Source organism: Tamandua tetradactyla, chromosome X (genome assembly GCF_023851605.1).
Source record: "Tamandua tetradactyla isolate mTamTet1 chromosome X, mTamTet1.pri, whole genome shotgun sequence".
NCBI classification, from domain to species: Eukaryota; Metazoa; Chordata; class Mammalia; order Pilosa; family Myrmecophagidae; genus Tamandua; species Tamandua tetradactyla.
Window position 1 is genome coordinate 33,461,035 of NC_135353.1, and position 288,358 is coordinate 33,749,392.

General features: G+C 44.7%; 5 protein-coding genes, 2 long non-coding RNA genes and 1 other non-coding gene across 21 annotated transcripts in view; 3 read left to right on the forward strand and 5 right to left on the reverse strand.

Annotated features, from left to right (window-relative positions):
* Window positions 1-112, reverse strand: part of RAB33A (RAB33A, member RAS oncogene family) — an 11,967-nt gene extending 11,855 nt beyond the window's left edge. The window contains exon 1 of the mRNA XM_077145278.1: window positions 1-112. This exon is cut by the window's left edge and continues 281 nt beyond it. The gene's annotated coding sequence lies outside the window, so the exon portion shown is untranslated.
* A 4,931-nt stretch (window positions 113-5,043) lies between these two features.
* AIFM1 (apoptosis inducing factor mitochondria associated 1) lies at window positions 5,044-55,829 on the forward strand. 2 transcript variants are annotated; one of them, XM_077145471.1, is made up of 16 exons: window positions 5,044-5,304; window positions 16,141-16,271; window positions 19,910-20,009; window positions 24,244-24,368; window positions 24,868-24,998; window positions 32,707-32,797; window positions 42,060-42,144; window positions 42,762-42,838; window positions 43,741-43,849; window positions 44,832-44,939; window positions 45,264-45,352; window positions 49,055-49,195; window positions 51,646-51,788; window positions 53,432-53,556; window positions 55,033-55,229; window positions 55,562-55,829. In XM_077145471.1, the coding sequence occupies exons 1-16, from the start codon at window positions 5,199-5,201 to the stop codon at window positions 55,631-55,633; spliced, it is 1,830 nt and encodes a 609-aa protein (XP_077001586.1). In that variant the 5' UTR covers window positions 5,044-5,198; the 3' UTR covers window positions 55,634-55,829. The 2 variants fall into 2 exon arrangements, with proteins under 2 accessions (XP_077001586.1, XP_077001585.1); XM_077145470.1 differs by lacking the exon at window positions 16,141-16,271 and adding an exon at window positions 14,817-14,959 and having other exon boundaries at window positions 5,045-5,304.
* On the reverse strand, window positions 49,501-69,893 carry LOC143670596 (uncharacterized). Of its 2 annotated transcripts, XR_013169406.1 has the most exons (6): window positions 69,810-69,893; window positions 59,806-59,953; window positions 59,192-59,296; window positions 56,393-56,440; window positions 50,022-50,193; window positions 49,501-49,564 (listed from the first exon to the last, which is right to left on the reverse strand). It is a non-coding gene; the product is annotated as an uncharacterized LOC143670596 (long non-coding RNA). The 2 variants fall into 2 exon arrangements; XR_013169405.1 differs by lacking the exon at window positions 69,810-69,893 and having other exon boundaries at window positions 59,806-60,450.
* On the forward strand, window positions 69,706-107,552 carry ELF4 (E74 like ETS transcription factor 4). Of its 3 annotated transcripts, none has more exons than XM_077145467.1 (9): window positions 69,706-69,908; window positions 94,239-94,518; window positions 98,388-98,559; window positions 98,931-99,023; window positions 100,176-100,367; window positions 101,244-101,327; window positions 101,417-101,609; window positions 102,176-102,550; window positions 103,439-107,552. In XM_077145467.1, exons 2-9 carry the CDS (start codon window positions 94,447-94,449, stop codon window positions 104,241-104,243), a joined length of 1,986 nt encoding a protein of 661 aa, XP_077001582.1. In that variant the 5' UTR covers window positions 69,706-69,908; window positions 94,239-94,446; the 3' UTR covers window positions 104,244-107,552. The 3 variants fall into 3 exon arrangements, with proteins under 3 accessions (XP_077001582.1, XP_077001583.1, XP_077001584.1); XM_077145468.1 differs by lacking the exon at window positions 69,706-69,908 and adding an exon at window positions 70,037-70,210; XM_077145469.1 differs by lacking the exon at window positions 69,706-69,908 and having other exon boundaries at window positions 92,924-94,518.
* TRNAE-CUC (transfer RNA glutamic acid (anticodon CUC)) lies at window positions 83,627-83,698 on the reverse strand. Its single transcript has one exon. It is a non-coding gene; the product is annotated as a tRNA-Glu (tRNA).
* Window positions 107,553-110,780: 3,228 nt separating the features above from the next.
* On the reverse strand, window positions 110,781-180,360 carry BCORL1 (BCL6 corepressor like 1). Of its 10 annotated transcripts, none has more exons than XM_077145588.1 (16): window positions 180,295-180,360; window positions 178,695-178,773; window positions 165,584-165,797; window positions 162,408-162,539; window positions 157,740-157,830; window positions 154,162-157,422; window positions 144,159-144,324; window positions 142,923-143,003; window positions 140,534-140,920; window positions 135,973-136,196; window positions 131,429-131,650; window positions 129,118-129,284; window positions 128,090-128,235; window positions 118,042-118,119; window positions 116,793-116,946; window positions 110,781-113,377 (listed from the first exon to the last, which is right to left on the reverse strand). In XM_077145588.1, exons 4-16 carry the CDS (start codon window positions 162,491-162,493, stop codon window positions 113,095-113,097), a joined length of 5,346 nt encoding a protein of 1,781 aa, XP_077001703.1. In that variant the 5' UTR covers window positions 162,494-162,539; window positions 165,584-165,797; window positions 178,695-178,773; window positions 180,295-180,360; the 3' UTR covers window positions 110,781-113,094. The 10 variants fall into 10 exon arrangements, with proteins under 10 accessions (XP_077001703.1, XP_077001700.1, XP_077001702.1 ...); XM_077145585.1 differs by lacking the exon at window positions 180,295-180,360 and adding an exon at window positions 180,069-180,190; XM_077145587.1 differs by lacking the exon at window positions 180,295-180,360 and adding an exon at window positions 179,340-179,446.
* A 35,653-nt stretch (window positions 180,361-216,013) lies between these two features.
* UTP14A (UTP14A small subunit processome component) lies at window positions 216,014-233,983 on the reverse strand. The gene is made up of 15 exons (XM_077146137.1): window positions 233,859-233,983; window positions 232,844-232,919; window positions 232,025-232,095; window positions 231,244-231,308; window positions 229,084-229,226; window positions 228,627-228,782; window positions 224,145-224,264; window positions 223,952-224,046; window positions 223,215-223,338; window positions 223,055-223,132; window positions 222,200-222,590; window positions 220,234-220,640; window positions 219,337-219,530; window positions 219,108-219,207; window positions 216,014-216,444 (listed from the first exon to the last, which is right to left on the reverse strand). The coding sequence occupies exons 1-15, from the start codon at window positions 233,882-233,884 to the stop codon at window positions 216,172-216,174; spliced, it is 2,319 nt and encodes a 772-aa protein (XP_077002252.1). The 5' UTR covers window positions 233,885-233,983; the 3' UTR covers window positions 216,014-216,171.
* Window positions 228,220-234,695, forward strand: LOC143671155 (uncharacterized). The gene is made up of 3 exons (XR_013169496.1): window positions 228,220-229,249; window positions 231,018-231,108; window positions 233,810-234,695. It is a non-coding gene; the product is annotated as an uncharacterized LOC143671155 (long non-coding RNA).
* The last annotated feature ends 53,663 nt before the right edge of the window (window positions 234,696-288,358 follow it).

Sequence of the window (288,358 nt, forward strand, 5' to 3'; positions counted from 1 at the left end):
CCCCGACCCCCCTCGAGGGCTCCACACAAAGAAAACGGCCACGTCCGTGCGCTCGAGGCGGGCGAGCTTTGTGCGTGTTTGTGAGCGTGTGTGAGTGTGTGTCCGCCCGTGTGTGCGTGCGCCGGGAACGTGTGCGCGCGCGCGCGCGCGTGAAGGGGGGTGCTGCTCACTCCAGCTCCCCCCACCCCCACCCCCTCCTGCAGCGCACCCTCCTTGCCTCGCCGAGGCACCGACACAAAAACTATGGAGAGCAGCAGGGATGGAGGAGAGTGAGCAGCAACCAGCGGTCTCTCCTTCTGCCCCTGCCCGCGGACGGGACGCTTGAGCTGGCGGTGGCCTGGTGCTCCCGAAGCTGCTGCTGCCTCCGCCGCCGCTGCCGAGCCTTTGCCTAGACCCTCCCCTGCCTGGGCCCCAGCGCCACACCGGAGGGAAGAAGCCTAAAGAGGAAAGGGAGCGGGGTGGAGAGAGCAGCCCACGCCACCCCGGGATGGTCTTCCCTTCTCCTTCACCCCCATTTATGTTATATATTTCGGGCTCCCCACCCCCACCTTCCCTGGGTGCACGGGGTCAGCGGGCCAGGAGCACAGCTGGGGAGGACAAAGAGCTGCACACGAAGGCATCTCTGGGGCCCTTCGGCTTCGGAGCAACGCAACTCGGGGCTGGGCTGGGCTTGTGTATGCAGGGGAGGGAGGGATGAGAGCGGAGATACCTCTTTCACCTCGGGAGCTAGCGGCTGGCAGCTGAACCGGGCCTCCGCGGGCCAGCTCGCAAGTCTCGGAATAAAGGGATGCTCTGTCTTATTCAGTAAGCAGGTGCACTCGTGGGCCCCAAGGAACTGGGGAGGGCGCTGCCAAGACACGCACTGGGTTGTAGGGGGCCCGCGCAGCTGAGGCGAGGGAGCCGGGGGCGCGGGTGTGTGTGTGTGTGTGTGTGTGTGTGTACGGGGTGTAACTGTTTCTGTCACAGACTTGCCAGATGTAGGGGGGCGCGTACCAGGCGCCAACCTCCCCTTATCACACCACGAGCACCCATCCTCTGAATGTTCAGGAGAATGGCTCCCATTGGCTGCTGGAGTCGGTTGTGTTTGGCTAGCCAATGGGGAAGACCTGCTGCGGGACGGGGCCACACGCGGATAGAAGAAGGGGGGAAGCTAGTGGCGGCAGCTCCAGCAAAAGGGGACTTTGTTTCTGGGGCTAACCATTACAAGTCCAGGTGGAGGGATCTTGGGACATGGCATTAACCTCTCAGTGCCTTGCATGACCGATCCCTCCATATAACTATAACTCCTTGCAGAATGGTGGCATGCCAAAGGGAGTTGGAAGCCCTAGGAGTGTTCACACCCCCCCGCAACTGAATGTAGAACGAAGTGGTTGGGTCTAATTTGCCAGAAGCCTAGATTATGCTTGGAAGATGATAAATGAACCCAATTTTCTTATGGCATATCCTTCTCAAAGCTTATTAATAATCACACATCTTGCTGAAGACCAGTGTGCGCTCTCCCAAAAGTGATTTGAAGGGTCAGAGTTTGTTTGTTTGAAACTGACTTTACTGAGTTACAAGGCTCATACAATAAAACGCATCCATTTTATGTTTGTTTTTTAAGACTCCCTCCCACACACACACTTCATAGACCCGGGTAATTTGTACCACTAAGCACCGATACATGTGAAGGTCACGGATTCAAGCAGCAAATGTGAGTTGTCCTCTTATTTGCATGTGAGACAGAGCTGCAGGAAAAGAGTGTGACTAGATCCACTTCCCACAAAGAAAAAAAAAATCAGTGCATCAGTGGCAGATCTCTAAACCAAGTGGAACACTGAATACTCAGCCTAGTCCAAGTTATTCAAAATAACTGGGAAAACGGGGTCTTCTACTTAAAGCTTTTTAGTTGAGTTAGCAGATATATTTTTAGCTAACACTTTTATCATATATGTGGGTCACCTATTTCTAAAACCCTAGATCATACTATTCAACATTAAAACCATCCAGAGAAGGAATTCGTCTTAACTGGCTAGTCCAAGGTCATCAATATGAAAACCAATTACCATTGTACAGTATGAATTGCATTATTGTACAGTATTTTTTTCGATTGATGTCTAGATAATAGTATACTGGACTGTTCTTCTCTGCATTTGGAGCTAAGGTTACCAGTGATCATTATCTACAGAAGAGCAAAAGAGTTGTGTAAAAAAAGGGGGCGGGGAGGGTCTAACTATTAGTTAGGCCTATCCTAAAGGTAGAGCAGAAAGAGGCTTTGCCAATGCACAGCCAGGACGAATGCTAAATTATGAGAGATATTTACAAAGTAAATTTTAGATTCACATAATAAGCTTATTTTGATGTACGCTTCTGGCAAGAACTTATCCTGAGTTTGAGGATTCATACTGTATTTATAAGGTAGAAACTTTGATTTCTGGAAATGTGGTGTCTCAAGATGGGCACTTTACCCTAATTAAACGTGTTTCCTCTGTAGGGTAATATTTTGGGGGGCATTTTTGCTATATTTCTGGAATTAGTTCAATATGTGTATATTACTCTTGCAAAAACTGATAAAATATAAGTTTTAATGGAAAGGACAAGAAAAGAAATTTTATTGTACCTATTGCAAATAAATAAATAAATGTGCCATAACATCCCTCTTCTTTTTGTTGACTGAGTATCATTAACTGATTGTCTTTTGAATATACTCAGTGGTTTTCATAAGTACCTACCTGATCATCATGATTTTGACTGTGTTTTCCAAAGCCTCTTTCTTTTTTATTTATTATTAAACTTAAGCACATATAAACACAAACATTCTTACCATATGATCATTCCATTCTTGATATATCATCAATAACTCACAATATCATCACATAGTTGTATATTCATCATCATGATCATTTCTTAGAACATTTGCATCAATCAGAAAAAGAAATAAAAAGGAAACAGAAAAAATTCATACACACCATGTTCTTTACCCTTCCCTTTCATTGATCACTAGCATTTCAATCTGCTTAATTTATTTTAACATTTGTTCCCCCTATTATTTATTTATTTTTAATCCATATGTTTTACTCATCTGTTGACAAGGTAGATAAAAGGAGCATCAGACACAAGGTTTTCACAATCACACGGTCACATTGTGAAAGCTGTTTCACCCAAAGCCTCTTTCATCAACAGATATGATTAGCTTTGTATTTAATGAATCCATATTTATTATCGGTCCTCAGAAACATCAATCCTTTAAAATATCAAAAAAATATATTTTCATTTTATTGTGGAATTGATATTTTTTATATTTATTCCCCAAAGCAGCCCCAGGTAAAATGTTATCCATTGTCTGCAGTTCTAAACAGGAACCTGTTCTGCTTAATGGATAAGGAAATCCTGGATAATTTTCACCCAATAAAGACTGCTTTCTGGGTTAAAATTCCTAAAACAATGCCTTTGTAATTTCATTCCCTATCACCATTACACACACACACACATACACACACAAAAGCAACCTCATCATCTATAGGATTAGAACCAGACACTTTGCCAGTTGAAATCTGGTTCCACCATATATATCAGTTCTTCTTACAATTTGTCATAACCTGGCTCTGCCCCAGGCAGGTTGGCTTCTCATTATCCTCTGAATATGTGCTGGGATTGTTCGTTTTTATACCTCCAAGTCTTTTTTTTTTATGTAGTATATTTATTTATTTATTAACAAAAATTAGCAAACAAACAAAAATATTAACATATCATACCTCCAAGTCTTTTAATTTAACAAACAGTATGATGCTTCACAAAAGACACTTAAAGTATCTATGAGCTCCTTTAATCTTCTGAAAAACCCTATGAGTTTGGTAGATAAGAACTGGGAGGCACAGATAAATGACTTTCTCAAGGTCAAAGAGTTTAGGAAGTGGTAGAGTCAGGATTCAACCTGAGGAGGTCTGGAGCCAAAGTCAGTGGGCAAAACCACTTAAAGAAAACATTACCTTTGGTCACAATATCTTTCTTCCATTCTCCACCATCTCTTTGAATTTTACCACTTATTCTTCAAGGGACAGCTCAAGTAACACTTCTTGCATTTCCATGCCATACTTTTCCTTCTTCCTCTAGTACATCAGATATCATTTATCATTTAAATGAGTAGTATATGCCATCTCTCCCACTAGACAGTGATCACTTTCCATGTTTCTCATATCCTCCCAGACTCTCTTTTCCAGTACAGTGCAAGTGGCAAGTGCTCAATACATACTTGTTAAATGAATATGCAATCCAAATACTTGAAAAAGGCATGCTTGGCATACAACTAAAAATGTATTTCCCATTTAGCCTATATGGCATATTCAAACCACCTGTTTACAGTTAGCTCCTCCTCACCCTGCTCCTCCCAGAATTCTGAAAGAATTTTTCTCACAGAAAGTATGTGAAGCACGAACTCTTGCTAGCATCCCGCCCCCAAGCACGTAAGCTATTAGCAGGGAATTAGCCGCACGACCTGGTACAACATCTAGGACACAGAATTGGACGCGGCTGGTTACTTGGGTGGAGGTATTATTTTTGCAACTGCCCTAAATTTGAAATTATTTTAAAATTAAAAGTTAAGAAAGAGAGAGTGCGCGGAGCGATTATTTGTCCTGGAAACAGGGCTTGGATGGGTAAAAGCCAGCAATTTGTAAACGACGGAAGCCAGGTGCCCTAGCTCGGACCTATGGAAAACCTGGAAATGGACAACCTACAAAGAATCCGGAAAGCTTCGCTAGTGGTCTTAAACAGAATGAAATGTGGTACTGGTTCCACGCTTTGTGAGAAGCTATCTGTTCCCGCCATCGACACAACCTCACGAGTCCCTCCTAGGAAAGCTTTCCAAGCTCGCTCTGCCCCAGGCGTTGCCACCACTCCGCGGAAATTCATGACCCGGGGCCGAGGTCTTTGCAAGTGTGCAGCAGCTCGCGCATGCGTAAATCCACTCAAATCCTCCCCGCGTGTCTCGCTGTGCGGACCAATCGTCCTGCGGCGCCGAGTGCTGCGCCTGCGCGAAAGGCCTCAGGTCGCGGTTTCCCTTCCCCAGCTCCAATGCCTACCGGGAGGTGGGAGGAGGAGACTGCGTAGTGTGCGTGTAGAGGGAGGGAAGCCGGCCCGGGGGCTCACGGGGTTTGACCCGTTGGTCTGTGCGTGAGAAGAAAGGGAAGGAGGAGGGGTCCGGAAGACGTTTTGCCGAAATGTTCCGGTGCGGAGGCCTTGCGGCGGGTACCCTGAGGCAGAAGCTGACGCCGTTGGTGCGGACAGTGTGCGTCCGAGGCCCGAGACCTAGAAACCGGCTCCCAGGTGACTGACCGAGCCATTCCGGGCAACCCCCTCCCCCGCCCCCGCCGACCGAGGGCCTGGGCGCCATAGGCTCTCTCCCATGCCTTGCAGCCCTTCCTGCGATCCCCCTTTCAGAAATACTTAGCGTCCACCCAGTCTCTGCAGGAACTCCGAATTGGGATCCAAACCTTGGGTTTCTCACGTAGAGGAATCGGCCTGGCCATGCCGAGCTGACCTTCAAGGGAATTGAACCCCAGTAGTCAGCATGAGGCCTTTTCCTGGGAGAGTTTGCTGTTGAGGGATAACAGAACAACTGGCCATCTCATGTTGTCCAACGCCGCGTTCTCGCCGCCCTCTTCTCCGTTTTAAAGCAATGAGGTCGACTAGGAAGACTTTGTCATTTTAATGATGTGAGACTCTAAACAGGACTTTTAAGGCCTAAGCCTTGGGTTCCTTTCTGTAAATGAGGGTATTGCCTGCATTAACTTCCAAATCCCAGATGAGAACCGTAGATTTGAATATTCTGTGAAACAGGAACAGTGCAGTGCAAATAGTCAGTCGGTGGAGTACCAGACACGAGGAGTGTTGGCCCAGGATTAATTTGAGATGTCTTGTCAGTGTCGTTCTTGGTAGTCTTTGATGCTTAATAGTAACGATTTACAAAAACATTGTGTTTTGCCCTTCTTGAAGTTGTATCATCAAACTTCGTTGCTGGAAGGGATTTTTCTGCTTAAGTGCAACCCACTCATTTTATAGATGATAAACTGAGACATAAAAGTGAAATTACTTGCCCGAGGTTGATAGCTAATTAAAAGACAGAGCTAGTTTGCCTTGTCACAACTGCATACTGCGAACTAAAGTTTGACCTCAAAAGGTCTTAACCTCTCAGGAACTAGCCACATATCCAGGAATTTATCTGAACATGGCTTGAGGCTGCTTATATTTGTAATCTGCACAACTTCGTGGTGTAATGAATTATCCACTTACAGGAGGTACTTTTAAAAATCGGTAATCTTGGAGTGGCCGTCCCAAGACATTTGTCTTGAGGCCTCAGTGTCAGAGGTTATCCTCGGGGCTTTTCCAATGTGACAAGGTCTTCAGGGTGCTTTGAAAATAAAAAGTGGAAAATATTTCCTTTAGGTTCTTAATGTCTTTGCAAATGTGTATTTGAACAGTTTTTCCACTTGCTCTGCCTCAAGGAAATGTTTCCTGATGGGTCTTTCTGAAGTAAGTCCTAAAACATGTTATGTTTGGAGCTTAAAAACCCTGCCTCAGCTTTTTAACTAATGCCCCGGCCTATGGATGTCATTTGTGCGGGTTTTTTACATTGAAATGATGGTGTTCTGTGCAAATTGCACAGAAGTTTGAGAAGTATCAGTTAACCTGAAGATTTCACCCACACTGGCCTTTCACACTTTGTGTACTTATTTTGCTGAAGACTCACAACATTTTAGCAGCATTGTGAAGTCTGCCCAGAAGTTCTCATCAGTTAAACATGGATTTGCAAAGTTACATAGATTTATTAGACAGTTGAAGGTGGTTGTTGGTGGTAAAACACTGAAAAATTAAGACTTTTAAAAGTTTTTTTTTTCTATCACATGACTTTGAGGACCATTTACTGTGGAGTAATTTTTACTTCCCCATATATCCATGAATCTCCTTGTACGCACTTATTTGTCCTTTGGCCAAGCACCAGGGTATGATATCGCCTGCCTTTAAAAAGAAGTTATGATTCCCTCATTTTAGGAATTAACCCTATTTTGTGTCTCTGTTACTAAATGCTTTCTTAAAAAATTTGTTTATTTAACATAACAACATGCAAACACAAACATTCTTAACTAATGATCATTCTGTTCTCTATATATAATCAGTAATTCACACTATCATCACATAGTTGTATATTCATCATCATACTCATTTCTTAGAATATTTGCATCAATTCAGAAAAAGAAATAAAAAGACAACAGAAGAAAATTCGTGCGTATCATACCCCTTACCCCTCCCGTTCATTGATCACTAGCATTTCAATCTAAATTTATTTTAACATTTGTTCCCCCTACTATTTATTTTTATTCCATATGTTTTACTCATCTGTTGGTAAGCTAGATAAAAGGAGCATCAGACACAAGGTTTTCACAATCACACAGTCATATTGTAAAAGCTCTATCATTATACAATCATCTTTTAGAAACATGGCTACTGGAACACAGCTCTACATTTTCAGGCAGTTCCCTCCAGCCTCTCTGTTATGCCTTAACTAAAAAGGTGATATCTATTTAATGCATAAGAATAACCTCCAGGATAACCTCTCAACTGTTTGGAACCCCTCAGCCATTGACGCTTTATTTTGTCTCATTTCTTTCTACCCCCTTTCGGTCTAGAAGGTTTTCTCAATCCCTTGATGCTGAGTCCCAGGTCATTCTAGAATTTCTGTCTCAAGTTGGCAGGAAGGTCCACACCCCTGGGAGTCATGTCCCACGTAGAGAGGGGGAGGACAGTGAGTTTACTTGTCCTGTTGGCTGAGAGAGAGAGGCAGCATCTGAGCAACAAAAGAGGTTCTCTGGGGGGTGACTCTTAGGCCTAATTTTAAGTATGCTTAGCCTATCTTTACAGGGTTAAGTTTCATATAACAAACCCCAAGATTGAGGGCTCAGCCTATTGCTTTTGGTTGTCCCCACTGCTTGTGAGAATATCAAGAATTCTCCACTTGGGAAAGTTGAATTTTCCCCCTTTCTCGCCATTCCCTTTAGGGGGACTTTGCAAATGCTTTTTTACTCACTTTTCAAATCCTTCTGGGATTTATCGAGGCATCACTCTGGATCAGCCTACAAAATCTCATGCCCTGCTCAAGGTTCCATGTACTTATGGTGTTCAATTAAGCTGTCCACATAAGTTATGTTAGGAAATGCACTAGTCACAATATAATTTTTTGTACCAAATAAACAGCTAAATGCTTTTAATCTGATTTCTTTTTCACTTAGTAATTTCTACCATATGTTTTTGCAGAGGTAGGTAAATGGTTTGTACACTATTTACCCCTCACAGAATGGAGATAAATGGAAAAGCTTGCCCTTCCTTCCACCCACCCCCAACTTTGTCAGGAAGTTAGCAAATTTGAAACCTGCCTTACAATTATCCCATCCACATATGTCACGTTTGTCAGGTTCATCTTCATTATAGGGTCCTTTTTGCCATAAAACCATAATAACTACTATTTGTTTATTTACTTTATTTGTATGCTCTGCCCCCTTCCAGAAATGATTGAAGGCAACTAATAGTTACCACTTAAATTTGCATTTGCCACTGAGGAACAGATGGGTTAGGTAATAGATCTTTTCTGTCTTGCAATATTTTATTTGGTCACCAAACATGCTATCCATGTGATCAAATTGACTGCTGACCCCTGACCTGAGGTTTAAATGTTTGAACATTTTCTCTATTTGCAATCTTCTTTCTTTCCTTCTTACCGCTTTAAGAAGGAAACTAGACTCCTGTGGGCAGGGATCCAGCCCTCTTCGGCACTGCCAAATGATACTTTTCTTTAGAAGCTTAGAAGATGAGCCTTCCCCCACTCTTTCTGCTGAGGAGACACTTTCAGAAGAAAGTATCTGGAAAGTCAGCTTTTTTTGTAGCCAGTTAATAAATTATATTTTCTAGAACCGCTGTGACTTTTTGAGGGCATGTGCTGCATGTCTTAACTTTCTTCTAAATGATGTTTCCAGAAGTTGCCTGGTCATTATTCAATTGGAGGGTTGACGCAAAACCGATTGAATGATGATTTCTAGGAGAGAGTTGTGGGTATCCACATAATTCATATGATCACACAAGTTTGGGGAATAGTATTTTGAATAACTAGTCATTCTTTCCCTTCAGTTCCATTGACCAAAGAATTAAAAACCAAACTGAGCAACCTTGAGTCCCTTGTAATTGGTAGCAAGCTCATTTTTTGATATTCAGAACAGTATCAGCTATTCTCCCCTCCTAAATTCTGCACTCTTGAGGACAGGGATTATGTCCCACTTATCTTTATGTCTTCACCTCTGGCACATATATAGTAAAGTTTTAGTGATGGTTTATTGAAGCAGACTGAACCCTAGTATTTTGGAGGATTTAACTGTAGAACAGAGTTATTAGATTATTTTTGCTATCCAAATCACTTTTAATATGGTGCCTTTCATCAGAGTAGTTCACACTGTACTCTACTTATTACTACTGTGATTTTTCTAAAATTCCAGCAAGAGTTAATGCTGAGAAAAAAAAAGCTGATAAAGGTAAATAATTGTTGGGTTCCTTTTTTTTTAATTTTTTTTTATTAATCAAAAAAAAGAAAAGAAATTAACACAACATTTAGAAATCATTCCATTCTACACATGCACTCAGTAATTCTTAGTATCATCACATAGATGTATGAGCATCATTTCTTAGTACATTTGCATCGATTTAGGAAAAGAACTAGCCAAACAGCAGAAAAAGATATAGAATGTTAATATAGAGAAGAGAATTAAAATAATAATACTAATAAAAAAATATATATATAAAAAGAAAAAGAAAAAAAACAAAAACAAAAGATACAAACAAACAGACAAACAAACAAAAAACTATATTTCAGGTGCAGCTTCATTCAGTGTTCCAACATAGTTACATTACACTTAGGTATTATTGTGCTGTCCATTTTTGAGTTTTTGTGTTGGGTTCCTTTTGAAGAGATATTTAGCCCAATGGACAGCCTATCTAGGCGTGTCTTATCCTGTGTTTTATCCATGTTGGAAAAAATCAGTTTGATATTCAAGAAATTAGTCTCAGGAGCATACAGACCTCTTAACCATTTGCTCTTCCTAAGTACCTCAATGGTGTAGATGTATTTCTGGAAAAATGGGGTAATAGCTAAACAGGAGATTATGAAATCTATATGAATGAACTTGCTGGTTTAGGTACTATTCTAATGCTGTTATTCTGTGGTATTCAGTGTTACTAATTTATTATTAAGCACCCTGAAATAAATGGGATCTGGCTAACACTTCTTTGCAAAAGAATTTTTCAAAATGTTCAGTTCTTATCAATAAAATTCAGAAGAATTTCTATTTTTTTCTTCATGTATTAATTTGACAAATATTTATTGACCAGATATCTACTGTGTGTCAGACACTGTTATATACAGCAAATTGGTTTATCAAGACTTGACTCCATAGCATGGAAAAGAAAGCTCTACCACTATATCTTGGCTTGACTGCAGAAAAATCTACAACCCGTAAACTGGGGCAATAATGAGAAGTCAAGAAGTGAAAAGGCATGTTCAGTTGTGATGTAAAATTTCCTAAAATTTTGAAGATATGGTGGGAAAGGTGTGGGAGTAATTTTATGTAAAAGAAACTTGGGGAGGAGGGATGTAAATATCCACGCAGTACTTATCTCAGCACCTTTTACAAAACTAAAGTTACTTTGTAGGTACATAAAAAATTGGTTTGTTAATTATAATACTGTTTTATATTTCTTTTCAAACAGTAGTTCAATTGAGCTTTCCGAAAAGCAACCAGTAACAGAATAAACACATCAGTATTATATTAGAACAGTGTATTTTTGATGTCTGGATTTAGAACCTTCTGGAGGATTAAACAATTAAAAAAATTTTTTTCAGTAAATGAACTTGGGATGCCCTCTCTCTCAGCCAATATAAGCATACTCACTGCCCTCCCCCTCTCTGTGTGGGACATGACTCCCAGGGGTATGAACCTTCCTGGCAACGAGGGACAGAAATCCTAGAATGAGCTGGGACTCAGCATCAGGGGATTGAGAAAACCTTCTAGACCGAAAGGGGGAAGAGAGAAATTAGACAAAATTAAGTGTCAATGGCTGAGAGATTCCAAACAGAGTCGAGAGGTTATCCTGGAGGTTATGCATACGCGTTAAATAGATATCACCTTTTTGGTTAAGGTGTAACAGAGAAGCTGGAGGGAACTGCCTGAAAATGTAGAGCTGTGTTCCAGTAGCCATGTTTCCTGAAGATGATTGTATAATGATACAGCTTTCACAGTGTGACTGTGTGATTGTGAAAACCTTGTGTCTGATGCTTCTTTTTTCTACCTTATGGACAGATGTGTAAAACCTATGGATTAAAAATAAATAAATAATAGGGGGAACAAACGTTAAAATAAATTTAATAGATTGAAAAAAATGAACTTGGGGTGGAGGTAGGGGACAAATTAAATACACTGAACTCAACCACATGGAATGTCTAACTGGTTTCATTTCTAAGCTCTGACAGTTATCCATTTCTCCTTCTGGTGCTTTATCATTTTTATGGACTTCTAAAAATCAAAATCTTGCCCAGATTGAGATAAGTCTCTCTAACCCTTTCAGATTTTTTTTTATGATTTACTGTTATTTCCAAATACAAGCCATTTTCTTTCACAAGATGATGAAAGATTTCTAAAGCAAGTAAGAAGTAAGAACAGTAAACAAAACTAGGTTTCCACTTCTGAGTATATAGGTCCATAGTTATTTTTTTTTAACTTTTTTATTGTATAATATAACATATATGCAAAGCAAAGAAAGAAAAAAGCAATGGTTTTCAAAGCACTCTTTACCAAGTAGTTACAGGACAGGTTCCAGAGTTTGTCATGGACTACCATAAATCTCAGATTTTTTCTTCTAGCTGCTCTAGTACATAGGAGTTTGGAAGGAATAAATATATATATTTTTAACATCGCAGTCGTGGATTCATAGTTTTTTTATCTGCAGTTCACAAATCCAAATGGCACTAAAAAATCAAGGTTTTTTGTAACTCCTTTGCTAGTGGAAGCTGACCTGGACTGGAGAGAGGCTATTTATAAAGTTTTATTTATCTCAGTGTGATAGGTTATAGAAGTATTAATATGTTTCACTGTGGGTAGCTGCCCCTTACTGTGCTGGGTGTAATCTAATATTGGTGTATGCACTATATATATATGTATGTGTATATATATATATATATATTAATCCAAACAATTCTGAATTCTGAAAAGCACATGGTCCCAGGGATTTCAGGTAAGAGACTTCAATCCTGAGTTGGATTTGTTTTTGCCCCTCTGTGGCCTGAAATTTTGAGAACAAAGGAAAGTTCCCTATTTTTAAGTTCTACAAGTACATGTGGAATGCTACTACCATGTCCATTCTGTTTGTCTTTTTAAAGCCTAGTCAGGGCGGGAGCATACCAATCTCTAGACTAGTAGCTCTTAAGGTGTGGTTCTCAGACCAGCTGTATTAACATTACCTGGGAACTTGTTAGAAATGAAAAATTTTGAATCCTATCCCAGATCTACTGAATCAAAAACTCTGAGGATGGGACCCAGCCATCTTTGTTTTAACAAACCCTCCAGTGATTATTATACACGCCCAAGCTTGAGAACAACTGCTCTAGATCAGGGTCGGCAAACTACTGCCCACAGTCTATGGTTGCTTTTGCGCAACAACCAACAGGGGCAGAGTTGCGTATTTGTGATAGAGACCATGTGTCCTACAAAGCTGAGGATATTTACTGTCTGGTCCTTTACAGAAAAAGTTTACCGATCCCTGCTCTAGATCAACAGTCACCATGAGGAATATTGCAAGCAGAGAAGGTACTAAGACCTTCCTTCATTTGAAAATGTCAGCATCCCCCAAAGAGAGAGAGAAATTTCTGAACTCCTTCCCCTTCCACATGCAAGAGTATTTGTGATCATTAGATCATTACGTAGCTGTAGATAGTTTTTGTGGTTTTTTTAAATGCAATTTTGAGATATAGTCACACACCATACAAGCCATACGACATATACAATCACTGTAGATAGTTGGGTTTTTTTTTTCTGCAATCACAGTCACGTTGAGAAAACTATATCATTATACAATCGTCTTCAAGAAATATGGCTACTGAAACACAGGTCTACATTTTCAGGCAGTTCCCTCCAGCCTCTCCATTACATCTTGACTAACAAGGTGATATCTATTTAATGTGTAAGAATAACCTCCAGGATAACCTCTCGACTCTGTTTGAAGTCTCTCAGCCTCTGATACTTTATTTTGTCTCATTTTTCTCTTCCCCCTTGTGGTCGAGAAGGTTTTCTCAATCCCTTGATGCTGAGTCCCAGCTCATTCTATGATTTCTGTCCCACGTTGCCAGGAAAGTTTTCACCCCTGGGAGTCATGTCCCACGTAAAGGGGGGAGGGCAGTGAGTTTGCTTGCCATGTTGACTGAGAGAGAGAAGCCACAGCTGAGCAACTAAAGAGATTCTCTGGGGGCGATTTTTAGGCCTAATTTTAAGTAGGCTTAGCCTATCCTTTACGGGGATAATTTTCATATGAACGAACCCCAAGGTTGAGGGCTTGGCTTATTGATTTGATTGTCCCCAGTGTAGATAGTTTTAATGGAAATAATCTTTATATTATTTTGGAGGAGTAAGAACCAAGTATTTGGTGGACATTTTTTTTTATTGTATAATATATGTAAAGCAAAGAAAGAAAAAAGCAATAGTTTTCAAAGTACACTTCAACAGGTAGTTACAGGACAGATCCCAGAGTTTATCATAGGCTACTGCACCATTATCTCAGATTTTTCCTTTTAGCTTCTCCAGAATATAGGAGGCTAGAAGGAATAAATATTTTTTTTATTATCACAACCAAGTGTTTTTTTTCTTTTTTTGTGAAAAATAGCATGTATATTATGTTTAAAAAAGCAATAATTTTTGAAGCACAGCACAACAATTAGTTGTAGAACAGATTTCAGAGTTTATTATGGGTTACAATTCCACAATTTTAGATTTTTACTTCTAGTTGCTCTAAGATACTGGAGACTAAGAGAAATATCAATTTAATGATTCAGCAGTCATATTCATTGTTAAACCCTACTTTCTCTGTATAACTCCTTGGTGGACATCTTAAGTTTTGTCATTCTGAAAAATATTTCATAGTCCAAAATTCTTCAGTTCCATAGGGGAGAAGAAATTCAGTTTTTCTTGAATTTTTGTGAAGTTTTTCCCCTGAGCTTTAGCATTTCTATATTCCAGCATATTATCTTTCATGATATTCCAGCATATTATCTTTCATGAAAGGCTGAGCTATGTCCTAGTTAGATTGTGTTTCAGGGTTTTATTATTTTGTGCAAAGTTTAAGCCATTTAGATTACTCTTTGAATGATTGTTATAATGTGCCTGGTAGCTGGTGGTTAACTGTTTATATTTAGTCATCTCTCTGTTTGCTTCATTTATTGTGAAGGTGTGAGGGGAGAGGTGTTTGATGAACTGCCCATATGTTTTTCATTATAATTTCTGGAAGCTGTAAATTCCCTCCCTGGGCCTCATTAAATTGTACTTTAAAATACTCTGAAAACTTAAGAATATACATTTAGATATCTTTAGTATTTGTGTAGACAGTTTTGATTATATTTTTCTTGGTCATTTAACAGCACCACACAGCCTAGTGGGTAGTAAATCTTTACTTGTACAATGCATTGATGTTTAGTCATAAATATGTATTAACTATTTTATTTTTGTGTGTGTGTCTTAATAAATTGTGTTCCTTAGGCAACTTGTTCCAGCGATGGCATGTTCCCCTAGAACTCCAGATGACAAGACAAATGGCTAGCTCTGGTCCATCAGGGGGCAAAATCGATAATTCTGTGTTAGTCCTTATTGTGGGCTTATCAACAATAGGAGCTGGTGCATATGTAAGTAGAAAAGCAGCTTGCGTAAAGAAGCTGCCAAACAGCTCCTGTTAATGGACTCAATACTACTCTGCTTTCAAACTTTTGCAATTAATTCCCTTTTCTCCTTTTGGAAGGATTTGCAAAATGCCTTCTTTAAAGTGCCTACTGTCTAATATCCTAAGAGAGCCAGTTTGGGAATGATTGATTGATTGTTCTCTGCTCTTTTCACTTTTTTTTTTTTTTTACTCTTTACTTGAAAGATACTATATTTTCTTAAATTCGACTAACCCCCAAAATTGTATATATTCTTTTGGATGTGGCACACTAACCTGTGAATAAGGTCAGAATTCATTGCAGCTCCTTAGCACAATATTTGACTTTGACCCATTTGTAAAAGATTTCCTTTTTCTCAACTTAAGGTAAACATTAAAAAAAAACAGCCTTCAATCCAGAATATTAAATACTCCTAAAAGGAAAACTACCCATGAATCTTATCCTAAGACTAAATTATAGAAGCAGGCCTAGTATCTCCAATGAATTTAGAATAGAATTTGTGTGAGGTACAGAAGCATGGTGTTTAACTACTATATAGTATTGGCATAATTATAGCTACCTTAAAATGAATTCTGATCAGCTTAGTTGGTCACAGAGGGATTATTCCTTGGGTTTTTTTTGTTTGTTTTTTGTTTTTACCTTGACAGGGTGTTTTTTTTTTTTCTTCACGATGACTAAGCAGATCAGTTTAAAGTTGGATCATATAAGGTTGAGTGAACCAACTTAGATAACACCTAGTAATACCTCGATTGAAGGAAGCTTTTTGTTTTATTTAACTAAGAACAATTTTAATTCTTTATATGTTGGCAAGACTGAACTTATTTTTGTTCTTTGATCACTAGGTTAAAAAAGGGACATGAAAATGATTTTGTTAGATATGTCCTCATACCCTAACCTGATTCCCACATGCCCACAAGAAGTAGAAAGCTCTTGCCAGTTGTGAGTAAATTAAAGTAAGAAATAGGTGAACCCTGTCTGTTGAAATTAGTCATTTTCCTCTAATCCTGGAGCAGCTTTTTTTTTTTTCTTTTTTAGCACAGGATAACCAAAAAATGCTTCCCTGTCTTTGTATTGAACATTTCTTCATTAATACTTAGTGCTTTTTCTATTTCCTTTTGTTTCTTTCTTGGCCTTATCTTCACTTACAGTTGTGCAGTGTCATCAACTAGGATCCCCTTCTAGATCACTAGCGTCTACAGGTGCTTCTGGGAAAGATGGCAGCAGCCTAGCATACTTCTTAATTGTAGGAGCAACAGTCACTGGGGCAGGAGTTTATTATGTAAGATGCTTACACTAAAATATATTTTGGGGAAGGGTGGGTGAGATCATGGCACTAATGAGAACTTGAAGTATTAGAATACAATAAAATATTCACAGCATGTGCTTAGTAGGTATTTATTAAAGGGACATTGTCAGTCACTAGGGAGTCCTCAGAGCTCATTCTTCAAACTGTTTAAGTCCTACTGGATATATCTAAAGCCATAAATTGAATGATTATTACAAAACCCTGCATCAACCCTTTCTTTGAAACTTTTGCCAATTTTGTAATTATTTTTTATGATGCTAAATTATATTGTGCTTTAGTGCTGCATACCTAACAGAACAGTCTCATACAGTAAACATTGAATAAGCAAATAAAGGTAACTTGAACACCATTCAGTTTGAATCATTTTAGGTAAAAATGTAATTTTTGTGTTTTGTGGGAAACAATCAATTAACCTGACTGTTATTGCGCAAAGGCATTTTATTGAATGGTTCTCAGGAGGTCTAAAAAGGCATAGAAATTGAAATACTCTCCCTACTCACCCTCAACCTTGGTTTCAAAGTAAATTCATTTGGCAGTGTCCCTTTTTTAATCCCTAATTGGATCCAGCTAGTGGCTGAAGTGGTACAAGCTAACACATTTTTGTAGATTGCTGCTTTCTTAAATGCTTCTCATTCGTAATTCACATACTACCCTCTGAGCCTTAACGTTTCCATTTCGTCTCTCTCACACAGTATTTCCCATCTGTTTCACTCCATTCATTAAGAAATAGATTTAAAGTGTTTGGGTTTGATAACATTTGTGACAATTTAAATCTATTGAACCCCTGGTTTATGTTGCTGTACCAGAGTTGGATGGCCTTCACAGAGCTGACCAGGCAAATTCCCTTGATAGCAGGCCACAAGATAGGGCTGGTTACTGTTGCTTTCTTCCACCTTAGAAATATCTAAGAAGTGCAAGCTCCTCTCAAGCCATTCCGTTAAATGCCTCCTTGCCCTCTGTGTTTATCCAACACTGGTAATAATAAAGGTACTATAGTATAGCATTCCGGGTTAAGTGATAAGCTTTTGTCTACCTACAATTGCTGTTAAACTATGTTATACAGTTTATTAGTTTTTTTTGTTTGTATTTTGTTTTGCATGGGCAGGCACTGGGAAACGAACCTGGGTCTCTGGCATGGCAGGTGAGAATTCTGCCACTGAGCCACTGTTGGACTGCCCTGTATTATGTTTTAAATTATGAAAAACTTGATCTGGGATGTCTTAGACTTTTTTTTCTGAAATTGGTTTTAGTCTCAAGAGAACTATTAACTTAAAATCAGAGTTCAGATTTGTTGAAAATGTGACTGTGAGTCATAGCTTTTTTCCCTCAAATGAGGAAATTTCCTAATTTAAGTATAAATCATACTTTGGCAATTAAGTAATAAAATCTACTTTAGCATTTCCTGTATTGGAAGCTCTATACCTTCTCTCCTTCCCAACAAGAGAAGGGAGCAGTACTAAAAACATGGAAGGTTTTTCTAAAATGTTTGCCTGGCATCCAAACTTTAAACCAATGACTTTTTTTTTTTTTTACCATGAATCCAAAGTAAGAAATATATTTTATCTGTAACCCATTATATACTTTAGACACATGAAACTAAAATAAAATTTCAGGTCATAGTATTCTTACTATATGTGGTCTACTCTAATGTTTTCTGTCATCTTCTATGTTTTTTTAAGCACTGGTCACAACCTATTCACAGTATTTGAGAAACACTGATCTGAACAGTGCTTTTGCTCCTTAGATTTCAAATATGAACTCCTGATTGGCATGGATGTGAGAATTTCTCCTCTTCTTTTGCTGATTAGATTCCTCATCTCAGTCCTCTGTTATCTGTCAGGGAACAGAGCCAAATCAGCCTTTAGAATATTTAATAAGATTTAACATTTGGGCCCTTTGTTTGTGTTCACCTGATAGGGTCATATTACCTCATACAGAAAATTACCTGTTTCCTTTCAAATTCCTTCAAGTTGAGTAAACACTACCATGTTCATCTGTTCAGCAGAAGAAATGGTCTCCACTAATAATTTTCAAAAATTTGTAGTTTTTCCTAACTAGGCTTGTGTTCACATCATTATATTAGAAATCTGTGCAAACTGAGGATACAGGAAGCCTTAGGGGAAAGGCAAATTTTGATTTTGTTTGTCTATAAACTTATATCAGAACATTTTGCTTCAAAGCTGATATACATATAACAAACCTCATTCTTGCCATCTCCTGGCTAAACTTAAAGGTATTTTTTGGTCTGCTTTTTCTCTCATGTTTGGAGCCATTAGGATATCTGAGCTGAGCTTAGGCTATTTTCGGATACCCCTCTCAATGAGAACATGGCTCCAACTTATTTCTCTGTTCACTCCCATTGACCAGATCAAGCCATCTTTTTAGGTAAAGTCCCTTTCTTAAAAGAAATGTTGTAGGTATGATATTAATACTGGACTTGTATATGGTATCCTATGCCAAGATAAAAATTTCTTTCTAAAATTAATGTTAATTGAATTTGGTTTATAAATTTGAAAAATTTAGCTGTAAATTCAAGGAATAACAACCTGTGCTTTCTACTCCATTCATCTCATGTTAAAATGTTTCCATGCTGGAACCTTAAGCCTAGGTTTCAAGGTTCAGGGCCCTGTTGCTGCACTTTGCCAAATGGACAGCTCTGTAAGGGAGTAATAGAAATATTCTTAGAACATGTTTTATTATACTTCTCAAATTGTCTCTATTTTCTCCTGCAATTAGTTGATAATCTGGAGTTTCATTTGACATAGAATCATTTAAATTCCTATCTGGTTGTCCCTAAAGTACAAAAGAGCAAAAGTGTTGTATTCAAGTCATTCTTGCCTACTGCTTGCTTTTTAAATCTTCAATAAATAAACTGTAGTGCTGCATGTTTAAAAAAAACAGTCATATGGTAAGGGGCAAAAGGATAGAAAAGAGAGTCTATTTGAGATATAGTAGGTAGGTAAGCAAAGTATTTGACCCTTAATAAATAATCTGTGTACAGTATTTATTAATAAGACTACTCCTGCCTCATCAGTTTAGAAAAAGGATGGACCAATGAGGGGAAGATGAGTTATTCTGTAATATTAGGATACGGGCAGCCATGTTTCAGGGCATTATCTGAGTTCCTTGTAGTTCCCCAGCAAAACTTTAAGCATCAACCAGGAAAACGTTATGTCCCTGATTCCTATCTAGGACCATGTAGATTGCTTTCACAACTAATGTCCAGTGTAGTCCAGACCCCTTTCTGTGTTTAATCTAATTAAGTTTAGGTCTTCCTAGCACTTTATTCATCTAGTATAAAATGTTTTCATTTTTTCTTTAGCTGTACCTTCAGAATGAAATTTGAGGACAGTTCTTTACACAGAACCTAAAAAAAAAAATCAAACTGGGACATTTTCATTTGTTTACCTGTATTTTTTTTCACACCAACAATATGCATACCCACTATATCTTATTTTTTAAGAAGAAAATAATTTGCCTTAGTAGTTTAACATAGAGGAATTAACCTCACGGAGACAAAAGCTTATCACTTAATTGAAAAATAATGATTTTATAAATGGTATGAGCAGACTGTATGGTGAAATATATTTTCTCCCTGTTTGCGTCTGCAGGCCTACAAGACTATAAAAGACGACCAAAAGAGATACAATGAAAGAATTTCAGGGTTAGGGCTGACACCAGAAGAGAAACAGAAAAGGGCGACATCATCTGGTGAGTCCTCTCCTCAGCTGTCACTATTATTTGAGACTAAGTATATAAAGGGAAAGTTATGAATCGTTTAGATGCTACACGTTAAGAATCTCTTGTAGAAGCAATAATGCTGTGAGATTATAAACTTTCCGAAGCAAAACTGTTTACCTCAGAAATGAGGGAGATTTGTTAAAGTGTTTGAAACTTGAATTTAAGAATAAAATTAATGAAGACTGTAATAGGTTGTTTTTCCTTATGTTAGACTCTTAAAAAAGGCAAACTTTTTTAAAAGGCAGGTTTGGAAATTATAATCATGAGAAAGGAGAAGGAAGCCATTTTTTTAATAAAAATTTTTATTTTTATTAATGAAACCAATCAACATACAATATGAACATTCTTTTTTCTCATCGCATAGTTGTATATTCATGATCCTCCCCATGTTCCTCCCCTGCTCCCATCTCCCTTAGAATAAAAGCCAAATCTTCACCATGTCCCCAAAATTCCTACACAATCTGACCCCATTACCTTTATGATCTCATCTCCCATCACTCTCCTCATCACTCAGTGTGCTCTAGCCACACTGGCCTCGTTGCTGTTCCTCACACATGCCAGGTAGCCTCCCTCCTCAGGGCCTTTGTGCTTGCTTGCTGTTCTCACTGCCTAGAACACTCTTCCTCCCAGATAATCTGATAATTTGCCCACCCACTTGTAGTATATTCAAATGTCACCTCACTTTAGAGGCATTTCCTAAAAAACATATCTAAAATAGTTCCATTCACCAGCACTTTCCATCCCCTTATCTACTTTATGTCATGTTTTTCTACAAAGCACTGATCACCGCCTGATATACTTTATATTTATTGTGGTTAGTGTTTGGTTCTCCTTAATAGACTGTAAGCTCCACGAAAGCAGAGACTTTTGTTTTGTTCACTGCTGTATCCCCATTGCCAAAAAGGAACAGTACATAGTCATATTTAGTACACACTCAATAAATATTTGTGGACTAAAAAAAATGATATGTATATTCATGATCATTTCTTAGAACATTGGCATCAATTCAGAAAATAAATAAAAAGAAAACAGAAAATTCATACATACCATATTTATTTCTTTTTAATCCATATGTTTTACTCATCTGCCCAATAAGGTAGCTAAAAGAAGCATCAGACACAAGGTTTTTACAATCACATGGTCACATTGTAAAAGCTCTATCATTATACAATCATCTTCAAGAAACATGGCTACTGGAACACAGCTCTACATTTCAGGCAGTTCCCTCCAGCCTCTCTGTTAAGCCTTAACTAAAAAGGTAATATCTGTATAATGCATAAGAATAACCTCCAGGATAACCTCTTGACTGTTTGGAACCTCTCAGCCATTGACATTTTATTTTGTCTCATTTCTCTCTACCCCCTTTCAGTTGAGAAGGTTTTCTCAATCCCTTGATGCTGAGTCCCAGCTCATTCTAAAATTTCTGTCCCACATTGCCAGGAAGGTCCACACCTCTGGAAGTCATGTCCCACGTAGAGAGGGGGAGGGCAGTGAGTTTGCCTGTCGTGCTGGCTGAGAGAGAGAGTCCACGTCTGAGCAACAAAAGAGTTTCTCTTGGGGGTGACTCTTAGGCCTAATTTGAAGTAGGCTTAGCCTGTCCTTTGTGGGGTTAAGTTTCATATGAACAAACCCCAAGATTGAGGGCTCAGCCCATTGCTTTGATTGTCCACACTGCTTGTGAGAATATAAAGAATTCAACTTGGGCAAGTTGAATTTTCCCCCTTTCTCACCATTACCCCAAGGGGACTTTGCAAATACTTTTTTATTTACTGTTCAAATCCTTCTGGGATTTATTGAGGCATTACTCTGGACAAACCTACAAAATCTCATGCCCTCTCACAAACAGTGGGGACAACAAAAGCAATGGGCTGAGCCCTCAGTCTTGGGATTTGTTCATATGAAACTTAACCCTTCAAAGGATAGGCTAAGCCTACTTAAAATTAGGCCTAAGAGTCATTCCCAAGAGAACCCCTTTTGTTGCTCAGATGTGGCCTCTCTCTCAGCCAATATGACAAGCAAACTCACTGCCCTCTCCCTCTCTACGTGGCGCATGACTCCCAGGGGTGTGGACCTTCCTGGCAATGTGGGACAGAAATCCTGGAATGAGCTGAGACTTAGCACCAAGGGATTGAGAAAACCTTCTTGACCGAAAGGGGTAAGAGAGAATGAGACAAAATAACATGTCAGTGGCTGAGAGATTCCAACAGAGTTGAGAGGTTATCCTGGAGGTTATTCTTATGCATTAAATAGATAGCACCTTTTAGTTAGGGCACAGCAGAGAGGCTGGAAGGAACTGCCTGAAAATGTAGAGTTGTATTCCAGTAGCCATGTTTTTTGAAGATGATTGTCTAATGATATAGCTTTCACAATGTGACTATGTGATTGTGAAAACCTTGTGTCTGATGCTCCTTTTATCTACCTTATCAACAGATGAGTCAAACATATGGAATAAAAATAAATAATAGGGGAAACAAATGTTAAAATAAATTTAGATTGAAATGCTAGTGATCAGTGAAAGGGAGGGGTAAAGGTATGGTATGTATAAATTTTCTTTCTGTTGTCTTTTTATTTCTTTTTCTGAATTGATGCAGATGTTCTAAGAAATGATCATGATGATGAATATACAACTATGTGATGAAAAAAACAAAAATTAAAAAAAAAATTTCATGCCCTACTCAAGGTTCCATGTACTTATTGCATTCAATTAAGCTGTCCACATAAATTATGTTTGGAAATGCACTAGTTGAAAAATATAAATTTTGTACCAAATAAATATTTTTTGCTTTAGTCTCACAGATAAGTTAACGTTTCAAAATATTATCATCTATTTTCAACGCCCTACATTATAGACATTCCTTTGTTCTTCCTCATGGCAAAACATTTTTAAATTTGTACATTTAGTCACTATCATTATACACTCTAGGCATTGCTAGATTATACCATCTCAGTCTCTATCATCTATCTTTCCTTCTGATTTCATTTGTGCCCCCAGGCCTCCTCCCTCTATCATTCTCAGATTCAGCCTCATTCAGTGTTCTAACATTATTGTATTACGGTTAGGTAGTATTGTGCTATCCATTTCTGAATTTTTACCATCAGTCCTGTTACACAATCTGTATCCCTTCAGTTCCAATTACCCAATATCTACCCTATTTCTATCTCCTGATGGTCTCTGTTACCAACTGAAGTTTTCCAAGTTCATCCACGAATGTCAGTTCATATCAGTGAGACCATAGAGTATTTGTCCTTTTGTTTCTGGCTAACCTCACTCAGCATAACGTCCTTAAGGTCCATCCATGTTGTTACATACTTCATAACTTTATTCTGTGTTACAGCTGCATAATATTCCATTGTGTGTATATACCACAGCTTGCTTAGCCACTCGTCTATTGATGGACATTTAGGCTGTTTCCATCTCTTGGCAATTGTAAATAATGGTGTGCAAATGTCCATTTGTGTCTTTGCCCTCATGTCCTCTGAGTAAATACCTAGCAGTGGTATTGCCGGGTCATATGGCAATTCTATACTTAGCGGGAAGCCATTTTTTCAAAGAGGAAAATTTGAGTTTTTGGAGTTTCAATTTCTTATATCATACAGATATATCTATTTGCTGGGCCATCACTTCCATCCCAAATAATTCACTGATTTTCAGAGAGGACTATTTTAATCCTTTGATAAACCGAACAACTCTGAGTAGGCAATTAGTATTGCTTTCTTCGATGATACCTCCTTGTTGTTGAGCATTGTATAATAATCCCCAAATGACCTACCTAATTTCACCCCCCTGTCTTGCTTCCAAAAGGTGAAAGTGAATGTGATATTTTTCTCTTAGTCACTAGGAAGTTAATGGGAAGGGTAGAGGCAGTAACATTTCCACTTTCTAGTATATCTTAGAAATAAATAAATAGGTATGCTAGGTTCTAATTACAGTACCTAATGAATGAATGACATAGGCTAAATCATTCACCTCTTTTTTGGTATTTTTTACTTGTGAAATGAAAGGGGTACTCACTTTTCCTCTCTCATCAGGATGCTGTGAAGTTTATTGAGATTAATGTAAGTATAGTGTTTTGCTAGCTTTATATTAAGGATTCAGACTAGTGCAAGGTGATTTATTTCTTTTTATTTTTTTTTTTTACTAGTAATGGCAAGTAATCATCTGAGATTTTAAGAGGATTCACCCTTTCTGGTCTGTTGCTTACAGCTTCAGAAGGAGAGCCAGTTCCTCAAGTCAGAGTGCCAAGTCATGTTCCTTTCCTGCTAATTGGTGGAGGCACAGCTGCTTTTGCTGCAGCCAGATCCATCCGAGCTCGGGATCCTGGGGCCAGGGTAAGGTGCACATTATTGTCCTGACCCGCAGGACAGTCAACGGGGTCCGCCACCTGCTGAGGGAAGAATGGCTATGGGACAGAGAGACGCAAGAAGGACAGCAAGACAGGATTCTGATCAAGCTGCAAATTTTATTAACCAAGCCAGGTGTATATATACCGGCTTGGGGAGGGAGTAGGGTATGTGGAGCATTATGATAGGAGGGAGTTCGCGCCGGCGGGAAAGACTGGTTAGATAATTGGTGGGGAATTCGCGCCGGCGGGAAGGTCCCGGAGGGAACCTATTTCCGTGAAGAACCTTGTTGTACTAAGTAGGTGCTGTTGCATCAGCCAGGGTGGCCATGTTAGCCCAGTCGCCATCTTAGGCTATCCTCTTGTCCCCAACACATTATTTTGCTTGGCATAGAGGATAAGTCTGCAGGCACTTAGCCAGTGTGAACACTGTGACATTTGCCTCTTCAGTGACATGAATCTGATAAGTATTATTTTTTTATCTAAAGGTCTTGATTGTATCTGAAGACCCTGAGTTGCCATACATGCGACCTCCTCTTTCAAAAGAACTGTGGTTTTCAGATGATCCAAATGTCACAAAGACACTGCGGTTTAGGCAGTGGAATGGAAAAGAGAGAAGGTATGTACACGTGTATAAAATGGGCCTGACTAGTATCTTAAACAAGGCTCAAGTTGTGGATTAGGATCCCACCACCTCCTCAGGCAGTAACATAGGAGAGATGACTTGCCTGCACATTGGAGTCCACTATGGTGTACACTTGGTACAGCTTAGAGGCAACAGGCAAGGTCCTGGATTCTGTTACCAGGTTTAGCAGTGGTTGAGAGTGTAATGTTGGCCCTTGTTCTAGTTTGCTAGCTGCTGGAATGCAATACACCAGAAACAAAATGGCTTTTAAAAGGGGGAATTAAATAAGTTGCTAGTTTTCTGTTCTAAGGCTGTGAAATTGTCCAAATTAAAACGAGTCTATAGAAATGTCCAATCTAAGGCATCCAGGGAAAGATACCTTGGTTCAAAAAGGCCAGTGATATTCAGCATTTCTCTCTCAGCTGGAAGGGCACATAGCAAACATGGTGGTGTCTACTAGCTTTCTCTCCAGGCCTCTTGCTTCATGAAGCTCCCCGGAAAGCATTTTCCTTCTTCATCTCCAAGGGTCGCTGGAGATGAAGTTCTCTCATCCTTCTGTCATGGTTCTGCAGCTCTCTCGTCATTCTCAGAAGGAATGCTCTCCAAAATGTCTCCTCTGTTATAGGATTCCAGTAAACTAATCAAGATCCATGTAGAATGGGTGGAGACATACTCCATCAAATCAAGTTTTTTTTTAAATTTTTTATTAATTAAAAAAAATTACAAGAAACACAAACATTCCCAACACATACACTCAGCAATTCACAATATCATCACATAGTTGCATATCCATCATCATGATCATTTCCCAGACCATTAGCATCAATTCAGAAAAAGAAATAAAAAGACAACAGAAAAATATAACAAAGAAAAAAAATTTTACATGCCATACCCCTTACTGATCCCTTTCATTGATCACTAGCATTTCAAACTAAATCTATTTTAACATTTGTTCCCCTTATTATTTATTTTTATTCCATATGTTCCTCTCATCTGTTGACAAGGTAGATAAAAGGAGCATCAGACACAAGGTTTTCACAATCACACAGTCACGTTGTGAAAGCTATATCATTACACAATCATCATCAAGAAACGTGGCTACTGGAACACAGCTCTACATTTTCAGGTAGTTCCCTCCAGCCTCTCCATTACATCTTGGATAACAAGGTGATATCTACTTAATGCATAAGAATAACCTCCAGGATAACCTCTCGACTCTGTTTGGAATCTCTCAGCCATTGACACTTTGTCTCATTTCACTCTTCCCCCTTTTGGTCGAGAAGGTTTTCTCAATCCCTTGATGCTGGGTCTCAGCTCATTCTAGAGTTTTTCTCAATCCCTTGATGCTGAATCTCAGCTCATTGCAGGATTTCTGTCCCACGCTGCCAGGAAGATCCACACCCCTGGGAGTCATGTCCCACGTAGACAGGGGGAGGGTGGTGAGTCTGCTTGCTGTGTTGGCTGGAGAGAGAGGCCACATCTGAGCAACAAAAGAGGTTCTCTTGGGGGTGACTTTTAGGCTTAACTTTAAGTAGACTTGACCTATCCCCCGTGGGGTCAAGCTTCACATGAACAAACCCCAAGACTGGGGCCTCAGCCCACAGCTTTGGTTGTCCACACTGCTTGTGAGAATATCAAGAATTCAACTTGGGGAAGTTGAGTTTTCCCCCATTCCCACCATTCCCCGAAGGGGACTTTGCAAATACTTTTCCACTCACTGATCAAATCGCTCTGGGATTCATCATGGCATCACCTGGACAAACCAACAAAATCTCATGTCCTATACAAAGTTCCATGTACTTAAGCTGTTCAATCAACTGTCTGCATAAGTTATATTAGGAGATGCACTAGTCAAAGTATAGATTTGTACCAAATAAACATATTTTGGTTTAGTCTCACACATTAGTTGAAATTTTAAACTATTAAGTACCATCTATTTTCAGCACATTGCAGTAATGACATTCATTTGTTCTTCCTCATGCAAAAACATTTTTTAAATTTGTACATTTAGTCACTATCATCATACACACTAGGCATTCCTAGATTACACCATCTCAATCTTTATTGTCTATCTTTCTTTGTGATTTCATTTATGCCCCAGCCCTCCTCCCTCTATCATTCTCATATGCAGCTTCATTCAGTGTTTTAACATAATTGTATTACAGTGAGGTAATATTGTGCTGTCCATTTCTGAGTTTTTATATTTAGTCCTGTTGCACAATCTGTATCCCTTCAGCTCCAATTACCCAATATCTTACCCTATTTCTATCTCCTGATGGTCTCTGTTACCAACAAAATATTCCAAATTTATTCACTAATGTCAGTTCATATCAGTGATACCATACAGTATTTGTCCTTTTTTTTCTGGCTAATCACACTTGGCATAATGTCCTTAAGGTCCATTCATGTTGTTATATACTTTATAACTTTATTCTGTCTTACAGCTGCATAATGTTCCATCTTATGTAAATGTCACAGTTTGTTTAGCCAAATGTCTGTTGATGGACATTTTGGCTGTTTCCATCTCTTGGTAATTGTTAATAATGCTGCTATAAACATTGGTGTGTAAATGTCTATTTGTGTCCTTTGCCTCGTGTCCTTTGAGTAGAGACAGTGTATAGATTGGTCCTGGTTTTTAATCCATTCTGCCAGACTATGTCTTTTGATTAGAGAGTTTAATCCATGAACATTCAGTGTTATTACTGCATGGGTAGTACTTTCTTCTACTATTTGCCTTCTGGATTTTATATGTCATATCTAATTTTCCTTCTTTTTACCTTTACTCATAGTCTTCCTTTCTACACTCTTCTCCACACCTCTCTCTTCTGTCTTCGTATCTGTCTCAAGTGTTCCCTTTAGTATTTCTTGCAGAGCTGCTCTCTGGGTCACAAATTCTCTCAGTGATTTTTTGTCTGAAAATGTTTTAATTTCTCCCTCATTTTTGAAGGACAGTTTTGTTGGATATAGAATTCTTGGTTGGCAGTTTTTCTCTTTTAATAATTTAGATATATTATCCCACTGTCTTCTCGCCTCCATGGTTTCTGCTGAGAGATCTGCGCAGTTTTATTGGGCTTCCCTTGTATGTGATGGATTGCTTTTCTCTTGCTGCTTTCAAGATCCTCTCTTTCTCTTTGACCTCTGACATTCTGATTATTAAATGTCTTGGAGTATGTCTATTTGGATCTGTTCTGTTTGGGGTATGCTGCACTTCTTGGATCTGTAATTTTAAGTCTTTCATAAGAGTTGGGAAGTTTTCTGTGATAATTTTCTCCATTAGTTTTTCTCCTCCTTTTCCCTTCTCTTCTCCTTCTGGGACACCCACAGCACGTATATTCATGCGCTTCATATTGTCTTTCAATTCCCTGAGTCCCTGCTCATATTTCTCCATTTTTTTTCCTATAGTTTCTGTTTCTTGTCGGATTTCAGATATTCAGTCCTCCAGTTCAGAAATCCTATGTTCTGTCTCTCGAACTCTACCATTGTAGGTTTCCATTGTTTTTTTCATCTCTTCTACTGTGTCTTTCATTCCCATAAGTTCCATGGTTTGTTTTTTCAGACTTTCAGTTTCTTCTTTTTGTTCTTTCCTTGCCTTCTTTATATCCTCCCTCAATTCATTGATTTGGTTTTTGATGAGGTTTTCCAGGTCTGTTCATATATTCTGAATTAATTGTTTCAGCTCCTGTATGTCATTTGAATTGTTGGTTTGTTCCTTTGACTGGGCCATATCTTCAGTTTTCTTAGTGTGATTTGTTATTTTTTGCTGGCGTCTAGGCATTTAATTACCTTAATTAGTTTATTCTGGAGATTGCTTTCACTTCTTTTATCTAGGGTTTTCTTGCTGGATGAATTTGTGTCTGTCTGTTCTTTGACATTCTGTTTAGCTTTATCTGGACCTTTAGCTTAAGTTTTGTTTAACAGAGGAGAATTTTTCAGTTCTTGTTTTCTTGTTTCTTGCCCTGCTTGTATGGTGCCTTTCCTCCCCCACCCTTAGGAGGGTCTACTTAGGTATTATAGAACCTAGCCAGATTTTCCCAGACCAAACTGGCCTCCTATCAGGAGGAAAGAGTCACCTGCATCGATTTACCCTGAGGGTGAGACCCAGCAGGTTGAAAGACTTTTCCTGTGAAGTCTTTGGACTCTGTTTTTCTTATCCTGCCCAGTATGTGGCGCTTGTCTGACTGCAGGTCTCACCAGCATAAGATGATGTGGTACCTTTAACTTTGGCAGACTCTCCCTGGGTTCTGGGGGGTGCTCGCAGCCAGTCCAGCTGGTCCAGACTGGGGTATGCTGTGTGTCCGGTCACTATCGTGGCTCCGGGAGCTGTTCTGTACTGTTTCTGCTTATTTAGTAGTTATTCTGGAGGACGAACTAAAATGCGCACATTGTTAAGCTGCCATCTTGACCCGGAAGTCCAAATCAAGTTTAATACTCACAGTTGATGGAGTCACATCTCTGTGGAGATAACCTAATCAGGTTCCAACCTATAGTACTGAATAGGGATTAAAGAAACCATTGCTCTCACAAGATTGATTAGGATTAAAACATGGCTTTTCTAGGGTATATAAATCCTTTCAAACAGCGCATTCTACCCTCTGGGCCCTAAAAAAGACATGTTTTCCCCATATATGAAATACATTCATTCTGTAACAATATCAGAGAACCGTAAACCATTTCAGTAACATTACAAATACAATACAAAGTTAAAACCAGTACAAAGTCTCATCAAAGTCAGCTGCAGGCATGGACAGTCCTAAGGCAAAATTTTCCCTGCTGGCTCTGGACCTGTAAAACTCAGAACAAGTTATTTGCTGCCAACATGCAAAGGAGGAACAGTCATAGGATACATATACCCATTTCTATAGGGAGAAAGGAACACAGGGGTCATAGGACCCAAGGAGTCTCAAAAACTTGCAGAGCAAGTTAGATTTCAAAGTCTGATAATCATTTATCTTCAAGACCTTAGAAAGTAGCAGTCCCACCCTTTCCAAGGGCCTACACAGTGACTTGCCTCTCTCTGAATGCAACCTTGGGGGAAACTGGGGAGACCACCTTTTTCTCAGCTTCACCCTCTCCAAGCTTTGGGGTCACACCCAGGCTCTCTGTCATCTCCGGGGCACACACTCAAACCCTCCACGTGGTGGGAGCCAGACTCTCCCCAATCCCCTAGGAATGTGCTGCACCCTCTCCAAGGCCGGAGAGCGTACCACTCTTCTGCTGCAATGAGATGGAAGGCCCATCCTCTGCCTTCAGGGCAAACTCACCCTCTCCATGTGCTTCATTGGGTCTGCTTTCCTAGTGCGAGGCTTCTTAACTGTAGACCTCAGCCTCCATGGTTCTGTCTCTGAAGTTATTTTTCCTGCAATGTGTCCTTTTTCTGAGCCCCTCAGTCCAGAGTGGCAGTGGCTGTGTTTATACAGATCCCACAAAACTCTCGTTGGCTTTCTATGCAGTAGCCTCAGATCATGCCCACCAGACATAAGGGGTTTCCACAAATCCTTCCTGGATAGCTCCATGTCCAGTCCTGGTTTTCTCTGAAATAGCTCACTGCTTATACATTTGGCCAGATCCTCATGTGGGGCACCATTCTCTGCGGCCTCCCTTCCTGAAAGCCCAGGATTTTCCAGAACGTCAATTTCTCTCTCTCTTTTTTTTTGTACCCAAGAGTTCAGTTCTCAGCTCATCTCTTTCCTGTTGCATTTCACTATAAGCTGTGAGGAGAAACCAGGCTGCACTTGCCACATTTAATTTTGAAATCTCTTCTGCTAAATCTCTAAGTTCATGGCTTTTAAAATCTGATTTGCAGTCAAAGTCACTAGTCAATTTTGCCAGATTATCTGCCATTTTAAAACAAGGATCATCTTCCTTCCAGATTGCAATAACACATGCCTCATCTCTGTCCAAAGCCCTATCAGAGCTATCTTTATCTACATTTCTACCAACAGTCTCAAAGCATTCTAGACCTTCTCTGTCAAGCTTCTCACAACTCCTCCAAAATCTTATCCATTTAAAAAGCTGTTCCAACATATTTGATGTTTGCAAACCTCAGCAGCACCCCACTCCTGGTACCAAAATCTGTTCTAATTTGCTAGCTGCCAGAATGCAGTATATCAGAAACAGAACGGCTTTTAAAAAGGGGAGTTTAATGAGTTGCTAGTTTTCAGTTCTAAGGCTGTGAAATTGTCCAAATTAAAACAAGTCGATAGAAATGTCCAATCTAAGACATCCAGGGAAGGATACCTTGGTTCAAGAAAGCCAGTGATATTCAGCATTTCTCTCTCAGCTGGAAGAACACATAGTGAACATGGTGGTGTCTGCTAGCTTTCTCTCCAGGTCTCTTGCTTCATGGGGCATTTTCTTTCTTCATCTCCAAGGTTTACTGGGTGGTGGACTCTGGTTCTCTCATCCTTCTGTCATGGATCTGCAGCTCTCTCCTCATTCACAAAAGGAATTCTCTCTAAAATGGCTCCTCTTTTATAGGATTCCAGTAAGCTAGTCAAGACCCACGTAGAATGGGTGGAGATATCTCCATCAAATCAAGTTTAATACCCACAATTGACAGAGCCACATCTCTGTGGAGATAACCTAATCAAGTTCCTACCTATAGTACTGAATAGGGATTAGAAGAAACCGTTGCTCTCACAAGATTGATTAGAATTACAAACATGGATTTTCTAGGGTACAGCACAGCTTTGAAGTACTAATGCTCATATTTCCAGTGCCAATGCTTTATGATAGGTTTCTTTAGTAAAGATCATCTTGGCCTGTGTTGTCAGTTCTTTATACTTGCTTAGGCATGTCCCCATAAGAGTAAAAGAAAAGAAACTCTTTAATGGCACATTCTTTGACATCCTAGCAGACATTCAGAATTGTGGGGGTAGAGTAGGAACAGTGTGAGAAAGAGCATCTTTATTAAAATATTTATACAAGAGACTTGGAGATACAGGTTCAGAAACCTTTTCCTTCTAAAGGACTCCATAGATCTCTTCATTCTACTATCTTGTTCTTTGGGTTCCAGTTTTTTCCGTTACCACTCTCTTTGATACTGGACTAAATTTTACACATCTACTCACTTCTCTCCCCAGCTATTATACTCGTTTTCAAGCAGTATGAATAATTTTCATTTATTATTAAGGTAGCCATCCCTTAATCAGTGTCTCATAGTTGATATCTACTGTTTGAGATGAAATCATCTCAGGAGCTAAAACTAGTTGTTACATTGACCAACATTCTGGACAATTTGTCTGGGTGTGTATGTAATACCAGCTCATTGGGCACCCCTCTTATTGTCACTTTTAGGTGAACCATTTCTTAACCTTGATGCTATTGACATTTAGGGGCCAGATAAGTGGGTTTTTTGGGGGGAAGGGGGCATGTCCTATGCATTGTAGGATACTTAGAAGCATCTTTGGCCTCTACCTACTAGATAATAGTACATCCTCTACCCCACCCCAGTTGTGAGAGCCAAAAATGTCTCCAGACATTGCCAAATATCCCCTGGAGGTAAAGTTATCCCCAGTTGAAAACTGATCTAGAATACCTCTGTATAAGCAAATCATGACCAAAATTTAATGGCCTTGGAGATTTACTTTGGAAAAATGTTCCTAAAATTACTTTTATGATGGAAACAATTTTATTTAAGCTATGGGGAAAGTGGTTAGCAATTCTAGATGCTTATAACATTTTCCCCCTCTTCTCTCTTTAGCATATATTTCCAGCCACCTTCTTTCTATGTCTCTGCTCAGGACCTGCCTAACATTGAGAATGGTGGTGTGGCTGTCCTCACTGGAAAGAAGGTGAGCTACTAGATTGCTTCCTTTGTCAGGATCTGCATATATGCACATATGGACAGCAAGTATGGTGACTGTTGTAGTCCCACCACCATTTATGTCTGTTCTGCCATTGTAGTTCATCAAGGGATCGAGGCATTTTAGGTTTACTATTGCCAATTTGCTTTATTTAGTGTGTCCTCCTGGGGAAAGCACCGATATCATAGGCTAGGGTTACATGCAGGCTAAACTTTCCCAAGAAGTTCAAGTTGTTGGGACTGTAAGCGTAAAAAAGCTGTTAAGTCTCCTGATTTGCTTTTCTGCCCTTCCTCCTCCTTCATATTTTTGCACACTAAAATTTCAATGACAAGAGATTGATGAAATGTATATTATTCGGAACAGTAGGATAATTCAGGCATTGCTCAGTATCGAAAATATCATTAGATTTTATACAGGTGAGTGCCTGAGTAATGGGGCATTTTACTGGAGGGCATTTGTGGGGTCCAAGGAGGGTTTTGTTGTATTTATTCAGTTTTTGTTAATGGGAAATACCAAAGTATGTTTGTAATCTAATGGGAGTGTTCCAATAGAAAGAGAGGTGGGTTTATCTAAAAGAGAAAACTCCAGAAAAGGTAACAGCACAAGAGGAGGAATTGTTTTTTGATAGGGATAGGCCCTCTTCTTCCCCTGTAATGGAGACATAGAAGAAAAGAAGGATATAGCTTTTTGCATAAGCTAGTAATGATATCTTATATAAAGTATAACACACAGGCCCTGCCCTTAGGGACTGTTCTAGTTTGCTCGCAGCTGGTATGCAATATACCAGAAATGGAACGGCTTTTAAAAAGGGAATTTAATGAGTTGCTAGTTTACAGTTCTAAGGCCGAGAAAATGTCCCAATCAAAACAAGTCTATAGAAATGTCCAATCAAAGGCATCCAGGGAAAGATACCTTGGTTCAAGAAGGCCGATGAAGTTCAGAGTTTCTCTCTGTAGTCAGAAGGCACATGGTGAACACGGTCATGGTTTCTCTCTCAGCTGGAAGGGCACATGGTGAACATGGCGTCATCTGCTAGCCTTCTCTCCTGGCTTCCTGTTTCATGAAGCTCCCCGGGAAGCGTTTTCCTTCTTCATCTCCAAAGGTTGTTGGCTGGTGGACTCTGCTTCGTGGTGCTGCTCTCTCTGAATCTCTCATTTTCCAAAATATTTCCTCTTTTATAGGACTCCAATAAACCAATCAAGACCCACCCAAATGGGTGGAGACATGTCATCCCCTAATCCAGTTTAACAACCATTCTTGACTAAATCACATCATCCAGGGAGATGATCTCATTACAGTTTCAAACATACAGTATTGAACAGAGATTATTCTACCTTTATGAAATGGGATTTATATTAAAACATGGCTTTTCTTAGGGGGCATACTTCCTTTCAAACCAGCACAGGGACTAATAACATTAGGCAGAAACATGAACAGATAATCATAAAACATAAATATATATATATAGTAAGAGAGATATGCACAGTGTATTGTTGGAATAATTGGGAAGAGTTCCCAGCATGGTGAGGGCTTCAGGGAAAGCTTCCTGAAGGAGAAAGTCTTAGAATGAGAAGATATTAGCCAGACTAGAAAAGAGCAAAGAGCATTCAAGAATTAAAGAACAGTATGAGCAATGGCAGAAGGGTATGAAAAAGCATGTTTGATGAAGGGAAATACAAGCTGCTAGGTACTCTTAGAGCAGAAAGTTAAGGAATGGAAGTTATGGAGCAGCAAGAGATGATGCTGGGAAGTAATGCTGGGGTCTGATCATGGAGAGCTTTCTCATGTAAAAGAGCTTGAGCTTTATCCTCCAGGTCTTGAGTTGCTTCTGAATAGTTATAGGCAAGGATGTCAAACATTTTGGATTGAATTTTAAATAATTCTTCTGTTTAGCTATGAGCAGGATAAATTTCAGAGGGACGTGACAAGAGAGAGAACAATTCAAAGACCATTGCAATAATCCAGGCAAAAGATGATAGGAGCCCAAATCAGGATAATGGTGGTAATGGTGGTGGTGGTGGACCTTTTTTGTTGCTCAGATGTAACCTCTCTCTCTCTCTCTAAGTCCAACTCTGCAAGTGAAATCAATGCCCTCCCCACTATGTGGGTCTTGACATCCAGGAATGAAAGTCTTCCCTGGTGGCATGGGAGATGACTCCCAGGGATGAGCCTGACACTGGCACTGTGGGACCAACCATGCCATCCTGACCAAAAAAGGAGAAAAGAAATATAACAAATAAGGTATCAATGTCTGAGCAAGTTCAAATAGAGTTGAGAGGCTGCTCTTAAACGCAAGCTACAGTTACACATTGCTACCTACCATAACTTGCCAGGCTCCACCAAAACTTATCTCATCCTGGGACCCATCTGGAGGTTGTAGGTTTCTGAAAAGTTACCCTAGTGCATGGAACCTTTGTAGAATCTTATATATTTTCTTAGGTGTTCTTTAGGATTGGCTGGAATGGTTTTGTTTGGGTTATGATAGGTAGCGATGTCTAACTGAAGCTTACATAAGAGTGACCTCCAGAGTAGCCTCTCAACTCTATTTGAACTCTCTCAGCCACTGATACCTTATTTGTTACACCTCTTTCCCCCTTTTGGTCAGGATGGAATTGTTTATCCCATGGTGCCAGGACCGATTCATCCCTGGAAATCATCTCCCATGCCACCAGGGAGACTTTCACCCCTGGACGTCATGTCCCATGTAGTGGGGAGGGTAAGGATTTCACTTATGGAGTTGGGCTTAGAGTGAGAGAAGCCACATTTGAACAACAAAAAAGGTCCTCCACAAGTAACTCTTAGGCATACCTATTGTTAGGCTAAGCTTCTCTGCTACCTACATAAATGATAAGCTTTTATTTGAGGATTGGGAAGGCAGGAACCCTGATGGGAAACTGAAGAAGAGCACATCTAATGACTTCACTTGTTTTCACAATAAAGTAGGATACAAGGTGGTTATCAGAGTGAAAAGTGTGTGAATTGAGTAGTCAGATTGAATTGAAAAGGGAGCTTACCAATAATAGATGAAAGGAGGCTAAGAAGCTACTCATCCATCAGATCTCAATTGATATGTCATTGCCCCCAAATGCCATACCCAACCCACCCTAGCTAGATCAGGTACACCTGTCATGTGTTCCTAGAAAAACCTGTACTACCTTATTATAGCATTTTTCACTCTTAATTTGTGTTTGTGCTGGTTAAATTTTCTTGGCTGCTAGACTCTGAAGGAAGGGAATGTATCTGTCTTTTTCACCAGTGTGTCTCCAGCACTGAGAACAGTGATTGACACATATTAGCACATAATAAAGTAGGTGTTGAATAAATATTTCTTGAATGAGTGGTCTCAGGGAAGTACGTAGTGGAGCAGAGACTAGAACCCTGTTTTCTCTGATTCTAAGGCTCAAGCTCTTTTTTTTGTTTGTTTGTTTGTTTTTTGTTTTTTTTTATAGTTTTTAAGTGTTAACTTTTTAAATTTATTTATTAATTAAAAAATAAGAAACAAAATAAAACAACATACATAATCAGTAATTCACAATATCATCACCTAGTTGCATATTCATCATTTCTTAGAACATTTGCATTAATTCAGAAAAAGAAACAAAAAGACAATAGAAAAAGAAATAAAAAGAACACAGGAAAGAAAGGAAAAAAGATTATACCTATCATACCCCTTACCCCTTGCTTTCATTGATCACTAGCATTTCAAACTAAATTTATTTTAACATTTGTTCCCCCTATTATTTATTTTTGTTCCATATGTTCTACTCGTTTGTTGACAAGGTAGATAAAAGGAGCATCAGACACAAGGTTTTCACAATCACATAGTCACAGCTGTATCATTATTCAATCATCCTCAAGAAACATGGCTACTAGAACACAGCTGTACATTTTCAGGCAGTTCCCTCCAGCCTCTTCATTACATCTTGAATAACAAGATAATATCTACTTGATGTGTAAGAATAACCTCCAGGATAACCTCTCGACTCTGTTTGGCATCTCTCAGCCATTGACACTTTGTCTCATTTCCCTCTTCCCCCTTTTGGTCGAGAAGGTTTTCTCAATCCCTTGATGCTGGGTCTCAGCTTGTTCTGGGATTTCTGTCCCATGTTGCCAGGAAGATCCACACCCCTGGGAGTCATGTCCCACGTAGACAGGGGGAGGGTGGTGAGACTGTTTGTTGTGTTGGCTGGAGAGAGGGGCCACATCTGAGCAACAAAAGAGGCTCTCTTGGGGGTGACTCTTAGGCCTAAATTTTAAGTAGACTTGACCTATCCTTTGCAGGGTTAAGTTTCATATGAACAAACCCCAAGACTGGGGGCTCTGTAAGGCTCAAGTTCTTAACTGCAAGAAAAAGTAGATTGCAAAGGAATTAAGGATATTGGTAAGAGAATAGTTCAAATGATCGACCATTGGTCCAGATCATATGGGGATGAACAGCCAGCTGGGGACCAATAAATGGAAAGATTTGAGAGTAAGAATAGGTGAGAGGAAGACTGGAAGAAAGCTAGAAGGATGGGAAAATTGTGATCAAAGAGTGGGATAATCAATTGGTCAAGCCCTTGATCTTAAAGCTTGCTCTTATGAAGCTTATATATGTAGCAGAGAAGCTTAGTCTACCTATAGGTATGCCTAGGAGTCATGTCTGGAGGACCTCTTTTGTTGCTAAGATGTGGCCACTGTCTCTCTAAACCCAACTTTGCAAGGGAAATCATTGCCCTCCCCACTACGTGGGACACGACAGTCTCCCTGGCAGCATGGGAGATGACTCCCAGGAATGAGCCTGACCCTGATACCATGGGATCAACAATGCCATCCTGACCAAAAGGGGAAAAGGAGTCTAACAAATAAGGTATCAGTGGCTGAGAGAGTTCAAACAGAGTTGGGAGGCTACTCTGGAGGTCACTCTTATGCAAGCTTCAGTTAGACATTGCTACCTATCGTAACTTGCGAAACCGAAACCAAAACCATTCCCGCCAATACTAAAGAATACATAGGGCTTCATATAAGATTCTACAAAGGTTCCATGCACTAGAGTAACTTTCCAGAAACCTACAACCTCCAGATGGGACCTGAAATGCCAAGGGACTAGCCTCTCCAGAACATCGTCTCGTTCTGTCCCCCATCCCATATTATCGATAGCCTCTTCCAACATGAAAGTTAGAATAGGCATAGCCCAAATACCCCTAAAGAGTGGGAGAAATATGGTGAAGGTGGACCAGAGAAGGTAGGGTTTAACAAATTAGTATGATTGCTGAATCATTATATTACTATTTCTTTTAGTCTCCAGGACCTTAGAGCAGCCACAAGTAAAAACCTAAAATTGTGGAGTTGTAACCCATACCAAACTCTGAAATCTGTTCTACAACTGATTGTTGCAATGTACTTTGAAACTTACTACTTTTCTGTACGTATGTTATTTTTCACAAGAAAAAAAAGTAGATTATAATGATAAAAAAAAGTAGATTATAATGATAAAAAGAAGAAAAAGAACTGGGATATTTGAGGTAGAAGTAGAGTTTTAGGAGATAACAAGATCCTGGCTATGTCTTGGAGGGAAAGTATGAGCCAGATTCCAAGGACTTTGTTGAATGAAGGGGAATGGCTGGAAGATGGCTGGATAACAGCAAAGAGTACAGCAATGAGTAGGGCTATAGGGTGGTGTCCCTCAAAAGAGGATAAGAATACATGGTTCTGAAACCAGCAGCAGCAGCAGCAGCAACATCGGGAAGCCTGGGAAATGCCAGTGCTCCTCCTGGCCTTGTGACGTGTGGAATGTGGGTGAATTTGCATTCTCTGCATGTAAGTTATTCTCAGAGTTTTAGTGAAGACTGGAAGTTGGAGAAAGCATTCTATAAAAATGTTGAGGATGTAGGGGAGTTGTTAAAAAATAAACAAAGGTTCCAAAGAGCCAAGTAGAAAAAGCTATCCCCATTCTCATATTTACAATTCCACAAATTAGGTAGGAACTTTGGAGTGTAGTGACTTGATTTAATGTTGGCTGCTTAGGAAATTATGGCCACTGAAAGAAACTGGGTAACAGGAACCATGGTGCCAGTGATTATTTAGAAACAGTTTCTTAAGGATCACTTTAGGCAGACGCTAATTCCTGAGATACCACTTTGCACTCTTAAGGATGACCATTATTAAAAACAGAGAGTTAACCCTAAAGAACACCTAGAGTTCTATCTGAGAGTCCACAGAAGTTTCACGTACTAAGTTTACCTTCCAGAAACCTAAAGAAACCTCCAGGTGGGTTCCTAGATCAGATAAGTCTTGAACCCCAGAGAGTCCAGCCTCTCTAGAACATCAACTAGTACCATCCCTCCATCCCGCATTGTCAACACCCCTTATCAACATGAAAAGTTAGAAGGAACATAGTTCAAATATCCCTGAAGGTTGGGAGAAGGATCAGAGAAGAAGGAGGATTTATAACAGAGAAGATAGGATTTAACAAATAAATATGATTGCTGAAAGTATATTGATCTTTTAGTCTTCAGTGTCTTGGAGCAGCTAGAAGGAAAAACATGAAATTAACCTCTGTGTGAGACTGAAGCAAAAAAAGTTTATTTGGTACAAACTTTATGCTTTGATTAGTGCATTTCCTAATAAAACTTATATGGACAGTTTAATTAAACACCATAAGTACATGGAACCTTGAATAGGGCATGAGATTTTGTAGGTTTGTCCAGTGTGATGCCCTAGTAAATCCCAGAGTGGTTTGAAGAGTGAATAAAGAAATATTTGCAAAGTCCCCTTTGGGGAATGGCAAGAAAGGGGGAAAATTCAACTTCCCCACTGGAGAATTCCTGATATTCTCGCAACTAGTGGAGACAACTAAATCAATAGGCTGAGCCCTCAGTCTTGGGGTTTGTTCATATGAAACTTATCCCCGTAAAGGATAAGCTAAGCTTACTTAAAATTAAGCCTAAGACAACAGATGAGTAGAAAATATGGAATAAAAGTAAATAATAGGGGGAAGAAATTTAAAATAAATTTAGTTTGAAATGCTAGTGATCAATGAAAGGAAGAAGTAAGGGGTATGGTCTGTATGGTTTTTTTTTCTGTTTTCGTTTTATTTTTCTGTTGTCTTTTTATTTCTTTTTCTGAATTGATGCAAATGTTCTAAGAAATGATGATGAATATGCAACTATGTGATGATATTGTGAATTACTGATTATATATGTAGAATGGAATGATCACATATTAAGAATGTTTGTTTCTTTCCTGTAATTTTTTTTTTCCGGAATACAATATACCAGAAACAGAATGGTCCTGTAATTTTTTTTTTTAATTAATAAAAAAGTTAAAAAAAAATAGGCCTAAGAGTCACCCCCGAGGGAACCTCTTGTTGCTCATATGTGGCGTATCTCTCTCAGCCAACACGACAAGCAAACTCACTGCCCTCCCCCTCTCTACGTGAGACATGACTCCCAGGGTGTAACCTCCCTGGCAGCATGGGACGGAATTCCTGGAATGATCTGGGACTAAGCATTAAGGGATTGAGAAAACCTTGACTGAAAGGGGGAAGAGAAAAATGGGACAAAATAAAGTGTCAATGGCTGAGAGATTCCAAACAGGGTTGAGAGGTTATCCTGGAGGTTATTCTTACGCATTATATAGATATCCCCTTTTTAGTTTAAGGTATTAGAGAGCTAGAGGGAAGTGCCTGTAACTGCAGAGCTGTGTTCCTATAGCCATGTTTCTTGAAGAAGACTGTATAATGATAAAGCTTTTGCAATGTGATTGTGTGCTTGTGAAAACCTTGTGTCTGATGCTCCTTTTATCTATGATATGAATAGATGAGTAAAAAATATGGATTGAAAATAAATAATAATAGGGGGAACATGTTAAAATAAATTGGGTAGTGGGAAATACTAGTGGTCAATGAGAAGGAGGGGTAAGGGGGTATGGTATGTATGAGTTTTTTCTTTTTATTTCTTTTTCTGGAGTGATAAAAATGTTCTGAGAAATGATCATGGTAATGATATACAACTATGTGATGATATTGTGAGTCATTGATTGCACACCAAGTATGGAATGTTCATACATTAAGAATGTTCGTGTTTGTATGTTGGTGGTTTTATTAATAAAAATTTTTAAAAAATAAATAATAATGGGGAAATGTTAAAATAAATTAAGTAGATTGAAATACTAGACTCAATGAAAGGGAATGGTAAAGGGTATAGAAAAAATAGGGGGAACAAAGGTTAAAATATATTGGATATATGGAAATGCTAGTAGTTAGTGAGAGGGAGGGGTAAGGGGTATGGTATGTATGAGTTTTTTGTTGTTTTTGTTTTTTACATGGGCAGGCTCTAGGAATCAAATCGGTCTCCGGCACAGCTGGCGAGAATTCTGCCACTGAGCCACCAGTGCACCACCCTCTTTTTTTATTTCTTTTTCTGGAGTGATGCAAATGTTCTAAGAAATGATCATGGTGATGAATATACAACTGTGTGATGATATTGTGAGCCACTGATTGTACACCAAGTATGGAATGTTCATATGTTAAGAATGTTCATGTTTGTATGTTGTTTTGTTTTGTCAATAAAAATATTTTTTTAAAGTTAAATATAGAATTATGATATGAACTGGCATTTCCACTTCTAGGTATATACCCAAAGAAAGGGAAAGCAGGGTCTCAAACAGATATTGGTATAGCATTGTTCATAGCAGCATTATTCCCAGTAGCCAAAAGGTGAAAAAAACCCAAAATATCATTCAACAAATGAATGGATCAACAAAATGTAGTACATATACACAATGGATTATTATTCAGCCCTAAGAAGGAATGAAATTCTGAGACATGCTGCAACAGGGAAGAACCTTGAAAACATTATGATCAGTGAAATAAGCCAAGGCACATAAGGAAAAATATTGTATAATGTCACCTATAAGAGATGTCTAGAAATAGCAAACCACAGTGTCAGTAGATTAGAGGTTACCAGGGCTTGGGAGGAGGGGGATTGTATGTTTGTTGAATAGGGAGTGTTTGTAAATAAAATTAAATAAATAAATTTGAAAAGCTTATTTCGTTGGGACTGACTGCTGGTAGGTATGGAGTTTTCTTTTGGGGATTTTGTTAAATGTTCTAGAATTAGTGCTGATGGTTGGTTGCACAACATAGAAAATATATTAAAAGCCACCGATCGTACACTTTAAAATCGTAATTTTTATGTTACATGAATTATATCTCAAAAAAATGTTTAAGCCAATTTGTCTCTATCTTTTTTTTTTATGACTTCACCAGGTGGTACAGCTGGATGTGAGAGGCAACATGGTGAAACTTAATGATGGCTCTCAAATAACCTATGAAAAGTGCTTAATTGCAACAGGTGTGTCTTTCTAGAGACAGCTTTCTATAAAAGGCATTACTTCATCTTAAGAAAACTGAAACTCTGAGGTGGATACCTTCTCTTGGTGCAAAACCTGGCTAACTACAAGTGTCCTGGATCAACAGCCGTTCTGGATTATCTATGCTGTTCCATCCAGTGAAAGCATGGATATGTATTGAAGACCATTTCCTTCTTTCTCTCTCTGCTTAGCCCTTTGCCCTGTGCCCTGAAAGTTGACATAGCCTGGTGGTTTCATTGCCAAGTCCAACTAGAAATCAGGATAGGAGTCTGAAGCAGTTTCTGAAAACAAACATAGCTATGATATCTGGTAAATCCTAAAGAGAATCTGGAAGCACAAAGTGAGGCCTCTGGCTCTCTATAGGAAATGTGGGGGGCCCCTTGAAAAGAGCCCCTCAAATCTGCTTCTCAAAGGAAATTGATAAAAGCCGGCTGTGAGGCTAGTTATAGGAAAACCAAACCGCATATCCTGTTGATGCTGCTGTGGCACCAGCAGGGAGCATACACACCACAGCCCTAAAGGAAGACAGCTCTCTTTTGTGAGGTGATTGAGCTAGCTCCTCCTTGTTAGGCTTAAAGGGGTTTCCTCTTATTTCCAGGAGGCACTCCAAGAAATCTGTCTGCCATTGATAGGGCTGGAGCAGAAGTGAAGAGTAGAACAACGCTTTTCAGAAAGGTAATTGTCTGCTTTAGTGCTTGTATGTGTTTTTTTGAAGAGGTGTAATCTTGTGGTCCCCAAGTACGGACCTGGGATTTGGGAGATGCAGGTGTTTATGGCTCTTCTGCAGACTTGTTATCTGGCCTTGAGCAAGTCACTTCCTCTCTCTGCACCTTAGATACCTTACTCAAGTGTCTTAAGCTCCTAGGAGAAAAATACATTTAGTATTTTTATTGCTTTCTATAGTTCCTTCCGATTGCCCTTCCATAGTTGGTTTTTCCTGATACGTTTGATTCATTGGCACTCCTTTTAGCCTCTTGGCATTTTTTCTGCAAGTGCTGTTGTGGACACTGGGGAGAAGAGTTAAAAATACCAAGTGAAAAAGGAAAAGGGATTGTGCTTAACGCTGTGCTTTGCTTATAAAACAAAACTGCTATAATTTTCCAGTCACTATTGCAGGTATTTGATAAGATTTGTACTATGCTTTCAGTTCTTGATAGAACGGGGTTTCTCAACTTCAACACCATTGACATTTGGGGCCAGATAATTCTTTGTTGTGGTGGCTTTCCTGTGCACTGCAGGATATTTAGAGCATCCCTGGCCTTTACCCACTAGATACCTGTAGCACACGCCGCCCCAATTGTGACAATCAAAAATGTCTGTAGGCACTGCCACATGTCCACTGCTGAAAGGGGGGAAGTGGGGACAAATTGCCACCAGTTGAGAACCACTGTTGATAGAAGAAAGAAAGAAAGAAAGTTATATTAATCGTGTAGAGGCTATAATTGAGCCACTTTACACAAGGAGAAGATTTCATCTGCAGATAACTGATGTCAAAGATTTGGAGGAAAATATTTCCTAGTATTATTACCTTGTACCCCTTTGAGAAATCACTGGACTAAATTGGCATGACCCTGCAGATTGGAGACTTTAGAGCCTTGGAGAAGATTTCACGGGAAGTCAAGTCGATTACAATTATTGGTGGGGGCTTCCTTGGCAGCGAATTGGCCTGTGCTCTTGGCAGAAAAGGTGAGTATTGGAGAGTGACCTTTACTTTCTTCCCCTAGTCTTACATCACATGCTTTCTGGTGGAATCTCACAAATTCCAGAGATATATCTGCTAAGATCTGTAGCATTTGATGAAGATTTATATAGTGGAAAGCTAAACAATGAGATTAGTTCTGGTGAGGGATCCCTTGGTGACTGAAAAGTTGTTGTCTGAGCAACTTAGCAGGGATGCTTTCTTTCCTTTCTTCTAGCCCCTAGACCAGGACTCCCTTAAAAATAAAATGTAGAACTGTGTTTCAGTAGCCATGTTTCTTGAAGGTGATTGGATAATGATAGCTTTCGCAATGTGACTGTGATTGTGAAAACCTTGTGCTCCTTTTATCTACCTTATCAATAGATGAATAAAACATATGGATAAAAAATAATAGGGGGAACAAATGTTAAAATATATTTAGTAGATTGAAAAAAAATAGTAAGGAAAGTTTGTCATTAAGAGGTCAAGGGCAATGCAGACTGCCGAAAAGTGTGTATCTTTTAACTGTTGTTCCCTGTAAAAAAGCAGAAAACCTCTTCAGACACGTAATGGTTTCTAGCCTGACAAATCTGTGGGTTCAAGTTTGAATGTTTCATGGCAACCATTTTTTCTTAATGTTATTTTTCAGCTATGTGAAATCATGTCCTCTTCTCAGGAGGGTGCTTACTATTCAGAGATTCCAAAGCATTTGTGTAAGCCTGAAGTGACTGCTTGGGTGTAAGGGCACTGAGTTCACAGTCTGTGGGTTTAATCCAGAGACACCGTTTTGGCACCTAATGTATTTGCCTTATGAATGAACTCTAGCACCAAGGCCCTCATGCCCCAGTACCCCACAAATGGGAACTCTGGCGTGAATTTCAGCTTTTACCCTGTATTGAGTAAATGACTGCTTGCTGCTGCTTTACTTCTCTTCTTGTCTTCCTGTGATTGGCTTTTGCCTCCAGCTATACCTACACTCTTTCTTCTCAGCTCAAACCTTGGGCACAGAAGTGATTCAACTCTTCCCCGAGAAAGGAAACATGGGAAAGATCCTCCCTGAATACCTCAGCAACTGGACCATGGAAAAAGTCAGACGAGGTAGAGAGACTATTTCCACTCTATGTGCCACTCTCTTTCCTTTGAGTTAGGTCTGAGGCAAAGTTTGCTTCTTTGGGGACCCAAAGGCGAAATGTGTCCACCATTCTCCAGTCAACCACATTTATGTAGGTGTTCTGAATCAGAGGTACCAAATGCTCCCAAGTGCTAAAAATGAACTGTGAGTTTAGGTTCTTGCAGCTCTGAAGGGTGACCAGTATACTGATGATGATTGGTTTTTCAGTGGGGTGCCTCTAGTTAGCGCCCCTGTTTGTCGTGAAGATGGTGGGCTCACTGTCTCAGCTTCAGGTCTTGCTTTCTTTGCAGAGGGGGTTAACGTGATGCCCAATGCTATTGTGCAATCGGTTGGAGTCAGTGGTGGCAAGTTACTGATCAAGCTGAAAGATGGCAGGAAGGTAAGGAGGGGGAAATGGGCTGTCAGAAAACTTTCCAGCTCTTCTCTCCCTTTCCCTCACTCCTCTCCTTCATTTCACATCAGTAGATTTGCTTTCTTGACAGCTGTCATTAGATTGTAATCATTTTCTGAATTAACTATCCCTCCATTAAAATAGGGAATGATGAGAGCCAGAGTAGATACTGTGGACCACTTTCCCTTTGCCCCTTCCGATTGTCATAGTTTCTTTATTTTTATTTATTTTTTATCATCACATAGTTGTATATTCATCATCATGATCATTTCTTAGAACATTTGTATCAATTCAGAAAAAGAAATAAAATGAAAACAGAAAAAAAGATTATACATACCATACCCCTTAACCCTCGCTTTCATTTATCACTAGCATTTCAAACTAAATTTATTTTAACATTTGTTCCCCCATTATTTATTTTTATTCCATATGTTCTACTCATCTGTCCATAAGGTAGATAAAAGAAGCGACAGACACAAGCTTTTCACAGTCACACAGTCACATTGTGAAAGCTGTATCATTATACAGTCATGTTCAAGAAACATGGCTACTGGAACACAGCTCCACATTTTCAGGCAATTCCCTCCAGCCTCTCTGTTACACCTTAACTAACAAGGTGATATCTATTTAATGCATAAGAATAACCTCCAGGATAACCTCTCAACTCTGTTTGGAATTTCTCAGCCATTGACACTTTATTTTGTCTCATTTCTCTCTTCCTTTTTTTAAAAATTTTTTTATTAATTTTTAAATTTGTTTAAAAAATGTAACAACAGAAACAAACATTCTTAACTTATCATTCCATTCTACATATATAATCAGTAATTCACAGTATCACATAGTTGCATATTCATCATCATGATCATTTCTTGGAACATTTACATCTATTCAGAAAAAGAAATAAAACGAACACAGAAAAGAAAAAAAAGATTATACCTACCATACCCTCGCTTTCATTGATCCCTAGCATTTCAAACTAAATTTATTTTAGCATTTGTTCCCCCTATTATTTATTTTTATTCCATATGTTCTACTCGTTTGTTGACAAGGTAGATAAAAGGAGCATCAGACACAAGGTTTTCACAATCACAGAGTCACATTGTGAAAGCTATATCATTGTTCAATCATCATCAAGAAACATGGCTACTGGAACACAGCTCTACATTTTCAGGCAGTTCCCTCCAGCCTCTCCACTACATCTTGAACAACAAGGTGATATCTACTTAATGCGTAAGAATAACCTCCAGGATAACCTCTCGACTCTGTTTGGAATCTCTCAGCCATTGACACTTAGTCTCATTTCACTCTTCCCCCTTTTGGTCGAGAAGGTTCTCTCAATCCCTTGATGTTAAGTCTCAGCTCATTCTAGGGTTTTTCTCAGTCCCTTGATGCTGAGTCTCAGTTCATTCCAGGATCTCTGTCCCACGTTGTTAGGCCTAATTTTAAGTAGGCTTAGCCTGTCCTTTGTGGGGTTAAGTTTCATATGAACAGACCCCAAGATTGGGGGCTCAGCCTATTGCTTTGGTTGTCCCCACTGCTTGTGAGAATATCAAGAATTCTCCACTTTGGGAAGTTGAATTTTCCCCCTTTCTCACCATTCCCCCAAGGGGACTTACTGTCATAGATTTTTGAGTCCATACTAGGATGGCAGATTTCATACATGATATGAGGTGTGTGTGTGTGTGTGTGTGTGTGTGTGTGTGTATGAAAGGGAAGAATCTCAGTGAAATCAATTTAGAACCTGTTTACCAAAGGTAAGTTAACCAAAATTTTTTTTTTAAATCCCCAATTCTTTTTCTTATAAACTGTTTTATTTGCACACCATACAATCCATCCTAAGTGTACAATCAGTGACTCCTGGTATAATCACATAGGCATTCACCACCACAATCTATATGAGAACATTTCAGTTTCTTCCAAAAAGAAAGAAAGAAAGAAAGAAAGAAACCCATACCCTTCCCTTATATCTCCCTATTATTGACATTTAGCTTTGGTATAGCGCCTTTGTTACAATTAATGAAAGAATATTAATTACAGTATTACTGTTAACTGTAGACCTTAATTTGCATTAATTATATTTTTCCCACATACCACCCCATTATTAAAACCTGTAATAGTGACATACATTTATTCTAGTTCATGTAAAAACTTTCTTATATTTGTACAAATAACCACTGTCATTGTCTACTCTAGGTTTCACTGAGTTATACAGTCCCAATTTTTATACTCTTATTTTTCTTCTGGTGATATACATGGCCCTAATCTTCCTCTTTCATCTGTACTCAGACTCAGCTTTGTTAATTACACTTACAGTGTTGTTACCCACACATACTATTGTGCTATCCATTTCTGAACCTTTACAATCAACCTTAGAAAACATTCTATAGTCCTTAAGCATCAGTTGCCCAGTCTCTACTCTCTATCTCCTGATAATTATGCTCACAAATTTAACTCTCTTATTTCACTCAACATAATGTCCTTAAGGTTTGTTCATGTTGTTGCACGCATCATGACTTCTTTCCTTCCTGCAGCTGCATAATATTCCATTATATGTATACACCACATTTCACCCTTCCACTCATCAGTAGGTGGACCCTTGGCCCCCCTCCATTCATTGGCAGTCGCCAATAATGCCACCATAAACACTGGTGTGTAAAACATCTATTCATGTCCCATCTTCCAAGTATCTACCTAGTACAAAACCCCAGTTCTTTTTTTTTATTGTGAAAAATAACATATACAAAAAAGCAATATATTTCAAAGCATACCACAATAATTAGTTATAGAACAGATTTCAAGAGTTTGGTATGAGTGACAGTTTCACAATTTTAAGTTTTTTTCTTCTAACTGCCCCAAGACACTGGAGACTAAAAGAAATACCAATATAATGATTTAACACTCATTTGTTAAATCCTGTCTTCTCTGTTATAACTCCACTGTCTCCTTTGATCTTTCTCCCAATCTTTAGGGGTGTTTGAGCTATGCCCATTCTAACTTTTTTATGTTGGAAAGAACTGTCAATAATATGGGATAGGGGGATGGAACTAGTTGATGTTCTAGAGAGGCTGGCCTCTCTGGGCTTCGGGACTTATCTGGCCTTAGAACCCATCTGGAGGCTGCAGGTTTCTGGAAAGTAATCACAGTGCATGGAACCTTTGTAGAATCTCAGATAAAGCCCTAGGTGTTGTTTAGAGATGGTAGGAATGGTTTTGGTTGGGGGTTGGCAGACCATGTTAAATAGCAATATCGAGCTGAAGTTTGCGTAAGAGTAGCCTCCAGAGTAGCCTCTGGACTCTATTTGAAGTATCTCAGCCACTGATGCCTTATCTGTTACACTTCTTTTCCCCCATCTGGTAAGGCAGGCATTGTCGATCCCACGGTGCGAGGGCCAGGCTCATCCCTGGGAGTCATATGCCGTGTTGCCAGGGAGACTTTCATCCCTGGATGTCATGTCCCATGTAGGGGGGAAGATAATGATTTTACTTGAAGAGTTGGGCTTAGAGAGAGAGACCTCATCTGAGAAACAAAAGTGGTTCTCAGGAAGTAACTCTTAGGCATGCCTATAGGTAGGCTTAGCTTCTTTGCTACATAAATAAGAAGCCCCAGTTCTTAATGATATGATGTACAGTCGTTATATCTACAGACACAAGAGGAAATTGTGATAATTGACTGAATTATTTTTTTCCTCAGGTAGAAACTGACCACATAGTGGCAGCTGTGGGCCTAGAACCCAATGTTGAATTGGCCAAGACTGGGGGACTGGAAATAGATTCAGATTTTGGTGGCTTCCGGGTAAATGCGGAGTTGCAAGCACGTTCCAACATCTGGGTGGTAAGTGTGCCATAGCAGGACCAGGCGCAGTTCACATAGCCCAGCTTGTGAACGAGGCTGCCTGGTGGTGTGCTAAAGCTCCTCGACAGTGTAACCAAATAGGGTAAACATGTTTGGAGACTGAGGGTAGACAATAAAAACTTGCAAACTGCTTGATTTATAAGGTCAGAGATGACCGCTTGCTGTGAGCCGGTAGACAGTGACCTAAACGATGTACCTGTAGGAGGAGAGCGCTTCCTATTCCGCTGAGTGAGTGCCGGCCATTGGCACAGCACCCAGCAGTCATGTGCATGGCATTCAGAATTCTCTGCTCCTCCCTGGGCTTGAACTTGAGACCCACAAGTGGAGGATGAAGCAATTTTATAATCCCTAGAAAGAAAAATTATTCCATTTTCATTTTTCTCTAGTACTATTTTTAGTTATTTTTAAAAATCTATTCTGACACAAACAAGACTATAGAAGGAGAGAACCATGAGGTAATTTCCCCATTGTTAGATCATTTACAAGTGTATTGTGTTTGATTACGGACTCTGCAACTAAAAGCATAGGAAACTTGGAGGGGGGTTTTCTTTGGCTTGAAGCTTTTTTTTTTTTTTAAGATAAAGTGTGTATGTGTGGGGTTTTTTTTTTTTTTTTTTTTTGCTTTATTTTGTTTCTTTTTTTATTTGAAGTCTTCCTCAGGAAAAATTAATCTCCCAAGAAGGTTATCACATAATAAAGGAGGGTGGAGCACCTAATAAATCCACCCAAGCAACCAATCTGTAGCTATCTCCCAATTGACATAATTAGCATTTTGCAGGAAAGAGTAGGTATACCGGATAATTACACAATATATCTTCGCTGGGAGCAGCAGCTGGGGCGGCTCCTGGCCGGGCAGCGTTAGTTCTCTGGTGGGTCCGCAGGTGGCGGTGGAAGGTGGAGGACTGGCGGTAGCTTCTCCCGCAGAGGGAGCACATGTAGGGCTTCTCTCCAGTGTGGATTGTGTGTGTGTTTTTAACCTGTAATGAAAGTATTTACGTGCTCAGTATAGAAAACATGGACAAAAAGGAGAAAGGGGAAAATCACCGGTAGTGACCATTATTATTTTGGTGTATTTCCCTCCCTTTGTTTTTGTTTGTTTGTTTGTATGCTGTATGGGGGGGTCACATTTCAGTATTTTTCCATATGAGTATCCCATTATTGCAGCAACATTTATTTGTTGAATTTTTGATTGTTTGTTTTGCTTGTTTGTTTTTTGGGAATTGGATGGACCGGGAAGAGAACCCTGGTCTCCCTCATGGTAGATGAGAATTTTACCACTGAACTACCCTTGCACCCCCTCCCTTCGTTTTTTATTTTTATTGTGGTAGCATACTTGCAATATAAAGTTTCACATTTTTCCTTCCTTCCATTTTCTTGTGCATAGGTTTTTTCCCTTTGTTTTACATGGTCATAGTGAATATATGTTAAGATCTGTATTCTGCTTACTTAACTTCATAATGTGTTTTCAACATTTTCTTCAGACTCTGTAAACAGTGTAATGACTGTATACCATTAAATGGATTTCACAGTTTGCTTTGCCACTGCTCACTTGTTAAATTTTTAGATTACTTTTGGCATTGGAATAGCCACAAAGATGAATGAAAGGTTAGAGAACTCAAATACCACGTCCTTCATGAAGCCCTGTTCACCCTAGCTGAGGTGTTCTCTGTCTCTGAAACATTTAACTCACTTAATCTGTGCCTCTCTTCTTTTTTTTTTTTTTAACTTTTGATTGTATAATATATACAAAGCAAAGAAAGAAAAAAAGCAATAATTTTCAAAGCATTCTTCAACAGATAGTTACAGGACAGATCCCAGAGTTCATCATGGACTATCATACAGTCCTCTCAGATTTTTCCTTCTATCTGCTCCAGAATATAGGAATGTGCCTCTTTTTTGGCACATTATCTTTTTACATAGTGTTGTCATTTTGAACAATGCTTTATCTTCCTCTACTAGGTTATAGGCAAGGTTCTTATCAGTTTCATCTCTACAACCCAGACAGCATAATGCTTGGTACATAGTAAGTATTCAGCAAATGTTTATTGAATAAATGAATGCTGAGTGACAAAAAAATTATTTTGGAAGATTTATAGGTGAGGGGCAGTCAAATCTAAAAACTAGTTCCTGTGTATAGAAAAGAATTTTCTACAAATTATGGTTATTAAATATCCTGTGTCTGCTAATGGCCGAATGAGAAGAAATAAGTTTAAGCTGAAGCACAAATTATTTAGGTTCGTTTTATGATGACATAGAATAATATTTTTTTTTAAATTTCAACTGATTTTGATAGTTTAGGTAGGATTCTGGCCTGTAGATGGAAAATAGTAATTAGTTAACATTGCAAAGTTTTATTGAGCCCTCAAAGTTTATGTTTTCTTTAACTTGCTTTTTAATCTAGTGTTCTTGTTATTTGTTTGTTTTCAAAGGCAGGAGATGCTGCATGCTTCTACGATATAAAGTTGGGTAGGAGGCGGGTTGAGCACCATGATCATGCTGTTGTGAGTGGAAGACTGGCTGGAGAAAATATGACTGGAGCTGCTAAGCCCTACTGGCATCAGTCAATGTTCTGGTAATAGTTGTGTGCCTTGGGTACTCAGTTGCTTAGAACACAGAATTTAAAGGACCAAGGTTATGGTTTGATTTCCTTCATAAAGAAAGAAAAAAATTCCAGCTCATGTCCACGCATCCTAACGTGGCCATCGGGTAAAAGATGTCTCCTTTGGCATAAGTTAGACTAGATAAATGAGTGGAGGTGGCATCATCACTTCTGGCAAAATCAGTTTGACCAACAGCAGATAGTATGAGAGTATACTCGTAAGTATAGACAGCAGGATATTTTATTTTGTCCTTTGCTGCTAACCCAAATGAACTCAAAATATGAAAAAAGGCAGCCCACTCACATGTAACCTTAAGATCAATAATTCAAAGTTAGGTGTATATGGGTAGTTCTTTTTTTTTTTTTTTTTTTTAAAGGAAAGACAGAGAGAAGGAAGGAAGGATAGAAGGAAGGAAGGAAGGAAGGAAGAAAGGGAAACATTTTTAAACATTTTCTTGTTTTATTGTATTCTGTTTCTCCGTTTTTGTTACATGGGCTGGGGCCGGGAATCGAACCGAGGTCCTCCGGCATAGCAGGCAAGCACTTTGCCCGCTGAGCCACCGCGGCCCGCCCATGGGTAGTTCTTTGAGAAGAGAAAGGTTAGCAGTGGACATCTCTGAGCACTGTGGCTGACCCTATTTGACCCTTTTTCATTTTGTTTCTTCAAAAGATGGAATGCATAAAAATTTTCAAGGTTTCAGAAGCCTCTAAACTATTGCTGTTAGGGAAATTCTCAGCTGATGGGAGTATGTTTTAGGACGATCACACACAGTTTTTTATGAGTTGGCAGCCAAAACAAACAAACAAACAAACATGAATTTCAGGGTCAACACTTAAGATATAGTTAAGATAACATAATCTGTAACTAAAAAATTACCAGTTAGGACATAGAAACAGAATCCAAGGAATTGTAGACTATTCCCTGAAGACATAAGTTCTGGGAGCTACTGCGGCCATGAAGATAACAGAATGTAGAGCACCAGAAACAAAACAGCTTGAGTATCCTAGATTACTACACAACCATGGTGTGTCTGCACCTGAAATACTCTGTGAGATTCCTAGCTTATTAAGAAAGGCATGTGGATGATAGGAATTGTTTCCAAGAGTAGTTAAGATAAAATGACCAAGTGAATGAAGATGCCTCTTTATAAATAGCCTTCCAGTCTTGAAAAATGAAGGCTAAGAGGAAATATACTGTTGGTTAATGAAATCATTAAACATTTCAAATTCTGAATTCCATAAATAAAATGCATTCTTTACGGCTTCAAAATGGCAGTTTTAGGAAAAGTTAGGATACTACAAGTGGAATCCATCACCCCCCAAATGTAGTATTGGATAAAAGCATAAATAAATTTAAGAAGATTTAGATCATTTTATGGATATGTGATGTGTACAGTGGTGTATTAAGGAAAATAAAAGCAGTTTGGGATAATCGTGTTTCTCACAATTGTCCCTTGATGCCCTGGCAGGAGAGAGATCAGTTTGACGTTTCTCTTGTTGCTAGACATGTTATGTTGTTTGGTTGGCATGAAAGTGCAGTGTCTTAGAGAACATGTACTACTGGGTCATTCTTTATAGTCCCTTGACAGAACACCCTTTTCTCTTTCCTTCCTTAGGAGTGATTTGGGCCCTGATGTTGGCTATGAAGCTATTGGTCTTGTGGACAGTAGTTTGCCCACAGTTGGTGTTTTTGCAAAAGCAACTGCACATGACAACCCAAAATCTGCCACAGAGCAGTCAGGTAAGGAAGTCCAACCACTTCTCTTGGAAGAGTGTTGAGAAGCAGTGGTCCAAATTTTCCTGAACCAAGGGGTTTCTGTATTGGTCAAAAGGAACTGTCAATGAAAGCATTTTTTTCATATTGTGCTTTAAAATAAGCCATTCTTTTGTGGTCTGAGATCGGGGAAAATCTGGTATCTGGTCAAGGCATGGTCTCAAATATTGTGGGTATCTGACCTAGACTTTGGACAGTGGCTAGTTCAATGATGCTGCTGTTTAATTTGTCTCGAGGGAATTAGGAAGACCTGTGAGATAAAGAAAACCTTAACTTTAACTGTTTTTTTGGTTCCTGCTAATCCTAGGAACTAGCACAAAAACCTTAGCTTAGGTCCTATTATCTTGCACAGGCCCTGGGCAGTGAAGAACTGGGCTGAGTAGTTCTCTAATTCTGTTTGTTGGATCTTAATGCCAGGTTTTCTTTACACGGAAGGTAACTCTTGGAATGGACTTCTCTTCCTCACACTTCTCCTTCATTAACTCTTAGGCCTTATTCTCTCACCCTTCTATGATCTTGGCTCAAATTGTTTAACCTCTGTGTCCTTTTGCCAGAAATATTTCAAGGCCAAGTTGCTCTTTAAGAAGGAGAAAGCAAGACATTATATGTATATGTAGGTCCTTCTCCTGTATAATTCTAGTATGTTACATATACTCATGCCTTAATGCTGACCTCTCCTGGGAAGTGGGTCCAGGAGAGAGACATGGGTTTTTGAAACTTCCAGGTCACTGCTCTGTCTACTGGGCAGTATTATTTGTAGCCTGGTTCTTCTCAGAAGACAAGGTACCTCCTTCCCTTGTCACCATTCCCCTCCTCCTCCTCTAGGAGGAAATTCCTTCACTATGGTTTTTCCATATGGGAAGCTGCCTTCTGTTTTGACTCAAGTGTCTCTCTAACAGCACTCCAATGGAACTTTCTGCAATGATGGAAATGTTCTATTTCTTTTGTGTCCGTTCCATTAGCCACATGTGGCGTTTGAGCACTCAGGATGTGGCTAGTGTGACTGAAGGAGCTGAATTCTTGAATATATTTGATTTTAATTTATTAAACTTAAAGATTACATGTGGCAAGTAGCTACCATACTAAACGGTGTGGTGCAGCTGTAGGATATTTTTCAGGGAACAAGAGGAAGTCTTCTTTAGTTTGAAGAAATCCAGAAACCAGGAAATAGACATAGCATAAACTGAAAATGAGATAGTAAGGGAGGGAAGTTTAAGGTCATAATGACCCAGTGCCCAGGATCTGGCAAGGAAGAGCTTTCTTTGGCTTTGACAGTAGAGAGGGGCTGGAGAAGGCCATCGTTCATTTGAGGGGGTATAGGAAAAAAAAAAAGACAAATCATCTATGAAGCAGATATCTGAAGGTATTTGCCTTGAGGATTTCCCAAGCTCATTATAACTGAGGTTTTGACTTTGTGTTTTTTTCTTGGGGGGGTGGCCACAGGGACTGGTATCCGATCAGAGAGTGAGACAGAATCTGAGGCCTCAGAAATCACCATTCCTCCCAGCACCCCTGCGGTCCCACAGGCACCCATTCAAGGTGAAGATTATGGCAAAGGTGTCATCTTCTACCTCAGGGACAAAGTAGTGGTGGGAATCGTGCTGTGGAACGTCTTTAATCGAATGCCAATAGCGAGGAAGGTAGGTGCCTGTCAGCACTCTTAAAGGATGCTGGGAAGCTGGAAAATGCTCCTGTAACTTCATCAGGGGCCCTAATAGACATTGTCCACCGAGGCCAAATTGTGCCTGTGCAGAACACAGTACAGCCTTGACTCAGAAACATTTCTTTTATACTTAAGATTTGACAGGGTGGCCTGGGAGTTGGCACACTGCCCATTTGGGGTTAATAGAAAGTTGTTCCCTCAACTCCCTCACAGTGTGATGTGGAGACTGGCCCAGGCTGCCCCCTTCTGTGGGCCTGGACTGAAGGTATGTGGAGCCAGTTAGTAACTGATTGAAACTCTGTCCCTCAGATCATTAAGGATGGTGAGCAACATGACGATCTCAATGAAGTAGCCAAGCTGTTCAACATCCATGAAGACTGAAGCTTCAGAGTGAACTGGGCAAGCATTTCACTGTCCCTGTCAGTAGGCAGGATAGGCGAGGCAGCATTTTTTATTCAGCAAACTCCTTCTGTGTGTGTGAGTGTGAATGATCAAGTCCTTTGTGCATATTTTCAACCACGTAGACAAATTCCTAATGTTCACATCACGAAATAAAACCTGATTCTTATAAATTAAATTCTGGGTTTTGTTTGTTTGTTTGTTTGTTTTTTCGGCATGGACAGACACCGGGAATCGAACTTGGGTTTCTGGCATGGCAGGTGAAAACTCTGCCTGTTGAGCCACCATGGCCCACCCTAAATTCTGTTGTCTTTTAAGAGGGTGGGTGAAGGGAGGAAAGCAATGCAGGTTAGAGAGCAAGCAAATTGGAGCAATTACAAAGTGCATGGAGTTTCTCAGCTATATATTCCCCACTCCAGACTTGCTCAGTTCCCTAGAACTTTTCTCTTGCCCCTCCAGGCCTTTCTGTGTATACTTGCTAAGACCTCTTCCTCCAATGCTTGACCCCTTTCCCTTCCTCTAGGGAAGCTCACCACCTCTGTGAAGACTCCTGGCCCTTCCAAACTTGTTCCTTGTTTATGTATCTCCCAGCTGGTCTGTGGGCTTCCTGAAAACAGGAATCATGCCTTGAATGTCTTGCTCATGGTTACATCCCTGGAGCTTAGCACAGGATCTGGCTCATGGTAGGTTTTTAGTAATCATTGTTGAACGAAAGAACAAACGGAATAAACTCTGCTTTACCTGGAACAACTCTTGTGCATGGCCCCCTGTCCTGGAACTGAACTGATCCTGCAAGGGGAGAGGAGGGAACAGAAAGGACAGTTACTGTGAGCAGAAAGAAGGGTTCAGAGCCTAGCTTTGTGGTTAAACCTGGAGACTGACTGACTTTTTTCAGGATTGTGATCCCTTGATTTCTCGACCCACTGCTCCCAAACTAGAAATCTGCCCTCTCCTAACTGTCCAAAATATGCTTTTAGGCACACCTCACTTAACAGATGATGTCCTAGAAATACAAATAAAAGTTTTGCAAATCAACTCATAGTTTTTGCATTGTTAATTACTTAGCTTTTAAAATTCAAATCATATTTCAATTAAGAGAACATTTTTAGTACTTTCAAGAGTCCTATTCTATATCTTTTTTAAAAGAGAAATTATTCCCAGTTTGGATTTTTTTTATATTGGATTTATTTAAAGGGAATTGCAGCAGTATGATGATGTCCCTTCCTAACACTAGAACAGGAGAAATCTCCACCTTAAGAATTAGCTGCACTAGAACAGGTTCTTAATATCTGTATACAGATTTCATGGGATATTATCTGATGCATGACATATCCAGATCCATATGTAGGAAATTCAGCTAGTATCCTGTGACATAGAAATTATTACACAGTAATAATTGCTACTTACAAAGATTGTAGTAAGACACTCTTATCCCTGAGTGCCTCACAAATCATTTTTAAAAAGATCATGATTTCCCTCATTTTAGTATTATGTGCAATTTAGTCTAATTTTGACAGTTGTCATATATGCTCTGTAATTGTAACTCAGTTAATTAAGATTGTTCTATTCATCTAATCAGTGTGTATTGAGTGCCTACCATGAGCCTGGTAGATGCCAGAATAGGAGGACGGATAGAACATGACCTTCTCTTAAGGAACTCCTGGTAGACAGACAGACATGCAGACCTGTGAACACCTAATTACAATATAGTGAGATGTGCCTGTAGACATACAAAGTACTATACACACATCCAAAATAGAGAGATCAACCAGAGCACCCAAACTTAGCCAACCCCTGCTGCTAGATCACTTCCAAAAGCACCACTTGGTCCATGTTTCTTCCTTGTTTAAGAATGAGCACTGACACTGGTCACCAACTACAATGACTCCCAAGTTCTCCAAAGCCTCCCATGAGCTCTGTTCACTCTGCCTGTCTGACCTTCTTTCCCATGACTTCTAATGTGCATGCACACATATACCCATCTGTTTCGTTGCCACCTCACAACTTCTGTTCATGCTCTTCACAGCTGGAATGCCAGCCCTATTCCCTTTTGCCTATCCAAATCCTACTCGAGTCCTACCATGGTGATGTGGTACCAGTTGGATGAATGTCTGTGCTGATGTCCTCTCATCTCTGAACTCCAATTGCATTTACTACCTTTGAACTTAATTGTTCTCTAATCCATTCTCTGTACATTAATGTACTCTCCCAAAATGGATTTAAGCTCTCCGAAAGGCAGAGGACATGTATTTTTCCCCCACGATAGGGACCACATGCACCAGCCTCACCCCCAAAACCCTGCCAAAGTGCTGAACAAGTCCTTGGATTCCTGTAAAAATAAGCCTCTCTTTTGTAGCCTCTGTTCTCTGTAGTTTGCGTTTATGAGTTCATCGCTTCACCCACTGCCACAACTTGCCACTTGATCCAGGGTGCATTTGATCTGTCCAGGCCCCCAAGGATTCTAGGGTCAGATTCTGTCTGAACAGACGAGCAGTGCTAGATGGGGGTTGGCCCTTGCTAGCAGGCATGCTGTGTACCTGGGCCACACCGAAGTGCAGCACAGGGCGAGCCACACCGTGTGAAGAAGGGCTGGGACTGCCAAATTATCAAGTGTTTGGAGCCCACCCACTGATTTCAGCTTCACTTTTCTTTGCCATTTTATAAATGATCTCAAGTGGTACATTGGCACAACTCCATAATGGTGCTAGATTTGCCTGGCCACCTGTAAGGCACAGCAGGAGATGTCCTGATATTTTGCAGCTGGAGAGAGGGAACACAGGGAAAGAAGTTTGTTTGATTGAAAAGGGGTCAGATTAAACCTCTTAGTGGAGGATGAGGTTAACATATGTGCTTTTTTTTTTGTTCTAATAAACAGGGCCTGTTTTAGAGACAAGAAGCTTCCATTATTGAGTGGTGCCAAGGAATCAGAAAGGGATGGGGGTGGGGAGTCCACAGTAAACTGCAGCCTACTTCCTTGAAGGAAAATCAGCAGCTTCTCAAGAGACCCATTTATACAAAAGAACTCTCTCCTCCCTTCCACCATTACCCGTTCCCTTTTCTGCACCTCTCAAGTTTGGCTGCTCTGATAACTCTTCTTTCCTCTCCTGACTCTACTTAAAGCTGGGCACACTTGCTGCCCTAAAAGTTGTTGGGACTCAATCCCAGAGCTATGCCTTCTGGGCAGAGGAGAAGGGAGAAGTCCTGCAAGGCCCAGAGGTGATGTGGGACCGCCTCTGGCCTCTTTCCCATCTTATCGGGGAATTTCTGGCGGGCACAGACCCATGTACACAAAAGCACACACAGCCCAAGCCAGTGATGACGTTCCCCTGCCTGGCTAGTTCTACAAATGGGTGTGACTGGGTCAGAGTACAGGGAGGGTCCAAGTGTTTAGATACTGGACTGCCAAGCCCTCTGTGGAAAATAGAGATCATCTCAAAATGGTCATCTGAAGAAAAGAAAAGCAGTCCCTGACATCTGAAAGCTGTCCTGGTACTGATAGCTAGGCCTTGGTGTTGCTACAAACTGGCCTGGCAGTCATACCTGGTCTCGGTGTTCTGTCAAACGTGAACAGGTTCACAGGACATCAACATCAAGGATACTCAGTGGCCATGATGGATCAAGACAGAAACAAGATCACTTCACAATCTTGACGGAACACAGACAAAAACATGAACACTTAGCTCAGACCACAAAAGTGACCAGACATCCCGCTATCCTGGCTAATATGAGTGACTATTGCTCCCTTACCTATTGCAGCCTTAGCTTTGGCTTGGTCTTCTCTCCTATTGGATGATATTTATTTAGTAAGATACTCAATTGCAGAATAGCCCCAGCTTCCTAACAGTATCTAATCCCAAGCAAAGTCTAGCTTCCTTAAATCATCCCCCAAATCACCCAAAACAAGCCAGAATCCTATAAGTCCTATCTCATACCCTCTTACCAAGATGCCCCAAGGTTCTCTAGGATGTGTATTCTCTCTTGCTACAATGAGCAATAAACCCAACTTGTTCAACCACAAGAGTGTCGCTGATGGTCTTTGACTGAAGAGCATTGATAATTTGTAGACAAATAGTCCAAATATTTTCTGAAGGACCACTACCAGGCAGACACCCCGGTGACTTTTGCCTAACATCCTTCCTTCCTAAACACCTTACCTGGTTCCATTGGAGCCTCCAAGTCCTACGTCTCAGTTGGAGAAGGCCCAAGAGTCTTGTCTGGTGTCCATGGACAGAGGTGATCAGCTCCCCAGGCAGGTTTCCACCTAGGATGTCTTGGCATTTTCAGTGTGACATAAAGATGCTTCTGGAGGGGCACCCAACATGGGTGTTGTATTTATGAAGGAATACATACATGCACAAATACATAAATGCATTTGTTGGTCAGCTAACAAACATTTACTGAGCATCTCTCTGCTGCATGCTATGGTACTTTGATAGACCTTGGAGAGAAAAAGATGAATCATCCTTGCCCTCAATGGCTTTATAATCTAGTGGTGGACACAGACAAGTCAATAGGAACTATCAGCACAACAGAAGTGTTGTGAATGTGATATGCAAGTTAGGATCGGAACCTCCTTGCCCTTCAGATTACTTTGTTTTTCTGCTTCTATCAATTCTAGATTTTTATTTCTTTGACCTAATCATGGTTCTCCCTCCATTCTATGGTTGTATCTTCTCTGCCATCACCAGGAGCAGAACGTGGATCATACTCTGCTTAGTAAAGACGATGGAAGTTGACATTCCAAAGAGATTACATATCTTTCTCTTAATTTTTCCTGAGGTCTTTCATTTTCTCTTATTCTTCTCTGAATCTCTGCAAACATCCCCCCACCCCCTGCCCCCATCTCCTTGTTTCCCTTCTCCCTGTGCTCCTTCCTCAGGTTCCAGTGGGTAGTCCCTGACCAATTTTCCCCCCCTCAAAGCTGTGATGCATGGTGGGAACAGCACTCTTCTGAATTTGAATCTTTGCTCTGCCACTCATTACCTGGATGACCTGGGGTAGCTACGTTGTTAGGCCTCAGCTTCCTCACCTCTAAAATGAGGGCAACAGACTAGATCAATTCCCCACCCACAGCTGTAACCTCCAGCTTATGGAAAAGCCTCTCAGGACTTTCTTCATCTTTCTATGGACTCAGCTGCCTTTCATCTCTCAGGACTGGAGCACATGCTAATGGAACCCAGAGCTCTTGGCAAATTTCTCCCCACCATGCCTCAGCTGTCCCTTTGGTTCAACTGGATTTACAGGTTTGAATTTTTTAGTTTGTAGCTTACGATTCTTCTTTAACTTAGCAACTTATATCTAAGCCTAGGACCCTTTGAAATTGCACTCTACCTTATTTTCTCTCCGTGTAAAATTTGACAGCCTCAAAACCGGCCTCCATGAAAGGGGACATCCATCAGCCCCTAACGGGTTGGCTTCAAACTCTGAGTTCCCTCTAGGAAGACTTTAGGGTGGGACTATTCTCAGCCATGAGCCCAGCACATATATTCCCATCCAATCATTTAGTGGCTCCTAATCCCTAACAAGCATCCCACTGCAGAGCTAATGGGTGGACAGTCACCATAACACAGGGTAGCTCGCAACTTGATGCTCAGATAAGAGCTCAGAAAACCTCCCTCATGCCATATAAGCCGGAACTCCTGAGACCACCCAGTACACCTCCTTTGCTCTCAGTCCATGACCATTTCCACACTGACCATGGCCTTGGCGGAGCTCAGCCCCAAAGTGTATGACAAGTGAGCCAGGAAGCTTGCCAGCTTCTGCACCCTGCTCTCACCTTAACGATGAAAGGAAACCGCACCTGGGGAAAGGAAGACAATCCAGTTCCACGATGGGTGGAAAGGATGCTTAGAGACCAGAGACCTCTGCCCCTCAAGAGGGAGAGGGGAGCTTTAGGCATCTCAGAGAAGGCCAGCTGGGCTGCTCCAATCTGGAACATTCCCTGGCCGGGCAGCCTCATTAACACTAAAACTCCCAGCAACTAGAATATGGGATTCTGGTCTAGGAGGGGTGATGAGATAAACCAATTCTTTCTTCCCTCCACAGAATCCAAACTAGTGGTACATGGAAAGGTTGTCCCACCCCAGCCTGGACCAGTCCAGCACCAAGTTTCAGGAGGATGGGCCACAGTGACCTCTCAGGCGATCAGCGTGGCCTAATGCAGGGGTCGAGGACAGCTCAGGGCTCAGAGTACACCGCTCTTGTCAGTCGGGCGGCACAAGCCTTCCCATGCCCCTCCCGCCGCAAACCCGTGTGCTCGCACATGCCAAGTAGTTTGGAACAGGAGGTTCCAAGAAAGAGACTCAGCTTCCCGGTGAACTCTCAGCCAACCCCGAGACGCGGAGGAGGGACGGAGTCCCTAGACGCTCTCCGTTCAGCAGGCGCTCCTGTGTGAGGTGGATAATTGCAAGAGGATACCTTAGTGGGAGCTTTGCCCAAAGTTACAAACGTGCAGCTCGCTCCGGGCATTCCCTGTGCGCCCCTGAACTGCTCCAAGCGGCCAGGCTGGAAGAGGAGCGCCGAAGTCTACACTGGGGCTTTTGCCCGCCGCTCCCCTCCCAGCTGCCCCCGGGAATCCTTTCCAGGGATCCCAGAAGCCGCCCTTGTTCTTCAAGACGTGACGCGTGGAAGGGGAGGCGAGAGCAGGAAAGAAGTGATTGTGGGGAAGTTTCAAGGGGTGTGCGGGGAGGAGGGAAGATTCTCATGAGTCAGCGGATCGGGCGCAGTGTGACTTCATTGTCCAGGAGGCCGCGGACAGGGCAGCGGCCGAGGAGCGGAGAGACGGATCCCGCGGCTGCCTGCGCGGGGCATGGCGCGGGGCGGGGCTGGCGGCTGGCTAGGCCGCTTGGGGCTGAGGGGGCGAGGGGAGGGCGCGCGGGAGCCGGGAAACCTCCTGCAGAGGAATCGACCTCAACCCTTCCCTCGGCCGAACGCCACTTCCCGCGGCCGCCGCCCAAGACCCCGCGCGGCGCGCGCTCCGCCTGTAGGTGGCGCTTCAGGGGCGCCCGGGGCGCAGGACTTGGGGTGGGGAGCTGAGCCCCACGGGGAACCGGAGATTTGGAAGATGCACGAGCCGAGAAGGAGATGGCGAGGGAAAGGTGTGTGGCAGAACCCCCGGTGCCCGAGAGAAGGCCGCATTTCCACCCAAGCGGCTGGAGAGTCAAGAGAGCAGGCCCGCCACGTGCGCCCACGGTGTCGGACCCACTCGTGCGCGCTTCTTAATAGTCCCTCGGGCCACCTCCCGGGCCCCTGCAGAGCTGGGGGCCGCTCTTAATGTCCGCAAAGGGATGGTGGTTTATGGGCCGTCTTTTCTCTCCTGGGACGGAGCTCTTTACCCGTGGGCAATAGAATGGAAACTCTGAGTCACGTCTCGAGCGTTGGGGGGTGGGTTTCCCTGAACAGCCACTCTCAAGCCTGGCTCCCTTGAGACCAAAAATGCATCCCCAGCCCGGGGTTGCAGACTGTGGCCAGGGTTGGGGCCCAGTCTGGAACCAGGGCTTGGCCAAGATGTCATTCCTGTATTCTGCAGTGATAGAAGAAAAAAAACAAAAATAAACAAACAAACAAAAAAGCCAAGAGGCCCACCTGGGGCTCAAACTTGCAGCCTTGGCCTCACTAGTTAGCTTTGTGTCCTAACTCCTTGCTGGCTCTGAGCTCTAGAAGCCACGATGTTGTTCACCTACCCCGGTGGTGGTTCACGGTTATGAGGTGGCTGTTTAGTTAGCATATTGAGAATATCAGGGCACAAAAATAACCTGTGGCCAGACACCTTTGAGCTGAAAAAATAAAGTTGGTAGCAGCTCCGACCTCACCCTTTCCAGAGGTTAGAGTGGCCATTCCCATGATACAATGCTACATATAAACATAGGGGCAGAGAGTGTGTCCTGCTTTTCTATGCCAAGAAATAAAAGCTGTGCACTGTACTCGGGTGCCTCTTCTCCCGGGTCAGTTAGCCCAGCTCTCCTGCTTTCAGGGTGTCCTGAGCCATCTGAGAAAGTTATCTAAGGATTTTCCACAAAGAAGAGGAAAGGGGGGAGGGGGGACCCAAAGGATCATAAACGTTCCCAGGTTTCACTTGTGCCAGGAGAAATACCGTGTCTCCCGCCCAGACCTCACGGCCCGGGCCTCCGTCCTACAGGGCGGTGCCCAGCTATTCCTGGAAACTCCCTCCTTTCTACTAACCTCCCTCCTCAAGGTGTCTCCTCCCAGAGCACGACCGAGGAAAAGGATCAAATTGGCAAAGCTTGGTGGCCCCAGTCCCCTCTCTCTGTCTCCAGTCTGACCCGCCGTCCTCAGCCTGCCCTGTCCCTTGATGCCCCAGTGCAGGCTTCATCTCCCAGGGCAGGGCCTGAGCTCTGACCTCTCCCTCACCCTGGCCCTGCACCCCACTAGGTGTCTGGGAGTGGATCTGATATATTAATTTGTGTTAATGTGATAATGGACGCTAATGGGGTCACGTGCCAACCACAGGGCCAAGTTCTAGGCCGGCCTCACAGCCTTAACCCCAAATCCAGGCAGCAGCGGGGATGGGAATTTCAGGCTGACTAATCACCGCAGCCGGCGGGGGGCGGAGTGGGAAGAACCGAAGCCCTGGGATGATCCCAGGGTGCTGGTGCGCCCAAGTGGCTGCCTCTGCTTCGGTTTCAGTTTCATCCTTGGCTGACACTTCCCTCCGACGAGTGGGATTGCTTTGGTTTCTCTCCAGCCCCTCTCCCCTCCCCAGCCATAACCCCTTTTGGATTTCCAGTTTCCCTCAGCCAGCCCCTCACGTCCTGAGGGGAGAGATGGGAAGATAATTTGGCAGTGATGAAGAAAAACTTGTACACGTAGACACCCACAGACGCATGGGCTCACATACTGCTTTGCAGACACACATGCACACGCCCTCTGCAGACACATGCACGCATGCGGGGCTCTCTCGACAGTCACATCCAGGACTCGCGCGTGTGTGCACACACACACACACACACACACACACTGCCCATGGTTACACCCTCAGTCACATCTGTGAGAGCGACACAGACACACATATAGGCGGGCGAGAGCCCACGGATACCCATTCCACACGCAGACCCACACACACTCACACACACAGACCTGAAGCAGCAGCTGAGTTGGATGGCTTCCTCAAAAGAGGGCTGGAAAGTTTGTTTGCTGCCAGTGAAGGGGCCTAGACATTCTGTGAAATGACTCATACTGCACCTTTATAGACATCAGAAGTTGCATTTTTCTGGGTTAAACAACAAAAAACAACAACATCCTTTGACCCCTGACACGTGGGGAGCAGGGTGGGGGAACTCTAGAGTTGGTGCATTCCCCCTGGGCCTCTGCTATGCCTCTGCCTACCAAACAGCTCAGACTCATCTTCGCCTCTCTGTAGGATGGGGCAATCCTGAAAAAGCAGAATCACCTAGCTCCTAGAACAGCTTCTTGGCAGGATGTGAAGGGGTGAAATTGGGGGATAAACGAATCTCCTCATAGCACCCCACACACTCATCCCCTTCCCCCGGCTTGGGTGACTGGGATCAGGCCTTGTGCCCCCACCATGGTGTCATGCCCTTGATCTCTCCTCTTATTCGAGCACCATAATGTATGGAGCCATCTGCGATGTGACTGGGGCCCATCTTAGGAAGGAATGTGGGCTTGATGGCTGCTTGTGCACCCTGTCACCCAACACAACTCAAGCAATGACTTGGTACCCGCCCCCGACAAGGCTGCCATGTGGCATCCCAGTCCCCCTGCACTGGACTGCTGGGGGCCTTCCCAGTTTCACTCTGAGGGCACATCAGAGGTCAAAGAGACAGGCTAACCAGACTGCTGATCCCTCTACCTCCCCTCATTGCTTCCCCATCCCTGACCCCTTCCTCCAATCCTCACCCTCCAGCAGCAGCTCCTTGGACCAAGGTCTTCCTGTGGGCCATCTGAGGAGGGGGCTTTGGGGCATCACTGGGAATCCCCATGAGGTCCCAGGGCATGGTGATGCCACCCCTCACCACACAAGACAGGTGTTGGGCTAGCAGATGTCAGGTGCTGAGGGGTTCCCTCAGGCTCCTTTAGACAGTGGCCTGAAATTTGGTGGCTGCCCCTCTGCCCTTGTCCCACAGACTTTTCTAAAGCCAAGCCCAGAGACGCCCAGGTGTTTGCCTTCATTTGCTGAATTCTGTCGGAAGCCCCTTCTTCCTTATTTTTTTCCCAAATGAACCACAGCTTTCGGTCCCCCTTCCCTACACACACACACACACACCTCCCACCAAGCCAAAGGACACTAAATCTCTGTTTCCCCAGTACCAGGGCCACTTCCCAGCTGTGTGTGTGATGGCAACAACACCTCCCAGCAGCCAATGTGCCCAGGGTTGACCTGTTGAATGTCTGCTTAGGGCGGACAGTACCATCCAGGCCCAGCCCATCCTCCTCCTCCAGGCAGCCCCCTGAACTGCTGTCCAGCTTGTCAAGAAGTGAAAGCCAGCGGTTTCCAGAGTCCAAGTCTCCTCTGAAGATTTCGTAGGGACTATCATGACGCCTAGAAGCAACAAAGGGAAATAAACCGTATAACTCTCCATTTTAATAATAGTAAACTGAGGTGGGGGATCAAGTAGCTTTCCGAGGGCCCCAAGCCAGGTGTGCTTCCCAGCCAAGGAAGCACACCAGGCAGATTCCCGCCTACAGACCCTGTGTTTTAGCCTGGGCACACCCCTCCCCTCAGGAGGTGCCAGGACAGCAGATCATCAGCCCAGGTAAGAGCAGTTGGTATAACTTGCCTCAAGGAATTCTATTTTGCAGCTACTCGACAATCTTTTTTAGCGCAAACACGCCTTAGGCTGACCAGCCCTAACCTGGGAGTTCAAAGATTTATTTTTGGTCATTTGGATTTCTAGGGCCTGGTCTTGAAGACCCAACAGATGGGAATCTGGAGTTATCAAGCACTTTAACAAAGGGGTGATTACGGCTTTATGGAAAGGATTATTGGGGGCTTCTCAACTTTACCCGGTAGGGAGGATTCCTTTCAAACCGTAACTTCTCCCAGCTTTTGAAAATGCTTCAATTCCTGAAAGTTTGATCGATAGGTGACTTTTCTGGCATATGTCTGTGGTGGAAAGTAAGGGCCATGGCTGCAGAAGCTGCAGCGTAATGGTGTTTTCTTCTGGCCCCAGGTTTGAATAGAATTTCTTGAGGCCAAGGGGGTTTTCAGAGAGGCAGGGAAGCAACCGGCCATCTTGTCTTCAAAGAACCTGGGGTGATTCGTGGAAGAATGTAGGCTAGCAGGCGCTACTTGTAAAAGGGGACAAAGAGGGGCTCAGAAAGTTGCCAAGGTGGAAGGACAAGTTGAGTGTAGATGTGGCGAGGTGACCCTGCAGTGGCTGGGAGTAGCCCGGGGGGGCCCCTCTGGTCCAGGGGGGAGCCAGGTTCTGAGAGCTGAGAGAAGGCAGTCGGGATTGGAGAGTAGGGAAGAAGGAGGACTGGAAGGAGAGAGGCTGAGAATGCATGGCTGGATGGCACCGCCTGGGCATCCATGGGCAACCCGAGAAGGGGAATTCCTGCTGAGTCAAGGAAGGAGCCATTGGCAGAGACAGCATGGTGGTGGTCAGGAGAGTGGTGAGCTTAGCCTGGCTGGGCTCACCCAGTAGGTAATTGGAAGAGCAGAGAGCCAGGTGGGAAAGGGCCAGCAGACTGGGGAGTAGCGGGGCCATCTGGGCAGGGTGGCACAGCTGACCTGGAGGCAGGGAGTCAGGAAGGTTATAAGGTTAGCCCATGACTCTCCAAGGCGAAGCTGCGCAGGTGTTTTTTTTTTTTTTTTTTTCATCGAAGAGGGTGGGGTTTGCTTTGGCAGCAGCTCCCATGCCATGGGGCTTCTGGTCAGCTTTCCCTGGCTGTGGAAGGTGGTGGTAACATATGGGATTCCCATGAGCTTTGGGCTGCATTAGAGTCAGTCACCATGAGCTAGCCATCACCGTGCTGATTCTTCTCCCTGCCCTTCCCAATTGGAAGACCTCTCCTTATGCTCTTTGTAGGAGGGATCCGCCATTACTTGTCAGCAGCTTCTGTCCTGGCTCAGACTTTTGCCGGAGAGCTGGGTTAAGAAAAGTGAAATGAGGGTGATGCTGAAGATAGCTAGCATTTATTGAGGGCTTACCAGGCGCCAGGCACTGCCATAGACGCAGGTTCTCTCATTCAGTTCTCCCCCAGCCTTGGGAGGCAGGCTTTTGGTCTCTCCAATTTAAAGAAGAGGAAAGTGAGGCCAGAGAGTATAAGTGACTTGCCCAAAGTCATACAGCTTATTAATGGTGCAGCTGGAATAGGAATTCAGGTCTGTTTGTAGTCAGAGACCACTGAACTCTTAGCAAAATGAGGTAGTGTGTGTGTGTGTGTGTGTGTGTGTGTGTGTGTGTGTGTGTGTGAGATCATTGGTGAGTTTCAAGGTCAATGTAAAGGGGGTTTAGGGATGTCTGGGTCCCACCACAGTTTTCAAAGAGGAACCTCATGAGCGAGAGGCCAGCAGAGAACTGTGGGTCTCCAGGATCTGGAATCCCCTAGGGGAATGAGTGCCCATTTATCAAAGAAAGAGAAATGGAACCCTGCTCTGGAAACTTGTTTCTGGGACTTGACTATGGATAGCAGGGAGGTTTGAGGGGCCGGTGTTCCAGTCCAGCCATTAGGTCTTTCCCTGGAAACCTGGAATCTGCAGCTGCCTTCCCTGCTATCATCCACCACCACTCCTGCCCTCCAGCCCTGTGTGGGTGGGTGGGTGGGGGGTGGCGGGGAAAGCATCCTAAGCCAAGGCTGGCGAAGCGGGCAGATGCTGGTAGCTGAGCAGGTCTCTGAACCTCAGGCCATTTGGCCACCCCCACGCCTCGGTGGGCCCTCCTCTCCCAGAGCCCCTTCCCCTTTGTCGCTCTCTGCCAAGGAGATGTCAGGGTTGAGGCCTAGCTGAGCGCCTTCCCCAGCATGTAGAGCCATAAGGAGTGAGAGTTCCCACCAGACTCTCTCCCAGAGCCTCCTAGCCATGGGACCTAGGTGGGGGTCTCCATGCCAAAGCAAGTCAGAGGTGGGGGTGGGGGAGATGGAATGGGAGACTGAGGTTCAAGAGGCATCTCAGGTAGGGCAGCCTGGCTTTGGATTGGAGAAGAGGAGGCATGAGCTTTCTCCCAGCGCCTCGACTCTGCCTGACTTTGCACCTGCTGCTGCCAGCCCTTCTACCCCCAGCCCCTCCCCTGCACTGGCCGAGTCACATCCTCCCAGCCTCTTCCCTCTCCAACCTCACCCAGCCAGGAGCTCTAGGCCCGACTTCCCTAGGAAGTCCCCGAACCTCTCTAGTCACCCCAACCGCACAATATATTTGGCCGGGATTCAGCAGTCGTTTGGCATACTGCTCTCGAATTGTACCCTTTGGGCATCTCCTGGCCTCACCCACTGCTCTGCCTGTACTCGCGCTAGGTCTGCACACAGCAGGCGCTCAATAATCTGGAGTGCAGGGCACAGGCCAAGGACGTCCGGCGAGTGGAGTTGCACGGGCCGAGGGGGCTGGACATCGCCTGCTGGAGTCCCCGGGGAGTGTATTTCTCTCCGGGGCATTGTGTGGGGGCTTCCGGCCGGGGAAGGCCCGCACAGGGAGCTGAGAGCCCCAGGGCTCGCCGAGTGCGAGGCCAGTGAGGGACGCTGGCCAGGGCAAGGGCGCGCGACGGCTCTACGGGGGTCCTCTTCTCGCCGTCCCCCCACCCCACCCCGGGGGCGAGCAGCCGCAAGGGGAAGGAGAGGCCGCGCGGGCCCCTGGCACGGCTCCCCCTGCCGTGCTGGCGACCGCGGCGGGCCGGGGGTGGAGGGGCGCTGTTTCCACCAAGACGCCTCGTCCCTCCCCCACCCCGCCCGCCCGCGGTCCCTCCCGTCGGTCCCTCCCTCCGGCTCTTCCCTCCCTCCCGCCCTGCCTCCTTCGCGCCCGCCCCAGCCGCCGCCTGCGGGGACGTGTGTGTCTCTGGTGCAATTTCCCCTTTCGCTCGGTCGTCTCAGTGCAGGGCTCCGCTGGCTCGCGCCCCCCCCCTCCCCCCGGGCGCCCCGCCGCCCCGCTGCCCCCTCCTGGCCTGGCCCTCCCCCGCGTCGACCCGGCTCCCCCAGCTCTCCACCCCACCCCCCTCGAGCTGTTTTATCAGGGGCGCCGCCGTCTCACCTGGTATTTGCATCTCGCCCTCCAACTTGCCATTGGCGGCGCGACGTGTGGGAGAGCCCTGCGCCTCGCCCGCCCGGACCAGCCTGCCCCGGCGCCGAGGTGAGTCACGGGCGCGGGGCCGCGGGGGCAGGCGGGCAGGGAGGAGAGGAGGGAGGGAGGGAGGGAGGGAGGGAAGGAGGGAGGGGGACGACGGCCCCGGCGGCGGCCGCGGGGACCGACCGGGCGCCGTGCTCAACTTCCACTTCTCCTTTCGCCGGCGCCGAGGTCCCGGCGCCACCTACCCGGCCCGGCTTCCACGGGGAGAAGGCGGGCTGGCGGGGCTGGGGACCGGAGATTCGGCCCCCGGAGCCGGGAGGGGACGGCGGCGACCGAGCCTGGCCCGTAAGCCACCCGGCCCCCAGGTACGTCGATGGCGCGGGTTCCTCCAGCTTTCGGGGGCCTCGAAAAGTTTGCCTGAGGGCGCCGGGCCCCCGACCCCCCACCCAAGTGGTAGGGACTGGGGGCCCGGGAGAGGGTGGGTGGGAGGCACGCGGCGTGTTGAGTTCGACTCTTGCTTCGCCCCACTGTGTGTGTGTGTGTGTGTGTGTGTGTGTGTGTGTGTGTTGGGGACTCCGGGCTTAGAATTGGAATCGATTTCTAAGGCGAGGATGTTGGGGGGGGGGGCGGTCAGTTTTTCGGCGCCCCGGGCAGCCCGGGCCCCATTACAGGGCAGATGGTGGCACGGGGGGCCCCCAGAAGCTCGGTGCCCGAGGGCAGGAGGCTGGGCCGGCCAGGCGGCCCCTTGGGGCTTCAGGGGTCAGGCGCTTTGGGGTTAAAACAAGCCCAAACCTAGGACTTGGATAATTGAATCGCCAAAATCGAGACCTCTTGGCAGGGGCCAGAGTTTCCGTGTGAGCCCGCCGCCAGCCTTCCCGCGCCCGCGTTCCCGCTCTCCCAGGTTCTCCCGCCTCCTCTGCTGCCGCAAAGGGGACTCAGCAGCCGCCCGGCGCGGGGTCCCCTGCCGTCAGCGCCTTGCTTTCGGGAACTGCTGAGGAGGTAGCCGCTCTATGAATTCCTGGCGCCTCCACCGCACCCTAACTCTGCCGCCCTTTCCTCGCGACTATGTGCCGGGAAGTGGCCTTCCTGACCCGAGCCACCTCCTGACCCCTTGGCACCTTGGCTTAACGAGGTTTTCTGGCTGTCCCCCCACCCTTTCCCCCACCACACCCCAGGCCGAGGGATTTGATGGCCATTTGATTCTTGCCCCTCATCCCTCTGCCCGAGATAGAGGCCTGTCTGGTCCTGCAGCTTCTTCTGGTTAATGTTTGACAGTTCGTTGTGGCTAATCATTTTAATTAGCTCTTAAAGTGGGGAGGAACAGTTAACCTTGGACTTCTCGATTTTGGCCTGGTGGGGCCTCAAATGGGAGGGGTGCTGGGGAGGTGGGGAGGTAGGAACGGAAGTGAGGTCACCACCCCGAGGGCCTGAGCCACCACCGCTGAGCCCCAACAGCTGGCGGGCACACCCATTGGGGGCTCACGCCCCTGCAAGCTGACCCCTGACCTTGGTGCCAGTTTGGGGAGGGGATGAAGGGAAACAGCTCTAGCTCTCTCCTTTGGGGGAGGCATGACACTCTGGCACTGCAAATGCCCAAGGGAACATGTATGCCCAGCAAGAATGCAATCCCTCCTCACAGTTACACAGTTTTCCCAGTTATAAAGCGCTTTCTCAACCATTAATTCAGAGGACCTAGTGTAAAAACAGCCTAGCGAGAACTATCTTTAAGTGAAGATTAAAGGAGGACCTCCTATGCCAGCCATTGTGGGGAAGGGGTTGCCTTGCATGTGGTTGTCTCTGGGGCTGGGTTCAAAACTTGGGATACCTTGTTTGGGGGTGGATGGGGGGGACATTGAACAGGCTCCACGTTGCCACCCTCACCCAGCCTCTGGCTGTGAACCGAAGGAGTGGCTTGTTTGCAACTCTGTCTGGCATCCCTCCCACTGCTGTACTGTGTTTGCTCGGTGGTTGCTCAGGAACTGGCGCCCACCCCTGGGCAAGCTGGGGGCCCCCAGTCCACCCTCCCCCTGCCTAGCTTTAAGTGGTGGCACAGTGACTTCTGTCCCCTCTGTCATATTTTGGAATCTAAACACCAGGGTTGCTGTGTCTTATCACTCCTGGGCCTGATTGATGGGATGTCCCAAATGCCCCTCGCCTGCAAAATCCAGGACTTTTGTCCCTAAGAGGCCCAGCCAGAAACAGATCGAAGGGATTACTTTCTTCAGGGAACCCCCTGCTCCTAAGTTTGGCCTTGGCCCTCCAATTATACCTCCAACCCCTAGAGCCAGACTGTCTGGGTTTAAATCCCAGCGCGATTTATTTTCTAACTGTGTTATCCTCGTCAGTTGCATGCCTCAGTTTCTTCCTCTTTTGAATGAAACCTACCTCATAAGGTAATGGCGAAGATCAAACATGTTAATCCATCTCCACGCTGCTTATTGAGAACAGCGTGTGGCACATAGTCAGCCGCGACGAGCATTATGACATTGTCTTGTACTGTGCCTATGACTCAGGTTCCGTTCAATTCATTTACCGAGCACACATTTACTGAAGTCAGCTCTAGTCCTGGGTCATCGGTGAGATGTGAGGGAGGAAAATGGGGTGGGGGTGGGAGAGATCAGGGAGGATGGATAAATAAAGAGAACTCAAAGCCTGACTTGAATCCCCAAGCCAGGAAGGGGAGCCGGGCACCCCGGACTTGGAGGCGCCACTCCCAAATGCCCCTCCAGGCCCCCTAGTGGGGCAGGGCCCAAGCCTGCCATGCCCCTTTCCTCCCCCCCCCACCCCGCCCCGGGGTTTCCCCATTAAGTGGGAAAGGGCCTTGGGCAACCCTCTCTCCCCAGGCTTGGGCCTGTGCTCACCTGGGCTTGGTTCTCTCATCTGCATTTCTAAGCTGCAAAGAGATTTCTGGCTTCACTGCCAATTTATTCCTTTCGTGGTTCTCAGGTGGAAAACTAGTCCTGCAGGGGAGAAAGGAAACTCATCCGAGGTGCCCAGAAGCCCCTGGGAACTTTCCTAGGGGCCAGGGGTTTTCTCATCAACACCAACCTGCCTGAAAAATCGCTGGCCGCTGAGCCTCACGTGGCCTGTAATAGCGGGTGCACCACTAAATGCCCTGTAGCTCGCCCGGCGCTGGTTGCCAAGGAACTGCTGGCCAGGGGGCTTATGAGGGCTCTGACCTCATGGGGGCTGCTGAGTTGCAGTTCAACAGACCTTTATTAACACCTACTGTGTGCCCAACCTGTGCTAGGCACTGGGGGGGAGAACAGAGAAGGAGGTGGTGGGAGAGAGATGACTAAGCCACTGAAACAATCAAAGGCAAGGACAGGCAGCCAGGCCAGTGGCTGGTCAGGTGCTAATTGTGCTCCTTGGAGCTCGGGCCAGAGGCTGCCAGGACTCCGAGGTCAGCGGCAGCTGGAGGAGGGCGGGAAGCCTTTGTGAGGGACTCGGTCTAGCTTTGAGCTAGACCTTGAAGCGGGGCGGGGGCCACACGGGAGAGATTTGGGTAGGCAGAAAAGGGAGAAAAGAATCCTTTCTCTATTCCCTGGTTACCGACTGACCTTCGAAGCCTGGGTAATTGTTTGGTAAATGCATGCCACATAAAAGACCCGGTCAGTGAGCGGGGGTGGCTTGGTGCAAACCCCAAACTCCACTCCAGGAGACACAAAGTGGCTGGCCCAGACACTGAGATCCGCGTGTATTGATAAGACACAAAGGGTGGCCAGGCTTCCTTGCCACCCAAGCTGAGGGGATTCACTTTGAAATCGCCCCCATCCCGCAAGCCCTGGGGGAAGAGAGAATAGGGGAGAGATGCAGGAGATGCTGGAGGACCAGAAAACTGACACACCACAGGTATAGCACGTACCGGCTGGCCAGGTCCCACTTTTCCCCCAGGCTATGGGATTTCGATTTTTCTAGCAGCCCAGAAGTTCAGGCGGAGGACAAGCCTTCTTGTAATTGGTCCCTGCTGGCCAGCTGGGAACTTAGGGGTCTAGAGAGTCCCACATATTCCTGCCTGGACCACCCGGGCAACGGCAAGGACTAGCCATATGGTTATTCTGCTGTTTTTGTGTCTCCCATGGTGAATAGAACATAACTGGGTGTAGAGGGGGACATGGCTGTTGGGGTTAATTGCACACATGTGCACACACACATGCACACACACACACACCTCCTTTCTCACTGCCCTCTTGCCCTACCTCATCCCTGACACATTCAACACTGCAGGCACACACCATAGTGCCCCAGCTTCTTGGTTGGGAAATTGTCCTAAGGTGAGTTTCTTGGCAGAGAGACCCCAGTCTGCACCCAGGATGGGGAGAAAGATCAGGCAGCAGGGAAGGGCGTCTTATGCAGGAGAGTCTGCAAGGGAAAGCACCGAACATATCTCAGAGAGGCTAACAGGAGGTTAAGCAGCTTGCTTGATGGACCATTTTCTTGTCCCAGTGCTGGCACTTCCTGCCTCTAAATTCGCCTGTCCTTTCCCGAGCTTTCTTTTATCTTCCACTATGACCCAATAACCTTCCCAAGAAGCATTATTGTCTAGTGGAGGAAGAGCACAGGCTCTGTGAGTTCATATACCAGATCTACGTCTTACTGGCTGTGTGACTGTGGGCTCTTGACTTAACCTCTCTGAGTCTTGGTGCCCACCCCACAGGGTCGGAATGAGGATTAAATGAGATAAGGCATGTAAAGCATTCCGCGTAATTCCTGGCACGTGGCACCCCCCCCCCCGTAAGCATTAGCAGTTATAATTCCTGTGGTTATTATTATTGTTGTTGTCACTTCCCCTTCGCAGACTTTTGACTTTACCAGGTTCCAGGGATCAACCACTTCTCGGGCAGTGCTGGTAGGACACGCCACACCCGCTCCTGAAACCGAGGGGGCGAGTTCCCAGGTTTTTCTGGTAACTTTTCATTAACTCTGCCATTGCACAAGATGAGGTGGTGTGAGTGTGTGTATATGTGTAATAAAGCCTGCGTGGCAGGCTGTGCTGCGGTGAAGAATGAAACTTACGTCTTTAATATTTCAATTAACATTATCATCTTTATCTCGTCACCATTTTCCTCTTGAGTATCATTCTCTGCAGAAATAAGAGTGAGCCAGTGCCCTGAGAAAAGACCTACCATTCCACCGCTGGGAGCTGTTTAGCATTCATCAGTTTGAGAGTATTGCCCTACTGAGGGTAGAATTCTGGGAGCTGACTGGCCAACCACTGATGACTTTCTCCCTTCTTTTTGCTGGAAATAGATGACGAGTCTTTGGGTTGGGGCTGGAGTACCTCCTTTGCCCAGAAGAGCTCCCAGGGGGGCTGGGGGCCATTCCCATTCCAAACTGCCCCTCCCCCCCCCCAAACTAACTTGGAGGTTCCATCAGCTATTGAATAGATTGTGTTTGCTTGAGGAGCTGTGGCCACCCAGGCAGCCCAGGGTAAACTGGGCCACCCCTGAGCAGAGCACTCCCAACAGGTTAGAACTGCTAGAGAGTGGGGGATGGGAGGTGGGCAATTATTCTTGACCTCCCCAAATTCCTGATGACCTGATAACAAGGGGGTACTTAGACATCGATTTAGGAGATAATCTGTCTTTTTTTTTTTTTTTTCCCACAATGCCCCCTGAGGATGAGAGAGCCCTGTTCAGCCCTGCTGCTTCTGTGAGAATCCATGCACAGAAAACACCTGTCTCCCATTGGGCGGCCATTTTCTCGGCGCCACGCTGATTGTAAACACACACGCACACACAACAGCCCAGCCTCCTGCTCTGAAGGGTCTCAACCCAATTCTAGGACTGTGGTGCACTTAGCCCCAGAGCAGACCAGAGCTGACCTGCCAACCAGCCTATGACACTTAATGTTTGTAGACTGAATGGGAGTGATGGCTTGTCTAGAGAAAGAGTATTCTCATTACTCAGCTTAACTGGGGCAGGATGCTTGGAGGGGAAAGGAAGGGCAGATGGCCCTTCAAAAGAGGTGAGAGCTCACTGACTGTGCCGTGGGAGCATTCTAGGCTAGGTAGGATGATAAAGTTGGCATGGGAGGGAACAAAAGACCAAACAACACAAGCCCATTAGAATCAGCACACTCAGTAAGTCCCAAGGTTCACAATTTGTCGCTCATACTGGTGGCACCAAGGAATGTTTTCTAGGAGAGCATGGGTATTCTGGCTTCTTTCATCTCATACTTTTTATGTGTGTCTCTTCACAGGCAGAATCACATTGAGCTTGATGGTTTTTGTTTGTTTTAATGTGTTTCTTTTTTGAATTGTGAAATGCCACATATATACACACAAAAAAAGCAATAAATTTCCAAGTACATTTTAGCAAGTAGTTATAGAACAGATTTTAAAGTTTGGTAGGGGTTATGGTTTAAATGATTTTTTTTTCTAGCTGCTCCAAGAAACAGGAGACCAAAAGAAATATCAATATAATGATTCAGCAGTCATACGTGTTTGTTAAATACTATCTTCTCTTTATACTCCTCCTCTTTTCTTCTTTTTTTGTGGAAAATAACATATATGCAAAAAAGCAATAAATTTCAAAGTAAATTGCAAAATTAGTTATAGAATAGATTTCAGAGTTTGGTGTGAGCTACAGTTCCACAATTTTAGGTTTTTACTTCTAGCTACTCTAAAGTACTAAAGAAATATCAATACAGTGATTCAGCAATCGTACTTGTTTGCTAAACCCTACCATCTCTGTGTGACTCCACCATCAATTTGGATCTTTCTCCCACTCTTTAGGAGTATTTGGGCTATGCCCATTCTAATATTTTCATGTTGGAAGGGACTGTCGATAATATGGGGTAGGGGGATGGAACTAGCTGATGTTCTGGAGAGGCTGGGCCCTCTGCATTTCAGGACTTATTTGGTCCAGGGACACATCTGGAGGTTGTAGGCTTCTGGAAAGTTACCCTAGTGGATGGAACCTTTGTAGAATCTTATATATTGCCCTAGGTATTCTTTAGGATTGGCTGGAATGGTCCTGATTGGGGGTTGGCAGGTTATGATAGGTAGCAAGGTCTACCTGAAGCTTGCATAAGAGTAACCTCCAGAGTAGCCTCTCGACTCTATTTGAACTCTCTCAGCCACTCATACCTTATTTGTTACACTTCTTTTCCCTCTGGTCTTGATGATTTTTAGGATCTTATAGGGCTGTTCTGAGGATCCCTATGTGTAAAACACTTAGAAAATTGCCCAGGACATAGTAAGTGCTTTATTATTCTTGCAACAGAATATTATCGAGTAAAATCACATAGTATTTGCTGCTGTATTATTGTTACTTTTACCCAACCCGGGTGCCTTTTTCTTTCTTTTTATTGAATGGCTTTATTAAGTATAAATGACATACGTAAACCGCACGTATTTAGAGTGTACAATTTGATAATGTTAGACATATGTTTGTACCTGTGAAACCAACACAACAATCAGATGACGAATATATTCATCATTCCCAAATTTCCTTTTTGGAATCCCTCCCTTTCATCCTGAGGCAACCACTGATCTGTTTTCTATCACTATAGATTAGCTCGCATTTTCTAAAGCTTTATGTAAATGGAATCATTTTTTACTCAGCATACTTATTTTCAGATTCATCCATGTTATTGTACATATCAATATTTCATTTCTTTTTTTTTGCTGAGTAGTATTCCATAGTATGGATATAACATATTGTTTATCCATTCATCAGTTGATGGATAGGTGGGTGGTTTTTTTCCCCCAGTTTTGGGCTATTACAGACAAAGCTGCTATGGACATCTGTGTATAAGTCTTTCTATGAACATCTATTTCCCTTTCTCTTGGTTAAATACCTAGAAATGAATGGTTGTATCATACAGTAGTTGTATGTTCAACTCTTTAAGAAACTGTTTTCCAAAGTGGTTGTGCCATTTAACATTCCCACCTGCAGTGTGTGAGATTTCCACATCCTTCCCAGCACGGTATGATCAGTTTTCTTAATTTTAGCCATTCTAATAGGTGTACAGTGGTATCTCATTGTGGTTTTAATTTGCATTTCCCTAATGCTAACAATGTTGGACATCTTTTCATGTGCTTAGTTGCCGCTCGTCTATCTTTTTTTTTAAGTGTCTGTACAAATCTTTTGCCGATTGAAAACATCCATCTGTTTGTTTTCTTGTAGTTGAGTTTTGAGAGTTCTTGGTGTATTGTGAGTACAAAGACCCTCATCAGATACATGCTTTGCAAAGATTTTCTCCTAGCCTTTGGCTGGTCTCTTCATTCTTTTTTCATTCATTTTACAGTGTCTCTTGAAGATCAGGAGTTGTAAATTGTGATGAAGTTCAGTTTATCAGGTTTTCTATGTGTGGATCATGCTATTGATGATGTACCTAAGAGCTCTTCGTGTAGCCCTGGGTCACAAATATTTTCTCCTATGTTTTCTGCTAGAAACTTTGTTGTTTCAGGCTTTACATGTAGGTCTATGATCCATTTTGAGTTAATTCTTATATGTTGTGAGAGGTATGGATGCAAATTCTTCTTTTTGTTTACAGATGGATATTCAATTGCTCCAGTACCATGTGTTGAAAACGATAGTGTTGGTTCACTATAATTCCTTTGATGTTTTGTAAAAAAAAATCGGTTGTCCTTATGTATGCGGGCTTATTTCTGTACTGTAAATTCTGCTCCTTGATTTTTTTTGACAGTCTTCATACCAATATCACATTGTGTTGAATACTGAATAATTCTTGAAATCAGGTAATGTAAGTCTTCCAACTTGGTTCGTTTTCAAAGGTGTTTTTGGGTATTTTAGGACCTTTGCACATCTATATGAATTTTACAATCAGATTGTCAATTCCATTTTCTTTTAATACTTGAACTTACCCTGTTTATATTGTTATAACAGATACGTCTGGACTTGCTTTTGTAATTTTATCTTATAGTCATGGTTGTCCCTAGCGTTACTCTCATTTTAGGAGATGCTTAGTTATTTGTTGATATCCTTAGGCTAAAGAGTTCTTAATTTTACTATGCATTTGAAAAGAGGACTATTTATTAGTTTTTCTTAATTTATAACCCATTTTTGGTGTATGAGTCCATTATTATCGCTCTATACATGATTTTATAGATGCCAACCATATCCTTTTTCAGCCTTGTCTGCTAGACAACAAAAGGCCTCCAAACAAAAATAAGTTTGTCTTCTTATAGTTAGCCTTACACCCCAATCTCTTGAATCATTTCAGTTCCCTAGACAACATCCAGCATCATGAAGTCTGTTCTAAGGGGTCCAGTGACCAGACCAGGGCCCAGTCAGTATTCCCAGGGTAGCTACGCTGTGGTTTTGTACCAAGAGAGAATGCTTTGATGATGACCTGATCAGCAAGTGCCTTCTTGATGCTGCTTGGAATAAATGACTCTAGCTGGTATGTTTCCTCTCTTGGGGCAAGAGAGGAAAAAGTCATATTTGAGCCCTGGAGACCTTTGCCCCACAAGTCTACCTCCCTAGACCTTAGCCCGAAGATCTATGAGGATCCCTTTTCTAGAGCTTTCGCTCGGGTTGAGAATTTACATGGACTTAATTCAAAAATTCCCAGACCCATGTTAGAGTCAGGAGAAGATGAAATAGACATTGCTCCCGTGGATTTTACCACGTGCTGGGGAAACAAGACATACACATGAAATAAAGAGCATTTGGAATTTGTGGCAGAATTTAAGAGCTATGGAAGTTTGAAGAAGAGGGCAACAGGTGTGGACTTCAGTCATCAATAATGGGGATCAAGGAACTTGATTGGAGACCTTGCTGTCGAGCACTATTTGATTAGTCAAAAAGGAGCAGCAAGGGCACGGAAAGCCTGAGAAACTCCGTGAATGGGACTGGAATGTTCCCTCAGGGGAACATGAGGAGACCACTGGGCTTGAAGCCCGGGCTTGAGTTGGGAAATCATGAGAAGGCTGAGTAGGTAGGGTGGAGTCAGGCTGTGAAGGACCTTTGGAAACCGAGCAGATGAGTTTTGAACTCCTAGGCACTGCTGGGTACGGTCGATGTGGCCACTGCCGTGGATCTAAATGTGTGCCCTGGAGAAGGAATTGACATCAGCTCATACAGCTGCAAGAGGAGCAAGTCAGAGACAGGGCCAAGATGGAACTTGGGTTTTCTGTTACACCAAGTCAAGGTTTTAGCTCTTCAATGGGCTCCCACATCCACTCTCTATAGCTTCCTACCAGGTATGGGAAGGAGATGGTGAAGGCCAGCTGGCTCCATGGCTAATGGTGTGACAGGAGGCAGGACCACCTGCCCACTGGTCTGCCCCACTGTTTGCCCCAGATCCACTCCTTAGGGTTAAAGCCCTGTAGTTCCAGGTGGCCTTTTAAAATGCAAATGTATTCAGGAGAGAGGTGACACATTAACCTGATATCAGCTATAAGGCAGTCATACCAAATGGTTGATTATGATTTTTCTGAGTGGTGGAGCAGTAGGGTCCTGGGGAGATGGAATGGCAGCCCGAAAGTTTTGGTAGAGGGAGAGATGTGGAGGTTTGACTGCCACTGGGTAGCACGAGGGCAGCAGTCAATGGGGAGGGAGGTCCAAGGCTGCAAGAGCCGTGTGACATGGTGTGCTTGTGGTTACACACCCTATTATTGGCAAAATTGCCTTAGCAGAGTTTTTCCAAACTTTCCCACCCAGGTGTCCCAAACTATTGAATTGTATCCTGGACAACTAGAAAGATACAGTCTGGTAAAATTTCTTTGAAGTGATGCTATATCTCCTGGTCATTCTTTTTTTTTTTTTTTAACTTTTTTTATTGTATAATATAACATATATTCAAAGCAAAAAAAGAAAAAAAGCAATAGTTTCCAAAGCACTCTTCAACAAGTAGTTATAGGACAGATCCCAGAGTTCGTCATGGGTGATGCTGTATGTCAAGTGTGACTTACAATCCACTGCCAAAAATATTGGTGACTGTTCATAAAGTATTTGAAATGATTTACCATCGAACAGAAAGGAAGCCCCTGGAAAACGATCGGGTTTGTACTGTGGATTTGATTCCTGGTCTGGGGCTTGGTCAGCTTTAGCAAGCAGGCCCTGACCCTGTGACGTCTGTCTATTTGTAGGTCAGAAATTGATCTTTCAGGATCTTAGCCCCAAGTGCTGGGAGGAAAATTTATCACCCACGACATGTTCGTTTGCCTGCCATCCCCATCCTTGTCCCCCTTCTTGGTTCAGAACCCCTGGATGGAGAAAATCTAGGCATTCTGGGACAAAGCCGTTTGACTTGTTCAGTGGTTTTTAGCTCTGGCCTCACCCCAGCCTTTGTGTGGGGGAGCAGATCCCAAGGTGGGTTGGAGACTGCTTGGTACCCCTGAGGCTCTGACGTCTGGGGGTGGATTGGCCAAGGTTGTGCGGAAGGATTTTCCAGTCCCACCTCCTCTACACTCATCCTACAATCCCTCATTCAGCCCCATTTTTAGCTTGGAGTGTTTACAGTACTCTCCAATTAAAATAACAACGAAAAACCCGCTTGTACTTTCGGAGACTTCCAGCCTAGTGCTGTCTTCATCTCTTGGTGGCTGAGGATGGAAGGCTAATTCGGTGCAGCCTAGGCACCTTATTCCCATCCCCATACCCTGCAGATAGAGAAAATGACAATTTAGAAAGAACACATGCCTTCCGCAGCTTCGGCTAGCTGGAAAAAGCCCTGTGAATATTCAGGGTTCACTCTGGTAGGCAGGGCCCCAGGTACTGAGGGCCTTGCCAGGCAGCAAGTTGTCATCCACATCCCTCGCCTGCCAGGGGCATGGTGTATGGGGAGAGGGTGGGGGTGAGGGGGCTCCAGGCTGCGGGTGCCTGTAGTGACGAAGCTAGTGCAGGTAGGGCCCTGGGCAGGCTGTCTGGGCTGGGTGGGGTGGGGCAGCCTGCTGGGTGAGGCCCAGATTCCCCAGGCTGATAAGGGAGCCCGTAAACACCCAGCAAGGGGAGGGGGCAGAGGGCAGGCGACCAGATGGCAGGACAGGGAGGGGGGACCGGAGGCCAAGCCTAGCTGCAGGAAGTGGGGCTTGATGTGGAAACATCCTGTCCAGCGGGGGCTAGACCAGTGGCTATCAGCCATCACTCCCTCCACCGTGCAGGCAAGTTCAGTCGAAGGTGGGGCTGCCTGGGCGCTAGGCCAAGAACTGGTTCCTGACATCTCAAAAAAGACACGATCAATGAGTCTCTATTAGGGGTTGCTCCACCACTCGGCACTACTGGAGGGAAAATCAGAATCCAAGTGACCCTCCTTGAAGAAACTCAGCAGAAGGATTGTCTGAGAGAATCCGATTCTCACGAGCTCATCCACACGTGACCTCCAACTCTAGCTGGCCTTGTAGTGATTTATAGTTTGAACCTCAGAGTGGCAGAGCTGGCAAAGCTTTTAGCCAGGGCTCCCCAAACTCGTCCACTGCACTTCACATGTGGGGAAACTGAGATCCAGAGTGGGACAGAGACTGTGCCACTTGTTAAATGGCAGGCACTGAAATGTAAATCCCTAGTCTATTTTTTTTTTTTTTTTTGCATGGGCAGGCACCGGGTATCGAACCCAGGTCTCCGGCATGGCAGGCGAGAACTCTGCCTGCTGAGCCACCATGGCCCACCCTAAACCCCTTCCCAGAGCATTTTCCACTGCCCATTGCTTTGAGTCCCACCCAATACTCAGGCATAGGGTTGGACCTGCCTTGCATACTCCTCAACCCTGGTAATAATCCTTGCCTAGGGTTGTAGAGAGGCTGATAGGAGGAAAGAGCTTTGGAGTCACAAATCAGGAGACCTGGGGTCTGGCCTGAGCTGCTCTGTCAACTTGCATGTAGCATTGGGCAAGCTGCTGCCTGTCTCTGAGCCTCAGTTGTTTTGAACTATAATCCACGAGCCATTACGATTCACCCATTTAACATGTACATTTCAGTGATTTTTAGTATATTCACTGAGTTGTGCAACCACCACCACTACCATCACCCCAGAAAGAAACCCTGTACTCACGAGCAGTCCGTCCCTATTTCCTCCAATTCCTGGGCCTCTGTGTTTTTCTTTGTTTTTTGTTTTTAATTTATTTTATTTTAGTCTTTCAATGTGGGCCTCAGTTTTGAAGAGACATGTTCTTTGGGATTTACTGTTTAGGTAGCTGGGCTTGCCCAGAGTACTGGGAACTTAGATACCAAGAGACCTTACCACAGAGAGGAAGGTAAGTCCACTGATCAAGCCCCTGACCACGGGCCTGGCAAATGTGAGGTGCTCAGGCTGGCTCTCCATAAATATTTGTATAAACATGTGAACCAACACCCCAAGGTAACCAGACTTACATGATGTGTAAGCTGAGAGTAAGTGTATACTTATGGGGCAGGGACCATGCCAGGGTTTAATCCAGGTCTGGGGTCAGACGAGGAGGAACTCTCTGGAAGCAGTGGGCTCCTGAGATACAGGAATAGGGTCAGCCTCCCACATCAACAGAGCTGGAAGCCTTCTGCCCCACAATCCCCTTCTTCTCCTCAGCTGGCCACAGGAACTCAGGTTGTCACCATTTGGGGGGATAGACTTGGCCCAGGAAGTTAGGATTTGGTGATCAGAAAGAGCTTTGGTTGAGACCAAGGATGGGACACGGACCTGGCAAGCTTCGGTCAAAGGGGCATCATGGATGGTCTGAGCCTTCCAGGTTGGGTGTCTCGAGCAAGTCCCAAGCTAGGGATCCATGCACATGCTCTCCAGTATGAGTCAGTGGGAAAAGCACGGACTTTGAGATCAGGGGCAGACAGGCCTAGGTTTGAATGCTACCTTCATTCTCTTTTTTTTTTGGGGGGGGGATGCATGGTCCAGGAATCGAACCCGGGTCTCCCGCATGAGAGGCAGGCATTCTAACCACTGAACTACCCGTGCACCTGCTGCCTTCATTCTTGACAGGCAGCATGAGCTGTATGTTACATGACTTGGCCATGTTACTTAATCTCTTCTGAGCCTCACTTCTACCGTTTTGAAAATGGAACTATTAAAACAGAATTATCACTTAGATTTCAAGGAAAACAAAGTTTAGAGAGTGTAGTCTTTGGGAATAAAGTTGGGTTCAAACCCCAGCTCTGCCACTTGCTACCTACTTTGTAAGGATGTGGTCCCAATTGAAGGCTATAATGTGTGTAAAGTGTTTGGGGCAATGCCAACCCGCCAGCTTATACCCAATAAATGTAAAGCCTTTCCGCCCTCCCAATGCTCCTCTCTGTCACCCTGTAAGTTTGTGCTGTTGGACGCCCTTTTCCAGAAGCAGGGGAGCAACTTGAAGTAGCATCAGAGGGCGCAAAAGAAAATTTCATCCCCCTTTGAACAAGTGCCCAAACCTCTCTGCCCCTCCTCCAGCAGGCCCATGGCAGAGGCTGCAGCTGCCACACCCACCGCCCAGGGCACAGTGCTAGCTCCGGTCAGTGCCAACCCCGCAAGCGCTTACACTGAGCTGGCTGGCAATGATCTCAAGTGCTTCCCCCTCCTCCGCCCAGGCTAGATGTGCTTTCCAAACACGTGCCACCAGCTTGGAGTCGGGCTTGTAACCAAACCCTGGCTCTGGGTTTGCACTGCAGATGTGGGGAGGGGCTGGCAGAGGCCCAGGTGCATGTCCAGATGTTGTCTCCGAGGCTTCTTTGGCGGCCCTCATACCAGCTGTGAAACAGCATTTACTCCAACTTGCAGGGGTGGAGAAGCTGGCTTGGGTCATGTTGGCTCTCCCCTCTGGGGCGATTGTGCCCTAGTGCCTGGGGAACTGGTTCCTATTTAACCTTGGGGGCATGGAGGAAAAGAGGAGGGGAAAAAGAGGGGCTCTGCTGTCTTGCAAGGTGTCCTGGCTCGGCAGGGCTCTGGCCAAAAGTGCAAGAGGCTGACCTCTCAGAGATGAGAGAGGTATAAGGACCATCTTTCCATCCATACTTTTGCTGGCCCCTCCAGAGCCATCATTTCTAGAAGTTCCCTTAGCTTTTCTCCCTGTTACTTGAACCTCATGGATCAATTTTATCACCGGGGGGACAGGTGGCTAAAGTATGTTCATATACCTCTAGACCCCTGTCCCAGGCGTCAATGCTTCTAGAATTGTCGTCATGTAGTTTCAACCTGTCTCCAAGAAGACTGGCAACTGGGCAGTGGCCCAGGACCTCAGGCTAATACTGCTGTTCTGTCCCATCGCTTTTGTGAAAGTCTTGCTAAGCTGCTCACCTGCCTACGGAATCCCTCCTGGGCCCCATTTTGCAAGGGCAGCTGGGAGGTATTTACGAGCATAAGTCATCTCACCAAGCCAGCACCCATTACTGAATGTGATAGTTCTCTGTCCCATAACCCAGAAAATGCCATTACCCTTGACCCACACGTGAGACAATACTTTGCTCTCCATTGTTGCCGCTGTCCATTGATGCTAGGGACAAGTGCTCTGAAAAATCAGAATGTGACACTGATCTCCGTATCCCCTACCCTCCAAATTAAAGCCTCCCCTCCTCCCCCCTCCTTGGCCTGCTTTCCCCAGATCCTCTCATTTCAACCCCTCCCTTCATCTGAAGTCACCCAGGGCTGGTCCCTACTGGAACTTGTCCTCAGCCCCAGCATTTCTAGTCCAGTTTTGTTTGTTTGTTTTCCAGTGCTCCCAAGGCCGGGCTTACTCGGCTCCCCAAAGTGATAACTAGGTAAAGTGATAAACTCATTCCTACGCATCTGGTAACAGAAGTTTTGCCGAGACTGATCCAGTCCCCTTCCTAGGTAATCCCTTCCTCTCTCCCCTAGCCTTGAGGCAGGTTGGGAGAGATGCTGCTGGGGCGTCCCCTGGTGTAGACAGCTGACTCCCCAGCCATGCTGTGAGGGATCCTCCCTACTCCCCACTCAGGGGCCCCTCCCCTCTCTGCACTCTCGGACCCGTGGGGGGCAGGGGCGGGGCTGGGAGGGCCAGCGGGCCCTGAAGGGGAAACTGCTGAAACCCTTGGGACAGGAAGTGGCAGAGCAGGGGTGCGGTGAGGGCTGGCCCTCTCTCCTGCTCCACTGCATGTCTGCTGTAGGCCCTGGGAGGTTGGGGAGAGGTAAGAGCCCTCTTCCCGCCCCCGCCTCCCCAAATGGAAGCTTCCGGCCACTGGGGGGTGGGGGTGGTTCTTTCAGAGGAGGCCATCTTCATTTTGCAGGAAGTGGAATTCAGAGAGAAGGGCAGACAGGTCAACAGAAAGGCTAGGGAGGGGTGGGGTAGGTGAGTTTGGAGCCGGGGGCTGGGGGGGGTGGGACGGGGGTGCGGTGCCAACAATGGTTGCGGAAAACCACAGCCGGGCAGGGGAACCTTCTGTAAGCCTTTGCCCTAAGAGTTAAATGATTAGGCAGGGCTGTGCCTACTCAAAACAGTGTTGAGCTGGAAATACAACAGATTGAATCCTAGAGCTAGAAAGGGCCTTGGTCCATTTGTCCAACACCCTCACTGTGCAGATGGGAAGCCAAGGCCCACCAAGTGGAAATGACTTGCTCAAGGTCACATGATGAAGCAGGTGTTCGGCCAAGGTCAGAACTTGGGTCTCCTAAGCCCTAGAGCAGAGCCTCCTTTCTGATGGAAATCTGTAGAGTTTGTATCTGGTGGCCCACATCCCCCTCCAGGCACCTCCGCTTCCAAGTGCTCTGTGACGTTTTTCTCAGAAGCGAACTCAATGAATTCATTTCACACTGAAGGGAGGTAAAGGGCTGAAGCCCTTAGTTCAGGAGTCAGCAAATTTTTCCCATAAAGGGCCTGAAAGTAAATATTTTAGGTTTTGTGGGCCATACAGTCTTTGTTGCAATTACTCAACCCTGCCGTCATGCCACAAAACAGCCACAGGCAATACATAAGTGAATGAGCATAGCCGTGTTCCAACAAAACTTTATTTATGGACACTTAGATTGGAATTTCATACAGTTTTTCATGTGTCACAAAATGTTCTTCTTTTGATTTTTTGCCAATCATGGAGAAATATAGAAACCATTCTTAGCTCATGGGCTGTACAAAAAACTGGTGGGCCAATTTTGACCTGTGGGTCATCGTTTGCTGAGCCCCAATTTAGTCTAAGAAGTCAAGCTAAGGTGTTATGAGAAGGAGGAGAGAACGTAGGAGGTGGGGAGGCGCAGGTAAGGCTTTCAGGAAGTGACATTTGCTTTGGATCTGGAAGGACATGTGAGAGCTGGAGCGGTTTCTGAAGTTGGATAAGAGGCTGGATGTGGTGACCTTTCAGCTCTCTTTTAACTTTGCTATCCTGGGACTCTGATTCAAGGAGGCGCTTCCAGCAGTGTACGTAAGAGGCAAGGAGGAACCCCAGGAGCTCATGATGAGATCTGGAGCTGAAGCAGCCTTCCATGTCTGGCCAGGCCCTGAAGGACCATCTTTTCACCTCAGGCTTTCTTACCCCCTCCCTTTTGTGCAGACAGCGCTGAAGTACAGCTTTGCCCCTGTGTCCTTTGCTTTTAATGGCCTGGGAAGCGACCAGAGGGGCAAAGGGGCATCTGGGCTGGGCGAGCGCCTCCCACACCTAGGGGTAACGTGGATGTGAGCAGGGCACCTCCGCCTCAGTTTCTAGGACACACGCTGGCCTGGGCCTTGACAGAGAATGCTGTCCCTTCAATAAAAGTTATCTGCATTAATATCCTGCTGGTGTGGAGTCACATATTACCCCAGCTTCTAAAAGACCCACTAATGAATTTAATTAGTCTCCGGTCAGTGTTCCCATTCCCTCCCTCCCTCCCTTCCCCAACGATGAAAGTGAGCACCCCTGGGGGTGGGGGGTGGGGGGGATGGTGCTTGCATTTCTCAAAGCCACTGCTCATTCAGCACAGGCAGCTCTCTGCCACAGTATTGTACCGGGTAATCGGCTGTGTGGCCCACTCCTTCAGCGGCTGCCGAATGCCTGTAGCCATAATGGGTGGGTGGGTGGGATTTGAGGAGATGATCTCAACTCCAAATTATCCAAACTAAACTCATCTTCTTGCTGTACTTCCTGTCCCAGCGCACTCGGTATCTTTTAACATTCCTTCAGTAAGAAAAGGTGACAAATCTAATGTATGTCTCATACATTTTTTTCACCCTTCCTTGTTTCCTTGCGGCTCTGGGATTCACCTTCTGGGTTCCAGTTGCCTCACCCAGTTGCTTTCCATCTCTACACGTGGATCCATTCACATGCCCAGGCCAAGTGTATCTTCCTCTCTGTCCCTCTCTTGCCCAAGAATCTAGAGTAACCCCCTATTGCTTACTCTGTTGAGTTCAAATTCCACTGCCTGCCGAATCGAGGCCCTCGCGCCACCTGGCCATATTCTTTTCCTGATTCCCCAGCCATTTCCAACCCCTCCCCCTCCATAGTCAAGCTGGTTCCTTCAACCTGCCCTCGATTTTAGAGTTGTGACTTATGTCCCCTGCCACCCCATTTCATTCTTCATTCAATCTCATCCCATCATCTCCATTTCCCTTTATTCCTCTCCATTTATGTAAAGACATACTGAAAACTTCATGAGCAGTCATAGCCAGAAGGACACAAATCAGACCAGGAAACTGAAAACGACAACCTCAGGACCTAACAGAGAGCAACGCTAAGTCATTGGCCATTCCCCACAACCCCTTGGTCAGGCAGGATATTGTTACCCTGCTCCCCATTTTACAGATGAGGAAAGTGAGGCTTGGGAGTCCAGTGGCCTGCCTAAACCACGAGGCAGGGCCGGATCTTCTAGCGGGGAAGTCCATGCTTAGTCTGCAGGGACTTCTAGGGGCCCTCTCCTAGATTGTACTTCACTTTGGGCCCCTTCCTGTGGTGTGTTTTCCCCCGTCATTGGCTGACTCTTCACTTCCAAGAAGGACTTCGTGCCAGCCTGCCTCCTCCTGCTTCCTAGGGGAAGCTCTTTTGGCTTTCTGAGGAGACAGGGCAGCTGGGAAAATTCGGTTCTATTTGTCAGCCACCCTCCTCCTCCTCCTCCTCCTCCTCCTCCTCCTCCCCCCTCCCCTGCTGGGGCTTCTGTAGCCCTCTTCTTGCCACATAACCACAACCCAAAGGGCTGGGGTGGGCTGGAGGGGGTAAGGCCAGGGGTCTGGAGCCCTCCACCACCCGCAGCATGTCTGCCCCTCCCCGTAGGGCCCCCAACTCGAGGCGAGGGGTCAGCCCCTTCCAAGCCAGCAGCTGGAACCCACCAGGCCCACCTGTCTTATGTTCTGGAGCCGATGGGGGACTTCTGGGGGCTTGTGGGGGGGGGGGGCAGGTCCCCTTGCTCTCAGGGAGGTCACCTGAAACTCATCATCTGCTTGAGTGCTTTTTAATTTTCAAAGTGCTTTCCCACCCACTGCCATCTTTATTCACCCGCCGCGCTGGTGAGTGCCTGCTAAGCCTGGATTACCTTCGGCCCTCACCCGCTTAAAAGAGGAGAGAGAGCACAGCTGGGAAGGGTGGCTGACTTTTCCAGGGTCACACATCTTGGTGGATGTGTGTGCAGCCAGGGGAGGATTTCCCTATCTTCCCACCTGGGCCGGGCGCCCCGTGGATGGGCCAGTGGGAGCCCCAGAGAAAGAGGGGAGAACATCTCTTGCCTGCCATCTCCCACGGCCCTGACCACCCTCCTCTGGGACAGGTCAGGGCCTGGGAAGGCTGGGTAGGGACTAGAGCCAAGAAAGAGGGCAGGGGGCAGTTTGGGGAATCGTCCGAGGCCCGCCTTGCCATTGGAGGCATGACAAGCCCTAGGCTGGAATCAGGCAGTGGCCAAGGGGCAAGGGAGGAAACTGGGTTTCTTGTAAATAAGCACAGAGAAACCCCAACCAACAGAGCTTGCAAAACCTTTATTTTTTCCCCTCCCTCTTCCTGATTTCATCTCAAATGGGGGTGGGGCAGGAGGGCACTGGTGGAACGAAAGGAATAGAGGAGAAGAAGCTGACAAAATAGCAGTGGCGAAGGCCCCTTTCTTTGGGCACCTGCCCAAGGAGAAGGCTTCAGTCCAGCCCTAACAGGGCCAAAGCTGTGGGTTTGAATCCCTTGGATGGATTAATTCTGCTCCATCCACAACTGCAAACTGGGCCCCTGACTCTGGCCCTCTATCTCCCCAATACACGCCACTGGTCACGTGGCACAGCATATTGCTACTTGACGAATATTATTGGTGGAGGGGCTGTTTTTAAGTCGAGGGTACAGCTGTTCCTGGGGTAGTTTCCATTTTTTTGTTTGTGGTTGTGGGGGCAGGGGTGTTGAGGGAGTGGGAAATGGCATGAAGGAAATTGTCACTTCCTTTCCAGAGAATTCCAGCAAGGTTTCATGGAGGATGGGGTATTTCAGGAGTGAGAACCGGCTCAGGGAGGTTGAGGGGCTGGAGAAGAATTCTGCTTTCTGGTCCGGCTAACCATCTGGCCCCCAGGTTTCTTGGCATGTGCGAAAATGCCACGGCTGTTACCAGTAATTCTGTGAGAGCCATTGGCTCAGCCGAATGGGTGTAGATTTAAACTCACTCCGCAGGGACTGCGAATGTGGCTTCCACATAGGGGCTGTTTCCTGTATGGGAGGCCCAGATGGGTGGGCACAGGACACTGCTTGACGTGTTCCAGTGACAGCCCCAGAAAGCGTGTCTGTATGTCTGTAGGGGCCCCGGCTGTGGTGAGGCAGGAGCAGTCCAATCCACTTCTATTTTACTTTGGTTTTGAAATGCAGGCAGAACCACAGAGAATTAAGAGCTGTACATTTCCAGGCTGGGGATGGAGGCACCTGGCTTGCCTGGTCACTGTTGTGGTATGCATGCTCCCACCCAGTGTCCAGGGACCATAAACTCTCAGAACAGGCTTCACTTTCGGTCCAGGTAGGGCAGGCCCTGGGAGCCAGGGATCCTGCAGTGTCTCTGAGAGTTCTCTTCTCACCACCCTGGGAGCTGTAGGCTGTGCAATGATGGAGCTGGATGGAGGAATTCACCACTCATTGCTAAGGGTTCCCAGACACCTCAATTCCTTGACCCAAATGTCTGTGCCCACCCCCCCCCCAACACAAACAACTTTCTTTCAGCCGGTGAGGCAGTGTCCAGGGCTCTAGGCCACTGAAGCTGCGCCCCAGCCAAAGGGCTCTGTAAGGACCCCAGAGAGGGGAGCCCCTGATGTGGGCCTCTCCGGCCTCCAGCAGGGCGGGCCTTCTGTGGTGGAGGCTTCTTTGGTTTCAGGTTCCTGGGAGAGAGAGGTTATTTTGAGAGACTGGGTAGGGGGTGGTTCACTCCTTTGCAGGGGAGAGTGAGTGAAGATGCAAATGAGCCTCTCCCCACCTCTCACTTTCAAATCCTCAAACATCTGAAGGGGAAAGGGGGAAGCTTTCTGGACTGGAAGGTTCCACTGGGGGGGGGATGGTAGAAAGAGTTCTCTTAGCCTTCGGTAAGGCAAGAGGGTAGGACAACTATTCCTTCCCTTCCCCCTACCTTCAGGCTAAAGCCTCAGGAAAAGCGAGATCACCCAGGTGAACTTCGGGTGCTGGATACAACTGTACAATATCTCATCCTATACAAGCAGAACTTGCGCCAACTGAGTCCCGAATTTAGACTTTTGACACGTGCAGCCAGCTAAAAAAAGAGTGAACAGATTAGCCCCTTTCTTTTATATCAAGCCTCTTCTCTTCGTGATAACTGCCAAGGGTTCCATCCAATACAGCGCAGTACTTCGGCTACCTTTTCCCACTCCACCTCCAAGCCCCTAGGAGAGTAGATCCTGGGGGGCTCTCCCCAAGGACCCGTGGGTCACATTCTTAGCCAGCTGCTGGCATTCTCTTCCTGGGAAGCATACCACTTTGAATTTGTGGTCTTGGTTAGGGGAGTAGGGGAGGCGGTGGCAGCCCTTTCACTAGCAGAAAGCTGGGCCCTGCCCCCATGCCACCCCCACCTTCACCGCAGCCTCTTTGAGCCATCATTAGTGCTTGGGTTTGTCATTCTCACGAAGGCGGCCAAGCTGGCCTGGAGGGGGAGGAACTGACGACTTAGCTTGCGGCTTTGCAGGCCAGCCCAAGGCAGCCCTTTGACACAGAGACAGTCACACACATGTTCTCACACTGAGGACACATGCATATAACTTGCACACATGCGTACCCTACGGTGCAGGTTTGCACTCTCAGAGCGGAACACAGATGGTGCATCCGGGTAATTAGCAGTGCAAAAAAAAAAAGACACAGATCTAATGTGCATATCGTGCACACATTCCTCTCATTCTTGCATAAGACCGAGGACATGACACCTGGAACAGCCCGCGTACACACCGCTATGCGTATTGTCCAGTCAGCCCAGATGCTGACCACCATTCATTCATCTATTCCTGCATCCATTCCACAAACAGGCATCAAGTGGGCCGTTACGCACCCAGCAACGGTGGGAAGTGCTAAGGTTTCCTCAGTGACCAATGTCAGGGCTTTGTCGGGGACGTCAGGGGTTGTCCCGGCCCTCAAGGAAACCACTGTCGAGGTCGGGGGTGGGGGGGTGGCAGTTAGGAAGGCACATCGAACCTTCCTTACTGCCCCGACAGGTAGCCGGGGGTGGGGTGGGGGTGGGGGGTGCATCGCTGAACAACCTCAGTGGAGGGGCGGGGGCGGGGGTGGGGGGGGTAGTGGCAGACACTGGAGTTTCGTGTTTAGACAAAGTAGGATTAGGTGAAAGTGATCGCCTTTCCTTTGATTGGTATGAGAATGCTTCCCCGGGGGCAGTCAGACAGGCCTGTGGGAGGGTTGAAGAGCTGCGGAATGCGGGCCTTGGGGCGCTCAGGCTAGGGGAGACAGACCTTCCAAGCAGAAATGGCCACAGACAGGGTCGGGCGTGGGGGGAGGGGCGGAGCTCAGGACAGGGACCGACGAGGACCGTGGCTTCCCCAGGGCCTCCTCTGGCTCCTGCTGGGGGTGGACCTGGCAGGGCGCAGTCGCCCATTCACCCCAAGAGAAACTCAGATCTGACAGGTTGAGTTGAAGGGACTGCTCGAGGTTTTTTTTTTTGTTGGGGGCGGGTGGAAAGGGGTGGGGGTGGGGGTGGGGAGAGGGCGGAGCCAGCCCTGTGGGCTAACGGAAAGGAAGTGGGAGAGGCCTGGGTGTCTCCTGGGGGGGGGCTGGGGGGGGAAGCGGTCATCAGGGAGGTCACCCGTGGTCCCCTTCCCTTTCCTCCTCTTTCCCCCTTCCTGAAGTTCCTCATTTCTTTCAAGGCCAGGAGAAGGTTTTGCCGTCCTGGCATTGCTCAAGGAGTGTCAATGTGGAACCAGGCTGTTTAAAAGACGTGACCCCCCCGCCTCCACTGTCTCTCTCTCTCTCTCTCTCTCACACACACACACACACACACACACACACACACACACACACACACACACACACACACGGGTATGCACGGATGCCACCAAAACAGAACCCTGAGGACAAAGACGTGGTATCTGGAAGTGTAGAAGCCCAAGGAGGTCCGTCAGAGTGGGAGGTTGGGCTTTGGAAGGCAGGCATGGGTGTGACTGCTGTGAACATGTCAAAGTGCAGCAAGGGAGTTGACAGTCCTGAGGTGTGGAGACGCAGGAAACAATCGGAGGCTGGATGACGTGTGAGCTCCTTCGGAGGTGCAGACTGCGAGCCTGGGCAGCGTTCAGGGAGAGGAGGGACTGTGTGTGGGGGGGCTGCAGTGGACAGAGAAGACTTCCTGGAAAAGGGGGAGCCTGAGGCGGCCCTAGAGGATGGGGAAGGTTCCGTCGGCCCCTCCCCAGCTGGGGCTCTCCTCACGAGTTCCCAGGGTGACAGTTCAGTCTTGAAACTGAAAGCAAAGCTGAACCAAGAACGCAAACCCACCCTCAGCACAGAGGCCCTCCTCTCCAGCGGTGGCAGCGGCGGCGGGGTGCCTTCGAGCACACCGGCTATCTGGGCCACCTGTCCCTCTATCTCTAGGCCCTCTGGAGGCATGGCTGAGAGTCCCGTCGCTGTCCCTGAACCAACCGGAGTCGGGCTGAGCCTGCCAGAGCGCTCTGGGCACCCACATGTCCCCACCCACACCCTCTCACACGAGATTCTTAACCAAGGCAAGAACTTGAAGGGATTCGTCATGCCCCATCCATGAGGCTAGGCTGGGTACCCTGGCTCTTTCCATGGCCCTGCCCTTGGGGATTAGTCTTTAGGGTGGAGAGAACCTGAAGTCCCTCTGTCACCTTCTGGAGGGGAGGATGCGTATCTTCGGGTATAGCTCAGGGTGCAGGCGCTGGTGACCGAAGTTGGACCTAGGTTTGCCATTTTCCACCGGAGTTGACTCAGTTGACTTCCCCTTTTCTCCTCCTTCCTTTACCTGCCTCCTTTCCTCTCCTTCCCTTTTCTTCTCCCATTGACTCCCCGTCTGCCTTCCCTCTACTGGCAGTCTGCCCTGGCATGGCAGGGCCCCTCTGCTTCGCCAGCTGGCCTGGGAATAGAGTTCATGGCAGGTGACTTCCTTATGGCCCCCATCTCTCCCTTCTCCCTAGGTCGCCCCTGCCGTTGGGCCAGCCCAGCATGCAGTCTTGAGCCCGGCTTAGGCTCCCACCTACCCCGCTCTCTACACCCCGAGTTGGCCTGCGGCTCAGGGGGTCGGCTCTAGGTTCTGAGGGACCCGAGCAGCTTCTCGTCATCAGGAAAAGCCTGCAGCTCCAGAGGGCCCAGCAAATCCGGCTGTGGGCTCCCTGAGGACAAAGCATGGCTATTACCCTGCAGCCCAGTGACCTGATCTTTGAGTTTGCGAGCAACGGGATGGATGATATCCACCAGGTACAGCCCCAGTGCATAAAGCACAGACAGGCAGACAGACAGACCCAGACAGGCAGGCAGACAGCCAGCGATCAGGCCAGCTGGGCAGCTAGCCAGTCAGCAAATATTGGTCAAGCCCCTACTGTGCTCGGCACACCGGCCCTGCTTGCCAGCCAGACTGGGCACCAGATAAGTCACTCGTGCGGCCAGTGAGTACCCAGTGGGCAGTCATTTCGTGAGCCAGTTGCCCACGTGCAATTACGAGGCACGTGCAATCACCAGGCCGGCCAAGCAGCTGCTAAGTAAATCAGCTGAGCTGTGGGCCGGTCAGCCATGTGGACTGGGTGCACAAGGTGTAGACTGACAGCCAAACGATTTTTCGGCCACTTGCCTTCACCTGCTGGGACGACCACATAGCAAGGGTGTGAGCACTGCCAGCTGGAACTGCACGTGGAGTCCAGCCCCTGGTGTCTCCAACCGGGGACACGTGGGCCCTCTCTCGTGTGACTGTCTTTTCGGCCCCAATCACCTGAGGATTTGGGGCAAACTGGAAATTGGGTCCTTGGGTGGGAGGAAGTTGGAAAATAGGACAGGATTCTGGCACTCGGGTCCCCACTGCTCCATACCTTACCCTGCCCTTGGCACTGGGCCCAAGAGGGCATGTTTTCCCTGCACTTACATGTCCCCATTGAATGGTGTCTTGGCATACACATGCCTGCCTTCACTCTTCTCCTTCCCCAGAATGCAGAAAGTGGAAGTAGCCAGGTACAGTAGAAAGGATGAAAGATTAGGAGTCAAGGAACCCTCGGTTCTGATCCCAGTTTGGTATCACAGGGGCATCTGGGCAAGACCTGCACTCCCACCCCACCCCCCACACCCCCCATCTGGGTGTCATCTCCCCATGTTCACAAAGGGGAGATCCGACTGGATTTTTCACTAAGGGCACCCTAACCTAACATCTGTGCTCTTAATCCTAAATCCTTAGGAAGATGGAAAACTGTCCAATCCCTGCCGGTCTACGGAACGCTGCCCCCTAGTGGGCTTTTAGCACATCGCCTGGCTTGTTCTTACTATCATGGTTAAGCAATTTGGTTAAATACCTCTGGTGTGCCTAAGCCTGTGGCAGGCATGGTGTGAGGAGAAGGGAAGAAAAAGTTTAACCTTACCTGGGCTCTCAATGCTGCTTGTCATTTTTTTACATGTTTGTAGTCTGCTCAGCATCTGTTTCTGTGCCTCATAGAAACTATTCTTACCGCCCAACCCCACACCTGCCCCTTCACCCTCATCAGAGAACCACTTGTCCAACCTACAGAGAGACTCTAAGCCAAGGATGCTCTCAATTCTACCTTTTATCCTATTGTTAACATTACATGTTCTTATTTTCTTTTCCCTGGCCTGGGAGGAAGAAGGGTCCCTCTTCCTTCCAAGAGCAACCCCTACCCCTGAACATACACCCACCCCTGTTCTCTCCTGCCTCCTTTAAGATCTCAAACCACCAATCACCTCCTCCCTCTCTGTTTGGACCTTTCAGACCTCCCAGATCTTTCTCCTCAACCTAAAATATCTTCAGGTCTCCCCAACCCTAAAAGAAAACCTTCCCTCTCTTCTGTCTCGCTATCCCCTCCTGCCCTGCAAAAATACCACCTTCTCACCTCCACCCTGTTTCTCACCTCCCTTTCACTCTTTTTAGGAAACACTTTTTATTGTGAAATATATCAGGACTACGAAAGAGCACATAAATCATTTGTGCACATTTTAAAGAATAACGATAAAACAAACACCCATCTACTTATCACCCAAGTTAAGAAATAAAACATCAGTGGTCTCCTAGAAGCTCCCTGATACCTAATACTTACTGAGCATGCTCTAAATGCTTCATGCAAATCGACCCATTGAAACAACCCTGGGGGGGGGGGGTGTGGACTCCGATTACCCCGATTTTGTAGATGAGGATACTGATACACAAGAGGGATTAGGTAACTTGCTCAAGGTCATTGCACTAGTAAGTAGCAGCATTTGCTTTTTGAACCCAGGCAGTCTGGCTCTAGATCAAACCAGTCCAATAGAATGTTCTGAGGTCCTGGAAATAGTCTCCATATGCAGCATCCGGTACGGGTACCACCACCCATGTGTGCCTATGGAGCGCTCGCAATGTGGCTCGGGTGGCCAGAATACTGAATTTGAGAATTTATTTAAATTTTAATGAATTTGCATGTAGATTTAAGGAGCCACAGGGGCTAATGGCTATCTGACTGGACAGCGCAGCCGTAGAGTCCGTGGCCTCAGTCACTACCTGCGACTGCCTGCACCAGTCTGTCCTCTCTGAGATCCACTGTGACTTGGCTTGGGACCCCAGCATGCTCCTGAAACCTCTGTAGGCAGGGTGCCCGCCTGGTGGTCAAACCGAAAGGCTTTTCATCAACTTTTTTTAAGAAATGCAGTTTTATTGAGATACATTTTATATATTCACATACCATATAATCATGCAAACTGTACAACCAGTGGTTCACAGTATCATCACAGAGATGTGCATTCATCATCACAGTCGATTTGGAACATTTCCATTACTCCAAAAAAAAAAATGAAAAAAATAAAAAGAAGAATCAAAGTAGGGAAGAACACCCCAAGTGTCCCATCCCCTCTTCCTCCTGTTATGTATTTACTTGTTGTCACTGTCATCAACTGTTATTCTTCTAGATCCCTCGGGAACATTAGACAGAGCTAGCCATCCTCATCCATTTTTCAGGAAGAAAGAAACCAACTTCCCACTCAAGAAAATTGGGAAAATCCAGAAAAGGGGAAAGAAGGGGAAAAAAAAATCACCCAAAGTCCCACCACCAAGATATAACTATCATTGACATTCTGGTGTATTTCCTTCTCTACATAATTTAGGAAAAACACACAGTCGCAATCACACTCCTTTTTTATTTGAACATAGCTCAATTTCAGGGAAGTTATATTCTCTAGGGCTCTAATTCTCATCCTGATAATCTTATCCACTACAAAGAGTTTAGTGACACCCCCCGCCCCCAGGTCCCTTTTGAGCTCTCGGATACTTATTTCTGACTTCCTGATAGGCATCTCCATTTAAAATATCCCAAAGGTACCTCAAACTCACCATATCCAGACACTCTACCCGTTATCCTTTTTTTTTTTAAAGTGTAAGTAGGCAGACAATTTATTAGATACACATATCAGAGGACATGCGGGCTCTCTCACAAAGACAGAGGTGAAGGGGGAGAGAGACCGCTACCCCTTATCTTGCTCCGAAAACCTCCTCCTCCTCCCTCTCTCATGTTCACCACTAACTTGAACAGTAACCCCATCCACCCAGTGGATCGAGCTGGAAACTTGAAGCCCTCTCCCCAGTCCAGGCTGGTACCGGGCCCTGCCTTTTCCACCCATAGAATGCCTCCTTTCCTCTGTCTTCATTTCCACCTGCAGCTGCCACAGAGAGCCCTGGGGTGTCTGCCAATCTGAGCCCCTAACCCCGGCTGCAAATTGGCTCCCCAATCCTGAACGTAGGCTGAGCCCCTCACTCTTGCCACTGACTGATCCTTTCCCACAGGCTTCAGGGTGAGCCCAACCCTTTTCCTAATCGGAGCCCTAATCCCGGCCACAGATTAACCCATAGCTACAACCAGTGAAAATGCCTGCCCTTGGTTGAGGGCAGGTGGGGACAGAGCTAACCCATCTCTATCAATCAAGAACCCACTCAAAGTCCTGTCTAGTGATGTTGGACCCAGAGCTGTATCATCCTATGCCAAGGACAGCACCCCCCCGGCAGCCCAGGAACTAAGAGTTGCAGGAAGGGACAGATATGGGGTGGGGTGGAGGGCTTCCTGGAAGAGGTGGGTGGCCTTTGAACCAGATCCCTATCTTTTCCATAGCTGGAAGACCCCTCGGTGTTCCCAGCTGTGATCGTGGAGCAGGTACCCTACCCCGAATTACTGCATCTGTACTCAGGCCTGGAGCTGGACGACGTTCACAACGGCATTATAACAGACGGGACCTTGTGCATGACGGAGGATCAGATCCTGGAGGGCAGATTTTTGCTGGCAGGTCTGTTCCCTTCCCCAGCAGGGAAGGTACGATGGAGAGAGGAGTTCTGTCTCCAGGGAACAATAGCTGTCTGAATGGCTTCCAGGGCCTGATTAGGACAAGGAGAAAGGTGGTGCCGCTTCACAGAGGAGGGAACCGTCTTGAGGGGTTCCTGATCATTAGAGATGGGGTGGGACAATGAGGTGTGGAGACGAGCTGGGGAGGTGTGGGGCAAAAAGTGGAGTGTGAGGGCAGGAGGCTCCCCTGCTCACCACTCCCATAGCTTCTTAGCGCCACCCTCCGGGCTGGCTCGGTTTGTGGCTATAGCCCTTGACCCTGTGTCCTGAGGGGACTTTTCTTCTCTTCCCTCCTCCCCACCAACCCGGGGCCAGATGACAATGAGGCAACCTCGCACACCGTGTCATCCACCGAAGTCGTGCTCAACGTGGAATCTCCCAACGACATCCTGGATGAGAAGCAGATCTGTAAGTCTGAATTCCAGTGCCTTAACTCGAGACAATGAAAAATTCCGCTTGTAAACACTGCATACGTGTGATGGATTCTGGGGCACGTGTGCGCACACGTTTATGAATCCAATATATACCTGCCAATGTATACATAAACACACTCTTGAGCTGTGGGTGGGATGGGAGGGGGCCAAGAGGGTGCTAGCAGGCACTGCCTTGCTGTGTGACCTTGGGCACATGCCTTGCCATTTCTGGGTCTCAGTTTACTCCTCAGTAAAGCAGAGGAATCAGGCTAATCAGTTTCTAAGACCCCTTTGAGTGTTCAAATGAGTGAATGACAAAATCAAGGTTGCCCTCTACCCTGGCCACAGAAATAACGGCCAGGGTAACTTTTCAGGCTTCTCTGTTCTCTTGCCTGGCTCCCAGGAAGACTAAGAAATGTGACGTAGTTGGGGCACTAGCATAGGATTTTAGAAATGTACTGGGCTGGGAACGTCCTCATCCCTTCCCTGTTCTTGGAGGCCAGCCCCTAAGAGGGCACAATTCCCTGCTGACCCCACCTGACCCCCACTTCCCAGACGGCACCCAAGGCAGGCTCCTCTCCAAGTCCCTGATGTCCTAATGCCACGGAAGGATCCCCTATCCTAACTGCCCTTTCCTGGGAGGCGCTGTGATACACTGGGGAGTGGAATCCCTGAGGCCAAAAGCTAAGAGGCCTAGCATTTTTACTCCTGACTCAGCTATTTACTACCTCTAGCAGGCACTGCCCTGCTGTGTGACCTTGGGCACATGCCTTGCCATCTCTGGGTCTCAGTTTACTCCTCAGTAAAGCAGAGGAATCAGGCTAATCAGTTTCTAAGACCCCTTTGAGTGTTCAAATGAGTGAATGACAAAATCAAGGTTGCCCTTTACCCTGGATGCGGCCGGGGAACTTCCCCACTGCCACCAGTGGGCTATAAAATGCGGCAGCCGTGATTGGGGGCAGCACGTGCCCACAGCCTTGGCAGATGTTTCCTCTTCTCATGGCGGGAGCCCAGTGAGGCGTTTTCAAGTGTATCCTGCATCTGGGGCTGTGTGGACGGGCACCGCCCCACCCCTCACCCCCGCATAGGGAAACCATGCTCCCGACATGCACTGGGCCCCAGCCACCTCGGGCTTTTCTTCTTGCAGTCAGCACCCCTGAAACGCCTCCAGACTCAGACCCTGCTCCAGCTGTCGCCTTGCCCAACTACCTGTTTCCTGTCTCTGAGCCTAATGCCCTGAACAGACAGGGTGACACTGGTGGCCAGGAGGGGCGCTCTCTGGAGGAGAAGGTCCCCAGAGAGGAGAGTTCCAAGAAGACTGGAAAAACAAAGAAGAGAAGTAAGTGTCTGTGTGTGTGTGTGTCTGTCTGTCTGTCTGTAAGGGGTTGGGGGTGAGGGTTGGGTGGGGTCAGGAGACCATAACTAGGGAGTGGGCCGAGGCTCACAGACCCATTAAGAGGATAAAGAGGACAGCGCTCTGGTGGATGGGGGATATACTAAAAGCCTTCCCTTCTGTAAAACCTGGCCTCCTCCATTGGCCTGCCAGAAGCCGTCCGTTTCTCCCCCACTCCACTCCCGGCCACCTCTGTCTGCCCAGTGTGTACATGAGTCCCTCCAGAAGTGCAGAGGATCCCCATGGGATCCTCAGCTGGGAGTTCAGACACCAGGCTTGGACCCCAGGCCAGTCCCTGACCTCTGGTGGCCCCTGCCTATAAAAGACCAGTCATGCCACGTGCTTATCTTCCTTCTTTGAAGCTAATGCAGCTTATGGAGTTGAGGTCATATATGGGAGAGGACTTTGGGCTTTCCCAGGCTTCAGTGTTATTGATTTACTCAGGTGATGGCTGGTTGATCCTGCCCTGCCAGCATGGCAACTAAAACTCCAGCACCACACACTTGCCTGCACAATAGTCACATCTTTAGGCTGCTTTTTCATTGCAAATAATCAGGTAGGTGGCTTATATTCTTACTAAGGTGGCTGATTGACAAGCGTGATGTCTCGCCCCATCGTTGCTGCCCTTTGGCCTCAGAATGAGGGTGGGCCACTGTACAGGTGCAGACACCTGGTAGCTGAGGCTGCAGAGGGTGGCCCCAGTTCTCCAGCCCTGGTGGCTTGACGCCTCCTTGGCCACAGTCTCCCGCTCTACTCCGTTAGCTCCTGGGCCCTCCCTCTCGGGTCTCCACTCCATCTTGCCCTCCTGCATTTCCCCCACAGTCCGGAAGACAAAGGGCAACCGAAGTACCTCACCTGTCACTGACCCCAGCATCCCCATACGGAAAAAATCCAAGGATGGCAAAGGTATGGCTGAAAGTGAGGGGAGGTGGGGTGGGGCCCTTTCCCTGCCTCCAGGGTGTCTTGGCTGCCCTTCACTGCCGGCCCATCTGCAGGCAGCACCATCTACCTATGGGAGTTCCTCCTGGCCCTTCTGCAAGACCGAAACACCTGTCCCAAGTACATCAAGTGGACCCAGCGCGAGAAAGGCATCTTCAAGCTGGTGGACTCCAAAGCTGTATCCAAGCTGTGGGGGAAACAGAAAAACAAGCCTGACATGAACTATGAGACAATGGGGCGGGCACTGAGGTAACTGCTGCTGGGGCGTAGAGTCTCTACCTCGTGAGCGTCACCAAGCTCTTCCTTCTGGGCCTGGCAGTCTCTCCTGCTCCCAAGGAGACCTGATGCATCCTTTGAGGACATGGGTCGCATAAGTCTCCCATTCTCTTGCCGCTCAGTCCATTCCCCAGGCCCCGAGGGACCTCTGGGAGCAAAAACTCCCTTCGTCTGGCTCTCTGACCCAGCCTCTCTTCTTTATAGCTGGAGGGTTCTAGAAACAACAGCCATCTATCCCCTAGCTCATTTTTCCATCCCTTGTTCACCCCCGGTCCTCTGCCCCAAAGCAGGGTAAGAGGGTTACCATTTAAAAACCTTTTCCTTAGATCCTTTGAGCCTGCAGGGGGAGATCTCAGGAATTTCATAAAAACCTCCTGAGTCCAAGAGTTGGCCTGACTCCTTCCCTTGGCCTTGGGCTCTCATCTGGCTCCCGTGCCAGCCTCAGCATCAACTTTTCCTGCCCTGGAGGGTGGTGTGGCAGGGAGGGTCTCCCCACTCAGTCCCCAGCTAACCCATACTCCCTGATCCTTGTCCCCCAGATATTACTACCAAAGAGGCATCCTTGCCAAAGTAGAAGGGCAAAGGCTAGTGTACCAGTTTAAGGAGATGCCCAAGGACCTGGTGGTAATCGAAGATGAGGATGAGAGAAGTGAAGCCACTGCAGCGTCCCCTCAGGCCTCCACCTCTTCCACTTCCTCCACCGCTGCCACTCGCCGAGCCAGCTCCAGGGTCTCGTCCAGAGCTGCCACCCAAGGCAAGGGCACCTCTTCCTGGGAGAAGCCAAAGGTTCAGCACGTGGGTCTACAGCCATCTGCGAGTCTGGAATTGGGACTGTCTCTAGATGAGATCCCCACTACCTCTGCTGTGCTTGTCTCCCCACTGGAGAGCCAGGCCAAACTCACCAAAGCCGTGAGGTAAGGACACCAAAGAGATTATGATTCTTCCTGGAGTACCTTGGGTTGGGGGTCCGAGCTCTGCAACGCTCCACTGTGTCTCTGGATCCATGGCACCCTCGCAGAACCCTCAGGAAGCCGGTAGGTGCACTTATTGGTAGGGTTCTGAGGTCAAGAGAGGAGAAGTGACTTGTTCAAGGACAAATAACTGAGGTAACAGCAGAGCCAACACTTGACCGGGGGGTTCTGCCAACAGGGTAGGCTGTTCTTGTTACACCAGAGTGTTTCCCCCAAGCAGCTACCAGGGGCTTCCCCATCTAGTCCATCTCCCCAAGCCTCCTTCACTCCAGAAAACAGGCTGACAGAAAATGTAACAGAGACTCCTGCCCTGCCTTCTGCAGGCCTTCAAGACCCACCCACCCAGTCCTCACTATTTTTCGTCCATGCTACGGGGTCTCCAATTTCCCCTGAAAAGGCTGGGCTTCTTCTGGGTTATGTGCATGTAACTCTCACTACCCCGGAGTAGGTCACTGAGATGCTCTTTTGAGGAGGAGAGGCAGGAGCTCTAGAAAAATCTAGAAAGTCTAGCTTTGAGCCCTTGCTCTACTGCTTACTAGCTGTGTGGTGTTGGGCAAATTATACAACCTCTCCAGGCCTCTCCTTCCTCAAGCTGTAAAATCAGATTATGAATCTTACTAAACTCGTGGGCTGTTTTGAGTTTTGAGTGAAATATGCATGCAAATCCCTTGGAATGAGTCCTGGTCTCTACAAAGCATGTAATAAATGTTAGCCGAAGCACCAACAGGCAAAGAAAATGCTTTTGGCTCCCTTCCCCTTGTGCCCTCCTTCCTAGTCAGTTGGGGGTTGCCTCCCATCTTAACACCAAATCGGTTTCCTGTCTCTTCCCAGTACTCCTTCAGTGCCCGGCAACATCCACCTAGGAGTGGCCCCGGTGGGGTCAGGCTCCGCCTTGACCCTGCAGACAATCCCACTGACCACGGTGCTGACCAGCGGGCCTCCTGCCAGTACTACTGCTTCAACCCAGCTCGTTCTGCAGAGCGTTCCACCTGCTTCGACCTTCAAGGACACCTTCACCTTACAGGCCTCCTTCCCCCTGAACGCCAGTTTCCAAGAGGGCCAGGTGGCAGCACCAGGGGCTCCACTGATCCTCAGTGGCTTGCCCCAAATTTTGGCTGGGGCCAGCCGTCCAGCCAACCCAGCTCTGCCCTCGGGCACGGGTGCTGGACCAGCAGGGCCCAGCTCTCAGCCCCCCGGGACGGTCATTGCTGCTTTCATCCGGACTTCCGGCGCCACAGCCACCCCTGGGGTCAAGGAGGGGCCACTTAGGTCCTCCTCCTATGTGCAGGGCATGGTTACTGGGGCCCCCATGGAGGGGCTGCTGGTTCCCGAAGAGACCCTGAGGGAGCTCCTGAGAGATCAGGCTCATCTTCAGCCACTTCCAACCCAGGTGGTTTCAAGGGGTTCCCAGAATCAGAGCCTTATGGGGAACCAGACTTTCTCTCCACCCAGCCGCCCCACTGTTGGGCTGACCCCAGTGGCTGAACTTGAGCTCTCCTCAGGCTCAGGGTCCCTGTTTATGGCTGAGCCCAGCGTGACCACATCTGGGAGTCTGCTGACCAGATCCCCAACCCCTGCCCCCTTCTCTCCATTCAACCCAACCTCCCTCATTAAGATGGAGCCCCATGACATATAGACAAAGGGGTTGGGGGAATCATGCTCCACCAGGCAAAGCTGAGCACCACTTTGATATGGACTTCCTCTGGTAGAGACTGATTTAAATTGAGCACCCCCCTCCCCTTAAATCTCAGTGGATTGTCAAGGCACCCAGCCCCCCACCCCTGCCCGGCGTCACCATGGCCAAGTACTGCCCAGCTTGACCATCCCTACTGTCAGACTGTGGCCTTCAAGAACACCTTGTGAGGACCAACGGGCTGACTTGGTGAGGCAGGGCACAGCTCCTGAGCCAGGGAGAAGTTTGTGGCCGGCGCCGGTGCATGGGGCTTACTTAGTGAGAAGAGTCCTTTTGCCTGGCTGTGTCCCACCATCTCCAATCCCTACACAGGGGATTCGCTATCCCATATGTGAATATCTCTGTATGTATTTGCGTGTATTTGTGGGTTTGGAGCTCAGTGTCTTTGGGGAGGATAGGGGTATAGCTGTGAGGTCTTCAAGGGTGCCTTTCTGTCCATGGGTCAGCCACAGAGATGGGGGGTTATTTCTCAAGGGAAAGCATCACCTAATTCCCTTGGTACCAACCAAGATTCAGCTGCTCTGAGACTATGGGGTACAGGTTGGATCCCAAATCTGGAGTGATGGGACAGAGCTGGAACTGGTCCAGAGTAAGAGCTTTTGTGAGCCTGTGTGTTGGGTACATAGAAGGCTGAGTGGCATAAAATCGTGAAGAGGGGAGGGAGCTCAGTTCTAGGTAGCAAACCCTACACGCTGGCCTGAAGTACTCTTCCTGGAGTTTGCCTCATCACCCACCACTGTCACCATGCCAACAGGCTGGATACTTGGCCACCCCAGAGGGTTCTGCTGAAGGGTTTAGGCAGGGGCAAGTGCCCCTCCAGAGTCAGACCCAAGCCACAAAAAGTCCCCAGCCAGGGCTGAATTCACTAAATGCTTGTGCCAAGGACTTGGGCTCTTTCTGTAGCACTGGTCCTACACAGGACTTCACTGGCACCCTGGCACCAAGATCTATCCCTGATCTTGAGTTCCTTCTCGATGAATCCACCCCCCACCCCGATGTGTTCCAGCTGTCACGCGTTGCTGGGGATAATTGCGTCTATTGGGGGCTGCCTCCGTTCCTGCTCTTGCCTGCCACACAGTCTCCCTGCTCAGCCTGTCCTCTACTCGCCTCCTTAGGTGTGCTAACTCATTCCCACAGTGGCTAGGGAAGACCTCGACTGAACCGCTGCCCTTAACCTCCAGCTCCCCCACCTCACCCCGATTCCTCCTTCGCCAAGAAGACAGGAGCCATCAGTTATGTGCTCCCATGGGGCTTCTCCTGTCTACACTGCTCTTTGCTTCTCTCTTTCCAAGAAATTCTCTATCAAAGTCAACCCCGCGCAGGATCCGGCCTGGCGCTGGATCCCCTCTCCTCGCCCCTCTCCAAATTAGCCTGTCTCTCTCCTGCCAAGTTTCTTTGCCTGGCAAGGCAAAGAAAAGTCTCGGAACTCATCTTCCTGGTGAATTTGGTTAGTGTGAATTAGCACCTCAGGACCTTTGCTATGTCCTTGGTGCAAAACCATTCACTTGACCCAACTACCTCTCTGTCTTTCTCTCTCTCTCTCTCTCCCTCCTTCCAGTTGCTGCCAAGTCTACTTTTGTCCTCTCCTACTCTTCTTCTCCAACCCCCAACTCCGGAGAGAACCAGATATGGTTGTGTAGGTGCATTTACTACACATTTCCAGCAGTTGGCATTAAATTGTCTTTTTCTAATAAAATCAGTGTATTATGATTTCCTGGTGGTTACAAGTAAAGCATCTTTAGAAAGGGCTCACCTTATAAAAATGTGCATAAGGGAGCACTGTGGGTTAGGGGTGGCCCTGTGTCCTCTTGAAATCTGGTTTCTGCCCAACCCTCACCCTACTTCACTCTGGAACGCCACAAAAACACATCATTTGGAGGTCATCACTGGTCAAATCGAATGGTGTCTTCACAGTTCGGCTTCTGTGATTCCTTAGAACACGTGATACTACTTCCCATCCTCTCCCGCACTAGCCCGGCTGCTCCACTGCCCTTTCTGCCTTTGCTGATGCCTCACCTATCACTTGAAATTGGGGTGCTCCCCAGGGGGCTCATCCATTGTCATGGCTCCAGCTGGGCCCTTTGGGGATGAGTCCTAGATCTAGAACCCCAGCCCCTACTTCTCTCCTAAGCTTCTGGCTCACATTGGTACCGGCCTGCTGGATGTTTCCACCTAGATGTCTGTCAGTCCCTCTAGCAAAAATGGATTTCTTTATCCTTTTCATACATATAAATAGAATCTTTCCAAAACAAACGAAGGAAAAAAAAAAAAAACCTTTGTGACTTGCCTCTTTCTGTTAATGGTGCCACCATTTTCCTGACCTAAGCTGGAAATTTCCCAGCCTGCTGTGGCTGCCCCCTCCTCCACCTCTAGAAATCAAAAGTCTGGCAAAGTCTGCAATGGCTCTAAAATCTGGCCTTCCAGTTTCCTAGAGCCCTCCACCTAGCTGAAGGTACCCAGCTACCCAACCCTGGACACATCAATGGCCCTCAGTGTGACCAGTTTCACCCCCTCCAATCTGCCAGGGCACCAATTCTGTCCTTCCCCTGCCAAAAGGCCCTGACTGGCTCCCCACTTCCTACAGGTAGGGGGGACTGATCCTCAAAATTTGTAATCCATCCTAGGTGGCTGGGCATTAACTCTTTGGTTGCTGGATCATGAGGCAGTCCAGGGGTCCTGAAAAAAGGGCGGGGGAGCATTTGGAGGGCTCAGGGCAGTGGTTCCAGAAGTATTTCAAGCTTAGCATCAGCCCTGCCTTCCAAGTCCCAAGTCCTTGGCCTGCCATTCCAGGCTCCTTACCATCTGGTCCTAACTGCCTCATACAGTCATTTCTCTCGCTGCTCCCCCACCTGAATGCACCGCTCCAGTCAAATCAGTGGCTTTGCCAGCCTTTGAACGTGCCTTTCCCACCTCTGTGTTTAGGCTTTACTTGATTCTACTCTGCAAGAATGCTCTCTCATACCAATCCCTCTAACACCAACTAAATCGTACCTATCCTTCAGGACTCAACTCATGGAAGATGCCTCCCCAGACCAGGCCAGCCATGAGCTCTTTATTTTGCAGAGTGCTTAGCAATTGGTCATAAACAGCCTGTGCCCTCTCTATTGTAACCCCAAACTGTTACTTAGACCTTCAATGACCTGTGCCTATTTAGTCTCCCAATTAGTGTGTGGTCTCCTGAAATGTCAGGCCCGGCTCTGTATCACCCATACAACAGGGCACACTATGAAGCATGTGGTGAGAATCAATCAGTGGTTACTGACTGAGCTGGTGCAAGACAGGGGAGCAAACTTCAAGGCAGGTGACCTCTGACCTCCCCTCCAGAGAGGCACTCCCCCCACCCCCAGGTGCCCCAGCGCCTGCCCTCCCCGGCTCAGTGCCCTCATGGAACCTCCCTGCCCACACCCACCACCTTAGCACCCTAAGATCTGCTACTATCTTGAACATCTTACACCCCTAAAGAAACTTCCCTGTCTGGTTTCTTCTCTACACAAGGTGTTAAACTAGCTAATCTGATAAATTAAACCTGTGCTGATTAGAGCTCCAGGAGAGGGCTAGAGAAGAACCTCAGATGACAGGTTCATTTGAACAGGAGACCCGTTCAACATCCCTGCCTTGGCCACGGCTTAGTGGAGTCAAGGGACCCGATCCCCACCCCTGCCAGGTGAGATATGCCTCCCTCCTCTGGTCTCCCAGGGCACTTTGTATTTACGTCTTAGTGTAACACTTAGCACACGGTAGTTCCTTAACTATTTGTTCGTGCACGTTTCCCCTCCCACAGACTGCGAGCTCCTTAAGGGCAGGGACTGTGTGTTAGCCACTCATGGAGCCCCAGCGCCTAGCACAGTGCCTGGCACACGGTTGGTGTTCAGTAAGTGTCTGTCGAAAGAAAGAATATCTGAGTGCCTTGGATTATGGGGACTTCAGCCTACGGCAGGAAAGAGGGGAGGAAAGACAACCCACACTTGGGGCCACAGCAGCTATCTGACCCCTCATATGTAACACTGCAGGCTATTTCCTCTGCCCATGTCTCTAGCCACCCCCTGACAACGGAGCCCACAAGGAGCCCAGGGCTGCGTCCAGTGCCCCGCTGTCACCAGGCGCCACAGGCAGGCGACTCCTGAACCCCCGCCCCCGACTGCTGTCTCCTTCCAGGGGCCACCTCACCACTACTTTCTCATCCCTGGGCGGGACTGGAGTGGTAGAAATGTCAGGACCGGCGGGAGGGGCAGGACATGAAGTTACTCTGACAACCAAAGGCTTTTCCGACCCCTCCACGTATTCTAAAAGAGGCCAAGCCGCTGGACCCGGGGTGAGTGAGCTCATTCCCCTCCGGGCCGCTCCCAGGGCTGGGAGGCCAAGCCAGGCCTGGCACGCGGGACGCGCGGGGTGGGGGGGTGGGGGTGGCGGGCTGATGTCCAGCAGGTGGCGCAGTCGAGCTGGCGAGGGCGGGCGGGTGGCCCGGCGGAGCCCCGCAAGGGAGGAACGGCCGGGGCGGGGCCTGTAGCTCCCGGCGGAGGGGGCCGCGGTCGGCATCCCTCCGGTTCGTCCGTCAAGCCTCCGCGCCCCCAACTGGCCTCCGAAGCCTCGGGTCCCACCACCAACGCCTTCCATCACCCCAGAGCCTCGGACTTTACCCTCTCCCCTGCCCCCCTCCACTTTCCGGGGGCAATTTAGCAGTCGATCGGATGCCCTCTCCCTATTGGCCATCGCGCCCGGCCCCGCCCCCTCCCCGGCGGCCACCTCGCCCCGCCTCCCGGCCCAGCAGGTGAGCACGCGGCGTGCCGGGCCTCCTGCACCCGGGCCGCCGGAGTGAGCCCGCCTCCCCGCCTCCGCCTACTTTAGGTAACTTCACGGGGCGCCGCTTTCTACCTTGAAATCGAAGAGGGATCGAGGTGCCAGTGACAACCGTTCGCCAGCCGAGGGCCCCGACCGCTCGCTGCGAGAGCCCGGGCTCCGGAAGGCCAGAGCGGAGCCGGGGAGGCGTCCGTGCCCAGCGGCCCGACGCTGCGTTTTGCCAGCACCCGCGCAGTGGAAGCCCTTACTCTGGGGGACACGTGGAGTCCCGGCCTGCTCTGCTTCAGGGTCCAGAAGGTCCGAAGATTTTAAGACGCCCCTAGCAGCTAAGAGGACAATTTTGCGGGAGACCCGAGCCTCCCTACAACGTGCACGCACGCGCGCTCGCCGCCCGCCCCCCCCACCAGCCCACATGCCCGTGGCTGTCCATGGCTTCCCCAAAGACCATCACCCATTCCTTTGGGGGTTATTCTGGCTTTATCCAGAGCTTCCCCTCCTAAGTTAAATGGAAACCCTTATAGTACTTCTACCACCCTCCGTCCATCTCTTCTGTCAAGGAATTAAAGAATAGATGGCCCCTCTCCCTTCCTTCTGCCTGCCACACCCCCAACACATTTTTACCGATTCATCCAAACAACCAACCAACCTCTGTGCTCTGTTACTACCCAGCTTAAGTTTCCCCACGGTTCCCATCACCCTGGCATGGCCTGTCCTTCCCCTGCCCCCACCTGTCCCAGCTGTAGCAGCAACACTAAAGTGGGTCGCAGCTTCCTGAATGTAGGCTTTTGTCTCCAAGCCTTTGCTCCGATTGACCCCTGGGTTCAAACATTCTTCCCTGCCACCCCGGATTCTGGATTTTCTACTTATTTAAGTATGTGCTAGGCATCCCCTCTCCCAGGAAGCTGTACTGGAGCACCCCAGCCGCCTTGCCCAGGCTAGGCTGAGGCCCATCCCTTTGAGCTCTGATAGGCAGCTATTCTCCAGGACTTTGGGATCAGAAAACCGGAGAGTGAGGCTAGTGAGGGAGATTAATGCTGTGGTTCAAAGGGGATGATGCCCCTCCCTGGGGGCAGAAAGAGCCAGGTCTGGGTCAAGGCTGGCTCCTGGCACTTGGGCAAAGAGAGCAGCGGAAGTTCACTCCTGGGGATGAGAGCCAGACACACCCCAGAGACTGAAACCACAGTGAGAGGCCCCAAGAAAATAGCTTAACAGGTGCCCGCAGTCACAAGGAATCATAGCTTGTACCACCAGTTTTCAGAATCAAGAGGGTACATTGTAAAATCCTTGGTTGGCATTTTCCTTTCAGGGCAGCTCAGTCTTAGGAGAGCAAGAACCACGGAAGGCCTACTCAGTGAGCAGGTGGGCAGGGGAAAAGCTTTGCTCAGACCCACCCAACACAGCAGTGAGGGCAAACAGCAAGAACATGCAGCCAGGTGCCAACTTGGGTGGCTGGGGACAGGAAAGAGAGCCAGTGGACAGGTGACTTAGGAGTTAAGAGGCTCATTCCCACAGCTACCAGCCCCGTCCAAAAGGAGGGGCTCCTCCCTTGCTTGTCTTCCCCTCTTGCTGCCGAAGGGAGCCATCACAACTCTCAGTGGGTTGCCAGAATCCTGCGACTCCTGTGGCAAAAATGGAATGCAGGCACACACATCCTCACCCCCACCCCCCAAACCAACAGGACCTAAACCAGTGACTTAATTTTCCTAGGCAGCTCACTTCCCAAGACTTGCACGTGCCTTTCATTTTCCTCCCAGATCTTGACCCAGTGACCCAAATCTTCCCTAGCCACTGTACCTTGCCCTCATTCATTCTACCCCTCAGGATCCAAAACTGCAAAAGCAGGATCAGGAGTTTCCCCATTTCCTTCAGTGGGGTGCTTGTCTTCGTCAGCCACTGCAAAGCCATGAAAAGCCACGACAGGCAGAAGGATGAAAAGAGAGACAGGAGACAGAAGCCCTGACACAGGTTTTTCGGTATGCAAGTGTTTTTGACTCCACAGTCTGTTGCTTAAAACGAAACATAAACGGCAGCCAGGATACACACCCCAATGCAAAAAAAAAAAAAAGTAAAGGCAAATATAAAATAAACCACACAATACCACGGCCCAAACAAAACCAAAAAATCCAAATGCAAAACCCCTCAATTTTATATATATATATATGTATATATATATTTTTTTTTCAAAAAGGGAGAACAACTGTTCAAAACCAACTGGGCAGTATGGTGGGGGTGGGGAGCAGGCCTACGGAAGGGGGCCTAGAATATCCCCCTGGGAACAAAGAACAAACACAATACAAAGAAAATAACCACCAATGCTCCCACACGGGTCAGGAGCCTCCAGAGAACAGATTGTCCCATCCTCACACTGGCTTTTTTTTTTCTTTTTGCCTTTTTTTTTAAGTCTTTTTTTTTCCATTTTCTTCTTTTGTTGTTGTTTTAGCACCTGTACAATAAAACTGTACCATCTCCAACCAGAGCCAGCCACAGCGAGGCCCTCCCCCCTTTGGATGGCACATACTCTCTACAAGGATTGTTCGGAAAAATAGCAATTGGTAGAAAAATAAGAACAAGAATGGGACAGGCAACGCCACGGAGGGGGAGGGGCAGGGAATGGGGAAGCAGCCCGAGCTCCTCCCTCTTTCTCTCCCTGAACAAACCCAGGGCCGGAGGGTCCCTCTGAGGCCAGGAGGGAGTCCTGGGGGGGTCACTCGCTCAGGCCCAGCCCCTGGGTAGAAGAGTGGGACCAGGGCTGGAGATGGTTTTTTGCCCTCGCCTAAGCAAACAGCTGAAGCCTGGATTTCCCATCTGGCAGTCAGTCCCAAAGCCCTCTGCAGATTCCAAAGGAGAATGGGGGGCAGAGGGAGAAGGGGGAAGAAAAAGAGAGGAGAGGGATGTTGTGAGTCTGGGAAAGGGGAGAGGTGGAGGGTGAGGGCTGGCAGCACACAGGCTCAGAATCTGGAGGGTGAAGCCCAGCACGTTGTGGGGAGGGGGAAGGGAAAGCAGGCGTAAGGATGCGGGGGGGGGGGGGGGGGAACCCATATTTGTGTACCCCGAGAGGGGCGGTGATGAAGAAAGCATGAGGAAGGGACAACCTTGCCCCTCAGACCCATTCTTGACTCTCCTTTATTAGAGTAATTCATTAACCTCTTGCCCCACAAGCCTCCCCTCCCCAGTAAACACTAATCTCAAGATAGCAGGGCTGCTGCAAAGGGTAGGAGGGGGTGAAACGAGAAAAAACTGGGGTGGGGGGGGGAGCACCAAAACCTCAGGATTTACCCCCAACCCCCCGGCCCTGGGCCAGCACCAGCCAGTTTCATTAGTCACACGTTGATGTGTCCCCACCCCGCCCCTTCCCCAGTAGGAAAAACGGGAGTAAGTTTATCCGAGGGAGAGAGCAGCTCCAAAGCTTATCAAGAAAGAGAAAGGAGGAGGTGAAGAAAGTCCCTCAATACAACAAGTTGTCTCAAATCATCACAGTGATACAGACTTATCAGAAATCAATGAAACAATACAAATTAAATACTAATAAAAATAAATACTATGAAAGACAGAAGAACACAGGGGAACCGAGGGGGCGCTCAGATATTTGGGCTTTTCTCATTTCTCCGCAGGATGGGCTGTGGCCACCGGGGGGCGGGGGGCCAGGCTTGGTCTTGGTCATACCCAGGGAGGCCAGTCCAAAGGACCCCAGCGCCGCCGCCTCCCACCACCAACCCCAGGACCTCTTGTCCCCAGACGTGGAGTTCAACTTTCCACCCCCATCACCACCAACCAAGACAACAGTGATGATGACCGGGAGATGAGAACTAATTGTAACCAGAAAATAATAATAATAATAAATCCAGTCACTAATGCTGGCATTGATAAGGCGGCTTCTTGTTGGTCCATATTATTGCCTCATTCTGCAGTCTGGTGCTCGGTGGGGAAAAAGACATGGCAGGTGGGGGCAGGGTGGACTCAGGGGAGCAAGAAGAAAAGGGAGGAGCCGTTTTCCCGGTCAACTGCTCCAAGACTGGAATTCCACCTCGGACCCCAGGAGCCGAAGCAGCTCTGGCTCATACCGCACTAGCTCCACAGTCTCAGAGGAGCCTGGGGGGGATCTGTCGTCCAAGCCTCCAGGCCTTTCGGAAGGGGTCAGCAGCTGACTTGAGGCCACCTGCCGGTAGAACTCTGCCTTGGGCAAGGTGGCAATTTCAAAGTGCGGGAATCGAGCCTGAAAGATCCTGGAGGAAAGCTTCAGCCTCTTCAGGACATCTGTAAAGAGGAACCAGTTGCAGGGCCTGAAAGAAGCAAGAAGGGGAGTTAGGGAAGGGTGCTGCGGGAGGACGGGAGGGGTGCGGCGCTTTGGTCGCCCGGGAAGGCTGGCGCAACGGCTGGATTCTAACCTGGCTGATCATTCTCCCATGTGACGTGTGTCCAGTCTGGCTATCACCCCCTCCTTCTTCTTCCCCCTGCCCCCCCACACACCAAACTTCTGGGGTGGAGGTGAGGCAAATACTTTCTCCTGTCCCCTTCACTGCCTGGCCCAGCTTACTTCTGCATGTGAGCACTCAATCTCTGAGTGAGCTGTTCCAAAATGAGGGAGAAGGGAGGAGAACTGGGAGCTGGGGCGAGCCCTCCAGAACCTACAGCCCTTAGCAGGCCTTCCCCGGGACTCAGCCTGCACCCCTGTGACCTAGAGTCTACCATCTTCTGGACCAGTTCATCCCCTGACCCCTGCCAATCCCGTCTAGTTTCCTTTCCCCATTCTCACTCCTGCTTCCCTTGCCTTCTTGTTCTCCAACATCTTCCCCAGCAGAGGGGGAGCCGTGGAGAAAGGCCTAGACTGCGGGTAATCCAAAAGGCATTTCTCTTTGGCTCTGGAATGCATTAGACAAGTTTTTTCTCCGGCAGCAGCAGAGGCAGCACCATCGTTTCTGCAGGGCTGGAGCTCACATTACAGTGAGCCTGACTTTGCTGAGCACACTCGACTGGGCGGCAGCCTGGGGACAGCTGGGAGGGGTGTGGGAGAGGCCAGTCACGGGCCAAGTGCTTGCTCTGGTTAACCCAGGAAGGGGACAATCAAGAATGACTACATCCCCACGTTAGTGGTCCCACGTTGACAGGGTTTCCCCTCAATGCCATTCTACTGCCCCAGTTCCAGCCTCCACCACTTCTGGCCCGGACTATATCGCCTCAGCCCCCTAACTGGTTTCCCTTGGCTAAGAGTAACTCTTCTGCACCCCACTCACCCTCATTAGATCCACTACGCTACTATTAGAGTTGGGCTTTTTCTAAAAAAAGAAAATTTGACCCTCTCACTCCCTCCCTAAACAGCTTTCAATGGGTTCCTGATGCCTCCAAACTCCAAATTCTTTAGCAAGATACTACCTAAGAGCATCCAGGCATCACCCTATTCTCTACCTCTTCAGCCAGGTCTCCGCCATATAACTCATCCGTGTGGTATCCTCCACCTTGCCAAGTGCCAGCCATCCGATACAGGACTACTCACTGCTTTCTGAAAATACCATGCACTTGTATGCCCCAGTGCCTCTGCTTGTGCCATGCCCTCCATCCTTCACTTCTTTCTGGCCAGGTCACTTGTGAAGCCTTCCCCCAGCGTAAGTGACTGCTCATCCTGTCTTCTGCGGGGTCATGGCACCTGGTTTCTACCCTTATGGTAATATTTCTAACAGAGCCCATTTCTGAAAGGATGCAAAAGAAACTTTAACTGTGGTTCTCTATGCGACAGAGGAATGGGGGCTCGGAGTGAAGTGAGACTTTTATTTCACACTTGACACACTCTCCTGAACTGTTTGACCTGTTCACAATAAGCATGCATTACTTTCAGAATAAATCTACATAGGACATTTTGTCTTTTACGAGAGTTCACTTAACACTTGGTTGTCTCCTCTATTCGACAGTGACTTCTTTGAAGACCAGCGCTGTGTTGTGGGTTTGACCTGGTACAGGTGCTTCAGACATGTTTGTGGAATTGAATATTCTGTGCAGCACCTAAAATTTCTACCCAGACCCATAATCCTCATCCCTAAAATGCAACATTTCTTTCAAATTACAGCAAACTCTTTGTCATCTCACACAATCAGGGACTGGACTGTTTTGGATGAGGAGAAAGGGACCAGAAATACCATACACTGGAGCCACCACTTTTAAGGAATGGGGGGGGGGGTGAACCTCTGGAACATTAACGCACTATGGTGATCAGATTTCCATCTTACTTTGGTGATTCACGAGGCACTTCTGAACCCCACACCGCCACAGAGTAATCAGTCTACATCCCACCCCACCCCCACTTCTTAAAGAACATAAATTTCCACATCATGCTGCAGCTGTGGGGACAGGCAGATCCAGAATAAGCTCTGGAGGCCGGATCGTCAGGAAAACCAGCTTTGCCAGAACTGAGCTCTCAGCAGAAAACATCGAGGAACCGAGTGCCCTCTCAGTGAGAGGAGCGGTTTCTCCGTGTCGTCCACACCTAAAGCAGACGGCCCTGGTCCTTTTTTCCGCTGGGGCCCAAGATCCTGTTTCAGAGAAGGAGGTGCTGAACACTTTGGAGGAATTAATTAACTGTGCAATTCTATATCCCAGAGGCCCTCCCCCGCCCTCAGGGATCAGCTTCTGCCCAGAAGAATAAGGACCAAAAGCCCCTGAAAGTTGATCCCTACTAGTATCATCAAATAGGCTATTTTTATTCTTATCAAACTTTTTTTGGGGAGGGGAAGGAGCGATGCAAAGAAACTGTGGTTAGAGTTATAAACTGGGGATCTCCCCCTGAAGTGTTTCCCATATCTTCCTCCCCTATCACGTGTACTTACTTCCTGCCATTTCCCCTATCTTTCAAGAGGGTCGGATATTTTAAAAATAGGTATCAAAGAAAAGCCATCTTTAAAACTGTTTGCACAGGTATTTGAAATAGGCGAAGATAACCGCTAAGAAGCAAATACTTAATGATGCAGGCTGAGAACAAAACAAAAGGACCATCCGCCTGGGCGTTCTCTTAACCAGCACCTCCACGAATTAACAGTCCAGCGAAAACCAACAAGAACCACGGCCCTGCCAGCTGCTGAACTCCCTTCTGGACCATCAACCAGCGATTCGATTGGGTTCAGTGTAATGTTAAGTGTTGGGTATACTCTGGTCTCTGAAAATGGGTGATCCCTGTTATAACATACGCAGTAATCTGAGATGACAGCATTGACGCAATCATCTTTCTAACATTAAGGCTACAAGAGACCAGGCTGTGGATTACTTAAGGACCCTAGTGGCCACACAGCTATGGCAACCATATGTCCCGGCTTTTCCGAGAATCTCAATTTCAAATATTCTGTCTGGCTGTCCCCAGAAACCACAAAAACGTTCCAGAGATTCTAACAGTTCGCCAGCCAAAATATCTCTCAGATCATCTCTTACACCCAGGAACAGCACAGAAAACCTCTACGGAGTGAATCTTGGTTTTTGATTCATGAAATACATCCAGTCGAGGGACCCAGCGCCCACAGCCCCTATTATGAACCTAACTAATCTGGGCTGAAAAGTCAGGCTGGCCTTTGTCCTACATTATCTTTCCTATGCTCTAGGGCTCCATCTCTGGGTCTTTGGCTTCCTCCTAGAGAGAACTCTACCCTGCCCAGGGAGGCAGGCCAGGGGTTGCCAGGATCCCCGCTCTCGGTCCCCGTAGATAACTCAGACACTCACCCACGGGACACTGACACTTGGAGGTTGTAGCAAGGGAGGAGAGGCTTGTCTGAGAGTTCAAACATGAAATCATCCTCTTCCACATCTTCTCCTTCTTGATCAGAGTTCCCAGGAGGATTATGCAGGAGGTCACAAGCAAATCTGTCTTTCTCCTCTGTAAGGGAGCACACAGGGAATTAGGACTTAGCTCCCTGGACAAGACCGAAGAAGAGAAATGCTTTGACAAGCGAAAGGGGCATGAAGGTTGGTGTTCAGGAGATAAACAACAAGCCCCCGGACCGTGAGTCAGGGCCTAGGGTGCTGACCCCCAGGCTCACAGCCTTAGGACTGCACGTGAAAGTTCTAGTCCTGGAAAAAGGATTTTGTGGCAGAGAATCATTATACTCCTTCCTCCTCAACTGGAAAAACCAGGTGATGTGACGGAGGAGCTGCTCAGCTGCTGAAGATGGAAGCTTGAAGATAGTGTCAGCAGTCGAGGGCTAAGTACAAAAGGTGCCCCACTACCTGCTGGGATTCCTAGAGGCCCCAAAGGGGTCTCAGATGGTTCGCTTCCCCAGCCACATGTCTGGGGGTGGCATATTTCATCCCATCCCGACATTTTCTTTCTCCAGCTTCCTGTAAGCTTTGGGGTGGGGAGTGGGGTGGTGGGCAGATGTGGGTGCTTCCCCTAATCTTCAGCCTCTGGCCCAATGGGCGAATGCCAGATGACCACCAGGAATAAAGACATGCTGATCTTCCAAGAAAGGGAAATGTGGGACAGAGGGCCAAGGGCTTAGAAGAAAGCACCCAACACAAAACCTGTGTGGGCATCACACAGGCCAGGGGAGAGAGGAAATGGTAGCTGCCAGATGAGAGGCTGGGTCCTTCTTGGGAGTGAGCAATACCAGAAGAGGTGGTGATGCTGACAGGGGCTTTGGACATGGCTAAAACAAAGCAACGGAGAAGAAAGCGCTCTCAGAAGAGAGCGAATGAAACAAAAGTACCCAGGGTAGGGAATGGTAGCGGGCTAACGACGGGCGGCTTTGTCCAATTCAGTACTGCATTTCCTAGTTTAGACAAAAGAGTTCTGAGTCTGGGGAAGCGTGGGCTGGGGCTTTGGCTGAAAAGGTTTGTAAGCTACTGACAGGTAGAGGAGGGATACTGCCACAGGCTTACTCCTACCTTTGAGAAGAATCAGGGCGACCCCCAAACCAAACCCACATCTCTGAGCCACAGACAAGGGTGGAGTGAAATCCACTTAAAAGCTTACCCAATACAGAACTGCTATAAAAGTCCCAGGATACTCCAGGATCACCCTCTGCCCGGCCCTGGAGATCTGAGAGGTGATCTGATGAGGGAAGAGAAGGCAGTGAGATGAAGAGTATAGGCTGGAGAAGGAATCCGGAGGCCAAGTGCATCATGCATATGGGCCGAGGAGAATGGGAGATGGGCAGGAAGGACCACGAGAGGGGTGGGGAGCACAACTGGACAGCAATATGCTTCAGGTTCTCAATTGGAGGTGGCAAACCAGAGCCAGGAGCCACATCCAGCCCACTGACCACTTGAGGTTTGGGCCACTGTTTCACAACCAAAAAGTTTACTGGACTTTCAGCATTTTGAAATGGGGAGCTTGCACATAAAAATCCAGATTTCCAGCTTTTCTTGAGAATGTCAGAATGGGAACATTGTCGCCATATTCCTACCAATCAAAAGCAGGCTTAAGGGAGAAGCAGGGCGTGCATTCTTTCTAATACATCAGTGCTCACCCACCCAACCTCCCTCCACTCTTTTACATGATGGGCTCCGAGGGCACTCAGATTTGAGAACCCTGTTTTAAATGGTCTAGGGAATTAGGCTACAAGCAGAATCCTGGATATCTCCCAGGATTTCAATTCCATGCTGGTCACTATGCTCACGTACCCAAGCATGTTCTCTTCAATTTAAAGTAAGATAAGTAAGCTCAGTCCCTTTGGTTTCACCTCTGGAAAATATGGGGGAAATGGCTAGGTTTATCCTCCTGAAAACTTTTTGTTCCCACTCCTAGGTATACACCCAAGAGAACCGTAAACAGGACACCAATGTTCACAGCAGCACTATACCGGATAGCCAAAAGGTGGAAACAACCCATATGTCCATCAATGGACGGAGGGCTAAACCAAATGTGCACACAGCCATACAATGGAATATTATTCAGCATGAAAAGGAATGATTGTTATAAAATATGCAGTGGTAAGGAATGCACAACTATGTGACGACACTGTAGCCACTGGTTGTACACTTTGGAAGGACTGCAGGTGAATATTTATCAATAAAACTGCTTAAAATAAAAAAAAAAGATAGCATGAAGAAGAAAATAAAATTCAACCCCAAATTCTATCATCCATTCATAATTTCTGTTTGCATTTTAGTGTCTAACATCAGACTTTTTTCCTCTATATCCTTATATATTATAAATGTGCTTTATAAAAATATATGTGCATTTTTAAATAAAATTGGGATATTGTTTTATATCCTGTTCTATAATATGTTTCCTTTAATGATATGCTGTGAATGGTATGCCATAAAAATATACCATTAAAATGTAAATTTTTTTTAAATGATTGCTTATACATACTATGCATGACATGGTGAAGGATAGGCTAAGCCGACTTAAAATTAGGCCTAAGAGTCACCTCCAGCGAACCTCTTCTGTTTCTCAAATGTGGCCTCTCTCTCTCTCTCTCAGCCAAAATTACAACAAGCAAACTCACTGCCTTCCCTCTCTCTACATGGGACATGACTCCTGGGGGTGTGGACCTTCCTGGCAATGTGGGACAGAAATCCTAGAATGAGCTGAGATTCAGCATCAAGGGATTGAGAAAACCTTTTCGACCTAAAGGGGAAAGAGAGAAATGAGACAAAATAAAGTGTCAATGGCTGAGAGATTCCAAATAGAGTTGAGAGGTTATCCTGAGAGGTTATTCTTATGCATTAAATAGATATCACCTGCTCAGTTAAGGTATATTGGAGAGGCTGGAGGGAACTGCCTGAAAATGTAGAGCTGTGTTCCAGTAGCCATGTTTCTTGAAGATGATTGTATAATGATAGAGCTTTCGCAATGTGACTGTGTGATTGTGAAAACTTTGTGTCTGATGCTCTTTTTATCTACCTTATCGACAGATGAGTAAAACATATGGATTAAAAATAAATAAATAATGGGGGGAAAATGTTAAATTTAGTAGATTAAATGCTAGTGATTAATGAAAGGGAGGGGTAAGGGGTATGGTATGTATGAATTTTTTTCTGTTTTCTTTTTATTTCTTTTTCTGAATTGATGCAAATGTTCTAAGAAATTATCATGATGATGAATATGCAACTATGTGATGATATTGTGAGTTATTGATTATATAACAAGAATGGAATGATCATATGGTTAAGAATGTTTGCGTCTGTATATGGTTTTGTTTCATAAAGAAAGAATATATATATATATAAATGATTGTTTATACACACTATGTATGACATGGATGAACTTGGAAAAGATTATGCTAATCGAAATATGTCAGATACAGATGTATGATTCCATTTAGATGAAATGTCCAGGACAGACAAATCCATAGAGTCAGAAAGCAGATTAGTTGAGTGGCTGCCAGTGGCTGAGGCGGGGGGCAGAATGAGGAATGGCTGCTTAAGGGGTACGGGATTTCCATTTGGGGTGATGAAAAAGTTCTGGAACTAGACAGTGGTGATGGCTGTACAACACTGTGAATGTACTTAATGCCACTCAACTATATACTTTAAAATGGTTATCATCGTCAATGTCATGTGTATTTGATGACAATAAAAAAAAGCTAAGCCCTTTTGCTTGTTTGATCTGAGGACAGACATCAAGTTACCCCTTAGTATCCGTTTCTTGGCTAAATATCATCTAGTGGAATCGTTTCCCTTCTTGGCCCCAGGTGGACACAAAGCAGATCCACCAGTTTTCATTACAAATTCAACCGTGTCATATGTGGTGCATGGCCCAGCGGCTGCCAAAATGGCTAGCACAACTGGCAAGCTGACTTAGCTGTGTCTGCTTGCCACCAGCCCTCAAGTGACACCTGGGAAACAGAACAGGAGAGAGTCCAAAGGGCACAGGTGAGGTGAGGCTGCCCACTGAAAACCAAATTGCAGGAGGAAGCTGGCAGCCACTCTTAAAGGAACAAAGTGGGTTTCCCCCAATGGGAAGCACTGCCACACCCCAGTATGCCCTCCCTTTAGGCCACACATCCCATCAGCAAGAACACCAAGCAGCTGTTATGAGCTACTGAAACAACTAAATTTTTAGCAATTTTTAGGAGATGAAGGGTTTCTCCTAGTAGGAAAAGGTAGCAAGAGAGAAACTTTCAAAGTTATAGCTGTGAAACCAGAGAGGAGAACTTTTACTCCTGTACATCAGATCTTCTGTGCATTCCATGAAAAAAAGAAGCCTTCTGCTGAGGTCACAGTTGCCAGCTTAATATGCTCTCCTGGAACCTGTGCCACGTGCGAGTTGGAAGTAGTTTCTTCCAGAAGCATTTGTCAGTTGGGTCAGTGTCTACTCTGCACCTGTGTTAGGTATCACGGGAGATAAAGGAATGAAATGCCAAATTCCAAAAAAGCAGGGACGATGCCTGTCTTGTTCTTCATTCTCTCCCCAGCACCTAAGCTCAGTGGCTGGCACATAGCAAGAGTTTAAGAAATATATGGGGAAGGAGAGAAGGAGGGATGGAAGAAAGAAAGGATGGAGGGAAGGAAAGAACTAAGGAAGAAAGGGACGACTTGCCCCAAGGTGAAACTGTAAAGTAACGTGCCTGCTTAGACAACATGCCGAAACACATCATTCAAATGACTGCTGTCCCTGAGAGGTCACATGAGGATTCCATCAGAGCAGCCCTAGCTCACCACATTCCTGGGGCTCCGCTCTAGGAAATGCTGCCTGCAGAGCCCCTGGCACATTCCTCTAATTCCCTTCATTGACTGCAACTCCTTGTCATTTGCAGGTGAAAGTGTCTTCATGAGACTGTCAAAAGTTAATGAGCAGGAGTAGAGAAGCTGAAGTCGGAACAGGCTCATGAGTGGGCACCCAGGGCTTACAAGATGTTGCAGCTTCGAACGTCCCATGTCAGCGCCCTCCTACGAACAGGACAAAGACTGACTTTCCTTTTCCTTCATTCCCCCCACCTCCCTCCAAATGTTCAGCCTTTTTATTCTTATCCTTTCCTTCAAAAGTATTCTCGGGGACTCACTGTGAGCGAAGAGTCCCTATTCCAACGTGAGAACTGCCCCAGCAATCAGTTCCTCTATCTCCCAGTTCCCATCAGACCCCTCCTCATCTCCTCCAACTAAATCACCAGCTGAGGGACTTGAAAAGACAGAAAAACAAAAAAACAAGCCGTCTTCGACAGGGGGTCATATGGCAGAGGTCTTGGCAGGAAAAACAAAAACCTGTGATTCAGTGACCTCCAGTGGTAAACTGCTAACCCTTTCATCGGTGGCAGGAAAGACAGTCCTGTTACTTCCACTGATGCCCCGAGCCAAATGGCAACGGCTCCCTCCCAACCCCCACATTCTTTCCAATGGAGGAGGAGGAAAAACGAGTCTGTTTTCCTTTGGTTAGCTTGGATATTGCTGTTTTTTTCAAAGGGTCAAAGGTAACTCAGTCACATGCCTGCCTGTAATTTAGCCCAAGGGGGAGGCCTTCCGAAGGCCTTTCTGAGGGTTTGGGTGGATTGGTGCTCCAAGCCGGAGGAGGAGATAGAAAGGGTTTATTGTCTGGTCTTTAGCACACACCATAGCACCTAAAACCTAACAGGCGCTCAGTCAATGTTTGAGGACTGAATGGATGGATGCTTGAATGAATGAATGAATGAATGAATGGAGTGCCGCTACACAGTTTCTGGTCTCAGGAGAAATGGGTCTCATTTCAAGCAAACCCCATATAAGAACATCCATATTTACAACCCAGATGAATTGCTGGCATCTTTTGCTTGACAAAAGGATTCACTCCAGGATACCTATAAATAGTGACATTCCTTTGTGTATTTAAAAAAGGATTTGATTCCCAGGCAACTTTTCCAGAACAGAGGCCTTGCACAAAGCGAGGGAAGCTCTACCCGAGGCGCCAAGGCTGGTGTTTTCACTCACCTTTTCTGCCTGCAGAAAATGGAGACTTTTGCACCCTATAGGGATTCATTTTCTGCCCAGTGGGATCTCCACTAGGGGAGGATGAGGACAATTAATCTATAGAGTCTGGTTAGGCAAATGCTCGGGGATGAAAAGCAAAAGGCTTTTTATTTTTATTTTTTGATATATCCAAACATTTATTTAAATTTCATATGTTTTCTAAAAATTGTATACTTGTATTATAAAGTTAAAATTCCAAAAAAGAAAGGAAAATTATTCATTTCCTATCACCCAGAAGCACTTCTATCAACACTTTTGTCAGTTTATTTTCAGTCTTTTTTCCTATCCATTTTTTTTTTTTTTTTTTTTTTTAAGGAAGGAAAGACAGACAGAGAAGGAAGGAAGGATGGAAGGAAGGAAGGGAGGAAGAAAGGGAAACATCTTTATTTTTATTATATTTTGTTTGTTTGTTTGTTTGTTTTTTTACATGGGCTGGGGCCGGGAATCGAACCGGGGTCCTCCGGCATGGCAGGCAAGCACTCTTGCCCGCTGAGCCACCGCGGCCCGCCCTTTTCCTATCCATTTTTAACCTACCTGATTCTATTCTGTGTGAACAAATATGTATCCTGCATTTCTCATTTACTATTAAATGGAGGCATTTTCCTTTGCTGTTCAAAATATTCATAAAATATTTTAATAACTATATAATATACTATTGCATAATTTATTCTTTTTATAGCATATTTAGCTGTTTTCCACTTTTGTCACCGTTACTGGTAACGAACATTTATAGTAGACATCTGTGTGCTTTTTCCAATTTGTTATTATTCCTTAGGCCTATTCCAAGAGATGAATGTATGGGGCAAAGTATATGAACCTTGTAAAGTCTTGTACTGTAGAGTGACATGTATGAATATTTATTTTTTTGCAAAAAGCTAGACAGGCAAGGTAAAAAAAAAAATCAGAAGCCCATGCAAATGTATCCTGGTGAGGGGTTGGGGAGGTGGGGTGGTGGAGGGAAATGACTCCACAACTTCCAACCTCAATCTTGCAGCCACTATATTACTGTACCCATTGTTTTTTTTTTTTTGAGATTTAGGGGTGAGGGTGGGGCTGGGTTCTGCACAGGGATAAAAAAGAGGGAAATATTTACTTCAAAGCATCAAAAAGGCCCCTGAATGGAGAAATGAAAATGTTCTAAAATTGATTGTGGTAATGAATGCATAACTATGTGATGAGACTGGGAACCATTGATTGTATACTTTGGATGGAGTGTGTGGTGTGTGACTGTGTCTCTTTAAAATTGCACTAAAAAAGAAAAAAAGGTCCCTGATAACTGTGTGATCTCACTTCCATGAAATAACTAGAATATGCAAATTCAGAGATGGAAAGAAGATTACAGGACACCAGACGTGGGTGTTGGGGTGGGGAATGGGGAATTATTAATTAATGGGTGGAGTCTCTGTTTGGAGTGATGGAAAAGTTCAGATAACAGGTGATGATGAGGGTAGCCTGACACTGTGCATGTAACACCACTTAACTGAATCCGTGAAGGAGGTTAAAAGGGAGGAATGTTATGTTGTATATATGTTACCACGGTAAAAAATGTTTTTAATAAATTCAAATTAAATTTAGAAAACAGGCAGAACAGCAACAATGAAAAAGAGCTCCTGATGGTGGCACAACATTGTGAATGTATTAAATGCTACTGAACTGTTCACTTTAAAATAGTTAATTTATGTTATGTGAATTTCACTTCAATTTTTCAAAAAATAAGCCTTTGGGAACTATCCCTCAACCTCAGAAAACAGTCTTTGGGTCCATATCTCCCTTTCCCAGTAGCTCGTCTGCTTCCCTGGAGTGTTGGGCCAAGGTCCTATGCCAAGGTTTGCTACAAGAATCTTTCCTAACAATTGATATTTGCATGGAAAAGAGGTGGACTAATTTATAACACTCCTTTCAGGTTCTGGCCCCCATTATTAAGCTACAGCTGCAAGCCCATAAAGTTGAGAAACACCCAGAGTGATTTGAACAGTGAATAAAAAAAGTACTTGCAAAGTTCCCTTGGGGGAATGGTAAGAAAGGGGAAAATTCAACTTCCCCTGGTAGGGAATTCTTGATATTCTCAACAAGCAGTGGGGGCAACCAAAGCAATAGGCTGAGCCCCCAATCTTTGGGTTTGTTCATATGAAGCTTAACCCCATAAAGGATAGACTAAGCTTACTTCAAATTACCCTAAGAGTCACCCCCAAGAGAACCTCTTTTGTTGCTCAGATGTGGCCTCTCTCTCTCAGCCAACACAACAGGCAAACTCACTGCCCTCCCCCTCTCTACTTGGGACATGACACCCAGGGGTGTGGACCTTCCTGGCAACGTGGGACAGAAGTCCTAAAATGAGCTCGGACTCAGCATCAAGGGATTGAGAAAACTTTCTTGACCAAATGGGGGAAGAGAGAAATGAGACAAAATAAAGTGTCAATGGCTGAGAGATTCCAAACAGAGTCAAGAGGTTATCCTGGAGGTTATTCTTATGCATTAAACAGATATCACCTTTTTAGTTAAGGCTTAACAAGAGAGGCTGGAGGGAACTGCCTGAAAATGTAGAGCTGTGTTTCAGTAGCTATGTTTCTTGAAGGTGATTGTACAATGATATAGCTTTCGCAATGTGACTGTGTGATTGTGAAGACCTTGTGCCTGATGCTTCTTTTATCTACCTTATGGACAGATGAGTAAAACACAGGGATTAAAATAAATAAATAACAGGGGGAACAAATGTTAAATTCAGTAGATTGAAATGCTAGTGATCAATGAAAGGGAGTGATAAGGGGTATAGAAAAAAATAGGGGAAACAGGCTAAAATACATCGGGTAGATGGAAATACTAGCAATCAATGAGAGGGAGGGGTAAGGGGCATGGTATGTATGAGTTTTTTTTCTTTTTTCTTTTTATTTCTTTTTCTGAATTGATGCAAATGTTCTAAGAAATGATCATGGTGATGAATCTTCAACTATGTGATGATATTGTGAGTTATTGATTATATACCAAGAATGGAATGATCATATGGTAAGAATGTTCATGTTAGTATGCTGTTATGTTGAAAAAAATTTTTTAATTAAAAAAAAAAATGAAGTTGAGAAACAGTGTCAAGATTTGAATGGAATTCAGCCTGGAAAGGGCTAGGAAGTGCCAGAATTAAGAAAGGTCTTCTCTCTATTCTCTGACGCAGACTGGCATTTGGGTAAAGTTTAAGGAGGCGTTAAAATGGCTGGACAGTACTGAATTGCTCACCTTTAAATGGTTAATTTCCTACTCTGCAAATTTCACCTCAATAAAAGCAAAACAAAACAAAAAGGCTGGCTATAGTTGGGATGAGGTGACAAAGGTAAGGTGAAGAAAGAAAAAAAAAGTGTTTATTTCTAAACATTTTAACTATTCTAAATGGTTTCAACATTTAAACTCCTTTGGGATTTCAGAGAAGGAGGTGGGGAAGAAAAGCATTCATTTGTATAAAGCGGTCAGAGATAGCTTTATTTGGACCCATAGAGCCCCCAAAACCTCAGGGTGGCAGTCTCTAGCCAATAAAGGCACTTGGAGTAAGTGATTTTTACAAAGTGTAGTGCCTTTGTCATACTGAGATGCTCTGGATGCTCATTTGTGCTGGGGTTTACTGGGAATCGAGTCGAGTATAGACAACAACATGTGTATGCCAGAGTGGGAGGCCATGAAGGGAGGGTGAGCCCTGCCCACACATGACGGTTGAGCTAAAGGGGACAACATTAATCTGTGGTCCAGGACAAATCACTCAATGAGCATCCCAGAGCTGCTCTGAGCCCTCAACAGGGGCTGGGGAACCTAGAGGTGGGGGTGGAGATGGGGGTAGGAAAAGGCAGGCCTCCTGCCCCCAGCTAGGGAGAAGCAAGATCAGGTTGTGAGGGCCTGAGGCCTGACACATTGACTCCAGGGCTTGGTCGGTTTGATCTGGAACTAGATGGAAATTCATCGAGCAGGACCTTCCATTGCCCGCTTCTAGGGGCGCTGCTCCCTACCTAGTCTTCTTCTAATCAGGACCTTTAGTCTTAGTTTCTCTGGGCTTTTTTTTTCCTCCATCACTAGCTACTTTATTCACTTTTGTTGGAAAAACAAATGGGCCCCTGGTTGGGAGCCCAGAACTCTATCTCTGGTGGGGGTATACACGGGTGTTGGAGGGGATGCGTGTTCGCGAACTGAGTAGGGCCAACGCCCAGGTGTGGGGAGGGAGCTTGGGCAGATCCCTTGTCCTGCTGGCTCTCATTTCTACATGGTTTCTACCATGGACGTTGGTGCTCCAATGAGAATCAGAAATACAACTCCCAGCTGCTCCTTTACGCAGTCTGAAGAAGTAACCGCTAGTGCAAGGGCCAAGCTGTGATGTCACATACGAGGCGGGATTCCTTTAGTCCGAGGTCAAGTCTGAGGAGATTCCGACTGAGCATGCCCAAAACTAGACTTCCCCTCTTCTCCCTCCTGCCCCTGCCCAACTCGGTGGAGCTTTCTAACTGCAGACAAACAGCTGCTATCCACTAATGAGAAAACAAATGCACTTTGGCTTATGGCCCTTGCTATGGGCCTGAACACCAGACACTTTTTCCTGAGGGGACAGGTGAGGAAAGAAGAGAAAGGAATGTAAAGATGAGGGATGCAGGGATGCGGAGGGAACAACATAGTTGCCACAGGCAAGGGCTATGAGGAACAGAACTTCAGGAGGGGTCCCAAGGGTTTCACCATGATCACCGCCAAGGAGAAAGTGCGAAAACAAAAGCAAAATGCTGTGTCACTTCTTTGCAACTGACATCTCATTCAAAGCACAGGTCGACACATTTTTTTGCTCCAAACTAAATCGATTAGAGGGACTGCTTTTCCACAGGGGGCCTATTCCAGATCTTTGGCTATGAAATGAGTCTCCATCAGTCACTAGGACCTTAAAGAAGAAGGCAATGTGGACACCCATAGCTAGGGCATAAGAAGTGGATCTTGGGACATTTTTCAAGTGCATAGAAATTTCAATGGAGCATAAGGGAAAGCATGTGAAGAGGTCAGGTGCCCCTTGTGGGAATTATTGGAGATGAAGGGAGTCCAAGCATATCTCCTACCCACGAGTTCAGGATCAGAGACCAGCCCCAAGGAGGATGGCATCTAATGTGGGCCAGGCTTACCGCTGAGAAAGCGCTTCATGGTGTCGCTGCTGGCCAGCTTCATGGCTGTCTGTCCCGAGTAGGTGGCCAGTGTGGGATCAGCCCCATAGGACAGCAAGAGCCAGATGGTCTCCAGGTTGTCGTTGACCACCGCGTCATGAACTGGCCTGAGGAGATGATACAGGGTGAGGACAACAGGGCCTGAGTGGGAACCAGAACGTCTAGGCCTCAGGGAAAATGAGATGACCCCAGGGCAACCACCTCTGGCCTGCCCTCCTCCACACTGCCATGTCCCTACTCCCTTCTCCTCTCTCTGTGCCCCTTTCTTCATACTCTCTCATGTACCCCTTGCCCACATCTTGGGAGAATCCCTAGGGCATAGGGTAGCTCCACAGGTAGTTCTGGAGTTCAGGGGAGAATGGATCTCTGACCAAGGAGAAAGTTAAAGCAGATGCTGGGGTAAGATTTGATGAAACTAGTCACCTGCCCAGGAGCAGGGATGAGCAAAGCAGCTTCATATACCAGGCAATGACCAAGCAGAGCCTTGGCACGATTTGGCCCAAGTCCCCCTACTTGGTAGGCAGCTTATGCAACGATTTTGTCCAGGAAGAAGGCCCCCTGTTAGCACACAGAAGAATGGGTACATTTTCTTTAAGATACAGCAGATTAAAAAAAAAAAACGGATCAAATCTGAAATGTCACCCAGGGTCACATCCAGCCTGAGACAGGTGGGCCCTCAAGATGGTTGGTGGGAAGCCTGAGCGATCTTCCCTGATGAAAGCTGCAAATGATAGGAGGATCTCCATACAACTCCAGCTTCACTTTAGTAACCAACACATAGACTAGCCGTCTGGGACCTCATCTTCCCTTGCCCAAAACCGGTTTTCTCTTCGGTCTATAGAAGCCTTTCCGAAATGTCTTCTGACAAAGCCTCTCTACAACTCATAGCCCGGTGGGTCACAAATGTCCAGGCTGGGGCTAGTGCTTTTGAGAGTGAGGGACTGAGACGGGGGTGAGAGTGGAGCTCAGGGAAGGAACAGCCGCCTTGCCTCGTGCCGTCCTGTGCGCTGCAGTTCACATTGGCCCCGTGTTCTAGCAGGATATTCAAGATGTCGGTCCAGCCCCGGGAGCACGCCTCATGCAGGGCGGTGTAGCCCGCGTTGTCACGGTGATTCACATCCTCACTGTCCTTCTGGAGGCAGTAGAGAACAACATCCTGTGGGGACAGGGATAGGGGTTCTATCACCAAACAGAGGTCTCTTCTTGAAATCAGTGCAGTTAGATTTGAAGCTCCCCAAATGTCCAAAGAGTCTCAGAACCTGGCCTTTATACTGGGGACTGAAAAGCAAACCCCGAAATCTTTTGTCAACAAAGGCAGTTCTGAGCTGCCACAGCCAGGGCCCCAGTCGGAGGCTGTTTCCTTGGCAGTAGGGATACCTTCCTGTGACCAAGAGCAGTCATCTAGGCTTTGGCTGTTGGGTGAGGTCCTTGGGAGAGGCTCACCTGCCCACCCAAACCCTAAGACCTTGAGTCTAGGCATTCCAGCTCAAAGCCGTGGAGATCAGAGCGCAGTTCCTGGTGATAATTTGAGAACAAGGAAGAAAGCACTGTTTCAAGCTCTATCGCTGGATGGGGAGGACCAATGTTCATCCCAGAATAGTAAGTTCCAGCCCTCCGCTCAAATCAGGATTGCTCTGAGAGCTGTCCACTATGGTCAGCCATTTACACATTAATGATTAACTTTCCTGGGCTAAGACAATAGGTCCAAAGGCAGGGCTCTTGGGCCTAGAAGCAGGCTAGCTAGTCTGCGATAGAGCTGGAGAGAATAAGCTGAGGGGAATGTGGGAGATGGACAGGCTGGATGGCACAAGCTACCAGCTGCCTGGCTTTCAAACCAATGCATCCCACCAGTGCACGCATCATCAACCCTCTCCCAGGCACTGGTGAGATGGGGTACTCAGTTGTTCTGAGTGACAGCTCTAAGGCTGGCTGGCTGGCTAGAAAGTCTGCACGTGTGCGTATGTGGTGGGGATGCTGCCTTCCCGATAACAGAGACAGTTAACGCTGCCTCTTCCCCAGAGCCCTGTTCTACTCCTCTTCCCTCTGTCTCTAACAGGTTGCCCCGAGCGCTCTAGCCCTTTCCTGCTTGGTTCTCCCATCGCTTCATGTTTGCTGCTTTTGAAACAAAAGGGGCAGGGAGTAGGCATTGATTTTTTTTTCTCCAGGTCTCCCTCTGCAAATATCCTGGTACCCACCACAGGAGACGCTCCCTAAGGATGGGTGGACCGATGGCAAGACACTGTCAGGTCAGCCTCCTGTACTGGCCACCCTGGCTAAATAGCAGAGCTGACTCTGAATGAATCAGGTATAGGCATCAAAAGCTTTAAAAAAAAGTAAAGAAAAGAACAAAGGGTACACCCTGTAACCTGGCAACTCAACTGCTGAGTGCAGATCCTGAGGAAATAACCAGTGTGCTGGGCAAAGACACATGTTCATGAGAGTATACAAAAAAAATTAATAAAAAATAAAAAGTGGGAAGCAACCAAGGTGCCCCAACAATATAATTTAGTTATGGTAAATGAATCAGTCTTCCACCCCTAGCCTGGCACCTGGGAATCAAAACAGACCTCGGTATGAATTCAGACACCTATTATGCATAGTGTGTATATATATGTATATATGAATATGGATCTATGCATTTATTAGTTGGGTGATCTTAGACAAACCATTTAACATTGCTAAGCCCCGATTTTCTCATCTACAAAATGAGGATAATAAAACCTACCTCCACAGGCTTACTGTGAAGATTAAATGACATTAAATAATGAAAGGTCTTAATATGACAAAAGACGTGCTCGGTAAACCCCAGCTTTCTTCCCTGCCTTCTTGCCAATTCATAAGGAAGTAGTATAAGGTAGGGTTAGCTCAGCCACAGCCCCCGTGAACATATTCCCTGCACTCCTACTATGGGAAGTTGAAACGAGGGGAAGCTGGAGGAGGTGAGGAAGGGTGAGCAATAAGCACCCATTGATCCTCTCTGAGAGGTGAAGCCACCACACAGGGAAACTGAAGACAACATGGAAATCCCAAAATCCCATTTCTGGCCTAGGAATGTACTGGATGATATTTGGTTACCATTTCAATTATGTTCATCCTAAATCGACCTTCCTATGAGCTTGCATTCCCACATACCGATTGGGCGAGGGGAAAGGCAGCCTCAGAGGAAATCTGGGCAGAGGAGGTCAGCCCAGGCTCAAGCCCTTAACAAAGCTCTGCCCAGGCCACCAAAGAGCCAATGGAGAAAAGTTTCTCCACAGATGCTCGGGCTGAAGGCATCCTGGGGTCAGGCCACCCCCTCACCTTATAGCCAAGACGTGCTGCCCGCTGCAGGAGGGTCTCGCCAGCATTTTTGTTCACTATCAGCCGTCGCGCCTCTGGGGGGATCTGCCGGGCTATAGGTGACTCCGAGGCCTCCTCTGGGCCGGCACTTCGGGACTTAGAGGGTGTACATGGTTCTGTTGGCTTCACTGAGGTGGGAGATTTGAGAGATCGTGTCTTCTGCTGGCTCCAACGACCTTTGCCCTGCAAAGCAGATGTAGTAGTGGGTCAGGTCAGGCAACATACCCCAGAATGGCCACTCCCTCCTCAGCTGCCAAGGCCATTTCACCTCATTTTTGTCCATCTTGTGCTATGCTGACAATACCCGAAATAGCTCAGAACTTTGTCAGGTTTGAAGCTAGAGGCTGGGCCAATCACTAGCCATCTAGAATATTTCCAGGATTGGCACAGGTTCCTATCCATTTCCACACAGTGGAGAAATGCTAAGAGGCTAAAGTACTCAAGCTCATAAACCAAGGGATGGGGAAGAGACTAGAAATCAGAGATTGAGGGGACAACCCAGCTCCCCCCAGACACTAGGCATGCCTTCTTTACCTGCATCAATCCCCATTCATTGAGGCTTTTGCAAGTCATGTCTATAAATAAGTTGGAGCAATCTCTGAGAGTAAAGAGAAGCAGAGGGAGACAGCTATCTTTGACTACATATGCTAGAGCCCAGCTTCTAAAGCATGCACTCTTATCGCAACCACCTACCCACCCCACCACACACACATTCAACCCTCACCAGGCTTTTCTCATTTTTCACCACACCATGTCCTGAGATCATTCTCAGTCCCACCTAGGGTGGGGGGAAGAGCTCAGGCTCAGGAATCAGACAGGCCTGGGTTTGAACCGTGCACCTCTGGCATCCACTCCCTACAACACTTAGGGCAAGGCACAACCTCTCTAAGTCTAACTTCCTTCCTTGAGGGTCTTTGAGACAATGAACCAGAAAGGCTCCAGAACAATGCACAGGGTAGGTGCTCAGTAAAAGCTAGAGTCCTTTCTTTGTGAGGGACCCCTGTATGGCTCCCTGCCCCTGCCCCCATTTTGAACTGGAATATCTACAGTGGGTTCCTACGCCTGTTCCACCATAGTATATTGGACAGATGGGGGCAGTAAACTTGTCTCTCTAGTTCAGAGGTCTTCATATCAAGAGCTTTATTCAAGGAACCAGACTTAAGGAGTCTTATCTGTACCTGTGGATCCAATTTAGATGATGACATTCTAAATGCCCAGCTGATGGCTATAATGATGAGACTTTGGGAGAGTGTCAGGAGGTGTGGTCATAGCTTGCGTGCGGAAGGGACATGAATATTCAGAGGCCAAAGGGTGGACTGTGGTAGACAGCCTCCAAAATGGCCCCTGAGGAGCCAGCCCTACCTCCTAATGTTCAAACTCTTGTGTCCCCTCGTACACCGGATAGGGCCAACTTGTGTAACCAATAGGAGGTTGCAAAAAATTAGTGGTGTGTGACTTTTGAGACTAGGTCCTAAAAGACACTGTGGCTTCTGCCTTGTTGTCTTTTGGATCGCTTGTTCTGGGGAAAGCCAGCTGCCATGTCGTGAGGACACCCAAGCAGCCCTTTGGGGAGGTCCACGAGGCAAGGAAAGGAGGCCTCCTGTCAACGACCAGCAGCAACTTGCCAGTCAAGTGAGGGAGCTACCTTGGAAGTAGATCCTCCAGCCCCCATCAAGCTTTCAGATGAATGTAACCCTGGCTGACACCTTGACTGCAGCCTCATGAGGAAGCCTAAGCCAGACCCACTCAGCTAAGCTGCTCCCCCTGCAAAACAGTACAAGACAATCCCAGTTTATTATTGTTTTAAATGTCTAAATTTTAGGGTAATTTGTTTCATAGCAAAGGACAACTAATACATCCCACTTATTCAAATCCTTCTAGAGTACCAAGGTCTCGCTTAAGTCCTACGACTTCTTCTACGTTCTGCAACACTTGGCTCCCCACTGCCTTCCTTCTCTGGCCCCCAAGCACTAGTCTGAGTCACATAATCTGATGTTTCATGCCTTCCTTTCTCAAGTTCTTCCCTTTCTTGTTGCACAGGTGAGTCTTGCCTCTCCTGATAGTTTTTAAGCTCCTTGGGGGGACACGGATCATATTGTTGTCTTCTTTTTTGTTTCTTACACCACTTAACTCAGAGCTGGGCACAATATTGCAATGAACACTTATGGACTTGATTCAAGCCAGCTGGGTGCAGGGCCCTGCATAACCAGAAAAGGTGCCTAGAAAGACACAAAGCCAGGAAAGGAACAGCAGGGAAAGGATGAGGTTCCAGGGCATTTGTTTCCTCTGGTAAATCGCAAGACAATGAGAAGCCACCACCAGTCCCTATCCCAAAAAGGCAGAGAAGTACTATCCTTAACAGGAAGGTACCAGCTGAGTGTGTAATGCTGCTTTATTTCCTGGAGGAGAAAGGTATATAATGGCAGTACTGGTGGATGCTGGGTAAAGTATCCCGGTTTCAGCTATGCCAACCCAAGAGCCAAAGGATGACTCTCTTTCTGGGGGGCAATGCTGCCAGGGAGCAGTGACAGAGGCTGCCTGAGAGGGGGAGGAGCAAGAGCAAGTGTGGGGGGGCCCCACTCCCCCTCCCCTTTCCCCTCTAGCTCTGAGCCCCTGTGGGAAGGAGCCTTTGGCCAGTACTCCAGCTTTAGTGCTGCAGGAGCTTCCCCCGCCCTCCCCCCGCCTGGCTTCCCACTACAAAGCACTGTGCCATGGGGGCAACCGGAGCAGGTGGTGGTGACTGGGAGAGAAAGAAAGGCGGGAGGGAGAAAGAGAGGCCCTGTGAAGGGACAAAACCTCTCCGGGAGGAACATTTCAGCAGACGCACTGCCAGGCAGAATAACCAGACAGAATCACCAGAGTGTGCTGCTGAACGCCAGGCGGCTGGTCATCTTTGTGTGGGACGGGGCCATCTGAGTGTCTGGGGAGGAGTGGGGCGGGGGGGGGGGAGGAGGCAGGGGCCGGGGACTAACACCTTTTACCAGAGCTGCTCAGAGTTGCAGCATTTCCCTGCCCAACTGCCCCCCATCCCCCAACCCCCACCGCACTGTGTCTCCAGGAGACAGACAGAAGTCACCCATTCAGAGTGAGTCTGAGAGACATATGGAAAGAACCTGGGCTTCAGAGGCAGACAGGCCTGACTCACATCCCTGCTCTGTCATTTGTGACCACTGAGTAGCCTCGCACCAGTCCCTTCACCTCCCCGAGCCTCAGTTTCCTCACCGTCAAATGAGGGAAAGAATGGTGCCCTCCTCAGTTCTCTTGCCACGGGAATTATGAGCGATTATGTGAATGGAGCACTTAGCACAGACCACGATTCCAGGCTCTTTCCCGTCTCCCTGTTTTTCTCCCAGTGAAAGGCAGCGTTCCCACTCCAGGGGTCAGAGGGAATGGACACTGCTACTTGCCACTCTGTGCCTCTGCTGCTTCGTGCTTGCCTTCTCCTGAAGCACAAGGATGCACAGCAACCCTCTGAGAGCACTTTATGGTCATCAAAGCCTTTCACATACACTGCCTCCTTTGTTCCCCCAAGCACCCTTGTGAGACAGAAAGGGCAAGGAGTACCATCTCTATTTTTAAAGATGAGGGAATAGACTTGAGTACCTTGTCTGAGCTGGAACTAGATTCCAGAAAGAGGAGGAGAAAGGAGGGGGAGACAAGCACCTGTAGCCAGTCTCCCATCTTTTATCGGTGCCACTTGGGCATCTCTGCTCTGGAGCTGGGCTTTTGGTTTTTCTGGTTGCCAAAGAACAATAGATATTATGGGCAGACATTTGAACCTGGTCCATCATGTCCCTCAAATGGAAAGCATATCAGGACGAGGACTGTGAGTTTTTTCTCAAGGTACAAATGTAGACTCCAATACAGTGAACATCAGACCCCAAAGAAATTTGATTTGGAACTGGGGTTCTAGGAACTCTTGCTTGTCACTGATGGGTGTGTGCTCACTCAGTCAATCCTATGTTTCCAAGAGAAACACACAAACACTTGGGAGCAGGGACACAAAAGGTGGCTACAACCCAAGCCCTAGAGGGTTTCCTTAAGCCTCACCCGCAAGCAAGCTTTGTCTGGGCATGAGCATCCTAGCTTCTACAAGTAGTTATCTACCTTGTCTGACTCAGAAAGCTCCATGATTGGTTTCCAAAGTTAAGCCCAGACAAAAGCTTCTTGATTGGATGCTAACAAGCTATTCAGGCTAACATCCTGCCATATTCTTTAACCCATCTTAACCCAAAGGAGATCCAAGGATTGTTGAGGAAAAGCCATCTTGGGCCAAACTCTGTGGCTAGTGATAACTTTAGTTCTCGTTCTTCCAATCCACTCTCCCCCAGCCCCCTCAATGCTTCCAGGACTGGTTTAAAATGATTTAATAAATATGGCTTAATTTGATATTCCCCACGCACTCACTCTCTCCATCCAAGAATTATTGACTGAGGAGCTTTGTGGAAAGCCGGCCTCTTCTAGCCCACTGCTCCCCTCCCCCACAATTCCTGCTGGCTGCCCACCTTTGCCTCTTCTGAGACGTTTGCCAAGTGTTTGGTCTTGCACTTTCGTTTTCCTGATGGCTTTTCTGAAGTTTCAAGGCAGGTTGGCTCCTCCAGGTTATTCGGGAGAAAACCATTTGGTGAATCCGAGATCCCCTGGGCTTTGTTGGGCAAGAGAAGATTCCTGTTCCTGAGGCGGTGCTCTGAATTTTGGGAGGAAGTCTTCTGCTTACGGGCCTTTAAATCTGAAGGCAAGAAATAGGAAAGAATGGATGTCAGAGACACGGAGAACACAGAAGCATAAGTCTTCCTCTTAGTTTCTTCTAAGGTGAATCAAAGGACTTTGAGGATTAGATAGTTGTACAGCTATCAGCTATCAGTATCTGTTGCAAAGCTAACTACTACATAAATGCTGCTCGACCCCCAATCTTGGGGTTCGTTCATATGAAACTTAACCCCACAAAGGATAAGTCAAGCCTACTTCAAATTAGGCCTAAGAGTCACCTCCAAGAGAACCTCTTTTGTTGCTCAGATGTGGCCTCTCTCTCCAGCCAACAGAAGCAAACTCACTGCCCTCCCCCTGTCTATGTGCGACATGACTCCCAGGGGTGTGGACCTTCCTGGCAACGTGGGACAGAAATCCTAGAATGAGCTGAGACTCAGCATCAAGGGATTGAGAAAACCTTCTCAACTAAAAGGGGGAAGAGTGAAATGAGACAAAATAAAGTGTCAGTGGCTGAGAGATTCCAAACAGAGTCAAGAGGTTATCCTGGAGGTTATTCTTCCGCATTAAATAGATATCACCTTGTTAGTCAAGAGGTAATGGAGAGGCTGGAGGGAACTGCCTGAAAATGTAGAGCTGTGTTCCAGTAGCCATGTTTCTTGAAGATGATTGTATAATGATATAGCTTTCACAGTGTGACTGTGTGATTGTGAAAACCTTGTGTCTGAGGCTCCTTTTATCTACCTTATCAACAGACGAGTAAAACATATGGCATAAAAATAAATAATAGGGGAACCAAATGTTAAAATAAACTTAGATTAAAATGCTAGTGATCAAAGAAAGAGAGGGGTAAGGGGTATGATATGCATGAATTTTCTTCTGTTGTCTTTTTATTTCTTTTTCTGAATTGATGCAAATGTTCTAAGAAATGAGTATGATGATGAATATGCAACTATGTGATGATATTGTGAATTACTAATTATATATGTAGAACGGAATGATCATTAGTTAAGAATGTTTGTGTTTTATTTTTTAAAAAAATTTAAAAAGTAATAAAAATAAATAAATAAATAAATGCCACTCGAATGGACCTTGTACTTCAACACCCAAGTTGCTTCTCTATAAGCAGGAGACAACTCCTAGCCCTGCCAGCAGGGGGCAGCCCATCTGCTGGTTCACAAAATGACAGTGGGATTTTCTTTTCAGCTTTTCTTCCAACCCCTTTGTCTCTTTCTCCACTTTAGCAGTTCTGCTAAAGTTAAGTGTGAAGTGTAATGGTGGAATGCTTCCTTCACAGCCTCAACCCTACCCACCTGATTCCTCTGTTTGCCACCCTCCTAGGACACAAAGAGCAAAGCCAAGGACTCCCTGAAACCAGCAGGTACCATGAGTCAACTCAGCTGGCAGTCAAGGGCAGAAACCTGCTGCCTTCCGCAGTTGGGAATCAAGTCACTGGTGTCACTGAAACACACTGGGCATCATCCATAACTCTAGCCACAGCTCACTGAACAAAGCACATTCTAATTTCAAAAGGGCCTGCTGTGAATTCCATTATCAAGTACCTTATCCCATCAGGTCTGTCCTAAACCCAGTACATAGGAGGGATAGATTATGTTTACCCTTCTCTTTTAACATCTGTGTTATCTGGATTACTAGCTTGGCCACTAGCTATGTGACAAGTCAATCTGTGTGTAAGTCAATCTCTCTGAGCCTCAGTTTCCCTATCTGTAAAATGGGGAGAATGTAATCTACATCATAAGGCCAATATGAGGTAATATATGAGGTAACATGTAAAAGCCCTTCATAAAGTGCTATAAATTACAGGATATCATTATTGCATTCTTCAAGAGCCAGCTGTTTAAGCAGGTATGTCGACTGTGTCTTCTTTATGTCCTCCACAGACCTGAACACCATGCCTAGCAGCCCATGGCAAAAAACAAAACAAACAAACAAAAAAACCCAGCACATCTGGGAAGTGAACAACTACTGCCTCCCTCAGTTTCTCCAGTATGTGAAATGAGGAGGTCAGGTCAGATCCAAGAGTTCTCAACTTGCCTCCCTGTCCTTAACACACGCTCTCATGGGTGACATTTTTCCAAGGGCAGATTCAGACATACAAAATCATCGTTACAGTACTGAGAATTGGCTGTAGGTTATGCACAGCTCTTAGAGGGTCAGCTGCAATATCATTCCTTTCTTTCTAATCCCAACCCGCTAGAGGGTTTCCTAAAACCTGTTTGAAGAACTGCTGTACTCCATGGTTTCTAATGGTGCTCCCTGCCAGAATATTCTAAATCAGGGCTTCTGATGCAATAAGTTTGGGCTGAGGCAAAAGAGTAAGGAACAGAACCATGCCTTGGGAGGACCTCAGAAAACATGGGGCAGCCATATTAGAGCTTTCTACACCACAGGAAAAGAAACAACCCTCTACCCCATATACCCACGTTCTGGAGTTTATTCAACACAGAGGAACAAAGGTGGGTCTTCGTTGTTGTTGTTGTTTTTGTATGTTGTATGGTGGAGTAACATTTCATTATTCTTCCATGTAAGCATCCCATTATTGCAGCATCATTTGTTGAATTTTTGTTTGTTTTGCTTGTTTGTTTATTTTTGGGGGAAGTGCATGGACCGAGAATAGAACCCGGGTCTCCCGCATGGCAGGCGAGAATTGGAACAGGGGTTTTATAGTAGTGTAGAAAGGAATAGAGTAAAGATAGGAGGTATGTGGGTGGAAATGGCTCTTTCTGTTGCCTCCACAGGTCACGAAGGGTGAAAGGAAAGGGCATGAGACTCATACAGGAGTAATGTGACCTGCCTAGCTTGGCCTTTGCTTCATTCTCTATCTGAAAGATAGACGGTTGTAGGAGGGATGGGAGCTTTCTGAGAAGAGAGAAGTTTGCTAGGCAATTCCGTCATGAAAATGCCATCTTCAGATCTGGAGGAAGATGATCAGACCACATACCAAAGCCAACACCCTCAACTCAAAACTCTCAGCCACAAATATGGAGGGAGAATGGCCTCCTTTTCAAGAACAAGAGCTGCTCCCAAATCATACAGGGTGCCTTGATAAGCGGTATTCTCCATGTTACTACAGGCTTTTGGGCAAAGGCTCCCTGTCAAGAATGCTGTGGAGACCTCTGCATTGGGTGGAAAACTGGACCAGGCAACCTTAAAGGTCCTTCTGGTTCCAAGGGCTGATAAACGCTGTAGGAACCTTCTAAACCAGAAAACCAGCATACCTGTAAGAGATCAGATGACACAAAAGCGCCTCTTCAACCCAACAAGTGGCCGAGGCCAATGCCTCATTCCTGACCAACCAATAATGGCTCTGGCAGAAGAAAGAACAATTGCCCCTACTCTCTCTCTTGTGGTTGATGAAAATTAAATCCATTACTCTCTTGAGCGTAGGAATAGGTAATATATATATATATATGAAATGAGGTTAAACCTTTTTTGCATTTTAGTAAACCCAGAATCAATTACCCTTTCAATATATGGCTATTTAGTTTTTGCTAATAAGGGGAGTGCAGATGTTTACCTGCAGCTCTGGATGAATACATTATAGAAAATAATCAATTGGTGCTTCAGAGGCAGAGGTGAGAGAGAAAGAGAGAGACAGAGAGAGAGAGAAAGAGAGAGAGAGATTCATATATGTGTGTGTATGTTCTTATGGCACCCCGAGTTGTGCTTTCTGCTCATTTAGAAATCCACTCTAGGATTGGGCCTCAACAGTGCTTAGTGAAACGTGCTGGTATCAGCCTCTTGTGACCATCTATACCCCCCTGATTACATATTATAGCATTTGACATGGCCAAAGAAAGCCTGCTTTTCTCTTTGTGCTGCCTGCTCTTCGACAAAAATGATGCCATCTCAGGTTACCTTAAAGCTTCGCTCTGCCTCTTGATAATCGTTGTGACTTCAACTAAGGAAGCAAAGTTGTACCGGCTCCTCTGTGACGTTATTCTGTTGGTTTGAGGGAGAACCTGGCCTCTGAAGGGATCTGACCAGACAACTCCTTGGTAATAGGCTGTCCCATGCCAAGGATGTCACCGTGGCCTTGACCACAGGTTCAGACTTTTAAAAGAAATTGGAGGGCTGGGGCCTTCATGTTCTCAGTTCAGCTGGAGGGCAGTCCTAACTCAGTCTCAACCCAAAGCCAGTACTTGGGGGATGGATTTGAGTGACCCCCTCTGGTAGCTGAAGATCATAGCATCGGTTTCTGTGGGTCCAGAGGCCTGGGCTGATACAAAGAAGGCAGAGGTGGGTGCCAAAGGACCCCCGAGGTGCCCAAGGGTCCCCAGAAGCCGAGTGGCTGTGGATTGGGGAAAGGATGGCAGCAGACCCCCTGGCCAGCCTTACCTGCTCTCCCTTTCCGCCGCTGCTCTTCTTGCTCAGTCAGGTACTCCCCGGTCTGATATTTTCGGCTCTTCTGCCGTCTCCGTTTCTTCCTCTTTACCAGGCCCTCCTCGTCATCTTCCTCCTCCTCCTCATTGGTGTCCCACATTTGCCGGGCAGCCTCTGTCCTCCAGGGCATTTCTCGGGCTCGCCACAGGTGCCTTCGGCCTTGGCTCAGGAGGCTCTTGTCCTGGGCATGGTGGCTGCGATACTGGGTGTCCCGTTGGGTCTTTCTTACCTTTCGGCGCTTAGCAGGCACGGGGGTCACCTCTTCTTCCTCCTCTGTGGGGAAGACTTCTTGGCTTCCCATGTCAGTGTCTGCCATACCAGCAAAGGAGCTACAGATACTTCCTGTGGATGGGGTGTACAAAGGACGGTCAGGTACATTTTCAAAGGAAATACACTATGGTGTAGAAGCAAGTGTCCCGGACCAGGAGTTTGAAGATCTGGGTTCAAGTTCAAGACCTGCCAGTTATTAGCTGCATGCTTTAGGCAAGTTCCCTCATTTTTGTTTCCTCAGCTATAAAACAGGGATACTTCTTTCTGTCTACCTGACCTCACAGGACTGTTGTGAGGATCAAATGAGATAATTCTCCCCTAAGTGGTTCACAGAACTTTTGCACAACTATAAAGAATTGAAAACATACACGCCCTTACTCAAACATGTTAGCGAGTCACTTTGATTCATTCCACAAACTCTTACTTAGTGCCTGTAAGTTGCTAAGCATTGTGTGAGGCGCAGGAGAGGGCCAAAGGTCCCTGGTCTTGGGGAAACTGGGGTTTAGTGGAGGGTGAAGGGGGGACAGAGTGGCATCGTGTCCCAGTCCCTGCTCACCCCACAGAATGACCAATCTCACTGACAGACCCACCCTGGACAAGCAGAATCATCACAAAAGGAAAGTCTCAGGAAAAGCGAGGCAATAAGGAGTCCCTTTCCTGTGACACAGCCTTGTTTGGTCACGCCCAAATGAGCCTTGGCCAGGCCCTCTTCCCTTCAATCGACTCCGCCTTCCGTGGAGCTGCCAAGAGTGCAGGGGCGGAACTTCCCCCTGGCACCGCCCCCTGCCCAGCGGCAGCTGTTTCTCACCGCTGGGCTGGCGCTTTGCCCGCTCTGCCGACCATCCAAGCTTAGATGGCACCATTTCTGCCTTCCTGGGCCACCTTGCTAAGAGGTCACTTTCTCTCCTCCTCACTCTTTACTTCCACTATGCTAACAACAAAAGTGCAATCCTCAACTGGCCTGGTTTAGCTCTACAGGAGTTCTGACATCTTCCTCAAAGCAGCTCTGAGACACCACCATCCTTCCCTCAGGCCCAGCTATTAACTTGACAACTGCCCAACCCAAGCAAGGTCAGTCGAAGAAAGACATGAATCGAGGGAAACAGAGTTGCCCTTGGCCAAATCTTCAAGTCAGTCAGATCCCTAAAAGACAGCAAATATCCCACAAACTTTCCATTACACGGACCAGGCAGGGAACGAAGTGTCCTGGTTAACCTAATATTCTAGTTAATATGGAATCACCATAGAGATGGCACAGGGATTACCAATTTCGAAAGAATCAAATACAGTACAATGTGTTTAACACTAAAATGGCACTGGCTGTAATGTAATTGCCCTTTTGATGATTCAGAGGATTCTTTCGGATATTGTGAGGCCCCCAGGCCATCACTGCGAGCCCCGATTACCATCATGTTCTCCTTATGTTGAGGTGCCAGTTAATAGAATGTCAGACAACTGAGTGTGCACTGCACTCTGCTTCCCCATTCAATCCAATTTGCTCAGAAACCTGGGTGAACCAGGGCAACCCCATCTCTGGCCCTAATACAGAGGCTAGCAGGAGAGAGTGGCAGCTAGAAAGGGCAATCATTTTTTAGACACTGAGTCTTGACCAATACAAATTCAAGGGACCAAATGTGATTCTGCTGGCCCTGATGGTTCAGTAACCATTTTAAATTCTGTTGCCTGTCATATACAGCAGGCAAGATGAAGGCCCAGAGGGTCAATGTCCGTCCCTGAGATGGCCCCAAGAATCACCAGATACCAAAGCTTAGAGCAGAAACAGCTCTCTTCAGTGGCACAGGACTTTCCGCCTTCTGCCACTGCTTCCCAGCCTGAGATGTCAAATCTCTGCTCTGAAAAGCTAAACAAATAGTCCTCCAATCATGGACAAGGCCTGCTCCCACCCCTCACGGGCCCTCTTGACTTTACAAGGAACTGGGCATCTTGGCACAGCGAATCAAATGCCCGACCCTCTGCCTGGGCCAAAGGCAAAATTTCTCAACCAGATTTCGACCTCTTTTTTTTTTCAGAGAAGATGCCAAGGTGGGCCATTCACCTCTGAGGACTCACTCACCAGACTGGCTACGCGTCCGGGTGCTCAGAACCACTGGGATGAAGTCACGGAAACTGCTCTTGGCCTTCTTTTCCAACGAACCTGGAGTCATGTATTATTTCAGGGCAGAAGGCAGAAAACACTGTCAGAGCCTAATGACCAGGAAACCCACCAGAGCGGCTCAGATACAAAAATTAAGGGAGGGTTTATATTTACTCTGAGTTACCTTTATCAGCTCCCCCTATGCTGCGATCACATACATATCTCTTTGAGAGAAGGAACTTTCCCCAGCGGATTTTGAAAACTGGGGGTTTACTCCTATTTGCTGATACTAAAAAGGGGACTGCATGGAATTGATGTATCAGCCTGCCAGAAAGTAGAAGACCCTGCAGCAAGACTCTGGGACCTCCACAAAGTTTTAACTGAGCTGAAGCAGGTCCCAGAGACGGGCAACCTCAGGGAAGCTTAGAGGACTGAGAAAGGGAAGAAGATGGGAGTAGAGAGCAGCGAACAGAGAGAGGAAAATGGTATATAAGAACAGACTGGGGAGTGATCATAAGTTAAGAATGCGCTTGTTTGTTGTTTTATTTTTTTTAATTTAAAAATTAATTAAAAAAAAAGAACAGACTGGAAGAGGTAGATCATATCAAATGGGCGAGTCCATGAGCACAGACCACTGTGGCCAGGGAACGCTGGGATTCTCTCTCTGACGAGGGCGTAGAGGAACAATTTGTGGCAGAGCATGCAGGTTAAGCCCTCCCCCTCCCCCAAGCATCCTGTGGGTCCCTAAATAAAAAAAGAAAAAAGAATCTAGGATGCCTCTAAACCCTCCCAGCTATTTATATTAACTTTTTACAACAGGAGTCTTGTGAATATACACAAGGGTAGAGAAAACAGTGAACTGAACCCCCCTTGTACTGTCTTCATCTAAGTTCCCCTTAAACCTGTTTCTTCATTGAGCTAAGACCCACTGCAGGGTCATGGGTTGGCTACTGTGTGGTAGGACTGACTGTTACGTGTCTGAAAATCACCCCTCTGTGACCTCCAGAGAGTGCCTTATACCAGTGTCTAAAGCATGCAGAATAAGCCCTACTTCCTTCTCCTAGGCCTTTGACCTCCAAGGTGTCAATTATGTTTTCTTCCATAGCGAAGGGGGCTCATTTTTCTAGTTTGTCTCAGATCCCCTCCCCTACCCCACACCTGCCATAGGGCTCCCCGTCCAGCCCAGCCCAGAGGGCCAGGGTCTGTGGGGCCTACCTTCCTCGTGACCATTGGCTCGTTTTCCTGGAGACTGGGACTCTGGCTTTGTTGGCTTCCGGTGCTTGTGCTTTACCCTGACTCCATTGTGCTCTTTTCCTGAATCTGAAGCCCCCCGGGGGCTTTTCTTGGTAGGTTCCTGGGGGTCACTGGGCTGCTTCCGGCACTGAGGAGAAGTAGAGAGAGAGAGGTCTGAGAGGTCAGTTTTGCTTCTTGAGAAAGCTCTCCTAATGGTGAGTCATGTCCCCCTCCCCATTCCTGACACACGACACAGGAGGCCCAGAGTGGGGTAAGTGGGGGAAGGGCCTGTCTGCTGCCTTCCACAATGAGGTACAGAGGCTTTTTGGGGACTGAACCCAGTGTCCCAGCTAATCCCCATAGACGTCCACACCCCGTTGCCTTAAATAGGTTTGCAGGATCTATATTCACAAGCCACACAAACACCCAAAGTCACTCGAAAAAGTACACACTCAGGACCCCATGCTCTATATCCAAACACCAAAGGAGAGATGGGCATAAAAATAAACGCCTCTTCTGTGAGTCGACTGATTAAATTGTTCAAATAACTTTGACTGTGAAGAGCACTGATACCAACAACTGGAAACATTCTCAGCATGGACCAACTCAAGAAAAATCGCCTATGTTCATGTGTAAATTAATTTGGGATATAGACTCAACTAAGGCAAGAAGAAAACACAAAGCAGGAAACATTCAAGTTTCCCCATACTTAAGAGAGACAACAAAAAGGCTCAGGCAGTATTAATAATGCTCCTTGATACTCTGCAGCACTTGCAGCTTTTCAAAATGCTCTGGTCTCTATTATTTGCCTTTATCCTCCCAAAGACCCTGAGAGGAGAAGTTAATATCGTCCATTCAACAGAGGAGGAAACTGAAGCTCCAAGACAAGAGGGTAAATGATTCACCCAGGGCAACACACAGCCCAGTGTGTTGACTCGCTCGGTGTTTGTCACTGATCAGGTGAACCTGGAAAGCTAGCTCAGTAGTGTCTGCAGTGCGAAAGTGACAGAGTTGGGATGAAGACGCAGGACGGCTGGCCCCCAGCCTGGGCCTCTTCGCATCAACTCTCACTATCTCTCCTTCCTGACTTGCTTCCTTGACTGTTCCTGCTCAGTCTCAACCCACCCACCCCCTGCACCCCAGTGCAGCCACTAGGCCCAAAGGCTGTGCTTTACACCCTGCCAAGGACACTCTCAGCCTCACAGAGTCACCACATACTCTCCCAAGCTTTGAGGTCTCTCTGTGCCACCAAACCAGAAATAGGGCAATGTAGGGATTTGCAGTGTTCTACTATCCAAGGTGTGCAGAATAGGCAAAAAGGTTTTAACAATGAAAGCAGGTCCTATCAGGAAAAGAAGAGTTAAACCTGTTTGAATAATTATTCCCCTGAGCAGACATATACCCCACCTTCCAGAAGATCATCACCATCCAGCTCCAGCTAAGGGGAAGGCAGATAGCTTATTGATGGAACGTTTTTTTCTGGGGGGAAGAAGGTCTTAATTCTCTGGGGGATAGGGAGTCATCACTGCCCATCAAATTCCAGGGACACCCTCCATCTCATGACCTCCTCCTGTTTCTCATTCAGCAGAGGGTTGAGCTAACATTCTATTTGAGTTCAGTTACCCTTTTGCTTACTGCCAGTTCCTACAAACAAAAAGTATTAGGAGAAAGAAAGAATTGAGGAGGAAAGAGGAAAATGGGCAGCTGTTGCTTAAAACTTGACCTTCAGGTATGGTTGGAGAAAAACCATTGTAAGTCGGGGGAAGAAAGTCAAATGCACATAAATTTGAACATGCCCTATTTATTTCTGAATATCATTTTTAGCTAGCTCTTTCGAGTACAGATCGTTAAATTTTACTTCCTAAGATAGACAAAAACAAGTAAAACAGAACATCTAGGAGAGATTTCTGTCTGTTACTTCCACAAGGGCATCACTGAAAGCAAAAATATATTGCACACTCCAACTTATACAAAAAGTTGGGAGGATAGGGGGATCTCATAAGGTGAAGGTTCTGGTTAACAAAGTTTTGAAATATTGTCCAAAGATTCTTCCAAAGGATGAGGAGATGATAAAATACACCCAGCACCAAATAAAGGCCTTGGGGGAGGTATTGTAGGAGGCAGGAGACTGTTGTGAAGCTTGGTCATGCCCAGAAAGGGACTGTTATGAATTAACACCTGATCCTGGTTTGCTTATCAGTGGTTTCTTCCTCAAGAAACTGGAACATAGAAAAGAATGATCTAAGTTATTTGCTCTCCCAAAAACTGGACATTTATTATATCATTACAGGGAGTCACCAAGGGCTGCTTCAAGGCCCCTGATCCTGCAATATTATTCCTTACCATCTGCAGCTGTCAGTAGGACCAGTGAACTGTTCATGTAATATATAAGAAGGCAAAGTGCCTACTCACCATTGAGTCATACGTAAGACATACACTCTATCTATTTTGTTTGTAACAGTAACAATATAACAGCAGCTACAAACACTTATCTGATCACTTACTATGTGTCAGGCATGTTCTAAGCATTTACATAACTCATCTCATTTAATCTTGTTTTAAAAAACAGCTCTATTGATTCAGGGATGAGCCTGGCCCTGGCACCATGGGATTGATAACACCATCCTGACCAAAAGGGAGAAAAAAAGTGTAAGAAATAAAGTATCAATGGCTGAGAGAGTTCAAATAGAGTCAAGAAGCTACTCTGGAGGTTACTCTTATGCAAGCTTCAATTAGAGGTTGCTACTATATATATCATGGTTTGCCAAACTCCATCCAAAACCATTCCTGCCAACCCTCAAGAACACCTAAGGCATCATATGAGATTCTATACAAGGTCTCATGCACCAGGATTACTTTCCAGAAACCCACGATCTCCAGATGGGTTCCTAGACCAGATAAGTCCTGAAATGCAGACAGGCCAGCCTCTCCAGAACATCAACTAGTTTCATTCCCCTATCCCATATTATCAGCAGCCCTTTTCAACACGAAAAAGTTAGAATGGGCATAGCCCAAACACCCCTCTACAGAGTAGGAGAAAGATCAAAGGAGTGGTGGAGTTATACAGAGAAGGTGGGGTTTAACAAATGAGTACGATTGTTGAATCATTTTATTGATATTTCTTTTAGTCTCCAGTATCTTAGAGCAGCTGGAATTAAAATCCTAAAATTATGTAATTGTTACCCATACCAAACTCTGAAATCTGTTCTACAACCAATTGTTGCAATGTGCTTTGAAATTCATTGCTTTTTTGTATATACGTTATCTTTCACTAAAAAAAGAAAAAAGTTGATTGTGATGATAAATGCACAGCTATATGATGATATTGTGAACCACTGAATGTACACTTTGGATGATTACATGGTATGTGAATATATAATATATATCAATAAAATTGCACTAAAATAGGGGATACAAGAGTAGTTCAGTGGTAGAATTCTCACCTGCCATGCGGGAGATCTGGGTTCAATTCCCAGCCCATGCACGTCCCCCAAAAAACAAACAAATAAAAACCTAAACAAACAAAAATTCAACAAAAGGTGCTGCAATAATGGGATACTCACATGGAAAAAGAATGAAATGTGACCCCCACCATATAGCATACAAAAAAACCACATTAAAATAAAAAAATAATAAAACAACTCTATTGAGACATAATTTCTTGAAATATACCAAGCAATCCACTTATTTAAGTGTATAATTCAGTGGTTTTTAGTATAGTCACAAGTTATGCAAACATTATCAAATTCCAGGATATTTTCATCACCCCAAAAAGAAACTGTAGGATCAATATGGTGTAGTAAGATGCTTCAGAGCTCCGTCCTCCCCCACACCCACCCGAAACCCACCACAGACGCTTTGAACAACTAGCAAGAATGGACAGAAATAAGTTATGGAAGGTGCTAGAAAACAGTTAAAGAACTACGGGAACAAGGTGAGCACAAAATCAAGTAAAAGGCTACTTAGAATTGGTAGGATCTTGCAGCACTGAGGCTGGCCTATTCCCTACCCCTCATTAGCTTGGTACAGAGCAGTTGGCGTTCCCAGTGCAGATTCGTGATCCCACTACTGGAAGGAGCAGAGTAACCCTCATGCACGGAGCATATACATCTGGCCCCATCTGTCTGGTGGTGGCCTGGGGGACTTGCTGTCTCAGAACTTGTCCTGTATGTAGAAGGCAGCACACCAAGCTCTCTTACAGAATTCTGTGACAGTAATCAAGTCATGTTGCCTGGGGTGAGGGATTGCTGGCTATAGAAGATATAGTGCAGTGCCCAGGAGCATGAGGAAACTGTATACTAAGAAGGAGGGGACATTTATATCCATAAATAGGGAATTCCTAGGGCCACACAGGCTTGCCCAAGACAAGACACACAAGCAGAAAGGATCATGAAGGCCCCTATGCTTTGACCTGGAGCTATTTTCTAAACTCAGTGTATAGATAAGCTCTGAAGTGGAGCACTCATGCAGGTCAGTCTACAAAGGCTGGAAAAGGTGTTTTTGTTTCTTACTTCTTTTTTTGTTATTGTTTTTGTTAGCTCCTGGCCTTCAAGTAAAGCTCTATCATAACACTATCTGAATACAAGCTTAAGAAATAGACATCTCAGAGTTTACATTTTAGTGATAGCACACTAAGATATCAAAGCATGCAGGTTTCAACAAAAGATTAAAAAACATACAAAGAAACAAAACATATGGAATAAAAATAAATAATAGGGGAAACATGTTAAAATAAATTTAGATTGAAATGCTAGTGATCAATGTAAGGGAGGGGTAAGGGGTATGGCATGTATGAATTTTTTTCTGTTGTCTTTTTCTTTTTCTGAATAGATGCAAATGTTCCAAGAAATGATCGTGATGATGAATATGCAACTATGTGATGATATTTTGAATTACTGATTATATATGTAGAACGGAATGATCAAAAGTTATGAATGTTTGCGTTTGTTTGGTGCTTTTTGGTATTTTAAAAAATTTTAAAAATTAAAAAAAACATACAAAGAGGCAGAAAGTGATGGCCTTTGCAAAGGAGAAGATTAAAGTATGAGAAACCATCAACAAAGAGGTTCAAACCTCAGACATACCAGACAAAGACTGTTTTTGTAATGGTCCTAAATATTCAAAGAGCTTAAGGAAAACATAGACAAAGAACTAAAGGGAAAACAGGAAAATAATAGATGAACAGAAAGAGAGCATCAATAGAGAGATGGAAATTACGAAAAGGAACCAAACAGAGCTGAAGACCACAGTAACAGAAATTAGAAATTCCTTTGAGAGGTCCAACAGCAGATTAGAGCTGGCAGAAGAAAGAATCAGTGAAAATGAATATAAGAACATTTTAGTTAACTAGTCTGAGAAACAGGAAGAAGAAAAAAATGAAGAAAAGTGAAAAAAGCCTGAGGAACCTGTGAGACACCATCAAGAGACAAAGGGGCAAAGAATTATTTATTCAAAGAAATAATAGCTGAAAATGTCCATACTTAAGAAAAGACATATATATATATATATATATATATATATCTCCAAGGTGCTCAAGAAACTGCAAAAAGGATAAACACAAATATACCCACACCACAGGATATTAGAATCAAACTGTTGAATATGCCAAAGATAAAGAGAGAGCGGGCAACATTGGCTCAATGGCAGAATTCTCATCCTCCATGCCGGAGACCCAGGTTCAATTCCTGGAGCCTGCACATGCAAAAAAAAAAAAAAAATGAATAGAGAATTCTGAAAGCCTCAAGAAAGAATTAGCGTGTCATGTACAAAGGCACACCAATAAGATTAAGTGCTGATTTCTTATTGGAAACCATGGAAGCAAGAAAAAAGTGGGAATAATTTGTCCAGAATTTTTTAATAAAGTTGATTGTAAATGTTGGATAGAGGTGATGGTAGCATGCTATTGTGTGTAAATAACATCACTGAATTGTGCGTGTGGTTGTGGTCAAAAGGGGACGTTTAGGTTCACATATATCACTAGAAGGAAAGCTAGAGGATGAAACAAGGAACTGTATAACACAGTGAACCCTGTTGTGGATGATGAAGTTGGTTAATAGTACAAATGCAAGAATGTTCTTCCATGAATTAGGACAAATGTATGCCACAGCCATAAGGTATTAACGATAGGGTGGTATATGGGAAAAATGCACCTAATGCAATATATGGACTACAGTTAACAATAGTATCTTAATAATTTTCCATCAACTCTAACAAAGGTACACACCTATGCTAAATGTCAATAATAGGGGGTTGTAAAGGGCATGGGGTTTTCTTTTTGGAGTATGAAAATGTTCTAAAATTGATTGTGGCAATGAAAGCTCAGCTCTGTGATTAAACTGAAATCCATTAACTGCACGCTTTGGGTGGACTGTATGGTATGTGAATAAAACTGTTTTGAAAAAAAAAAGAAGACAGTGGGAAGACATATTTCAAGTCCTGCAAGCAAGCAATTGCCAACTAAGAATTCTATATCCAGCCAAACTTACTTTCAAAAGTGAGGGAAAGATTAAGATATTCCCAGGTAAACAAAAGCTGAGGGGGTTCGTTACCACTAGACCAGTCCTAAAAGACGTAATAAAGAGAGTTCTGCAGGTTGAAAGGAAAGGACACTAGACAATAGATCAGAGCGACATGAAGAAATAAAGATCTCTGGGAAGGGTAATGACATGGGTAAATATAAATGCCAATAGTATTGTTTTATACTATATATTGGTTTTGGTTTATAACTCTACTTTTAACTTCCTACAGGATCTAAAAGGCAAATGCAGAAAACATAATGATAAATTAGTGATTTTGGACTCATAATGTTTATACGTGCAATTTCTGAGAAGAACTACATAAAGGTAGGAGACAGAGGGGTATTAAAAACATAGTTTGTATATAGTACTGAAGCTAACTTAGTATCAAAGCAAATGAGATTGTTAGAGATTTAGGATGTTTGATTTAAACCCCATGGTAACTACAAAGAAAATACCAAAGAATATGCAAGCTCATCGAGACAGCAAGTGGAGTAGTGCTAGGGGCAGGAGGAGGGGGAATGTGGAGTTAATGCACAAAAGGCATAGAGTTTGTGTTTGAGGAGATGTTAAAGTTTAGTCATGGAAGGTGGTGAGGCTACACACAATATTGTAAATGTGATTAATACCATTGAATGGAATGTTTGAGAGTGGTTGAGATGGGGAAGTTTATGTTGTATATATGTTCCCACAATTAAAAAAAGAAAAAGAAAAAGCAACAATAGAGTCAATGATAATCAAATGCAATACATGATCCTGGATGGGATCTAGCAAGGGAGGTGAAAAGGTTCAAAGGGACATTATTGGGACATATGAAAACAACAGAATATAGACTATAAGCTTTATATCAATGTTAAATTTCTTGAACTTGAAAACTGCACTTAAGGTGGTTACATAGTTTATAACCTTGCTCTTAGGAAATGTACATGGCAACATTAAGTAAGGAGCATGATATATATGCCCTACACACAAGTGATCAGAAAATGGATAGGAAGGAAGGAAGGAGGGAAGGAGGGAGGGAGGGAGGGAGGGAGGAAGGAAGGGAGGAAGGAAGGGCAAATGTGGCGAAATGTTAAAATTGGTGGATCTGGGTATCTAGTGGTGGGTATGCTGAAGTGCACTATATGGGGTTACATTATTTTTGTAACTGTGCTGTGTGTTTGAAAGTATTAAAAAAGAAAGAAAGAAAGAAACCCTGTACTTATTAGCAGTCAATCCCCCATACCCCCAATCTCTAGGCAACTGCTAATCCAGTTTTTTTCTCTATAGAGTTACCTATTCTGAACATTTCATATCATCTCATTTAATCTTCACAAGTCTATGAGTAGGAACTATTATTGCCTCATTTTACAGATGAGGAAACTGAGGGCCAGAGAGATTGAGTACTTAACCAATATCACAAAGCTAGGAAGTGATGGGGCCAGGATTCAAAGTCAGGCTCTCTGCCTGGCTCCAGAGTACACACTCCTCACCAAATGCTATCCTGTCTCTCCTAAAGATGTACTCGATTGCCTGGAGTGACCAGCATGTAGTAACCACTCAGTAAAAGCATTTGCTAAACATTCAATGAAATAATTATACATAAAGAGAGTGCAAGACAGTGTGGCATTGCTGAAGAAGAACTCGGGACTTGGAGCTGAAGAGACTAGAGTTTGAATTCCAGCTCTGCCATTTAGTAGCTGTGCAACTTTGGGAAATTTACCTCTCTGGGCCTCTGTTTCATTCATGTTCTCATTTGTAAAGCAGGTGCAGCATTCATCTCATAGGGTTTTTACAAAGATTAAATTATATAGGGTGCATGAGTAGTTCAGTGGTTAGGATGCCTGCCTTCCATGCAGGAGACCCGGGTTCGATTCCCGGACCATGTACCAAAAAAAAAAAAAAAAAAAGATTAAATTATAAATGTATGAAAAAAAGCACTTGGGAGTACAAGGGTAGTTCAGTGGTAGAATTCTTGCTTGCCATGTGGGAGACCTGGGTTCAATTCTTGGCCCATGTACTTCCCCAAAACAAACAAGCAAGCAAACAAAAGAAAGAAAAAACATTCAAAAATTCAACAAATGGTGCTGCAATAATAGGATACTCACATGGAAAAGGAATGGAATGTGACCCCTGCCATACAGCATACAAGAAAAAAAAGCACTGTTTCTACAGCAGTTCAATGAATGCTAACAACTATTAATATTAATTATGATTAGTCTTTTTTAAAATTTATTTATTTATTAATTAAAAAAATTAACAAACGAACTAAAACATTAACATGTGATCATTCTGTTCTACATATATAATCAGTAATTCACAATATCATATTATGATTAGTCTTATTACCACTAAGGGCAGATGGTGGTTGCCTGACCAAATGTTACACTCTCCTATGTTATGATCTATGTTCCTACATTTCTGACAGAGGTAGTTGTGAGTTCATTGAGTAAAATCACTCAAACTCTATCCCAGAGGTTCTTAACTTGGAGTACATGGATAAGTTTCAGGAATGGGGCAGGTCCATAACTCCCCTGAAATTATTGGTAAAATTCTGAGGTGACTTTTCTGAGAAGAGGGTCCATTTCTCTCATCAGCTTCTCGAAGGGGTCTATGATGCACAAAAGAGTGAGAACTTCTGCCACAAACAAATTCCTGGCATTCTGGCTAGAAATCTATTCACTAGAGTTTATCAGCATCCAATTTTAAGGCTTGCTAACATAATTTCAAATTGCTCTAGATTTTTAATAAGCCCCATCCTCAGTGGCTTAAAGAAACCCCTTAAATCATCAGTGACCTACAGATCCTCCCCCTCTGAAGAACTGGATTCAAGTCAAGTCATCCTGGCCCATCTTTCTGCCTAGAACTTCACCACCTTTAATAGCCTATTGAGATTTCAAGACCCAGATGCCCACCCACCTTGCATGCCAAATTCCCAATGGGCTAAAACCCAAAACTGCCACCCTAGACATTAGGGTAGATTAGCCCAGAAGTCAAATTGTCTCTGGTCCCACAAGGCTCCAAGCAGATCTCAAGCAGGCTCCCTGCACAGTGCCAGGAACAGCCCTGTCAAAGGCTCCTTCCCTCTCTAGGCCCCAAGTTCTCAAGGCCAGCAGTTGTCTCAGTAAAGGAAAAGGAAGAATGGTTACTCAGGGAAGGGCCTGTTATTAATTCATTTCCCTCACCAATACCTTTTTCCGCTTTCCAACCTCATCTGGGACAATGGCTTCCCTACCTCGGGGACCAAATCATTTTCCACATCCTACAAAATACAAGTGAGCCACTCCCCATGCTAAAAGACTATATATGGACAATGTGACTTCGCAAAAGGGGCAGCTGCCTTATTCACTTTACAAAAGCCTTCCGATAAGTTTGGTTCACGGAATGTGCTCAAGAACACTGCCACAGTGTAAAACAATGTTGACAACTGCAGAAACAAAAGTAAACCACCGGTGCGTCTGTCCTGCCCTCAACCTCATCCCAGCACTCACCTTGGGTCCATGGGAACTCCGGACTATGGGCTTGAGTTGCGTCTGCTGCTGCTCCTCACTTTCCTTTTCTTTGACACATTTCATTTTCTTGGGTGGCAGAGGTTCAGTCATGTCATCTGGCTGCCACTTGTTCTTGCAGGCAAAGACCCCTACACTTTCCTGTTTCACTCGAGGCTGCCCAGCCTTGCCCCTAACCTCGGCTTGGACCCTCTGGGGAGCTGCAGGGAGGCCATCAGCCCGGAAGCATGTCCCCAAATTAAAGACCACATCACCATCCACCTTCTCCATTTTCACCCGCCCCAGATCCACCTGGCTCCCAAGCTGTGAAAGTTCTGTGCTGGAGCCCCTCTTGCCGCTCGGAACCACATCCAAGATGAGTTCCTTGGGATGGCTGTCATGAGGTAGCAAAGGCAGCTCAGGTATCTTGCGCAGGTTCTGGGGGGTGGCCAGGACCAACTCATGGGACATGTAGGTGGCCAGCACTTGGTTCTTAGGCTTTGCATCTCCTGCCAGCTTCAGGCTGCAGGCCCCTTGGGGGCCTTCCATCTTAGGAGTGCTTTCAGAGCAGAGGTGGCTCTCTGATTCCTCAGGCCCCTGGTTTACTCTTAAGTCCCCGCTGCCAGGCTGAACAGACAGGGCAAGAGTCCCTGTTTGAGGGCTGAGAGTCAGGAGGACAGGGTTGACTTGTTCTTCATAAGGCTTGGCAGCAATCCGGCAAGTTTTGTTCTTTGCCACAGTCTCCTGCTCTGGAGCAAAGGGGCCCCCAGACCTTGGCTGCCCCTCAGGAAGTCCATGCACGGCCTCACTAGAGCTGAGAGGTGGCATGCCAGAAAACTCAGAAACCACGCTGGTGGGCCTGATGGGCACCCCCTGACTGGGGGTCAGCTGCCCGGTACTAGAAATGCCAATGGAGAGCAGAGATGCTTGGTGGTATGGTGACCAGCCGACAGGCAGGACCTGGGTGCTGCTGGGTTTCCCATTGACTGAACACCGTGGATAAATATTTGCCTGCCCTGTGGGTTTCCACAAAGAGAGCTCCTTGGTTTGGCAACCCGGCAACCCAGGAGCGATGCGGGCTGGGGTGTAACGTTTGACTGTGCTTGGCTGTCCCTCGGCACCCGTCTGGCTGCCCTTCTTGCCACAGGCAGCACCTGTGGTCTTAGGCTCTCCTTGATCAATGATGGAGATAGGCTCCTGCTTGGGGAGATGGCGGGGGTCTCGGGTGAGGCTCAGGTTGGGGTCTTTGTTCAGCAACAGGGATGCAGGCACTGGGTTGGCCACACCCACGTAGGTGCCAGGAATGGTGCTGATCAGCGCAGTTGAGTTCTTCACCCAGGTGCTTGGGTCCCCATTCCTCATGATCTCGGGGAAGATGACGAAGGGTGAGGAAGTAGAGCCTAGGCATGAGGTGACATTGCTGCCAGCAGCCTGGGTTGTGCGCTGTGACCTAGACAGGACCGTGGAGAGGAGGGCCTTGCTGCTGGTGTGCACGGGGGTCAGCACAGGCATGGGAGGGGTCTTACGCTGGTTCGGCAACGGAAGTTTCTGGCGGTTGGACTTGGAGGAGAGGTCAAGGGGCATCTCACTGCATTCAGGTGGGGAAGCCATCTCTCGCTCCAGCTGTGGGGGTGACTTGAGGGGAGAGAAGGTAACAGAAGTCCCTTCTGTTTGCTGCTCAGTGCCACCTGACATCTTGGTGGAATGCAGTGGGGCTGAGCTCACGCTGGGGGCTGGCAACAAAGGCTGTGGAGGTGGAAGCACCTTGGCAGAAGCAGTAGAGAGGGAAGTGTCTGCCAAAGGTCCAGGTACCCCATCAGGCGCAGGCTGAGTGCTGGTGCTGCTGGACGGGGAAGCACAGGGGAGCCTGTTCACCTCCAGAGAAACCAGTTTGGAATCAGAACTCAGGGGCCGGGCCACAGAGAATGCATATGGGTAAGACCGTAGCTCTGGGGAGGCCAGCACACCAGGGAGACACCTGTCCTGCAGGTAGGAAGGCAGGACAGGGAGTGTAAGAGTAGAGGAGACCCCCAGAGTGGTTGGCAGTGTGGCCACACTGAGCGGCTGCCCACAGCTCGGAGGCGGGATGTAGACCAGAGGCTGGCTTGGCGTCAGCACTGTCCCTGGCTGAAAGGACAGGGGGACTTTTTGCATAGCTGGTGCCTGAGCTGCGGGAAAACACACTCGGCTCAAACTAAAGGAGGCCGGGATGGGTGCAGAGGTGGGAATGGCAGCTGGTGTGGCAGCCGGCATGGGCGTGGGGGCTGGAGTAAAGATTGGGGCTGGGGTGGGGGCAGGCACCGGTGTAGGAGCAAAGGCAGGGATGAGGGTGGGAGTAGAAGGCGGCCCAGAGGAGGGGGTGGGGGTGGGCATCGGCACCGACGGAGGGGCAGGAGCTGCCGGAGGTGTGGATGCTGGCATGGGAGCCAGAACTGGAGTGGGGACAGGGGCGAGGACCAAGGTCGGAGCTGAAGGGGGCACGGGGGCCTGGATCAGAGCCAAGGGAGGGGCTGAAACCGGAACTGAGAGAGGGGTAGGGGCTGGAGCCGACAGGGGAACCGGGCCTGAGGGGGGAGCAGAAGCTGGCACGGGCACCAAGACTGAAGCTGAAACTGAAAGAGGGTTTGAATCCGAGATCAGTGTGGGCACTGATGGCGGGGCCGGCGCCAGAGCTGGGACTGGTGCTAAGGGAGGGGAAGGAGCCGGCACTGAACTGGCCACTTGGACAGGAACTAGCCCAGAATGGGGTACTGGGGCAGGGACAGAGAGGGGAACCTGGAATGGATCGGGGACTGACGGGGGAACAGAGGCTGAACCGGGAGTAGGGGGACAAATAGGGGCCGGCAGTGGACTGAAGTTAGTGGTAACCAGAGGCAGGGTCCCCTCCACAGGGACACCGGTTCCCAGAGTCGCCAAAATAAAAGTATTCTTCTCCACGCTGCTGTGCCGAGTGTCCAGAGCCTTGACCCCGGCCTGCGAGCAGTCAACCTGTTTGCTCATTTGTGTGTTGATGGGAGTCCAGGAGCAGTCGGCCCTGCTGTTGCTGGCCTCGGCGCTGTCAGCAGAAGGAAGCTTGAGCCCATCCTCTGAGCTGCTCAGTGGCACCAAGAGGCCCTCGGCCTCTGCCACGTTCCCAGCATAGTCCATTTGTGGCTGGGTTTCGTCAGGCTTTTCTTCTGACTTGTGCCCAAGTTTTTCTGTTGCACTGCCATCTGGGTCTGCCCCCCGGGCATTGCTGCCACTACCAGCTGCTGTGAGCTCCACCTGCAACGACAGAGTAGCACGCACGTCTTAGCCAGCTCTGTGTGTGTGTGGTTGGGAGGAGTGGCAGTGCAAGTGTCCTGAGGTACTGGAGACTCAACTGCTGGTCCCCTTGGCAACTTGACCAACCAGGTATCAGTGGACACAAAGGACAGCCAGCCAATTTCTGTGTCACCTACAGCAACTCCTGGGAAACACCCTGACCCTTCCGATACCACACCCCCCTGCCCTTCTTCTTGGGACAGCAGGCTGGGCACATCGCCCAGGCAGTTCAGCTCCACCCTTTGGCCAGCAGCATGTAGCACCACATGGCCTCTTACCTTGGAAAAACTGCTGCTGACACAAAACTCCTGAGATTCGAAGCTCTGGCAGTCACCTGTCGTGGACTCCTCATCAGAAAGAGGTGCTCTTCTGGCATGGGAGACACAACCAGAGAAGGAACATGAGGCCCAGCCAGCCTTTGAGCCACCACCACCTTCCCTGGGCAGCCTTCTGCCTGCCTGGGTTCTCATAAAACCTTCCCGTATCATTTCCCTTGGTGACCTGGGAGAAATCGCAAGGAATTGTGGAGTCCGGGTTGCAAAGTGGGGCCTCCATACCCGGGTTAGCAAGTTCTTGTGAAGAATCGCAGTCTGACTAGACTCCCCTCTTTCGGCTGTTTCTCTTGTTTTCTGGGGGTCTCAGTGGGAGTGTGGAGGAAACCAGCACCCCTGCTTTTTCCCCAGAGCTCCCCCATCAAGGAAACCATCCAGGATGTATGGGGCATTGCCAAAAGGGGCAATGTAAATCCCCGATATCCTCAAGAGACAGGCAAACCATTTTCCTTTTAAGTTTGATCTTATTTTAAGTCTATATGGGAAGCCAGCTGAAGGTGCTGTATGGGGAAATCCTTTTCCAAAATAAATACCCCCCCATTGTGTTTTGTGTTCTAAATCTGAATCATCACCTATTCACCTGACGGGTTGGCCTAGAGCAGGTGCACGTTTACGAGCCATGTAATGATACTGATTTGCAACCACCGGGTCACCAGGTGCCTAGAGGAATTTTAAGAGTGCTACTCCTTTCCCTCCAGTGTACATTACCCCTTCTTTAGAACATCACCTGGCTCCAGGCCAGCACCTACCCTCCCTCCCACCTTCTACCTTTGCCTAAGTTCCATCTCCTCCCACACCCGCCATCTCCCCTCAGCCTCCCAGCACTGCTGCGTTCTCTTCCATCCCAGCACGGACCCCAAATTCAGGCTGGGATACCCCAGAGGGAAGGACTCGAGGCCAGAGAGCTGGATTCCAAGGGAGGAAAAAATTAACACTCCGTCCACCTGCTCTAGAAGTCTTCTCCAAATCTCAGGTAAGACTCTCAAGACACTGGCACATTCTCAAAAAAGGCGCATATTTAGGTCAGACTGGGAGGGTGAAGGTGAAGGGAGGAGAGAAACCCACTGAAAGTTTGGTGGTTTAAGCATAATGTACTGCCCCCTGCCTTAGGGAAGGTACCAATGGGGCGGGAGCTTTGGGTGTGCATGGCAAGACAGGGAGGTTTGGACTGAAGAAAAATGCCCTGACATAAAAAGTACAGCAAGTTTCCTAGATGGGCAAGGCTCAGGAATATGCTGCTCCTCTTAGAAACGGACTATGTTCAGGTTGGCCTCTCTCCTTTCTTGGGAAACTCACCTAAGCTCTGCGACAGCCCCTGAAGAAGCCAGCTCCCTTCCTCACCAGCCACTCTGGCCAAAGGGCATTCAGGGCACCTAGAACCCACCCCAACAAGAAAGGGGAGGGCCCTGCTAACTCACTCCCACCCACTGAAGCAGGGCACCAATGGCGGACTCTGAAATTGTACCTGGAGCAAGAGAAGCCAAAAAAAAAAAAAAAAAAAAAAGGCAAGGAGGATTACTGTGGGCCTCTCCCCATCTTTTTGGGGCTCCAGAAGGGGCTAACTGAGGGGGAAAGGCTGGTTCCCTTTAGAAGGTAGCTATGATGGCAGAAGTGGGAGAGTTCCACTGCTAGAAATGACTGTTGGTGACAAACAACAGAAATGGTTGTAAGGAGAGGCAAGAGCTTTCCATGCAGTCAGGGGAAGCTCAAGGAAGGAGAGGGAGGGAGGGCCAGAAGGGAAGGGGAAAAAATACTTTCACATCAACTCCTGAGAGACCAGAAAAGCAAGACCTATACCCAGCCCTGGGCCAGGGGGGAAGCGTGTTCCGACTAGACTCACCAGGGATGCTTTTGGGGGAGACGATAGTGGTGAGGGGAAACAAGAAGCAGTCTCCTCCTTCACCAACCCTGAAGCATAGGGGAACACAGAGGGAAGACACTATTTATTTACATTCTTTCCCCTCCTGACCATACAAAAGGGGAACTAGCTGCATACTTGAGTCCCCTTGCTCGATCTCCCACCCTACAGGAAATTGCACTTGGGAGCAGAAACCCTGCCTGCCAAGGCAACCACCAGAGAACTGCAAAGCTGGGCCAGAGAAATTCTGGCTGTGCCCTGGAGGAGCAGTCCTGGCTACTCCAGCCTTACCCACGCCTGAATGCCAGCCCCCAAGGCGCTGGGAAAATGTCGTGTAGTGACGTTTCAAATCCTCCAAGGAAAGGGGTGTGCAGAGCTAAGCAAACGTTAAATCGCTCCATTGAGAGAAGAGCCCGGGACAAGAATAGCTTGGGGAGTGGGGGGGTTAAAGAAGGCTTCAATTGGGACTGAAAGCCAATCCCACTGTTACTTCCCACCAGAGATGTCCCTGGGCTGCTATGCTCAAAGCTTTGTTGAACTTAAACCAGAAACGGCCATAACCTTTCAGGGCCATTTCCCTAATTATCAAGGGCCAGCATTCCTGTCAGATCAGACCTTTTTCAGTTCTTATTGGACCCCAACTATACGGGTGAGAGAAATATACAACCGGATGCACATTAGGCTCTTTTCCTTCTAGTCCCTATGGACTTTCCCCACCTCCAGCCCCCAAGATGGACTTGACTGTAGCCAGAACCTTCCCCAAACACAGCATGCTCTCTTCTTCTCTGTGGGGATTACCAACACTCGCCTCAAACTCCTACTCATCCCTGAAAACCCTGCTCAAATGTCACTGCCTCTGGGAAGCCTTCTCTTCTTGCCCCAAGATGTCTGTCATTCCTATATCTAGACTCCCATAGGACCCGTACATGCTGCTCTTAGAGTCCTCACTACCAATCTACCATGGCCACTGGTTTGTCTATATTAGGTTTAATAAAGTAGTTTGCCGAAGGAAGGAAAGAATGAATGCTAGAAAGTGAGCAGGCCAGCAAGGAAACAGACAAATTTAGCTGGAAGATTTGACTAGAGCCAGCCTCCTGGGGCCAGCAGAAACCCCATGCTCCCTCTGCCAGCAGTCCTTGACCCCATCTGATGAAGCCAGGCAGGCTTCTAAAACATAACTTTAAGATTTAAACCCAAGGTATAGCTTTACACCTGAAATATCTAAGTTCTACCAGTTGTCAAGGGCTCAGGAAGATGGTTTTCAAAGAAAGAGAGATCACATTTCTTGAAATCTGCCATAGTGTGGCCTAGACAGTGGTGGGAAGGCGACAACAGGTGGAAGAGATCAGAAGTGACAACGCTTAAAAGGTCATCTTCACCACTAAGCATATTTGGTAATTTAGCATCCCAAGAAAGGTGCGTAAAGAGAGAAAATCAGATTTCGGGCCCACTTCCTGCTCTGTTTTTAGCAGGGATTTATAATGGACAGTGAACCAGGGAAATTTGTCCGTTGGCATTTTGAAGGTTTTAGTCCAGAGCTCTGCATCAAAGTCTCAACTACTTAAAACTAAATCAACCTAACCTACCAATGAATACATACCCAAATCAATCCCACCACCCATCCTAACCCCAGAACATCTCTTAGTAATTATCTAAAGACATTCCTCATAGGCAAAGGAGAATACTTACCTTATTCAGCATCTTGAAAGAATTTTGTCTTATTTTCCTGGATCTTGACTTGTATATTCTAAAATTAAATACCTTTTGAATCCATCTTTCACTTGTTCTCCAATATCGAGAATATTAAGATATAAGGCTTAAGGTAACGGCTTAAAAAAAATAAAAAGGCCTACTCTCCTCACCTTAACCTCAGACAAGTCCCCACCTCTCCAGTGAGGAACAGAAGAAGAAAGTAGATAAACAAACATATCCACTCCTTTTCCCTTCAAGCCTGCCAGTACTTCCTCACAGGCATACGTACATCTGCACACACTTTCAAAGTCAGATTTTGAATCCCAGGAGAAGCCTGGGATTCTGTGTTTTATTGTTCTATCTAACAATTCATATTGTTCTGTGTTCTAGGTGATTTATCTGATGCATTTGGATTTAAACACTCAATGGATTGAAAAAATCAGCTCAACACCTGCAAGCATAGGTTACATGCCTTCTCCAAAAATGGGAGAGGCATTGAGGCCTCACCCACAGCTCTCTGGTCAAGGGTTATCAAAATCAACTATAAAATGTGAGGGCCAGTTGAAAAGCCCTGGGTATGGGGCATGGTCAAGAAATGGCATATCTTGGACAACCAAATATTCTGGTGAACAGAAGAGTGAAAACACAGAGACCGGGCAAGCATCTCCAACTCTCGAGTCTGAGTTTAAAAATCAACTTAAGTAGGGTGGGCCACGGTGGCTCAGCAGGCAGAGTTCTCGCCTGCCATGCTGGAGACCCGGGTTCGATTCCCAGTGCCTGCCCATGGAAAAAAAAAAAAAAAAAAAAAAAATCAACTTAAGTAGTTTTATCTTCCTTTGATACAGCATAAGGCTCTCACGATAATCATCACTCACCTTGTTTAGCAGGAAGGGGCTGATCGCCAGAAAGCCCACTATCAGAGATTCCAGTACAAAGCTGAACTATCATGCGGCCTTTCTTCGAGGCTTAGATCAAGGACCTAAACAACCAGGGGCCTCCTCTCCAGGGTCCCTCCCCAGATGCTGCTCACTGGAGGCCAGCCACAGCCACCTTCCCAACCTCACCTCTCCTCGTTGATGCCACACATGCGAATCCGGTCAGAACTGGTCCAGTTGTGCACGCCGCTGTAGAGCGGTGCCGTAGAGATCATGACAGCCAGTCACCGCCCAGACAGGACCCGCTGTGGCCACTCACCCCTGGAGAGAAAGAATCCAAAACAATCAAAACTCGTAACAGGGACAGCAGCTTTAACAGCCTTTTACACCGCAAGGTTTAAATAAAGGTAATTATAGCATCAAAGCAGTCTCTCTAACGAGCCAGCCTGCTATGGGAAAAATAAGGTCCAAATGGGACCAAGGGAGCACCGGCTTTCCAGGAATCCACAGGTTTCAGGATAGAGTGGAGCACACTGTTAATCACATAGAGTGGTTCTGAAATTATCCCAAAGAGAAATGTTTGAGTGTTGGAGGAAATGCCACCTAGCACAGATAAATGAGATGACAGTATGTTTCTCTACACACATTCAGCCTGACCAACTGCAATTGGAGGGCTGTTCCCATATAGCAACAGTGTGTTGAAAGACTACTGGAGATCTTTTGCTTGTCTACTCTCTAATCCACAGAAACTGAAGTATTTGAGTGACACAGCCAATTTAAGCTCTCCAGAGGAAACACATGCTTTCCTTAAAAGCCCTTCAAAATTACTCTGTTCTGATTTCAAGTTGGACTTAATGCATATATCTAACCTGGTTTGAAGCTCCCTGCACTCTGATCACACACAAAAAGCAGTGGCCCATCAAGAATTGCACATTTCTGTCCTTGTCCTTTCCTCTCAGTATGTCATCCCCATGACCTACCACTCCCTTCACCATCCAATGCCCAGCTCTCTCCACCACACAGTCAATTCACCTTCTAAAGAAAACAAGGCATCACCAACCACAGGTTTAGCCAGTGAGCTTGTCCAAGAGCCTTAAACTCTTGAGTTAATTTATTAGCTAAATTCCTTATTCATCAAAGCACAACTGGTCAGGACCCTAAATTGATCAGAATGTTACGCCATTCTCCACTTCCCAGAGAATGAAGCAAATCACAGTAAAATCAGCATACCAGGGTTTTGTTTCATTTATCCTTTATACAATTTTTGGAGCTTGTTCATATACAACACAGCATCACTTACTTATTCCTATTTTGAGCTTCCCATGAGCTCTTACTATGGGCCAGCATGATAAAGGTACTAGAAAGTCAGTCAACAAAAACAAAATAGACAAAACAGTGGAGCTTACATTCGAGAGGGAGGAGACAGACAATAAACATATTAAATAATCTAAAGCTAGTATGTTAGAAGGTGGTGGTAAAACACTGGTCAATGGCAGGGGCATGGTCTTGGGGGGAGGGGGTAGTGACTACAGTTTGAAATAGGACCATCAGGTCTTGCTGAGGAGGTGCCAAACAACCTGAAGGAGGTGAAGGAGTGAGCTATGTGGGTATCTGGGGAAAGAGCCTTCCGGGCAGAGAACACAACTTATGCAGAGGTCCTAAGGCAGGACGATGCCTGCCTTAACCAAAGGAGAGCCAAGAGGCCAGCGTGGCTGGCACAGAGCATGCAAGCAAGGGAGAGAGGTGTAAAGGAAGAGAACAGATGAGAATGGACTCATTCTCTTCCTGTCATCATTCCTACTCACTGTCTCTGTAGCATAAGATACTGCTACCTTCACCCTTTTTCTTCCTACTTTACCCCTCTCTTGGTTTTCCTGATCTTGCCTGCTGGCTTCTTTGGGGCCCTTCTCTGCAGTCCAATTCTTTCCTAGCCAATCTCCTTCTACTCTCCCCCAGAAACCTGGGCATCCACTTTGGCCCTCATCTTGCTCTCTGTCTCTCCTCACTTCTGCCCCACCTCCCTTCTTTCCCCAGACCACTTTTCCAGGGCGCTTCCTCTCTTTCTTCTCCTACTGCCACCCCTCTTTCTCTCCTTTCCCTCTTCCCTCTCAATCTCTATTTCTCTAGTCTCTTCACTCCTTCCCTTATTCCTTTTGTTTCTTTTCCTTCTCACCCCTTTACTCTTCCCCCTACTACCTTCCCAGCTGCCTCTCTTCCCCCCTCTTCACTCTTCTCTTATCTCTCTCTGCACAGTCCTCTCTCCTCCAGCTTTCTGCCTCACCACCTCTCTCGTCCCCCATCCTCTCCCCTCATCTTCATTTCATCTTACCCATTTCCCTCAGTCTCCCATCAGTCTCTCCTCTCCTCCTCCCTCCCCTTCCCTCTCTCCCACTGCCTCCTCCTCTCTACTTTTTGTCTTTCTGTCTCTCCTTCTCTTGTCTCTCTAGCTGCTCTCTGGCTCTCCTCCATTCCCATTTCTCTCCCTCTGTGTGTGTGTGTGTCTTCCCTGCCCCTCCTCCCTCAGCTCATGGGCTCCCAGTTTCATGTGCTGACTCCCAAGTCTGTATCTCTAGCCCTGACCTTTTTCCTTAGGCCCAGACCAGACTTTCCAGCTGCCAGCCACTTGCTGCTAATTGGATGTCCACTGAGCTCCTCCAACTCAGCGCATCTCAAACTGTACTCATTATCTGTTCCCATAAACACGCCTCCCCAACCCCAGCATGTTTTCTATCTTACTTAATAGCACTACTACCCCTAGCCTGGGAATTTCAGCATCATCTTCAACTCCCTCTCTTCTCCACAGCCACATCCAATCAGGAATCAAGACTTAATAATGCCATCTCCATCCTCTCCTTCTACCCCTCTTGCCACTACCCTGATGTGGGCCCTCATCATCTCTCACCAGAATATTACAATAGCCTCTTAACTGGTCCCTGTACTGCTAATCTCTTGAATCTACAATCAATTCATATTCTAAAGCATCTTTTCCATCACGGTCACCCCCTCCCTCCCCAAAAGCCTTCAAGAGCTTTCCTCTGCCTAAGGAATCAAGCCTATATTTCTAAGCACAGCATCAAGGCTCTCCACGAACGTGACTTCAAACATCCCATCTAGCCTTTGCTTCCACCACATCCCGCCATTTCCCTGCCACCCTGGCCATCCCCTGCTCCTGACCCTTCCCCTAAACAGGCCATCCAGTTTCAGGACTCTATTTTTCCCTCATCCAGAAATGGCCTCTCCCCATGCACCCCCCCCCCCCACCGCTCTCTGTCATCCCCCAAGGCCTAGCTGAAATGTCATGTCATCTCCGCAAACCCCATCAGAGTGAACCCCTCCTGCTCTGATTCGTCTCAAACACATCGTACCTCTACCACAGCACTGATTCTTGGTCTTCTCTGCTGTGTGGTGAGTTGGTGGCGAAGCATATTTGTCTCTTCCTCCAGACAATTAGCTACTTAAGTTAAGGGATATCGTCTTTTTTTGTCTCTGGTTCCTCCACAATGTCTTACATATAGTAAGTACTCAGTAAATGCAATGTTATATGCAACTGAATTTTGGACGAGAATTGAGGTGATGACCCTGAGAAATTTACAAGAAGCAAAATCAACCAAAAAATAAAGAAATAAATAGCGATTCAACATGCTTACTTGCTGTAGGGGAAAAACACATACTTCAACGAAAAAACTATGCATTGTCCACAGCACACCTTTCCCTGCTGTCTGATTCTAGCCCTCTTCGGGTGTTTGGGCTGTTTTGCACCTCTGGAAACTGTAGGTAACCGGTGGATATACAAACTCTGTCGTGTCCCATAGAGTTTGGATTGACTTCCTTACCCCCTGTGGAAGAACCAGTTTTGCCTCCATTTGCAATCAATTCCTCTGCTTCATATAAATTTGTGCTTTTTGACTTTTTCTTTGAACTGGCTATAACATCTGTCTGGTTTCGCTTGTTGATTAACGAGTAAAATAAAATCTTTAACACGTGTTCACTTTTCTATCTGTACGAGACTCGTGATTTTATCTTTTTCTGAAAATTATCTTCTAACATTACTAAGACAGTTATGTGAGTCAACACATAATTTTTGAAAGATTTTCAACAAGGGGCAAGACAAACCAATTGTCTGCTTTACATCACTTCACCAGGTCCCCATTCCATGCAATCCTGGTTAATCAAGTTTTGACTGTTTCGTAGAGTATCTTGAAATATTCCAGCTTAAGAAACAACAACTCAGCCTTAGCTGTTGGCTGAGACACCAGGTACTTTTTTCATCCTTTCTCTTTGTGAGGCATTAGAATACTCAGGCAACAGAAGGGGCCATTCTTGCCATAAGATGCATTTCAAAATCAAGTAGAGTTTTGGTTGCTACCTGAATATTTGTAGGAAGCAGTCATAAGTCAGTGACCACAGATTTTTCACTCTCAGGTTTATTTGTGTTCTGTTTAGAAAGGATTAGTAGTTTTGGGGGCCTGGGGCAGAAATCAGAGGGGAATCCTGGCATTTGGAAACAGTACAACATAGCATATGTCATCACCTTTGCAGACGATAGAGAGGGGAGTGTTAGAAGGCATAGGGCAGGAGACCACCGGGGTAAGGGGTCTACACAAGAAGTTAAGAACAGGTTCCTGACGGCCATCATCAGATGGAAGGCACAGAAGTTACTCAAAGGAACTTAGAAGAAACCTGGTGATTCCAAGTGACCCTGGAATCACAGGCACAAGCATATGAAATACCTCCAAGGATTTTCCCAGATGTCACCACCATGTAATTGTTAAGAAATGAACAGCTGCATGGACCAAGAATCAACTGCTGGTCACTGCTTGGAATGTAGCGGGACCACTGTGAGCTGTCTCCACTTTGGGGGAAAAAACTCAAAATACACATCCAACTCATGGAGGGGACACAGGAGAGCACATGCTCTGCTGACCCAAAGCAATGAGTGTGGATGAGAGAAAAAAAAAACTCACTAAAAAAGTCCCTTCAATTTAGGAGACACATGCCTACAGAATTAGAAGGACTGACCAAGACCCGACGGAATGATTTCAACAAGTGGGCAGTCACATGCTGGCAGCAGAAAGTAGGTATCTGGTCATAATCACCATGCTATGGAACAGGGGACAGACACCAAAAGGGAAATGGATTAACAGGTGACCAGTAACTTTTTTAAATGGAGGAAGGAGCAGCTAAGCCGAAAGTGAACATGTAGTGAAAGAGATTTATTAAAAAAAAAAAAAATCCAAGCAGGAAAACAAAAACAAAAACAAAAACAAAACGCCAGAAGACAAGGGCAGGTGCGAAAGGCATAAAAGAGAAGCCCATGGCATATAAGAACCAAAAGGGAAAAAAATGAAATAGGGGAACCTGAAATATTTCACCATCATGGGCCAAACTGAAATACTGTGGGGAAGCACTAAGGACAGACATTTTAGAAAAGTTTAGGGAGCTTATGTTATCAAAAAGGGGAAGAACAATTATCAAATTATAGCCCTTTAGAGTAAGGGGGAGCTGGTAATAGGGGATGCGCAGAATTAAAATCTCAAAGGAGATTTTACAAATGGGGTAGAATTTTGTTATGCTCTGTTTTGAAATGATGATGCCCAAACAAGTAGATTTCACAACAGTTACGAGCAGAAGCATGGTCATCATGCATATGAGGAAGAGAAGGACATTTAAAGGAGGTAATACAACATCTATCTGACGGATGTTTTTTACCAAGGTGGACACTGTTTTAAAAGTTTTCGACCTTGAAAACAACCAGACAGTGTCTTCACCCAGTTGAAAAGTTCTCCAGAACCATGTAGGTCTCTTTGTGGTTGAAGACCCCTTACACACAGAACTACCGGAGATGGCAATGCATGGGTCACAACAAGGTCCTCTACACACATCACAGAACCTGCCCATTTATTCATGGTTGGACTCTACCACCAAGACAGTAAACTAGAAACCCAAGATTAAGCAGGTCTCAGTTAAACTATATCTGGTTAGTACTCCCCCAGGCTTCTTTTGCTTCATACTGCCTGGTGACCTGGAAGCAATTATGGCTTAGAAAATGAAAGAGCTGGAAAATATTCATCTTGAAACCTGGCCCTGAATCTGTCCTCAAGAGGATAGGCGTGGCTAGTGGCCAGTTTAAGAAGGAGGGTTGGGTCAGTGATGACTAATGAGTAAAGAAAACCAACTTTAGGACCTATTGCTCCAATAGAAACATGGAGCTCTGGGTAAAGTTACCATAAGACAGAGGCATTCACTTTTAAACTTCACAGAAGCAAAAGAGAGGCCACCCTATTATTCTGCTTTGAGAAAAGCAGCATCTATAAGACACCCCCGAGGAGATCCAAAAGACCATTGAAGTTGAGCTCCTAGGGTCAAAGTGAAAAGACCATTTCTGCACAGTCACTGGAGTGCCTTTAGAGAGAAGTCAAAACTTCTCAAAATCATTGTTTTCAAAAGGAAAATGTACACATACCCAACAAGGATGAATTTGCCTAGCTTTAATATGGAACTCTTACTACAGATCTTACCCTCCTTGTTTCTCTACCTCAGTCCACAGGAGACTAACATTCCTGTTTTCCCTTTCTAATTACATACCCGAACCCCTGCCCTCCGATGAGGAAGTTCTCCTAGTTTAAATAGCTCTAATTTGATTTCCCATACAAAAGTATTCTAATATTCTCCTCAGGCTTTCCCCCCAATATCTATATCCCTTCATTTTCCCCTACCATTAGCTAAATATCATCATTCCCAGACACTCAGTCCTATATGCATGACCTAATCACTTAACTTTGTTTATCTTCACACTAAATGGTTTCTCTACCTCTACCAGCCCGCACCCCTCTCCACCTCACTGCCAATCAACTAGAAATAATCTTCCAGGCAACTTAAAGAAGGAAGAAGGACCCTCTGAGCTGTTCACCCCAACCCTTCTGCTGAACTTAAACTATTCTAGCAGTTTCTAGTTCTCCTGGTTTTTTTCTAACTAAATATTTCCACTGGTGTGTACCCCAAGGGATCTGTCTTATAAGGGACACTGCATCCTGTTCTCAGATAATTTAATTCCTGTATTTACCAACAAGGCTAAGCAGTTGCCTGTACATGGCTCCAGCATGGACACCTTCATAGACACCCTGGGTAGCTCTATGCTTAAAAACCTATAAACATTTACGTGACTGAATACAAAGTAACATTAGCTGTTAAAACATATGGAACCTCTCCTTTCACATGAATGTAGTTGCCTCTAAAATAGTCACATTAGGAGGCTGGACATTTATCTCAATGGAGTGGCCAGAGCTGGCAATTTTCCTAGCGCTGAACCTCAAACCTTGGAGGGTCAATCTGATGTTTAGAAACTGCCAAAATCCATTCACAACCCTCTAATCAAACAGCAGCAATACCTTTGAAAAGCAATATACTTTAGCACCTATGGCCCAAGGTGTGAAAACTTGGAGAGCACTTTCAGCTCCCATTTCTTAGCCACCTCAGACCATTTACTGTGTCATCTGTAAAATGGGAATAAACTAGTTCCTTCTTAGAACTGAGAAAAACAATGAAAATACGTGAAAGAATCAAAGGTAATCTACTACATTTTTATACCCCTAAGTACTGCCATGATACTTTTTTTCCTACTGCTCAAATAGTACTTACTTCCATTGTTTGCCATAAGGAAATTATTTTCCTCCATTTAGGGAAAACACTTCATCACAGCTCTATACGAGATCTGGGCTCAAGCTACAATATTCTGTACAATATCTAGATTTCACAGACAGATATCTAGAAAACCTAAGAGATCATATGAAATGAATCAGCCTTTTTCAAAACACAAAGCCATCTCATAATGTCACCCGAAGTAACTAAGGTCAGGTTTTGAGCACTTCTAATTTTTGCTAGATCAAAAATAAGAGTTGGCTTTCCTCAGTTTTGGTCTTCAACAGGACCATGTGAATATTTAGTGTCTTTCATACTCTAGGGTTGAATCATTGTAATCTGAGACTTGAATCCCTTTTGTGATGTTTCCACATCTTCCTGCTATGGGCTGTGACATTGGTCCTCTGGTGTCTCCATTTCAGTATACTGCATTCATGATATGGGATTTTCATGATATGGAATCTAACGAGGATTCCTTCTCATCCAACTTTTGCTCTGTGTGTGTGTGTGTGTGTGTGTGTGTGTGTGTGTTTAAACTCTCCTGTACCACTCTTACACAAATACTTGAAGAGGCCAGAATCAGGTTATGTTTTTTTCTATTCTCCTACCCTAGAACCAGTTAGCTACTGGGCTCAACTAATTATATATATACTACATACATATATACAGATATATAATCTTTCCTTAAACAGTGTTAGCTCACAGAACTTCAAACCATCATTACTGACTCAACATGCTACCAGTTCATAGGTTCAAGGCTAGAAGGAATATTTTCTACTTTTTTTATAGCCCCTTCTCAATAGCACCTAGCATGATACAAGGCACACAGTATATATTCAATACTTGCTAAATTACTGGGAACAAATGAAATCCTTTCTATGTCATATGGAGACCAAGAATCCCATGCAAAAAGCACTAGATCCACTAGATTCCTTTTCTTTCCTCTGCTCTCTCATAAACTTTCTCTTCTCTCTTTTCTTTACTTGCATGACAAAGACAATCACAGAAATAAAATAAAATCGAGCTGGGGCAAAACAATAAAGTCAACTTCCAATGATCTGTGCGTGGCTTAGCCACAGCTAATTTTTACACCCAGGAGACTTAGGGACTGCCTTCAGCCACTGTCAATAGATGTGTGCTCAGGGAACAACTCATTTGAATATTTACCTAAGCAGAATATAAATAGGAAGGTCAATCTGCTGGGGAGGGGGGCAGGTAGAGAATAATAATACATTTCCAAAGTCCAACGGAAATGACCAGTTTGTTAACTGGCTTACTGTTTTAGATTGGCCTGCCATCACTCTCTATACATACTGGCATTGCTTATAGAGAGCTGACTATTGGCACCCAAGTCCACTTCCTCTGCAGGGAGGGAATCTATTTCACATGTCATCATTTTTCCCTTCTCAGAAGTTTGGTTTGGGGATACCTGAGCTATTTGAGATCTTATTCTCTCCCATTGACTCGTCAACCAACATCCTTGTCACAGAACCATACCAGACCCGGGCTCTATCTTCCAGAACTTCAGATGTCGCAGACAGCTGGAAAGCCCAACAAGTCATAATTAAACACATCAGCCCTTTTTAGAAGGCAATGGTTTTCTAAAATGTCACCCTAGTAACTAGGCTCGGGTCATTTTTTAAGCATGGTCCAAAATTTCCCCCTGAAGTTTCAACTGGATATACAATCTTCAGCTCCTGCCCTGAAATATTGAGTAGTGTTACAGCACAGCTGTTAAAGCTGCTGCCACTTCCACCTCAAAGGTGGATGCAATAATGCAGTGATGAGCCAAGCTATTTCTTCCTACCACTTTGTAAATGCTAAATGTGTACTAATACAACAGGAATATGGAGAAAGAGCACAGAGAATCAAGATATAAGGGAAGCTCAGGAGCTAGTGATAGTTTTCATCCTGCCACCATGCTTACCATAAAGTTATATGCAATTGATTAAGAACATTTAGACTATAATATATAACAACAGATACCACTTATTGGGCACCTACTATCATCTCCGTTTTATAGGTGAGGAAACCGAGGCTCCAGGTAGTTAAGGGACTTGCTTCGTCCCACACAGCCAGGAAGTGAGAGGGCAAGGAGTCTAAGCCAAAGCTGTATGTCCCTAAAGACCTGCAGGTGATTCTGCTGCACAGTAAAGTTTGAGCGCCACTACACTATACTAATCTGTGCAGGGTACAACCAAATTAAACTGAGTAAAGCCTCATTATCATAAAACACCTAATTATTTCATGGATCCAGGTATAAAGTGCATTGCCTCACCCTTGGGATCATGGCCATGGACAGTATACCTCTCCACAGAACTTGGAAAAGCTAAAACCCACTTGTTCTCCCTTGTCCTGACACCAGCGTTATAACAAAACTCAACTGTACCCTTACATGGCACTAAGATTTCTAGGCATACCTTAGCAATGAGGCAAGCAAAGTTTGTTTCTTAGCAGACAGTTGGTAAAGAAGCTCGAAACACAAAGCTCTGCCTGCTCCTGAGTACTCTCGATTCTTCGCAGATGCTTAGATTAAGGTCTTCCTAAAATCCAAACGGAGACATATCCCGCCTCACATACTCAGATGTGTCAATCTGAAAACCATCACATTCTGCAAATAATACATGGTCTCTCTTCAAATGCATCACAATTCACTAACCAGGGAAAACATGAACTTGACAGAAAATTTGTAAAAACGTTTTAAATATTTTACAGGGAAAAGGTGGCTTGAGCTTTAGAAAAAAAAAAAGAGCGAGAGAAACATTGACTGATGGGGATGGAAACATGAGTTAAATTTTACTCTTGATCGGAATTCAACTTCAGTTCGTCCAAGAAAGTTTTCATCATAAAAGATTGTTTTTAAGTTGTGAGCAGTGAGAAAGGTACAATTTAGAAACAGAACAGTTTGCATATTATTTTAAGGGTGACCACTCAAAAACCAGCATTAATAAAGCACAGCTCGCATATAAGATTATATAAAATACCATACTAGCATCCTAGTGGCTAGAAGGTAGATTATCTCTTAAACCTCCCTCTTTGGCTGTCAGGACACTAAATGCTCTGGCCAGCATCAACTCACACCTAATTTGAACTCCAGCATTAAGAAATTTATTTTCTTTTTGAAAACTACCATCTAAGGGTCTTCCTTCCTCCTTCCATAACCATCAGTAATTTCTCCCCTTTCCCATCTGTCTTATCCCACAACCTTCTGCTTTCCCCCAGTGCTCTCCGTTCCACTCTAGTGTTCACTTCCCCACCTTAACTCAACCACAACCTCCTTCTCTCTGAATTGTGAATTCTGGTTAGTCCAAGAAAACAGCTCTCTACTCCCAATGGCCATTCAATTCCACCCCAAACTTAGCTCAGCCCAGAATCAATGAACCACAATTTCAGATGTCATAAGATCCAAGCCCCTGATTTGATCCTCTCCTTCATGCCCCCACCTCACCCTCCAATTCCAGCCCAAGGCCCTCATGCCACACTGTTCTTTATCTTCACTTTGGAATTTCCATCACTCAGCTCCTTATATCTAGAATCCCTTCCACCTAAAGACAGGAAAAACTGGTGTATTCCAACTTTCTGCTTCTTTAAAGGACATTCTATTTAGGACAGTGAATCTCTCCCCCCATTCAATATCCCTACTTTGGTCTAGAGTTTATAATTAATGCTTAGGCTTGTAGTCCTGGTTCTCTGCTAACCCCTGCCTCCTGGCTCCTGCCAGGGCAACAGCTATCAAAGGCAAGTTTTTACCTTTCCCAACACCAGCTCCAAGTGACATATAAGTAAATGTCTTCGTCCTTTGGCTCTTTATTCCTCTCTTTTTCTCTCACAATCTGTGTTCTTTTTTTTTTTTTTTAAAAAAACCTGTCAACCCTCTCTACAATCTCTATTTCCTTATAGGTGCATATGCTTATCTTTATGTTTCTTCCCAAGTGCCAGTTTCTCTCCAATGCTTTTTTTTACCCAAGATCTTCCTTATCTCTTGCCCCATCCTTAGTAATTCTAGCATGAAAGTGTAAAGAGCTCAGGAGATTATTCTTCAAACTTTACTTTGGAAAACAGTATCTTGGAGATTTCAAGATTCCACTTTTACTTTACTTGGCCCTAACACGGGACCAGCAATGATCACCTTTCTTTCCCCTTCACTGCCAAACCAAGCCTCTTGCTGACTTCTCCTTTTGCCTTCCTTCCTTCTAGCATTCAAGTCCTTTTCTCCCATAATTCTGTTCCCCTAAAAAAAAAGCCCCTCCCTAAAACCCATAATCCAGTTTAATCATGTCACGAGATCCTCTGCCACCTGTATTAAATGTTTTTTTCTTTCTACTGAGTGAATTACATCACGGAAAAAGTAAAGAAAAAGCAAAGAGACCCCTGGAGGAGGAACCCTCTTTGCTTCTCAAGAAAGCCCATGCCACTCTCTCTACTCTTTCCTGGCAAATCAAAATAGCCAGATCCACATGTATCTTCGATGCAGCCATCATTTCTCCTGGAACTCCCTCTTTACTCTGGCCAGTCCCAACTGCAACAGCAGACCTTACCAGGGCCTTAGCTTTCCTCTGCCCCATCCCAACAACTAGTCTTCCCTTCCTTATTGGCCTATTCTAAGAAGTTAGTCTTCCTTAATCCAGACATTAGCGTCCCTTTCCCGTCTCCATCAATGACTTACCAACTCTTGTTCTTCTCAGCTACAGAACGGAAAAAAACCCTACAACCCCTGCTGCAAAAGTGGAGACAGGGTAAGCCCTTTTTAAAAAATCAATTTTGGTAAGGCTCTGTGCCCCAAGACCTGGATGCCTGGTCTCCCACATTTACCCTGAGGTTACCTGCCTCTGTTACCCTATCAAGAGATGGGCCTGCTTATTCAATTGCCACATGACTTCATCAAGATGAACAAAGCCCTCCCTAAACTCTATCGATTCTCTTAACTTGGCTAGCCCAACCCCTTAGCTCTTCCTTCCCTCAATCTTTCCTACCAACTTCTGATTCTCCATCAGAAATGTATAGGTTCCTCCTCAACTTTCTGCTTCTATTTGGAGCTCCTGGGTGTTTCTTGGAATTGGGTTACTCTATTTAATCCCCAGTGGGATCCCCTAAATTTCTGCCCTATACGCCATCGCCATCTTCAGTACCACATCACCCTCCAATTTGAGTACCCCTAAACTCTGGCCCAAATATCCTCCACTGTGCCACCAAGCATCTCCCCCATAACAAAGCTCCCTGTATCCCAACATTCAAGGACAAGAGAAATAAACAGAGAACTAGATGACCTTTAAAGTGCCTTCCAACCTTGGGACTTTATAAATCTAATCCACTCCCAACTCCAAATGTACCCCCTCACCCGTTTATTTCCCCATAAAATGTTTCAGCAGCGTGACTTTGAGAGATAGACTTCTAAAGTTGAAAGAACTATGAGGTTAACCCAGCCTAAGGCTAACCTACTTAAAGCTGTACCCCCAAAAGTCCCACCGAAGATTTCTGCAACTGTACTCCACGTCTGTGCCCAGGGGACGACCTCCAAACTGCCTCGAGAGTGTTCAGGTGTAACACGAAGTTGCTGGGCCCCCTTCCTACGATCCCCGAAAGAGCCCCTAAACCCCGGGGCTTGACGTGTTCTCCCAGAGGGACGCCTGCCCTCACCGTCTACTCCAGGAGACACCAAGAATGAATAAGAATCACCACATCGACACTTTGTAACAACCAACAAGGATATCTCAAAACAATAAAACAAAAAACATAGTGCTTCCACTGGGGGCGGGCGGAATCGAAGGGCACCCCCACGGGCCTGTGCCGTTGGTCTCCCGGGTTTGCAGTGTGCTTCCCTCCCGCCTTTCCCCTCGACCACATCTTTGCCTACAACAATCTCCCGCACCTCCATAACGCTGAATCCCAGAGCCGAGGTGCGGCCGGCTCCTCCCAGCCTGGCCCCGGACGTCCCTCTGGCCCAGCCTTCCTCTCGGCGGGACCCTGGCGAGGAGGGCCCCCTCCACCGTCCAGCTCGCCTCCCTAACCGTACCCGGACCCCTAAGGTCCCCTGCAGAGCTCTGTCCCGAAGCAGAACCTCGAGGAACCAAGCCCACGAGGCCCGTCGCGGGACCCACCCCCCCCTTCCTTCTTCCAGCACCTCGTCCTCCATGCACCCGGCCCCCGGGGCTCCTCGTCGTCGTCGTCCCGTCTCGTACCGCCCCCCGTCGGGGGCTCCACCCCCCGCCTGCCCCCGCCCCCAGGACGGCCCCCTCCCCACCGCGCGCCGCCTGCGCCCTCTGCCCCGGCACGGGACTCCCTTTGGCCTCCGTTCCCCGCCCAGAAGCGGCGGCGGCGGCAACGGCTGCGGCGGCCCCAGCAGGAGCAGCAGCGGCGGCGGCGGCGGCGGCAGCGGCGGCGGCAGCAGCAGCGCCGCCCCGGCCCCGCCCCGCCGGAGCCCCACGCCCCGCCCGCCCGCCCCGCCGCCGGACTGCTCCCCCCGAAGCCCACCACTGAGCCCCCCCACCACCACTCCCCGGCCGCGATCCGCTCGAATCCAGCTCCGCCGGGCCTGCTGTCCGTTCCTCACGCCCCTTAGGACCCGGGGTGGGGGAGCCTGGGGGTTCGCAGCCATCCCTCTCCCTCCTTCTCCAAGGGCTGGGGGATTGCCCCTGATCCCGAAACCCGGCCCCGCAGCCGGAGCCAGCCTCCTTCCAGCCCTCGGCTTCGCTCTCAGACCCCTTGCCTCCAGGCCTGGCGCGAAGCGGGTGGAGGGTTTGCACGCCGATCTCCCCCTGGCTTGCCGGGGCTAGAGTGAATTGCCCCCGATCTCATCCTCCTTCAATTTAAGCCCCCTCCCCGCCGCGCCCGGCCCGGCGGCCCCCGCCCCTAGAGCGAGGGCAGCGGAGCCAGGGCGCTCCGAAGTCATCCCCCGCCTTTTTTCCAGGGACTCGGTTAATTGCCCCTGCCCCCATCACAGCACTCCCACTCCCAAACCCAGGCCCCGCCGCCACCTAGGGGTACCCCTTACCCTACGGTTCCTGCACCCCAGCACGGGGGAGAAAGCAGCCCTGAAGAGCACCCGTCGCACCTCCCTTCTGAGGTTGGAGGGTATTTTCTCCTGGTCTCTTCAAGACTTCATCACGGACACCACCACCACCACCACCACCACCACCACCCCAAAAAAACCAAGCCCTTTCTCGCCCTGCCCAACCGGCCAGCCTCCCTTCGGATAGTCAGATCCTTGGGCGGGGGGGTGGGGGGGTGGGGGGGAAGGGGGCCAGGGAGTTAACAAGACCGTAGCCTCCACCTCCCTTTTAGAGGAGTGGGGTAATTCCAATGGTTCCCCCCCCAGGATCAACCGACCCCCGTTTCCATGGAGACCCCCGCCCAGCCGGGAAGAAGACTCTCAGATCGTGGCGAACAAGTCTCACCTGGCTAAGGGAGAAGGGGGTAAGGAGGGGGTATGATAGGACAGGGACGGGGTACGAAGGTGGGAAGTGGAGGGGAGCTGTCCCGAAGGGAGGGGCGAGGACAGAGGGAGCTCCAGGGAGCGCTACGTCCGGGGACGCGAAGAGGACGGCGTCCCCGGGGGGCAGGCAGAGCGGCCGCGGGTCTAAGAAGGAACAGGGTTGAGGAAAGGCTTAAGATAGAAAGAAGCGGGTGGGGGGGATACAAGAAAGCCGGGGAGTCAAAAGGGGTGGAGGGGCTGGGGGAGAAAAAAAAAAAAAAGACGCACCTGTTCCCGGGTCGGCTCCACGGGGAGGCTCAGGCCGCCACCCAGGCTCCCTCTAACCTCCTCGGAGCCGCCACCCGCCTAATACCACCCCGATCTGATGCCCCCCTCCGCCCCTTATCGCCACCGACCTCCTTCTCCTCTCTCTCTCGGCGGCGGCGGCGGTCGGACTCTAGGAACTGAGAGGAAGAAGGGAGGGCTCAGCAAAGCGGAGGAGAGACAGAGCCACACACTGGCAGCAGCCGCGGCGAGCGAAAGAGTGAGGGGGAGAGCGGTGTGTGTGTGTGTCTGTGTGTGCGAGTGAAGCCTGGTGGAGTGGGTGCCGATCGCAGGGCTCGACGGGAAGTGGAGTCCAGCCGGGTTCGCGGAAGGCGCCAACCCCCGCGCCAAGAGACTACATCTCCCAAAATGCCGCGGGCGCGAGGAGGGGGAGAATGGGGAGGAGGAGGCGAAGGGAGGGAGCCAGCTAGAGAGGGAGGGACGAAAGCAGGGAGCAAGCGGCGGCGAAGGGGGCAGAGCCAAGCAGCCCCGGTGACACTGGGAGGGTAGGGTAGGAGGAGGGGATCGCTGCGAGGACCGAGCGGATTCCGGAGAGACAGCGGTGGTTGCAGCAAGCTGAGCAAAAAGCTAGACTCTCGGGAGAGGAGGAGGCGCTCAACCCGAGGGGGCAGCAAGAGCCCCACGCCCCCCCCCCCGAGATGCCCCTCGAGGGGGAGATCGAGGAAAGGAGAAGATCAGTGCGCAGTGGCCAGGGGCTTTTCTAGCTTTCTTCCAACCCTCTCCACCTTAATGCCCCGACCTGACTTTCTCAGGCCACTGGTGCCCGATCCAATGTGCAAATCCAGAGACCCCAAATCTATCCTGCTGGGCAGCACAGAGCAGAGGCATTCAGTCCCTTCCTCCCAGAGGCCTCAGGGAGGCTCCCCTCGCTGACAGGGCGTGACTCCCCCCTTCTTTCCGCCCCCCCAGTCGTCGCCACCCCCCCATCTCCCTCCCCGGAACCCCTCCCCTGAAGCCAGGGCTCGCCTCTCACTTTCACCACCAAGACAGACAGAGTCTCCCAGGGGATGACCACCCAGCCTCCTCCCTTATATTCGGCCCCCTCCCCAACCAGTATCCCCCTCTTAGTACAGCCCCCTCACCTAAGTAATACTGGGGGCGACCCGAGTTGGGCTGATGGCTACTTTCCCTCCGAGACTAGCTGTACTCCGCCACGCCGACCTGTGTAGAGACAGAGAAGCACATTAATACTCCCGTTCCCCCCACCCCCAGGTTCAGATCCCCGTGGAAATGGCTCACAGAAAAGAGGGGTTGGTAGTGTAAGCGAGCAAGGGATGAATCCCAATCCTCAACCCCATCCCAGGAATGGAAATCCTAGGATTTTTCCCTTTCCTTAAAAGCCATCAAATAGCTTAGGGGTGGGGTGGGGTGGGCGTGGGGGTAGATTATCTAAACCCCAACGTCCACGCGACTCGAAGCGACATTACATAGTGGGAATAAGATAGGAACTAGGCTCCCGCCGCGGGAGGGGAAATATGCCCCCCCCCCGTCGCCGTCCATCCCCACCCCCAAACACATAGCCCTAGGAAAGCCAGAAGGCCGAGGAAAGAGGGGAGGCAGGGGAGAGTGAAAGGGTTGTGGCGGGGAGGGTCCGCGGCCCCCCTCCCTGCGAAAGCAGAATCCAGATGCTAAGAGGTGGGTGGGGGTGCGGCATAATTGCAGACGGTGTCTTTCCTTGCTTTTCCCGGAATCGCTGCCGAACCCCGTCTAACACTTGAGTTGCTTACCAGTCAGTACCCTAGCCCCATTTGTGCGCGTGAGGCGGCCGGAGCCCGGGAAGCCCGGGCACAAACTCCGCGGAAGCTGGCCTTCGCCGCCGCCGCGCTGCCGCGGGCCTCCCTCCCTCCGCTCGCGGCCCCGCCGATCTACCTTCGCCCCCGGCCGAGGCCAGACCCCGCTCGCAACTCCACGCCCCTACTCCACCCCCGGCTCCCCCTCCCCTCACCCTCTCCCCGCGGGTCCGGCCCAGCCCCTCGCGCCGCCCCGCCCTACTGCTCGGTCCCGAGCCCAGCAAGTGCCCCGAACTCGCCCCCCGCCCCCACGCCCAGGCCAGTTTGGCCGGGCCTGGTTTCCCCCTCCCGCTGCGCCCCGCCCCCGAATCCACGTCCTACTTCGCCACCCAACTCGGCCCGGTGTCGGTTCGGCCCGCGCCCAGGCCCCCAGCGTTCCCAGTTCGGTCCGGTGTGCGGCCACCCACCCCGCCCTTGCCTGGGTGCCGGCCTGGCCCGCTGCCTGCGCCCGCCGAGCCGGCCCAGGCGGGCGGTCCGGGTCCGGTTCCCGGTGCCGGCCTCGGTCCCGGCGGCGTTGCCGCGTCTCGCCACGAGGGCTCCGTCCACGCAAGACCAGAACCCGCACGGGATGGGGCCCACGGGAAGCAAGTTTCTTTATCTTCCCTCCGCCCCCGCCGCAGGGCCGCGCCGTCCCCCCCACACCCCACCCCACGGCGCCCCCTTCACCTGGGCAGAGCCCCCCGGCCGCTGTCGCAACTTTGCTCTTCTCCACGCCGCCGGGGAAGCGGGCGAAGCGGGAGGAGGAGGAGGGAGGTGGCAGGGGGTGCTGGGATCAGGCCGCTGGACTCCGGGAGGACACGTGGGGGAGGAGGGGAAGGAGGAGGAGGAAGGGGGGGCGGGCCTGCTGTTCTCGGGGCTCCCCCTGCCAACCCCGGGGAAGCCGGAACCTTACCGGGCAGCCGCAGACCCCGCACTGGCCGCGGGGGAAGAACGGAGCCACCTTCCTCCTCCAGCCCCGGGCTCCGGTTGGCGGGCGGGGGCGGGGGGGGGGGTCGAGCAGCGCCGTTCGGGGTCGGAGAAAATGAGCGTTTTCGCTTGTGCTTTATGTGTGACTCTCTCTCCGCGATTTAGCCTTAGTGCATGGGAGGGGGTGGTGTGGGGTCTTGCCTGACCAGGAAGGTGGGGCGCCCCCGCAGAGTGCCCCGCCCATTACCCGGTCCCCCACTTCCCTACCCAGGGCGACCTCGGTGCGTGGCTCCGGAGCTCTGGCTACGAGGCCGCCTGCGGGCGCAGCCCCAGCCCCGGCGCCGAAGTGGGACAGGTGCTGGGGAAGGGAAAATGCCGGGGCTCGCTGCCTTGCCCCGTGTCTCCCGGGCGACCCACCCTCTGTGGCACCCCCCCCGGGCTGCAAAGTCTTTGGGCCGCCCTCAAAGGGCAGCTCCCTGTCTGGGAAGCGGGGTGGGGTGGGGGGGCATGTCGGGGGGGGGGCAGAGGCCCGGGGGAGGAAGAAGGAAGAGGGGGACGAAAGGTCTATAAAGGGGGAAGCCTGCAGGAGTCGGGGCCGAAAACCCGGCTCGAAGACGACTCGGCTTCTGCCCGTTTCCTCGGGCTCCTCTGGCACCAATCCGAGCCCCTTGACCCTTACCCTTTACCCTAACGATTCCCTGCCTGACCAAAGGAATAAATCCTTGTATGTGTTTACATCCCAAACCATTGCCGGGACTAAAGGGCTGAGAAGCTTGCGGTCCACATTCGAACTCTGATGACTTTACATTAACTCTGAGAAGAGAGCAGCTTGGAAGGAACTGAAGCTGCCAGCAGACTTGCTTTCAGTCTTCGGATGTTTCTTAACAGCTCCAACCCTGAGCCTGCCGTGGGGACTTCAAAGGCTTCGCCATGGCCGGGCAGGAGGGTGGTAGGGGAGGTGCACAATAGTTCTGGAGCGTTCAGAGCTTTGTAAACGGAATATGAAAGGAATAGCAAGAATTTGGGGACAAATCTTCATGTGCAATTATATGGGTGATATTTATTATATATTTACCTATGCTAAGGAAGCCAGAGGGTCATTTGGACTGGAAGGAAGCCCTGCAAGAGTGATGTCTTCCTCCTCTTCCCTGCCCCCTCCCTTCTCCTAGACCCAGAGGTTCTCTCTAAACTATGGGTGTCTTCTCTCCTTTGGAAGGACTCTAGGGGTTGACAGATGAGAGTTGATTGGGACGTGTCCCTCACCTGGTTTGAAAGATATATAGGGGTGTTGGAGGAGGAGCGCAAGTTATGTGAAGTTGTGGTGGCTTTGCCGTTGCCTGAGGCCTGGTGTTCTTTGACTCCTCATACTTGTTCTCACCAGCCTCAAAATCCGTGGCCAGCAACGTGGACACAGTGCTTGCCGTTTTGCTTTGGGAACCTCTTCACTTGCTTGTATTATTTGGCCACTCTCACCCACGCATGCACCCCACCACCCCCACTTTGACCTAAGTTGCACCAAGAAAAAGTGAAGACTTGGACATGATTTGTATCAGCTAATCAACAAATGAACTCAAAATGTAGTTTTAAAGGGTGGGGTGGGGGTGGGAAATCACCTCTCCAGGGCCTGCGTTAGCAGGCCCCACCAACTCTGCTTTGATTTGAGTTGGCTATCGTCACTGATTTTAATTAATCTAGAAATTATTCAACCCCTACTTCTCTTAAGGTTCTGAGGGCCTTAGGGCTACTTTGCTCCTTGCTTTGAGGCTGAAATGGATTCTGGCCACCTCCATTCCCACTAGTCTGTGTCTCACTCACAATTGGGCTGCATCATTTATCTGGTGAAATGAAGGTTGGGGCAAGATGGTTATTTCCTGGCTAAAGTTCTAGCTTCTCTGAGCCCTTTCCTGTTGGGGGCCAGGCTTCCTGCCCTACAGGAGAGGATGGGAAACCAAGGAGCAGGGTGGGGAGAACTATGGGAAATCTTATAAAGAATGTAGGTATTAATGATTATTTTATTTGAGGCTAGTACTACAACATAACCATAATAACAATACCTTACCTTTGTACAACATCAGAGTTGACAAAGGCTTTCTACTTACATTATTTCATTTGTTTCGCCCTACAACTCTCAGTTTCGTAACGAGTCTATGAGAATCTGCGAGCAGTTTGTTCAAAGTCACATGGCTACTGAGCTCCTAAGCCAGGATTCAACCACAGTAGACCTAATGCCCCCTTCAGAGTTCTTAATATGGTACAACGCCTCCATTTAATGCCAAAACATTCCTTTCAAAAGCAGATTGTTTTTCTAATTATTTCTCCCGCCAATAAAATGTATTGGTCCAGGCCTGGACTCTTGGAGAGGCAGTTTGGTGTAATGGAAAAAGAATTATCTGGGGAGATCTAAGAATCGGGTCCTAGTCGTAGCTTGCCAATAATCAGCAGTGACCTCAAGCAAGCCTGATACCAGGTCCTGTGTTTTGGGTCACTTTGTCCCCCTCTGTAATATGAAAATCAATGTACCTGTCCTACCTCATCACAGGGACATGCCATGAGCGTCAAATGAGGTAATGGATGGGAAAGAATTTGGTACACCGTGAGCTACTGGACTCGTTCAAGAGTTATTATCAGAGTAGGCATCATCAGTGTCCTTAGTACAGAGACCTAGGGGTCACTCCGCCTTGGCACTGCCCTCCTGAAGCTTTACTAGACAAAGCAGGGCTTTTGGGGGGTCCCAAGGTAATTTATGCCCCAAGCCAACCTCTGACTGCATTCTTTGAATAACTGCTTCAATTCTCTGCTGTGTCCTACAATCAGAGGCCTTGTCTCTCCGGTAAAACGGCCTTATGACCAAAAACTAAAACTAAATAAATAAAACCCGATGGTTTAGATCTTTAAAACAGCAGAGTAAAGCAAATTTGAAGCTTCTGTTCTTCCCTTCATTCCCATGCACCCCAGTAAGTTAAAGGGGAGGTCAGGCTTGTAATTCAGGGTCTCAGGACTGCCAAAGGGCTCATTCTAAGTCACCCTGGTTTAAAAGGGGTCTAGGGGAGAAGAGCCTTGCAAACGCCTGGAATCAGTAGGGGGCTGGTATTGGGTCAGCAGGGCTGACCATGTATCAACAGCACCTACTTCTCTCGAGGACTCGATGCCCTCTATTCGTAAACCTCAAGCTCACAACCCTGTTACAGCAGGGATACTGCTGTAGATGCATTCTGGTGGATCACCGAGCACTGGGGACCAAGGGCCGGTTCCTTGAGAACAAACGATGGCCAGCCAGCCTCCAAAGGAAGGCCTGGTCTCTGCCCTCTCAGGGCTGCGGGTCTAGACGGGGAGACAGTATGTCTGGTTAAAGTTAACTCTGTAAACAACCAAAAACCTTTCTGGATTTTATAGCCAAAGGCAGAAAAAATGAGGAAGGGGGCTCAGATCACCCCAGAGGCCTCTCCAGGTCAAGACCCCTCCAGCTCACTGACCACTCTCCACTTTCCGAGGATGCCTAGGCACTTAACAAGGCTCTTAATCAAACATACAGTGTTAGAGGTAGAAGGGGCTCTCAGAATTTTTCTGCCCTCCTGAAAAACTGGCTGTGGCTGCCCACTGCCGACAAAATCAAGTCCATGAGGGGTCACCTAGCATCTGGTTCCAGTTTTGTTACCTTCCACATCCTCATACATGCCCTCTGTTTGACCAAACCAGCCTTCTGCCATTCCTTGGACAAGAAATGCACTTTCTGGACTCTGCTTCTTCAGCTTTTTGTATGCCTTTCTCAGCTTATTGAAATCCCACTCAGGCATTATTCTTTCTGGATGCCTTCCCTGATCCCCACCCCTTCCCCTTGGAAGTTAACTGCTCCTCCGGAGTAACCCGCCACCCCCTCCCCCAGGGTTCTTAGCTTGTCCCTTTTATTTAGCATTGCCATTCTCTAACCAGCTATCTCTCTAAGTCGATTTTGAGTTCCCTGGATGAAGGGACCCAGTATTTCCCATCTATGAAGCAGGGCCTCCTTCTCTCCCGGCAACATCCCTGCCCCCCGCCCCTCCCCACCTTGGCAGAGAGTTGGCCCTCTGTAACATGAATGAATGAAGGGGTCATCTAATCCAATCCCCTGATTTTATATAGTGAGGAAGCTGAGGCCCAGATCTGGCTTCGTTTCTTGCCAGCTTTTAGTTTTGGCCTCTTTTACTCTTTCTCTTCCCATAAGGTAATTATATGCACAATCTCAAAGTTAGACAGATATGGTTTGAATCCCAGCTCCACCACTTACTAGGAATATCACCTTGGGCATTTAATTTCTCTCTGAGTCTCTGTTTCTTCATGTATAAAATGAGAACTAAATACCTCCTGAAAACTGGATGAGGCTAAAATGAGTTTTTTGTATATTATGCACATAGAACAGTTCCTGGCACCTGGTAGACGCTCCTTAGCAATTGTTTTTTTTTTTAATCTGAGAAATTTTTAGGGAGTTCAGAACCTGAGAATGCCTGCTTAATTCAAGCCTGAGAATAAAGATCAAAACCTGAACATAAAGAAAACAAGAGGCATGTTCTCGGCAAGGAGAATGGAATAAAATTTAGCAAGACTTTTCACTAACATATTATGCCAAGAGGCAAAAAGAAAACTGAGACTAGTAACTAGTTCAGTGGCTCATGTTCAGGGGGTTCTTCCCCAATTCCAGTTCCCAGAGCAGGTGTGTTTGTCTCGCCATGGCAGCGACTCTGGATAGGCTTAGGGCAATTGGCGTGGGACTCGAGTGCCCTGCGGAACCCACACATGCCATTCTTCCTCCGATCCATGTGCCTACGCTTGAGCTCCCCTCTACCTGGCCATATCTCTCAAACCCCACCTCCTTGACACTTTCTCTGCGGAAGCTCTCCCATCCCTGAACTTGCGGCACTGGAGGAGAGTACTGCTGAACTTAGCACTTAGTGAATTTCTGGGCTGTAGTTTGCTCTCCCCATCTGGGGGCAGGCACCTCGTCGTTGAAGGTGGTATCTCTCTCCCCCCACAATGCCTGGCAGCGTTTGAGCAACACAGCGCAGGATGAATACTTTGGGATTGATTCATGGTAGGCATTCATGAGGCGCACTGGGGACCTGGGCCCTGGCAAGTCCTGCCCACCATGCATTCTCCTTCTCCCAATCCCCCATTCCACCACCCCCACCCCACCCCGGCCCAGCATACACCCCAAATAGACCATTCACATGGTACCCTTGCTTTTTTAGTAGCCATCTTGTTTCTTCGAATTTATAAGTATCTGGAGGGCACAAGGGCCATGTTTTACTGCGTCCTCCACCCAGCTCAGCATAGCGCTTCCAACATTAACAGCATGGAGTAAGCACATAGTTTTGCTGCTATAGATAACTGGATAAAGATACCATTCTTATTTCAGATATGTGTGTGTGTGCATGTGTTTGTATGTATTCTTGTGCATCTGCTTGTGCTCATGAAACTGCAAGGGGCTCCAGAGAAGGAATTGTCCATTTTGTGAAATACAAGATGACTAAAATACAAGGTGAGATCTGGGATTTAGATTTTTTTTAAATCCAGGGAGTGAACAGTCTGCCTTTAGTACACATCCTATCAAACATTCACACCAATTTTTCTCAAAGTCTGATATGCGCAGGAATCACTAAGGGGTGGGGAGCTTGTTAAAATTCAAATTCCAAGGCATCCTCCTGCCCAGGGTTTTATTGACTAGTTCTGGGGTGGTGCCTGAGACTCTGCATTTCTAACAATTTTTACAGGTAATTCTGAATTGGAGGATTCCTGGACTTTAGTTGAAAAACACTGAACACTTTTTCCATTTTTATCTTCACCAGAGATCCCCCAAATTTTCACTACCAAGGGTTTTATTATTTCTTTCCCTACATGAACCCCATGTAACAAAGAGTTATATGTCACTTAGAATGTATAGACACTGTTTTAAGGATTTTACAAATATTAACTCATTTAATATTCATAACCCCCCCAAGGCAAGTACTATTATTTTTCCCTTTTATGAATAAAATCTTTAGTGTCTTGCCCAAGGTTGCCTGGCTAGTAAGTTGTTGTTATTTATAGAGGTGAAATTCACATGACATAAAATTAACCATTTAAAGTGGACAAACCAGTGGCATTTAATACATCCCTAATATTGTACACCATCACTCCTATCTAGTTTCAAAACGTTTTCATCACCCCAAAACAAAATGTATACCCATTAAGTTGTTATTCCCCATCACCCCTCTCTTTAGCTCCTGGCAACCATTTATCTACTTTCTAACTCTAGGGCTTTGCCTATTCTGGACATTTCACATAAATAGGATATACATTATGTGATCTTTTGTGACTGGCTTATTTCGCCTAGCAAAATGTATTTGTTTTATTAATTAAAAAAAATTAACTAACAACATTTAGAAATCATTCCATTCTACATATGCAATCAGTAATTCTTAATATCATCACATAGATGTATGATCATCATTTCTTAGTACATTTGCATTGATTTAGGAAAAGAACTAGCAAAACAACAGAAAAAGAAATAAAATGATAATATAGAGAAAAAATAAAAAATACAAAAAACATATATAAAAAACAAACAAAAAAAACTATAGCTCAGATGCAGCTTCATTCAGTGTTTTAACAGAATTACATTACAATTAGATAGTATTGTGCTGTCCATTTTGAGTTTTTGTATCTAGTCTTGTTGCATAGTCTGTATCCCTTCAGCTCCAATTACCCATTATCTTACTTTGTTTCTAACTCCTACTGGTCTCTGTTACCAACGAAATATTCCAAGTTTATTCTCGAATGTCAGTTCACATCAGTGGGACCATACAGTGTTTGTCCTTTAGTTTTTGGCTAGTCTCACTCAGCATAATGTTCTCTAGTTCCATCCATGTTATTACATGCTTCATAAGTTTATTCTGTCTTAAAGCTGCATAATATTCCATCGTATGTATATACCACAGTTTGTTTAGCCACTCGTCTGTTGATGGACATTTTGGCTGTTTCCATCTCTTTGCAATTGTAGATAATGCTGCTATAAACATTGGTGTGCAAATGTCCGTTTGTGTCTTTGCCCTTAAGTCCTTTGGGTAGATACCTAGCAATGGTATTGCTGGGTCGTATGGCAATTCTATATTCAGTTTTTTGAGGAACCACCAAACTGCCTTCCACAGTGGTTGCACCATTTGACATTCCCACCAACAGTGGATAAGTGTGCCTCTTTCTCCGCATCCTCTCCAGCACTTGTCATTTTCTGCTTTGTTGATAATGGCCATTCTGGTGGGTGTGAGATGATATCTCATTGTGGTTATTTATTTATTTATTTATTTATTAAAAAAAAACAAAATTAACACATTTAGAAATCATTCCATTCTACATATGCAATCAGTAATTCTTAATATAATCACATAGATGTATGATCATCATTTCTTAGTACATTTGCATCGATTTAGGAAAAGAACTAGCAAAACAACAGAAAAAGATAGAGAATGATAATATAGAGAAAAAATAATAATTATAAAAAATAAAATATATATATATAAAAACAAAAGACACAAACAAACAAAAAACAAAACAAAAAGCTATAGCTCAGATGCAGCTTCATTCAGTGTTTTAACATAGTTACATTACAATTAGATAGTATTGTGCTGTCCATTTTTGAGTTTTTGTATCTAGTCTTGTTGCACAGTCTGTATCCCTTCAGCTCCAATTACCCATTATCTTACTCTGTTTCTAACTCCTGCTGAACTCTGTTACCAACGAAATATTCCAAGTTTATTCTCTAATGTCGGTTCACATCAGTGGGACCATACAGTATTTGTCCTTTAGTTTTTGGCTAGTCTCACTCAGCATAATGTTCTCTAGGTCCATCCATGTTATTACATGCTTCAGAAGTTTATTCTGTCTTAAAGCTGCATAATATTCCATCGTATGTATATACCACAGTTTGTTTAGCCACTCCTCTGTTGATGGACATTTTGGCTGTTTCCATCTCTTTGCAATTGTAAATAATGCTGCTATAAACATTGGTGTGCAAATGTCCGTTTGTGTCTTTGCCCTTAAGTCCTTTGAGTAGATACCTAGCAATGGTATTGCTGGGTCATATGGCAATTCTATATTCAGTTTTTTGAGGAACCGCCAAACTGCCTTCCACAGTGGTTGCACCATTTGACATTCCCACCAAAAGTGGATAAGTGTGCCTCTTTCTCCGCATCCTCTCCAGCACTTGTCATTTTCTGTTTTGTTGATAGTGGCCATTCTGGTGGGTGTGAGATGATATCTCATTGTGGTTTTGATTTGCATTGCTCTAATGGCCAGGGACATTGAGCATCTCTTCATGTGCCTTTTGGCCATTTGTATTTCCTCTTCTGAGAGTTGTCCGTTCAAGTCTTTTTCCCATTTTGTAATTGGATTGGCTGTCTTTTTGTTGTTGAGTTGAACAATCTCTTTATAAATTCTGGATACTAGACCTTTATCTGGTATATCGTTTCCAAATATTGTCTCCCATTGTGTAGGCTGTCTTTCTACTTTCTTGATGAAGTTCTTTGATGCACAAATAGCAAAATGTTTTTAAGGTTCATCCATGTTGTAGCATGTATCAGGACTTCATTTCTGTTTATAGCTAAATAATACTCCATTTGTATAGGAGTATACAAAAAACAAAATTGTACCACATTTGGTTTATCCGTTCTGTCAGGATTCAGATCTAGGAAGACTGACTCCAGAGCCTGTACTCCTAACTCAATGTTCAAAATGCTCATCTATTTAAACAGGATATATTGTCAAATAATAATTAATTTGCCATTTTAAAATTATCAAATGCATATAAAACTGCCCATCAGGACTTCAGATCAGCCTGAGATAGCCACACTGAGTTCATTTAATTTTAGCCAAAGCCAAAAGCCACTTGCTACTATAGTTAACCTCTGCAGCCTCAAGCAGGTATGTGTATGGTTTCACTGGGCTCTATGAAAAAATAGACAGAACCCACAGACACTCCCACAGGCTTTTATGAATTGGGATACTCTAGTTTTGGATCCACTGATCATAAATCCCTGCAAGATACCCAGTCAACAAAGAGAAAGATTCCATCAGGTTGCCCAGTAGACTTTACTCACAATCCAGAAAGTGGCCTCATGTATGTCAGAAAGATTTTCCACATCAAGTGGCAAAACCAAAAAGGAGTTAGGGCTTAACCTTTGGCACATTAGAAAATTCCAAACTCCAGAAAGCCACGCTGCCTGAGTGCTCTAGTTTAACTAGAGTTTCACTACAAATGATGCACGTGGCCATGACCTGGGAGCCAATAAGACAGTCCCTTACCAGCCCCCTGAAAGGTGAAGTCTAAGCTGGACTTATCAGAGAGGCCTTCCAGACTTGAAGCGTCTGCTCTGGCAAAACCTGAGGTGAGAATGCTATTCCAACACAACACTGATCGCATGATCTTTCTCCTGACTTTTCAAGGGTGTGGGCAAAAAAAAAAAAAAAAAAAGAAAGAAAAAGAAAGACAACGGCTTGCATCTCCTCTGTAGGTTTGTGATACATGTGCCCCACGTCTGAGAACCCCATTTGATGTTCTGAATACCACCTTCTCCAAAGGGGTCCCTTGTAGCCCCGTCAGAAACTGAACGATCGGACTGGATTCAAAACTATTAGTCCTGACTTTGCTCAGCAGAATAAAATGAACATCAAGGAGAACCTTGACAGGGAAAAGATGCCACAAAACATGTTGCTTGAGAGGTGAGAGGTGAATGGTGAGTGGCGAAGGCCTCTTCATCTTCCTTCATCTCTGTCGAGAAGAAGGCCTCTGGTACTGATGGGAAAGCACTCAATACATGTTTGTTGATTGAATGACTGACTGAAGGAGAGCCTTCTTCTTGGTCTGGAGGTCATTGTGGAGGCGTCATTGAGCTGCTCTGTGGGGACAGAGAATGGAGGGAAGTTGGCATGGGTCTGAAGTGCCCTCCCAGGACATACACAGACCATGTTTTTCTCTGCTTGAAAATTTCTCCCAGGCAAAGTTCTCAGAGCCTACATGTCTCAAAAGTAGATTCCTCCGAGTTCACTATTTGCGTTATTCTACTGAACTCAAGTTAGAGGGACTTAAGAGTGGCATGGTGTTGTGCGAAGAATCCAGTGAGAACACCTATATAAAAGCATATTGAAAAAATAGAGGGGCAGGGAATTCTTGTTAACTTACCAATATTGGCTTTGTATGGCTCTAAATGACTATTTGTATGTGCCATTGGGCCAGGTAGGTTTCTGCCTGTGGGCCTTAACACTGAACACACACAGACTTGTGCAGACACCCCACCCCACCCCCTGCACACACACAAACATACACATTTTATAATGCAGTAAACTCCTGTTTGCCAAAATCCAAATAACCAAACCCTCAAAGAATCGGAATGCTCTTTTTTTGCAATACAAAACGATAATCCCTTACATTTGTATGGGGCTTTGCAGGTCACAAAGTGCTTTTCCATCCATGACCCTATTTGTTTGTTGACTGATGTTCATAACGGTCCTGAGGCTTTGCAAGATCCTGAAGGACCCTGTGAAGAATCAAATAACAATGGCATGTGTGGTGTGAGTGGCCTTGGCTGTGTGCTGGCCCTCTGAACACCAGGCCTCTTGTGGTGGCAGGGACATATAGGGGTACAGTGACTTGCTGCCACAGAATTGTGGGAACCCGCCAGGGCTTAGGGGACTGGGCTGGTAGGAGGTGACTCCAGCAGCTGAAAGGAGCTGAGATCTGCACGTGTTCAGTATTTTAGCAGGGACAGAGGAGATAGAAGAGTTGGGGAGCCCCTCCCTAATTGCATTCCATCAGTCATTTAGCCATCAGACACTGGACAAGCTTCTTTCCCCAGCTTGCTCTGGGTATTGAGGGTACAGAGACCAACATGATGCTTCCTACCCCTCTCTGGCTATATGATTTGTGAGGTCTTCTCTCAATAGTAATCCCTCTCATCTGTGCAGAACTTAATAGTTTACCAAGCATTTCCATCTCTCATTACCTCATTTGATCCTGTGTCCATATCATCATCCTTCACATTAAAAGACAATCTTCTGATTGTGATCTCCATCTGTGGGTGAAACAAGACTAAGGCAGGATGAGGAGTCCCTCCTGCTCCCTAGTAACAGACAGAATGATGTGGGGCATTTTTTCTTTCCTCTTTCTCTCCCTGTACTGTCTGTGGAGCCTGGAGTCGCCTACAGTTCATCTTCCCAGCCTCCCCAGAGCCTGAAGCCTGGGACAAAGAGTTGCTGGCTAGTTGGCCCCCCCAAGCTGGGCCACAGGCTTTTAGATGGGCGGGATGGGAAGGGGAGACCCTGTCTTCAGGCCACCCCAGAGTGGGCCCCAGCCCACCTCAGCAGATTGGGCAGGTCTGATCTGGGAGGAGGGGAGCAGTTTCAATAGAACAAGGAAGGGGTGGGGGTGCCCTGAAGCTTTTAGCAGGATGTGAAATGGGGCTCTGAAGCTGAGGAGGCAGCTTCTGGGTGCAGACTTTGCAAGGTACAGACATACCCAAGGAACCTGGGGCTTGCAGAAGATCCTAGCGAAGAGTAAAGAGGAGCCTCACCCCCATTACATCCATTGAATTTTTAGGCCTTTAAAAAAAACACACACACACAAAACAGACTACTTTGCTTAGCCCCATCCCCTCACTCCCATATCTTCTTCACCTGTCTAATTTCTTCACTGAGCCTTCTTCCATCCCATCCCTCTATTGTAGGCCCACTTTTCTGAGCTAAAACTGCTTTCAGTGAAAGCCCACTCCAGAGAGTTCCAAAGCCATCTTAGCCAAATATTCTCAGTTCCCCTGCCCCTTACCGTGCATGGTACTTAGCCCGTGGCTGTGGTCACGCTAGTCACACCCTCTGCCTGCCCCAATCTTGGCTCCAGATGGGAATGGCCAAGAAACTAGGCAGGGATAGGGAGACATAAAACCATTGTAGTAGTTTGCAATCATAGAGGATCAAAGCCTGTTTTAGGGTAGGAGGGATCAGGGCCGTCTGTACTGGCCCCATATGCAGGGGGCCCAAACAGCAGAGAAAAGCTGTTTTCTAACTAGTGGCCAGGTTAAAAAGGGGACAACAGTACTGAGTGGCTGCCATGCTGGGGTAGGCACAGAGACCCACGACCCCCTCCCTTCATCCCTGGATGCGATGAGTAGCCAACAGAGGCTTCTCCCTCAGTCTCGGACACTCCCTTCCCTCAGGAAAGAGAGATCCAATCCCTTCATCCCAGCCCTGGAGCCCCCAGCGGAGCCCTCTTCCAGCCCCAGCCCTGACGCTTGGGGCCGGCCGAGTTAGCATTGTCGCTCTGGCAGTGGCAGCCAGTGCGGGGCGGGAGTGTGTAATTGCAACCACTTCCTGCCCCAGCTTGCCCTAGGGCTGGCCCCGCCCCTGAGGACAGTCGGGGCGGGGCCCAGGTACGGCAAGGGAGTCCGGTGGGGAGGGGGGAGTGCCGAGTGGGGCCGCCCTCAAGGGAAATCAGCTGAGACTCATAAAAGGGGCTGGGGGCCCTCAGTGCAAGCCAGCCAGCAAGAAAGAGCTGGGGCCTCGGGGCATTCTGTTGGCACAATCCGTGGCTGCAAGGAAAGATCCAGACAACAATCCCTCTCCCACTAGTCTCCCGACTAGTTCCAATATTAGCTTTATTCATGAGCTCCAAACACTCTGAAGCCCCAAAGGAGAGGGGGGAGGGGAGAGCCGGGGTCTAAACCATAGGGATGCTCTCCCCTCTGGCCTTGACACTGCTCTCTCTGAGCAACTCAGGACACAGAAGAGAGGTAAGGGGTGGGGGCTGCTGAGAAGATTCCAGTGGTCCATGACACCGTCACTCTGCAAATGCCTTTCCCTTTCTGGAGCTTCCAGGATTCGCTGGCAGGTTGTAGCTGTCTACCCAGGCCTTGGACTGCCCAGCGTGTACAGAGCCGGCCCTAACATCAGGTGCTCTGGAGGCACAAAAGAAACAGAAAGACAGCTCCCGCCACGCGGGGAGCTGGACATCGACTGGGCATTAGGGTGGCAGAGTGGGCAGAATGTGTACTTTGTAGTCAAGAGCTGGAGAGCGTAGCCCTGTCCCCCACCCATCTATTAGATGTGTGACCTTGGGCGGCTTGCTTATCTTCTCTGAGCTTCAGCGTCCTAGTCTGTAAAATGAAGCTACTAATATTGCCTTGCGAGGCTATTGATAAATGTAAAATAACTGGGTGCAGGAAAGTGCTCAGAAAGTTGTAAAGCACTGTAAAAAGACAAGGAAGGGATCATCATATGAGGTGGAGGTGGGAGAGACAACCCTGATGGGGAAATAAGGGCAGGCCTCAATGATTAGGGGCCACGCTGTCCACCAGAGGGCTAAAGGAGCATGCCGTAGTGGGGCTATCAGAGGCAGGTGGGATGTTAAGTCTGGGTGGGCTTCCAGTTGGAGGTGGATCTGAGAGAGGAGGGCCTGGGGAGAAGATGAGGCAGGGGAGGTGCAGAAAAAGTCGTGCCATCATTTCTTTTCTTTTGAGAAAGGCTTGCAGTGGTCCTGGTTGCCTCAATAATGCCCATGTGTAGAGAGGCCAGCGGTGGGTAATGGGTTTTCTTCAGGGGGAGGGGGTTCCCTGTCAGCCCTCCAAGCGTAAGGCAGCAGCTGGAAGCGCGCTGCTTACTCACATACCACGTCTGCAGCATGCACATGGCTCGCTGGAATGAACCGGGAATGTCTCCCCTCCTCGTTCTCTGCAGACGCTGGGCGAGCTGAATACGTTAAATGACAGCTGCGAACCTGTAGGCTTCTCCGTCCCTTGTGCACTCTGGCAAGGGCTGCCCAGGCCATGGGTGACCCCTGCCCTTCCTTTCCCAGATCAGCAGCAGCCCTGCCTCCTCCCCTATAGGATGGGGCCGTCCCCACTTCTTGGTGTGTGTGGGGGGAAGGGTGTGCCGCCAGTGTGTAGTAGTGGCACATGTTTCGAGGATGTATCCACATCTATGTATGCCTGCAGCCATGTGAGCGGGTCCAGGCAGGTGTCTGCATACACATGTGTGTTACATGTGCATGCTCCAAGTGGTGAGAATTTGGGAATGACAAGACATTTGGGTCCTTCTCCCAATTCTTCTCCTGTCTGACTTTGGATCAGGGACCTTCTCATCTGTAAAATGAAGGGACTTGTATCAGAGCACCTCAGAGTGCCTTCTCAGCTGGAATGTTCACTGTTTCTATACATAGTGGCTGCTTAGAAAGTCAGGGCAGGGAAAAAAAAATCAGCCAAACCAGTTGTGACGTTGGCTGTCGACACTTCAGATGTTTAGGTTTGTAGATTCAACTTTCAAAAGGCCGGTTACTTGGCATCATGTAACATCTGTTCGCTTTCCACGGAGTGGTCTTCTCCTGACACCCAGACCATGGCATGATGGTGTTTGTGTATTTGCTCTGTGTTTACACACATGTGAGAGTGTCTATGGTTGCATGTCTGAGTTGCATCACAGAATATTAGAGCTGAATGAGATCCTGGAGATTACCTAATTAAATCCCTTCCATTTATAATTCATGTATTCAACAGCCCTTTTGTGAGCTAGGATTCATGCAGGGGGCTGCAGAGATAAATAAGGCGTGGTTTCTGCCCTCTAGGAGCTCACCGTCTAGCAGAGGAGGGAAACACGTAAACTAATAATTATCATACAGTGTGGGAGTAGAGGTATAAATTGCGTGTTGTGGGAGCACAGAGGAAAAATTGATGAATTCTGTCTGCGGGTGTCTGGGATGAACATCAAGTGCGTGACAGTTGACAATGTCGATTTTTACCTGAGTACAGGGTGCAGAGGGCAACAGAGAGAAACCTCCGAAACCCCTAATGAATCAAGATTGAGAAATCCCTGGCTGGAAGTGTGAGGCTATGAGAAGAGAATGAGTGTGTCCACACAAAGGGCCTATCTGCACAACAGCCAGAAAAGGATTGGCCAAATGGCCCACTGGGATCAAAACGGCCCACTGGGGATCAACCGTGACCAGTACCCCTCTCAGCCATAGGCCAGCAAGCGGCTCAAGTGGGGATGTTTGAGGTTGCTTGTGTCACGTGTTTAACTAATGTTGAGGTGGGGTGGGGGGGTGGGGACTGAGAGGGAGGCCAAGGGAACTGAGAATCCAGCCCTTCCTGCCTGTCTCAAGGGATGTGTGGATGGAGGTCACCTTCAAGAGAGCATTGCTCTTTGCAGTTTCTGCTCTAGGAATGGGGCTGGTTTAGGTATCCCAGCTCCCTTGCGGGGTAGCAGTGCTCATTTGTGAGACAGTTGCTGAGGCTATAGGGGACCCTAAGTCAGTGTGGAGAACAGATTAGAGCGAAGCTAACTGGCCTGGGGAGGGTGGGATAATAACCCCGTACTCATTAGCACTGGGTTCTAACCAGTGCCCTACCTGCCCAAGAGGTGGCCGTGGGAAACTAACCTCCAGCCCCAGCCTGAATCTCGCGCCTTTCCCCATCTCCGCCGGCAGAAATAACCCTCAGGGACTGCCACCCCACCAGGGCGGGAGCACTCCCACCCCCTCCCCACCCTTCGATCCATAAAGCCCGGAGATGCTACCGCGAAGGGAACCCTGGGAGTGTGCCTTGAATGACCCCCAAACACATCTGGATTTTTGGAGTGCAGGCCAGCCCCCAAAACGGACCCCAGGGAAGCACGCCAGAGGGAGGGAGCGGGGGAAGGGAGAGGCAGCCCAGAGCGAAGGGCCTGCCGTTTAGGACTCCCGGCCCCACAACTAGGACGGTCCCAAACTTCCTGTTTCTTCCGGCCGCTCTGACCCCAGGGCTGCAGCTCCGAGATAGCTCAGGGCCTGGAAGTGCATGCTGGGTAAGCGCAGACGGACGGGGTAGAGAGCAGCTCGCTGTCGCCGCGGCGCAGGGCCGGTGTGGGCGCGCGCTCTGCTTCCTTCCCCCGCGGTCACGCTTTGCATGTGGGATGGGCAGCAGGCAGGTGGCAGGGAGGCCCCCATGCTGAGGGCTCTGGGAGGAGCCTCAGCCGGGGCGGGGGCGGGGCGAGGGGGGAAGGGGGAGGAGGCAGCCGAAGGGGCGGGGGTGTTGGCTGGGAGTTTCTGCATTTTAAAGGGAAGCGGAGTTGCCTTCGTCGGAGGCCGAAGTTCGGGCGGACCTCGCGACGCGGAGCGCAGGAAATCCTGGAGGGGCAGCGCGGGCTGCTCTGCCACGTTTCAGACCCGAACTCCTGGGCCCCCTTTAAACCCGAAGTGGGTGGCTTAGGACAAATAAAAGGAAGTCCTTTATTCAGCGGAGAGGAAACTTAACGGAACTGGTAGACCTCTCGCCAAAGGTGGGCCAAACTTGGGATTAAAAAAAGCAAAAATTGCGGACAAATGCGAGACTCCAGAGAGAAACTCAGGCGACTCTAACTGTTGGTGGGGTGGAGGTCGCAAAGGACCAACCCTGGGCGTGGAGTGTGGGGCCGAAGCAGTCGCGATTTGACGGCAATTCTTGAGGCACCTTCTCCCCAGCAGTCCCGTTTTCCTCCCCCAATGCTGCTACATAACTCCTGCTTCAAGACAGCAGGAGAGAGGAGGGACTGTGGAAAGATGGCTAAATCAGATTAGAAGTTTACCCCCCCACACACACACAGCTCTAGCCGCACCTATCTTTGGGCCACACCCCCCTGCACCTAACCACCTCCCAATAGTCCCTATTCTTCCATCTCTGCCACATGTTTGCATTGCGTCTTGAGAAAACTGGGAGTTACGCGCTCACGCTGGGGTTGATGTCAAATATGGACCAGGTGAGGTGAAAGGACACCCACGGGTCCCTTTCACAGATCGTTTACACCCATTTTGAAGATGAAGAAATTGAGGCTGCCCAGAGAGCGTCATCATTTGTCCAACTCCCGCAAGGAGTTAGTAAAAGAAGTTAAAGCACAGCTAGGGGATGGAGTGGGGAAGGGTGTTGATGCATAGACACAGATTAAGCAGTCACATCACCCGAAATCACATCTCCCGAGGTCTCTCCAGACCACCCCCACCCCCACCAGCCGAGTGCTACCTTAGCCCTCTCTTATGCTTGGATGGCACTTAGCACACTGCACTGGGTTGTGTTGTTGATTGTGTTTCTGTCCCCCAGGCTAGCTTATGAGCACCTTAGTAATGAAGCCAAGGTCGGGATGCTTATGTTATCTCAGTGCCTAGTAAAATGCCTGGCACGCAGAAGACAATGTTTCTTCACTGAATACAGAAATCAGGAGTCCAGACTCCCAGCCATTTTCAAGTCAAAATGCTGCCTTATCTATCCATCCACCTACACACACCTGGCTTGCCCTTAGGGTCATAAACTCATACAAGCTTTCTATTACAGCCTATTCCAGGTCTCTGAATGTAGAGGGGCTTTCATAAATAGACACAGAGGGTGAGGGGCCATCTTTGACTTGCTGGCTAGCTCACCTAGAAAGGGGCAGGATTAAGCTGCCCCATTACAAATCTGTTATGTATGTTCTGGGTCCTCGTGCCCTTCTCCCAAACCAAAATATAGCAGGCAGTACAAACATTTATGCAAATGAACCAAGAGCCCCGCTGCTTTCAAAAATAAATGATGGAGCCTGTATCAGTGGTTGCAGTGTGTCTTGGCAGGGTTTGGAAGGGGCCCGGCCACCCCTTGCTCGTTCTCTCGGGAAGTCCGGCACAGTGAGAAACAGTGTCCTCTACCCCCCACCTCCCATCATTTCACCCTCCCCTCCAAAACTACAAACAGCCACAAACCACATGGCCCACAAGCAACAGAGATTTGTGGCCTTTGGAACCTCCCAGGGCAGGGGTCAGTCAGGAGGTCAGAGGGGGTATAGGCATCACAGAGTCCAGAGTCATTACTCTAATGCCCTCTGGGAGAGTTTCGAATCAATGGGCCTATTTGTCCTCCCTCCAGGGAGGACTGGGAGTAGGGTGGGGGGGTCCATTATCAGGCCCACCCCCACCCCCAGAACACTGCCTCCAAGAAGCTCACCCATGGCCTGGCATCCTTGCGAATCCTGTTGCCCAGAACAGACAGAAGCCGGAAGGGGGATGATTTTCGTGAGGATGGGCTGACTGAATGTCGTGTCCTTTGGATTCTAGGTTAGGAATCCAGGAGTCTGCACTTTTATTTGGGAGTCTGTGGCATTTACAAAGCCATAGGGATAACTTGGGGCCCCTATTGATCCCATCACCTTTTGGCAAATAGCCAGTTTCCTGCCAGATTGTCACCTGGCCATGACTGTCCCTGTTCCTTCTGGGAGAGTTTTAGAATCCCTCTATATGGGAAAGAGGTGGGATAGGATAGTGATTAGGGGCCTGGACTTGGGCGTTGGCCAGACCTGGATTCCAAATCCAGCTCTGCCACTAACCAGTTGTGTGACCTCTTTAAGTTGCCTTCTCTGAGCCATAGTTTCCTTATCTGTTAAAGGGGAGTAACAATAGTATCTACCACATGAGACTTATTAGGATGAAATATGGTATGTGCTATGTACTTGGCACTTTGTAAGCACTCAATAAAGAGTAACTCCGGTGAACACCCTCATTAGGTTTTGTTGCAAGCAGGTTCTGTTTTGCCTGGTCCCGGTCAAGCCTGGGGCTCTTCTCAGTTCAGGTCCCTCCTTAAGATCCTGGAGAGATGGAATTCCTTCTGGCAACCCACCCCACCCCAGCATTTGGGTCATTGGTTATGGGATTGGCTAAGGTGCAGCAAGTGTGGCTCTGACCACAGGCAATATCCCTTGAGGGGACTTGGCTTTATCGACTAAAATGGTATTAAGTGGTCAGCTGGGGGGGGGGGGGGTCTAGGAGAACAGCCCCTTCACAGGCTTTAAAACACACACACATAGTATCTAGGGTCAGGTTGGGGCTGGGGCTCCAACCACTAGCTAAGTGTGCATTTATAGGGCAGCAGCTTTGTAAAGGTTTCTGTATGATTTACTTGATAACTCAGATCTTAAAGGCCTTTGTTTAAAAATTTACCCTGGTATAGACTGAGAGAGAATTCAACTTTAATTCCCAGTTTTGGCTGGGGTGGTTGGTAGAATGGGGAGCAGCTAGCCCAGTGCCGGGCAAGATGGGTGGGCCAACCACAGTCTGGTTCTGCCAGGAGTTCAAGCGCATGTAGGTCCAGCTCTGTTTTTGCAAGGCACTTTCATCACAGTTTTGGCTTCGTCTTGATTTCTGGAGTTTATATTGCAAAAGGGGAGAGAGACAGTCTCCCCCCGCCCACCGGACTCCGGACTCCCTGAGGTGGGAGACTTTGTCACCCCCACAGGACCGACGGCGGGGCCCGAGTCTCCTCCCTCAGGCTGGGCGTTCCCCAGCCTGGGAACCGAGAGAGCTGCCTCCGTCCTCGTCCAGGGAAGGTCTCCCCCACCAGCGTCCGGTGCATTCCTTGGTATGGGAGCCTGGAGGCTCTCTGCACCCGTGGAACTACTGGCGCGAACTAGGCCCGGAAGGGATGCCTGGGGCGGGGGGGCGGGGGGGTACGGGACTGGGGGGCGAACGCCCCAGACCTCTGGCTGGTGAGGGGAGAGGGAAGGGGGGAGCTGCACGCAGCCCAAGGCGGGAGGGGCCACGTGGTGGGAGAGGCAGAGGGGGTGCCCCGAGTCCGTCCAGGCCCTTTTGTCTGTCCCCTGCGCTGAAGCCCCCTCCTCAAAGAGGGCTGGCAGCCTGGGAGGAGAGAGGCCCGGGGGGTGGGGAGAGGAGGGGAGGGGAAGAGGGAGCGAGCACTGTGGGGGCTGGGAGAGGCCGAGGGGTGGAGGGCCCGCGGCCCAGCCCAGAGGAGCGGCGGGAGCTGCGGGAGAAGGCGAGGAGGAAAAAGCGGAGGAAGGAAACCCATCCTGACCCCAACACCCGAGTGTCTCCTGTTACCAACCGAAAGGTGCTGCCTCAGGAAGAGGTGATCGGAGCCGTTGAGAGCAGGCGGTCACGTGAACTGAGGAGAGCGAGAGAGAGAGAGAGAGAGAGAGAGAGAGAGAGAGAGAGAGAGAGAGAGAGAGAACGAGCGAGCGCGAATGCGAGAAAGCCGAAAGCCGACAGACAGACCGACAGACAAAGAGCCCTAAAGGGAGGCGGGCGGAGACCGCAAGAGAAAGGAGAGGCAGAAAGGAGGGAGCCAGCGCGGCCCGACCCCCCTCCCCCTCCTCTCCGGCCTCAATTCTTTGGTCCCACACTTGGGGGGCGGGGGTTGTAGGTCCTCTCGCCGAAGGAGCCCTTTATTGCTCCCTGTCTTACTCTGTGCATACAGCCTAGTTTGACGCCTCCCCACTCCGGGAAGGGCAAAATTGGCTGTAACTAAACCCGGATATCTACTGCTTTTTAGCTCGCCAAATACAGGCAACTCGCCGTTATCCGCGGGGGCTTCCCCAGGGCCCCCTGGGACTCCGCATTTCCTTGATCTTAGACTCCTCCTGGCTCACAGTTAGGGCCCTGGGTAGGCTGAGTCCCTTCGACTGGGCAACCGCATGTGAGGCTCAGATGAGGAGTCCCTGGGTGCCAGCCAGGCACTGTGCTACATCCAGGGGCCTGCTGAGATGAACCCAACTGACCCTCCCTTCTGGGAGCTTCTACTCTAGAGGGAGAGGAGGACACAGACAGACTGAAAGGGCACTGTGAAAAGGGCTTTACTCAGTGCTAGGAAAGCGCTAGAGGGAGTGTGGAGGCAGGAGACGTGACTGAGGAACCAACTGGAAGACTTATTGGAGGAACTAGGATTTGACCTAGGTCTTGAAGGCCAGGAGAGTTCTGGAGTCCTGGGGACGTAGGTGCGAGTGGAGGGATATTCTGAGTAGAAGGGCTGAAGCAAAGACCAGCTCTTCCTAGCAGGAACCTGCACTGGTTCATAATTATAAAGGTGAATCTGCTGTGTTAGAACAAATTGGATTGTAAATATTGCTGTTTTTCTTTAATTGTACCACTGCCCCCCCCCCCACCCGGTACTGATTACTGGGAATTGGCTATAGTTTTCCAAACTGCTACCAGTTCAATGAAAACTTGCCTCAGTCTGCTTTTTCCATTGGGGAAGCATGGGCCAGGAGGAAATGAAGTCAGCATCCTGTCCCCTGTCCCCCTGCCCAACAAAGGTAGGAGGCGGCCACCCCGTCAGTGACTATGGACCAGGGATACTGAAAGGCTTGCCTTAGCAGTGGGTATGCCACTGGAGTGTTTGGGGTTAGACATCAAGAGTAGGGATTTCAAATCCAGGTTTCAGGTCCCTGTGAGTAGATCAGTTGTTTCTTGGGCCTCCTGGCCCTTTCTTATTGGCAGAGTCATCATGTGAATTTCTTTTATCTGGTATCCTTTTCAGCTTGCAAAATACAGTCACCTCCTGGTTATCTACAGAGGCCTTCCCCATCCCCATCTGGCATCTCCCTGACTTTAGACCCCTCCCTCCTCCAGCCCGCTGGGAGTTGAGACCCAACAAACGAAGGTGTATTTCAGGTGGGGGACAGACATGGCAGCTACAAGCTTTGGCCAGGAGCATGGGGTCCCCAAGGCTATGGTTGCCACTTTGGAAATGAGACTGTGGTTGGCTGGGTTGCTCAGGGCGAGAGAGCCAAAATCGGATAGAAAGGCTGTCGACCAAATGACACCCCTTTCTCAACGTTCTGGTGAAAAAGCTGCCCTGTCCCCTTCCCTGGAACACCTTGCATGTATAATAAGGCATTAACATGATCACGATGACCATTTTCGTTACCGTTACTCATTTATTCCTTAGTTCAGTTCTTTATTTCATGAACATAAATTCAGCATCGCTGTTTGTTCTGCCCTGTGCTCAGCATTGGGGACAGAGGTCCTCCCCACCAGGAATGCCTGCTGTCCTGAGAAAGAGATCACAAATTCCAAGGAGTAGGAGAGAATGCTTCTTTTGCTCTTACTCCAAGAAAGATTAGTTAGATGGGGAGAAGGAGAGTTGGGAAAAGGCAGAAAGTGTATGCTGATTGTAAAAAATTTGGAAAATAGAGAAAAGCAAATAGTAATTTTTTTTTTTGGGTGCATGGTCCAGGAATCGAGCCTGGGTCTCCCGTAGGAAAGGCAGGCATTCTAAATAATAATAATTTTTAATCAATGATCTTTATGCCACCTCCAAGCCTCTGGGATCCTCAGTTTTATCACCTGTAAAGTGGAAGTAATTGCCTCATAAGGTTTCTGTGCAATGAAATGCCATAATTTAAGTAATGTTATAGAACTTCCATCCAAAGACAATCGATTGCTGTTAATGTTTTGATGCTCTTTCTTCCAGTCTTTTTAAAAAAATGCTTATTTTTCCCATGTGTTTTGTGAGTCAACTAAATACACAATTTTATAGCCTGGCTTTTTTTTTTAACTTAAAGTTATAACAAGGATTTCCTCATATTATTAAAAAAGGTATTTGTAAACATCATTTCAGTAGCCATATAATAGTCCATTGCGTAGACTTCTGTTGCTTTTTTAAAATTTTTAATTGTATAATATAACATATATACAAAACAAAGAAATAAAAGAGCAATAGTTTTCAAAGCACTCTTCAACAAGTAGTTACAGGACAGATACCAGAGTTTGTCATGGGCTACCATACCATCATCTCAGATTTTCCCTTCTAGCTGCTCCAGAATATAGAGACTCCTGTTGCTTTTTTAAGAGCTCCCTGGCCTACTCTCTCCTTTGCCCTTATCCTTGACCACCTTAGCAATACCCTGGACGAGGTCTTTACCAAAGACAATTAAGGAGCCATCCATTACCTGTTCCCCACCTCCTCACATTCAGAACCACCTTTTCACTGAGACATTTACAGAGATCGGTACTTTCATTGAGGCATTTCCGTAAGTATCTGCTCTTACATGCACTTAATGGCAACCAAGACATTCTCAGACCTTGTGTTACCATGTTGCAACAACCCAACCCTCTCCCCAGAAACCCACTCCTGCTTTCTCTGGCTATTGTTTCCTCTCCCCACTCTCTAGCCAGCCCCCAGGACCTGGGCTGGGGTGGGGGATCCTCAAGGACTCCCTAGAGGTCAGTCCCATTTCCGGGCCCTTCCAGCCAGAGATGGCACCTCCACTGTTTTCAAGCTCAGTTTTGGTTCCGCCAAGACAGTGGGCCAGCAAGTGAGCACTGTAAACTACCTGACAAGCCTCGGGAGAGCCAGCTCAAGCTCCAATGTCTGGGGGAAGTTGGGGGCATTAATAGATCCTCTCTCTGGGGATTGCCACATGCTGAGAATGATAATTACATAATAGGGAGTCAGGGAGGGGCTGGGGGTGAGTGAGTGCTTTTTTGGGTGGTTTCTTTTCTTTCTTTCTTTCTTTTTTTATTATTAGGAAAACGCCTTTTACCCCCTTCAGTTTCTCCAAATTGGGCCTGGAATTGTCAATAGACAATTAATGCTGTGGGGGAGACCTAAAGCTCAGCAGAAATGCTCGTGAAATAATCCTCCAGCTTTAAGCCAGGGAAATCCTTAGGTATCTAAAGAGTTGCGTATAAGGAAAGCAATTTAGAGTTCTAGAACATGACACTTTCCTTGGGGAGAAGAGACTAAAAAACCCCGTCGGGGTTCTAAGAGAGGCATGGCGTTCTAGTTAAGGGGACAGCAGTCCGAAGAGCAAGAGCCCATGTCTGTGGAAAATTTCAAATCAGTGGGAAAGGGGTAGATTGTTTAACCATTCGGTTTGGGGATATCTGAATATTGGGGAAAGAATGTAGCACCTCAACTCATGCCATCCACTAAAGTAAATGCCACTGTTAAATCATAGTAGCCTAATCCGTTGGGTTCTTGGATGGGAGCCACGAAATCTCATTTGAACTAACTTTAGCAGAAAAGGAGTTTGCTGGAAGGCTATTGGGGCTCTCACTGTGACTGGAAGTTTGAAGATTCAGCCTCAGGAATAAGGTAGGACCCCAGGGAAGCAGGGACAGTCAGGATCATGCCACAGGACTGGCTTGCTTGGGATGCCAAGATGACATGGTCTCTCCGACACTTGTCACTGCATTTATGGACTCCAGGCTGCTGAGACCTCCAGGAACAATTGCTGCTTGTAATTGTAACACTCAAGTTTCAAAGCCCAGAGGGAGAGAGAGAGCATCTCACAGGCCAACTGGAGGTCACATCCCCACTACCTAGTGCCTGTGGATAAGGAGAGGGAATATCTGTCTTCTAATCTACATTTCTTGGGATTTGCTTCAAATCTTCAGGGTGTTTGGATATCACGTGACCAAAACCAAAAATGTCAATTACTGTAGCTAATGTTTTTTGAGCACCAGCTATGTTCCAGGGGCCAGGCCAACTGCTTTACTTACATTATTCCATTTAATCCTTCACACAACCCTGTGAGTTGGAAACAATTATCTCCATTTTACAGATGAGGAAGCTGAAGATGGCTGTAGTTGCATGGGTAGTAAGTAGTGGAGCTGAGGTTTGATCCCAGCTCCATCTGACTTCAGAGCCTATGCTGGCACGTATCCATTATGCTCTGGAGTAGTCAACAACGGTAAGCCCTAGGGTGGGCCACGGTGGCTCAGCAGGCAAGAATGCTTGCCTGCCATGCTAGGGGACCTGGGTTTGATTCCTGGTGCCTGCCCATGTTTTTTTTTTTTTTAAAGAACAGTAAGCACTAAAACCATGAGCAACCAAGAGGAAAACAGGTGAATATTTCTCTGATCCTAGGAGTAGGCGTAAAGGTAAAAAAGATGAAACAATTAAAAAATGTGATAAAGAGATTTGGCAGTGTAAACCATTACACTTCTGTGTTTAAAAAATAACACCACCACAAGCAAACTTAGAAGACCTAGTGATCAGGAGTATTTACAATATATGATGAAATTTTAGTATACTTGATAGATAAAGAAGTCTTACAAATCTATAAGAAAAAGGCAAACATCGCATTAGAAAACTAGGCAAAAGACATGAATTGGCGAGTCACAAAACAAGAATGCTAATGACCAATAAACTAAGAAGAGTATTCGGTATTACTAAAGAAGCACAAATTAAAATACTGACAATTTTTTTACCCATCACGTTGGCAAATAGATATGTGTGTATATAAAAATATAATTAATTTATTTAGTGATACTTCTCAATGTCGGTAAGCATGCATGTAAGCACATTTTAAAAGTCAACTTTATCAAGGTATAATTTATATTCAAATAGCTGAATCCATTTAAATTGTGCAGTTCAGTGAGTTTTGACATATGTATCCACCCATGATACTTTTTATATTTCTAATGGAGGAAAAGTAGCCTTTCATGTCTCTTTGGTCCTCTGCATTTTCCCAAATTATTTTCCCTTACTTGGTTTTATTTTTAACCTTATGAGATCAATAGAACAGCTTTTACTATATTCCCATAGACTCAAAGTCTTATATTCTCAGACCTAGATGGGATTTTAGAGCTCAAAACTGATTCCTGTTGTTTAGATTAGAAAACTGAGGATCAGAGAGGGGAAGTGGTTTGCTTAAAGTCACGCAGAAAATTAGTGTTAGAACCAGACTAGAAGTCACACCGCTCTCAGACCGACTCCAGGTATCTTTCACTGCCGGTTAAACCCGGTGCCTGACAAGAACCAGGCCTAGACATTTTTGATATGGATGCCCCAAAGATCGGACAATTGCCCTGGCTTCTAATCTGGCCTTAATCCTTGCCATAGACAGAACCCTCGCTGGCCTAATCCGGGCCTTCCATTCCATGCACAGGCCGATAATCCCCCCTAACTCTGGCCGGAGTCTGAATCCTGATCTGTGTTGCACAATGAATCCTTTTTTCTCCCCCCACCCCCTATCATACAAATCTGTGTCTTTGGCTGAAAGGGGTACAGTAGTAGAATGTGGGTGACTCAATGCAACCTCCTCCCCACGGTGGTGGGTCAAGGGTGGCACTTTCTTACAGGCAGGCAGGCAACTTTTAACTAGAAGGACAAGTTCAGGGCTCCAACGGAAGATGTCCAGAGCCAGCGTTCTAACTTGGGAGAGTCTAGCTTGTTTGTGAAAACCTCTCTGACCTTCCATGTGGATAATGGGGGCCCTCAACCTCTTGTGGGTTAGAGCACTTTTCCTGGATTTCCTGAGTCAGCCGAAGGTAGGGGGCGGGCCAGCATCCTGGGGTTCTTGTAAGGCCTTTGGGAAGTAGGGGCGGGGCGCAGGGGTGGGGAGTGTTGAGAGAGCTGCTGCAGGAGTGCCAGAGGAGATCTAGGGAAGAGAAGATGCGACCTGTGACACCTGGTTAAAGGAGCTGGAGCGACAGGAAGGAATGGACCATCCGCTCCTCACCTCCATTCCAGGAAGCTCTGCCTGAACTCCTCAGTGCTGGGACCCCCAGCAGAGGTGATTGGGACTGTCCCCGGGATAATGAGGTCCCTAAATCCGGAAAGGAATTTCTCTTCCTGTGAGAAAATTCGACCAGTCACGTCCTCCCACAGTGCCTTAGCGATCCCATCTGCACAATGGGGCAGCAATAGCCTTCCTCATCCTGCCTCCTTGGGGGAATGTGTGAGAATGTATAAGACAGCACAGGATACAAATTCTTGAAGAATCTCTAGTTTCAGCCCCAGCTGGGAGGGAGAGGTACGGGTAGCACCGAGAGTGTCACCATTCCATTTTGGGGCCTGCTGAGAGGCACTGGAGGGCTGGGCATTTGGCTTTGGCCTTTTAAAGGGCTAGGACACTGCTGCTCACCCCACCCCACCCCACCCCCGCCCCTCCAACACCAGTTTAAATTTTCAAGGTGGGGGGAGGGGTGCCTCCACTCTGGCCTCTCCCCAGCCTATCCATACCTCCACTGCTCAAAGTTTAAGGTGACTCCTCAACATCCAGCATTTTACCAAATGGAAAGAATTCCTTGGCATCCAACACTTTTCTGCATAGTGTTCCCCAGATCTGGAAAATGGGCTGTTTCTTTCTGTAATTTCTAGCTGTAATTTTGTCTTCGTGTGTGTGTGTGTGTGTGTGTGTGTGTGTGTTGGAGGGGGTAAAGCAAATAAAGGGAGGGAAGTGGGAGGTAATGTAGCAGGCATTAATATGCTTAATAGATTTTGTTTCCCCTCCCACAAATGCTTGGAAAAAAGGACCTGCAAAACCCAAGATAGCTTCTGGGTGAACCTTCTGTGGTTTAAGGCATTTTAGACCCTGATTAACCCTCTGCTCACCCGGGCAAATGAAAGACAAGGATGAAAAAATACAAAGATGATGCTTTTTTTTTTTTTTTTAACCTCATGAACTTTGTGGCAGCAAAAATAGAAACCCAAGGGACAGCATGGAGGAAGCAAGAGGACCATGGCAAGAAAAAGGAAGCTGACCACAGTTCTTTCCTAAAAGTCTTTCCTTTCTTTCGCTTTAGGTGAAACTGTGTTCGGCATAGAGGGGATATATCTTCTCAAAGGACTTATAGTGTGATCAATGAGTTAGCTCATAAGAAACACCTAAAAGATAAGGGAGAGGGCAGAGCGTATCAAGACGGAATGATTCAGGCTTTCTCTTCTTTTCTTTTTTTTTCAATTCAGACTAGATGAAAAAAGTTGAGAAGTGGTCAGAATCAGGGAAGGCTTCCGGGAGGAGGCGAGACTTGAAATTTGACCTGGAGGATTTAAGTATGGGGAGTGGTGGAGAGAGCAAACCAGGTGCAGGAACATCTTGGACCTATGTCCGGGGTGCAACAGAGCAAAGGCTACAAAGAGCAGTGTTTGTTGAGGGTACACGGAGGCAGCCAGCATGGCTGAAGAGGAGGTGCAGGGTCACCATGAAGGTCTGAAGAGAATGCACTGTACTGTGGGAGAGAGGAAAGATAACACTTTTTTTCCATTTTTGAGAACTATGAGATGATGGGTAGGGAGGGGGAGCTTTCCTTCTTCCCTCAACTCTTAGGTCTGGCCTGCCACTCACTGGTTCAGCAAAAATGTTATATTTGCCCTTGCACAAGTCCTGCTTGCAGAGATAAGGAGACTGATCCCACAGACCAAAATCAGTGTAATTATTTCACACATACTGTCAACATGTCGGTCGCTGTGTGGGTGTGCACATGTGTGTGCGTGTGCATACTACTCTGCCAGGGCATGCACAGAACTTGTACTCTGGGGCAAATTGAAGCAGGGCAGGTGGCAGCCTGTTTGGCACCCTTCAAGTAGGCTGCAAGGCACCATGGGAAGTGACAGGACTTGGATTCAAATCCCAACTCTGCCACTGCCCATCTGAGAGGCCCAGGGTAAGTCCCTTCACCTCTCTAGGCCTCATTTCCTCATCTATAAAATGTTATATAAAATTGTTATAAAATAACAATACCTACCCTCCTAAGCTTGGGTGATGGTGAAATGATGTTAATTGCAAAGCACCTGCCCCATAATAGGTACCCTATTATGGGTACCTATTGGACAACTTGAGCTTTCCCATCCTATGACACCCCCAGGTGCCTGCCCTGCAAGCCTAAATTTCTGCCATCAGTTACTCAGTTACTCCTTCCTTGAAAGTGCTGTTCAGGGCAGTATTAGTGGCTGTTTGCTTAGGGGCTGTTTACGTGGGAGGCATACCACACAAGGGCATAAACAAATGTGGCAAAATCTTGGGAGTTGGGAGTACAGGTGATAGGGTTCTTTTGCAGGATGAACTTATTTGTGTAGGTTCAAAACTGAAACAAAGAAACTTAACAAAGGGAAGCAGAGGCAGTTCTTTTCCACAAGAAAGTCACATCTATCTGACAGGAGGAAAATACCCAAGCAGCTATGTCATGCCAGGCAGAATGTGCAAGGAAGCCCTCAAAGAGGGGCAGAGTGCAGCAAATCCGTAGGGAAGGGAAGATGACTTTCCCTGGGGCATTATGGGCAGCCTCCTGGAGGCAACGCAAGTTCAGCTGGACCTGTGAGAAAGAGTATGTGATCTGCAGAGAAGAGGGTGGGGGCCCAGGTTATGGTGGTCCAGGCTCAGAGAAGAGATGCCAAGGACACAGACTCTGGAACAGAACATGCCCGTGTGCTTGGAGAAATGCAGTCCAGCTGGGGTGTGGCAGGAGGGAGAACACTTTAACCACTAGCATTCGATAAACCATCGTGGAGCGGGCTTACTTCATCAGGATAACCTGCCATCTGCTAGTTAAGTGCACAGTTGAGAGGGGGCCTATTACTGGGCTCTGCTGGGAGATGTGGCTGAAAGAGAAGTGTTTGGAGCTTGAGCACGGACCTGGACGCTCCAGGTGAAGAACGGGAGAGGAGGGTGAGTACTGGGGTCTGGTGGATCTGCTTGGGGCCCCGGGTTCAGAGCAGAGCTTACAAAGAGGCAAAACAGAGCAGGATGGGTTAAAAGTTTTCTCATGCTCATGTCACTTCAGCGTGTCAAGGGCCCAGAAACCCCTTGCCATCTGTTCTCCTTCCTTGCTAGGCACCTGGAAAATTTTTTCCACGTTGAAGAGGCTCCTATGCAACTGTAAGGCCTGGTGTGTGTGTATGTGGTGTGTGTGTGTGTGTGTGTGTGTGTGTGTGTGACAGATTAAGCCTCTATTAGCTTAGCTCCTTGCCTGTGCAGAGGGAATTCTTTAAACCAGTACTCACCAACCTTTTAGATCTAGAACAAGACCACCTGGAACAGGAAGCTGGGAGGGGAGAGGGTGAGGGGATGGTCCAGGAAGGAGCACAGGGCAGTCCAATGAGTGGGAGAGTCCATTTGGTAGGTGACAGGGAGGTCAGTGGTCTTCAAGAGGAGAGGGCGGGATAGGGAAGCAAAGACAAACAACTGTGTCTAAGTCACAGCTGGGGGTCCTGTGCTGAGCTCCTTCCCTCTACACCCCCCCCCCCCCCATTCTGGCCCTTTTCATTTTTACTGATGACCATCTGTCTCTAGAAATCATAGGAGGGAGGGAACCAAGGACAACCACCCTTTTACTGAAAGGGTGGGCCTGGCTGACCCACACGGAGGGCCTGTCTAACCCAAACTTCCCCAGGCAGGTGCTAGGAAAGAAGGCTCCAGAGTCCAGCAACTTTGGGACAGGATGATCACACCATAAGGGGTGGCGCTAATTCCAGGTTAAAAGGATAGCCTTAAGAAGTTGGAATTAACCACATAAAAAAATTTAAAAATTCCTTTTGCCAGTTATATTTGGGAGCATGGGACACTAAAGGTCCGTGCTCTAGGGTCCATGCTCACCTTTTATGGCGAATATCTAGTAACCGTAGTTCAACTCTTTTTCATCTTCATTGCTGCTGTTTCTTGAGTGTCTGTCTGCTCTGTGCTGGGTACTTTAGTATTATAAATAGTAGCCAATAGGCTTTGAACATTTACGTCGTGGCAGGCTCAGCACCAAGAACTTCACTTGTTTTATCTCAGTTCATCCCCACAACAACCCTGTGATGTGGGTACTATTATTGTCCCCATTTCACAGAGTGGGAAACTGAGGCTTTGAGAAATGTAGTAACTCACTTCGAGAAATGGAATAACAACAGCTAACAAGTGGTAGAGAGGCAGGGTGCAAAGTCAGGTCTTCTTGGCTCCCAAACCTACAGGCTAGGTGCTTGAGCAGTCCACTACCCAGGCGTCTATCCTGCTCTGCTGCCTTGCTCCTCACTACACTATGCCTTCTCCCAATTAGTAGATTAGTCATGTGTTGACACTTCTAGTCCCAGTCTAATGGCTTGTTTATTTAACTGATGGATGCTGCTCCCCATTTGAGGCCATTAGCATTTAAACAAAACAAAACAAAACTGTTGAGCCTGGCAAAGTGACACTGTGTTTACTGTTTTTCTCCCAGTGTTAATTGTGAGCATTTTCCAAAATATGTATTTTGATGGACTAACAGTCCCTTAAGAGAAGTGCAGAACAGTTCAGTTATCTTCTCCTGCGGCTCCAGCCCCACTCCCCTTAATCTCCTCAGTAAGGGGGAGATATGGTCCAGGGGGCTGGCCTTGGCTAGGATGGGGAAGAGGAATGATGACAATCCTGCTCTGAATAATTAGCGGGGAGAAGAACTGGGCTGGGCAGGCGACTCATTCCTTGGGGGCTAAGCCCTGGAGCATCCCCGTCCACACTTGGGGAGGGAATTTGGTATTTCTTTCCAGGACAATAAGAACATCTGTGCCAAGGCAGAGGAGGAGGCCGGGCGCTCCGAGGCATCTCTGCCCGAGTCCCTTGACACTGTTCGATTGTTACTGTTTCAGTTTCTGTTTGGATCACTGACCGTGTCCATTTAGCATGGGCTGGCTTGGGTGAAGGCAGTGTAGTGCTGAGGAAAGACAGAGAGGACCTGTCCAGTGGAGGGTAGGGGGACGGGGGTTGAGGTGGGCAGTGAGATGGACTAACTCGAAAGTGACCAGGTCACAGATGAGCCAGCCACTGCACAGTACAGGGTTAATTTTGCATTTAGAAATGAAAGGAAGGAGAGCTTCCACTGCCTCCTCTCCCCTGGAGTAATTGCTGGTGATTGAGTCTAATTTGTTGGTAGCCGCCCTCCTCTGACAGATTGGGGCTCAGCTAGACTTGGGGTAAATGGACGGAGGGCTACAGGTTTGATCCTTGTATGGGACAGCTTGCTTCACGCTGAGGAAAACAAAACAAGACTGACTATTTCCTTTCTCCCAGCTCCAGTTGTAAAGTTGAGCGTTTATGGCTTTTTGTAAACCCATTCTCAGTACTGGAAAGTCACCTCACCCAGTGTGTTCTGACGGTGTGTGCAGCGTCCCGGCAGGGCTGCCTGGGACTGGGGATGAGCTAAGGCAACTCCTTCGTTTTGTCCTCACCCAGGACATCCAGCCCTGGGACTGGGAGTTCTGGGGACCAGGAGGAGGCAGGCATCTGCCTCCTGCATAATTAGCGACACAGCCTCAAAACGCATTGATTGCCCATCCCTTTGGGCATCATGCTGTGCCTGGCACGAGCAAGTAATCCCAACCCGGTCCTGGCCCTCCCGAGTTTACAACCTTAAGTCACACAATAATAACACAGATATCAAAGGAGGGTAGTTAACGTCCACTTGTCCACCAATCACAAGGGACCCATTGAGTGCTCCACAGGGACAAACAGTGCCCCCTTCAAAGAGCTTCCAGTCTGGTGGGTAAATAGGTAAGAGGCTTGGGAGAAGGGATTGGGGCGAGGAAACACGATCAACTTCGGCATCAGGGAACAGATTGTTACAGTGCATATTGGCATGTGGCTGGAATCTCTTATGTCGACTTGAGTTGCGTCTCCCACCTCAGGGAGGGAGGGTTTAATCCTAGTCCTCCACCCGCCGGGCTGATACAAAGGACCAGAGGCAACGTCGCTCCCCAGCGGTGTGGTGGCAAGAGATCTGGGGCCGGGAGGCGGGAGCCCAAGCGCTGAGCGCGGGCCCGGCTTCTCTCCCTGGGTGGCCGGGGCGTGTCACCGGCCCTCGCCAGCCCGGGCCTCACGGTCCGCAACCAAGGTCCTTGAAGACCCGAGCTCTTTCGGGATCACCCCCCACCCTGGTCCCGCTAGCTGCGAGTCCCAGCTGTGCGTTGCGTGTTGGTGGCACAGGTTTGGAGCGGGAGCCGGGAGGAGGCTCCGGGTGAAGTCACCCCTGGAGGGCCGGTCGCGGAGTCCCCCAGAGCGCGCTGGCCGGGCCAGGAGCGCGGGAGGCGCCGCGGCCGGCCCGTCCCTCAAACACTTCCGACGGACGCCTGTGCTCCGGGAGGCCTCCGAGGACCGGGATGGCAAAAACCCGACCCGGCAAAACCCCGGCCCGGCCTGGGTTTGCGCTCCGGAGCTGGGCGCCGGCCCGCGAAGTGTCCGCGGCCGCGGGCCGCCGGGGCTCCCCACAGGGCTGGCTGCGCGGTGCGCGGGGCCCGGCCGCTGCAGGGCCTGGGCCAGCGAGCGAGCGAGGCAGGGCGGAGGGAGTGTGTGTTGGGGGGGTGGTGGTGGTGGGGCGGGGAGGGACGCGGGAGCTGGAGCCGCCGGCCCGGGAAGGGTGGGTCGGGGAGCGACGGTGGCAGCGGCGGGAGGAGCAAGCTAGAACGAGGGAGGTCGGTGGGGCTGGCGGGCCGGAGCCGCGGGCGGGGAGGGGGTAGAGGGCGGAGCACTCAGGGCGGAGATCTGGCGGCGGGAGGGACGGGGCCAGCGGGGCGCGGCCAGGGGGCGGGGCGCCGGGATCCCGGGAAGATAACAGCGTGCTAGCTACGAGCGAGGGCGGGAGTGAGGGAGGGGCGGGGGACTTAGAGACCAAAGAGGAGACAAAAGGACGGGGTGGGTGGGAGGGGCCTAGACTAGCGAGGGGAGGGGAGGGGCACCAGGGGACGCCTCGGAGGGTGGGGCCTGTGTATATGGGGGGGCATGGTGTGGGAGGGACTTAGCGAGGGACGTGAAGGGACAACATAAGAAGGGATCGCGGGGGTACGGAGAAGGGGGGAGGGGGTGGGGTGGGGTAGGGTGGGGTGGGCCGGGAGCTCTCCACCACGCTGGCCACGAAGGGAGGGGAGGCCGCGTGGAGGAACACACAGGAAGGGGGATCCTGGGGATGGACAGTCGGCGAGGAAGGGGGGCTGGGGCTTCGGAGGGCTCGGGAGGGGAAGGGTGAGCTGACCTGGGGAAAGGGCGTGTGTGTGTGCGCGCGCGGGCGTGCGCGCGCTCGCGTGTGTGTGTGTGTGTGTGTGTGTGTGTGAGGAGCGCTGTGGGCAAGGATTTAACGCTGCTGATCGGGATGACCAAAGACCTCGGTGGGGGCCGCACAGACGGGACGGGGCTACTCAGGCAGGGCGAAAACTGCCCAGGGGAAAGTGGGACCTACGGAGGGTTGGAGAAAGGTGGCGGGGGCGGCCTCGGGCTCGGCAGGAAGGCGCCACCACCGCCCTCTGCCCGTCCCCAGCGTGCCCCGCCCCGTCCGGGGGCCCTAAGGGCAGCGGCCTGGGCCTTGGGGGAGCCGAGCCAGGGCGGTACCATTAGGAACAGAGAGGGGGGCTTGGGGGAAGGGAGGAGCCAGGGGTCAGAACCCTGTTGGGGGCGGGGGGGCGCCACACCCTGGGAAAAAGGTTTGGGTACATCCAGAATGGACCAATCAGCGAGCAAGGCCAGGGTGGCGTCAAGGGGCAGCTTTGGCCAATGGGAAAGGAGAACACTTCGGAGGTTCGGAGGAAGAAAAGAAAAAAAAAAAAGCCCCACGAAACAACAATCGAATCCGTTTGGGGGCTTGGAAGGCTGGGAGTGGGCGTTGTTTACAGCACGTTCTGGCGCCTGCCTTCCCCTTAGAAGGATGGGATCCCTTGCATCACTCTTGGGCGGCGGGGAGCGCCCAGAACTGAGGAGGGTCCCGGGAAAGTAGACGGGGATTGGCCGTTCACTGGGGGCACTTGATTGGGCGCTTCAATTTGGGGGGTGGGTGGGACAGAGGTGGCAGCTTTTGTGCTCAGAGGAGTGAAAGAGAATGTTGTGGTCCCTTAAACGAAGGCAGGAGTGGTTAGGGGGTCTCCCATCACCCAACATTGGTACTGACTTAAGTGTCAATGAGCAAGTGTATCGTGGGTGATCTCAAACCAACGGATAACTTGATGCCTCTTGAGTTCAGAACACTGCTCGACATATTCATTTCCCTTCCCAGCCCCAGGTTGCTTCTTAAGAGATGGTAGTAGGGCCCACGACTACCACTGGATAGTCATAGCAATTTGTGGTATAGCTTTTGGCTTTGGAATTCAGGGTTCTAGCCTCCATTCAGTCACTGTGGAGTCTATCATCTATAAAATCAGTCACCTTGGAGTCTATCATCTATAAAATAAATTATTAGGTCTTTATTTTATAGGTATATGAGTTCATTTGGATTAGTGGCATGCTTGGAAAAGAGGGCCATACTGGTGGGAGAAATTGGAGAAAAGAGTGGCAGAGTGAGCTTTTGGCCCAGGGAGTCTAAATGTCGATAAAACTGAAATTGTATGTAAATTGGTATACGTTTGTATATTTTCCTGGGGAGGGTTAATGACTCTCAAAGGGGTCTGTGACACAAAAATTAACCTGCTTTGGTAAAAAAAAAAATTGGGGGGACAAACTTCCAGTTTTCTTGGAGGGCAAAGTGTACGATTGGCACATGTATGTCCGACAAAAAGGTAATTTTTATGGCTTGTATTTTGGAATTGGAGGGGAAGTTTCTTGAATTACTTAAGAACCTCAGTTTCCAGGGATTCTTTCCATTTATTTCTTGCTCTCCAAAGAAAGGCAAATTCCTCATAACTGAGAAGCCCATAGGTTCTGCAGCGTAGCCAAATCATGCTTGAATGATCTATACCTTGAATCAGTGGTAAGGAGTTGGCCCTGAGTTAGGAAGGAAAGAGAACAGGGCTTTACTGCGAAAGCTCTATCTTATCTGTAAAGTAAGGATAAAACCTGTCTTGTTATGAAAACACAGCCAAAAAGTGCTAGCTATTCTAGACAGCAACCTGAGCAAGCAGTGAGGCTGCCACACCCACACAAAAGGGATAGTGGCCAGACTCGTGGGGATAGAACCCAGGTATGGAACCATCCTGTTCTCATGATAGGGACCAGGCTCGAATACAATTACATAGTTTCTGCATCCAGATTTTAGTTTGGGAAGTTAAGAATATAGTCTTTTGTCACTATTCCTGAATCTTGAAATCACTGGCAGTTATTTACAATGGACCATATCTGATGTAATGTATTTAAGCTCAGACTAGGGCAAATTCCCTCCACTTTAAGATCAACGACCTAATTCTGGGTGAGGAAATGAGATTCTCTGACAACTGCAAATGGAGAAGAGTGTCAAAAGGTGTCTGACTTGAAGAAAAAGATTCAACTGGGAGAAAATGCAGAATATACTCCCAGTTAAGTACATTAAAAAAAAAGTCTTTATTTTTAAAATGAGTATTAACCATAGTGTGCTAAGCCAGTTTTCAAATTGTTCCTGTCGTTCAGAGTAAAACTGGGCCAAATAAGTAGTACTCAGGGCTCCCAGTCCAGGGCACCAAGGTGGCACTTCTCCAGCAACTCAATTGATTAAGTTTTTCTTCAGCTGTTTTTTGTGACGGATGGAGAGTTGTTTTGGGTTCCTCTGTATGACAGAAAGGTCTGACCTTGAGGAAGACCGGTAGCCCACATCCTCTGCTTTTATGGGCTTAATGATATGGCCTGGCTTGGTGACAACCTTGGGAGTGGTCAGCTTTTGGAAAGCCCTCTGTGTATTCCATGTAGATCCTATAGGAGTCTGGATGGTCCTTTCAAATTGCTGATGGTGGGTGAATGGGTATGGAAGCACACGCACCTAGAGAGAAAGGAAGAGGGATTTGACATTGAGCTAGGCCTGGGGGGCAGTTACATACTTTAATGGGAACTGGTCAGGTACAGTTTTCGTACACAGGCCTGAGTTCTACGAGACATTCATAGTGAATGAAGCTATTGAGACATCAAGGCATTCCAATACTCCAATCCAGCCATAGGTGTCCTAATTGGCTTAAGGACATTTGGGAGTAGAGGCTTCTAATTTGGATTAGGATCCCCCTAGGCTTGCCTACCAACCTAGAAACCTAAAATGCACCCAGACACTGCCCCTATCTAGCTCCAAGGCTATCACCCTAGAGTGGGGTGGTTTTTTTTTAAACTGAGGTGGAAGTCATATTGCATAAAAATCACCCATTATAAAGTGAACAATTTGGCGGCATTTAATACATTCACAATGTTGCACAACCACCAATTAGCTAGTCTGAAATAGTTCTATTGATCCTAAAGGAAACTCCATACTCATTAAGCAGTTGCTCCCCATTCCCAAGCCCCGCCCCCCCAACTCCCCTGCTAACCACCATTTACTTTCTGTCTCCATAAAATTGCCTATTTTAGACTTTAATTTAAATGGAATCATACAGTATGTGATCTTTTCTGACTGGGTTCTTTCACTTACCATCATATTTTCAAGGGTCACCCATTTGCAGCTTGTATCAGAACTTCACTTTTTTTTTAGGATTTTAGTCTTTGTTTTCATTTTTTTAATTCAACATAACAATATACAAATACATTCTTACCATATGATCATTCCATTCTTGATATATAATCAATAACTCACAATATCATCACATAGTTGCATATTCATCATCATGATCATTTCTTAGAACACTGGCATCAATTCAGAAAAAGAAATAAAAAGAAAACAAAAAAATTCATACATACCATACCCCCTACCCCTCCCTTTCATTGATTACTAGCATTTCAATCTACTAAATTTATTTGAACATTTAGAACTTCATTCTTTATGGCTGAATAATATTCCATTGTGTGTGTATATATACCACATTTTATTTATTCATTCATCTATTGTTAAGAGATCTGGGTTGTTTCTGTCTTTTGGCTATTGTGACTAGTGCTGCTGTGAACATTTTTTTTCATGTATTTGTTTCAGAGTGGGTTTGCTTGTATAATAAATAGTGCAGAGGAGCACTTAGGTACTTTGTATCCCTGTGGATTTTTACGACCCTCCTATACCCTCTTCATGCTCTTAATCCCTTCCTTTCTGGTCCCTGATATGTAGGATTGATGGTTTCCTTGCCCAGTACTCTCTTCTCCACTCTAGCACAATGCTACCTTCAAGCATTTAAGTAAGCTTTAAACACTTCCTCAATGGCTACAGAAGGAAAAAATGTAAGCAGAAAAATGAGGAAGTTAAAATCAATTCTCTATGGGTTAAGAGAATGTCTCATTTTGAGTGCATGTCACCTAGGGCAAGAGAATGAGAGCACCTGGTCAAAATATTCTGTCTTAGGAGTCTTTTTTTTTTTTTCTTTTTGCCCTTCAGCTTGAAGCACACTTTCTTTCATCACATGTTAGGACCTGTAGTTTACAGCTTATTTAAAAGATAAGGAAAATCAAGGGAGATTCTTGGAAAAACTATGTCAGTTTGCTGTAACTGTATTAAAAAAACAGATAAGACCCCTGGAGGAGAAGGGTGATCATTATTGAAAGCCACAATCTACCCTTCACCTGGATTCTGGCCTGTTGAAGCTCATCCACTCCTCCCAACCCCCTACCCTCACCATTCACTGCCTGTTTTCTAGTTATATGGCCTCAACTGGGATTACAGTGGTTGCAATTCAAATTTTTGCAGTGATTGGTTCACAAAATAAGATCAAATAAAATATTATTGAAATATGTATTTTCTTACCTTTCTTCTGTATCCATATTAAATAGTTCCCTCTTTTTTAGGAGGAAAAATATAACCGTTTCAATATTATACTAGCTGAGACAGATCTCAGGGTCGCAGAGTACAGAAGGAAACATCAAGGTCTACTAGCCCAATCTCATTCTTGAGTCCCCTCTACAAACATGCTTTTACCCCAGAGCAGTCTATTCTCTCTGGACTGCTGGAAAAATTTTTCCTTGAATTGAATTCTGCCGCCTTCTCCAATTTCTGCCTTCTGTGATAGTCTTTAATATACTTGATGGTCATGGACGTGCTCAAATTTTCTTTTCTCCAGGGTAAATAACCCTGGCTCATTAACATAAGATACAATTTTAAATCCTGTCATTGTCCCGAACAAGTGCCAGTGTGCCTTTGTTCTTCCTGAAATGCAGCTCAAACCTTATGGCCTATGTTTTAAACACTACCCTGACCATAGGAGGTACAAGCCTGTGGAACAGTGTACTTAGTCTGGTGAGACCCATTGGCATCACAATTATCTGAGGCTCTTTATGAGGCAGATTTGGGGGCCTCACCATTGCTGCAAAGATTATCCAGTAAATCTAAATCTTCTTCACGTACAGTAATCAAGACAGCAATAGACTATCAGGAATTATATCTCCGAGCCATCCAGTGAAAACAAGAATAGATTTGATTCTGTGGTCAAGAGCAGACATCCCTCTTGACCACAGATCACTAGACTATCCCTCCCAAGCAAGAGAGAAGTAAGTCGACAGCACAAGAGCTCTCTAAGCTCTCACCTGATGAGCTGCTGCATGGATATTGCGCTTCTCATTGATAATTACATTTGGTAAATTCTTGTCTTTTCTTGGAGGACCCTCGGGGGTTTTAATGAGAAACCTGAAAAGCAAAATAGCAAGACATCTGACTAAGAGAATTAAGCACTTAGTTAAATGGGCAGGGAGGGTTCTTAAGAGCAAGGTGGGAGAACTTGGTATCCTTCTGATAGGCTTTCTTCCTTGTTCTTACCGTTGTCTTTTCTTGGCACTGGGCTTTAGGCCTGCGCCACCCCACTCGCCCCAGCCAGGCAGTGTTAAGTCCATGTCCTTTGGCTTACTCGCCTCCACAGCTTCCCTCTTTTCTTTCAAGAAGTCCCTAATGACATCATCCCCAGCAAAAGCTTCCTTTATCATCTGCTTTTGGTCTGCCTCCTCTTTATCTTCCTGGGAAGAAACAAGAGCGAGAACGACAGCTTGCCTTAGGAGCAGTGGTTCAAGACGAGATGGCTAGCGTTTTGGGTCATGACATTTGAGCGCCCCCTAGGGGGAAGTGCTGAACAATGACCGCCTTGCAATACAAACCAATCAGTAGCCAATCATGTTCGAATTTTCTACATTCTAGGGTAATTAACCCAGCTCATTATCATGGCACAATTTTAAATTTTCAGTAAGGAAGCTATAAGGTAGAGGAAGGACTGGGGCTGTATTAGTATCAGGCATTCCAGCTGGCCTGGGACATCCCTGAAAGACAAGTGCAAGTATGAGGGCCCCTCATGTTAGCAGATTCAGTTCCCTTAATTGAGGAGAGTAAAACTGTGGCAACAGTTCTACGACTCACCTTAGAAGTGTCTGCCTGGGATCTGGTCAGAGCTCTGAGTAATTCCCTCCTTCCTCTAAGGGCAGTTTTAGAGTCACTCCAGGGAGGGTTTGGTGGCTCAGGATTTAGGATGTGGGGATCTCAGCAGCACTCACATATTTGCATCTATTCCACTGTTTTATTCTGGACCCATACTATTCTGGACCTCTAACTACTGGAACATCCCCTTACACAACAAAACTTCACTGATTCTAGTCCTTGTACAAGAAGGACACATTTCACACCAGCTATGCCCCCCCCACAAAGGCCTACAGCCCTGATTCTGCTCACCAACTCCTCTACTGCTGTGGGAACTGCCAAAGACTTCACGGAAGGAGACTTTGTGGTCAGGAGGTTCTGTAGATCAATCATTTGCTCCTTCTTTTTCTTTTCCTTAGGGGCATCAGGCTGATTATTTGCGATCCTCTTAGATGGCTGCCCTTCTAACACAGGTCTGGGAAGCTCCTTATTTTGAAAATACCCTTCTTTGTCCAGCTCTTCTAGCTCCTCCAGAGTCTGTACTCTCTTTGGTCTCTGCAGCAACAGGGGTTCCTCCTCTTCCTGGACAGTCTCCTCTCTCTGAACTAGGCGAACAGTACCTGCTGAGCTCACTTTTGGCTTCTTAGACTGGTGGTTTTCCTTGTTGAGTTTCTGAGTTAGTACCCTTAATTCAGATAGCACCTCCTGGATGCTACAATCTGGGGGCAAAAAGGAAAGTTGTCAGCAAGGGACGTTATTTAAGTTGCATTAGCAGTGAGCATGCATTGCGTATACTCAATAATGAGCATTTGTTGAGCACCCACTGCGGGCTAGATAGCACAAAAGACATCCCAAGGACAGATGGGGAAGAGAAGTTTCCATACACTAGATCTCCTGGAGTTTGCTAATCATTACCTGTCAAGTAGCAGGCAATGGAGTTTAGTAGTTAAAAGTATCATACTGGGAAGCAGATGTCCTGGGTTCTCTTCCTAGCTTTGCCAAGTGACTCACTGTACAAATGGGACTGTGGCTTAATTTGCTTATATAATAAACCTACCTAATGGTGATGACCCCAAGTTTCAAAGTTTAGAAAGGGAGCCATTTTAATAGGTGGCATTCTTCTGAACTGTCCTTTGCATCGACTTCAGATGCCTCCATTCCTAAGTTAATCCTGCTCTCTAGCTTTGGCTTGAAGCTACTGCAAGAAGTTACTCAGTTTGATCTGGCTTTTGGACACATGCATCTTTATTTCTCAAGAACTGAGTTTCTTGGCTCATTTTGTTTGGGGTCCAGTATCTCTCACTATCTGATACTATTTTTCCATTTGTTTTACAAGGAAATCAAATCACCTTTCATACTTTCCATACTGTGAACAATTGCTCTACACATTTAGCTAGGTGAACAGTTTTTAACAGGCCTCAGGATGCAGCTTGTGTCCTGTGGTTGTGAACAGGCTGCTGACAATCTTGACCTGCAGTGCTGCTTTCCAAAATCCTCTCAGAAATGACTTCTTATAACAATTAATTCCAGAAATCTCTAGCTGAAAACTCTATGTGAGGGTCCTACAATGTATTCTAAATGACAATGCTTACAAAGTAAAAAATTTTTTACCAGGTAAAAACAGATTCTTGCTGTAATGTAAATGCATTACTTCTATGAGAACCAAAATCAGACCTAGAAATTTGTCCAGCTAATCAGGTAGGCTTTGAATGTAGGTAGTTTCTTAAGGAGGCTTTATAATGTCCTTATACCCGGAGTGGAAGCTCTTTGACCTTTCTCAAGGGTGCTAACGTTAATAGCTAACAGGTAGAAAATTCACAAGCAGAGTTGACCAGAGTAAGAATCCTAATTTACCACATAGCTTGTAGGGTCACTCATCTCCCCCAAACAGACACGTAAACCAGCATTACAAAGTGCTAAAAATGCCACTTCCACTTTATACGCAAGACAAAACACCACAGCAATAATTTGAGAAAGCTTCATAGGGCCTCAAAATCCACCTCTATGCATCTATAGGTGGGAACAGATTTTCTCAGATTTGCCATCCTACCACATACACTTCTATCTGGTTTGTAGGTAATGGTAACAATTTATGCCATTACTTCAAGGAAGGTTTAGTTATGTCATTTGGAAGGGCGGTCTAAGACTACAAGCCTTCAAGAGTAGATAAACCTATTCCCCTGAATAGTAAAGGTGCATGTGTGTGGGTGGACACTTACTTCTCCTCTCACAGTCCACAGCGCTATGAAAGATTCCTTTCCATTTTATCACAACTCACCTTTCATCTCTTGAATACCAAGCAGCTCAGGATCCTGGTTGAGCTCAGACCTTTTTCTAAAGGCTCGCCTTTCTGCAAATTCTTTCAACAAAGTTTCTTCTGCCACTGGTCTTTCTTCTTCCTCACTTTCAGTATCCTCATGGTCTACAGGCTCTAGCAGCTGTTCAGGGTCTTTCTGGATTTCAGCCGCTTTTGCATCACTGGTCCAACTTCTCAGCATCCAAGGATTTGGTCCATCTGTATTCATTTGTACTTCATTCGCTACATCAGAGACAAGGAGCGTGTCTTCTTCTTCACCACCTCCCTCCTCTTTCTCACTCTCAGATGCTACCTGGAGTTTCTGTGTCAGTTCTTTGTTCTTGGCCAATTGTTCCTGCATAGCTTGGCGAGCCTGGAGTCACAGCAGGAGAAAACATGGTCATTAGTGACCACAATAACACCTTTCCTGCATGGTCCATTTCTTAAAAGCTGCCTGCTCTCAATTTGACTTGATAAGTATTTAAGAGTACCTGTGGTTTAAACTGTACGTTATCACTGTGCTAACAGCTATGGAATAAAAATGGAAGACAAATTCTTTGTCTTCTAGGAATCAACATGTCAAACAGGATAAAAAGCTCCTCTCCCTCTTACTGAACTTGCCTTCAATGCTGTTCCCCTTTCATTTCTCATTTTCCAGCTTGTTCCTGGTCATTTTCCTCTCTGCCTCAGAGATTTTCTGACACCTTTTTTAGATTCCCAGTTCTCTATTCATCCTCATGGCTCTTGCCCAACTTTGCTTCAGCTAGCATCCTTATGGACTGATTTTCCTTTCTTTCCCCCAATTCCATTTCTTCTCTTACCCTGATGGTCTCTTACCTCCAGGTCATATTTTGCCATAATTGCCTTCGACTTGGCCCATTTCCCACTGTTCTGGTGCTTAAGGCTCATTCGCTCCTGGGAAGAAAAGAGAGAGTGAGATTCCTATCCGCTTCTCAGAAAAGTTGGTTCAAGGAGTGGAGGCAGGAAAAAGTCTTACCATCATTCTGGCCTTTTCGATTTTCTCCAGTTCTTCTAATGCTGCAGTAGGATCAACCTTGCGTAGTTTCTCAAACTCTTTTAGGGCTTTCTTGGCTTTTCCTTTCTTCAGAACTTTGTGATATCTATAGGGTAAAGGGGGTATGGATGAAGAGGTTAGAGATTCAGATAACACACTGATGCTACACATGAACACATCCATACTACTTAAGGGACAAGGGGTTCATGCAGGGGCTAGAACATATATCCTGTTCCTCACAGAGCCAGCTGACTGAAGGGATCCAGCTTGGAACCTGACAGGACTGGCAGGATTCGGGTCCCTGCAGCACGTAGGGGCAGATCTCTGAAGAGCAGAGCCCCCTCTGCTTCTATAGCCCACAGAAAGTAGAACAGATTCTAAAGTAGCAAAAAGCAGGAAGAAAGCCCTGCTGGTCCCAACAGCTGTGGAATATGGAGAACATCACACTGTGATGCCCTGGAAAGGAGGCAGTACTCTTTTTTTTTTTTTCTTAAAAACTAAGAATGAAAGCAAAGCTAGAGAATAGGGCATTACTGAAACGGGTAAAATGACAGGAGATTGAGTGAGAGCTGGAGGAAAAGAGAGCTAGTAACCCCTATTTGACACCTTTTCTATATGACCCCCATATTACCAGTTATCAAAGGTTCTTTTCCAAGTATTCAGGAGTTAGCCTTGTCACTTTCAGGAAACCCAAGGCCAGTTCACAGGGGCCTCCTTACTTTTTGCTTTTGATTTTCTTCTCTCTTCGAGCCTTAGCCTCATAGTAGGACTGCAGGGCCCGGGCCCTCTGAAGTTCTGCTCGGCGCATCTTAGCCTATAATGAACAGCATTTAAAGTGACCCCTGGGCTTGAGGGCAACTGTTGGGGGAAATGTAGCATGACTGGGGATGTCCAGGGGCCTATCACACCTACCTCTTCCAGGCTCATGGCTTTGAGAGATGCCTTTTCCACTGGAGTCAGTAATGGGTCTGTCACTGGCTGCTTGTTCTTATGGAGGATGTTAAAAATTTCCTGCTCCAGGGGAGTTCTTGCCTTAAGGAGATAAAAAAAAAAAGTTCTACGTCTCATGCCACACTCTTACAACTTTCTCTTTACATTTTGATGACCATCTACTTTATTTTGACATTATAATCAGAATCACTAACTGGATAGGATTGGCTGTAACAGCAAGAAAAGGGGGTACCACAAAACGGTTCCAGTCTTGCTGTTCAGCCATATAAATAGCCTTATTGTGATTTAAGTCAAGAGCAAGGGGACTCTGAGGCTACTCTCTAATATTACTGAGGGGGATTGTTCTGTGTTCAGATTGCCAATATATATATGAAAACAGAAGTCCATTCTCTTACGAATCTAAGCAGGATACCCATAAGGTAATGCTGGCAGGACAGAGGAACACCAGTGCCAGATTATCATAGGTCATAAAATGAAATAGTTTCTGTATTGTTAGGTATTTTTGAAACACATAGCTAATTCCCTTATAGTTAGGAATCTTAGATTCATATTAGAAGCCTCCCTTTAAGAATATTTCTAGAGTGAAACGGAGGTTAGAGCTTCAGATAAGCATTATCTGCCACTGATGACACAATCAGGAAAACAATCTGCATAATGGCACAGAGGGGAACTCGAACTTTTTAAACCACAGCCAGCTGCTACAAATTGTGCATGTGTTTTCTTGGTATTAATTATTGAAGAAAAGAGGCAAGAAAAACACTGCATTTTTAGAACATTCTACAACTGTACTTTATAGCAGGGTATGTGTTTTGATTTCCTGAGGTCAAAAGGATACTGCCTAAAAAAAATGACCTTCATGTAATCAACCTGCTTCCTGACAGTTCAAATTTAACCCTAGTCATTTTATAACTTTGGCTCCAATTCCTCAGTTTCCAGTTTTCCATGCAAGCTAGTCTCTATAATTAAGAAACAAATGGACTGTGAACCAGTTATTTCACATATCAACAAAAGACCCCATTTGCTGCTCGAATGATACTGTGAGGATTGTTAAATAATCAGAGCAACCATGCCATCATCCACTTTGGCAAAGCATAAAAATGGTCCTACGTGACCGATCTAATTTCAAACCTCACACACATATCCTATGCGTTTTCTTCAAGAGCCATACACATCATGGTCAGTATTAAACTTACAGATATCTGGAAAAATGCATAAACACATATCACATATCACACAATGCTACTGATTTAATTATAAACCGGTTCTACTGCATAGTAAAGGTGTACTGTTCTTCCATTTTTAGTATTTGCAGTAGTGATCAATCACAGGCTCAAAGTGATTTATATTACAATGTTGTAATCTCCCTTCGATTTAATTCAATTTACAAACATTTATTAATGATAGCTACATTCCAGGCACCCACAAGTGCTGGGTGGTAGGAATATACAGTTGGTTAAGATAGTTCCTGTCCTCATAGAGCTCATAGCCTTTCAGAGGAAAGCTTGATATACCACTAATAACATAACAGGGTAAATGTTATTCTACAAGGGTAATCATAGAGCAAAGAAAAATTAATTCTGATTTGGAGGTAGGTTAGCAGGCTTGCAGAAGGAAGCGACTTTTTGAATGAGGCCTTGAAGTGTAGATACAATTGTGTCATGAGGGAAAAAAGAAACATTCTGAACAGAGATAAGCATAAGCAAAAACATAGCTCTATGGAGATGAGCGGTATGTTACGGAACAATGTGTTGTCCAGTGTAGCTAAAATGCTAGGTGTTTTTATTTTATTTGCTAAGGGGAGATCTTCTGAAAGATCTTAAGCAGGGGAGCAATAGCCAGCTTCAGATTTCAGAAAGAAAATCCTGGTGATTGTGGAGTAGTATTACAGATGAAAGATGATGAGGGCCTAAAACATGAAAAAAGGAAACAGGGATCCCAGAGTTATTCTAGAGTCAGAATTTAAAAGACTATCCCACTGGCTGGATTGGGTTTTGGGGGCAGTTAAGAGAAGAGGGAAGAACCAGATCACTGAGGTTTCCAACCTAAGTGACTGGGGCAGGGGAGTTATGCTGTTTACTGAGTTAGAGGATGCAAGTGGTAGTATAGGTATTGAGAGTCTGGGGAAGGAAAATGAGTAGTTTAATTTGAGTATACTAAGTTTAAGGTACATAGGGGAGACCAGATGAAGCCAACTTTTCACAGTACAGGACTGGAGCTTGGAAGGGGTTGAGAGTGATCTATCACATGATAGTTAGAAGTCAAGGGGGTATATGAATTACTTGTGGAGTTTACACAGTAAGAATAAAAAGAAAGACTGAAAACAAGAAGTCATAGATAAAAGTTGTTTCAGTAGGGAGGTAGGGGAAGAAGTCTTGCTTCATCAGGAGGAGAACAGAGGAGGTGCTGGTAGAGACTGGCTTTTCACAAAGCATGTTTCTCATGAGACAAAAAAAATTTACTTAATTTTTTTATTTTAATTTTTTGCATGGGCAGGCACCGGGAATTGAACCTGGGTGTCCGGCACGGCAGGCGAGAATTCTGCCACTGAGCCACTGTTGCACTGCCCTTTACTTAATTTTTAAGATGTTGAAAATTTAATTTTGTTTTGAACTTTCTTCCGTTTTCTTTTTTTTTAACTTTTTAAAATTGTATAATATATATATATATATATAAAGCAAAGAAAAGCAATAATTTTCAAAGTACTCTTCAACAAGTAGTTACAGGACAGATCCCAGAGTTTGTCATGGGCTATCACATCATCTTGTCAAATTTTTCTTTCTAGCTGCTCCAGAACATTGGAGCTATTATAAGGAATAAATATTTTTTTATCTTCATAATAGACTTTTTTTCTTTTTTGTGAAAAATAACATATACAAAAAAGCAATAAATTTCAAAAGCACAACACAACAATTAGTTGTAGAACAGATGAAAATTTAATTTTAATTAAACTTATTTATTTTTTAAATAAAATCAGCTTGTACTCTCTGGGTTAAATTAGGTCAAACAGGTTTCTTTACTATCTTTCCATAGACTTTGAATCTCTGTGGGGGCATATAGCATGCAGCATTTTCTACCGTGGAAATCTGACCCCCCTACCCCAAACTTTATGAGGACATATTGAGAGACTAATGTTTTGAGGAGAACACTTTGGAAAATCTTAGTGTAGAATAAATTGTCTGAAGGTAAGGAGAGTGGGATGTTCAGGGAAAAATTTACCTTAAATGATTTCTAGCACTTTACAATTTACAAATGCTTTTATATGCATCATCTCATTGCGTTTTCCTCAGCTACAGTTAAATGAAATTTTAGGAAGCTGGACACAAACTATAGTGCAGACTTTTCATTCTCAATCTTCAGAAACCTAATAAACACTAGTCCTTGGTACACTGCATCATAGAAAGAGAATGGTAGTGACTCAACATCATCAGAAACAGAGCTTATCCTCAAAATAGTCAGCACTCACTTGATTTCTAACTACTGTGGCAAGCAATGTTTATTTCGATTAGCTTTAATTACCTCTACTACCCAACACACAGGGACACTTCCTTCTTAGATTTTTAAAAAGCACAGGAGAAGCATAAAGGTCATCTATTCATGGTTTGAGCCTTGCTGTTTTGATTATTTTTCTACATAAGACCGAACACCATTAAAGACCCCATACCAATGGTCTATTGGATAAGAAAGGCGAGCTGTTCTAAATCAGTGTTTCACAGACTTAGATTTCACAGACTAATAATTTCTAGACTTTTAGGGACCAATATAGGATCACCAACTTTTAATTTTGCCAAGTAAGGGCGCTTGAATACCAATCTGCCCCCAACCCTATCATTCACTACCACCATAATTTCATAAAAGATATTTCAACATCATTAAAATGCAAAGACTAACCCTGTAATAAAGGACAGCTGGCAACCTTACACCCTCTAAATATATACACTAATAATTTCTTTTTGTTCCAGATGGATGAAAAATTTATCAGGGATCAGTGTTTGGGAAACCCAGCTTTAAAATCCCCCCTCCACCCCCCGCAGTTCAGAAGTCAGAATGAGTTACTTGATAATATTCTAGTCATTATCAGCAATACATTGTTTTATAGTGCTTAAACTTTGGCTTCTAAGAATCCCACTAAGGCAACACTAACGCAACCAAGGGGTTCCCAGATTTCCTAAGATTCCTGAATGTGGCTTTAAATATCTTTTAAAAACTATGTGCCATGTACCACAAACTAATGAAGGGTGACCACAGAGCTACTCGGATTGGCTATTGCATAAATGACAATGAAGATACCTCCCACTACCCCTTTCTCATTGCTATACTAAAATGACTTAAAAAGCTGAGATTTAGGCTTAATGTATCCAGTCCAAGTCAAGGCTCACAGGCTCTGACATCTCCAGGTTCCACAATCTCATCTTTCACGGTTTGGTTTCATTTTGTTGTACTCACCTCCCAGCCACTGAGCACGTGTTCAATGGGAGCAAAGGCTGACTGCTCCTTCTTCAGGGGAAAAACCAGCTGCTCTGCTTTCCGGTTCTTCAGAACAATAGGATCCCATTTGGACAAGGCTTGTGAGGTTTTATTGAATGCCACTTCTCTGTGGATCTGAAGCAGGCAATGTACATGAAAGGAGGGAGCCACGAGATGAAGAATCAAACTCAAAGGACTACAGGAAATTAGAAGGCAATGGTTCTTAGCCCAGGAAAGAATCAGGATATGCTGAAGATTATTTCTCGCTTACTTCTCAGGACTGCAATTTCCCCTAGATTATTTTTTAATCTTTTCCATGGTAAGGAAATCACAACTTCCCCTCCCATTTTTCAGGCTTTTCTCTCCTTTTATTACTCTTTCTTTACTCGTCAGTTCAATTTCTTTCCCTTAATGGATCACTTTCTTTGTAACTTACCCGCTCGACCTCTTCCTTGTTAAGAGGTAACTCCACAGTCTTCTTTGATTTGACTCTATTCAGTTGCTTTTTCACAGCAGCCAAGGAGGATGAAGTTTTAATGGGCTCAAGCAGATCTGAAAGGACCAGCTTTTCTCCTGTTCCTGTTCAAAGGCCAAACTTTCTGGTAAGACTGAGAAGTGAAACAAAATCTCAGAGACATCTCAGCAGAAAATTCTGGTAGGCAGGCAAATTTGCAGAGAATTAAAAATATTTCTTACTTCAATTCTCTACTTCTAGCTATAATGATACCATCAATTTCTTACATTCCCAATCATGTTAGGGGGTGGAAGAGAAGAGAAAAATACATTATTTAAAATGCTGCCATTTGTTTTCCTCCTGGTCTTTCTGATTCTGCTCTTGCTCTACTGCAATTCATTCTTTCTCTTTTTTTTAATTTTTTTAAAACATAACATACAGACATGAACATTCTTACCATGTGATCATTCCATTCTTGGTATATAAACAATAACTCACAATATCACCACATAGTTGTATATTCACCACCACAATCACCTCTCAGAACATTTGCATCAATCCAGAAAAAGAAATAAAAAGAAAAAAGAAAAAAATCCATACATATCATACCTCTTACCCCCCATTCATTGATCACTAGCATTTCAATTGAATAAATTTATTTTAGCATTTGTTCCCTTCATTATTTATTTATTTTTAATCCATATGTTTTACTTGTCTGTCAATAAGGTAGATAAAAGGAGCATTAGACACAAGGTTTTCACAATCACACAGTCACACTGCGAAAGCTATATTATACAATCATCTTCAAGAAACATGGCTACTGGAGCACAGCTCTATATTTTCAGGCAGTTCCCTCCAGCCTCTCCATTACACTTTAACTAAAAAGGCGGTATCTAAATAATGCGTAAGAATAACCTCCAGGATAATCTCTTGACTCTGTTTGGAATCTCTCAGCCATTGACACTTAATTCTGTCTCATTTCGCTTTTCCCCCTTTTGGTCAAGAAGGTTTTCTCAATCCCTTGATGCTGAGTCTCAGCTCATTCTAGGATTTTTCTCCCACATTGCCAGGAAGGTCCACACCCCTGGGAGTCATTGGAGAGGGGGAAGGCAGTGAGTTTGCTTGTCATGTTAGCTGAGAGAGAGAGGCCACATCTGAGCAACAAAAGAGGTTCTCTGGGAGTGACTCTTAGGCCTAATCTAAAGAAGGCTTAGCCTATCCTTTGTGGGGTTAAGTTTCATATGAACAAACCCCAAGATTGAGTTCTCAGCCTATCTACTGCAATTCATTCTTCATCCAACAACCAAAGTGATCTTCTGAAAATGTAAACCACAGCATGTCATGATGGTTCTGAAAAATCATCCAACTGTCCCCCCTTAAGCTTGGAATAAAATACAGTGGGGGTTCTCAATGGGGGTGATATCACCTCTCCCAAGGAGGTGAAAAAATTTTTAGATGTTTTGTGTCCGTCCAAAGCTCAACCCTAACCTAAAAATTCTTACTCTTAGTATTTAATTTCTTGCTGGTGATGGGGCAAGGGTCAGCACAGGGTGAGGAGATTAAGGAAAAAAGTCTGTGAAGCCTCCTTAGAGGTGAGATAAAGAAAAAATAATTGAGAAACATTGTACTAGATAAAAGCCCCCAAGTAAGTAACTTGAACTCTCTTAGTTCAGATAGAATACCTGCCTGTCCTAACTCAAAGGGTTGTTTTACCTAAAACAAAAATGAAATAGTAACACAACTATGTAATGATATTGTGAGCCACTGATTGCATACCATGTATAGACTGTATGTATGTGAAGGTTTCTCAATAAAAATATTTTAAAAAATGAAACAGTGAAAATTAAAGAACTATACAATTCTTAAGTATGATTAAGGTAGTGAGAAGCAGCTGTCTTCATGGCTCTCTATTCCAGAGATATCTCATCAAGTTCTCTGTGACCCAGTGTAGAAGAAGTAGAAGAAACTCAAGGACATCAGACTACCCCTCTCAACCCATTCTCATAGGTAAGTATTTATGGAATGATTAATTAACCACATTAAAAATAAAGTTCCGGTGAGGAGGGTGGTGAGGTGATCATTATGCTTTGGAACCCCACAAGCTCCATGTGTAGCCATCTTTTTTCCCTTTGTTCAACTTACCTTCAGAACTGACATTGAACTCTGACACCTTCAGACAAGCCTCTGATCTTTCAGCCAATTTCTGCCTGAAATTAGGCAAAACAGAATATAGTATGAATGGACACATTTTGCTGGGAAACAAACACTTTTCTCTTCAAAAAAGGCTTTGGTAGCATGTGTTTCTCTTCTTGGGCCAGGTTTCATCACAAAGCAATTGGTAACCAGTTCTTAACCTGGACTTTTCTATTTGCCAATCCTGAGTATTTTGCCTAGTGACCTGCCTTACTAGGAATAAGTGGAGATAGTCTATCTGTTCTCTTAACGCAGACTCAGCCCCTCAAAAATACAATACAAAAGGTATACAAGGTAGAAAAAGATATTGGACTTGGATTCAAACACACCTGGATTTGAATCTTGGGGCTCTCACTTAAGAGCTGGGTAACCTTGTAGCGAGCAACTAACTTCTCTGGTGGGGAAGAGTAATGCCTCCTCAATGTTTCAAAAGACTAAGTGTGGATAAATAAATAAGACTTTAAATGCACGAAGGCCCAACACAATAATAGCAGCAAGAATAATGATAATAGTTAACAATTATCCTATGCTTACTATATGCTGGGCTATATTTACATTTATGAACTCATTCAAACCACCCAACAACCTTATGAACTTGGTCCGATTATTAATCTTGCTACAATGATATTCATGTCTTCATTGTCTTGAGCACTCAATAAATGTTACTTGTAGATAGATCTCTCATGGAATTCAGCTAGTTATAACCTGCCCAAACTTATGGAAATGTTACCTGTTCTTTCCATCAAGCAAACTGATTGCTTCCAGAAGCTTTTGATGCTTTCTTTCTCCATCAATTTCCCCCTAGACAGAGAAAAGGGGAAAAAACAATATAGAAATTGAGGCCCCTGTAAAATTTCTTGTCTTTTCAGTCAGTGGAGAATTGGGTGAACCAGATGAGGTGTGCAGGCATTCCAGTTCACACTGAATGAATCACTTTAAAAACCAAATCCCATTATTATAAAAAACATAGATCCTCAGTAATCTAGGAGCTAATGTCATGTCTGCCTTGTTTTGGGAAGAAAAGTGCAAAAATGTTTCCATATCGAATATATAGTGTGATCCTACACTCATAGAAACTTAGACATATAGCATCATATCCACAATTACCAAGGTAGTTTTTCCCAGGGAAAAAACAACCAGAAAACAGAAACACAAAAACTTGCTGTCATTAAAATAGGTGCTCTGTGCTCTTCCCCTTCTCCCATGAGCAAAAAAAAAAAAAGTCTTGTCATAGGAATACAGAGCTTAAATTCCTATAGCATCTGTTAGGGATCCAGCTTAATATATATGCATATTTCAATCAGATAATTAAGCAACTCGCTATAGAAATTCAAACTTGGGAAATCATATAATGAGGGCTAGGTGTTTTGGTCCTAATTATACATTTTATATATGTTCTTAGAATTCCCACAGAACTTAATATAGTGTCTTATAATGAAACACTGTAATATATACAATGTTGCCACCCCATTTCATTTCCACAATATGCCATCCATCTCAATTTTGAAGCACTAAGCAAAGTAGAGTACAGTTAGCAGTTGTCACCTACCTCATCTTCACTGGCACTCAAAGGGTAGTCTTTTGACAAATCCACTAGTTCTAATTTTTGGCTCGAAGCCAGGAGGCTATTTAAGGAGACAATAGAGAAATATCACTTGAAATAACTTTTCTTCTTTCAAAACAATCTCTAAAACATTATAACTACAGTTCTCAGCACAGAGTAACCCTATCCTCAGGCAAAGGCACAAACCACCCAATGTGAAAGCCTTTGGAAACTTGTCAAGACATTAAAATTTAGACTTCATAAGTTGGGTATCGCCTCCAAGAAGTGATATCCATACAGAACTGTATGGGCGGTTTCACAATTTATATGTCTAAGTATCCACACAGCAGGCACTCTTAAAAATGCTATTCATAAGTGACTTCTGGGGAAACAGATGAAAGCAAATGAGTAATAGCCACCTTTCTCGGGGTGTGCTGGCCAAAGCAGGCGCGTAAATGGAAGAGACTGCTATCCAAAAACATAAATTATAGTCTACTCTTACAATATACAGTGTATACCAACACAAGGCAACTGTTACTTAGTAAGTTACATTTAAACATTTAGTTCCCTCATGGGGGGAACATGAAACATCAGGGAGAGAAAAAGTCGTGGATGACGCCAATCAGCAAAGGTTTTCAAATAAGGGGAACTTATAACACATGCACTGCTTGAGGGGAAGGTTAAAGGGGGGCGGGGGGGAAGGAGTCATGTGACGAGGAAAGAGAAACATCTTAGCTAGAGAGGGAGAGACCGCATCAGGAGTAACAGAGAGGGAGAGACCGCATCAGGAGTAACAGAGAGGGAGAGACCGCATCAGGAGTAACAGAAAAAGGCTACAAAGTTGAGATGCGGAAGGAGCGAATTAAATTAAAAGGGCTTTAAAGGATGGGCCACAGACATAGTAACAAGTGGCAAGGTCTTGGGAGGGGAATTACTGTCGTCTATTAAAAAGGCGCTTCTACTTCCCCAAAGGTGGAAAATGAGGCGCCCAACAAGGACCCAGAACCTCGTTAGCCCTCACCTCTCGGCAGCCCTCGTTGCGCTCATCTCAGCAGCCCACTTCTCACATGGGCCAAGAGCGGAAGCCGAAAGAAAGCAATTTCTGTGCGGGCCGCAAAGCAATTTTTACTTCCGTCAATGACGCGCGACAAGGTCGCGTCATCTCCGTTCTGTATGGCAGCATCAGACAAGGAACCAGAGACGCTTCCGGAGGGGCTTGTGGAACACTGAGAGGCTGGCGAGTAAAAGGCCAGTTAGAGGGCGGGGCTTTCTTTCCCCACCCGTACCGCACCTCTCGGATCAGAGTTTTCTGTTCTCACTGCAAAGGGCTTCCGGGAGGTTACAGGCTGGTGAGCTTAGGCCAAGGTGCTTTTCTGTCAGGGACGATCCGGAGCCTTCGTTTGCCTCTCTGCCTAGTCTGAAACAAAAGCCTGCAGATTCTGTGTGTATTGATAGCGTCCTGCAAACCCGGCGCCGGTCAGCTGGAGACTTTATTGAACGCCCAAGAAAAGCCAGGCATAATGCTCGGCTATTCACCGGTGATCAAAGCAAGTTTCCTCCCATATTATGGAAACATTTTTGATCCCGTGCCGCCTTATAATTGTAACTGTATGTTTCTCTTTTCATCCAACAATGAGCTGTGCCAGTAGTTACACTTCCTTACCTCCCATCAACTTTTCTTTTTAAAAGTAGTTTTATTCACATACCATACCAGTCCATCCAAAGTGTACAATCAGTGGCCCTCAGTATAAGCAGAGTTGTGCATTCATCACCACAATCAATTTTAGAACATTTAGAACATATCCCTTTAAATCCGTTATTATTGGCACTTAGCATTGGTGTGGTATTTTTGCTATAATTGACGAAAGAATATTAAAATATTACTGTTAACTATAGTCCATAGTTTGCCTTAGATATATTTTTCCCATATAGTACTTTATTATTAACACCTTGTAATAGTGTTACATGGAATAGTTCATGGAAGAACATTTTTATATTTATACTATTAACCACATTTATATATTTATACTATTAACCACAGCAGTAGTACCCAACAGGGTTTGCCGTGTTATACACTCCCATGTTTCATCCTCTAGCTTTCCTTCTAGTGACATACACGACCCAAACTTCCCCTTCAACAAGAATCACACCTACAATTCAGTGCTGTTTATACATTCATGATAGTGTGCTGCCATCATTCTATCCTTTTCCAAACATTTACAATCAATGTTCTTAAGCATTCTGCACAAATTAAGCATCAGTACCCCACTCTCTGCCCCATTCTATCCCCTGGTTGGTAGCCTATATTCTCGATATTAACTCCATGAATTTGCTCATAATAATTAGTTCATATCAGTTAGATCATACATTGTTACCCTTTTGAGTCTGGCTTATTTCACTAAGCATAATGCCCTCAAAGTTCATTCACATTGTTGCATGCATCAGGACTTTATTTCTTCTTACAGCTGAATAATATTCCATCTTATGTATATACCACATTATCTTTATCCATTCATTGGTAAATGGACACTTGTGTGCTTCCATCTTTTGGCAATTGTGAATAATGCCACTTTGAACATCAGTCAGTGTGCAAATATCTGTCCACGTCCGTGCCTTCAGTTCTGAGAATATACTTAGTAGGTAGTGTAATTGCCAAATCATATGGCAATTCTCTACTTAGCTTCCTGAGGAACTGCCAAACTGTCATCTGCAGCAGCTGTACTATTCTACATTCCCACCACAAGGGAATAAGTGTTCCTATTTATCCACACCTTTCCAACACTTGTAGTTTTCTGTTCTTTTAATAGTGGCCATTCTAGTAGGTGAGAAATGATATCTCATTGTGCTTTTTATATGCATTTCCCTATTAGCTAGTGATGTCGAGCAACTTTTTTATTGTGTTTTAGTCATTTGAATTTCCTCTTTGGAAATTTATCTATTTAAGTATTTTGCCCATTTTTAAATTGGGTTGTTTGCCTTTTTATTGTAGAGTTATATATTCTAGATTTTAAACCCTTATTGGATATGTGGTTTCCAAATATTTTCATCCATTGAGTAGGCTGCCTTTTCACCTTCTTAACAAAGCCCTTTGATGCACAAAAATATCAGCTTTTAGGAGTGTATCAGTTAGGGTTTTCTAGAGAAACAGAATCAACAGGAAATATTCATAAATATAAAATTTGTCTGGACGAACTGCACAGGAGAGGCTCGCTGGCAGAAGCAGGAAGAGAGCCTGTCTCTTCTGAATCCTCCTTAAAAGGCTTCCAGTGATTAGATTAAGCATCACTCATTTCAGGAGACACTCCCCTTGACTGATTACAAGTGGAATCAGCTGTGGATGCAGCCGACATGATCAGGATTTAATTCTATGAAATGTCCTTATAGCAGCAGACAGGCCAGCACTTGCTCAACCAGACAAACAGGTACCACCACTTGGCCAAGTTGACACATGAACCTGACCATGACAAGGAGGTTCCATTTACCTAATTTTTCTTGCATTGTTTGTGATTTGGGTATAAAGTCTAAGAAACCTCTACCTACCATAAAATCTTGAAGATGCATCTTCAATACATGTTCTCCTAGAAGTTTTATGGTCCTGGCTCTTATATTTAGGTCTTTGATCCATTCTGAGTTAGTTTTTGTTTAATGTGTGAGGTAGGGGTCCTCTTTCATTCTTTTGGATATGGGCACCAGTTCTCCTAGCACCATTTGTTGAAGAGACTGTTCTGTACCAGCTGAGGGGACTTGGCAGCTTTATCAAAAATCAAGTGACCATAGATGTGAGGGCCTATTTCTGAACTTTCATTTTGATTCCATTGATTAATAGGTCTATTTTTTTCTGTGAATACCGTGCTGTTTTGACCACCGTAGCTTTGTAATAAGCTTTAAAGTCAGGAAGTGTGAGTATTCCAATTTAGTTCTTTTTCAAAATGTTTTTGGCTTTTCTGGACCCCTTACCCTTCCAAATAAATTTGATAATTAGCTTTTCCATTTCTGCAAAGTAGGCTGTTGGAATTTTGTGTGGTATTGTGTTGAATCTGTAAACCAAATTGGGTAGAATTGACACCCTTTTTTTTTTTTTGATAAAAAGTAATTGTAAAATAACCTTGAGGGATGAGGGAAAAGGTGGAAATATCAAACTTCCCTACATGTGGAAGAAAGACCTGATATTCTCGCAATCACTGGGGACTGCCAATTTGATGGGGTGAGCCCTCATCTTGAGACTTGATCTTTTGAAACTTATTCCCACAAAGAATTGACATCTTAACAATATTTAGTCTTCCAAGACATGAACATGAAATGTCCTTCCATTTATTTAGGTCTTCTTTTATTTCTTTAAGCAATGTTTTGTAGGTTTCTGTGTACAGATCCTTTACATTCTTGGATAAACTTACCTAGATATTTCCTAGATATTTGATCCTTTAGTTCCTATTGCAAATCAATTTTTTTCTTGGTTTCCTCCTCAGATTGTTCATTGCTAGTATATAGAAACACTACTGACTTTTTTTATTTTTTAATTTTTTTATTAATTAAAGAAAAAAAAGAAATTAACACAACCTTTAGAAATCATTCCATTCTACATATGCAATCAGTAATTCTTAACATCATCACATAGATGCATGATCATCATTTCTTAGTACATTTGCATCGATTTAGGAAAAGAACTAGCAAAACAACAGAAAAAGATAGAGAATGATAATATAGAGAAAAAAATAATAATTATAAAAAATAAAAAATATATATATAAAAACAAAAGACACAAACAAACAAAAAACAAAACAAAAAGCTATAGCTCAGATGCAGCTTCATTCAGTGTTTTAACATAGTTACATTACAATTAGATAGTATTGTGCTGTCCATTTTTGAGTTTTTGTATCTAGTCTTGTTGCACAGTCTGTATCCCTTCAGCTCCAATTACCCATTATCTTACTCTGTTTCTAACTCCTGCTGAACTCTGTTACCAACGAAATATTCCAAGTTTATTCTCTAATGTCGGTTCACATCAGTGGGACCATACAGTATTTGTCCTTTAGTTTTTGGCTAGTCTCACTCAGCATAATGTTCTCTAGGTCCATCCATGTTATTACATGCTTCATAAGTTTATTCTGTCTTAAAGCTGCATAATATTCCATCGTATGTATATACCACAGTTTGTTTAGCCACTCCTCTGTTGATGGACATTTTGGCTGTTTCCATCTCTTTGCAATTGTAAATAATGCTGCTATAAACATTGGTGTGCAAATGTCCGTTTGTGTCTTTGCCCTTAAGTCCTTTGAGTAGATACCTAGCAATGGTATTGCTGGGTCGTATGGCAATTCTATATTCAGTTTTTTGAGGAACCGCCAAACTACCTTCCACAGTGGTTGCACCATTTGACATTCCCACCAAAAGTGGATAAGTGTGCCTCTTTCTCCGCATCCTCTCCAGCACCTGTCATTTTCTGTTTTGTTGATAGTGGCCATTCTGGTGGGTGTGAGATGATATCTCATTGTGGTTTTGATTTGCATTTCTCTAATGGCCAGGGACGTTGAGCATCTCTTCATGTGCCTTTTGGCCATTTGTATTTCCTCTTCTGAGAGTTGTCTGTTCAAGTCTTTTTCCCATTTTGTAATTGGATTGGCTGTCTTTTTGTTGTTGAGTTGGACAATCTCTTTATAAATTCTGGATACTAGACCTTTATCTGATATGTCGTTTCCAAATATTGTCTCCCATTGTGTAGGCTGTCTTTCTACTTTCTTGATGAAGTTCTTTGATGCACAAAAGTGTTTAATTTTGAGGAGCTCCCATTTCTTTCTTTCTTCAGTGCTCTTGCTTTAGGTTTAAGGTCCATAAAACCGCCTCCAATTGTAAGTTTCATAAGATATCTCCCTACATTTTCCTTTAACTGTTTTATGGTCTTAGACCTAATGTTTAGATCTTTGATCCATTTTGAGTTAACTTTTGTATAGGGTGTGAGATATGGGTCTTCTTTCATTCTTTTGCATATGGATATCCAGTTCTCTAGGCACCATTTGTTGAAGAGACTGTTCTGTCCCAGGTGAGTTGGCTTGACTGCCTTATCAAAGATCAAATGTCCATAGATGAGAGGGTCTATATCTGAGCACTCTATTCGATTCCATTGGTTGATATATCTATCTTTATGCCAGTACCATGCTGTTTTGACCACTGTGGCTTCATAATATGCCTTAAAGTCAGGCAGCGTGAGACCTCCAGCTTTGTTTTTTTTCCTCAAGATACTTTGAGCAATTCGGGGCACCCTGCCCTTCCAGGTAAATTTGCTTATTGGTTTTTCTATTTCTGAAACATAAGTTGTTGGAATTTTGGTTGGTATTGCATTGAATCTGTAAATCAATTTAGGTAGGATTGACATCTTAACTATATTTAGTCTTCCAATCCATGAACATGGTATGCTCTTCCATCTATTTAGGTCTTCTGTGATTTCTTTTAACAGTTTTTTGTAGTTTTCTTTGTATAGGTTTTTTGTCTCTTTAGTTAAATTTATTCCCTGGTATTTTATTCTTTTAGTTGCAATTGTAAATGGGATTCGTTTCTTGATTTTCCCCTCAGCTTGTTCATTACTAGTGTATAGAAATGCTACAAATTTTTGAATGTTGATCTTGTAACCTGCTACTTTGCTGTACTCATTTATTAGCTCTAGTAGTTTTGTTGTGGATTTTTCCGGGTTTTTGATGTATAGTATCATATCGTCTGCAAACAGTGATAGTTTTACTTCTTCCTTTCCAATTTTGATGCCTTGTATTTCCAATATCATCACATAGTTGCATAGTCATCATCATGATCATTTCTTGGAATATTTGTATCTGTTCAGAAAAAGAAAGAAAACGAAAACAGAAAAAAAATTTATGCATACCATACCCCTCACCCTTCCCTTTCATTGACCACTAGCATTTTAAACGAAGTTTATTTTAACATTTGTTCCCCCTATTATTTATTTTCATTCCATATGTTCTATTCATCTGTTGACAAGGTAGATAAAAGGAGCATCAGACACAAGGTTTTTACAATCACACTGTCACATTGTGAAAGCTATATCATTATACAATCATTTTCAAGAAACATGGCTACTGGAACACAGCTCTACATTTTCAGGCAGTTCCCTCCAGTCTCTCCATTACATCTTGACTAACAAGATGATATCTACTTAATGCTTAAGATACCTCCAGGATAACCTCTCAACTCTGTTTGGAATCTCTCAGCCATTGACATTTTATTTTGTCTCATTTCACTCTTCCCCCTTTTGGTCGAGAAGGTTTTCTCAATCCCTTGATGCTGAGTCTCAGCTCATTCTAGGATTTCTGTCCCACGTTGCCAGGAAGGTCCACACCCCTGGGAGTCATGTCCCACATAGACTGGGGAGGGTTGTGTGTTTGCTTGTTGTGTTGGCTGGTCTCTCCATAATTTTCAACTCATCTGTCCATACCCTGGACACAAGGAGCACCAGACATAAGGTTTCCACAATCATACAGCCACACTGTAAACATCATATCCTCATACAATTGTCTCCAGGAATCTAGGCCACTGGAATACAGCTCAACAGCCCCAGGCACCTCCCTCCAGCCACTCCAATACACCATAAACTGAAAAGGGATATCTATATAGTGCATAAGAATAACCTCAAGGACCACCTCCAACTCTGCCTGAAATCTTCCAGCCACTGAAACTCCACTTCATCCCATCTCTCCCCCTGCCCCGGTCAAGAAGGCCTTCTCACTCTCTTGATACCAGGTTCTGGTACATCCCTGGCTCCCTGTCCCACGTTAACAGATAGACTCACACCCCTGGGAGTCATGTCCCGTGAAGGGGAGAAGGCAGTGAGTTCACATGCCGAGCTGGCCCAGAGAGAGAGTCCACATCTGAGCAACAAAAGAGGGACTCTGGGGGTGACTCCTATGCCTATTTTTTAAAATAGGTTTAGCCTGTCCTTTGCAGGAATAAACCCCAAAGGGGCAAATCCCAAGACCAAGTGCCTAGCCCACCTATCTAGCTGTCCCCACCACTTGCGAGAACACCAGGAATTCCCCAAATGGGAAAGTTGAATTTTCCCCCTTTCTCCCCATTTTCCCAAGGGGACTCTGCAAGTACTTCTTTTTTAAATTAATTTTTTTAAAAACGTAACAACAAACAAACACAAACATTCTTACCATATAACCATTCCATTCTACACATATAATCAGTAATTTACAGTATCATCACAGTTGTGTATTCATCACCATGATCATTTCTTAGAACATTTGTATCAATTCAGAAAAAGAAATTAAAAAATAGGAAAAAATTAACACATACCATACCCCTTACCCCTCCCTTTCATTGATCACTAGCATTTCAATCTACTAAATTTATTTAAATATTTGTTCCCCCTATCATTTATTTTTAATCCATATATTTTGCTCATCTGTCAAAAAGGTAGATAAAAGGCGCATCAGACACAAGGTTTTCACAATCACACAGTCACTCTGTGAAAACTACACCATTATACAATCATCATCAAGAAACATGGCTACTGGAACACAGGTCTATATTTTCAGGCAGTTCCCTCCAGCCTCTCCATTACACTTTAACTAAAAAGGTGATATCCATTTAATGCATAAGAATAACCTCCAGGATAACCTCTTGACTCTGGAATCTCTCAGCCATTGACACTTTATTCTGTCTCATTTTGCTCTTCCCCCTTTTGGTTGAGAAGGTTTTCTCAATCTCCTGATGCTGAGTCTCAGCTCATTCTAGGATTTCTGTCCCACGTTGCCAGGAAGGTCCACACCCCTGGGAGTCATGTCCCATGTAGACAGGGGAGGGCGGTGAGTTTGCTTGTTGTGTTGGCTGAGAGAGAGAGGCCACATTTGAGCAACAAAAGAGGTCCTCTTGGGGGTAACATTTAGGCCTAATTTGAAGTAGGCTTAGCCTATCCTTTGTGGGGTTGTTTCATATGAACAAACCCCAAGATTGGGGGCTCAGCCTATTACTTTAGTTGTTCCCACTGCTTGTGAGAATATCAGAAATTGAGCACATGGGGAAGTTGAATTTCCCCCCTTTCTTGCCATTCCCCAAAGGGGACTTTGCAAATACTTTTTTATTCACCGTTCAAATCACTCTGGGATCCATCTGCGCATATCACCGACTTGGACAAACCCACAAAATCTCATGCCCCATTCAAGGTTTCATGCACTCATGGTGTTCAGTCAAACCATCCATATACATTAAATTAGGAAATGTACCAGTCAAAAATACAAATTTTGCACCAAACAGACATTTCTTGCTGTAGTCTCACACAGAAGTTGAACTTTTAAAATATGAATGACCATCTATTCTCAACAACTTGCAATATTGCCATTCCTTTGTTCTTCCTCATGCAAAAGCATTTGTTATTTGTACATTTAGTCATTATCCTTGTATACTCTAGATATTCCTAGATTATACCATTTCAGTCTTTATCGTCTATCTTTCCTTTTGGTTTCATATGTGCCCCCATCCCTTCTCCCTCTATCATTTTCACATTCAGCTTCATTCAGTGTACTTACATTACTGTGCTTAATCGGGTAGTATTGTGCTATCCATTTCTGAATTTTTACAACCAGTTCCATTGCACAATCTGTATCCCTACAGCTCCAATTACTCTATCTCTATCCTATTTCTATCTCCTGATGACCTCTGCTCTTAATTGAAATTCTCCAAGTTCATTCCCTAATGTTAGTTCATATCAGTGAGACCATACAGTATTCATCCATATGTTTCCTGCTAATCTCACTCAACATAATGTCCTCAAGGTCCATCCACATTGTTACATGCTTCATGACTTTATTCTGTCTTACAGCTGTGTAATATTCCATCGTATGTATATGCCACAGCTGGTTTAGCCACTCATCTGTTCACCAACATTTGGGTTGTTTCCATCTCTCGGTAATTGTAAATAATACTGCTATAAACATTGGTGTGCAAATGTCCGTTTGTGTCCTTGCCCTCATGTCCTCTGAGTAGATACCTAGCAATGGTATTGCTGGATCATATGGCAATTCTATATTTAGCTTCCTGAGGAAATGCCACACTGCATTCCACAGTGGTTAATGCAGTGGAATTAACTGCAAATTAATTCCAGTCAAATTAATTTCAAATAATTCAAATTCAAAATTTCAAGTAATGAAATTAAATGCCATTGATGGCTTGAGGATTCAATTTGCCTACTAAAAAGAGCATAAGGACTCCTTGATTAATTTTTATTTTCTAGTCAGTGCTTAGTAAATATTTTTGAACAGTCCTAACAGTTTAAGTAAGACTTTTTTTTAGTGCAGATACTTCTAAGAAGAGGAAATATAAATGGCCAAAAGGCACATGAAAAGGTGCTCAACTTCACTGGCTACTAGGGAAGTGCAAATCAAAACCACAATGAGATATTGTCTCACACGCACCAGAATAGCCATTGTCAATAAAGCAGAAATGACAAGTGCAGCTTTTTTTAGTGCAATATATAAATTTGTGAACTGTGCAACTTTCATTGCTATGAATAGTTATCTCATGATAATGCTGTACCATACTGTTTTAAATAACAATTTCTTTTTATCCTTTTATTGTCTTACATTGGAAGCAGTGTGTAAGTATTAAATATTTTTAACAATTTTATTTTGTTCAATATTTTTAGTTACATACTGTTTAATGCCTCCACCTTATTTTGTCTTCCCCCCTAGAAAGTTAAATAAAGAAAACCACTTTAACCATTCATAACTACAGCAACATGAATGAAGGTTATAATATAAAGAAAGAAACTGTTTTGTAATACCCTTCAAAAATATATCATTGGAAGATGAAAGAAATCTACATTCTAGGAAGAAATGTTTTTTATCATATCCAACATATATGGAAGTTATGTTACAGCTGATGCTAAAATGGTCTGCCAACATGGACAGAATTTGCAACACTACATACTAACTTTAATGTCAGTTGTAAGTAAACTCTACATGGCTTTTATATTTCCTAAAATGGTTGACAATAATATTTTCACATTTAATTTTTTTATTTTTATTGATAAAACAACGTGCGAGCATATACATTCTTTTTTTATTTTTTATTTATTTATTTTAAACTTTTTTATTAATCAAAAAAATTAACAAACAAAACACTTAGACATCATTCCATTCTACATATACAATCAGTAATTCTTAATATCATCACATAGTTGCATATTCATCATTTCTCAGTACATTTGCATCGACTCAGAAAAAGAAATAAAAAGACAACAGAAAAAGAAATGAAATGATAACAGAGAAAAAATAGACTATACATACCATACTCCTCACCCCTTGCCCTCATCCACCACCACCCCAAACTGAATCCACTTCAACATCTGTTCCCCCCATCATTCACCTCCATTCCACATGTTCTACTCCTCCGCTGACACAGTAGCCAAAGGGAGCACCAGACACAAGGCCCCCACATTAACAGAGTCCCACCGTGAAAGCTATATCATTGTTCAATCATCACCAAGAAACATGGCTACTGGAACACAGCACCACACCTTCAGGCAATTCCCTCCAGCCTCTCCACCACATCCTGAACAACAAGGTGATATCTACTCAATGTGTAAGAATAACCTCCAGGACAACCTCTCGACTCTTCTTGGAATCCCCCAGCCACCGACACCCCATCTCATTTTACTCTTTCCCCCTTTGGTCGAGAAGTTTCACTCAATCCCTTGATGTTAATTCTCAGCTCATTCCAGGGTTTTTCTCAGTCCCTTGATGCTGAGTCTCAGCTCATTCCAGGATCTCTGTCCCACGCTGCCAGGAAGGTCCACACCCCTGGGAGCCATGTCCCACGCAGAGAGGGGGAGGGTGGTGAGACAGCTCATCATGTTGGCTGGAGAGAGGGGCCACATCTGAGCAACAAAACAGGCTCTCCTGGGGGTAACTCCCAGGCCCAAATTTTAAATAGACTTGACCTATCCCCCGTGGGGTCAAGCCCCCATGTGAACAAACCCCAAGACTGGGGGCTCAGCCTATAGCTTTGGTTGTCCACACTGCTTGTGAGAATATCAAGAATCCAACTTGGGGAAGTTGAATTTCTCCCCACTCTCACCATTCCCCGAAGGGGGCTTGCAAATACTTTTCCACTCACTGATCAAATCATTCTGGGATTCATTGGGGGATCACTCTGGACAAACCAACAAAATCTCATGTCCTACCTGAGATTCCAAGTACTTATGACATTCAATCAAACTATCTACATGAGTTATATTAGGAAATGCTCTAGTCAAAATCTAAATTTTGTAACAAATAAACATTTTTTGCTTTAGTCTCACACATAATGTGACATTTTAAAGTATTAGTTATCATCTATTTTCAGCACCCTGCAATAATGACAATCCTTTGTTCTTCCTCATGTAAAAACATTTTTAAAATTTGTACATTGTACATTTCACTATTATTATACACTCTAGGCTTTCCTAGATTATTCCATCTCGATCTTTAACATCTATCTTTCTTTCTGATTTCATTTATGTCCCCAGCCCTCCTCCCTCTATCATTCTCACATGCAGCTTCATTCAGTGTTTTAACATAATTACATTACAGTTAGGTAGTATTGTGTTGTCCATTTCTGAGTTTTTGTATCCAGTCCTGTTGCACAGTCTGTATCCCTTCAGCTCCAATTACCCACTATCTTACCCCATTTCTATCTCCTGATGGTCTCTGTTACCAACGACATATTCCAAGTTTATTCACTAATGTAAGTTCATTTCAGTGAGACCATGCAGTATTTGTCCTTTAGTTTTTGGCTAGTCTCACTCAGCATAATGTTCTCAAGGTCCATCCATGTTGTTACATACTTCATAAATTTATTCTGTCTTAGAGCTGCATAATATTCCACCGTATGTATATACCACAGTTTGTTTAGCCACTCGTCTGTTGGTGGACATTTTGGCTGTTTCCATCTCCTTGCAATTGTAAATAATGCTGCTATAAACATTGGTGTGCAAATGTCCGTTTGTGTCTTTGCCCTTAAGTCCTTTGAGTAGATACCTAGCAATGGTATTGCTGGGTCATATGGCAATTCTATATTCATCTTTTTGAGGAATCACCAAACTGCCTTCCACAGTGGTTGCACCATTTGACATTCCCACCAAAAGTGAATAAGTGTGCCTCTTTCTCCACATCCTCTCCAGTACTTGTCATGTTCTGTTTTGTTGATAATAGCCATTCTGGTGGGTGTGAGATGATATCTCATTGTGGTTTTGATTTGCATTTCTCTAATGGCCAGGGATATTGAGCATCTCTTCATGTGCCTTTTGGCCATTTGTATTTCCTCTTCTGAGAAGTATCTGTTCAAGTTTTTTTCCCATTTTGTAATTGGATTGGCTGTCTTTTTGTTGTTGAGTTGAACAATCTCTTTATAAATTCTGGATACTAGACCTTTATCTGATATGTCATTTCCAAATATTGTCTCCCATTGTGTAGGCTGTCTTTTTACTTTCTTGATGAAGTTCTTTGATGCACAAAAGTGTTTAATTTTGAGGAGCTCCCATTTCTTTCTTTCTTTCTTCAGTGCTCTTGCTTTAGGTGTAAGGTCCATAAAACCACCTCCAATTATAAGATTCAAGAGCATATACATTCTTAACATACAAACCTACCATGCGTCGTGTACAATCAGTGGCTCACAATGTCATCACATAGTTGTATATTGAACACCATGATCATTTTTTTTAAATTTTTTTATTAATCAAAAAAAAGAAAAGAAATTAACACAACATTTAGAAATCATTCCATTCTACAAATGCACTCAGTAATTCTTAGTATCATCACATAGATGTATGATCATCATTTCTTAGTACATTTGCATCGATTTAGGAAAAGAACTAGCAAAACAGCAGAAAAAAATATAGAATGTTAATATAGAGAAGAGAATTAAAATAATAATACTAATAATATATATATATATAAAGGAAAAAGAAAAAAAACAAAAACAAAAGATACAAACACACAAACAAACAAACAAAAAACCATATTTCAGGTGCAGCTTCATTCAGTGTTCCAACATAGTTACATTACACTTAGGTATTATTGTGCTGTCCATTTTTTAGTTTTTGTATCTAGTCCTGTTGCACAGTCTGTATCCCTTCAGCTCCAATTACCCATTATCTTACCCTGTTTCTAACTCCTGCTGGTCTCTGTTACCAATGATATATTCCAAGCTGATTCTCAAATGTCGGTTCACATCAGTGGGACCTTACAGTATTTGTCCTTTAGTTTTGGGCTAGACTCACTCAGCATAATGTTCTCTAGGTCCATCCATGTTATTACATGCTTCATAAGTTTAGTCTGTCTTAAAGCTGCATAATATTCCATCGTAGGTATACGCCACAGTTTGTTTAGCCACTCGTCTGTTGATGGACATTTTGGCTGTTTCCATCCTTTGCAATTGTAGATAATACTGCTATAGACACTGGTGTGCAAATGTCCGTCTGTGTCTTTGCCCTTAAGTCCCTTGAGTAGATACCTAGCAGTGGTATTGCTGGGTCGTAATCCATTCTGCCATTCTATGTCTTTTGATTGGGAAATTCAGTCCATTAACTTTTAGTATTATTACTGTTTGGATAATATTTTCCTCTACCATTTTGGCTTTTGTATTATATATATCATATCTGATTTTCCTTCTTTCTACACTTTACTCCATACCTCTCTCTTCTGTCTTTTCGTATCTGACTCTAGTGCTCCCTTTAGTATTTCTTGCAGAGCTGGTCTCTTGGTCACAAATTCTCTCAGTGACTTTTTGTCTGAGAATGTTTTAATTTCTCCTTCATTTTTGAAGGACAGTTTTGCTGGATATAGGAGTCTTGGTTGGCAGTTTTTCTCTTTTAGTAATTTAAATATATCATCCCACTGTCTTCTAGCTTCCATGGTTTCTGCTGAGAAATCTACACATAGTCTTATTGGGTTTCCCTTGTATGTGACAGATTGTTTTTCTCTTGCTGCTTTCAAGATCCTCTCTTTCTCTTTGACCTCTGACATTCTAACTAGTAAGTGTCTTGGAGAACGCCTATTTGGGTCTATTCTCTTTGGGGTGCGCTGCACTTCTTGGATCTGTAAATTTAGGTCTTTCATAAGAGTTGGGAAATTTTCAGTGATAATTTCTTCCATTAGTTTTTCTCCTCCTTTTCCCTTCTCTTCTCCTTCTGGGACACACACAACACGTATATTTGTGCGCTTCATATTGTCATTCAGTTCCCTGATCCCCTGCTCAAGTTTTTCCATTCTTTTCCCTATAGTTTCTGTTTCTTTTTGGAATTCAGATGTTCCATCCTCCAGTTCACTAATTGTAGCTTCTGTCTCTTTAGATCTACCATTGTAGGTATCCATTGTTTTTTCCATTTTTTCTTCTTTGTCCTTCACTCCCATAAGTTCTGTGATTTGTTTTTTCAGATTTTCTATTTCTTCTTTTTGTTCAGCCCATGTCTTCTTCATGTCCTCCCTCAATTTATTGATTTGGTTTTTGAAGAATTTTTCCATTTCTGTTCGTATATTCAGCATTAGTTGTCTCAGCTCCTGTATCTCATTTGAACTATTGGTTTGTTCCTTTGACTGGGCCATATCTTCAATTTTCTGAGCGTCATCCATTATTTTCTGCTGGTGTCTGGGCATTTGATCAGATTTCCCTGGGTGTGGGACCCAGCTGGTTGAAAGCTTTTTCTGTGAAATCTCTGGGCTCTGTTTTTCTTTTCCTGCCCAGTAGGTGGCGCTCGTGGCGCTCGTCTGTCTGCACGGCAGTCGCCCGGGAAACCGCGCGTGGAGGTGGGGGTCGCTGGCCGCTGCGGCTTGGGAGAGTGCCGGTCCTAATTGCCCAGCTGGCCCGAAACGCCAAGCGTGATGGGAGGGCCCCGCTATCCAACGTTCCCAGTCAGACCGGGGAGCCACGTGCATGGAGGGGACCCCAGTCGCCAGCCGCCCTGGCCGGGAAAACGCGCGCCCCTTGGGTATCTCACCGCAGCAGATTCTCCCTGCCCGTTCAGCTGTTCCAGAATGGGGTACGCTGTCTTTTTGGTCTCTGTTGTGACTCCGGGAGCTGTTTCGTATTGTTTCTGTTTCTTTAGTTGCTTTTCTGGAGGAGGAACTAAGACCCGTGCGTCTTACTAAGCCGCCATCTTCTCCGGAAGTCCCATGATCATTTTTTAGAACATTTCCATCACTCCAGGAAAAAGAAGTAAAAAGAAAAAAGAAAAAACTCGAACATACCATACCCCTTATTCCTCCTTTCATTGGCCACTGGTATTTTCATCTACCTAATATATATATATATATATATATATATATATATATATATATATATATATATATATATAATTTTAACATTTGTTCCCCCTATCATTTATTTATTTTTAATCCATATGTTTTACTCATCTATCCATATCATAGACAAAAGGACCATCAGACACAAGGTTTTCACAATTACACAGTCACATTGTGAAAGCTATATCATTATACAATCATCTTCAAGAAACATGGCTACTGGAACACAGCTCTACATTTTCAGGCAGTTCCCTCCAGCCTCTCCACTACCTCTTGACTAACAAGCTGATATCTATTTAATACGCAAGAATAACCTCCAGGATAACCTCTCGACTCAGTTTGGAATCTCTCAGCCATTGACACTTATTTTGTCTCATTTCACTCTTCCTCCTTTTGGTTGAGAAGGTTTTCTCAATCCCCTGATGCTGAGTCTCAGCTCATTCCAGGATTTCTGTCCCACGTTGCTAGGAAGGCCCACACCCCTGGGAGTCATGTCCCACAAACACTAGAGATTTTTGAGTGTCGATCTAGTAACCTTCCACTTTGCTGTACTCATTTATTTGCTCTAGTAGTTTTGCTGTGTATTTTTCGGGGGTTTTGACATAGAGTATCATATCATCTGCAAACAGTGGGAGCTTTACTTCTTCCTTTCCAATTTTGATGCCTTGTATTTCTTTTTCTTCTTTAATTGCTCTAGCTAGATCTTCCAACACAATGTTGAATAACAATGGTGATAGTGGACATCCTTGTCTTGTTCCTGATCTTAGGGGGAAACTTTTCAGTTTTTCACCATTGAGGATGATGTTAACTGTGGGTTTTTCATATATTCCCTTTATCACTTTGAGGACGTTCCCTTCTATTCGTATCCTTTGAAGTATTTTCAACAAGAAAGGGTGTCGAATTTTGTCAAATGCCTTTTCTGCATCAATCGAGATGACCATGTGTTTTTCTGCTTTGATTTGTTGATATGGTGTATTACATTAATTGATTTTCTTATGTTGAACCATCTTTGCATGCCTGGGATGAATCCAACTTGCTCATGGTGTATAATTCTTTTAATGTGCTGCTGGATTCGATTTGCAAGAATTTTGTTGAGGATTTTTGCTCCTATGTTCATTAGAGAGATTGGTCTTTAATTTTCTTTTCTTGTAGTATCTTTGTCTGGCTTTGATATGAGGGTGATGTTGGCTTCATAGAATGAGTTAGGTAGCCTTCCCTCCCCTTCAATTTTTTTGAAGAGTTTGAGCAGAAGTGGTAGTAATTCTTTCTTGATTCCTTGGTAGAATTCACATATGAAGCCATCTGGTCCTGGACTTTTCTTTTTTTGGAAGCTTCTTAATGACTGGTTCCGTTTCTTTACTTGTGACTGGTTTGTTGAAGTCGTCTATTTCTTCTCGAGTTAATGTTGGTTGTTCATGCCTTTTTAGGAAGCTGTTCATTTCATCTACATTGTCGAGTTTAATAGCATAAAGTTGTTCATAGTATCCTCTCATTACCTCCTTTATTTCTGCAGGGTCAGTGGTTATGTCTCCTCTTCCATTTCTGATTTTAATTATTTGCATCCTCTCTCTTCTTCTTTTTGTCAACTTTGCTAAGGGTGCATCAATTTTATTTGTTTTCTCAAAGAACCAACTTCTGGTTTTGCTGATTTCCTCAATTGTTTTCATGTTCTCAATTTCATTTATTTCTGCTTTAATCTTCATTCTTTATTTCTTTTTGCTTGCTTTGGGGTTAGTTTGCTGTTCTTTCTCTAGTTCTTCCAAGTGAACAGTTAATTCCTAGATTTTTGCTCTTTATTCTTTTAAAAAATATTTAATTAATAAAATCAGTCAACATACAACACGAACCTTGTTCTGTCTTCTTTTTTGATATAGGCGTTTAAGGCAATAAATTTCCTTCTTAGCACTGCCTTTGCTGCATCCTGTAAATTTTTTAATTAATTAAAAAAATACAAGAAAGAAACACAAACATTCTTAATATGTGATCATTCCATTCTACATATATAATCAGTAATTCACAATATCATCACATAGTTGCATAGTCATCATCATGATCATTTCTTAGAACATTTGCATCAATTCAGAAAAAGAAATAAAAAGACAACAGAAAAAAAAACCCATACACACCATACCCCTTACTCCTCCCTTTCATTGATCACTAGCATTTCAAACTAAATTTATTTTAACATTTGTTCTCCCTATTATTTATTTGTATTCCATATGTTCTACTCATCTGTTGACAAGGTAGATAAAAGGAGGAACAGACACAAGGTTTTCACAATCACACAGTCACTCTGTGAAAACTACACCATTATACAATCATCATCAAGAAACATGGCTACTGGAACACAGGTCTACATTTTCAGGCATTTCCCTGCAGCCTCTCCATTACATCTTGGATAACAAGGTGATATCTACTTAATGTGTAAGAATAACCTCCAGGATAACCTCTCAACTCAGTTTGGAATCTCTCAGCCATTGACACTTTGTCTCATTTCACTCTCCCCCCTTTTGGTTGAGAGGATTTTCTCAATCTCTTCATGCTGGGTCTCAGCTCATTCTAGGGTTTTTCTCAATCCCTTAATGCTGAGTCCCAGCTCATTCTCAGATTTCTGTCCCACATTGCCAGGAAGGTCCACACCCCTGGGAGTCATGTCCCACGTAGACAGGGGGAGGGTGGTGAGTTTGCTTATTGTGTTTGCTGGAGAGAGAGAGGCCACATCTGAGCAACAAAAGAGGTTTTGTTGGGGGCAACTCTTAGGCCTAATTTTAAGTAGGTTTGACCTATTCTTTGTGTGATTAAGTTTCATATGAACAAACCCCAAGATTGGGGGCTCAGCCTATAGCTTTGGTTGTCCACACTGCTTGTGAGAATATCAAGAATTCAACTTGGGGAGGTTGAATTTTCCCTGTTCTCACCATTCCCCAAAAGGGATTTTGCAAATAGTTTTCCACTCACTGATCAAATCACTCTGGGATTCATCGGGGCATCACTCTGGACAAACCAACAAAATCTCATGTCCTACCCAAGGTTCCATGTACTTATGTTGTTCAACCAAGCTATCTACATAAGTTATATTAGGAAATGCACAAGTCAAAATATAAATTTTGTACCAAATAAACATTTTTTGCTTTAGTCTCACACATAAGTTGAAATTTCAAAATATTAATTACTATCTATTTTCAGCACCCTGCAGTAATGACATTCCTTTGTTCTTCCTTATGCAAAAACATTTTTAAAATTTGTACAAAAATTTTGTGTCACTGTCATTATACACTCTAGGCAATCCTAGATTATACCATCTCAATCTTTATCGTCTATCTTTCTTTCTGATTTCATTTGTGCCCCCAGTCCTGCTCCCCCTATCATTCTCACACTCAGCTTCATTCAGTGTTTTACCATAATTGTATTACAGTTAGGTAGTATTGTGCTGTCAATTTCTGAGTTTTTACATTCAGTCCTGTTGCACAATCTGTATCCCTTCAGCTCCAATTACCCAATATCTTACCCTATTTCTATCTCCTGATGGTCTCTGTTACCAACGAAATATTTCAAGTTTGTTCACTAATGTCAGTTCATATCAGTGAGACCATACAGTATTTGTCCTTTTGTTTCTGGCAAATCTCACTCAGCATAATGTCCTTAAGGTCCATCCATGTTGTTACATACTTCATAACTTTATTCTGTCTTACAGCTGCATAATATTCCATCTTATGTATATATGCCACAGTTTGTTTAGTCTGTTGATGAACATTTTGGCTGTTTCCATCTCTTGGTAACTGTAAATAATGCTGCTGTAAACATTGGTGTGCAAATGTCCATCTGTGTTCTTGCTCTCATGTGCTTTGAGTAGAGACAGCATATAGATGGGTCCCATTCCCTAATCCATTCTGCCAGTCCATGTCCCCGATTGGGAAGCTTAATCCATCAACATCAGTGTTATTACTGTCCAGGCAGTACCTCCTCTACCATTTTGCCTTTTGGCTTTTATATGTCCTTCTAATTTTCCTTCTTTTTACCTTTACTCATGGTCTTCCTTTCTACACTCTTCTCCACACCTCTCTCTTGTGCCTTCTTATTTGTCTCTAGTGCTCCCTTTAGTATTTCTTGCAGAGCTGGTCTCTTGGTCACAAATTCTCTCAGTGATTTTTTGTCTGAAAATGTTTTAATTTCTCCCTCATTTTTGAAGGACAATTTTGCTGGATATAGAATTCTTGGCTGGCAGTTTTTCTCTTTTAGTAATTTAAACATATCATCCCATTGTCTTCTTGCCTCCATGGTTTCTGTTGAGAAATCTACACATAGTCTTATTGGGCTTCCCTTGTATGTGATGGATTGCTTTTCTCTTGCTGCTTTCAAGATTCTCTATTTCTCTTTGACCTCTGACATTTTGATTAGTAAATGTCTTGGAGTACGTCTATTTGGATCTATTCTCTTTGGGGTATGCTGCACTTCTTGGATCTGTAATTTTAAGTCTTTCATAAGAGTTGGGAAATTTTCAGTGATAATTTCCTCCATTAGTTTTTCTCCTCCTTTTCCTTTCTCTTCTACTTCTGGGACACCCACAACATGTATATTTGTGCGCTTCATATTGTCCGTCCATTCCCTGAGTCCCTGCTCATATTTTTCCCTATATTTTCTTTTTCTTGTCGGATTTCAGATGTTCCATCCTCTAGTTCACTAATCCTATGTTCTGCCTCTCAAAATCTAGCATTGTAGTTTTCCATTGTTTTTTTCATCTCTTCTACCGTGCCTTTCATTCCCATAAGTTCTGTGATTTGTTTTTTCAGACATTTGATTTCTTCTTTTTGTTCATTCCTTGCTTTCTTTATATCCTCCCTCAATTCATTGATTTGGTTTTTGATGAGGTTTTCCACGTCTGTTCGTATATTCTGAATACAATGTTTCAGCTCCCGTATGTCATTTGAATTGTTGGTTTGTTCCTTTGACTGGGCCATATCTTCAATTTTCCTAGTGTGATTTGTTATTTTTTGCTGGCATCTAGGCATTTAATTACCTTAATTAGTTTATTCTGGAGATTGCTTTCACTTCTTTTACCTAGGGTTTTCTTGCTGGATGAATTTGTTGTCTCTCTGTTCTTTGACATTCAGTTCAGCTTTTTCTGGACCTCTAGCTTAGGTTTTGTTTAACAGAGGAGAATTTTTCAGTTCTTGTTTTCTTGTTTCTTGCCCTGCTTGTATGGTGCCTTTTCCCCCCACCCTGAGGAGGGTCTCCATAGGTATTTATAGACCCAGGCTGGATTTTCCCAGACCAAACTGGCCTCCTATCAGGAAGAAAGAGTCACCTGCATCGGTTTTCCCTGAGGGTGTGACCCAGCAGATTGATAGACTTTCCTGTGAAGTCTCTGGGCTCTGTTTTTCTTATCCTGCCCAGTATGTGGTGCTTGTCTGTTTGCAGGTCCCCCCAGCATAAGATGATGCAGTACCTTTAAATTTGGCTGGGGTCATGGTGGAGACAGAGTAGAGGTTGTAGGCTGATTTTAATGGCTTCAAATTTCCAAGCCCTGGTGTCTGAATTCCTTGAGAGAGGGATTCCACCTGAGTTGGGCTTCACCCCTCCGCTGGGGAAGGCACAGGTTCCAGACAATTCCTCAGAACGAGTTTGTTTCTGCCTATGCCTGGGGCAGTTGCAGCCTGAGGAGCCCTGCCACTGTATCCAAAGGCAATCAAGCCTCTGTAGAAACACAGCCACAAAACCTCTGTTTACTTCTTTTTTTTTTTTTTTCCCTTTTTCCATCAGCCCTGCCCCCTTGGTGCTGGGGCAAGAATGAGCGACCACCACTTTGACCAGGTTCACCTGAGCTGGGGGCCTATTTTTAGTAGTCAAATTTGTTAATTAATTCCACAATTGGTGTTTGATTGGGCTCAGCCCCTGCTGCTGGTAAAGTCTCTTTCCTTTCCCCTCTGGGAAGCAGCCATTGGGGGGGGGGGGGCGCCGGCTGCCACAGCTTGGGGAACTCATGGTTCTAGGGGGGCTGGCAGCCAGTTCAGCTGGTCCAGACGGGTACGCTGTGTGTCCAGTCACTGACGTTGCCCCAGGCAACGTAATACAGGAGCTGTTCTGTATTATTTCTGGTTATTTACTAGTTGTTCTGTTGGACGAACTAAAATGCACACATTGCTAAGCTGCCATCTTGGCCTGGAAGTCCCATCCCATAAATTCTGATATGTCATGTTTTCATTTTCATTTGCTCGAGATATTTACTGATTTCTCTTGCAATTTCTTCCTTGACCCACTGGTTGTCTAAAAGTGTGTTGTTGAGCCTCATGTTTTTGTGAATTTTCTGGTCCTCTGCTTGTTATTGATTTCCAATTTCATTCCTTTATGATCTGAGATAGTGTTTTTATGATTTCAATATTGAGACTTGCTTTGTGACATGGCATATGGTGTATCCTTGTGAATCATCCATGAGTACTTGAAAAAAGGTGTATCCTTCTTTTGTGGGGTGTAATGTTCTATAAATGTTGGTTAAATTTAGTTCTTTTATTGCATTATTCAAATTCTCTGTGTCTTTATTGATCTTCTGTTTACATGTCCTATCCATTGGTGAGAGTGGGGAATTGAATTCTCCCACTATTATCATAGATATGTCCATTTCTCTTTTCGGTGTTTGCCTCATGTATTTTGGAGCACTCTGGTTCAGTGCATAAATATTTATGATTGTTATGTCTTCTTGTTGAATTGTTCCTTTTATTAATATATATTGTCCTTCTTTGTCTCTTTTAATTGTTTTACATTTGAAGTCCAAATAGGCACTCCTGCTCTTTTCTGATTGTTATTTGCATGAAATATCTTTTTCCAATCTTTTACTTTTAACCTATGTTTGTCCTTGGGTCTAAAATGCATCTCCTGCAGACAACATATGGATGGGTCCTGTTTTTTAATCCATTCTGCCAGTCCATGTCTTTTGATTGGGGAGTTTAATCCATGAACATTTAGTGTTATTACTGTACAGGCAGTACTTTCTTCTACCGTTTTACCTTTTGGATTTTATATGTCATATCTATTTTTTCTCTTTTTTACTTTTATTGATAGTCTTCCTTTCTACCCTCTTCTCCACACCTCTGTCTCCTGTCTTTTTGTATCTGCCTCTAGTGCTCCCTTTAATATTTGTTGCAGAGTCAGTCTCTTGGTCAGTAATTCTCTCAGTGAGTTTTTCATCTGAAAATGTTTTAATTTCTCCCTCATTTTTGAAGGACAATTTTTGCTGGGTATAGAATTCTTGGTTGGCAGTTTTTCTCTTTCAGGCTCTGTTCTAATTTGCTAGCTGCTGAAATGCAATATACCAGAAACAGAATGGCTTTTAAAAAGGGGAATTTAATAAGTTGCTAGTTTACAGTTCTAAGGCTGAGAGATGTCCCAATTGAAACAAGTCTATAGAAATGTGCAGTCTAAGGCAACCAGGGAAAGATAACTTGATTCAAGAAGGCCGATGAAGTTCAGAGTTTCTCTCTTATCTGGGAAGGCACATGGTGAACATAGTCAGAGTTTCTCTCTCATCTGGAAAGACACATGGCGAACACAACATCATCTGCTCGGTTCTTCTCCTGGCTTCCTGTTTCATGAAGCTCCCTGGGAGGCATTTTCCTTCTTCATCTCCAAAGGTTGCTGGCTCGTGGACTTTGCTTCTCATGGCTATACCGTTCTGCTCTGCTCTCTCTGAATCTCTCATTCTCCAAAATGTTTCCTCTTTTATAGGACTTCAGAAACTAATCAAGACCCACCCAAATGGGTGGAGACATGTCATCCCCTAATCCAGCTTAACAACCACTCTTGATGAAATCACATCTCCAGGGAGATGATCTAATTACGGTTTCAAACATATGATACTGAATAGGGATTAGAAGAAACAGCCCTCTTTACAAAATGGGATTAGGATTAAAACATGGCTTTTCTAGGGTATATACATCATTTCAAGCCAGCATAGACTCTTAAATATATCATACCACTGCCTTCTTGCCTCCATGATTTCTGCTGAGAAATCTACCTATAGTCTTATTGGGCTTCCCTTATATGTGATGGATTGCTTCTCTTTTGCTGCTTTCAAAATTCTCTCTTTGACATCTGACAATCTGATTAGTAAGTGTCTTGGAGTATGTCTATTTGGATCAATTCTGTTTGGGGTATACTACACTTCTTGAATCTGTAATTTTAAGTCTTTCATAAGAGTTTGGAAATTTTCAGTAATAATTTCCTCCATTAGTCTTTCTCTTCCTTTTCCCTTCTCTTCTCCTTCTAGGACACCCACAACATGTATATACGTGCACTTCACATTGTCATTCAATTCCTTGAATCTCTGTTCATACTTTCCCATTCTTTTCGCTATCTTTTCTTTTGCTTGTCAGATTTCAGATGTCCCATCCTGCAGTTCACTAATCCTATCTTTTGCCTTTTGAAATCTAACATTGTTGATTTCCATTATTTTTAAAAACTCTTCTACTGTGCCTTTCATTCCCATGACTTCTGTGACTTGTTTTTACAGACTTGCAATTTCTTCCTTTTGTTGGGCCAGTGCCTTCTTTATATCCTCCCTCAATTCATTGATTTGATTTTTTAATGAAATTTTCCATGTCTGTTCAAACATCCTGAATTAGTTGTTTCAACTCCCATATCTCATTTGAATTGTTGGTTTGTTCCGTTGACTGGGCATATCTGCAATGTTCCTAGTATGACTCATTATTTTTTGCTGGCGTCTAGGCACTTAATTTCCTTAATTAGTTTATTCTGGATATTTTTTTCACTCTTTTACGTAGGATTTTATTGTGGATAGCTTTGTTCTCTATGTCTTCTTTGACATTCGGTTCAGCTTATTCTAGACCTCTAGCATAAGCTTTGTTTAATGGATCAGAATTTTTCAGTTCTTGTTTTCTTGTTTCTTGCTCTGCCTGTATGGAGCCTTCTTTTTTTTTTTCCCCTTAGGAAGGTCTACTTAGATATTATAGACCCCAGTCAGATTTTCTCAGACCAGATTGGCCTCCTCTCAGGAGGAAAGAGTCACCTGCATCCGTTTTCCCTGAGGATGAGACCCATTAGGTTGACAGACTTTCCTATGAAGCCTCTTGATTCTGTGTTTTTCATATTCTGCCCAGTATGTGATGCTTCTCTGCCTGTGGGTCCCACCAGCATAAGATGATGCGGTACCTTTAACTTCAGCAGACACTCCCTGCTGGGGGCATGGTTGAGACAGAGGAGAGGTTGTAGGCTGGCTTTAATAGCTTCAATTTTCCAGTCCCTGGGGCTTGAATTCCTTGAGGGAGGGATTCCACCTGAGCCAGGCCCCACCCCTCTCCTGGGGAGGGCACAGACTCGAGGGTATTAACTCCTTTCACTTGACCAGCCTTTTGGTCTCTTGGACAAGCTTAATTCTGCCCTTGCTTGGGGCAATTGAAGCCTGAGAAATCTTGCATTTGTCTCTAATGAGCAGTTAAGCAGCAGAAACAAAGCAAAAAAGAAACAACCTTTTCAGAGCAGGACCTGTGTTCCTCGGGTTTGTTAATCAAGAGATTAAGTTGGTACGTTGCTCTATGTATCTCCAGCTCCTTTGTGCCCCCCTTTTTAGGGGTCAGGACTTTTCAAATATTTTATGCTGTTCAATCCAAAAAGACTGTGTTTTTTTCCCCCTCCATCAGCCATGCCCCCTCTGTGCCAGGGCAAAAACTGGTAATTTTAATGCTTATTCTAAGTTTATCTGGGCTGGGGGCCTATTTTCAGTAGTCAGAATTTGTTAATTAATTCCACAATTGAAGCTTGGTTGAGCTCAGCCCCTGCTGCTAGGAAAGTCTTTTTCCTTTCCCTTCTGGGACCCAGTCTCTGGGGGAGGGGCACCAGCCTCCACAGCTTGGGGGACTCACAGTTCTGGGTGGGATTGCAGCTGGTCCAGCTTGTCGAGACTGGTGTACACTGTGTGTCCAGTCAGTGATGTGGCCCCTGCAGTTGTTCCATACTGTTCCTGGCTATTTACTAGCTGCTCTGGAGGGCTAACTAAATTCCACACCTCACTAAGCCGCCATCTTGTATTGCTCCATAATACAAGTTTTAAGAAAATCACTTTGGCTGTTGTGTGGAGAGTGGATTGGGGGTGTGTGTTAGTTTGCTAGGTGCTGGAATGCAATATACCTGAACTGGAATGGCTTTTACAAAGGGGAATATTCTAGGTTGCTAGCTCCAGAATGCAATATACCAGAAACAGAATGGTTCTTAAAAGGGGGGAACTTATCAAGTAGCAAGTTTACAGTTCTAAGGCTATGAAAATGTCCTTATCAAAGCAAGCCTATTAAAATGTCCAAATTAAGATGCCAACAAAAGATTACCTTCACTTAAGAAAGGCTGATGAAGTTCAGGGTTTCTCTCTCCACTGGAAGGGCCCATGGTGAAGTCTGCTAGCTTTCTCTCTGGGCTTCTTGTTTCATGAAGCTCCTCCATGGGCGTTTTACTTCTTCATCTCTATTCTAGTTTGTTAGGTGCCAGGATGTGATATACCTGAAACAGAATGGCTTTTAAAAAGGGGAATTTAATAAGTTGCTAGTTTATAGTTCTAAAGTTGAGAAAATGTCCCAATTAAAGCAAGTCTATAAAAATGTCCAAGCTAAGGCACCAGAGAAAGATACCTTGGTTACAGAAGGCTGATGACATTCAGCATTTCTCTCTCAACTAGGAAGGCACATGGCAAATATGGCAATGTCTATTAGCTTCCTCTCCAGGCCTCTTGCTTCATGAAGCTCCCCAGGGGCATTATCCTTCTTTAGCTCCAAATGTTGCTGGCTAGTGGCCTCTCTGCTTCTCGTGGCTATGTCGTTTCAAATCCTTCTCCAAAATGCTTCCTATTTTAAGGGATTCCAGTAAACTAATCAAGACCCACATAGAATATGTGGAGACAAATCTGCATCTAATCAAGTTTAATACCCACCATTGATTGATTCACATCTCCTTGGAGATAACCCAATCAAGTTTCCACCTACAATATTGAATAGGGACTAGAAGAATAGGCTGCCTTTACAAATGAGATTAGGATTTAAACATGTCTTTTCTAGTGTACATAAATCCTTTTAAACAAGCACAATCTCCAAAGGTCTCTGGCTGCATGGGTTTGCTCTTGTGGATCTCATAGTTCTGAAGCACTCTCCAAAATGTTTCCTCTTTTAAAAGATTCCAGTTACCTAATCAAGAACCAACTGGAATGCACAGAGCCACATCTCTATGGAGATCATCTAATCAAGTTTCCAATCTACAGTACTGAATAGGGATTAAAAGAAATGACTGCCTCCACAAGATGGACCAAAATTAAAACATGGCTTTTCTAGGGTATGTAATCCTTTCAAACCAACACATTCCTCCCTCTGGACTCTAAAAAAGACATGTTTTTACCATATACAAAATACATTAATTCCATCACAATATCAGAAAGTGTTAAAGCATTTCAGTAACAATACAAATGCAGAAGTCAAAAACAGGGCAAAAATCTCATGAAAGTTACAGGCATGGTCTAAGGCAAAATTCTCCTCTGTCTCTGGACCTGTAAAGCTCAGAAGAAGTCATTTGCTGTCAAGATGCAAAGGAGGAACAGTCATAGGATACATATTCCCATTTCCATAGGGAGAAATTAGAAGGAATGCAGGGGTTACCAGACCCAAGTAGTTTCTAAAACCTGCAGGGCAAAGTCCATTAGATTTCAAAGTCTAAGAGTCAATTATCTTGGGGGCTTTAAAAAGCGGCAGTCCCACTCTTTCCAAGGCCCTGTGCAATGGCCTGCCTCTCTCCAAATTCAACATTGGGGGACACTGGGGAGACCACCTTTTTCTTGGCTCCACCCTCTCCAAGCATTGGGGCTGCACCCGGGCTCTCTGCCATCTCCAGGGCCCATGCTCATCCCCTCCACATGGTGGTAGCCAGACTTTCCCCTATCCCTAAGGAATGTGCTCCAACCTCTCCAAGGCCTGAGGTGGCACAACTCTTCCACTGCAAGGAGGTGGAAGGCCCACCTCTGCCTTCCCGGCAAACTCACCCTCTTCTAGTGCTTGGGTGGGTCTGCTTTCCTAGCCTGAGGTCTCCTTACCTCAGACCTTAGCTTCCATAGTTCTGCCTCTGAAGACATCCTACCTTCTCTTTGTTCCTCTCTTTCATCTTTCACTTCAGACTGGCAGTGGTTCCATTTATACAGGCCCCACACAACTCTTGCTGGCTTTCTATGTAGTGGGCTTGGATTATGTCCACCAGACAGAAGGAGTTTCCACAAATCCTTCCTGGACAACTCCATCTCTAATCTTGGCTTTCTCTGAAATGGCTGACTAGTTCCACATATGGCTAAATCCTCACATGGGACACCATTCTCTCAGGTCTCCCTTTCTGGAAGCCCAGAATTTTCCAGAACATCATCTTCTGGTTTGTTTGTATCCAAGAAGTTAGTTCTCAGCTTATCTCTTTCCTGTCACATTTTGCTACAAGCTGCATGGAGAAACCAGGCTACACTTTCCATATTTAATTTGGAAATCTCTTCTGCCAAATATCCAAGATCATGGCTTTTAAAATTTGCCTTCCAGCCAAAGCCACTAGTCAATTTTGCCAGATTATCTGCCATTTTAAAACAAGGATTGCCTCCCTTCCAGTTTGCAATAACACAAGCCTCATTTCCATCTAGAGACACGTCATAGGTATCCTTAGAGTTCACATTTCTACCAACAGTTTCCTCAAAGCATTATAGGCCTTCTCTATCAAGCTTCTCACAACTCTTCCAGAATCTCCCCCTTATCCATTTAAGAAGCAGTTCCAACATGTTTGATATTTTCAAACCACAGCACTACACCACTTCTGTGGTACCAAAATCTGTTCTAGCTTCCTAGCTGCCAGCATCAGATATACCAGAAACAGAAAGGCTTTAAAAAGGGGGGATTTTTTAAGTTGCACATTTACAGTCCTAAGGCCATTAAAATATCCCAATTAAGGCAACTCTATAAAAATTTCCTAATTAAGGCACCAACAAGAGGTTACCTTCACTCAAGAAAGGCTGATGAAGTTCAGGGTTTCTCTCTGTACTGGAAGGGCACATGACAAAGTCTGCTATCTTTCTCTCTGGGCTTCTTGTTTCATGAAGCTCCTCCATAGGCGTGTTCCTTCTTCATCTCCAAAACTCTCTGGCTATATGGGCTCTGCTCTCATGGATCTCATGACTCTGAAGCTCTCTCCACAATGTTTCTCTTTTAAAGGATTCCAGTAAACTAATCAACACCCACCTGGAATGGGTGGAGCCACATCTCTGTGGGATAATCTAATCAAGTTTCCCGCCTACAGTACTGAATAGGGATTAAAAGAAATGACTGCCTCCACAAGATGGATCAGAATTAAAACATGGCTTTTCTAGGGTACATAATCCTTTCAGACTGTCACAGGGAATTTGGTTATTTTCAATTTTAGAGTTCTAAGGAAGTAATGGTGTCCAAATTAAGGCACCAACAAGAGGTTACCTTCATTCAGGGAAGATTGATGCATCTGCAACTCCTCTGTCAGCTGGGAAGGTACACTCATCTGTTGCTCCTGGTCTCCATTGCTTTCATACTTTGTTTCTGTGGGGGTTCCTCACTTTACTTCTCCATGGCTGTTTTTATTTCTTGGCTTCCCTTGGCTCTCTTCAGGTCAGGCTTGCTTAAAATCTCATGGCAATGCCTGCTGGGCTCCAAGCATCTCTGAACAACCGTGTCTCTGTTCTCCTTGTGTCCTCATCTGTTTCAGCTCTGCTATGAAGTTTCTCTCAGCTCTGAGACTTCAGTCATTTCTGTGGTTTCTGATCCTTTTCCCAAAATGTTTCCCTTTTAAAGGATTCTGGTAAACTAATCAAGACCCACCTGGAATGGGTGGAGTCACATTCCATTTAATCAAAAGTTAATACCCACAATTGGGTAATTCCCACAATTGAGTATTAACTTAAGTCAAGAGGCTACTCTGGAGGTCACTCTTGTGCAAGATTCAGTTAGACATTGCTACTATCATAACTTGCCAACCCCCAACCTAAACCATTCCTGCCAATCCTAAAGAACAGCTATGGCATTATATAAGATCCTACAGATGTTCCATTCACTAGGGTACTTTTCAGAAACCTACAGATAGATCCCTGGACCAGATAAGTCCTGAAATGCAGAGGGGCCAGCCTTTATGGAACATCAGCTTGTTCCATCCCCCTATCCCGTATTATTGACTGCCCCTTCCAACATGAAAATTTAGAATGGGCATAGCCCAAATACCCCTAAAGAATGGGATAAAGATCAAAGGTGATGGTGGAGTTATACAAAGAAGTTCAGGTTTAACAAATGGTTATGAGTGCTGAATTAGTGTATTAATATTTCTTTTAGTCTCCAGTACCTTAGAGCAGCTAGAAGTAAAAACCTAAAATTGTGGAATTGTAACTCACACCAAACTCTGTAATCTGTTCTATAACTAATTGTTACAATGTACTTTGAAATTTATTGCTTTTTGTATATGTGTTATTTTTCACAAAAAAGAAAAAAAGGAAAGGAAGAGTATACTAGAGAACATAGGATTTATCAAATGAATATGACTGCTGAATCATTATATTAATATTTCTTTTGGTCTCCAGTGCCTTGGAACAGCTAGAAGAAAAAATGAAAAATCATAGAACTGTAATCAATACCAAAATTTAAAATCTATTGTATAACTACTTGTTAAAATGTACTTGGAAATTTATTGCTTTATATATATATATGTTGTTTGCCACAATAAAAAAAAAGTTAAAAAAATGTTAATACCCACAATTAGACATGCCACACCTCCATGGAGATAACCTAATCAAACTATTTCAATCTACATTATTGAATCAGGATTAAAAGAAATGGCTGCTCTTGCATGATTGGATCATGATCAAAACATGGCTTTTCTGGGGTACATACTTTCAAACTGGCATAGGGAGGATGAGATTACATTGTATATATGTAATCACAATAAATTTTTTTAAAAGTTTGGTAGCAGGAAAACCAGTTAGGAAGCTATTGGAGAGGACAGCAAGGGATGGTGGTGGCTTGGAATAGGGTGGTGGCTGTTGAATTAGAGTTATTGATGGGCCCATCAGACCAATGTGGAGGGTAAGCAAAAGAGAGAGATATCTAGTTTCCTGGCTTGAACAAGCAAAGTGATTGTAGACTTTTTACTGAGATGGAGAAAACTAGGAAAGGAGGAAACTGGTTTGTGGAGTAGTATCAACAGTTCAGTTTTGTATTTTTCAAGTTTGTGAGTGAAATACCCAAATGGAGATATCAAGTATATAGGTGGGTATGGGACTTGTGAAAGATAATCAGTTAAGAATCCTTAATCTTGATTAAAGCTATTAGTGATTGTCAGTAAATAAAAATATCTTTTTTCCACATTATGTTCACATTTCACCTGACTTAATATTTCACCAAAAGGATCTAGGCTCACCCAAAACTTGCATGATGCAATTATGATTTTACCATAAATTCAGGACTTTGTATGCCCTGCAGCATCTAATCTAATCCTTGAACCTAGTAGGGGCTAAATACATGATTTTTAAAATTAATGATTGAATAAAGTCATAATAATTGCATACTATGTGTATTGACTTGTTAAATCTGCCAGAAAACAATATACCAGAAATGGTACATCTTTTAAAAAGATAATTTATTACAAGTTTACAGTTCTAAGGCCATAACAATTTCCAAACTAAGGCATCCAGGGAAAGATACCTTGACTCAAGAAAGGCTGATGGGTCCAGAACACCTCTGTCAGCTGGGAAGGCACATGGCTGGCATCTGCTGGGGTCTTTGTCTTCTGCCTTCAGACAGCTTCCCCGGAATTTACTTTCTGCCTCTCCAAACATCTGGGTCTCATGTTGGCTCTGATCTTTCTCCAAAATGTTTCCCCTTTTAAAGGACTCCAGGAAACTATTCAGAGCCCACCTTGAATGGGCAGAGTCACATCTCCATCTAATCAAAAGACCACACCCACAGCTAGGTTTGTCATATCTCCATGGAAACAACCCAATGTTTCCACCTCACAATATTGAATCAGGATTAGGAAAAAGGACATGTTTTTTCTCAAACCAGCACATTATGTCTTCTCATAAAAGATGCATAATAATAATAATTATTGTGCCAGTTTAAAAGGACGTATGTACCCTAGAAAAACCATGTTTTAATCCTAATCCCTTTTGTAAAGGCAGCCATTTCTTCTAATCCCTATTCAATACTGTATGCTTGAAACTAATTAGATCATCTCTCTGGAGATGTGACTCAATCAAGAGTGGTCATTAAACTGGATTAGGTGGAGACGGGTCTCCACCCATTCTAGGTGGGTCTTGATTACTTTACTAGAATCCTAAAAACGAGTGATTCAGAGAGAGCAGGGAAGGATGACAGAATGTTGCAGAATGACATAGCCATGAGAAGCAGGGAGGCCACCAGTCAGGGACCTTTGGAGATGGAGAAGGAAAATACCTCCCAGGTAGCTTCATGAAACAGGAAGCCAGGAGAGAAAGCTAGCAGATGATGCTGTTTTTGCCATGTGCCTTTCTAGATGAGAGAGAAGCCCTGACTGTGTTCACCATGAGCCTTCTAACCAAGAGAGAAACCCTGAACTTCATTGATCTTTTTGAACCAAGGTATATTTCCCTGGATGCCTTAGATTGGACATTTCTATAGACTTGCTTTAATTGGGACATTTTCTCAGCCTTAGAACTGTAAACTTGCAACTTATTAAATTCCCCTTTTAAAAAGCCATTCTGTTTCTGGTATATTGCATTCCAGCAGCTAGCAAACTAGAACAATTATTATAAGTTTATAAATTACAAACTGCTTTTATGTACATCTTACCATTTAATTCTTTTATTTTTTATTTATTTTTAAAGCAATTTTATTTAGATATGTTCACATACCATGAAATCCATTCAAACTGTACAACCAGTGGTTTTTAGGATAATCACAGAGTTGTGCATTCATCACCACAATCAATTTTAGAACATTTCCATTACTCCAAAAAGAGAATCCCTATACCCCTCGGCAGTCACTTCTCAATCTCTCTATCCTTTCCCAGACCTACATAACCACTAATCTAATTCTGACTCCATAGATTTATTTACATTTAAAGAATACTAATATATTGTTAATTATAGTCCATAGTTTGCATTAGGTGCATTTTTCCCACATGCTACCCTATGATTAACACCTTGTACTTTTAAAATTTAACTTTTTATTTTGAGATAATTTCAGATTCATATGCAATTGTAAGAAATAATACAGAGAGCACATCAATTTTCATAGCAGTAGTATTCACAATTGACAAAAAGTGGAAGCAACTCATGTGTCCATCAACAGATGAATGGGTAAACAAAATGTGGTATATACACACAGTGGAATATTGTTCAGGTGTGAAAAGGAATGAAGTTCTGATGCATGCTACAACATCGGTGAACCTTGAAGGCATCATGTTGAGTGAAATAAAATAGACACAAAATGATAAATATTGTATGATCTCACTGATATGAAATAATTAGAATAAGCAAACTCACAGAGTCAGAAATTAGAATACAGGTTACCAGGGGCAGGGGTGAGGGTGGGGGATAGGGAGTCAATGTTTAATTGGTAAAGAGCTTCTGTTTGAGGTAATGGAAAAGTTTTGGTAATGGTTGGTGGTGATGGTAGCACAACATTGTGAATGCAAGTAACGCCACAGAACTGTATTCTTGAAAGTGGGTGAAAATGGGAGATTTTATTTTGCATATATGCAACCACATTAAAAAATTTAAAAAAATGACAAAACGGAACAAAAAACAGAGAACCGTACCTAATGTAATCAATGAACTGTAGATAATAATATAAATATAATAATTATTAGTTCATTATTTTAACAAAATGTTAACAATAGGGAAAACTATGTGTGTGTATATATATATGGAACTCTATGCATGATTTTTCTGTAAGCCTACCACTGCTCTAAAAACAGCAAAAACAACAAAGAAAAGAAATAATATGGAGAAATTCTGTGTAAACTTTACCCAGTTTCCTTCAATGGTAACATCTTGCAAAACTCTAATACAAGATTACAATTAGGATATTGGCGTTGATGCAGTCAAAGTACAGAAAATTTTCATCACCATAACGATCCCTCATGTTGCTCTTTTGTAGTTACCCCTGCCCCCTCCTTAATTCCTGGCAACCAATAATCTGCCTCCATTTCTATAATTTTGCCATTTCAAGAATGTTATATAAATAGAATCATACAGGATATAACTTTTAGGGATTGGCTTTTTTTTACTCAGTGTAATTCTCTGGAGATTCATGCAGGTTGTTGCATGCATCGATAGTGCTTTGTTTTCTAAGTATACAATTTGATGGTTTTTAGAGTAGTCACATAGTTGAGCAACCATCACCACAATCAACTTTAGAACACTTTAATCACCCCCCAAATAAATATCATACCCTTTAACCATACCCCTCTCCCTTCATCCCTCCCAGCCATAGAGAATCACTAATCTACCTTCTGTCTCTGTAGATGTGCCTATTATAGATATTTCATATAGATAGAATCATATAAAATATGGTATTTTGTTACTGCCTTCTTTCACTTAGCCTAATGTTTTCAATGTTCATTCATGTGGTACCATGTATCAGTACTTCATTTCTTTTTATTGTGAATAGGGCTTCTATGCACATTCATGTACAAGTTTTTGTTTGACATCTGTTCTCAATTCTTTGGGCTGTGAGCTGGTTTGAATTTGCTGTGTACCCCAGAAAAGTCAAGTTCTTTAATCCTCATTCAGTATGGCTGGGTGAGATTTTTTTTTTATTGTTTCCATGAAGATGTGACCCACCTAATTGTGGGTGGTAACTTTTGATTAGATGGTTTTCATGGAGATGCTTCTCCACTCATTCAAGGTGGGATTGCTTACTGGAGCCCTTTAAGAGGGAACCATTTTTTTTTTAAAGCTTCAGAGCCAACAGAACCAACAGAAAGGACAGAACTCTGGGGAAGCCATTGAAGAAGTCTTATTAAATGAGGAGAGAAATCCAGTAGATGCCACCATGTGCCTTTCCAGCTGAGAGAGAAACCCTGAACAGCATTGACCTTCTTGAACCAAGGTATCTTTCCCTGCTGCCTTAATGTGGACATTTTCACAGCCTTAGAACTGTAAACTTGCAACTTATTAAATTCCCCCTTTAAAAAGCCATTCTGTTTCTGGGTATATCGCATTCCAGCAGCTTTCAAACTAGAATAGGCTATATACCTAAGAGTGGAATTGTTGGGTCATGTAGTAATTCTATGTTTAACTTAATGAGGAACCATGGAATTCTTTTCCATAATGGTTGCACCATTTCACATTTCCACCAGCAACCTATGAGGGTACTTATTTATCATTTATTGATTTATTTTATTTTTTAAATTTTATTTATTAAACATACCAACATTCACACACATTCTTACCATATAATCATTCCATTCTTGATATACAATCAATAACTCACGATATCATCATATAGTTGCATATTCATCATCATGATCATTTCGTAGAACATTTGCATCAATTCAGAGAAAGAAATAAAAAGAAAACAGAAAGAAATTAATACATACCATACTCCTTACCCCTCCCTTTCATCGATCACTAGCATTTCAATCTACTAAATTTATTTTAACATTTGTTCCCGCTATTATTTATTTATTTATAATCTGTATGTTTTAGTCATCTGTCAAGAAGTAGATAAAAGGAGCATCAGTCACAAGGTTTTCATAATCACACAGTCACATTGTGAAAGCTGTATCATTATGCAATCATCTGCAAGAAATATGGCTACTGGAACACAGCTTTACATTTTCAGGCACTTCTCTCCATCCTCTCCAATATACCTTAACTAAAAAGGTGACATCTATTTAATGCGTAACAATAACCTCCAGGATAACCTCTCAATTCTGTTTGGAATCTCTCAGCTATTGATACTTTATTTTGTCTCATTTCTCTCTTCCCCCTTTTGGTCGAGGTTTTCTCAATCCCCTGATGCTTGGTGCTGAGTCCCAGTTCATTCTAGGATTTCTGTCCCACATTGCAAGGAAGGTCCAATCCCTGGTAGTCATGTCCCATGTAGAGAGGGGGAGGGCAGTGAGTTTGTTTGTTATGTTGGCTGAGATAGAGAGGCCACATCTGAGCAACAAAAGAGGTTCTCTGGGGGTGACTCTTAGGCCTAATTTTAAGTAGGCTTAGCCTATCCTTTGTGGGGTTAAGTTTCATATGAACAAACCCTAAGAGTGAGGGCTCAGCCTATTGCTTTGGTTGTCTCCACTGCTTGTGAGAATATCAGGAATTCTCCACATCAGAAAGTTGAATTTCCCCCTTTTCTCATCATTACCCCAAGGGGACTTTGCAAATAACTGAGAGCAATAGTAACTGGAAAATGCTTAGCATACAATAGTATTTAGAAATACAGGAAGTCAATGTATTGATTAAAAACTCTTTTGAGGGTGACACTGTAGAGACATAATCCCTATACATAGTGAGTTTAGAGTTGCTGACTTTTCCATGCTTAGATGGTTGGGATTTTAGAGAGAGGACATATTGAAAAATAAAACATCACCAAGCCCAAAAGCATCAACCTGAGATAAAAGTTATAAAATTGAAATTGTGATTGCTCACAAAAATTAACCATATAGTATAATGAGGAAATATTTTTTAACGTGACTTCTTACCAGGCACAAAAGATTTTGGTATGCAAATGTTTTCAGTCTAAGAACTCACTTATACACATTCCTTTTAGTTTTTATTATTTTAGCTCTTAAACCCAAGCTGAAAAATATCTTTATATTCCTAGATTGTAATAGCAACAGCAAAATTTTAAGTATCTTCCCCTCACCCAGTCTTTAAATTATATTGCTTTGTGCCTTACATCTTCATATTTTATGCACCCCACAAAACAATGGAATAAATTTTGCTTTAAAAAATTCAATGTATTTAAAATAAACTAAGAGGAAAAATAGTGTTTTATATTTACCCAGTTATTTATCATTTCTGATGTTCCTCATTCCTTCATGAAGATTTGACTTTCTTTATGGTATCATTTCCTTTCTGCCTCAAAAGCCTTCTTTAGCAGTTCTGTTGGTGAAGAATTCTCTTAGTTTTTATTTATCTGAAAATATCTTCATTTAATCTTTAGTCTTGAGACATATTTTCTCTAGATTTAGAATTCTGGCTTAATAGTTTTTTCCTTCCCCCTTTCAACACTTCGAAGATGTTTCTCCACTGTCTTATGCCCTTCCTAGTTTTTTATGAGAAGTTCACATTTGTTCAAATTATTGTTTCCTGGTATGTGATATGACATTTTTCTCTGAATATTTGAAAGACTTTCTCTTGATCATTGATATTCAATAGTTAGATTTTGATGTGCCTATGTGTTCTGACCAAACTTGGGAAATTATGTACTATTCTTCAAATTATTTTTGCTCTTTCCTTTTCCCACTGAATTACCTTGGCACCTTTGTTGAATATGTGTGGGCTTATTTCCAAACTCTGTTCATTTCCATTGATATATTTACCTATTCTTACAACACAATTATGCTGTTTTTTTAGTAGCATTACAACTGTGCTGTTTTTTTTTTTTTTTTTTTTTTTTTTTTTTTTTTTACGTGGGCAGGCACCGGAAATCGAACCCGGGTCCTCGGGCATGGCAGGAGGCAAGCACTCTTACCTGCTGAGCCACCGTGGCCCGCCCACAACTGTGCTGTTTTGATATCTGTATACCTATGGCTTCATGTAAGTCTTGAAATCAGTTAAAGTTCTTCAGATTTGGTCTTGGTTTTCAAAATTGATCTGACTATTATAGTTATTTTTCTATTCCATATACATTTTAGAACCAGCTGCCAAGTTCTAGATCTGTTTGGATTTTGATTGGAATTAATTGAATCTATAAGTAAATTTGAGGAGAATTGATATCTTAACAGTGTTGAGTCTTACAATCCTGTAACATGGTACAGTTCTCTATTTATTAGACCTTTAATTTCTCTCTATGGTGTTTTGCAGTTTTCAGTGGAGAGGTCTTGCATATTTTAATTTAATTTTTCCTAAGCATTTTTTATTTTTTAATGCTATTTTAAGTGATAGTTTACAAAATTTCATTTCCAATTTTCTGTTGCTAGTATATAGAAATACAATTTATTTTAGCATATTGACCTCATATCTTGTGCCATAACTGTATTAATTTATTAGTTCTGGTATATGGTTTTTGTTTTTGTATATTCCTTAAGATTTTCTATGTAAACCAATCATGTTATTTATGGATACAGACAGTTTTACTTTTCCTTTCCAATCTGAATGGCTTTAATTTCTTTACCTTGCCTTGTTGCACTGGCTAGAACCTCCAGGAAAATTTTAAATTGAAGTAGTGAGGACAGAGATCCTTGCCTTGTCCATTCTTTGGGAGAAAACCTTTGTATTTCATCATTAGATATGATGTTAGTAGATTGGGGAAGTTACCTTATATTCCTAGCTTGTTGAAAAAATAGTTAAATATGTTGAAGGTGATGTGGTTTTTTCAAATGTCTTTTCTGTATTTATTAAGATAAGTGTATCCTTTTTTTTGACATAATTCTGTTTAGGTGGTCAATTACACTGATTGTTTTTTGAGTGTTGAACCAATTTTGCATTCTTATGGTACACCCTGCTTGTTCATGATAAATTATCCTTTTTATGTATCGTTGGATTTGAGCTCCTAATATTTTAATGGTATATTGTGAAAAATGTATTGATACATTATTATTAACTAAAGTCCATATTTTACTCAGATTTCTTTACCTAATGTCCCTTTTCTGCTCCAAGGTCCCATCCGTTTGTCACATTATATTTAGTCATCGTCATGTCTCTTTAGGTTCCTCTTGACTGAGATAATTTCTCAGACTTTTTTTGTTTTTTTTTAATGACCATGACAGTTTTGAGGGGCGCTGGTGAGGTATGTTGTACGATGCCCCTCCACCAGGAATTGTCTGGTGTTTTTGGTGAATAGACTGGGATTATGGATTTTAGGAGGAAGACCACAGAGGTAAAGGGCATATTAATCACATCATATCAAGTGTACATACTACCAGTATAATTTATCACTGTTGATGCAGACCTTGATCACCTGGCTGAGTTAGTGTTTGTCAGAGTTCTCCATTGTAAAGTTATTCCTTTTTTTCTCTATCTTTCTATACTGTACTCTTTGGAAGAAAGTCATTACGTGCAGCCTGCAATTAAGAAGTGGGGAGTTGAGCTTCTCCTCCTGAGGACTGAGTAGCTACATAAATTAATTGGAATTGTTTTGCATGGAAGAGTTTTCTCTTCTTCCCTATTTATGTATTTATTTATTCAATCATTTATTTATATCAGTATGGACCCATGGGTATTATTTTGTATTTTGGTTTACAACCCAATACCGTTTTGTTTATTTTGTTGCTGAAGTTGTTCCTGGTTTAGCCATTGAAAGCTGTTTCAGTTGCTTCCTATATCCCTTTAACAATCTCACATCACAATGAGTTTATTTTCATATTTTTGAGCATTTCCTTACTTTCTGGCACTAATCGATACTCCAAGGTCATTTTCTATATTTTCTGCCTAATTGCTGAAATCAGCCAATTTTAAAAATTCCTTTGTAAATGGAATATTCTCTTCCTTTACATCTCCTAATTGGTTTTTATTTTTGTAATGAATATACATGAGTGCTGTTACTTTTTACATATCGATTATATAACTGATAATTTATTAAATTCTCTTTTGTTGTAGTAGTCTTTTTTATTATAGTCATCTAACAGATGTGTAGTAGTATCTCACTGTGATTATATAATTTGAATTTCCTAATGAGTAATGATGCTGAGCATGAATTATGTGTGCCTATTGGCCATCCATCTATCTTCTTTTTTGGTGAAATGTCTATTTGATCTTTTTCCCATTTTATAATTGGCTAATTTGTCTTCTTATTATTGAATTTTGAGAGTTCTTTATGTATTCCGGATATGAATTCTTTATCAAATATATGCTTTGCAAATGTTCTTTCAAGCCTGTGACTTATCTTTTCATTTTCTTAATGGTGTTTTTGAAGTGTATAAGTTTTGAATTTTGATGAAGTCCAATTTATCAATTTTGTCTTTTATGGATTGTGCTTTTGATGTCATATCTAAGGAATCTTTGTCTATCCCCAAGTCACAAAGAATTTTTTCCTATGTTTACTTTAAAAAGTTTTATAGATTTTAGCTCTTACATTTAGGCTCTGAACTATTTTGAGTTAACTTTTTGTGTATGGTGTGAGTTAAGGGTTTAAACTCATTCTGTTGTTGTGGATATGCAATTGCCCTAGAACCAGTTGCTGAAAAGGCTATCATACCCAGTTTGAATTGCCTTGGCACCTTTGTCAAAAATCAATTAGACAAATATAAGGTTTCATTCTGGACTCTCCATTCTGCTCCATTAATCTATATTTCTGTCCTTATGCCAGTTCATGCTATTTTTTTTTTGGTATCATACCATTTTGATTGCTGTAAGTAAATGGAAAGTTTTGAAATCTGGCAGTGAACATTCTCCCACTTTGTTCCTTTTCAAAATTGTTTTGGCTATCCTCAGTTCTTTGCATTTCCTTATACATTTTAGGATCTGTTTCTCAATTTTCATAAAAAATCTACTAGAATTCTAATAGGGATTTTGTATAACTTGTGGATCAATTTGGTGAGAATTGCCATATTAACAATATCATGTTTTTCAATTTATAAAAATGTAGATTCATGTAGATCTCCTTTAATTTTCCCTCAACAATGTTTTATAGATATCTGTGTATGTCTTACACTTCTTTGCTAAATTTATTTCTAAATATTTTATTATTTTGATGCCACTGTGAATAGAATTGTTTTCTTAATTTAATTTTCACATTTTCATTGCTAATATATAGACATGCAATAAAATTTGTAACGTTTATTGTGAAATCTAACTTATATAAAGCAATAATTTTCAAAGTGCACTTCAACAAGTAATTACATAACAGATTTCAAAGTTTGTTATGGATTACCAGTCCTCTATCTCAGATTTTTCCCTCAAGTTGCTCCAGAACATTGGAGGCTAGAAGAAATATCAATATAGTGATTCAGTAGTTACACTCATTTATTAAATCCCATTTTCTGTTATACTTCCTCCTTCTCCTTTGAGCCTTCTCGCAATCTATAGGGATCTTTAGGCTATGACTGTTCTGACTTTTTGATGTTGAGAAGAGGTATCCACACTGAAGGATAGGGGGATGTAATTCGTTGATAATCTTAGAAAGGCTGATCCCTCTGGGTTTCAGGCCTAGGAACCCTCTGGAAATTATAAGTTCCAGGAAAGTAAGTTTAGTGCATGAAACTTCTATGAAGTCTCAGTTTGAGCCCTAGGTGTTTTTTTTTTTTTTTTTAGGTGCACAGTCCAAGAGTTGGACCCAGGTCTCCCACATGGAAGGTGCACATTCTGCCACTGAACCACAAGCTGTAGGTGTTCTTAAGAATTAATAAGAGTGATGTTGGCTGGTGTTTAGCAGACCAGGGCAATTAGCACTATCTAACTGAAGCTTGCCATCAACTCTATTTGATCTGTCTTAGCCACTGATGCCTTATTTTTTTACTCCTACACCACCCCCCTTTTGGTTAGGAAAGCATTGTTGATTCCACAGTGCCAAGGCCCACGTTGCCAGGGAGACTTTCACCCCTGAATGTCATGTCGCATGTAGGGGGGAGGATAATGATTTTCCTTGCAGAGCTGGGCTTAGAGAGAGAGAAAGGCCACATCTGAGCAACAAAAGAGGTTTCTTGGAAGCAACTCTTAGGCCTTGATATAGGTAGTCTTAGCTTCTCCCCTACAGAAATGAGTTTTGTAAGGGCAAGCCTCAAAATCAAGGATATGGCCTATTCTCTTGTGAGTCTCCAATGGTTGAGAGGGTACTTGGGGTTTCCCAGATGGGAAACTTTAATAGTTCCATTTTTTTCCTTCTCAAGGAGACTCTCCCAACACTTCTTCTTTTTATTTTATTTTTTTTGCATGGGCAGACACCAGGAAATGAAACCAATACTTTTTTTTAAAACTTTTTTTTAATTGTATAGTATAACATACATACATACAAAGCAAAGAAAGAAAAAAGCAGTAGTTTTCAAAGCACGCTTCAACAAGTAGTTACAGGACAGATCCCAGAGTTTGTCATGGGCTACCATACCATCATCTCAGATTTTTCCTTCTAGCTGCTCCAGAATACAGGAGGCTAGAAGGAATAAATATTTTTTTTATCATCACAATAAATTTTGGTATATTTATCTTTATCTCACATCCTTGCTGCTTTAGTTTCCTGTACTGTTCAAGCAAATAACATGAAATGGGTCAACTTAAACAATGGGAATGTATTAGCTTACTGTTTTGAGGCGAAAAGAAAGTCCAAATCAAGGCATCATTTAGGTCATGCTTTCTCCTTGAAGACTGTGGCATGCTGGGGCTGGCTGCCAGTGATCCTGGGGTCTTTACACTTTATACACCTGGAAAGACACATGGTGGCAACTCCTGGTTTCTCCTTTCTCTTCTGGGTTCAGCTTCTTGCTTCTGTGGCTTTCTCTCTCTCTTTGTCTGAATTTCATTCTCTTATAAAGGACTCCAGTAATAGGATTAAGACCTCCCCTGATTGAAGTGGGGCTCACCTTAACTAAAGTAACTTCATTAAAAAATCCTACTTACAAGGGCATTATATAGGATTCCACAAAGGTTCCATGCCCTATGGTAACTTTCCAGAAACCTACAACCTCCAGATGGGTTTCTGGACCAGATAAGTCCTGAAATGCAGAGGGGCCAGCCTCTCCAGAACATCAGCTAGTTCCACCTCCTTATACCATATTACTGACAGCACTTTCCAACATGAAAAAAATTAGGATAGGCATAGCCCAAATACTCCTAAAGAGTGGGAGAAAGATCAAAGGGGATGGTGGAGTTATAGAGAGAAGGTAGGATTTAACAAACGAGTATGATTGCTTAATCATTATACTGATATTTCTTTAAGTCTCCAGTATCTAGAAGTAAAAACCTAAAATTGTGGAATTGTAACCCATATCAAACTCTGAAATCTGTTCTATAACTAATTGTTGCTATGTGCTTTGAAATTTATTGCTTTTTTTGTATGTATGTTATTTTTTACAAAAAAGAAAAAAAAGTCAATTGTGATGATATGCACAGCTATATGATGATATTGTGAAACACTGATTGTACATTTTGCATGATTACTTGGTATGTGAATATATAATATATATCAATAAAAATAATTAAAAAAAGAAAAAAAATCCTACTTACAATGGAGTCACACCCACAGGAATGGATTAAATTTAAGAACCTGTTTTTCTGAGTACAGTTTCAAACCACTATACTTGCTAAACTCACTTGTCAGTTCTAGTAGCTTTTTAAAGATTCCATTTGATTTTTGCTTCAACAATCGTGTAATCTGCTCATTAGAACAGTTTTACTTCTTTTCTAGTCTAGATGCCTTTTCTTTTTTTTCTTTTCTGTTTGCCCTGGCTTAGAATCTCCACTATCATGAGCTTGTTCCCAATCTTAGGGGGAGAGCATTCAATTTTTTTATCATTGGTGCTATGATGATGCTATGATGTAAACTGTAGGCTTTTCTCATGCCCTCCATCTATTTGAGGATTTTTACCTTCTATTCTGAATTTGTTGAGAGTTTTTTAAAATTATGAATAGATTTTTGGCTTTTGTCATATGTTTTCTTCTACAACTCTTGAGATGATCATGTGATTTTTAAACTTTTTTATTGTTTAATATAATATATAGACAAAGCAAAGAAAGAAAAAAACAATAGTTTTCAAAGTACTTTTCAACAAGTAGTTACAGGAAAGATTCCAGAGTTTGTCATGGGCTACTGTACCATCCTCCCAGATTTTTCCTTCTAGCTGCTCCAGAATATAGGAAGCTAGAAGAAATAAATACTTTTTCATCATCACAATCAACTTTTTTCTTTTTTATGGAAAACAAAATATAGACAAAAAAGCGATAAATTTCAAAGCACAGCCCAACAAATAGTTGTAGAACAGATTTCAGAGTTTGTTATGGGTTACAATTCCACAATTTTAGGTTTTTACTTCTAGCTGCTCTTTAAAATGTCAATTTAATGATTCAGCAATAATATTCATTTGTTAAAACCTACCTTCTCTGTATAAATCCACCATCACCTTTGATCTTTCTATCCCTCTCTTTAGGGCTATTTTGGCTATGGCCATTCTAGTTTTTTCATGTTGGAAAGGGCTGTCAATAATATGGGGTAGGGAGATGAAACTAGCTGATGTTCTGGAGAGGCTGGCCTTTCTGGTCCAGGGACCCATCTGGAGGTTGTAGGTTTCTGAAACATTACCCTAGTGCATGGAAGCTTTGTAGAATCTCATATGTTGCCCTAGGTGTTCTTTGTGATTGGCTGGAATGGTTTTTCACTGGGGTTTGGAAAGTTATAATAGTAGCAATGTCTAACTTAAGCTTGTGTAATAGTGATCTTCAGCGTAGCCTTGCAACTCTGTTTGAACTCTCCCAGCCACTGATACTTTATTAATTACACTTCTTTCCCCCCTTTTGGTCAGGATGGGAATTGTTGTTCCCATGGTGCCAGGGCTGGACTCATCCCTGGAGTCATCTCCCACATTGCCAGGGAGACTTTTGTCCCTCGATATCATGTCCCACATAGGGGGGAGGGCAATGATTTCACTTGCAGAGTTGGGCTTAGAGAAAGAGAGGCCACATCTTCAGGCTCTCATTTTTTGTGTATTTTTTGAGAGAGCCTTTAGCATATTTCTTTTTTTGTTTCTGGCCCATTTTGCACAGCCCACTGTCCCCAAGGTTTATTCAGTTCATCATGTGTCCCTTGATGTCCCTACTTATTGTAGCCATACCAAATTCCATTATATAAATGTAACACCATTTGCCATTAAACTTCTCATTCATCAGTAGCACTCTGAATTTTATACAATATTCATTGGTCCATAACGACAGAGAACTGGCAAACATGACATCACCATCTATTGAATCAAAATTACCCCTTATCATGTGTCCCTCCCCACTCAGTTACCAGTTGCTCCTGGTAGTGCTGTGGTAGTTGATATCTTCCTGTTACCTATTGGCTATAGCATACATTTTTACTTATCCCCCTATATCCCTCTACCATTGACTTCTTGTCCACTATCGAACCATTGAAATAGTTCATGTGAGAACTTATTATAATTGTAGATTAAATCAGTGGGATACATGACACTATACATCCCCTTTCGATCATATTCACCTTCAATATGGCTATGTTACTTATAAACTTGCTAATTAGTTATCATCACTTCTATTAGTTCCCTTGCATTCAGATTCAAATTCTTTGAGTAGCCTTTCCTTTATCTCTAGCTTTTGTGTACCTTTAGGTCTGCTATATTCTACAGTGTATCCTCTGAGATTACCTTTGCCAGAGTCATAATAATGAAATCATACAGTATCTGTTCTTTTGTGACTGACTTATTTCCCTCTATATTATGCCCTCAAGGTATAAACCCAACAATAGTTTTAATAATTATTATTTTATGCAGATATCTTTAAAATAAATTAGGAGAAGAAAAGAGTAGAAAATATATTTGTACTGTTTTTAATGATATTGTATGTAAATACCTTTATTGCTACTCTTTATTTCTTTGGTGCATTCAAGCTACGTTTTCTTTTCAGCTTGAAGGACTTTTCACAATTTCTTGTATCGCAGATCTGTAGCAATGGATTCCCACAGTCTTTTTTTTTTTTTTTTTTTGCCTTCATTGTTGAAATATCATTTTGCTGGGCATAGAATTCTTGGTTGATAGGTTTTTTTTTTTATTTAACTTTTTTCATTGTATAATATAACATATATACAAAGCAACGAAAGGAAAAAGCAACAGTTTTCAAAACACTCTTCCACAAGTAGTTACAGGACAGATCCCAGAGTTTGTCATGGGCTACTATACCATCATCTCAGATTTTTCCTTCCAGCTGCTCCAGAACATTGGAGGCTAGAAGGAATATGTATATTTTTTATTATCACAATTGACTTTTTTGTGAAAAATAACATATATACAAAAAAGCAATGTATTTCAAAGCACAGCACAACAATTAGTTGTAGAACAGATTTCAGAGTTTCGTACGGGTTACAATTCCACAATTTTAGGTTTTTACTTCTAGCTGCCCTAAGATACTGGAGACTGAAAGAAATATCAATATAATGATCAGTAATCATACTCATTTGTTAAATCCTACATTCTCTGTGTAACTCTACCATCACCTTTGATCTTTCTCCCTCTCTTTAGGGGTATTTGGGCTATTCCCATTCTAACTTTTTCATGATGTAAGGGCTGTCAATAATAAGGGGTAAGGACATGGAACTAGCTGATGTTCTGTTAAGGCTGACCCCTCTAGGTTTCTTCTGGACTTATCTGGCCCAGGGACCCAGTTGCTAGGCTTTTGCTCTGCGCTGTGAATATATTATGCCACTGTCTCCTTGTCTCTGTTGTTTCTGATGTGAATTCAGCAGTTAATCTTATGTGGTTACCTTTACATAATATGTCATTTTTCTCTTACTGCTCTCAGATCTTTTCTCTTTGGTTTTGACTTACAATTTGATCTCTGTAGGTGTAAATTTCTTTGACTTTATTCTACTTGGAGTTCTTTGAGCTTCTTGGATATATAGATTAATGACTTACGTTAATGGGTGATAATTCCCATCTACTATTCCTTTAGATACTTTTTCCTTCTCTTATGGGATTTCCATATGCATATGATGGTATCTCACAGGTCATTGAAGTTCTTCATTCTTTTTTTCATTATTTCTTTAAATGTAAAATCTCTATTGATCTTCAGGTTTGCTGATTTTTTAGCCAGCTCAAATCTGCTATTGAGCCACTTGGGTGAATTTTTCCTTCCAGTTGTATACATTTAAACTCCAGAAAATTTCTATTTGTTTTAGTTTTCTGGCTGCTATGACAATTACAACACAATGGGTTGGTTCAAACAATGGGAATTTATTTGCTCATGGTTTCAGAGACTAGGAAGCTTATTTCCTCTTGGCTGGCAATACTCAGGTTCCTCATCCTTACCAAGCCCTGTCCTTTCTCCTTCAGGTTCTGTTGACTTCTGGCTTCTGGTTCCTCTCCAGGGCTTTTTACTTCTGTGTCTAAAATTTCCTTTTCTGACAAGGACTTCAGCCACATTGGATTAAGGCTCATCCTCATTCAGTTTGGGCACACCTTAACTAATAATAACATCTTCAAAGTTCCTATTAATAAATGGGATCAGCCTACAGGACTAGGAATTAAGATCTGAACATGCCTCTCATGAGGGATATGATTCAATTTCCTAAACTATTAATTTATTTTTTATAATTTCCATCTTTTAATTAATATTCTATATTTCACAAGTCACTGTTATTATACTTTCTTTTAATTCCTTAAACATAGCTTCCTTTAGTTTTTCTAAACATTTTTATAATAAATTATTTGAAGTCTTTATGTACTAAGTCCATCATAGGGGCCCTATTACAGAGAGATTTTTTCTTGTTCCTTTTTAAATTTATTTTTATTGTTTTGTTTATTGGTTTATTTTTTTTCTACAGAGAGTATTTAAAGGCTGCTTTATCCCCACCCTGTGTATCAGCCATACTTTCCTGTTTTTATTTATTTTTTTGTATGTCTCATATTTTTTATGGAAACCAGAAATTTTGAATGTTATAAAAACCCTGGATTCTGATTTTTCCCTCCTCAGAGTTTGTGGTCTTTTTTTTCTTTAAAAAATTGTTTTTGTTTAGTGATGTGCTTGGACTAATTATGTAGTGGTATATTTCCCCTGTAGTGTGTGTCAACTGGAGTCTGTGCTCAATTTTTATTTTTAAATTCTTGTTTTTATAGTTTTAAGCATCGCTATCTTGGGTTCATCCTTGGGTCATCAGAGCTTGGTAATAAGTCAATTATTCATCAGAGATTTTGCCAAAAGATATTGAGCTACTAAGGCTTCCATCTTTTCTTAGGGAATCTGTGCCTGGGATGGTGCACTTATTAAAATTTCAGATAGTTTACAAGTCTTCTCTGGAATTCACTTTCTGCTTGCATAGGACCTCAAGGTCAGCAAGGGACATCTCTGGTCTCCCCTCAGTATGCATTCAGCTTTATTGCATGCACACAGCCTTCTAGATGCTCTGGAATATGTGAGAACTAATCAAAGCCTTATACCTGTCTCATTTGCCAGGTCTCCTTTTAAAATTTTTGGCTGGTATGTTACTTGCTCTAATCAGTATCATGTTCTTAGGCAGCTGTGATGTTGACTTTCTCTGATTGTTTGCTACTAAGATCACTACTGGGCATGGAGCTTTTCTGCAGGGCTTCAAATTAGGAACCCTTTAGCTGCAGTGAGGCTGCCAGTCCTATAGGCTACTACACTATGGATCTAAGAGGTTGGGAGCAGCCCTATGTTAAAATACCACAGACCCTCCTGTTCTTACTGAGGTTCAGTAGTTTGTCTTATATAAACACTTTTCAATGTATTGCGTCAATATATTTCCAGAGTTCTGGAATAGTTGACTTTGATAATTGCTTTTGGGGGGAAGATAAATTCACCAGTGTCCTCACTGGGCCATTTTGGAAGTCCTGACATGCCTAGTAATTTTTTATAAAATATTTTTATTGATAAATCTTAACACACAAACATTCTGTACATGGTGTACAATCAATGGCTTATAATATCATTGCATAACCTAGTAATTTTTAAAATAACTTTTTTTTTCCTTTTTTTTACTATTATTAGTATTTTTATTTTTTTCTCTATATTAACATTCTATATCTTTTTCTGTTGTTTTGCTAGTTCTTTTCCTAAATCGATGCAAATGTACTAAAATAACTTTTTTGAGAGGTAATTTACATACCACATACCCATTTAAGGTATAGAGTTCAATATTTTTTAAATGCAATTTTATTGAGATATATTCACACAGCATACAATCCTTCTAAAGTATACAATGAAAGGCTCACAGTGTCATCACACAGTTCATCACCACATTCAATTTTTTATCATCACATAATTGTGTATTCATCACTGTGGTCATTTTTTGAACATTTATATCACTCCAGGAAAAGTGATAAAAAGAAACAAAAGACATATCCCATACCCCTTAACCTCCCTCTCATTGACCATTAGTGTTGTAATCTACCCAATTTTTTAAAATGCCTTAGCCCCCCTCTTATTTATTTAATTTTTGTGTTTAGTTTTTTACTCATCTGTCCATACCCTGAATAAAGGGAGCATCAGCCACAAGGTTTTCACAATTACATGGTCACACTGTTAAAGCTATGTAGTAATACGATTGTCTTCAAGAATCAAGGCTACCAGAACACAGTTCAAAAGTTTCAGGTACTTCCCTCTAGCCACTCCAATACACCATAAACTAAAAACGGATATCTATATAATGCATAAGACTAACCTCTCTTGTTCTTAGAGATAATATTCTATAAAACTTTAAGTCTTTTAAATTTGTTAAGATGATCTATGGTCCAGCATACAGACTATCTTGGTTAATAGTTCATGTCTTCTAGAAAAGAGAATGTGTTCTGCATTATTGGGTGTCATATTCCATAAATGTCAATTAGTCAAATTGGTTGGATAATGTCGTTCAAATCCTCTATAGCCTTACAATTTTTTCTTTTGTGTGTATGCATTTGTTCTATGAGTGTTAAACACTTTACACTTAGGGGTGTTAAAATCTCCACAGGTGACTATGGATTGGTTTATTTTTCTCTTTAGTTCTGTCAACCATTGCTCATGTATTTTTAAAATAGCTAAGCAAGAGTGCTTTATTGATAAAAGGTTAGCTTTAATGAATACAAAACTGCTGTGTAAAATAAGTGTTTTCAAAGTGCATTTCTATATGTAGAGATTACCTTTTAGTAAAAGAGCAATTATGTATTAGCAAAAGTATAGATATTACTATTCAGGCAATAAAACAGAAAGGGATTTACAAGTGTAACTTGGGTCCCAGTCTCCAGAACACAGGTCACTTATCAGGTTGCAGTTTGCCCTAAGTAGAATTTTTTTTAGCTTTTTTTTTTTATTAATTAAAAAAAATTAACAAAACATTTAGAAATCATTCCATTCTACATGTACAATCAGTAATTCTTAATATCATCACATAGTTGCATATTCATCATTTCTTAGTACATTTGCATCGATTTAGAAAAAGAAATAAAAAGACAACAGAATAAGAAATAAAACGATAATAGAGAGAAAAAAAAAACCTATACCTCACATGCAGCTTCATTCAATGTATTAACATAATTGCATTACAATTAGGTAGTATTGTGCTGTCCATTTCTGAGTTTTTATATCTAGTCCTGTTGCACAGTCTATATTCCTTCAGCTCCAATTACCCCTTCTCTTTTTTTTTAATTAACGGAAAAAAAGAAATTAACCCAACATTTAGAAATCATACCATTCTACATATGCAATCAGTAATTCTTAACATCATCTCATAGATGCATGATCATCGTTTCTTAGTACATTTGCATCGGTTTAGAAGAACTAGCAACACAACAGAAAAAGATATAGAATGTTAATATAGAGAAAAAAATAAAAGTAATAATAGTAAAAACAAAACAAAACAAAACAAAAACCTATAGTTCGGATGCAGCTTCATTCAGTGTTTTAACATGATTATTTTACAATTAGGTATTATTGTGCTGTCCATTTTTGAGTTTTTGTATCTAGTCCTGTTGCACAGTCTGTATCCCATCAACTCCAATCACCCATTATCTTACCCTGTTTCTAACTCCTGCTGGGCTCTTTTACCGATGACATTTTCCAAGTTTATTCTCAAATGTTGATTCACATCATTGGGACCATACAGTATTTGTCTTTTAGTTTTTGGCTAGACTCACTCAGCATAATGTTCTCTAGGTCCATCCATGTTATTACATGCTTCATAAGTTTATCCTGTCTTAAAGCTGCATAATATTCCATCGTATGTATATACCACAGTTTGTTTAGCCACTCGTCTGTTGATGGACATTTTGCCTGTTTCCATCTCTTTGCAATTGTAAATAACGCTGCTATAAACATTGGTGTGCAAATGTCCGTTTGAGTTTTTGCCTTTAATTCCTTTGAGTAGATTCCCAGCCTGTGGGGGAGGAGCTCTGACCTTCATAGCTTGGAAGACTCACAGTTCTGGGTGGGATTACAGGTGGTCCAGCTTGTCCAGACTAGTGTATGCTGTGTGTCTGGTCACTGATGTGGCCCCAGCAGTTGTTCTGTACTGTTCTCAGCTATTTACTAGCTGCACTGGAAGATGAACTAAATTCCACACCTCACTAAGCTGACATCTTGGAGCTGCCTTGATATTTTTGGTGAATTTCCATCAAGTATGGATGACCGAAGACCAGGCTCCCTGCTTGTATATTTTGAAGCTGTTATTAAGTTCATTTATATTTTGTGTTGTTATGCCTTCCTAATGAAATATCTCTTTTGTCATTATGAAATGACATTCTTTATCTCTGTTCTCCTTGTCTTAATGTCTGTTGTGACTGTGCCTTATATTATTGTAGCCATGTTATTTTTGTTATACTTAGTATTTGCATGGGGTATCTTTTTACATCCTTTTACTTTCAAACTGTCTTTCTACTTAAAGGACATTTCTTGTAAACATCATATAGTTAGTTAATACTTTTTTTAATATAGAAAGACATTCTTTACTTTTTAATTGTTATTTATAGTTAATACAATTATTGGTATAGTTGGATTTAATTCTATCATCTTGCTCTTTGACTTCTATTTGTTCTCTCTGTTCTTTCTTCCCTCTCCATTTCTATCTTCTTTTCAGTTAATTGCCTAGCTTTTAGTATTCCATTCTACCTACTCTGTCGGCCATTTTTTTGGTTTTTAAAAAGGGAATTTGTTAAGTTGCAAGTTTCATTTCTACGGTCATGAAAATGTCCAAATTAAGGCATCCAGAGAAAGATACCTTAACTCCAAAGAAAGAACTGATGAAGTTCAAGGTTTCTCTCTCAGCTGGTAGGCACAAGGTGACATCTGATAGCTTTTTCTCCTCATTTCACAAGGCTTCTCTGGGAGCATTTTCCTTCTGCATCTCCAAAGGTCTCTGGCTGTGTGGTCTCTGTTGGCTCTAAATCTTTTCGTAAAATGGTTCCCTCTTAAAGGGCTTCAGTAAACAACCCCACCTTGAATGGGTGGAGACACATCTCCATGGAAACCATCTAATCAACAGTTATCACCTACAATTGGGTGAGTCACATCTCCATGGAAACAATAAAAAAGATCCCACCCAGCAATATTGAATTAGGATTAAAGAAAATGACTTTTCTGGAGTACATGATAGTTTCAAACCAGTACATTCCACACTCTGGACCCTCAAAAGACATGTAATTTCCATACACAAAATCTATTTCATTCTATAACAATATCACAAAGTCTTAAACCATTTCAATAAAAATACAAATGCAATACAAAGTCAGAAACAGTACAGAAATCTCAACAAAGTCAGCTACAGGCATGGTCCGTCCAAGGCAAAACTCCCCTTTGGCTCTGGGCCTGTAAAACTCAGAAAAAGTTATCTATTGCTAATATACAAAGGAGGGACACTCATAGGATGCATTTCCCCATTCCCAGAAAAGCCATTTTCTCCCTATGGAGATATTGGAAGGAATACAGTGGTTGTCAGACACAAGCACTTATGAAAACTTGCATGGCAAATTCCATTAGATTTCAAAGTGTGAGAGTCATTTATCCTTGGGTTTTAGAAAGTGACATTCCCCCCCTTTCCAAGGGCCTATGCAGCAGCCTGGCTCTCTCCAAATGCAACTTTGGGGGACATTGGGGAGACCACCTTTTACTTGGTTCCACTCACTCCAAATATTGGGGCCCCACCCAGGATCTCTGCCATCTTTGTGGGACAAACTCAGCCCTTCCAGAACAATGAGGTGGCAGCAAGGCTCTCCCCAATCCCCAAGGAATGGGCTGCACCCTCTCCAAGGCCTGAGGCAGCACAAATCTTCTGGAACATTGAAGTAGAAGGTCTGCCCTCTGCCTTTGGGGCAATCTCACCCTCTCCAAGTGCTTAGATGGGTCAGCTTTCCTGGCCCGAAGTTTCTTGGCTTCAGATCTTATCTTCCATGATTCTAGCCTTTGAAGTTATTTTTACTTCAATTTGTCCCTTCTCTGTCCCTTTTAGTCCAGACTGGCAGTGGTTCAATTTATACAGTTTCCACAGCACTCTTGTTGGTTTACTATGTAACATGCAGGAATTATAACCATCAGACAGTAGGACTTTCCACAAATCCTTTCTTGATAATTCCATCTCCAATCCTGGCTTTTCCTGTAATAGCTGACTGCTTCCATGTTTACTCTGTTGGCTTTTTAGCTATACCTCTTTGTATATTTTTTAGTGGTTCCTGTAGGACAATGATAGGTATCCTTAAGTTATCATAGCCTACCCGAATTAAAATTATACCATTTCTTATAATTAAAATGATAAGAACATTGCAGCTGTATAATTCTATTTTCACTCCTTCATCCTTTCTGCTATTGTTATTATATATTTTACTTCTTCCTATATTGTGAACCCCATAATTCATGTTATTATTTTTTCTTTAAACAGTAAATTGACTTTTTTAAATTTCAAGTTAAAAAAAAAACCTTACTGGTCATACACATGGAATAGTGCCCACATCAAAAGTATACATAAGTATTCAGCTCAATGAATTATTGCAAATTGAACATATCCATGCAACTAGCATCTATAACAAGCTCCCCCAAACACGTTTGCCCCCTGTCCAGTCACTATTCCCCACCCAAGGGTGACTGTATCCTCACTGCTAACAGTATAAATTAGACGTGATTTTTGTTTTTCAATAATAAAAAGAATAGTATGTACTTCCCGTGGCTGGTGGGATTGTATATTGGTATAACCTTTTTGGAGGGGAAATTGATCATCATTATTAAAATCACATATGCACACAGTTTTTCACTTAATTCCACTTGGGGCAATTTATTCCCAGGGATCTTCACACACATGCAAAATGTTGCACGTATGAAACTTTTCTTTGCAGCATTATTTCTTATAATAAAAGACTAGAAGCTATCTAAATTTCCATCAGTAGGGGTTTAGGTAAATCAGTTACAATGAATTTACAGTGGAATACTAGGAAGACTTTGGACTGATATTGATACTCCCCAAGATATATATTTTTTCAAATGAACAGATGAACTTTATTGCATTTTTAAAATAAAATATATCTGTTTTCTTGTTGTTTCCATTGCTGCACAACTCCTTAGATATTATTCATCAGCCTGCTGAACTGTTCCTTTTTCAAAGACATATACATATCCAAATTTTTTCTTATATCCTTGTTTTTAACCATTGTGGCTTTCTGAATCAAAGCAGCTGAATTTGATTCAAGTTCAATGTCATTTCCTTCAAGAGTTAACTCATATTTCTGGGCTTGAGATACTGAACAAGCAACACTTGGCCTCATCAAACCCTGTGGATATATTTTTCACCCCCAAAATTTCAGATTTCTGTCAGAGACCCACTCTCCTGAATAACAACTTTGATGGGGAAGTGAGCATAGACAGACCTCATCTTGTAATAGAATTACACCCTTGATCATGTTCTGTACATGATTACAGATAGTGCAAACTGTAGTCAGCTCCTTTCTAGATCCCCACCATTTGTCAACCCAAACCCTCTTCTTTTTCTTCCCAAGTAGACTGAGTTCTACATTGATATGATTGAAATCCCTTCACAGGGTTCCTCCGGGGCCCTTCACAATAGCTGTGTGTCCCTTCAGTGTGATGTCAACATTTTCTGCAATGTTGACAGTCTGGTTGCTAAGAATGGACTTCATTCTAGCAGTAGATGTGGCAAAGAGCCCCAAGATAATTTGATAAGTAACAAAAGCAAGCTGCAGAAATCCTGCCCATGGAATGATACCATCTGTATACAAAAGGTGAGGTGGGTGGAGAGCAGATGTATCTATTGGCTTGTGTACTCTAGAATAGCTTTAAAAGGATACAAAATAAACTAGTAACAATGATTCCACCAGGAAGAGGAACTGGGGTTCTGGGGATGACATTTTGCCACACACATCTTTTAGATTTTGAACCATGTGGATATATTACCTACTATGAAAATTAATAAGT

Bases quoted from the DNA above. Each gene is read 5' to 3' on its own strand.
- AIFM1 (XM_077145470.1), top strand. From the start codon at position 5,199: ATGTTCCGGTGCGGAGGCCTTGCGGCGGGTACCCTGAGGCAGAAGCTG. The intron at 51,789-53,431 runs GTAATAGTTGTG...TTCCTTCCTTAG, and splicing joins TGGCATCAGTCAATGTTCTG to GAGTGATTTGGGCCCTGATG. The intron at 55,230-55,561 runs GTAGGTGCCTGT...TCTGTCCCTCAG, and splicing joins GAATGCCAATAGCGAGGAAG to ATCATTAAGGATGGTGAGCA.
- UTP14A (XM_077146137.1), bottom strand. From the start codon at position 233,884: ATGAGCGCAACGAGGGCTGCCGAGAG. The intron at 229,227-231,243 runs GTAAGTTGAACA...GCCTTTGAACAG, and splicing joins GTTCAATGTCAGTTCTGAAG to GAACAGGAGAAAAGCTGGTC. The intron at 223,133-223,214 runs GTAAGACTTTTT...TTTTCTTCCCAG, and splicing joins TCGAAAAGGCCAGAATGATG to GAGCGAATGAGCCTTAAGCA.
- ELF4 (XM_077145467.1), top strand. From the start codon at position 94,447: ATGGCTATTACCCTGCAGCCCAGTGACCTGATCTTTGAGTTTGCGAGC. The intron at 98,560-98,930 runs GTCTGTTCCCTT...ACCCGGGGCCAG, and splicing joins GGGCAGATTTTTGCTGGCAG to ATGACAATGAGGCAACCTCG. The intron at 102,551-103,438 runs GTAAGGACACCA...GTCTCTTCCCAG, and splicing joins AAACTCACCAAAGCCGTGAG to TACTCCTTCAGTGCCCGGCA.
- BCORL1 (XM_077145593.1), bottom strand. From the start codon at position 162,493: ATGATCTCTACGGCACCGCTCTACAGCGGCGTGCACAACTGGACCAGT. The intron at 131,651-135,972 runs GTGGGCAGCCAG...TCTGCTTTGCAG, and splicing joins ACGTCTCAGAAGAGGCAAAG to GGCAAAGGTCGTTGGAGCCA. The intron at 116,947-118,041 runs GTAAGCTTTTAA...GCTCCCTTACAG, and splicing joins TTATAGCAGTTCTGTATTGG to AGGAGAAAGACAGATTTGCT.